Source organism: Doryrhamphus excisus, chromosome 12, assembly GCF_030265055.1.
Source record: "Doryrhamphus excisus isolate RoL2022-K1 chromosome 12, RoL_Dexc_1.0, whole genome shotgun sequence".
NCBI lineage: Eukaryota > Metazoa > Chordata > Actinopteri > Syngnathiformes > Syngnathidae > Doryrhamphus > Doryrhamphus excisus.
The window spans coordinates 11,703,597-11,950,762 of NC_080477.1; the positions used below are offsets into that span (position 1 = coordinate 11,703,597).

The 247,166-nt window shown below is 39.6% G+C and overlaps 10 protein-coding genes across 20 annotated transcripts; 4 read left to right on the forward strand and 6 right to left on the reverse strand.

Annotated features, from left to right (window-relative positions):
• Window positions 1-1,858: 1,858 nt before the first annotated feature.
• Window positions 1,859-11,510, forward strand: ampd3a (adenosine monophosphate deaminase 3a). Of its 2 annotated transcripts, none has more exons than XM_058089063.1 (14): window positions 1,859-2,107; window positions 2,273-2,459; window positions 3,344-3,509; window positions 3,580-3,799; window positions 5,026-5,155; window positions 5,239-5,433; window positions 6,369-6,500; window positions 6,585-6,748; window positions 6,824-6,950; window positions 7,522-7,685; window positions 7,773-7,893; window positions 10,104-10,277; window positions 11,144-11,254; window positions 11,332-11,510. In XM_058089063.1, exons 1-14 carry the CDS (start codon window positions 1,887-1,889, stop codon window positions 11,503-11,505), a joined length of 2,286 nt encoding a protein of 761 aa, XP_057945046.1. In that variant the 5' UTR covers window positions 1,859-1,886; the 3' UTR covers window positions 11,506-11,510. The 2 variants fall into 2 exon arrangements, with proteins under 2 accessions (XP_057945046.1, XP_057945047.1); XM_058089064.1 differs by having other exon boundaries at window positions 2,273-2,318.
• Window positions 11,511-11,519: 9 nt separating this feature from the next.
• Window positions 11,520-14,455, reverse strand: lyve1a (lymphatic vessel endothelial hyaluronic receptor 1a). Of its 2 annotated transcripts, none has more exons than XM_058089066.1 (6): window positions 14,290-14,455; window positions 14,039-14,216; window positions 13,822-13,961; window positions 13,197-13,367; window positions 13,016-13,088; window positions 11,520-12,203 (listed from the first exon to the last, which is right to left on the reverse strand). In XM_058089066.1, the coding sequence occupies exons 1-6, from the start codon at window positions 14,369-14,371 to the stop codon at window positions 12,101-12,103; spliced, it is 747 nt and encodes a 248-aa protein (XP_057945049.1). In that variant the 5' UTR covers window positions 14,372-14,455; the 3' UTR covers window positions 11,520-12,100. The 2 variants fall into 2 exon arrangements, with proteins under 2 accessions (XP_057945049.1, XP_057945048.1); XM_058089065.1 differs by having other exon boundaries at window positions 11,520-12,206.
• A 1,953-nt stretch (window positions 14,456-16,408) lies between these two features.
• On the reverse strand, window positions 16,409-44,620 carry mrvi1 (murine retrovirus integration site 1 homolog). The gene is made up of 37 exons (XM_058089062.1): window positions 44,587-44,620; window positions 44,375-44,494; window positions 44,138-44,309; window positions 42,967-43,028; window positions 42,837-42,897; window positions 42,611-42,769; window positions 42,046-42,163; window positions 41,911-41,961; window positions 40,956-41,033; window positions 40,829-40,885; window positions 40,695-40,754; window positions 40,551-40,606; window positions 39,832-39,925; window positions 39,616-39,720; window positions 39,470-39,555; window positions 38,486-39,197; window positions 36,771-36,924; window positions 34,879-34,925; window positions 30,335-30,547; window positions 28,811-28,917; window positions 27,753-27,814; window positions 27,502-27,675; window positions 27,257-27,297; window positions 26,784-26,840; window positions 26,226-26,636; window positions 26,061-26,139; window positions 24,584-24,689; window positions 24,468-24,498; window positions 23,633-23,773; window positions 23,394-23,525; window positions 22,286-22,439; window positions 21,042-21,091; window positions 20,798-20,932; window positions 19,992-20,056; window positions 19,399-19,521; window positions 17,760-17,888; window positions 16,409-17,049 (listed from the first exon to the last, which is right to left on the reverse strand). Exons 1-37 carry the CDS (start codon window positions 44,603-44,605, stop codon window positions 16,887-16,889), a joined length of 4,584 nt encoding a protein of 1,527 aa, XP_057945045.1. The 5' UTR covers window positions 44,606-44,620; the 3' UTR covers window positions 16,409-16,886.
• Window positions 44,621-45,873: 1,253 nt separating this feature from the next.
• On the forward strand, window positions 45,874-55,153 carry ctr9 (CTR9 homolog, Paf1/RNA polymerase II complex component). Its single transcript, XM_058089788.1, has 23 exons — window positions 45,874-46,027; window positions 46,713-46,811; window positions 47,031-47,270; window positions 47,355-47,472; window positions 47,678-47,767; window positions 47,848-48,104; window positions 48,181-48,288; window positions 48,364-48,600; window positions 48,869-49,087; window positions 49,615-49,798; window positions 49,878-49,966; window positions 50,048-50,233; window positions 50,303-50,390; window positions 50,464-50,612; window positions 50,685-50,801; window positions 50,870-51,015; window positions 52,244-52,315; window positions 52,872-53,007; window positions 53,086-53,241; window positions 53,312-53,460; window positions 53,536-53,629; window positions 54,103-54,215; window positions 54,384-55,153. Exons 1-23 carry the CDS (start codon window positions 45,983-45,985, stop codon window positions 54,763-54,765), a joined length of 3,474 nt encoding a protein of 1,157 aa, XP_057945771.1. The 5' UTR covers window positions 45,874-45,982; the 3' UTR covers window positions 54,766-55,153.
• A 1,174-nt stretch (window positions 55,154-56,327) lies between these two features.
• On the reverse strand, window positions 56,328-62,669 carry eif4g2a (eukaryotic translation initiation factor 4, gamma 2a). Its single transcript, XM_058089790.1, has 20 exons — window positions 62,566-62,669; window positions 62,397-62,453; window positions 61,363-61,485; window positions 61,152-61,254; window positions 60,947-61,078; window positions 60,804-60,870; window positions 60,574-60,725; window positions 60,394-60,504; window positions 60,117-60,299; window positions 59,879-60,032; window positions 59,644-59,804; window positions 59,241-59,348; window positions 59,023-59,130; window positions 58,841-58,945; window positions 58,547-58,762; window positions 58,207-58,465; window positions 57,890-58,094; window positions 57,613-57,821; window positions 57,420-57,541; window positions 56,328-57,341 (listed from the first exon to the last, which is right to left on the reverse strand). Exons 7-20 carry the CDS (start codon window positions 60,655-60,657, stop codon window positions 57,276-57,278), a joined length of 2,091 nt encoding a protein of 696 aa, XP_057945773.1. The 5' UTR covers window positions 60,658-60,725; window positions 60,804-60,870; window positions 60,947-61,078; window positions 61,152-61,254; window positions 61,363-61,485; window positions 62,397-62,453; window positions 62,566-62,669; the 3' UTR covers window positions 56,328-57,275.
• An 811-nt stretch (window positions 62,670-63,480) lies between these two features.
• pth1b (parathyroid hormone 1b) lies at window positions 63,481-176,084 on the forward strand. The gene is made up of 5 exons (XM_058089781.1): window positions 63,481-64,444; window positions 65,417-65,493; window positions 154,239-154,376; window positions 175,654-175,750; window positions 175,889-176,084. Exons 4-5 carry the CDS (start codon window positions 175,671-175,673, stop codon window positions 176,082-176,084), a joined length of 276 nt encoding a protein of 91 aa, XP_057945764.1. The 5' UTR covers window positions 63,481-64,444; window positions 65,417-65,493; window positions 154,239-154,376; window positions 175,654-175,670.
• galnt18b (UDP-N-acetyl-alpha-D-galactosamine:polypeptide N-acetylgalactosaminyltransferase 18b) lies at window positions 66,091-130,882 on the reverse strand. The gene is made up of 11 exons (XM_058089791.1): window positions 130,444-130,882; window positions 99,214-99,409; window positions 97,507-97,673; window positions 90,467-90,650; window positions 89,927-90,124; window positions 88,424-88,538; window positions 72,616-72,801; window positions 70,511-70,648; window positions 69,478-69,573; window positions 67,633-67,797; window positions 66,091-67,539 (listed from the first exon to the last, which is right to left on the reverse strand). Exons 1-11 carry the CDS (start codon window positions 130,682-130,684, stop codon window positions 67,393-67,395), a joined length of 1,833 nt encoding a protein of 610 aa, XP_057945774.1. The 5' UTR covers window positions 130,685-130,882; the 3' UTR covers window positions 66,091-67,392.
• Window positions 176,085-176,684: 600 nt separating the features above from the next.
• On the forward strand, window positions 176,685-186,571 carry btbd10b (BTB (POZ) domain containing 10b). 3 transcript variants are annotated; one of them, XM_058089677.1, is made up of 9 exons: window positions 176,685-176,915; window positions 177,255-177,456; window positions 179,622-179,815; window positions 182,267-182,582; window positions 182,681-182,783; window positions 183,629-183,749; window positions 183,944-184,141; window positions 184,229-184,339; window positions 185,587-186,571. In XM_058089677.1, exons 2-9 carry the CDS (start codon window positions 177,356-177,358, stop codon window positions 185,916-185,918), a joined length of 1,476 nt encoding a protein of 491 aa, XP_057945660.1. In that variant the 5' UTR covers window positions 176,685-176,915; window positions 177,255-177,355; the 3' UTR covers window positions 185,919-186,571. The 3 variants fall into 3 exon arrangements, with proteins under 3 accessions (XP_057945660.1, XP_057945661.1, XP_057945662.1); XM_058089678.1 differs by having other exon boundaries at window positions 177,275-177,456; XM_058089679.1 differs by lacking the exon at window positions 177,255-177,456.
• A 5,770-nt stretch (window positions 186,572-192,341) lies between these two features.
• On the reverse strand, window positions 192,342-193,970 carry rassf10b (Ras association domain family member 10b). The gene has a single exon (XM_058089237.1). The coding sequence runs from the start codon at window positions 193,865-193,867 to the stop codon at window positions 192,584-192,586; it is 1,284 nt and encodes a 427-aa protein (XP_057945220.1). The 5' UTR covers window positions 193,868-193,970; the 3' UTR covers window positions 192,342-192,583.
• Window positions 193,971-194,624: 654 nt separating this feature from the next.
• Window positions 194,625-239,955, reverse strand: tead1b (TEA domain family member 1b). 7 transcript variants are annotated; one of them, XM_058089132.1, is made up of 15 exons: window positions 239,724-239,953; window positions 239,159-239,288; window positions 226,665-226,917; window positions 213,396-213,460; window positions 210,517-210,579; window positions 210,364-210,426; window positions 206,727-206,738; window positions 205,436-205,567; window positions 205,104-205,150; window positions 204,917-204,978; window positions 204,084-204,208; window positions 202,226-202,399; window positions 200,080-200,220; window positions 199,826-199,978; window positions 194,625-198,448 (listed from the first exon to the last, which is right to left on the reverse strand). In XM_058089132.1, exons 3-15 carry the CDS (start codon window positions 226,819-226,821, stop codon window positions 198,335-198,337), a joined length of 1,308 nt encoding a protein of 435 aa, XP_057945115.1. In that variant the 5' UTR covers window positions 226,822-226,917; window positions 239,159-239,288; window positions 239,724-239,953; the 3' UTR covers window positions 194,625-198,334. The 7 variants fall into 7 exon arrangements, with proteins under 7 accessions (XP_057945115.1, XP_057945112.1, XP_057945117.1 ...); XM_058089129.1 differs by having other exon boundaries at window positions 210,364-210,579; window positions 239,724-239,955; XM_058089134.1 differs by lacking the exon at window positions 210,517-210,579 and having other exon boundaries at window positions 239,724-239,952.
• Between the last annotated feature and the right edge of the window lie 7,211 nt (window positions 239,956-247,166).

Below are 247,166 nucleotides of genomic sequence, written 5' to 3' on the forward strand. Positions count from 1 at the left end.
AGAAACAAAAGAAAGGCCCTCCTTCCCGCCCTCCATACTAGACACACACACACACACAATCACACAATAACACACAGTAGGGAGACATGGCATGGCACTGAGGATCAAGGAAACGCCACCTTTAGGGCCGTCCACGCTGGGAGGAGCTGCAGGCCGTGCCATCGGTCCCCCGACTCCGACAGACGGGCGGACCCCCACATTAAAGGGAGGAACCCCCAGCCGGCCGGGTCGAAGGGACCCAAGGATGGCACCCGACACAGCCCCCATTGTGGAGGACCCCCCCTGAGGAAACACTGGAGTTAAAAGCTGAAGACTAAGAGCATAAAATAGTACTAAAAAGATAAAAACATAAGAAAAGTTTAAAAATATTAGTTAAAAGCCTGATTAAAATTGTGTGTCTTTAATCTTTTTTTTATTTTTTTAAATATCAACAGTCTCCGCAGTCCTGACTTGTGCTATTTGTGTTGTGTTTATATGAGGCCTTAATCCTCCTACGCAATGTCCTCATGTGGGCTGTATGTTCATTCTTGGAATATGCTGTGGGCCAATAAAAAAACAATCTTTCCATGGTCACTTGCTATGAATAGCTGTGTTTTGAGCGTATCTGCTGTTGGTGCATCACCCCCACTATTACTATCTGTACTCTGATAAAAGCACCCAGGTTGTATGAGGTCCTGTTAATCTGTCTGTAGATCTCTTTGCCACATACACACGACAAAACAAGCAGTAGTGGACATATCATTAAAAGTGTTGATGATGTTACATTGAAGAGGAGACAACATCACCATCGGAAAAATGGCTATGATCAGCACTGAAAGTAGAAATGTATTGGTACTGTATGAAAAAACATAACTACAGAGGTTTCTATTTCTTAACCCCCCGCCCTCATGTGCTATAATTTATTCAAACAATAGTGGTCATTTGTAAAGTGAAGGATTAATTGAAAAAATAATTCATTCATTCATTCATTTTCTACTGCTTATCCTCACGAGGGTCACGGGGGTGCTGGAGCCTATCCAAGGTGTCTTCAGGCGAGAGGCGGGGTACACCCTGGACTGGTCGCCAGCCAATCACAGGGCACATATAGACAAACAACCATTCACACTCACATTCATACCTATGGACAATTTGGAGTCACCAATTAACCTAGCATGTTTTTGGAATGTGGGAGGAAACCGGAGTACCCGGAGAAAACCAATGCATGCACGGGGAGAACATGCAAACTCCACACAGAGATGGCCGAGGGTGGAATTGAACCCGGATCTCCTAGCTGTGAGCTCTGCGCGCTAAAATAATCCAATCAAACCTAATTAGACAGCAAGATGATGAGTTGTCATGCATGTATTATTTATCAGCAGGATTTAGGAAGAGAAAGAAACTGTGAAAATAAATAAGATATTGTTTGATTAACTGAATACTTGAAAAGGTCATTAATTATGAATCATTGCAGCAGTTTTAATTTCTACGATAATGGTACACAGCTTTCTGGAAGCACTCACCAGACCACTGGTTTAAATAGAACCCCTCAACCCCTCGTCTCTGTGGCTAAAAGCAGGTCTCTTATCTGGACTCGAAGTACAATCACCATTTATGACTGACAGTTGTCAAAAATGCAAGATATTGCAGACACACACACTAATAACGTCCCTGATCAGTGTTAAAAACTCAAAGCTGTGATATACCCTGAAGAGTTCAGAGTAAGCCCCCTGGGTGGAGATGTTGTGCATCATCTTGCCCTTACGCTTCTCACAAAAAAAATGTCCTAACCAGGAGTTCTTTGTTTACAAAGCAGACTGTCCTAACAAGAGGGGCGAGTTCACTATGTATTATAAACAGTACTTTGCTGTCATCACTGACTTTGCCCTGGCTTCTGCCAACTTGCAGACATGCCTCGCCAATTCCCCAAGGTAACGCTGAGTGAGGCTGTGGAGGAGACCCAACTCCTGGCAGAGAAGGTGTATGCGTCGGCTCTGAAAGAAGAGGACAATAAAGATGCATTGTCTATGTTCATGGTGCCCGAGGACTGCCCCATCGGCCTCCAACAAGCCAAAGAGCATGAATTGCTTAAGGAGCTGGCTGAGCAGCAGTCTGAGGAGAGCAGCAAGAGGTAGGCCATGTTTAAAGAGCGGAAACACAATCTGGGACGTTGATTTATTCAAACTGAACGGAATCAATTCTATAGCATACCGAACTGTGATTTTAGAGATTCCTTAGGTCAAATTAGGACTTTTCCAAGAATTCAAGTTAACCAAATATGTTGCTTACTTTGCAGAAGGAAAAGCCTAAAGATGATTCGTTCCCAGTCCATGTCCTTGCAGGTGCCAATCAATCCAGACTGGACATGGTCAGGGGCTCTTGCGCCATTCCAATCACCCAGCTCCAGCTCACTGGGCTCATCATTACAAGAATACTGCCCTGACTACCAGAGGGTCACCATTAGTGGTGATTACTGTGCAGGAGTGAGTGCAGTAAAAAGAGGATTAGTGGCTTGTTTATCATAATAATAATAATAACAATAATACAGTACTGTACTTGTAAATGTGCTTCCTAGCCCATATCCAAATATTCACAAGACACTAGATACACCAGGGGTCTCAAACTCAATTTACTTGGGGGCTAGGGTCTGGGTGAGACTGGGCCACATTAGGTTTTCCAAAAAAACAACAACACATTTATTAACAACAGAAAAATATACAAACTTTTTCACTGCTTTGGTTCCGATTTTCTACAATAAAAGCGCTGATAAAACATTCCACTGTTCTCAAATATCTTAATTTTTATTTTTCTGCACAAAATAAGATGAAAAATAAACAAATCAAGAATAAAGAAAATCAATCAATCAGTAATAAATAAATATAATAATAATAATAAAACAGCAAATAATAAAAATTTAAGAAACCACACATAGTTGCTGGGTAGACAAATTATTTTTTTTAGATTAAAATTAACAAAGCATTATTAGAGCCCTGTAGACATGACAGAACACGACTATAGTCACATTTATACTCTTTTTATTTACAACATATTGCGCAACTGCAGGGTCTTGAAACACATGCTAACTCGCAAACTAGAGAGCTAGCGACCTAAATGGTAGCCTCCAAGTTATTTCCTTTAAACTTAAAAAAAGCCAAAAACTTACCACTTCCACACGGATAGGGAGGATAACTATTAACAGTTATTTAACCTTTAACATGAACATTAATCAAACGTAATAATTTTTTCTGGGTACATGATACCATACAGCATCCATAAAACTAGTGTCCTGCGGGCCACATTTGGCTCGCGGGCCGCATGTTTGAGACCCCTGAGATACACTAATGTGTTGACTTTATGCTTCATTCAGATCACAGTGGAAGACTATGAACAGGCGGCCAAAAGTCTTCTCAAGGCACTGCTCATCCGTGAGAAATATTCTCGGTTAGCCTATCACCGATTCTGTAGAACTACAGCCCAGTTCCTTCGCCGGGCTGAAAATCTGAGTTGGTGTGAAGAGGATGACGTTCAACCAGGTTTGAGCAGACCTTAACATGGCCGATGGTGTCTTTTGTATAACATATTAATCTTGCTGTGGCTCTCTAGATATGTGCCCATGTCCTACAGATGGTGAGGATCCTTACAGTATGGATAACATCCCAGAGAACCTGACCTATGAACTGCAGATGAAGGATGGAATAATGTATGTGTACGACAGTGCTGACGCTCTAAGAGCAAATTGTCCACATGACCTTCCTTACCCAGATCTGGAGACGTTTGCTATAGATCTCAGCCACGTGCTAGCAATGATTGCAGATGGACCCACGTAAGTTGCCAAAACAAACTGACAACAAAGTTATGCTGGTAGAAAACAGAGAACCGGTTCCCATACACGACACTAACAAATTCCTAACTTTAATTTCAACACTGTTAGCACAAAATGATCTAATGTACATGATAGGCTAATTCAGTTGTTTTCAATTATTTTCTTTCGTGCCCTAACTGTGGGACAGAAACTTTTTCGCACCCCATCCCAATTTGAAATTCTATTAATATCACGGATAATATCTATCATATTCAAGAGTCAAACTGCATGGATGTTTGCTAAATACAAGGATGAAGAGTCTTGAACCAGTCATAATGTGCTATATATATCATTATATTGGTATTATATTACTATGGTACCCATTATGTCATTGTATGGTCATATCACCTCCTACTTCGGTACAGGACAAAAAATTACCAAAAAAACAAAAAAAAAACCTTAAACTGTATTATTGAAAGCAGGAAGTGAACAAATGTAACAGTTACTGATTGTAAAAGTACCAGATGGAGGGGTAGGATTTAATAAGCTTTGCTTCTTCCTACTCCTTTTGGACATGTGGAACTGTGAACTGATTATGTGATGCATTCAATTGTAATCTGATGCATTTTCAAATGAAATAAAACCATTACCATTACTATTAGCATTACCATTAGCATCAGCATTAGTATTAGCATTAGCATTACCGTTAGCATTACCGTTACCGTTACCATTACCATTACCAATACTGATGACTGAACATTCTGATAGTGGGTTGGGAACGGCCCATATGCCTGGCTGTATCACTGTTGCTCAAACCGGTCTCCACCAGACACAGTAAAGTTGTTCACGTGATGAACATGATGCCGTTCACTGGACTAACACTGCTGGCCTTTTTGGGGCCTTTATATGGGCCTCCAAAACCAATCGTCAAATTATGCAGTATTGCACAATGTGTATTTGGTCCAACCCATGTGCAATGAACCGTGACAATAGAACTCATCATTACCTGAGCTACCCGAACACTAAGTCAACAATAAATTCACAATATATAATTACAACTGTCCTATAAGTAGAAATATGAATTAATTTCCACCACAGAGTAACTAAGTGACTGGCAGCACATCCTCTCATGCTATTGTGACGAATGAATATGGTATTTATACATCATTATTGTGATACAGTCTGTATACAAATTGAGAATTAAATAAATTAACCAATAAACTAAAAAAAAACATTTTTACTTTTAGCAAAACATACTGCCACAGACGACTCAACTTCTTGAGTTCCAAGTTCTACCTTCACGAAATGCTCAATGAGATGGCTGAGCTCAAGGAACTAAAAGGCGTGCCGCACAGAGACTTCTACAACGTGAGAAAGGTTAGTATGCTTCTTACGAGGCATTAAGCAACCTGTATTGTTCATTTCATAATCGGTGGGCTGACACTGCGTTTGCCACCCAGGTGGATACACACATTCATGCAGCTGCATGCATGTCCCAGAAGCACTTGTTGACCTTCATACAGAAAACTTACAATACAGATTCAGACCGTGTGGTTATGGAAAAGGCTGGCCAGAAGATGACTCTCCAACAGGTGTTCCGCAGTCTCAACATGGACCCCTACGACCTTACTGTGGACTCCTTGGATGTACATGCTGTAAGAAAAAGGGTGCCACTATCAGCCTTTATGTTATCATCATCTGCTTTACTTTTTATTTATGCTAGTGTCCTTAATTTCCAGTCAATTATTCATTCATAATCACCCTACAACTCGATGACAACCAGTTGTAGGTGTGCCAGATGTATGTATATCCTATATCCCGGAGGTCTCAAACACGCGGCCCGCGGGCCAAATGTGGCCCGCAGGACACTAGTTTGAGGCCCCCGCCTTGATATAAGTTTAATGTTAGTGCGGCCCGCGCAAGTTTGATATGGATGCTGTATGGTATCATGTACCCAGAAAAAATTATTACGTTTGATTAATGTTCATGTTAAAGGTTAAATAACTGTTAATAGTTATCCTCCCTATACGTGTGGAAGTGGTAAGTTTTTGGCTATTTAAGTTTAAAGGAAATAACTTGAAGGCTACCGTTTAGGTCGCTAGCTCCGTAGTTTGCGAGTTAGCATGTGTCTCAAGACCCTGCAGTTGCGCAATATGTTGTAAATAAAAAGAGTATAAATGTGACTATAGTCGTGTTTTGTCATGTCTACAGGGCTCTAATAATGCTTTGTTCATTTTAATCTGAAAAAAATAATTTGTCTACCCACAGACTATATGTGGTTTCTTAAGTTTTTATTATTTGTCGTTTTATTATTATTATTATTATATTTATTTATTTATTACTGATTGATTGATTTTCTTTATTCTTGATTTGTTTATTTAATTTTCATCTAATTTTGTGTAGAAAAATAAAAAGTAAGATATTTGAGAACAGTGGAATGTTTTATCAGAGCTTTTATTGTAGAATTAAAAAAAAAAATGTTTTTAATAAATGCGTTTTTTTTTTTTGGAAAACCTCACCCAGACCCTCAAGTGACCCCCAAGTAAATTGAGTTTGAGACCCCTGCTATATCCTATATTCATTTTTACAGGGAAGGCAAACATTCCACCGCTTTGACAAATTCAATTCCAAGTATAATCCAGTTGGAGCCAGTGAACTCAGGGAAATCTTCCTGAAAACTGACAACCTCATCAACGGCGAGTATTTTGCTCGCATTATTAAGGTAAATAAATGTTAGTATACTGTAAATCCAGACAGAATTGTTTTTTTTTTTGGCCATGTTGCATTCTCACTTTGGACTTTACAGGAAGTGTCCCATGACTTGGAAGAGAGTAAATACCAGCATGCAGAGCCACGCTTGTCCATCTATGGGCGCTCACCAGAAGAGTGGCACAGCCTGGCTAAGTGGTTTATTATGCACAAAGTATACTCGCCCAACATGAGATGGATCATTCAAGTACCTAGAATATAGTGAGTCGGTCTATTTTATTACACTTCATTCTTAATTCTTTAAAAAATTGATAATTTTTGTGTTTTGTGTTTCAGCGACATATTCAAGTCAAAGAAGTTGGTGCCCAATTTTGCCAAGATGTTAGAGAACATATTCCTTCCTCTGTTTGATGCAACTCTTCACCCGCGAAATCACAAAGAGCTTCATGTGTTCCTAAAATACGTACGTATTTTTTTAAAATTTATGATACCAATTATAATTCATCAATGGGTACAGTATGCTGTTGTACAGTAAATTGTGTTGACATTGAATCCAGGTATTAAGATGATGACACTGATGGTGGCACCATACTATTTCGGATTTTGGGATGGAGGAGATGAGACTCAAAAGACAAAAAGAAAAAAAAATCAATGATTGTAAAGATTGTTTGTTTGACTGTTGTTGAAAATTGATAATTGAGCAAAATTATTTTAACCTACAAACACAACAAAACAAAACAAAAGACATCAGAACAATATTTTTCACCATCACACTTACTAGTTTCACATCCCATCCATGAATGCCTGAAAAATACTAGTTGAAATTTGTGGATTTTAATATGATTCTCCAATTCTGGTTCTAGTCCATACTCAGGCAGCAGCATTTTAGATTTGTTGGAAAATTTTTAAGAACATCTTGGTGGACCATCCTGTTACTATTGAGCTACATTTAGATTTGTAACTCCCCAACAAGTGAAGAAATTAGCAATACATATTTATATTTTGCTTGTAAAAAGCTTATTTTCTTCCTACAGGTGTCAGGCTTTGACAGCGTAGACGACGAGTCCAAGCACAGCGATCATATGTTCTCATTCAGGAGCCCAAAACCTGAACAGTGGACTGGAGATGACAACCCCCCATACAGCTACTACCTCTTCCATATGTATGCAAACATCATGGTGCTCAACAATCTCAGAAAGTATGAGCTCATTCTTTTTTTCTGTGAATTGTAAAGCGTTCTTCATATTTTGCAACCCTGGAGTTCTCACCTTGTATTGGTTTGTAGAGAGCGTGGCCTTAGCACCTTCCAGTTTCGCCCTCATTGTGGGGAGGCTGGTTCAATCACTCATTTGGTGTCGGCGTTCCTCACATCAGACAACATCTCACATGGACTCAACCTGAAGAAGGTAAACACAGCTCAACGTGTACCATACCAGATTGTTGTTCAGGGCCCCGTTTCACGAAGCAGGTTTAGTGAAAACTCGGAGTATGTTAACCCTGAAATGAGGGAAACTCTGAGTTTTCCGTTTCAAAAAGGGAGGTAAGTCAAACCAGAGACAGAGGAGTAACTCCAGCCTGTTTCACAGAGAGAGGTAACTTAACCTCGGTGTCAGTTACTATGGCAACAGACTCTGTGAACATAACCTGGTCGGGACCAGGTTTTCTTCAATGAACCTCGAGTTTCTTTCTATCTCCGGTGTGATTCATTCATTGTCGCGCGTGTTTAAAGCCAGTTTGGTCGTTTTTCATAATCACCATCACCAACAGCAGTAAAATAAACAGAAAGACAAAATAAATTTTATTTGGTCTTCTTTATTTCCTACAAATAAGAAAAAAAATGTTTTCTTACTTTTTAATTGTTACAATCATCAATACAATTCACCTATGACCATGCACCCACCTCTAACTTGTGTTTTAATAATTCAATTTCCAGATCCGTTTTAGTTATCTGGCGGTCCAGCAGCACCATTTCTTTTTCTGTTTTTTGTACTGTTTTTAATAAATGCACTTTGTAGATTTCTTTTAGTGGTAGCTGGGAACACATAAGGATGACATTATACAGTTGCACATGAATTCCACTGAATTAACCTCTGGAATTTACTGAATACATATCTCACTGTGTCAATCTGTGCTGTGGAGGTTGAGGGACCCTCTTCCTGCTGCCCAGCCATGCTCTGCTAAAATGGATAAGAATCCGTTAATACTTCAGTGTAGGCTAAAAGTCACTATAATCCACATGTAAACACATGTGAATGGAGAGGAAATCAGTAACATCAAGATTTTACCTCTGTAGGCCTCTCAGGCTCCCTCTCAGACACCACAGAGAAGGCAGCAGACATTGTGGTCCCATCATCTTCATCATCCTGTTTAGAGTGTTGTGTTTCACTATGCTATACTTTAAATATGGCATAATCTCTGGACTATTGGCTACTTACAGTTAAAGTGGCACATGGATCCACTAGACCAAGTACGTCTTCAGAATCTGTTGAGACAAAAGAAAAACACATGAAAGGGAAATTAACATTGAAATATAGGCCCAAAAGAAGTTTGAGGCCTAGGCCTATTGCATCTTATCAAGGCTGGTGGCTCCTGTGTAATCATGTCCGAGGATGAGGTTCCTCCAGGGATCCCCTCTGCGACTGGCCTCCCGACAGTCTGACTCATGGCCAGCTCCTCTGCCTCGGTCAGACGTGGTGGGGGTGGTCCTCCGCCAGTTTTGCGGGCAGATGCCCGCTTTCTGTTGGCTGAGTAGAAGTTAGATGTTGCTTTTCATATGTCTGATTTAACTGTATACAGGCGAGGACATTTATGTGTGTGAAAACAATATTATGTTGGAGATAATGCACACTGAAACAGCTGCTGAATGATATTTAGTGGTAAACATGATTAAAAAAAGGCACCCTGACTGTTATGCTGAGGGCTTACCTGTTTGAACAATGTTTTTATATTTCATCTTCAGCTGCTTCCACGTTCTTTTTTCGCCGGTGGGATTACATCTAAGTGACATAAATTGTAGCTGTAACACCATTCTACTTGTTTGCATCTGTAGCCTAATATTATTGTGATTGCATAAATGTATATAATAAATTTAAACTTACGCATTGACTCGAGCACTAATCTTCTCCCACGCCGACTCGCGTTCTTTCGCTGCTGCAGCCGTGTTGCTTTTCTTTTTAAAAACGCTTTCAATGTTGCTTTTCTTTTTAAAAACGCTTTCAATGTTGCTTTTCTTTTTAAAAACGCTTTCAATGTTGCTTTTCTTTTTAAACACGCTTTCAAATTTGCCGTATGACCGCATTAATATATCCAGTTCCAGAGGACTGAAATACGACGATCTTTTCTTCTCACTCGTTGCCATGGTGAATCGAGGGAACAGGGCTCCATTGATCAGGGCTTTTTAAAGTCGTGGTGCACGCGCTTAACTCAGAGTGAACAAACTCTGTGTTGATTGAACCAATTGAAATCACCTGTTCTGAAACCCGTAAGTCAGAGTTTCCTGTCTCAGAGTAGATCAACTCAGAGTTCAGGGTTAGACTCCAGAGTTGGTTGAACCTGCTTCTTGAAACGGGGCCCAGGTATAGAACATTTATTAGTATTTATGTCGTGACCCATTTAGAGCCCTGTGCTTCAGTATCTGTACTACTTGGCCCAAGTCCCTATTGCCATGTCTCCATTGAGCAACAACAGCCTGTTCCTGGAATACTCCAAAAACCCTCTACGAGAGTTCCTGCAGAAGGGCCTCTGTGTGTCCTTGTCTACAGATGACCCCATGCAGTTCCACTACACCAAAGTAATATTTCAACACTTTCAGTCAGTCATTACTGTTTTGTTGTTGTAGTCGCAGAGATCCTCCCCTCACTGCTAATTAGAACTAAAAAACTATTAATTTGCATTTTACATAACCAAAGTTAGACCAGGGTTCAATTCCACCCTCAGCCATCTCTGTGTGGCGTTTGCATGCGTGGGTTTACTCCGGGTACTCCGGTTTCCTCCCACATTCCAAAAAAAACATGCTAGGTTAATTAGCGACTCCAAATTGTCCATAGGTATGAATGTGAGTGTGAATGGTTGTTTGTCTATATGTGCCCTGTGATTGGCTGGCGACCAGTCCATGGTGTACCCCGCCTCTTGCCTGAAGACAGCTGGGATAAGCTCAAGCACCCCCCGCGACCCTCGTGAGGAAAAGCGGTAGAAAATGAATGAATGAATAACCGAAGTTAGCATAGCAATTTTTAAAGGTATGTTTTTTCTTATTTTTCTGTAGTTTTTGTATATAATGATGACTGCCTTCGGGCGGCTTTCCTTTCATTCCAATGTGTTTTTTTCAATGGTCTACCTGGTCGTTTTGATTGATCCCTATGAATTCTGCCATTGATAATGATTTTTTTTTAATTCATGCGATTTGAAAGAAGAAATAATACAATTAAATAACAAGCTGTTTTTAATATTTAGCAGGATGCAAATAAAGTATAGCCCAATTCATATCGTGTAACAATTCCTTACAATGTTATGCAAGATTTGGAGCCTATCCCAGCTGTCTTCGGGCGAGAGGCGGGGTACACCCTGGACTGGTCGCCAGCCAATCACAGGGTGTGCATTGGACCTTTTGTTTTCATATGACATCATGATTGCTAATACTGTTTTTCTTGATGGTAGGAACCTTTGATGGAGGAGTATGCTATTGCAGCTCAGCTGTGGAAGCTCAGCACATGTGACGTGTGTGAAATAGCTCGAAACAGCGTACTGCAAAGTGGACTTCCTGAACAGGTACAGTGTCAGTTTGCTGCTTTTCTATAATTGCCATTTGATAGAAGATGGATCATTTGAATGACTGTCATTTACAGGACAAGAGGCACTTCATAGGAGTGAACTATCTTCAAGACGGTCCTGAGGGTAATGACATTCGCCGCACCAACGTGGCCCAGATCCGTATGGCCTACAGACATGAAACTCTGTGCAATGAACTCAGCTTTATTGTGGATGCTGTTAAGTCTGAACCAATGAATTCTGTTGTATGAATATGTCCAAGAACTCATGTGCATTTTTTATTAAGTGCCCGTAGTTGAAATGCAATCAAAGAAATATGCGGTCATACTTCACTGATGTCAAGTTGACAAGAAGAAAAAAATAATAGTTTTCTGAGAGATGTCAGAACACTTCAAAGGAGATGCAGCAGCGTGAGAAAAATAACATTAATTTAAATCTCTTGGCTTACAGGTTTAAACAAGCAGTATGACTGGTCAGTGTGTGTGTGTGTGTGTGTGAAGTGCACACAATCCATCTTCACACAAAGTCATTGTGACGCTATAAACATTTGCACTTGATTTCAAACAAGAGATTTGTCCTTTACTGTTTGCACAAGGCACAAAAAGGAACTTGCTGAGCAAGATTTAAACAAATGGGATTACACAAATACACAACGTCTAATTTGTCCTTAAACTGTCACTTCTTGCATGTACTTGAAGTATCTAAGCAATACAATCCGAGAATCACTTCACATGAATTCAATAGACAAGATGAATTAAGAAAAACAAATATACATGGGGGCAAAATCACATTATGTTGCAGTCCAGATATTGTTACTTTATCCGTTCAACTTGCAATGTCACCAACTTATCTCTTATCGTCTTTTTCTGCTATCTTCACACTTGTCCACTCTTTGGCCTCGATGTAGTCCCTCTTCTGATTCACATCAGCTCTATGAACGTTCCTCTTTCTGCTGACAATCATGACAAACAAAGATACGCCGTATTATACATGACCACATTCACAATCTAATAAGATCCAATCCAAGATTTATATTTGTTTACCTTTACAAACACAACAAAGGTCAGTTTTCATTGACACTGTGTCAGAGATATTAAAGTGGATTTTAGATTTTAGATTTTAGATTAAAGTATTAGGCTCATTTTATGACCCTTTGTATTGAGTTGTGGACTCCTATAGAGCAGCTATACACAATAACCAGCACAGAAAACTTTCTAGATTTTCCAGAATCTGCACCTATTCCAGCTGTATTTCCTATGATTTGCGCTTCCTGACAAAACAGTCTGTTTTGCCTCCGGGCATTCCCACTACGCTGTGATTGGTCACACGAACAAAGTGCTTCCTAACTATGAACAATATATAAGGAAGTCCGCCCCTCTGTGACATCACAAAGGGGCAGTTTTACCACGCCTTTTGAAACCAAGCGTTTTGAGCTATCCCAAACTTCTTTCAGGGATCACTTCCAAATATGCAAACCTCATTATCTGAAATTTTGATATTGTTTAACACAAGAATACTACATTCTAACTACATTTATAGGTCAGAAAAGTGGAAAAAGCATAATAGGTCCTCTTTAACATATTCACTCAGCTGCAGAGAGTAAGGTGTAAAATGTGATTGATTTGAACAAATGTTTTGTACAAAAAGTCATGGCCACAATATTGGCATGCCAAACAATGCAAAAAAATGTTTTTCTAAAGATACCAATATTTTTGGCGAATGATTTGGAATGCCTGATCAATTTGAATTCAGTCAACTTACATTTTGAAGTACGCAAAGACGGCAATTGCAAGAAGCAGGATGGCGCACGCTGACGTGATGAGCACCACTTTACCTGTAAGTGTTAAATATGACAGGTCAGAGTTATAATAACGAAGTTATGAATACAGAGTGGAAAAACAATGATACCATATACTGTAATTAATACAAGCGAGTGGCATACCTTTCCCAGAGCTTTGTTCACCTCCGACTACACGGGCAAGCTCTACCCCATCCAAGCTGTCCAGCAGTGAGAGGTCAGAGGGCAAGGAAAAGTTGAAAATATTGAGGAAGGGGGGGAGTGTGGGGTTTTTAGCGGACTCCAAAATCCAATTTTCTGCCTCTAGTTGTGATGCTGTAAAAAAAAAATGAAAGAGGAGATGTGATGAAGTTTATGAATAACATTTAGCAGTTACTATTAAAATTATCAGGTGATACTACCAAATTATTATTAGAAATATGGTTTCATTGACTTGGGACAATATTTTCTTGTCAACAAGACATCATAATCAAAATAAATAATCAAATCAAATAAAAAATAAAAAATAAAAAATAAAAAATAAAAAATAAAAAATAAAAAATAAAAAATAAAAAATAAAAAATTAAAAATTAAAAATTAAAAATTAAAAATTAAAAATTAAAAATTAAAAATTAAAAATTAAAAATTAAAAATTAAAAATACTAACGTGGAGAATAAATAGATTACTGCCCATTGTGATTACTGTCTTTTGGCTGTCACACACACAGCACTCAACACAATCACAATGATTAGTTTGGCATCATAGTAGCATATTTTCATGCAAATATACCTGATTCATTAAAACAAAACACATCAAATTTTCGGGTAACAGCAGCTCTCCATTTGACCAAGCCGGTCTGGTTTTGTCCACAATTAGAAAGTGCCTTGACACGGGGGATGACTACAAAATGCTCATCGATCCATCCGAACCTGAAGCATAATGAACATTAATTTAATCAGCATTTTCTTTTCTTTTATTTAGAGAATTTCAGTGCTTTAGGTCTTACCTGCATGTTTCCAAACCCCTATTGAGGGCAGCCATGACTTGGTCTTTAGTGGCGATGTTGACTCCGAGAGATAAGCAGAGGTCACGGGCGTCCGTGGTATTAAAGGCATACTCAGGCTGGTTGAGCTCATTCAGATAACTAACCTGGAACACCCCAGCAATGGTGTTTGCTGGGAAGACTGGAAACAGCATAGAACAAATCATTCACAAGTATTTAAGGATATAAAACACCTAAAGTTATAGAGCATTTACCTCTGAGTTTGATTTCCTTGATTTCAGAGAAGACATCAGAGATCGAGAGCGCGAAAGCAATCCAAAACCAAATGGTCTTCATGACAGCCAATGTTTCGAGACAGTGTTGAGTGCTGTGTGTGTGACAGCCAAAAGACAGGGTTAAATAGCAGTGACTCCTTTTCACTGGGCACACTGAGTGTGCTCTGCTCTGCCAGAAACTAAGGAAAGGGAAAGGGAAGAGGGACGTTGGATCAAAGGTCGAATCAAGAGCCACCAGATGCTCCGAGAGCAAGGGCCATTAAACACAGGGATAAAAGATGTGGACAGGACACCAAGTTCAACAGTAGGCAACAGCTGTTTTGAAAAAGCTTACATTTGTATGAATTATTTATCGTACTCGTCCATCCATCCATCCATCCATCCATCCATCCATCCATCCATCCATCCGTTTTCATTGCTGCTTATCCTCACAGAAGTATGCTGGAACCTATCCTAGCTGAATACGGGTGAGAGGCTGGGTACACCCTGGACTGGCATAATCGTCCAAAGGCAAATAAATACAATAATGGACAAAAATATCTGTTTTTTTATTGTATATAAAACTGCACTTTAACTGTGGGTGAGGGGGGGTGAATTCATTCATTCATTTTCTACCGCTTATTCTCACAGGCTGGATCCTATCCCAGGCTGGAGCCTATCCCAGTTGTTTTTGGGCGAGAGGCAGGGTACACCCTGGTCTGGTCGTTAGCCAATCACAGGGCGTTGGTGAATTATGAATAATCAATTATGTTCACTAACAGATTTCAACAGATTTGGGTACATAAAACGTCAATTTGTGTACATAGTTGAGTTCAGCTCATGAAAATATGATCAAAAAGTGTTGAGTGTATATTACATGTATCAGTAATGTGCGGTAAAGTCAACTAAATTAAAAAAAAATTATACAGCTTCCTCCTTCCCTTACTATGTAGCATTCTGGTTACTCAGTAATGGTGACTATAGGGGTGTTATTTCATGTTTATGGGCTCTAAAAACTGTAAAAACTGTATTAAGAAAGTCATAAAGAGGGTTTTCTATGTTCAAACTATAAAAAATATTCAGTTTATTAATATTGAACCCTTATGGAACCAACTAACCAGCAGGGACAATAATAAATAATAATTAAAAAAATTTAGTCAGCGAAAAATTTAGTCAGATCGATTGGAATCATACAGAAAATACATTCTGTATTTAAATTCAGTTCAGTGGACATTTTTTTCATGTTATTAATTTTTGTAAGTTCTACATGACTGCCACCCCTTCATCTTAGACACAACCTAACAACAATGTATTAAAAATAAAAGTACACATGTGCAACGATACCTCATGGAAAAAAACTGGTGTGTAATTTAAAAGTGAATCAAGGTGTGATCTTACACCCGTGTCACCCGTTCACACAATAACACATTTTGCGTCGGTGACACTTGACATTGCACACACGCTCCAAATGATTTCCTCCCATGAGAACTTGCAGAGTCATGAACATGGCCAGGATCCTCTCATGATCCCGCTTCCACAAAAACATCTCTCCGCATATCACGACAGCATGGAAAATGACGCAAATGGTTTGTTTGTGTGCCATTGGTGTGCCACGGACATCGTTAAGTACAAAAAAGAAAAGAACATTTTCTATTCATGTCAAGAGAAGAATCTTTTCTTTAGTTTAAGAGCATTTGTAATGATTAAGAACAGTTTTGTTTTTCTAAGTCAACTTAGCCTACTCTATGTGACCCAAATGTACTCCAGGATTTTCTCTTTGTATACAAAATAAAAAATGACCTCCAAGATCTGTCACCTGTCACTCCCATCTCTTCCTAGATTCCCCTGCACCTCCGATGTCGTAGTTTTGTATTGTTTGTGAATGAATCCATCAAGTGACCTTGACCTTGCAGAGAACGTTATCTGCCAGATTATTTCACGGCCAAGTACAACAACAGTCTGCAGCCTCAGCATCCTTGTCTGCTTATTCCACTAACAAGACACATTTGGGAGCTCCAAGGGTGAGGATAACTGTATCAAAGACTCCTTAAAACGTAAGAATGCTCGCTTTTGATGGACATCAGTGAAGTCAATTCATTTTTCCATGAATAAGTCAATGTAATGTTATCACAAACCTTTATTTCAAGGTGACTTGTCAGAGCAAATCTCTGCAGAGTTGACTGCACAAACAGACATACGTGTGAGAAAGTAGTTAGAAATAAACAGAGTACAACATCTCCCAGTGCTGCGAAGATGCAATCCAAAAAATGGCACAAAAGGACAGCCTGATTGCAAGACAATATTGCACTCTAGAAAACTCATTTGTAGTTTGAAATCTTTAAATACATAAAATATAAATAATAAAAACATATCTTTAAATCGGCTGGTAATAAGTCAGGGGATTTTTATGTGTCTATATGACTATTGAAGGTGCCATATTCATCATATTCACAAGTACCAGAATTGTATTTGGTCCCTACAGAAAAACAGTTGTGTTGATTTCCATTCTAAACCTTGTCAAAGATGAATACATTGGCAGAAACAATGATTCTTTGGTTCAAACATTGTGTTCTAACTTGACAAAAGTGCTTTTTCTTTTATGTGTCTTCACCCCTGTTGTGGTAGTCAGTGAAAAAGGTGAAAATGATGATAACCAAACACATAACCAGAAAAAACATCAGGGCCAGGCAGAGAAGTCTCTTACTCCACAAAATTCTGGGACATACACGACGAAGGAGAACCAGGACTTCCTCCATCCTCCTGTTAAGAGAAACAAATATTCACTTTCAGGCTTTGTAGCAGTCACAATACCATAAAGAGTTATGTTAAAAATATCATGTCAACCCATATCACCCAACTGGTTGAGGCAGAGAGCTGCCCCACATACAGTCTCCATAGAGGAGGTTTTTCCTTGTCTCTGTCATTCATTTGGGCTTCTCTGGTTCTACCAGCAACACTTTGATTGTAAGATCACAACAGTAGCAAACACTTGTTAAGAAACAATGTTTACAGTCTGTAAACAGGCTGCAAAAGCAAACATTGGACAGTCATATAGGTCATATAAAACTGCTGGTTTATATGGTAAAACCAATTCTAATCGGTTTAGAGACTCATATAATGGCTTCGAAGTCCAACTTTAAGCCTTTCTAACTCTGGTACCAACTTATTGCCGCCCCTATGTGAGCAATGGTCTCACCTTGGCAACCCCAATGTAAAATGTCTGGGATGTATAGTAAATGATTCTGTAAAAATGCTATTATTGGTGACATGCTCACAAAGAAACTGGTACACTGGTGTTGTGCACTACCAAGTCAAGAGGAGATGCTTGTGGCAGCCTCATTTTATATTTAATTAGACATTTCCAAATTTACTGATTTTTACACAAGAACATTTAATATTGACAAATGTTAATATTTATTCTATGTTATTATATATTTTTACTTCACTCGATGTTGTCGATGTTTGCTCACCTGTTTGTTTCCATCTTCTTTCCGCTTTCTTCATCCCTGATTTTGGATTCCAGCAACTTCTCCGTAGCTTGCTCGTCCTCTTTCTTTTCTTCCTGGATTGATTTGTTTTGCTTCAGTCCTTCTTGGTAGCTACATTGAAGATAGTCACATTTACTAGAAATTCAAACAGCAGCCAACATATCCACTAGATATAGAACGCCACCAAAATGCAACCCCATTGTTCAATCAATCAATCGATCATTAATTCATTCATTCATTTTCTACCGCTTTTCCTCACAAGGGTCGCTGGGGGTGCTGGAGCCTATCCCAGCTGTCTTTGGGCGAGAGGCGGGGTACAACCAGGACTGGTCGCCAGCCAATCACAGGGCACATATAGACAAACAACCATTCACACTCACATTCATACCTATGGACAATTTGGAGTCGCCAATTAACCTAGTTTTTGGAATGTGGGAGGAAACCGGAGTACCCGGAGAAAACCCACGCACGCTCGAAGAGAACATGCAAACTCCACACAGAGATGGCCGAGGGTGGAATTGAACCCTGGTCTTCTAGCTGTGAGGTCATCAATCAATCAATCTCATAAAAAATACCTCGTACAATTTAGTTGAAAATGAAATACACCCATTTGGAGGAACAAAAATGGTCGCCTTTTCTTATAGACTGACTTACTTTTGGCAAAATATCTCCATAACAATATGATAGCCACAGTGAAGCATAAATCCACTTAAAATTATGAGGTGGCCTGCAGCAGGAAGACATTATTTGACACATTTGAGCACTTTTGAATGAATGTTGTGAAAGGTGTTTCGGCAAAGTATTGTAGTATTTTAAGACGTGCACACGACTTATTGCACCTTTGCTATGTTAATGGCTGTTTTCATTTTCAGTTTGTATTTTTTCCAAATACAGTGGAGCCTTGATTAACGCGGTCCCTGGTTTTCATAGAATTTTGTTTCTGACTAAAATATGTCTTTTCATATACTGTAGTATATATTCATATATATTTGGTTATCATGTGGCCAAACAAGCGCCTAACTAGCTAGTCCGTTTGCCCATGTATCATGTCAGAGAATTGAATGCTGTCTTCGGGCGAGAGGCGGGGTACACCCTGGACTGGTGGCCAGCCAATCACAGGGCACATATAGACAAACAACCATTCACACTCACATTCATACCTATGGACAATTTGGAGTGTTTGTTAGCATGTTTTTGGAATGTGGGAGGAAACCGGAGTACCCGGAGAAAACACACGCATGCACGAGGAGAACATGCAAACTCCACACAGAGATGGCAGAGGGTGGAATTGAACCCTGGTCTCCTAGCTGTGAGGTCTGCATGCTAACCACTAGATCACCGTGCCGCCCTAGTCCGATTATGTCAATAAAAATTAATAATTATTTTGGGAAGTGGTGAAATGCATGCACCAAAAGTGGCGTAAAATGACCAAGAATAAGTTGCCGAATTGATTATTGAATTGAATTGTTATTGTAGAGTTGGAACTCCATAGACAGATTCTGTCATGTCTTTGCATGTTTTTTTTTTTAAATGATGTCATCACTTTCTATCTCCAAGATAGACATATCTATAATGGATGTCCTGTGTTTGCTTAACAAGGGAGGTGCAGAGAAGGCCTCACCCTTTATTGTACGCCTCTTCCTCAATCTTTGCCTTGATCTCTGCCCTGATCTCAGCTCTGATCTCCTCTAAGTTGACTGCAGGCTTGGCCGGTTCGCCTTCCTGCTCCGACACGCTCTTTCCACTGCATTGTTTCAGATAGGAAAAGTACAGTTAGGCCTTGCACATTGACAGTATCGTGGCAAAACATTGGGAAAGCATGTCCATCACAACATGGACTTGATGAACTGCAGCAATGGCTGATTGGCAGACAGAATACAAAGTTTGTTATGGATCTTCTACATGCAGTCCCTTTGTAACCAGGATGTGACCGGACCACTGACTCTGGATTTAATCAAATCTTTGTGTTTAGACTAGGAGCCAGGGTAGCAACTGCAGGATTTGATGTTAGTTTTTCTTTCATTTTCATCTTTCACAAGTTTTGCCACTCCCCTAACACATCCTCTAGGTCACACAGACAAAGTTCCCTCTGTGATACAAAATGCTTTTTCAGGCTTATGTCATCCATTGTTGGAAATATTAATTGGTGACTTGGCGTCAGGTGGTCTTGTGTGCACATCATCTACTTTGTGCGTGTTTGCGCTCATAACCTACCACTCAGTCGTTGTCTGATGTGTGGACTCGGGTGATGAGTTGCCTTTCACATCATTCGCTTCACTCTGCAAAGACAGGAGTACTCTAAATAAAACAAAGAATTTCACTTTCCTCGATGACTTTTCTAAAATAAACAAATAAACAATATACATGGACAGTGGAAATGACAATATGTTTAAAATACAATTAATGTCTTAGCTATATACTATAAAGCTTCATTCTTGCATACACCTCATTTATGCGTCAGTAATTTCATGGAATTCAGATTTGAATTGCAAATCTGACTCCTGTTTGAAACCGAAATTCAAATTCAAGAATGGAATTTGAATGCAGAAGTCATTCTTTGTAGAGTCATGGTGGGTAGAGGCGGGGCTGCTAGCATACACACACACAGCAAAAAAGCAGGGCGTGGTGAGGAGCAAAGGAAGATAACGTAGTAGAAGTTAGGAGGAGGGAAAAAGTCAAATCCCACAGCCCACGTTTGGGAATATTAATACAGAGCAAGGTGAGCCCATCAACAAGAATATGTAAATACTTAAGTTAGGTAAAACAACATGCTTCAATATGCATATCCCATTAAAAATATAATACTAATTTCAACAATAAAACAGCATGATTTATTTGTATATTATTGTAATAAAGTGAATCCAGAGAAATTCAAAAAGCAAAGTGGCGAGGGATGACGGTATATGGAAATTTACTTAAGTACTTAAGTAGATTTACTTAAATTAACTTAAAATTACTTAATTTATTTAAGGCAAACAATGCTATCCAATTTAGTTGAGGTAAGGAAAGGGAAGACTTACCAAGGCAGGAAGAGCAGCGCCAGGAGTGGAGGCTGATGGCAAGTTGGGTCCGCTTGTGGGTGGCGTCTGACCAGGGATGTTCAGGAGGTTAAACTTTGGTACCACAGCGACACTGACTCTGCGTCTGGGTAGGGCCTACAGGTAACAAAACGTGCCATGTTAGCGTGACATAAAGGTGTATATTGGTAATTGGCTTTGCTACACAGGAATGCACAGGGATTCTTAGATCCAGAAAGATCTTTACCTTTCCAAGAGTGAGTGACATGGATCTTGATGGCCGTGGAACTCCATCATCTTTATGAAGAAACATAGTATATGCCATTTTAGATGCAATCTAATTTGGCTGTGTCTGTAGTCATCAGAATTGTTAACTAATGTTCTTCAAATGTTCACAATATACAGTGGTATGAAAAAGTTTGGGCACCCCTGATAATTCCCAAGATTTTCCTTTATAAATCACTGGTTGTTGGGATCAGCCATTCCAGTTGAATATATCATATAACACTGTGATACATGAGAAGTGGAATGAAGTTTATAGAATTTACAGAAAGTATGCAATTAATTATTTAAACCAAAGTACGTAGGTGCCTAAATTTGGGCACCCCAACAAAAAATTACCTCAATATTTAGTAGAAACTCCTTTTGTAGAAATAAATGCTTCCTATAGCTTGCAATGAGGTTCTAGATTCTGGTTGAAGGTATTTATGACTATTGTTCTTTCTAAAACATCGCCAGTTGAGTCAGGTTTGATGGTTTCCGAGCATGAACAGCCTGCTTTAAGTCACACCACAGATTTTCAATAATATTTAGGTCTGGGGACTGAGATGGCCATTCCGGAACGTTGTACATTGTTCCTCTGCATGCATGCCTTGGTAGAATTTAAGCAGTGTTTTGGGTCATTGTCTTGTTGGAAGTCTCCATCCCTGATTCTTGAGCATTGTTGGCAAGAATCTGCTGATATTGACGAGAACCTTCCAGTACCTGCACTGGCCCCACAGCTCCAAAGCATGATGGAACCACCACCAAATGTTACTGTGGGTAGCAACTATTTGTCCTGGAATGCTGGAATGTCCTCTTTTTTCGCCATGAGTCAAAGACCTTACAAATAATTATGTTCCAATAATTACTTTTAAGGGATTCCAATCAATAAAATAAGGGTGGCAAAATTTAGGCACATGACCACTTTTGTTTAAATAATTATGGCACATCCTATAAACTACATTCCACTTCTCATCTGTGTGTTTGTCTGCTATATTTAATTAAAAATGGCTGATCCCAACAACCAGTGATTTATAAAAGGAAAATCTTGAAAATTGCCAGGGGTGCCCAAACTTTTCTATACCACTATATTTGTCTCCTATTTGGTTCATGGGGATAAAACCCAACTTGACTGCAGTGCTTCATCAGCATGCACCAATGCATAATGCAATAAATACAATTGACCCAAACTCAGATATAACTTCATTGTAATGACTTCCTTGGGTTTACCTCCAGTTTCTACAGACCCTCCATAACAGCGATTGGAGTTCTGGTTGGCCAGCTTCTTAAACTCCATCAGCTCAGCGTGGTCTTTCTCGTACGTCCTCTTGAGATTTTCCACATATTGCATCATGACCTCGGTAGCCTTGCTCATGCGTTTCTCCTGTTGGCAAAAAAAGTATAACAAGTCAAAAAAAGTCAAAATAATCTGGGACACCGTCCAATTTACTCTATGTGCTCCCAAAAACACAATATTGACCCAAATATTAGAAAAACCCAAAAAGACAACTCTTTTTCAAGACCTGCTCCAAAAATGTGAATGACAAGAAGAAAAGCTCCGACTTGAATGGGCGTTGAATGGGCTGGCCCCCAAATACATCTCGGACCTCATCCAAATTTACTCTCCAGCGCGGTCACTGAAGTCCGAGGGCCAGCTCCAACTTGTGGTGCCTAAGACGACACTTAGGAGGGACCGAGCCTTTTCTGTGGTTGGCCCCAAACTATGGAACTCTCTCCCCTCCCAAGTAAAAAAGGCCCCCAACATCGAACGCTTTAAGTCTCGTCTTAAAACCCACTTTTATTCTCTGGCTTTTAACTCAGAGTGAGTCGTATGGTCCTGTGTCTTTTAGTTCTTAGTTTTTATTGTTTTTATTTTTTATACTTTTATTACTTTGTTTCTTGTTTTTAATATTTTAATATCTATTTTACTATTTTATTTCTTAAATGATCTTTTAGTTTTGGATTATTACTTTTTATTTTTACTAGTCTGTGCAGCACTTTGGAAACTCTGTTTATAAAATGTGCTATATAAATAAAGTAGATTGGACTTGCTTGTGGAGAAGTTGTATGGATCCAGTTGAATGTTTATATAAATCTCTAGAAATAGAAATAAACCGTTGTTTTTGACTGCATCAGCTGCAATTATTCACCATTAAAACACAAACATCCAAAAGCATACAGATGTTTGCATACAAACTCTGTCAGATACAGCACACCTGGACGTGTTTAAAGCCAATACACAAGCTGAATAAACAAATTTGATATTCACGTATGTTCATTATTGTGGTACTTTTTGTATTTTTTTTTTTATAATATACAAATGTCCATGTTAGCGTACCTGTCGAACCGCTCCAACTATCTCTGATCTGCTGGAAAGGCGAGTGGCCAGCCGGTGCAGCACTGCGACCGTCTCTATAAGTCGCTGATAGGCCTCACGCTGTTCCAAGTTCTGCCACTGTGGAGCAGTCATCTGAAAGTGACAAAACACAAGGAGTGTATACTCAAGACCCAATGAACTGTATCGTTTACCGCGGGACCCATCCAGGAAATGTTATACTTATATTTGGAAGGACTAACCTTCAGTGAGCCTTTGAATTCTTCGAGTTCTTTCTGCGTATCTTCCTCAGTCAGGTTCCTCTCCCTCTCTGCCTGTTTGAGGCGAGTCTCCAGAGTGTAGTTGTCATTACGAAAGGCCAGTGATAGTTGAACAAATGCATTCTACAGGGAGGTAATGACATCAGAACGACACATTAAACAGCACATAAAGCACTGATGAGGTGGCGAACCGACAAACTCTCCCAAGGTTAAGTGCATCAATATTCACTGAATGTGACGCAACCTGAAGGAAAAGCTGTGATACTGACTTTTTTCACCTTGGGCATCAAAGCCATGTTGCACATTTTCCAAACACGCAAAAAGTCCTGGCTGGGAGGAAACATATGACCTCTGACCCCCCATGGGAGCAACCAGCGGAGCTACAGCCAGAGCCAGACAACGTCACTCATGTTTGCATTTTATCCACAGGAAATCCAAAGTCTCATTGGGCTGATCATGACCAGAAAACCACTTTCCTGTTGACAAAATGCCACCACATCCAGGCAGCAGTGTTTACGACGTGTAATTAACTACGTTGGTAACAAAACAGAGTTTGGGAATCTTTGGGATACACCTGGTAAATGTACAAGAGAGTTGACGTAATAATAATAATAATAATAATAATAATAATAGCAGATAGCAACAGCACATTTGGTCAATCTAGTGGAGAATATGAACCTCTTGTCTGATATATACTTTTTGAATATTTTTAGCTTAATGGTGAGTAAAAGATTGTGCATAACAGAAATAAGGACAATGTAGTAACCATGTAGTAAAAATAAAGTGCAGTCAAAAGTGAAATAGATGAGATACCAACCTCAACTTCCTTTTCCGTGAGGGGAGGTGGACTGGAATGAAATGAGAGGTCAGCTAAGAGTACAGTGTTATATAAAAAAAAAACATATATACTGTTTTTGATTGATTAATACACACCAGCCAGAGAGGCCGCGGTGAAGTTTGAGTTTTCTTAGCATGACGTCTGAGATGTTTGGCATGGCGTCAGACTTGGTCTCATCACTGCTGGTTGAAGAAGCAGGTCCTACAGACACACATTAAGTCTGATGATGGAAGCACGTCTACATCATTGTATACTTAGGATTACTAACTGCTCATGATCAAATATATTGATGTTGTACCCATGACCACTGACGTGTGGTCAAGGTAGGCAGATGTAGTAGCGTCTCGCTTGTCATGATGTTGGGGAAAACCCCCCCACACAAAATAACAAATATTCAATAATAATTAGCGGATGCATGGCGGAAAAGTGGTTAGCGCACAGGCCACACAGCTAGGAGACCCGAGTTCTACGTATTCCACCTTCGGCCATCTCTGTGTGGAGTTTGCATGTTCTTCCCGTGCGTGTGTAGGTTTTCTTTGGGTACTCCGGTTTCCTCCCACATTCCAAAAACATGCTAGGTTAATTGGTGACTCCAAATTGTCCATAGGTATGAATGTGAGTGGGAATGTTTGGTAGAAAATGAATGAATGAAATAATAATTAGCCCGATGGGGTAAATTAGTCTCGATTGGACCATGATGGACAGAAACAGATATATTTTATAATATAATATAATTTTTGTAATATAATTTAAAATATAATATAACTTTATAATAGATATCTATAATTATGGGGCGGAACGGTGTTCGCGCAGACCTCACAGCTAGGAGACGAGGGTTCAATTCCACCCTGGGCCATCTCTGTGTGGAGTTTGCATGTTCTCCTCGTGCATGCGTGGGTTTTCTCCGGGTACTCCGGTTTCCTCCCACATTCCAAAAACATGCTAGGTTAATTGGTGACTCCAAATTGTCCATAGGTATGAATGTGAGTGTGAATGGTTGTTTGTCTATATGTGCCCTGTGATTGGCTGGCGACCAGTCCAGGGTGTACCCGCCTCTCGCCCGAAGACAGCTGGGATAGGCTCCAGCAACCCCTGCGACTCTTGTGAGGATAAGCTGTAGAAAATTAATGAATGAAATAATAATTTGCCCTATGGGGTAAATTAGTCTCGATTGGACCATGGACAGAAACAGATTTTATAATATAATATCATTTAAAATATAATATAATTTTATAATAGATATCTATAATTATAATATGTATTTATTGTGCCCTGTGATTGGCTGGCAACCAGTCCAGGGTGTACCCGCCTCTTGCCCGAAGACAGCTGGGATAGGCTCCAGCACCCCCTGCGACCCTTGTGAGGATAAGCGGTAGAAAATGAATGAATTTATTTAATGTCCAATGAAAAGATGATTGTTATGAGTTGACTGTAAAGTGGTGTCACCAAGGGGAAAAAAAAACATAATTATCACCAGATTTTCCAGGAAGTGCACACCCTCAGACACATTCTGTTCCAAAGGCACTTTAGGGTCTTGAGCAAATGAGCAAAAGGGCAAACAAGAAAAGTCACCTTTTTCCTGTTCAGCAGCTTCACTCAAGTCCGGTAACTTGGATCCGACTATGCTTTGGTTCCGCATCAGCTTGTGCTCCTATGAGCACACACAGAAACACGGCAGTTAATGTTACTGGCAAATGATGCAGTGCTAAGATTAAAGCAATGGCTCCAATGTTTTACCTCTCTGAATTTGGAAAGTTTTGGTGTTGTGAGCTCCTTGAGACCTGAGGCTTTAAAGACGGCATCCCTGGCCTTGTCAGAATTTGAGTCCTCCGCTCCGTTTCTGGAGTTAACGCCTCCAACAGCATCCCAGGAAACAGCCCTCATGAGTGGTGGAAAGGCTCCAATGGTCTTTATCTCGGCTGTGCAGGGGGCCTGTTGCGTTGGGGGCCGGGGAACTGGCTTGGCAACCCCTGTAGCTGGGGCTTGGTTGGAATTTCGTCCCGACCCGACTCCCTCATCACTTTTGTTGACTCCTGGGGGACTTTTGGGTTCACAGTTTTCCTTAGGGATGGCAAACCGTGGCGTTAGCGTCCCAGAAGACACTTTTCTCTTCTCTGTGAGCTTCCAGTCAACCAACAGTCTGCTGCCCTGAGGGTGGTCACAACATTACACTTCATTCATGCTGAAATTGCTTTTCTTCACATGTTATTACCCTTTTTACATGACTTATGTAATATTTGGAGAGAGAGAAAGCTCTGTTTAAAGGAAATGAAGTGAGGGAATGTGTTATCTGACCTCCTGATCCTGAGTGGTCACATCCGTTTGCCCTCTCACTGAGGCAACATCCAGATGCTACAGGAGAGGGCGACAGACAGTGGAGGTTCAAACAGAGTCCATTATAGTCAGAGAAATAATTATTTGACCCCTTAAAAAGACATGAATAATGGAGATGTTTTGGGATGTTCATTGTAACAGAAAGAGAGAATACCAACAAAAAAAATAGGGAAAAAAACGTTAAGTCACGGTTTGTATTTTAATTTGTTTTGAGTACTTTCAAGTCTCCAAGTGACAGCCTCAAAATCATCAGGATTTGGGTAATAGCTATAAAGAATGGACCTCAATCCCTCCTGAGTTGTGTGCAATCCCAGTGACGAACCAGAAACCTTTGACCTTTGTGCTGGCTGGCCTTTTAACATGTTTTTTTTATCACGTTTTAATGTGAGAGAAGAAAAAACACATCACAATTTGTATTAAACCTAAAGCTTTACCTGACTGACAGACTGTGAGCTGCAGGCCACGTCAGGGAATCCTACAACTCAAACAAGAGACAACAATGGCAATCAATAACACAAATGGCATTTTGTACTACGTAGATATTTACCCCCAACATGTGCCTAAGTTTTGCCATTAAGATTCCTTCATTATTGTTTTTTGCACATGTGAACCCAAAGTGTTTATACTATTAATAGTATAAACATTGTCCTTTGTGTTCTACTGTATTTTGATGAGTCACCTGTTAGAGAGTCGGAAAGGCTGCTGGTAGAACGACGGCCCCGGCGCATCAGAAAGCGGTCGCTGACCTTTTTAGCTTGTTCCAGCAACTCCAGATTCTTCTGGCGATCCTCTTCAGAGAGCTGCATCTCCGGTAGATTGTCCTTCACCAGATCAATGACATGACCTGTGCTGTCTAAGGCAGGCCGTAATACCAATGAGGTATTTTAGAGGAGTAAAAGGAAAGTAGTTGTTTACATGTGTTTTACCTACCAACTGTGGTGATGGGTCCTCCAGTGGAGTTTCTGGCCAGACGAGATCTGGGACTGTGGGGCCTAAAACATAAAGTACAGTTACAGTTAAATATATTCAGTATGATATACATTCAATTTACAAAACAGTAAATTTGCATATTCATTCATTCATTTTCTTCCACTTGACAAGGGTCGTGGGTATGCTGGAGCCTATCCCAGCTGTCTTCTTCTGGCGAGAGGAGGGGTACGCCCTCGACTGGTTGCCAGCCAATCACAGGGCACATATAGACAAACAACCATTCACACTCACATTCATACCTATGGACAATTTGGAGTCACCAATTAACCTAGCATGTTTTTGGAATGTGGGAGGAAACCGGAGAAAACACACGCATACACGGGGAGAACATGCAAACTCCACACAGAGATTCACGAGGATGGAATTGAACTTGGGTCTCCTAGCTGTGTGGCCTGTGCACTAACCACTCGATCTCCGTGCAGTCAAATTTGCATATTATTCAAAATTAATTTCTTTTTTTCCCCTCAGAAACACATCTCATTCACCGTCAATAATAATGTATAAATACGTTTTAATAAAGGTAAAATGTACAACATATGTGTACCACTGTGATATTTTTTATGTCAAGTGGTCCTTGAATGCACCATAGCTGTGTGCTATGTGATGAAAACATTTGTTTGCACAAACACAAGCATCGACAGTGAGTCCGACCTCAAAACATGCGGCGATGTGAACACAAGTTAGTCCACACGTTCCAACTCTTCCATCTTACATTATCATTCATTATTGGTGAGTGTGTGTGGGGCATATTTAAGGCTTCAACCTGGATTGAATGGCAGTTAAGAGTGGGGAAGAGGTTCTCATTTTTATTGCAACTGTTGATGCAAAATCCGAGGAGAAAGTCAATAGCATGCTAGTAGAAGAATTTGGGGGGTGAGGTGAGTCAGAAATAGACAATTTCTTACTTTGCAGGTAGTCTTACAATATAGCAGGCATCTACTATAGATAATTTCGCCGTCAGAGATCTTGTGTCCTTCCGAATTGAAGATTTCACTCACCTGGCCTGTTCTATAGGACGCCCATCCTGTTGGACAATGGGGGCCTGCTGTGGGTAGATGATTTTGGGGCCAGTCATGACAACAGCTCCACTCTCAACAGGTGCACACTGTGCAAAAAAATAATCAACACACCACACAAACACTTCCATGTAACAAGAGTTCAACTTCCAGTGCTATTGTTGCGCGCTTAAGTCGCCAAAATAGTCAGGTGCAATCTGTAGCTAGTACAAAAAAACATCTACACACATCCATAAAAAACATCCATATATTCCAGCCACAAGGTATGCTGGGTATGCTGGTACACTTTCACCTCAACATTTTGCTGTGTTTGTCATTTTTGCTCGATTGCAAAATATGATGAGGATGTCAGCGAAGTAAACAAGGAGGTGTTAACATTTCTTGTTCATAGTATTGTTGTTGCAGCTGGACTACCCAACATGCATTGCGGGCATTTGGAAATAAAAGTTTTAAGTTATGTCTTATGTTTAGTTGTTGTTTATCACCCATTCAGTAGAACTCATATGTAAACAATTGGGCCGCATGTTGGCCGAGTGCATGTTGGCCACACAGGTTTCCTCCCACATTCCGAAAACATGCTAGGTTAATTCATTCATTCATTCATTTTCTACCGCTTTTCCTCACGAGGGTCACGGGGGGTGCTGGAGCCTATCCCAGCTGTCTTCGGGCGAGAGGCGAGGTACACCCTGGACTGGTCGCCAGCCAATCACAGGGCACATATAGACAAACAACCATTCACACTCACATTCATACCTATGGACAATTTGGAGTCGCCAATCAACCTAGCATGTTTTTGGAATGTGGGAGGAAACCGGAGTACCCGGAGAAAACCCACGCATGCACAGGGAGAACATGCAAACTCCACACAGAGATGGCCGAGGGTGGAATTGAATCCTGGTCTCCTAGCTGTGAGGTCTGCGCGCTTACCACTCGACTAATTGGTTAACTCCAAATTGTCCATAAGTATGAATGTGAGTGTGCATGGTTGTTTGTCTATATGTGCCCTGTGATTGGCTGGTGACCAGTCCATGGTGGAACCCGCCTCTCACCCGAAGACAACTGCGATAGGCTCCAGCATACCCCTACGACCCTCGTGAGGATAAGTGGCATAAGAAAAATGGATGGATGGATATTTATGAATCCACAAAAAATATTGTTTGGATAAGAAAAATACGCAGGATGTCATAACACTTTGAAATGGGAGAGTTGATTGTCAGTTTCATAAACGCTAACCTCAAAGGAGTGTTAAAACTATTCTCTAATAACTGTTAAAACTCTTTTATCACATGCTATGTTGTTATTACCTCATTTGCTCTTTGGAGGTAATGAGGCAAAAGGCCAAAAAAACAGGCACCTTTTTTGGAGGCAGAAACCTTGAATAGTAACACTTAGAGCTTCCTGACCATGACCAACTCAATTACTCAGCGGTGGCCGTTTATAGACTCACATGTTTTGGCCTAATACAGTATGTGTACTTCAGAAAAGGACACTGTGTTGCGTACTCACTGTACTGGGAGAGCTAGAAGAACTGTCCAGCTCTTCGGGGGAGTCTTCCTCTTCCTCAGGCAGTGTGGGCATGGTAGGGAGCAGACAGGGTCGAGAGCGGGTGAGGGGGTAAACAAACTTGTTCTCAGCTGTGCAGGCTGTGTCGCTGGATTCTTTGGTGTTTTGGTGAAAAATAGTTCCTGGCAGTTCCTGGTGTGTCGCCTCTTTTTGGACCTGCACAAACACGCATAATAGTTGCATGGAAATTATAATAAAACATTTAGAATCTAAACAGGTTAGAATATTGCCACATGACAGGTTGGATTTGTTTTTTGGTGTTTCATTTTGTGATATTGTTCCTATCTGGCAACCTATGCAGTGCCTTTACTTTTGTTATTAAGAGCTGGGAGCGCACCTTTTTCTAATTTCTAATTAGACGGCTATTGAGTTCAGATGGGAGTTAATTATTCTTCACCTTGACTTCTGTCTTGCGTTTGCTTGTACTCGATTATGGGTGTGGACCTTTTGCTATACTTTTCCTCCATTTCTTGTCACAAATGTGTTGGATGCATCTTTCCTTGTTAGCCCTAACTGTGCCTAGCCTTACTTTGCTACTTTGATGTTTCAGGCTGTGAGAGCTAATCATTTGTTCATGAAAGACTTTATTGAACCTTCCAGCCGCCATGTCTCCGCCTTGCTTAATCAAATTACAACACTTTATAAATAAATCCAAACGTAACACCATAAGCACTGTGTGCAACAAGCTGTTGCTAATTGACAAGATGCAAAAACCAAACCAAAATGAATGCCTCTAAAGTTGCCCTTCACACCAAGCAACCAAGGCCTATGCCAAATGCTGAGAAATCTAACATTTCATTCTTCAAAAGTGTCAGTGAGCCTAACACGGTAAGCGATGGTAAACATTGAAGTTACATTAATTTACATTTGCTTCATTCACACCTAGGATGTTCACTTCCTTCACTTTAGTGTCAAAAGATGCCCAAAAGAATTATTTCATGCTTCTGAAGTCTGTGCTGACTAAGCTCCACAGGGAGTGTGTAAAATAAACACAGGGGACTTTAGATATACAAAATATCATAAGTACATCCTGTGTGGGAATCAGACATACGGGTTACAGTTTGGGTTCAGTTCAGGGACCATGTAAGTGCAATAAAGGACACCCATGATCATTGTTCATTTTTATCACTATTCCTATTAAAGTCACAGTAATGCATTTTTGAGTTTTGTTTGCTCTAGGGCTTCCACCACAGTTTCCAAGTATGCTTTGTTTGTGAAGTCGCCTTATAACATGACTTAAAATAAACATGCATGATAATCACATTGTGCTGGTCCACAATTGTGTAAAACCACTAAAAGTTAAATAATGCAAGATGTCATTATCCTTAGTACGAGCCATTGTTCCATTAGATATCGTATATTTAAGATGCTATTTCAGGGAAAATTGCATCTATATGTAAAATTGCATCTGAAACATCAAAGTAAGTCATGTCTCCCATCTATTGAAATATTCCTTTGAACTTGCTTCCCTTTTTTAAAGCAAATGTATGCAAATCAGCACAGTACAAGTGATTGCTACTGTACTGTATGTAGCTCTACATTTGCATTTGGTTGCTGTCTGCCATGACATGCATGTCCTATTTTACTCGGAGATGTAAGATGGAATAAAATCATGGTTGTTTCAGACACTCTTGATAAATGTTCAGTCGGCTTCAAAACTCCACAAGGAAGGTTTTAGTAACTGGTCTCATGAATCACATGAGAAAAGGACACTCATAAATGACTCCATAGGTCAAATCTTAATACTAAACATATTCTCTATTATTGTATGTGTGGAAATGTTTGTATATTTTCATTAATTAATTTTTTTTGAACAAAACAATCGGGATATCCTGATCAAAACAGCGACAAACGGACAACATCATGAGGCAATGACGTTGTTTCCGCTTCTTCTTCCTGTATACAAAAACAACACCAGCAAGACGTCTATCAAGCATCTATAAAGGACATAAACATTTTTCTTGAGATGGTTCGTTTCCTCCTTGCTCAAAAAATGTGCAGTTTTGCATGCCGACATGTTTTAAAATCCAATACTTCCTGTCAAAGACCCAAAATTCCTTTCGAATGGTTTTTAAAAACTGGAATATGAGCATATTCTTGTTGTTTACATGGCCGTGCATAACTGAGTTATTGCTAATATTCCGGTTATGACAGGGTTATTTGACTGCATGTAAACATAGTGATTGAAATACCCCCTACTCATTATTCAGTATATTTATATATTTCTTTTCTAACCATATTTCTTCCCTTTGTCCTTTGTCCACAAGGTTTTAATAATGTTGATATGTTGGACACTGCTTGACCTAATTCTATCTGAGCAACTTCCTCGATTGCGACCATGCCGTAACAGTGTAATTCTTTTCCACGACCCTGCATACTAGGGATGTGAACGATAAACTGATGCAGCCGGATATCCGGTTTGAGTTTCAGCTAAAATGAAAGGAAAGGTATACAAAATTGTGGTGAGACCAGCCATGTTGTTTTGTCTAGCGACAGTGCCACTGAGGAAAAGACAGGAAGCAGAAATGGAGGTAGCAGAGATGAGGATGCTGAGGTTCTCATTGGGAGTGACCAGGATGGATAGGATCAAGTACATCAGAGGGACATTACATGTTAGAGGCCTTGGAAATAAAGTCAGAGAGGCCAGACTGAGATGGTTGGGACATGTCCAGAGGAGACATAGTGAATATATTGATAGAAGGATGCAACGTTTACAGCTGCCAGGTAGGAGGCGTAGAGGAAGACCAAAGAGGAGGTTTATAGATGTAGTGAAGGAGGACATGAGGGTAGTTGGTGTGAAAGAGACAGATGCAGAAGACAGGGTTGGATGGAGGAGATTGGTTTGCTGTGGAGACCCCTGAAGGGAAAAGCCGAAGGAGAAAGAAGAAGTAAGACTTCTTCTATTTACGTAACTGGCATCTTCATTTCTTAATGTAAGATTATCTACATCAACAAGCATTAACCATAGAATCGACTCGTATTGTTTGTACGCTTCATTGCATCGAATTGTTGTTTTTATTTGTTTTTGAATGGTATCAATAACAGGGATTTACATCCCTATTGCATTCAGTATGTTTTCAGACATGCTTTTTGAAGGAATAAAAGGTTAAGGGATGAATCACTAACAGTAATTCCTATGTTTTCTTGTATCTTTACTCAATTTACAAGGCAAGATTTTAGATGCTGTGCCATTTTGTGCAAATCAGGCAAGAGCAAATGCATCATAGAGATGAGCCACCTCTGCAGAAGACCCCACACTGCAGATGTGACCGTGAGACTGAGATAAATATTTGCTGAGCGCTTAATTACCGAGATTATTTCCTGTGGAAGAAGCAGACAGGACATATACAGCATTTCTGTGTGCATACAGAGCCAAGATAGTCTTGCTCTTTTACAATACGGAGTGCTTCTAACAAGCAATGAAGGGAGACACGGGGACCCTTGCTCCCCTCATGTTACATAAGACACGACTCCCTTCTGCCACATTTATTTAAAATGTGCTTGAGTCAAGCATGGGGCCCACAGAGGAAGTAGCGTTCTCTATTCGTAAACCACACTGTGAGATAACGAGGAAAGCTGGTGAGAACGAGCGAACAAATGTACAGTCAGTAAATCTGCTGACTTTCAGCTGCATCAGTAGATTACCACACTTGAAAACTTTCATTAAAATACTGGTAAAAAAAAAAAGACACCGCATCCATTACATGCCACGTAGGAGACTGTCCAAAATAATCATGTTTGATTCTAATGCAGAAACATCAAACACAACTTAACCTGCCTCTCACATCCACATGACCTGTGCAACCAGCATGGAGCATTCATTACCTGGGTCCGGCTCCAGTTCCCACTGTCCTCTCAGGCCGACTTCCCATTGACTGTCACCACACTCTGCCTTTTCTCAGAACATGTCTCCAGTCTCTTAGTCGCCGCTTCCTTCTCCCATCCCCTCTGTTCCCTGTCTTTTTTCAGCAGCAGCAGCCTCTCTTTGACTCCTAGGAGCTTTGACCATTTAAGGAGAAGGGCTGCATGCCTCTTTGAGCTGCTTCAGTGTGTGTGTGTGTGTGTGTATGTGTGACTAGTTAGTGAGTTAGTCGTCTATCACATAGAGGAAACACCATCCTCCTCTAACCTGATGGAATCCAGCAAAAAGCTGTTTTAAAACTCAAGAAAAACTTTAAAAAGTTTTCAAGGGACTTTAAATAAAAGCAGGGACGAAAAAACAAACTCTTTTAGCGGCCACTACAGCTGTCCCATTGAACACATCTGATTTTAAACCACATGTTAAAATGTGTCATCAGTACTCGGTAAGCACTATATGATCTTCAGGCAATGCCAAATTATTGCCATTCTGTGCATGGTATTTTATTTTATAATAAAATTGACTTTGGAAAATGAACATGTAACTCAATGTAACTCATGTAACTGTGCCTCAATGCTAGGATGCCAAGTTATGATATTGTATTTCACCGAAGAAAAGGATGTCTTACCTTGTTGCAGCTGTCTTGCTCTGTGTCACATTCTGTGTCTGCCGGAGCTAAACAGAAAAAGAAAACAGTTCATTTGCATTCAACAGAAAATCAGATGCAATGCAAATGCTAAGGGACAACAGAGCGGAAGACTGTTTGATGAAATAGGGAACGGACAAAAAAGAAATGGACTGTCACGGCAGGTGTGGGCAGAGTGAAGCTGATCTGCTGTGACTCCTGTTTCAGGACGTTCAGTCGCCCTGCCTCATCGGCTTCATCACTCAGGCAACAACAACCCCAGAAACAGGACTGATTCATCTACTTGGGTTAGATCAGGGCTCTCAAATGTCGCCAAATGTGGCCCGCAGGACACTAGTTTGAGGCCCCCGCCTTGATATGAAAGTTTAATGTTAGTGCGGCCCGCGCAAGTTTGATATGGATGCTGTATGGTATCATGTACCCAGAAAAAAATATTGTGTTTGATTAATGTTCATGTTAAAGGTTAAATAACTGTTAATAGTTATCCTCCCTATCTGTGTGGAAGTGGTACATTTTTGGCTATTTAAGTTTAAAGGAAATAACTTGAAGGCTACCGTTTAGGTCGCTAGCTCTCTAGTTTGCGAGTTAGCATGTGTCTCAAGACCCTGCAGTTGCGCAATATGTTGTAAATAAAAAGAGTATAAATGTGACTATAGTCGTGTTTTGTCATGTCTACAGGGCTCTAATAATGCTTTGTTAATTTTAATCTGAAAAAAATAATTTGTCTACCCACCAACTATATGTGGTTTCTTAAGTTTTTGTTATTTGCCGTTTTATTATTATTATTATTATATTCATTTATTACTGATTGATTGATTTTCTTTATTCTTGATTTGTTTTTCATCTTATTTTGTGCAGAAAAATAAAAATTAAGATATTTGAGAACAGTGGAATGTTTTATCAGAGCTTTTCTTGTAGAAAATCGGAACCAAAGCACTGAAAAAGTCCCAATGACATCCATTGTTAGCTTGCTCATATTAACTTGTTTTCTTCTATAATGCACAGAAAAGGGAAAAAAATGTGTGTTCATGTTTCACATAAGCATTGTGAATGATGGGCAAAATTCCCCCAAAAAGTGCAGTTCCTCTTAAAACATTAAGAATTTAAAATGTTTTATGGAGGAGAGGGTAAATAAACATGGCATTTGAACTAGTAGCTTCAACTGACAGATAACTGGAACAAATTTCAAAAGCAGGGAAAAAAAAGTGGCCTAAAGTACATCGACGTGGAGGGCCTCAATGACTGGGTTTCCCTTGGGCCCCCAGATGTCTAAATACGCCCCTACTGTCATAAAATATGTCATAAGATTCAAAAAAAGTCCCTGAAAAGCTTGGATATTCATGCATATCTTAACTTCCTCAGCATCTACTGTCTTTGTATTCTTGTACCACAAATCATTCAAAAGAAAGATCAAGTCTGTTTATGAGAGTTTAACAGAAAAATAGTCAATCCCATGCAATTCTATTAAAATGATAAAATTAATTGCATGAGTAAATTCAGACCTGACCGTGCAATTCTGGTTTTAATTGAATTCATCAATTTGTGTAACCCTAAAAGGTCAAGTTTTTCCACTTACAGTGCCTTACATTTGTACAAAATCCAACAATCTACAAGGTTCAGCATGGCTAAATATACTTTACCCTTCCCAGGGGCCGTATGTTGACATTTTGGAAAAAAAAAATAGACACAGGCTTTGATAGATACCAGTGACATACACTCCCTCAGAGATTATTCTCACTGTCTGTTTAAAAGTGACAGCTGTTGTGCACAATTTGAATAACTGCCCATTGTGTCTATTTTCATCACCAATAAAAGAGGAAGTAAGTTTTATTCATTTGTGTCTGAACATGTATACAGGAATGCAACTATCATACCTTTCACTGGAAGCTGTGGAGGCTCACTGACTTGTAGAATTACAGATGGTGGAGGTGATGGTGGAGGTGGAGGTGGAGGACTCTCTATTTGATCTTTATCCTGTGCCAAACACTCAGTTGAATGCTCTGGACTTACCAAAACCTCGGAACACACCTGCCTCGGAAAAGTGGACAGGGAAGATGATATTTAGTAATCCACATGACGTTGCTTTCCATATAAGATGTTCAGGAAAATAATTGAAGGATCGGGAATTAGGAATTAACCGCTCCTCCTTAATTAAATTTGCAAACAGCAGAGATGAGAATGCTGAGGTTCTCATTGGCAGTGACCAGGATGGATAGGATCAGGAAGGAGTACATCAGACGGACATTACATTAGACGTTATATGTTAGAGGCCTTGAAGATAAAGTCAGAGAGGCCAAACTGAGATGGTTGGGACATGTCCAGAGGAGAGATAGTGAATATATCAGTAGAAGGATGCTGCATTTAGAGCTGCCAGGTACACTCTAAAAAGTAATTGAGAGTATCTGTTGACACCACTTGATTTAATACATAAATGCAATGTAAAAAAATGTAAGTTACTGCTGCTTAAAAAGCTGTGTGCATTGTTATTGTAATTAAGTAGACAACAAATGAAACTACTTTGAATAAAATGATTAAGTCAGTTGACTTAACATATTTTTTTGAGTTACAAACTTAAAAACTTGTCCCTATGACAACAATTATTCAGTAAGCATTACTTAAAATAAGCTGTTGTCATAACTAAGAAAGACGAATGGAAACTGTTGATTTTTTTTGTTGAGGCTAAACATTTATTTTTTGAGTGTAGGAGGTGTAGAGGAAGACCAAAGAGGAGGTTTATGGATGTAGTGAAGGAGGACATGAGGATAGTTGGTGTGAGAGAGACAGATGCAGAAGACAGGGTTGGATGGAGGCGATTGATTTGCTGCTGGAAAAGCCGAAAGAGAAAGAATACCATAAAATGGATGACCTCAAATCTATACAGACCTATTTCACTTTTATTCCATCAACTTATTCTTGGTCATTTTACCCCACTTTTGGTGCATGCATTTTAGCACTTCCCTAAATAATTATTAATTTTTATTGACATAATCGGACTAGGGCGGCACGGCGGTGTAGTGGTTAACGCGCTGACCTCACAGCTAGGAGACCAGGGTTCAATTCCACCCTCGGCCATCTCTGTGTGGAGTTTGCATGTTCTCTCCGTGCATCTCCGGGTACTCCGGTTTCCTCCCACATTCCAAAAAAAACATGCTAGGCTAATTGGTGACTCCAAATTGTCCATAGGTATGAATGTGAGTGTGAATGGTTGTTTGTCTATATGTGCCCTGTGATTGGCTGGCGACCAGTCCAGGGTGTACCCCGCCTCTCGCCCGAAGACAGCTGGGATAGGCTCCAGCACCCCCCGCGACCCTCGTGAGGAAAAAGTGGTAGAAAATGAATGAATTAATGAATGAATAATCAGGCTACATTAACAACATCACTTGATTATAATTGCATAAATTCAATGTAATTTGTTTCTGAAAAGGAGTAGGAAGTACCAGAGCCTATTCATTCACAACATGTATTTAACATGTTAAGTATTTTCCTTTCATTTGTTTTTTTCAAAATGTGTTTTTTATCTTGTAATCATCGCATTGTGCCTTGTTGTGCTGCTACTGTGATGTTCGAATACACAAACCCACAGACAAACCTGATTCGTCGGTGTTTCCATGATCCGAGTCTCAAGTATGTTCAGTTGCATGTCGGTATTGGCCGCCTGTCCCAAAGCGGCCTCCACCCTCTGAGTGATGCTCTCCATCCTCACCCTCACTTGGCTCACTCTCTGCTCGTTCTCTTTTACCAGTTTGGCCGACTCCAGGGCCTTGTTGACCATGGCCTCCATTCTTTTGAGGGCCACCAGCAGTCTGTCTGCAGTTATTCCAAGTTTGGCATCTCCTCTTGGGATGTGAACAAAATCTGTGGCCACTGCTGCATCCCTCTGCTCCCTCACACACGTTCCACCAGCTGTGTTCTCATCTTCAGTCTCAGTGTTGGTTTCCTTATGAACTAAAACAGCTCTGCTTCTGCTTTTTTGCTCAGCCGCATAATTCTGTGCAGATTTAAGAGAATCTTGCAGGTGACAGACCTGCTCCCTCATATCAGAGATGGTCTGCTCAGCTTCATGGAGTCGAGCTCTCTCTGCCAGCTGCTGAATGGGCTTGCTTTCACCAGTCCGGGCTTTAGCTCCCTCCACACTGAGGGCTTTCCACCACTTCACAATGGCCACCTTCTTGGACTGCGGTATCTGAGTCTGGTTCCCAGTCTGGCTTGGCTTTTGCTCCTTCTCCCAGGCTTTCAACCGCTCGTCCACCTTCTCCCCTTTATCCTCCCATACGCACTTCTGCAGCTCTAGCTCGTGCAGTCTGAAACCAGCAGCAGAGCTTTATAAACATCTCCTTCACACACTGTTATGTCTGTAGTTACCAAGGGGCACTAAAACTGCACTTAGCCTCAATACTGTCTTACATACTGAGGATGGTAAAGCCTGTGTGTTGCGTAAAGGGGATGCCCATAAATATTCTGTCAAAAGCAGACATTTTATTAGCAGAAGGGAGCTGCTCAGAGCAGAAAGTAACATCAACTAAATCCACTCTGTTACCATAAGAGGAGAAAAGGAAGGCAAAAACTCACATACACATTAACAAGCTGCTGCTTGATGCTTGCCTGTTGCTGCTGGTGCTGAGGAAAAGGGTTCTCCTGGATCTCAACAGGAGAAGATTCCTGTGGTGACGAAGCAATGAAACAACATCGACTTGTGTCTCTTGTGGAATTTTAACTCACCTTCTCTGAATGCTTATTACGCAAAAGGTGAGCAATTTCTGCAGATTTAATCCTATGGATGATGCTCTGAATGTCCTCGCCATCCGTATGAAGGTGGTGGTTCTGCTGCAAAACATTAAGATATGCCTTTATTCGTCCCTCAGTGGGGAAATTTGTAAACAGTACTACAGTACAAAGTCATTGCAAAAGACAATCCCGTGCTAATCATGACAGTACCTGCTGCTTGTCTTGCATCTCACTCTGCAGGGAGCGTAGGTTGGGAGGATCTCGACCATAGAGAGTCTGAGGACTGATGCAAAGTCTGTCATACCTGTGAGGGGATATCACATTTATTAATCTATATTAGCTTTCTGTCTTAGCAAGCATTGATCAAACCAAATGTCCAAACACTTGCTCTATACTGTATTATATTCAATATTTGCAAAGGCAAATTCAAGTAGAGAAAAGCAAGTCATCATGGTATGGCATATATGGTATTATATTTAAGATAAGATAAGATAAGATATGCCTTTATTCGTCCCTCAGTGGAGAAATTTGCATTGCACAGCAGCAAGAGTACAGAATCAGTTAAGTAGTACAGAATACACAATATAGAAAAATAAACAATATAAACCCAATTATTAACAAAATCAACAGTTTTTCCCAGAGTTATATACAATACAGTATGTAGATAATATGAAACAAGATGAGATATATGACCAGTCTATACACTGAGATCTTGCTAGTGAGTTAATATGAGGCATTATGGCGTTATTATGATCTTAACTTCTTCAACTTCTTCTCCAATCTTTGGGAACAGTTTTAATATGCTGCATGTGTACCAGTATTCTAGTTCCCAATCAGTTACAAATGCACAAAATGTCTGAAAAGTCTCAATTTGACCATGCAGTCAAAACTAGGTCAAACTAGGAAATGTACATTACAATGCAAAATACCTCAACAGAACTTGATGGGAATGTTCATGTAACCTCATCAGCTCCGCCTGCACACCCTGTACCATAACATGTAAAATAAATCCAAAAATATTTATTCATATTCATTTGCAGAACCAGTGGAAGATGTAAAACAGTGCAACAAACCTCAATAATGTTGTGATTATCCAAGTGGGAGCTCTTCATTTTATCCATGAGAATATCTTTCTACAAAGGAACATAATCCAAGATGAGTAATGACAGTCAACGGGTTTTAATGCTAAATTTCCACATGAACCAACCTTAGTGAGTTCTCTGTCTTTCAGAGTGAGCATGACAAGAGTTTCTTGAAGTCCAGCCTGTGAATATTTGAATCTTTAACATGAAGATTAACTGTAAGAGTGTTTAATTGATATTGTTTGTTCCTACCCTCAACTCAGCGTTGACCTTTCGGAGTTTATTGATGCCATCTTCGGCACATGTCTTTTCAAAGGACAGTTTTTCATTCTGCGGAGATGCAAATGTTTTTGTAAAGGCAACACTTTGGTGTCTTATTGGTGGAAAGAATATGAGAAGTTGGGCCTAAAGGCAGCCACGAATGAAGGAATGACTCAAGATATTAGATAGGCAGAAACAAACTTACGTAAAAAATTTCATTTATTTTTTATTTTTATTTTATTTGGGCAAATATATGAAACATTACAGTGCATTTCTTACATCAATCAAAATATAACTTTCCATTATTTACGTTTGTATTCAACTATCTGATCACAAGCCCAAAAGGAATAGGCTGAAGCAAAAGCTTATAAATGCCTACCCCCAGTCTTGTTTTCCCCTGTTATTATTATCATTGTAATATTATTATTATTATTATCATTATTGTTATAATCTTTATCATTATTACCATTATTATTGTTATTATTATCACCATTATTATAATCATCATTAATATTACCATTTTCATCATTATAGTTGTAACAATTTTTTTTCATTTTTTTTTTCATTATTTCATTTTACAGACTTCATTGCTTCTTGTAGAGTGCTGTTCTAGCATTTTACTTTGCTCGCAGCTCAGTGATCTCCATTTTACATGCAAGGTGATTTTTTTTTTACATTTAAAGTTAACACCCTCTCGACACCGGACCATCTGTGACATACAGCAACTTTAACAAATGTGTTGATGTCGTAAGGTCCTGGAATCACGTACTCTTGGCTTCTTATTGGCTAAGATTTAAAGATTGGACCTGGTTTGATTCTGACAATTTACACAATTCAACTCAAGCAGCAGCAAGAAGCAAATATTAAATAAAGAAGCTTAAGAGAAGAAAAAGTAAAATATGAGGATGGTTTGGATCTAAAGACTAATTGAAACTGACTATATTACCTTGTCCTCAAGTCTGCTTATGTGAACCTTCAGGCATTCAACCTCATTGCTCTGTAAGGGACAAAAAAGTGGACCAAAATTGTAGTCTTGAAATTAGTCACTTAATAGAGTATGTGCCTTAAATGTGTGAAATACCAGTTTGGTGCAGCTGGCCTGAGCACGGCTGGCTTTCTCCTGGGCCTCTTTAAATGCCCGACGGGTCTCCTCCAGTTCCTCTGTTATGGATCGGGCTCGAACGGCTGACCGCTGGGAACTACACATTCCGGAATAAAATATGATGTATCAATATGTCTCAGTAGAAAATATACTGCAGTACAGTTGAACCTCTGAAGTCTACCTACAATTAAAATATGTGCTTTTTAAAATGTTATTTTTAGCCATATGCCTTGAAGTCACAAAAAAATATTTCAAACTACAGTTGTATGTTAAACTAGTGAACTGATAATTATATGTGAGGCACATTTGTAGCACCAATCACCTTCACATTATGCTATTGTCATTAAAAAAATGCATGTTTTTTCATTTACATATTAATATTAACCATGGGTGAAATGATTCTTACGCTTGTATAACAGTTAATGTTATGCTATGCTTCTAAAAGCTTTACCTATCCCGTTAATAAATGTTTTATGTTTCCATTATTTCCGATTGAAACACTTCCCACTGTGCAACTAGGGAAGATGATGACTTGACCTTTCACCTGGCCAGCTTTGCTCGCAGCTCAGTGATCTCCAGAGTGAGCTGCAGGTTGACATCTTCACACTGAGCCACCGTCCTCAGCAGGCTACTGTTTTGCTCGTTGAGCTTGCGGTGTGCTAGCTTCAGCTCTGACACTGCCGCTGATAGGTCTTTTCCATCACTGAGTAAGGCCAGAATAAGAGTTAGTGCTGAAATTGGACAGAATGAAGAGTGAGAAATCCACTCACCAGGCACACTGTTGGCTATTGGTGGAGGCAGTCTTGGTTTTAGAGCATGGGAATTCCAGTCCTGAAACAGGATTAGGTGATTGGCATTTGTCTAATAACGATCTAGTAAAAGAGAAAAGTGATGGCTTACCATTCACAGCTACTACTGAAGCGTTTGGATAAGATGCATCTCCAACACTGTCCACATCACCACTGAACAGCAGGAGAAGTCAGAGTTCTTGTCTATCCAAAAACTAACACACTTGGGGACACTAAGGAAGACTTACATGGTGTAGTCATACATAAATACTGTTATTTCCGGTGTATAAGCCGCTACTTTTTTCTTGTGACTTATACAGTGATGCGGCTAATTTATGGCTAAATTTTAATCTTGTTACATCTCCTTTACTTTTTTGCAGGAGATAATTACTCAATATAACAGTCTGACTCACTGTGTCATCTTACAAAGACCACTAAAATCATCACACAACAACTTAACACCCAAACGGCTTGCCTAAGAAATATACATAGAATACATAAATACATGTACCAATACAAGTTTAAAACAAACAACTATTTTCACATTTTCCCATCATGCTTTGCATCCAAGCAAAGCATTTATTGGTGCCTGCCAGGGAGCTGCAATGATGTCTGCCTCCTTCTGGGGTCCCTGGACAGAGGCAGCATTGCAGTGCGATCCATCCATCCATTTTCTATGTCGCTTGTCCTCCAATGAAATGCTTTGCTCAGACAAAATGCTTATGGGAAAATTGTAGTTGTAGTCACGTTACACTTGTATTGGTACTTGTTCAATTGTTCAGTTGCTGTGTGATGAGTTCAGCATTCTTTCTAAGATGACATTGTGAGTCAGACTGTTATAGTGAGCACTGAACCACTGCAATTTCCAATGGGTTGACAAGCTCATTTATAACATGCCCCACTATGGCAGTAGGACCCCGTGTATGAATAGTGCAAACATTATACCAAATTATTATGGAAGAAAATTACATTAGAACCAATTAAAAAAAATAGAAAATCCTTTACAAATGGGCCCCAGTTGACCCCTCGTGGTTCTCAACACGCTGCCAAAACTTTATTTTGATCCGTAAAGATGAAGCTTGCTTGAACTAATTACAGAGCAAAGAAGAATACACCCCATGTCTTGTATAAAAAATGCAGTGTGTTTTAGTGTTTACAGTCAGGCTCACAATATTCTCACAAAAAGCATGTACATGTTCGTAAATGTTCATCATGTTTATCTTATTATTTTTACATGTACGTATATGTTTGTTTTGCAATTATCCTCTAATTGCTGACATTACCTGCACTGAGCGATCCATTCCTTCATAGTCAGGTGGAAGTTCTCTCTGCTCACAATGGGGTCTTGACATTCAGGGTCCAGCAATTGCCGCAGGGATGTCAGTCCACCCTGCTCTGGACTCTGAGAGGTCACCTTTTGCAGGTACTGTAAGATGGATGATGCCAACACCTCTCCTGATTGTGAAAGGCCAAACTTTGTATTATGGATTACTTCACTCGTCTTTGCCAAGTGGACCTACCTGTGTTGGAGTTGTTGCATGCATTATACATGATGTCAATGAGTTCATGTTCGGAGAACCCACTCGTGTCATGTGAGTCCCTCAGTCCTCGCGGGTTCCCACAGTCAGGAGACTCCCACACTAGACATTAACAGAGATGTTTTTGTGTATTTCAATATGTGTTTGCATATGTACATTGGAGCAGATTTGGCAAACCATCCATCATCTCTTACCTTCATTGCTGTCTGACATTGTGCTTATGTGCTGGATTCCCTGTCAGCAAAGGGCTTGATGGAGGGTCACATTTCTGTCTCTGAAATCAAGTACCGATATTTAAGCCATTATTCAAGCCAGAAAACGTGATATTCCTGGGATCAGCATAATTTACATTGTGGTAGTATGTATATGCAATGCAAATATAGTTAATAAAAAAGCAATACACAAGAACAGTTCTGTAATCTTGGACTTACATTTAGACACACTTTATTGATCCACAAGGGAAATAGCTTGATTGCAGTGGCTCACTTGCAGAAGAAAAATAAATACTAGAAAAATTAAAAATGTACCAAATGCAATATAATAGGAGTAAATCATGTAACAATATAATAATGAATATAATATATTGTATGTTATACAATAAAAATGCAATATAATTGAAATAATCTAAGATAAACATGATTTGCATATTTACAAACATATATATTTACAAAAATATAAGTAAACATATAAGTAAATACAATACAGGTTAAGTATTGTAGAGCTTCTGTCGCACAATGTGTGCTGATTATGTAATAACAATGCTTCCTACATGTCTACCTCCTTATGATGAATAATAATCTCATACATTTAAAAGATAATTCAGCAATAATAATAATAATTCTTACTTTTCAATCCATTGCAGTTCCTCTGGAATGAGATGTCATATTGTGTTAATATATTATTTTCATAGTTATTTGGGCATGTCCTCTGATGCACGCATGAAGCCTTCAGGATGCTCTTGCTCTTGTTTGCACTTCACATCAAAACCAGCTGACTCCCCAGAAACCCCCCTTGCCTCAAGCTACTCCTGACAAAATGATTGCCTGTGGCAATGATACACTCAATTTCTTTGAATTTACATTAAAAGCTGTGGAACTGGTATATTGGTATAACTGGTATAAGTAATTAATAATGATTATAAGTAAAGTATTCAGTACACAGGAAGTGGGCAGCACTACACATTTTGGTATGGATACCAAGTGAATCAGGGCGATACTGATACTGATGGGTGGCTGACATGGGTGTTACAGCTGGCTCAAGGTTACAATTTGTCAACCCCTTGTTACTAGCACCGTTTAGCATATGCTATCAGTATTGGTTAAAATTGTAATAAAATGTAAAATATATATACATACATATATAACTTTGGTTGGACAATCAGTCTGCCAAGCATCTCGACTTCACTGACAAAAATAATAACACGTTTGGAATTTTTATTTTAAGTAGGTTTTCCGCCCGGGCACAAATTTGGCTGCACAATCCGCGCTCAGACTTCCGGTTTAAAACAACAGCTAGCTGTTGAGCATTTGGACTACACTGGATTAATTGTCCATTATATTTAACTACATTTTGGTGTTTTTCTCCGCCAGAATGTCTCGGGGGTCCATCGAGATCCCTCTGCGGGACACAGATGAGGTAAAAGCCGTTAATTTGTATGCCTATTTGCTAAAGGACGTTGCTATGTTGCTAGCCATGTGAGCTACTTAGTGCTAACACCAGAACAAGTGCTTCGTCGCACAAATTGGTAACATTGTCAACATGTCCAAGTACTGTTATAACTGAGCGCACATTGACACATTGTTGGCACAGAAAATAACGAATTTAACTTCAGATTTCACTCAAGTTTACTCAAGGTTATGTCTTTACTCTATTAATATCTAAAGAAAGTCAACTAAATGATGGAAAGACTTCACAGTATCAGTACGTAGATTTCCACAGCAATGCAAACTACAACTACGAAAATTGTTAAGATAGTACTTCCCCGATAGCGTTATTATCTTTCTAAATGCAGAAGTACTTTATGCGGTTATTCTATTGCATTTGCGTAATTTATGCAAGGTATCTAAAATGAGGGTCAAGTGAATGTGTAGTATATTATTGCTTTAGTAAACCGTTAAAAAACTCACCTTTAACAGTACTCCTGCATCTTTGCACATCATTGCCATCATGGATGTCTTGATCTAGTGCAAACTGTTTTTAGCATGTAGAGAAAACTAGAGAAAAGTGTGTAGTGAATGGTGAAATCTTTAGTTTATACTAACAGTTTATGTGCACAACCTTGTTGATAACATTTACTAATTTGGTAACTTTTATCCTGCAGGTTATTGAGCTTGACTTCGACCAGCTCCCTGAAGGTGATGAAGTCATCAGTATCCTGAAGCAAGAACACACGCAGCTGCACATATGGATTGCTTTGGCGGTAAATCTGTTCTATTCTGTACTGTAAGATTCACTAAGTGAAGCATTGCAATGTAGTTAAGTGCTGCAACCAATGTATGGTTGAAAGGTTTGTCAGGAAGTAGTATACTTTTTCATGTTTACTCCAATGAAGCAAACAAATCCTAATGTGAGATGTATTACATATCGTTGTGATTGTGAAATAATTAGGCCATAACACTACCCTGTCTTGGTTTTCCAGCTGGAGTACTACAAACAGGGCAAAACGGAGGACTTTGTCAAACTCTTAGAGGCAGCTCGTATCGACGGAAACCTGGACTACAGAGACCACGAGAAGGACCAGATGACATGTCTGGATACACTGGCAGCTTATTACGTGCAGCAGGCACGCAAAGAGAAAAACAAAGATGCCAAGAAAGAGCTCATCACGCAGGCCACGCTGTTGTACACCATGGCGGACAAGATCATCATGTACGATCAGGTGAGAACAAGAGCACAGAGCAGATGATTCAAAATTCAAAAGAGGAGAAAACAGCTTGAATTTAATTTATCTTGTCTCGATCAGAACCATTTGCTGGGAAGAGCTTGTTTCTGCCTTCTGGAAGGAGACAAGATGGACCAGGCTGATGCTCAGTTCCACTTTGTCCTCAACCAGTCCACCAATAATATCCCTGCTCTACTTGGCAAGTAGTAAACAAAGAACATGCTCACAAATGTGATTTGTTATTTTTGTGCGACCAACCAGTTGGCTTCAGAAAGGGTATTGGGATGAGAAAACAAAGCACACACCTTGTAGTACTACCGAATTGACTGAATATTGCAGCCAATAGGGTATATAATATGAATATGCATTGTTTCACTGAATTAACATCTTGTGTTGTTTTCCAGGTAAGGCTTGTATTTCCTTCAATAAGAAAGATTACAGGGGTGCACTGGCATACTACAAAAAGGCTCTACGTACAAACCCTGGCTGTCCAGGTAAACTTATATAAATATTTTTAATACCATCACACAATCTAGCATAAAAAGTAATTATATCATGTGTCATCTCTTATTAGCTGAAGTAAGGCTTGGTATGGGCCACTGCTTTGTTAAACTCAACAAACTGGAGAAAGCTCGCTTGGCTTTTGGGCGCGCCCTGGAGCTCAATCCCAAATGTGTGGGAGCCCTCGTCGGCTTGGCCGTGCTGGAGCTCAACAACAAGGAAGCCGATTCCATAAAAAATGGAGTCCAGCTCTTGTCACGTGCCTACACCATTGACCCAAGCAACCCCATGGTGCTCAACCACCTTGCTAATCACTTCTTCTTCAAAAAGGTGACTACTGACAATGGAAGCTCTCTCTGGTTTTTATTTTAACCGTTCCTCACAATATTCTGTTGTGTGCTTTCAGGACTACAGTAAAGTTCAGCATTTGGCGCTGCATGCTTTCCACAACACAGAAGTAGAGGCCATGCAGGCCGAGAGCTGCTATCAGTTGGCTCGCTCTTTTCATGTGCAGGTAACACCCAAAGTTATCCTAAACTAGCCTCGCCCTTATTTATTTATCATTTCATTGTCCCTTCTCTTCCGCCAGGAGGACTATGACCAAGCCTTTCAGTATTACTACCAGGCTACTCAGTTTGCCTCATCCACATTCGTGTTGCCCTTCTTTGGCCTGGGACAGATGTATGTTTATCGAAGAGACAAAGAGAATGCAGCACAGTGCTTTGAAAAGGTGTTAAAGGCCTACCCCAACAACTATGAGACCATCAAAATTTTGGGCTCCCTATATGCAACATCCGAGGATCAGGAAAAGCGAGACATTGCCAAAGTATGTGTCCCATACCCTCTTCTATTCTCTTATCCATTTCATTGTACAGTGGAACCTCTGAGATAATATATTTCACAGGCCATCTGTTTTTAAAACATTTAAAAGTCATACAGATGTAAAAATAATGAACTGCTGTTGACATTTAGATGCAAAAACAACACAATTTTACCATTGATAACAAGTGACTATGTATATGGTGCCACTTGGTTCCTTACTGTTTTGAATGCAAGGCCCTTTACAATAAAGAATCCTCATCTTTGCTTCGTAGGGTCATTTGAAGAAGGTAACAGAGCAGTATCCTGATGATGTGGAAGCCTGGATCGAGCTGGCTCAGATCCTGGAGCAGACTGACATCCAAGGAGCGCTATCTGCATACGGCACAGCCACCCGCATCCTGCAGGAGAAGGTGCAGGCTGATGTACCACCCGAGATCCTCAACAACCTGGGTGCTCTTCACTTCAGATTGGGTAACCTGGAAGAAGCCAAGGTACAAAGATGGCAACGTTGACCATATGATGGGCTGATGCTCTACTGAAATGATACGGATGCTCAGTTGGAGACCTTGTCACACCTCTAAAAATTACAATTGCAATTAATTGTGATTGTACTAATGTTTCAGATTAAATCAGTCAAGATGTAATAGCTATGTAACTTATGTAATGACATCTAGCATCGGATGTCATAATGGAGCCATCTAGTGGGGAAAAAAGAGGCATTTATGTGAGGTGAAGAAATTATTTGTGCAAGTGATTAATATCCAATTAGAGGCTATGGTGATTCCACATTTGATCAAAGTTATTTAAAATTTGTCAGATCAAAATACGATTGCTGCACAAGACGATCAAAGCGGCTATGAAACTATAAGTAGAAATACTCTACTTTCTGTTTCCGCACACTAAGCATCATGGGAACTATAGTTCTTGTAGCGTTGTAGCGTAAACATTCTTTCGGTTCTAGGTATGAAATATGAACGTGTTTCATGGGTCGGTCGTCTTTTTTTTTTTTTTTTGCTAGAAATACTTCCTTGCATCGCTGGACCGGGCCAAAGCTGAGGGTGAACACGATGAGCACTACTACAACGCTATTTCTGTCACCACCTCCTACAATCTGGCTCGTCTGTATGAGGCCATGTGTGAATTCCATGAGGCAGAGAAGCTCTACAAGAACATCCTGAGAGAGCATCCTAACTATGTGGACTGTAAGCATACCAAACAGTACATTGCCCATCATGCAGCTGAACATGGTTTGCCTACCATGAATTGTTCTTGGCTTCACAGGCTATTTGCGTCTGGGTGCAATGGCACGCGACAAAGGCAATTTCTACGAAGCTTCTGACTGGTTCAAAGAGGCTCTGCAGATTAATCAGGTTTTTTTTTTTTGGAACGCGTGACTTATTGTTGTCATTCCAGACTCTGTTCACGTCAACACTCTCTGTTGTTTGGTGCAGGATCACCCAGATGCATGGTCCCTCATAGGGAACCTTCACTTGGCCAAACAGGAGTGGGGTCCGGGTCAAAAGAAGTTTGAGCGTATTCTGAAACAGCCGTCCACGCAGAACGACACCTACTCCATGTTGGCTTTGGGCAATGTGTGGCTACAGACCCTCCACCAGCCGACCAGAGACAGAGAGAAGGTGCGCACACTTAACACTTAATTGTTGCATATATTTAAGCATGTCTGGTCTTTTTTCCCTTCTTAACAGGAAAAGAGACACCAGGATCGCGCCTTGGCCATATACAAACAAGTCCTGCGTAATGACGCAAAGAACCTTTACGCAGCCAATGGCATCGGTGAGGCTAATTTTCAGACATTAAAACATCATGGTTGTGGAAGTGACACTAAAGAGAAACACTCTGTGCCCAGGAGCTGTGCTGGCCCATAAGGGCTACTTCAGAGAAGCCCGGGATGTGTTTGCCCAGGTGAGGGAGGCCACAGCAGACATTAGCGATGTGTGGCTAAACCTGGCTCACATCTACGTGGAGCAGAAGCAGTACATCAGTGCTGTGCAGATGGTAAGAGGCACTCCTTGTAATAAACAACCTTTGCGTGTGTACATTTATCTGGAGTACCTTTCTCCTGTGCAGTATGAGAACTGTTTGAAGAAGTTTTACAAACACCAGAACACAGAGGTCCTGCTCTACTTGGCACGAGCACTCTTCAAATGCGGGAAACTACAGGAATGCAAGCAGATGCTACTCAAGGTGAAATTATTTTATTTTGAGCTTCTTAACTCAAAGGATTAAAACGTATTTGGTGTACTTGCAATCAGGCATGCCACGTGGCGCCCAGCGACACTGTGCTGATGTTCAACGTGGCCCTGGTGCTTCAGCGGCTCGCCACTCTGGTCCTGAAAGATGAGAAAAGCAACCTGAAGGCTGTGCTCAGCGCTGTCAAAGAGCTGGAATTGGCTCACAGGTAGCAACTGGTCATTTTGTTCAAAAGTCACTGTTCTGTGCTTTGTATCAATTCTGCTTTATTTGAAGACTTCATAGTTGTTATGATATCAATGTCTTTATCTGTACCGTAAAGACAAAACTCAGAAACCAGTGAAATGCAACAAAACTGAGAGCAGTGCTGCTTCTTCTTCTTTCTCTTTCGGCTTCTCCGTTCAGGGGTCGCCACAGCAAATCAATCTCCTCCATCCAAACCTGTCTTCTGCATCGGTCTTTCACACCAACTACCCTCATGTCCTACTTCACTACATCCATAAACCTCCTCTTTGGTCTTCCTCTACGACTCCTACCTGGCAGCTCTAAACGCAGCATCCTTCTACCAATATATTCACTATCTCTCTGAGTCAAATTCTATTCATACATGTTGAAAGGTCTGCACTAATATTGAAAGTCCTGCCTGCCTCTCATGCTCCCCTGACAGACAGAATACTACATGTCACTTGTATTTCAGTATGTTTTGACTAATAATTAGGGGTGTCAAAAGATTAATTTATTAATCACACAAGAAATAAAAAATGATTTTACTAATTTGGACGACTTTAATATATTGCCATGTGCATGTGTGACTGTTTTCTTCGCCTCTCGCCTCCAAATAGGCTGGAAGAGGATTCACACTGCGCATCGGTTGGCCCTTTTATTTTGTAAAATCTCTCAACATGTCTTTTTCCAACATGTCGTTATACTCCTCACCAATCCAAACTAACTCTAAATGTGGCCATTAGGTGTGTAACGAGACACTCAAGAGATGAGACAATACACAAGATTGGGTTACGAGGACAAGATTTTAACATTCTAGGAAAAGTACAAAAAATATCAAATGTATGACTAAATTAAAACTCTACTACTATGTTACACTCTTCCACACTCAGTGTGTATGTTAGGGGCCCCGCCTCCACCCCTAGACAAATGGATTGTATGACTGACAAGAGTTTACTCATGCAATTTATTGAAGCTGGCAAAATGATCAAGTTCAATTTCATTTATTGTGCTATTATTTAATATATTTATTATTAACCCAGGCCTAGTGTCCATGAAGATTTCTCTGTCGTTTAATCTCCCAGTATTTTGTGACACAATAACTTGTAACAACCCTATGAATCGTTTAACATGAGACAGTGGTCTCATGTATGGACAGTGTATGAAGCCTCTAACCAGGATACTAACTCTATCACTCTGTTGTCCCCTCTTAGGTATTTTAGTTACTTGAGCAAAGCTGGAGACAAGATGAGATTCGACCTTGCGCATGCTGCTTCTGAAGCCAGGTCTGTTTTTTTACACATAGTCTAGTATTTTCTCTCTCTCTCACAAATGAAAACATTTAAACACAGTAAATGAACAAACACGTAATCCAAAGAAATACAGCTGGAATAGGTGCAGATTCTGGTAGATCTAGAAAGATTTCTGTGCTGGTTATTGTGTGTAGCTGCTCTATAGGAGTCCACAACTCAATACAAAGGGCCGCACAATTAGCATAATAGGTCCCCTTTAATACATGTCACTAGATTGTGTTGGTGGTGATAAAATAAAGCAAAGAATAAGTTATAGTTGTGAGATACAGTCTGATCTTCTGCCACAATTTCTGTCTTCAGTGAGCTAGTACATAGTACATAGTATTGTACCGTACCATACATACTGTATATCATTACATATAGCATTGTACTGTAACATGGCATTGGGTTTATTGACCATCATTCTTAATTGTTGTATTTTATTGTTTTATCTGTTGCGTTTGGCACACATTGTCATTGTCTGGTAACATGTCAGCAATTTTAGTAGTGCAGGTTCTATCTTGACTGTGTGCTTGTTGTGACTTGTCAGACAATGCTCAGATCTGCTGAGTCAGGCTCAGTACCATGTGGCACGGGCCAGAAAGCAGGACGAGGAGGAGAAGGAACTTCGTGCTAAACAAGAACAAGAGCGAGACCTGCTGCGCCAACAGATGTTGAAAGAGCAGGTATTAGATTGATTAGTGGCCGTGATGTCAGGTGTCCTGCTACCTTGTTGACCTTGCCGCTCTTCTAAAACTGCTCAGGAGGAGAAGAGGAGCCGGGAGGCTGAGGAACAGAAGAAGCTGCTGGAACAAAGAGCTCTGTTTGTTGAGAAGACCAAGAACCTACTCACCTTCGCTGAGGGCTCCAAGGAGTTGTCTAAGGAGAAGAAGAAAGGAGGAGGAAGCGGTGGTGGACGCGTGAGTGTCAGAGCACACAGATGCCCACAACTAGCGTCAACGCAGCGTGACTAATGTCATCTCCTCTCAGCGTAAGAAAGGAGGTGACATGGACGAGTTTGTCAACGACGACTCAGACGAAGAACTGCCCGTCAAGAAGAAGAAGAGGAAGGCCGCCAGTGGGAGCGAGCAAGACGAGAACGAGGACAGAGAGAAGAAGTCTCGGAAGAAGAAGAAGAGGTGAGTGCGCTGGTCAGCTTCTCCTACGTGCCAGTGAAGACCAGAAGTGCTGAGTGTGTGGTTACTGTGTCGCAGAGCTCCTAGAGACGACAGGGATAGCGATGACGAGGAAGGAGGAGCTCAACCCAAGAAGCAGCGTAAAATCAAAGAGCGAAAGAAGTTTGAAAAGGTTTTTTTTTTTTTTTTTGCATGCTTTTATTTAATTTTTAAGTCTCTGAGGTCCCACAATTGGAATTCTCTGCTGTTGAAATGGGGTGGTCGAGTGACAGCTAGGAGGACCAGGGTTCGATTCCACCCTCGGCCATCTCTGTGTGGAGTTTGCATGTGGTTTACCCAGTTTTCTCCGGGTACTCCGGTTTCCTCCCACATTCCAAAAACATGCTAGGTTAATTGGCGACTCCAAATTGTCCGTAGGTATGAATGTGAGTGTGAATGGTTGTTTGTCTATATGTGCCCTGTGATTGGCTGGCGACCAGTCCCGGGTGTACCCCGCCTCTCGCCCTAAGACAACTGGGATAGGCTCCAGCACCCCCGCGAAATTCCGCTAGGAAAAAGCGGTAGAAAATGAATGAATGAATGCTGTTGAAATGCTGATCAAATTCTCTATTTAATGAACATCTCTTCCATCTTGGTCATCTTCAGCCTCAGCCTGAGCGTCCTCCACCTTCTCTCAAAGGGAAGATCAAATCAAAGGCGATCATCTCGTCTTCCGAGTCCTCCTCAGATGAGGATGGCCTGAAAATAGCCGAAGACAGGTAAGAGGTGTTGTTGTACGTGCAGTAATGAGATGTCGTTTTTTTTCAGCCTTTAGCACATAAAGGGAACATGTATGTTCATGTCTTCCATAAGGATTGAGGATAATGGGAAAAATTTCCCCAAAAGCTCCTTTTTAAGTCTCACAAATCCATATTACTCCTCCTCAGGAACCAAAGAGACAGCGGCTCTGGATCTGATGATGAGGACGGCGGCAACCACAGGAAACGCATCGCATCCGATAGTGATTCAGACGATGGGAGGAACCGTTCCGCCAGTGAAGCGGCCAGCCCTCAACGCTCGGTGGGTTCTGGCGATGACGAGTCTGGCAGTGACCGTGCAGTGAAGAAAAGGAGGGTGCAACGGCAGTCCGACTCTGAGCAGTCCGACAACGAGAGCAAGCGGTCCGCATCAGATGAGTCCCGGCCTGGATCACCTGTTGCGGCATCAGAGCGGGAATCGGAGCAGGGGTCAGACAATGAGGGTTCTCCTCGTCGCTCTGATAACGGATCAGAACCTGAGGCATCCAACAATGACGATGATAGTGATTAAATCCCACGGAATTGTCTGATTTATGGCAACACTTTATCTCAAAATAAGCCTTTTTAGCACATCATTATCATGTGTTATCCTTTAATTTTCATAAATAGTCTTTTTCAAACGTGTTTTGTCACATTTTTCTTACATTTTGCTTACATTAAAACCGCAATTTATTAAGAATATTATTCACTTTGTAATGAATGTTGTTTATTGGGCTTGTGTGTACATTGTTGGTATTCTTTTCCAATTTCTTTTAAATGTGACAATTCACTGAACAACATCCTGTGAGAGAAGGCTTTCAAATTTCAGATGTTATGTTCCATTCTCATTAATAGCTGAACTTATTTAACTGTTATGTTACAATAAACAGTGGCCACGATGTATGATACACTTGTAGTTCATGCGAGTGCTATATTCATAATGCTCAGTTTTTCCATCCATCCATTTTCTATACAGCTTATCCTCACTAGGTTCATGGGCATGCTGGAGCCTATCCCAGCTGTCTTCAGTCAAGAGGCAGGGTCCAGCCAGCCAATCGCAGGGCACATATAGACAACCTTCATAATACCTATGGACAATTTGGGGTCGCCAATTAACCTACCATGCATTTTCGGAATGTGAGAGGAAACTGGAGTACCCGGGGAGAACATGCAAACCTCACATAGAGCAGGGAATTGAACTCCAAGCTGTGTGGCCTGCGTGCTACTACCACTCGGCCATGCTTAGCCGTTTCTAATATTTCTAGTCCCTTGTGTGGCTAAACTTATGGCATTCAGAAACACCCATATTCAAAATCTTAGAAAAGGATGTAAGACCCGAAATTTGCAACCTTTTCAACCAGGGCAAGTGTACAGCTAGTGTATAAAAGAAGTGACACAATTGTAAGTGCTGTTACAGAAATGCACTAAGCATAATTCTTAAATCAGTTCATGAATTTAGTTAATAAATAATTGATTTCATTGAAGCTTAAAACAGGTTAAAAGGTTGTACATTATTATAATAAAATGACAAATTAATTAAGTTAATTAATTTATTGTGTATGTTTTTGTTGTTCCCATGGCGGAACTAAAGATTCTTGTTTGTGCTGCTAAGTGGCAGCATTTAAGTGAAGGACAAAGGAGGAAGTTATAAACAGTGGGAAGCTAACAGTCATATGGATTTCCAAGACTTTAAGAACCTCTTTTCACGACGCAGCCAACGAGGTATATTTTTTAGTTGTTAATTAGTCTCATGATATTAAGTTTCATATGACGGGATCATTTTGTGACATGTACCGTTTGTATCTGGTTGAATGCAGTTCTCACGGCGTGAAGGCAAGGATGTATGAGAAACGAGCTAATATATTAAACGCCCTTTTCAAAGAACCGACCTATGTCTGTTGTCGTGGAGCTACACCAATAGTAACTTGATACTGCAGTGTTTCACAAAAGTATCTTACCTTTCAGTATTTGCCCTGGTTATATTGATTTTCAAGATTATTTTTGTAGCTGAAGGTTCAAGTACAGTACTCTTCAATGTCCAAAGTTTAAATATAAACTTCAGACATACAAGTAAAACCCCCAGACAACCAAGAGTGACCATGAAATGAACTTTATTAAAGGTTGATGCACGTTCAACCGTTGACATTACAGCGACACCCTAAAGAAAAGCGCAGGCGGTCACATGCACGTAGATTAAAAAGACCACTTTAAAAACCTGATGATATGGCAAACTGGAAACTAAGCTTTGGCTGTCTCAATATAATAAAACACTTCAAGTATAGTCAGATACAAGAGGTATATTCATAAAAAGTGAAATTAAAAAAAAGGCAACACATATTCCTTTTACAGCACATACAAGTTCATACTCTTGATTTAAGTCAAACACGGAAATACCGGTCAAAAAACAGGTAATCAAATAAGATAAACGTCCCATACAGATATTTAAAGAGCAAACCAATGCATTATGTAGATTTATTAAAAATAAAAACAGCTGTCTAGTGCTCCTCTTTTGATAACTTGTCCTGCATACAAGAACTAATTGTGACTCAAATGACACATTAAAATGGCCGCCTGTTGTCACAATCAGAAAAGTAGAGCTTCCAAATCAGCTGTCAAGCACAAAAAAAAAATCATAGCAGCTAACAACTGCAAATCAGGATTGTTCTTTATATCAAAATTAAAAGGTGTATGATACTATTGCAACCACTCACAATGTGCAACAAAGTGCATTTAAAAAGAGAGTCTCTTTACAATGCATGTTCTCAATTTGTAAACAGCCTGAAAGTGAAGTGATAGCAGCACTTGATGACTGCAACCAGATGTGAAACAGGTGGTCCGAGTGTACTGCAACATCCACCAAAATATCACCTACAACACTGTTACAAGTTGATTAAAAAAAAATCACATCTTTAAATAAAAATAACATATTGACGCTGGTTAATAAAAGATTTGTAACAGTGGTGGTGTTGCTGACTGAGGAAAGGACTCCCGAGTAGTAAGAATAAATCACATTCGAACACGTGGATCATCTTAACCAGCGAATTAGTAATCTTCCTCCTCAGACTCCTCCTCTTCTGCAGTCTCCAGCCAGGTGAGCCACTGATTCACCTGCCAATCAAGAACGACATCAGCAAAAACTAAACACTCCTAACTAGGAAATGTGTTCACATGGCAGGAAACACTTACATGAAACAAGGCTTTCCCTTTTCCGGGATACTCTTGGGTGACATCTTCTTTCCATGTCAGGAAGGCTTCTTCTTCGATGATTTCCATGTCATAAAAATAGGCAAAGAAGCGCAGGAGCATGCCTGGAAGAAAAGATGGTGGTTACATTTGAAAGAAGTGTGTATGTGGACATGACGTGTGAATGAGTCGTCACCTTTGGGGAAGTGTTTAGCATTACAGTGGACCTGCAGCGCATAGAGCGCACTGACTTGCAGCTCAATGTGTTCGTGCAGGAACTTTTGCATGACTGGTTTGAAAGACAGCAGCAGTTGCTTCTCCTCATCCAGCTGCTCCTTGCTGGGCGCTGCCAGCTGCTCTTCATCGTCATCGGGGTTTATCTCGTAGGTGATGTACTGCAAGAAACTAACGCAGAAGAACCCAATGAGTATGAAATAAGAGCGAGTGAACAAAAACAGAAGCGCCGATCTTACCTGGTTGTGAGGATGTTAACAAAGCCTTTGTCGATGTGGAGTTTGGCAGAGATGTTATCCTTGATCCATTTGTAGATCGACTGTGGAGATGGATCCACTTTAATCTGTTTCAGAAGCTCCTTCTCAAGCTTCATCAGTGGAAACAGAAAGCCAAGGCCTTTGCCCTCGAGGATCTCCAGCATTCTGTCCTTGCTCTGGTCCATTTCTGCAAAAGGTAAGAATAGATGCCATCAGAGAAGCATGATAGATCCATGTTATGCCTCTAAAGACATTTGTCAAGCATGTAGAATGTTTCATATTAGGAATAACAAACATACCAGGTAGCATCTTCTGCATGTTGATCTTGCTCTTCTGAAACAGATCTGTCAGCCACTCACGGTCCTTGAGTTTAGCCATCTGCTGCAGACAGAGCAGGAACAGCGGGAAACAGGCACCGTTCTCCAGGCGGTGGGCCAAATCTGTAATGCTGATCAAGTCAATGACGACGGCCCGAGCTGCAAATTGAGCCAGGTAGGACTTAACCAGCGGGATTTCTTCTTCAATCTGGGGGCTCTGGTCCAGAACATTAAGAAATGCCTGTACAAAAAGAAGGGTTGACTTTTTTCAGTGCCAATGCGTTCCTGATGCATCACATATCAAATTGTACTTCAACTGTACCTGCAGAAGGTTCTCGCTGGTGACAAGGCCCTCTGTGCAGAGTTCATGAACTAGAGTGCTTGCAAGTTCCTTATCGTCATCTGAGCGACTGAGCGAATCCACCACAATCTTGTTCAGCATCTCAGACATAAAATGTTTAGGGGCCCTCATCTCCTTGACAGCAGCTAGTGCCTCGCTGACATTCTTGCTGTTCATATAGTCTGCAACCAGAGTCTCCTAAAAGCGCAGCATTGTCACAGTTGTGAGACTACATGTGAGTATTAGTGCGGTTGAGTGAATCGGAAACAACATTACCGTCATTTTATGCAGCTCTTCTTTAGTCGGAGGCAGTTTTTTGTTGGGCTTTGCAGGTTTTTCCTGGATTGGTGGCGGGTTGGTTTTTAGGCCAAGCTGTGGCGACTAAAGGAAAAAAATGCAGAGTGAATAAATAAAATAAATTGCTGACATAATGTTTGATTTTGTATCCAGACAATTACCTGTCCCATTAAAGAGCCTTGGGCACTTGGAGGCATCATAGTCATCTGTGGCTGCAGCTTCGGCACTTTTTTGTTTAACATGAATGACTGAGCTGGCCTCAGACTGATCTAGAAGGGTGAAGACAAATAGTTACAGCAATACACTTCTGAAAAAAAGCATGTTTTCTTTAAATCGTACTTATTCAATATTACTCAAAATTAATGACAGCTGTAACTACCTCATCAGCATTAAGCTTTCCCTTCTTGGAAAAACGTGGACCCATGTCCTTTGACTGCATCTGTACCGAGCCATTTTGCTTATGGCTGAAAACGGGTGAATTTTGCCCCTGTGAAGACATTTGTAGAGTAGGTTAGTAATAGGATTGGTGAACAAAGTATAGTAGTGCTAAGTGATAACATTGGCCTGTGTACTTTTCATACACGTTATTTGATTGTGCGTCACATCACACACTCACCAACATGAACATATGGAAATGTTTTTTACATTATATTTTCAAAAGTAAACATATTTGAGTGTGTACTCCTATTGAAAGACCCTTCATAACATTCGTATTAAAGATGAAAAGGTATTTATATACTGGTTGAAAATGGCTCTGAGCATTTCATAGTAATGTTGATCACCTGCATTGGCTTGACATAAGGCTTGCTTCCTGCATCAAACTGAGGCTGATGTGAGCCGTTGCTCATCGCAATGTGGCCGTTGAATGGGTTTGTGCGGTGGCGCCCCATTGTAGGGGAATAGTGGTCCTGAATAACTCCTGGACCTGTGCCAATGCCGATTCCTGCAGAAGTAATGACAATCATTATAGCAATCATATGGCGTATTGCATTGTTGATCATCAAAATAGTTGCATACCAGGCATTTGTCCAAACATATCAGCCAGCCCACCAAGTGTCTCCTTGTCAAACCTTAGCCTGCCCTGAAGGAAAGGGTTCTCCAGGAATGAATTATCCATAAAGAAGTCATTCCTCGAGCCATCAGATGAAGGTGGAATAAAGACACCCAGGTCCTTCAAATGACAGACGTTTCAAGTCAGAATAAGGTGATACAGGTAAACCAATGATAAGGGCACCTTCAAGTATCTGATAGTTACTTTTACTGCATCCTGACGAACTTGATTGATCGTCTTTGGCCCATTGTCAACATAGGCTTTACGTGGCACCCAGTTGTTTTCACGTAGCTCCACTGTGTTCTGCAGCAGGAAGCGAATCCTGGCAGGTAATTCTTTGTTGCTGGTCAAAGCCTGCATGCGGCCGAAGTACTGATTCATCAAGGACTGGAATAAGGAGAGTGAAAGCATGATTTAAAAATAATGTTTAAATCATACCGTAGTGTTTAATAAATCATTACAGAGCATCTTACAAACATACCCTAGCCTTTTCATGATCAAGTTTAGGGCCAACAGTCTTCATTATCTGACAGAGGCATTCCAGGTCTTCCCCCATATCCTTAAGTTGAACTCTCTTCTTTTTTTCCAGAAGCTTTAAAAAAAAAATAACATGTAAAAAAAAACAATTCGTTATACAAGACTTTGCAACAATAGAACTTACTGTCTTGATGCATTTATGGAGGATGGATTCATGGATGAGGTGGAGTTTCCCAAGTTCCCCAATGAATTTGATGTTGCCGAGCATTTTAATCTTCGCAATAGCACGCTGTTCCTCCTCCTCAGAAGTAAGAGGGCAATCGTGTTTGTCAAAGACTGCAGAGGGAAAAGAATACTTAATTTTACAAAATTACATTTCATCTTTAATCTTGCAAATGTATACAAGCAACAGACCTTCAACATTTCTGGCACGATTTTCAAACTCATCTTGAAGCTTGGAAATTAGAAGTCTCCTGAAGGTCTGCAAGAAAGAACGTGAGAATACACAAGGGGGGAAAAATACCAGGTAATACTTTTTTGTACAGTTCTTAACTTACTGTATTCTGCTTTTTTGTCGCAGGAGTTTCATTTGCTGGATCTTCAAAGTTTGGTGCATCTTCGGCCAGGCGTAGACATAGCTGAGCGTATAACTGGCTGTACTTGGGTTCTTCAAGGGCTTTGTCGACAATCTAAGGCATACAAATACAACTGAGTGTGTGCCATACGAATTTATAGAAGCCAGTCAAATGAGAGCACACCTACCAACAAAATGATTCCTTTCAGAACAAGCTTTGAATCTACACCCACATTGAGAAGCTCCAGGCACAGTTTGTCAAACTTCTCAGGTGTCAGCTTGTTAAGTATGCTAGAAATTGGAGGAGTGCCAGCACAACAGTTAGTCATCAAATCGCCCAATCAAAAAGATGCAATGATTCAATCAGCGCCACCATAGGACGTCTTGACCATAACTCACCCTCTCACTTTTCTGAAGATTGCATCGTGTTGCCCTTTCTCACCGGAGAAACTGGTTTCTCTAGTGCTTCGTGAAGGTATCCATCTCTGAGCGACAGAACCTGGGGGTTTCCCCAGGAACTCGCTGTTATGGAAAAACAAAGCTGCTGTTATAGTAAATGTTTACAGTCTCATTGAAAGTAAATACAGTGGTACCCCGATTAGTATATACCCCGGTTAGCATGTTTTTTTTAGTGTTCGGCAAAAATCTACAAAATGTCTGTACTTTTCCAGGTTAGTGTACAATATGATGCCAACATCTTATAGATTATATATATTTTTAATCACAAAACATGTTACCATGGGAACCAGAAGTCACCGGCTTTTAGCTTTGTCACATGTGTATGATGTCATCAGCGGTTGATTATGTAGTTCTTTGCTAGTTAACATGGTTACACCAAAAGTCTGCTTTTCTTTTTGATCACAGCTGAAAAATAACCCACAATGGGGCCAAATAAAGTTGCAAGCACCAGCATTTTGATAAAGGTGAGGAACACTACTGAATTGCTCTGCCTTCCTGCCAGTCTTTGTCAACAAGCAAGTCTTCAATAAAGGTAAAAGTAGTGTTGTGTGTTAATATATCTATTTATCATTCACATGCATTAATAATTGCTTCTTTAATATGAAACTGTAATGGTAAAACTGTAGGAGTGCTTTGTGTTATTTCTGAGCGTCCGGAATAGATTAATTGGCTGTGAATTATTTCTGATGGGGGAAAACTGATTCCGTTACAGTACTTTCCCGTTTTGAGTCGGGCCTCCTAGAATGGATTAATGACACCTACAGAGGCTCCACTGTAGATTTTATTCATTGTAAATGTGTTTGTAATTCAACCATCTACTGTGAAATCATACATGTTTATTGGATGAGTTTTCCCAGATAACATAATCTCTTGGCAAATATTTAAAAGATACAATCTCCACAGTGAACATATTTAGGCCAGCACTTGTGAAGTAATTGTGCCATGCAAATTACTCAATAAGAAAAAATAATCACCTTTTGCTTTCAGCCTTGGGAAAGTGCTGAGGTGCACCCCCACCTCCTCCCCTTACTCTGTGATGCAAACAGAAAAGGCTCATGGGTATAAATGAATATACAGCATGTGCAAATATGGACTACTTAGATGAATGACTAAATAATATAGATAACGACAAATGATCAATACCTGAAATGAGAAGGACCCCCTGGTGCAACAACACTCTCCACTTTGGCGGCTTGGCTAAAAATATTTGAAAAGAATTGTGTTCTGGGAATGGAACAGGGAGAAACAACCTGGAAGTAGAAGGATAATAACATATCACTCATAAACGCAAACCAGTCCAGACACATTCAAATTGTATGATGTCAATTTAAGAGAGTGGAGCACACGGAGCAGAGCTCCATGTGCCAGAAAAACAGACTACACACGGGCCTGTTGGCACGCGGTGTTAGCCTAGCAAACACCGGCGATCCATTTTCTCCCTTTTACATCCCAATGACGGTATTAACAATGACCGGTGATACACTAACGTATATCTGGATATCACCTAGAGCCACGATGGCAGAACAATTAAAATACTGGCTAAAACACCCCGCTTGTTTTTTAGTAGTCGTCGCAATTTAATAATGAATTTATGTACTAGGAATAAGTGGTCTGATTAAGTCGGTATCGAAATCAGACAAACAGGATTGAAGCTAAATCTATACAAGGTTAAAACCACTCAGAAAAGCTGTTTGAATGTAAATTCACAATATGGCTTTTGTTATAACGTCCTTTATGTAGTCTACTTATATTGATAAGGGATTCGACTAGGGAGTGAAAATGAGCACAGGACTCGTTTTTCTAAGGTCTTTGTTAAGAAACCGGATGTTACACCGCGGCGACATATTGCTCGATATTCTCTCTATAGTTTAAACGAGCTAAAATCCGACTTCCGCCTGAAGTTAAAAACACACCATTACACAATTTCTTTGTTCTGTCAGATAACTATAAAACAACCCAATCCAAACTAAACCACAAGTAGGTCAACGAGCTAATGCTAGCTAGCTAACACCGAAAACACTTACCTTTTACAAAAAGGACGTCAGCTCTGGTGTCGTTTCGACAGATGTAAAGAAAACTATGATACGAATAAGGAACTAGATTAGACACTGGTGTACTTGAGACCAGAAGACTCGATTTTCCACAGAAAAGCGGTATAAAAGACGACGGCCTAGCAGTTGTGGCTCCTGGCGACTGTTAAGAAATACTGCTGACTAGATGTGTGCGTCACGAGGGAGCAGCTTTTCGAGTGGGGGCTGTTTGAGACGTTATCGCCCTCCTCCGATGACGTCACGTACTGAAAACGTTTCGCAATTGACCCTATTTCCGGAACATCCAAGTACTCTGCTGGCCGGCCTTTTGTTGTTTGTCTGGCTTTGATAACTTTTAGAACATCGTCTTTTCTCAACAACAGAAGGAATCATAATTAACTTTAGTTATTTTACAGGTTAAATGTATTTATTACCAGAAACAACAACAATGTAGTGTTATGTGTAACGTTATGTGTGTAGGATCACGTGCAATTATCCCAAGATTATTTGTCTTGTCCGTGTGATTCAACATGGCGGGCGTTAACAACCTGGACTGTATTTTGAACGCTAAACAATTGGGTAAACTCAAGCCAAGACAAATTTTTAACAAATGTTTGGTTGTTTACCGAAAAACACGCTAACTGGGGCGGATGTTAACCATCATATTGTAGAAATGAAATCAAACAACAAAAAATAGTATTCATTTTTGGGGAGGGAGCAGCACACAGCAAGCCCCCAGACCTGGTTGGTGCCTGAGGACCCCTCAGCAGGCAATCCACTCAGCGCCTGACAAGACCCCACCTCTCCCACCCACTGCCTCGATGGGAGACGGCAAAGGTCGCAGCACGCAGCTCCACCCGTCGGGAGAGCTTCCCTATGAGGGCAATGGGCTGGTAGGCCAGTCCAGTCAGCAACCTGCCCTCCCCAGCAGAGAAAGGCACCGGTGTTTCACAGCCCCACAGATACCCAAGCCACAGCTGCCCCAACTACAGGTAAGGTGTCACACAACCCGCCCCCATTCAGCATCTGACCACTAGGTGTAGGATTAGCAGTTTTTGCTGCCTCTCTTTGTCACCAAGAGTTAGCTGACTGCATATAATAATACAGTGGTATTATTTACAAAAATCTTTTATGTTCCTGTTTGCCACAAGATGGAGCCCTTCTTCCACCACTCAGCACCAGTTTCAGAGTCACTGTAGTTTATTAGCTAAGAATGCTTGGGTTCAGATACAGATATTTACATACTGTACTTAATAAGTATTGACTCTGCTGCAATATTTGTCATACTAGCCATGGACTAACCAAGTAACTTTTACTATTCATATTCCTGGCCAAAGATCAGCTAGCAGCCTTCTTAAGATGTCTAGCTTTTCTGAGGAAGTTCACATTGAAAATTAATGTTTAAGCGTGGACAATATTGTGTGCAAATTGCTACAGACTATTTGACTTTGTTTTGCTCTGATCAACCTATCCGAGGATGGAAAAAAGGTTATTGTTATTGTGGGCCAGCAAGGTGATGAGAAATCTGTCTGGTTAAAGAAACAGCCCAATTTCTAAAAGAGTTCAAGTGACATGGGCTAGCAGTCCTGATTTTGAAGGGTCTGGGCAGATTAGATTGACATGGCAAAACATATAAACTGAAGTCTGACAAAACATACTGGAAGCAGTGTAGACAAGGGACATGCCATGGAATTAATATATTAGACTGTTATAAATAATGGGAATGGGAATAAAGACAAAGACAAACAACCATTCACACTCACATGTTTAGACATAATGTCAGGTAAACATATTGTGAGAGAAAGACAAAAGTTTGCAAAATATACTTTTAAAGAGCACACACACTGAGGGAAGGAGTAGAACAGAGAGACCTAATTTCCAACGCATTTTGTCTTTTATACGTTTGTAATTTCTGCATGCCTTCTGCTGTACTTATCTCAGGCCCATTCCTTTGCTCTGTGTAGAGTTCACATTTGAGCTCAAGTGAACTGAACTGCACCAGAGTTCACTTGCAAGAGGACGGAGACCCATCTGTTATGTGGTCAGTAGTCTTTCTTTTGTATTTTTCTGTGCAGTCTGTTTGAGCCTGCAGAGAGGCCCGTGTTGCATATATTAAGAAGTGTAACTAAGGGAGGTCGTTTTGATGAAAGTGGGTTTCCATGTATATTTAATGCAGTGGTCTGCTGAGCTTTGCTTGAATGCAGTTTCTAATGAGGACTGACATTTTGAAAACAGGCTACGCCACCAGTCGCCTCCTCAGGTGTGCAAAACAGTTGGAGCAGGAGCAGACCTATTTTTCATCCTTTGTCATGACACACTGACACTTGCCACACTGTGTACTTTTCAGATGCTTGCGACCGGGAGTGCATGTGACCAGGAACATAGATTTATTTTTTTCTTTGGATGCACCTTGTTATCTGAAATGTCTTTGACAATGTTCAAAGAAACAGTTCCCCTTTTTTTAATTTTTCTGTAAATCTAATACCTCTAGTTTTTGTGTAACTATGCAGCACATATAGAACTGTTTGTGTTTTCTAAATCTTCAAAGTTGTTTCATACTTTTGTTTCTTCATGTTTTATTGTTTGAAAGTCAGTGACCTTTATTCTTGTTCTAACTGCACAAAAAATGCACACGCACTTAATGGTTTAAAGCAGTGACTTTACTGTTATATATTACAAATATTTGGGTCATTAACAATCAGAAAATAATCTAAACATTTTTTTTTATTTGTCCCACCTTGCCCCTTCGACTGTACAGCTAAATCACATAATAAACCTGAGACCTTAAAAGAAAGCAATTACAGCAGAAAGAGATTGCTACACAGTAGCAGTTATGAACAAAACATGTTTAACGCAGTACATATTTTAGAGTCAAGGAACTGACTGACTGTACTGCTTTTACCATAAAATGGACCCAGTACACCAGCTTGTCATAAAAAATATCTATCAGTGATCCATTACAAGTTTTTACAATCGCCAAGTGATGTTACTTAATCATCAAATGCGCTTAAAATACAAATTTAAAAGTTCATCCTCATCCACTTCTGTTTGTTCTTCTGCTGCATTCCAGAAAACAGGGAAGACATTTTCCCCCTTGGTCAAGAAAAAGTGCATTGGAACTTTGCTGGAAGTTGAGTTTGCTGGAGCAATTCTTGCTCATATTTGCATTTATCCAGTCCAGGTTGTAGTTTGCTTTTCTCCCAAAGTCAGCTGGAATTGGCCACAGCTGAGTCGTGAACATGAAGAGGATAGAAACTGAACGAACAGATTTACGAACGAACATGTTTACATGGAAAGCGGTGTGAACTGGCAATACAGCCACACTGCATGCTGTTATTTGGTCACATATAAAGAGACAGCACGTCTAGTCGGTCAGTCTTGTTAAAGTTATTTTTTATCTCGATAAGGTTTATCTGGTTAAATAAAGGATGAATTACCTAAAGAATACCTCTGGGTGACAGTATTGCTCCGCAAACACATTCCTGTTCCAAGGTGTTTTGCAAGGGGTAGTAGTTTTACTTTATTTTATTTGAGTTGTATTTACAATGTTCACAGGCACTCTATATTAGTTAGCAACTTTCAGTAAATACAACTAAAATATAATAAAGACCGCAACTGGACTGTTCAGGTCGTCTTGGAACATAGAACCTTTTCTAAGACAACCTGAACAGTCCAGTTGTGAGTGATTCAATGCCATGAGAATAACTAATGTAGAATATTAAAAAATATTTGCTGCATGATTTAAATCTTATTATTAATGGGAAATAATTCTACATTTAACGCTAAATACTCATTGTGGTCGTCAACCATGTTTTTTTGTTTTCGTTCAGATGTTTCCAAGTGGGATACGTCCTACTTCCCAACTGTCTGGAATGCAGCATCACACTTGCAGACACACACACACACACATACACATACACACAGAGTACGTCATGTGTTCTCATAGTGAATTGCTGTACAACACGTTTGTAATGAACCATTTCTGTCCGGTGCACTTCTGCAGAGCCAGTTGATAGCCGAACTCGGTATCACTGCTCACTACCAACTCCAGGCATCTCTTTGATTTCTTGTTCTGGATGGATCCTCCCTAAAATCAATGAAAGCATGTTGATTAGAATTGTGCGAGTGATAGTTTGGCATTATGTTTAACCTAAAGCTCCTGCTGAACATTTGTGGTCACCTGAGTGAAGAGCCAGTTTAATTTCATGCGTTTGGCTGTGGCGTAGCCGCACTCGATGAGGCGCGGTCTACTGTTCACATCCACCAGGCACTTGTTGTCATCGTCATCAACAGTGGGACTGAGGAGGCCCACCAGGAGCTGCTGAGTACTAGTATAGTACACATTCTGTAAGAACAACAGAAACGGCTGCCAACTGGACTGTGTAATCAGACAAGCCTCTAATTTAGCCATCTATCAACCCATCTATGTACTGTACATGAATTGGTATCTGCATATTTTGGTTTGGGACAGAGGCATACTGCTTTCCCACACTTTAAAAGTGAGGGACAGGAAGTGTACAAATTGAAATTTGGGATGCACTTCCACAAGCCCGGGTTGTGAGCCTAAAAGCGGATGAAAAGCTAAGGCATTTGAATCGTTCACAGAAATCTAGGCAAATGAAACCTGTTTTTGAACCTGTTGTAAACAGACAAATACAAGTGTATAAAATGAAAGCAATAAAGCTATTATTGTGACATATTATTTGATATTAGACTAATTTGTTTTACAACCTCCAACACAAAGCTTATATAGCTTATAATACAGTATATTGACCTCATCTTTAATGCAAAAATGTCTCAAATTAGCCCTCCGCATCTTTGAATTTCTCTCTATGTTACATCTGAATGTTTTTTTTTATTTGAGGATTTTATTCATTAGAAAATAACATGCTGATGTGTTTAATTTTAAAGCTCAGTAAAGCTGTTTCACAAAAGCTAAGCAGTTTTTTATGCATTGCATTATGTTCTCTTACTGGAGCAAATGTAAAAACCCCAGAACACGGCTATCTCTCTGTCTATCTGTATGTGTAGCTATACACACTGTATCTACTTGAGACATTCACAAAGTGTGCTGAGTGGGGGGGAAATATGAATACACAGCAGAGAACACAAACATTCAGGAGTAAGCATGAATATTTAATCCTAACAGCTTTTTTTTCCCAAGGTAATCCGCTTGCTTACATTTAGCTGAGGGATACTGATCATCAGAGACTTTAGTGGAGAAAAATCTTAGCGTTTACTACATATGGGAGCTTGTAGCTTTCTGAAACTATACTTGCTGCCAGAGCATCACTTCTTCCGTCAATACAAATTGACCACCAACTTTAATAGTCTATAATATTGAGAATTGGTTCTAGGTCCGACCATGATACGTGAATTTCCACTAAGTAGGAGTTGAATATTTTTGTCGTTCGACCTTCTAAATAATTTTTCTGGTCATTATTCGAACCCTGCACCCACATATTACCTAATGCAGTAGACATGATAAGCAATAATTTGCAATGTTTGAATCGCAAATTGGTGAGGGACGACTGTATATTTATTAGTGTAGTAACAAATAGTAAGAAAACAGAGTAGGCACACAAGTTTACAAATGTCACAGCAAGGTGAAAACAATCTGCTCAGACAGAGAAGGATGTAGAGATCAATATCAGCTTGATGACGCTGGCAAACATACCAGGAGAACAAAGCTGTGCTAACATTTCGAGTCCCTGTTATTTAGGCTGACCTATCTTTAACAAACAGTCCCATTAGGCTTCACACTTGTGAGGAAAGAGCTTCTGTGTCTTCACACAGACATCGTGCAAAATTACAGCATCACAGCCACAACACAAAATCCAACTTTTACACAAAACCGAGCGAGGGGATAAGGGGATAATGTGCAACTGTGTCTTTTTTTTTTTTTTTACCCCACAATAACAAAAAAAGCTTGTGTCTGATGCAGTGTTTGCTTTTCTCATGTCTTAAATGTCCATGTTAATGTGCAGAGCAGCCGTGGCTGTGAAATCAGAAACACGACTCTTACCTGCGGTGTCATTCCGTGACAAAGGTACAAGATGGGAATGTTGTCATTGTCAGGTCCCTGATCTAGACACAGATCATTCTTCAGGGAGTTTTTCAGCTGAGAGACAGTAATGAAGAATACACACAAACAGAAATAGTCCATATAATTAGTTTTACATGCACTAAATATTGAATAGCCTCAAGTTGATAAGATGAACTTTACAAGGCACTGATATGATGGTTGAGAAATAACTGATTTTATACTTGGGTGACAATTTTAAAATGTGATACTGATTTCATATTTGATATTATTTCTCAATAAAACTGGTAATAGAAACTGGATGAGTAGAAACTAGAGTGTTTTGTCACTATGGCCAGTGCATTACCAGCATTAAAAGTAAGTACAAAGTACAAACAAAAACTACTCATAATCATAGACTGCAGTAATGGCCAACATTACATAAGAAATAAATATTAATAAGCTTGTATTTATGCAAAACACAAAATGATCTGGGAAGATTGAGTCATAAGCTGGAATCTACATTTTATTTCTACTTCATAAAAATGCAAATTCTGCAGCATTATCAATGCTCTTGTCACAGCTAGCTATTTGTGCATGGTCTGCACTGATTGGAAGATGCAAACTGCACTGTGAGGATCTCCACGAATGATGCCTGTGAATGCACACCATTGAGATGTTAGAACTGTAGAACACAGCCAGGGATGATTCCACTCCCCACTGGCTCTGGAGACATCTACTTTATGTCCTCATCAGTAAAGCCCCAGGCAGCATGCTGTCTCATCTAAGAGCTAAAATCTAAACCTAACTAGTTTTGTGAGGTGAAAATGTTTGTGACACCTGCAGGGATGAGCTGAGAAAATGAGCAAAAACCGCTAGAGATGATTGGACAGATGTACTGAAGCAATCACACAAATGTCATAACGTCTCTTTTGCCCCTTTTCAAGAGCCGAATCCTACTTTTTCAAGACCAACTAAGCATCAACACAGATCATAACAATGCCAATTCTAAGTTTTGTTTGGAAAGGGGACTTACTATGCCATATGCGATGGTTTCAGTGTACATCCTCATCTCAGGGTAGATGTTGACCAGGTACCATCTGAAAGTTTTACACTGCAACCTCTTTCTCAGAGCTTTCCTTTCTGAGATGTCACCAATATCAATCCCAGAGTCCTGGAACCACACACACACACATATTAGATAAACACATGCATACAAAAGAAAAGATTGATTAGGTGCCATTTAAGGCAAAGCAATTCAACGGTGTGCAGCCATCTGTTAGTGAACAGCTTCTATAGACTATTGACGTTTTCAAACTCTAACTCTATTATCTACCCAGTCTACCTCATCTCATCATCAGCGATGCTTGTCTTTGTGTTCATTCAAAACCACAATGTCATGGAGGTTCTGGCTCTGGTGGCCAGACAACATCTAGAAGTTACTCATACTGCTGGTTTTCACTCTTCTGTGAGGTAAACCAACAGTGGCAGTTGTGCCGCGTGCTTAATTCTTTTGGCCGGGGCTAAATTTCATGCTTAGTGAGTACACCCCAAGTTAAATGCCTCATTATTGACCGAATAAATTGCCTGCAGATGTTCATCTACTCAAGAGAATACCCACAAGGCTCAAAGGGATACTACAATTATCATAAGAAGAGCAATATATTTATTCATCAAATTCAGTTCAAGACAAGTCAAACATGTACAATTCCTTTTTATTCCCATTCCCAAGACATAAATACAATGTGAGAAACTCAATATGACACAGTTGTTGTGTCTTCCATTCATCCAGCTTTCTATAGCTGTTGTCCTCATTTGGCTCGTGGGTGAGCTGGAGCCTATCCCAGCAGACGTTGGATGAAAGACACAGTACACTGTGGTCTGATCAGTAGTTAATCACAGGCAGGAGCGCTAAATTTACTTTGTTTCATTTACTTGTTAGTTTCTTTTGGGTTTTTCCTGATTACGGAGTCGCCACAGCGGATATTCTTTTTTTGGCTTGAGCCCTTTAAATTCCAGATGCCCTTCCTGACGAATACTGATGATTCTTACTAGTGGAGATTTGAACCTGGGGCGTCTGCTCCCAAAGTCCACAACGCTAACCACTACTATTTTTTTTAATAAACTCAATTTGTAATTTTATTGAAGAAACACAACTTTTACTCAGCTACATTAACTACTTTTTATTTGATCTATTATTATTTGTCAGAGAGGGCAGCACACAAATGTCACGTGGCAAACACTGCTCGACTTAAAAGGGACCTACTATGCAAATTCTTCTGCACTTTGTATTGAGTTGTGGGCTCCTATAGAGCAGCTACACACAATAACCCGCACAGAAGGTTTTCTAGAGCTTCCAAAATGTACACCTATTCCAGCCGTATTTCTGTGGATTTCCAAAACAGTCTGTTTTAATTTATTCTACCCACAGCCCGCCTCCAGGAATGCTGTGATTGGTCACACTTCCAAGCGTTCCCGAAGACCTCGGGATTACCGCCAAATCCCACTTTTAATTTGGAGTTGATAATAAATGGAGAGCTACTTGAAAAGTGGCTCGGAGCTAGTCGTAGTTTTTTTGTGGGACTACCCGTGTCTAAAAACAACTCTGGTAGGCCGCTGACTTGTGGTGAAAAAAGGCTATTAGCAAGGCTATTATCAGTGAGCGTGTAATTTATAAGGCTGCACAGATGACCGTTTACATACACAAAATAAACACAGTTAGGTTACTTATAAATTGTTAAACTGTCACTAAAGCAGGTGATGATAATGATCGACACCTTCAATTTGAGGAAGGAGATCATCAATTAAATCACCTACTGGAGAAATTGGTTGGAGAGAAAACCTGCAGTGTCTCGGCCCTCCATGGCACTTGTGCGCTAGATAGTTATTCAAATAATGTTTATTACTGATTAACAGATAGAAAGATAAGATAGGATTGTCATAGGAATGAAAATTGTAATAATAATAATAAAAAACATGACACATTATAAGATAAGTGCCTATCTTTGCCTTCCTTTTTCCATATGAAATTCCACTGGGATTAGTATAAAAACATAACTATATAAGGCAATATAAAAACACATTTTATTGCCTTACTGGAACACGGCTCTCCAATGAGCACTTGAGTGGACATTCACTCACCTCCTGAGGAACGTTCCAGGCCATGTAGACGTGGCTCTTAAACTCATCCATCCAGACCTCTGCCACTCGGAGGGCGTTGCGTCGTACATGAGATGTCAGGTCCTCTGTGTAGGGTTTATGAGCACGCTCGATGTGGGCAATACGGGCACAAGGCAAGACCTCCACGCTGCCACCACACTGCCACACCTAGTTGTGAACATTACAAATGGACAACAAGACACAAATACATATTTTTTTTTACACGGAATGAAATGCCTTCATTGTATTTCTGAACATTTGTGTTCTGTTTGAAGTGAAGTCATACTACAGTCATCCGTCATCGTGATTATCATAATAAGTGAATTTCCGCCAAGTAGGATTTAACCTTAATAAAAGAAATATTTTCAAAGTTAGAGCATAGAAAACCTGTTTGACTCTCTAAACAATTTTTTACCATTATTACAGCCCTGTAGACGTGAAATAACACCCCTTTATACTACACACCACATTGCTAATTGCTAAAAAAACACTGTCTGACACTGACTGATGCACGATCGTGCCCGCTGTCCTGTCAAAACACGGTGTATTTTACGAAACAAGTTTAGTATTACAAGGTGCATACTGCAACATATTGAAAGGGGAGTACTATTTTATTCCAGCCATAAATTCAGAATGCTTGTACAGCGCCGCACAGCGTGCTAAGGAACAAGTTTACCAAGTAACTTTAGATATAAACCAAAATAGAGACAAGCTGAAGAAAAACTAATAAGAAAGTGGAGGCGTGTGCATTTTCTCTGGCTTTCTCCCCCCATTCTGAATTGTCCAGTGGTTTGAATGTGAATGGTGTTTCCAGGGTGTACCCAGCCTCTTGCCCGAAGCCAGCTGGAATAGGCTCCATCTTACTTGTGACCCTAACAAGGACAAGTGGTATAGAAAATGGATGGATGGGTGGGATCTCTTAAATTTTGGATGATGCACATGGCGACCAATGGAGGGTGTCTATTTGAGTAGAGACAGCAGACAAGGTTACCTTACTCTTTTCCGCCAATGCAATATTCTAAACAAGAAACCATCATGCAAGTCATGCTTCCCTTTGGACAGATTACTGCTACTAATGTGCATATTAAAACCCTCAAATAAAAGCAGCATAATTTTTAATAAGCCGTAAAGCAATAACTGGCTTCAAAATGATCTGCAAACAATATTTGCTAAGGAAATTATTTGGAAGAGCTAGCTAGCTAAAAGTCACTATGCAGCTTTAAAGATTTAAAGGCTGCACAGATGTTGCCGTGACTCACTGACTGGCTTAATGCATGAAAACTTTTAAAGAACTTTAAAACATTTTTAAACTTTTAAAATGCACCAGTCACATATAACAATTCGGCAACAGCATCATTTTATTATTGTAATGAAAAGGGCTATTCTGCCTCGGCTGAAGAGGAAAGCTAATTCATTATGCTCCAATTTGCTGGTGCTTTGCCGACTTTTCAAGTGGGAGAGCAGCTGAGGAGCCTCTTCATAGTGGAGTTAGTGAAGTGGGCCACTGTTTACAAGCACTCTGTTTGGTCACTGCTCCAGATGTAGCTGTCAAGTTTATTTTGTAATAATTACCTATCTGCTAGGGGGGCCCTTGGAATTGTCTAACGGCAGCCATGGCCAGAGCACTCATCATAAATCAATTGAAAAATGTACAGTTAATCCATGTGATCTGTGTTGGTATCTGACACATATATACAGTATATGTACACACAATATATACATATATGTGTATATATATGTGTGTATATGTATGTATATGTATATGTGTATATGTACGTATGTATATATATATATGTGTATATATGTATATACATATACATACACACACACACACACACACACACACACACATACACATATATATGCTACCTACAGCATAAGAATTTTGTTAATTTTCAGTTGGAAGTACACTGTAACACTATATAGCAAATACTAGCAAATACACACTCCCTTTTTCCCTAGCAGTGTTTTCTTTTTGTCTTTTTGAGTGGCATAGCCCTGTTACTTTTGGACTTATTATCATCCTGTTTTTGTTATTTTCATGAGGACTGCTTTTGTATTAAAAACATTTTTATTACACATCTCCTCTGCATTTGGGATCCAACACCGGCTCATGTCGTTTCCTGACAGTCGCTTCCCTCGCTAACTTCTCCCGAACATGTTTTAAGATACTCTGTCTGTTGCCTACACCTTCAGCGTTCTTTTACCACACAATTCTTCCAAAAAATTAAATGACTGCACATTGAGATGACTACCCACTAGACTCTGCAAGTACAAAAATGACTCCACATATATACGACGTAGTCCAATTGCCATACACCAATGCACATTACTAGCAAAAGCGATGATTGCAAAAGGGTCTGACAGGCTAAAAAGCACTCATTTAATGAAAGTTAGGATGATGAATATTTGACATAGACCTGTCTCGCACAGCCAATGCTGTGCCGCTGATCAGGCAGACATCCAGTATTTAGGTTCTGCCTTGGAGGTCTATGCTCCACTGAATTTTAAGTTTTGACATGTTTGTAAACATTTAAAAACAGTGGGACAATAGGTGCAAGTGTTCAAGGTATGTACTACATTATGTGGTCAGGTTGACGGCACAAAGGCTTTTAAATGTGTGTATGCCCTGCATGTAGCAGTACCATTTAAAGCATTCCTGTTTTGTAGGTACTTTGTTCTAATGAGCTCTGCAGGTGCTGACTGCTCTTATTTCACAGTGTAATCATCACTAATTGCAATTGTCAACCCACTAAATTTAGATTGCATTTACAGTGGCAATTTTTAATACATGAATAAATGCGCTGAGCGAAACATACCACAGCCTTACATGAAGCACACCTAACGTGAGTAACTCTTACTACCCTATTTCCGCTACGTGCTGGCCATGGCTAACGCATTTCCACAAAATTGTGGAGCCCGTGTGTGTGTCTGTGGTAACACGTACGTTGGAATGTAACTCCTGCTTTAAGTTAATGCTTCTCGTTTATATATTCACATACACACTAACATACTCTGGCAAACAGGCACCCAAAACAATGTATATTATCTTCTCAGATGGTTAATATAAGAATTTATTTATTTATCTTTATTGGTCCCACACAATAGTAATAATTCAAATGACATCAGCTATAGAGCACACAATAGTGCCTTTATAATAATAAATTAAATCTTTACGAAAATAACAAATCAAGATACAAGAAACATGTATATGTTACATATATCGGTATGATATTGGAATGGTTTAGAGTTGGACAATATCGGTTATCTGCAAAAAAAAAAAGCCAATATCGGCTATCCCTAGTAAAAGCATACAATTGTATTGTTAACATATGGATCATTAGGATTTGCAGAGGAGGTGTTATTCTTTTCTGTAGCTGCAAATTGTATTGGTCAAGCGTAACGGCGTGAGTAAACACTTGCAGTTAGGCTACTTAAGACACATGAGAAAACTATTCTATTTAGACTTAATTGGTATTGTTTGATTTGATTTGCCTGTTGTTTACAACAACACTTCAGCAGTATTCTGCAGCTTCATGACAAGAAATGGTTCATTACATTCAAGATGGAAGACAGGCTCCTTCAGCATTGCGAAAGGAGTGCTGTGCAATTTGGTTCAAAATAGACGCATTTAATTCAGCTATTGAATGCATAGCTTGTCAGAAAGAAGAGCACAACTACAAATTGATGACTGTCTCAGGAGCAGGACAGTTTAATAATAGCAATTCTGTTCAGAAGACATGCAGGGAAGAGTGGTGAAGGCACAAAGAGATCATCTTTTGAACCGTCTTTGAGTTCTGCCTTGTGTTATTAGATGTCTAGGTTTTTTCTTGATCATTAAATGTCTGAGAGAGAGTCATATGCGTGTCTGCTTATTGTCTGATTTGTCATTCCCAAACCTTGCTGCTTTGCAATTTGATTAATCACCTCAGCAGAGCAGGCTGTTTCTGTAGTACTGACATTTGGTACTTCATTTTTGTTTATATGTTGTATTTTTGCAAGAAACTTCCCATTAAATATTTGCCGCAATAAAAAATAAACACAAAAGAATATCAATAATATTCTTTAGGTTCAACGAGAGCAAGGGTCTTCAACCTTTTTTGTTCTGAAAGATACTTTCACGAAATGAAAATGTCTGCAAGCTACTCATTTTTTAAATTTTCCTAGCTTATGTCAAACTGAAGAAGCTTGTCAGAACATCAATAAAATATTATCCACAAACACCAAATAATAATAATTTTGTGGTCCTGCATCTTGAACTATGGATGTTTTCCTAGTGTATCTCCCATTAATACTGCAATCTTGAGTCATAAAGAGCCGCTCAGAGGTACTTCTGTCGGCAAGCATTATGGCAATCAGAAGGATGAAACGTACTGAAAAAAGACAAATTACAGCATATAGGGAGCTGGGTTGCTAATAGCCGTTTGCCATCACAATTAGTGGCCATATTAGATAGAAAACTGCTAAAATACTAAAGCTACTTACCATTGATAGACGTCTCAAAGTAACCTCTGTTCTTGAGAAACTTCGGACTGTCCAGTCTCTACTTCTGGAACGGATTTGGAATTGAACGCATACGGCTGTATGTTAAAAGCCGACATTTTAAAAACATACATAGCCATTTACGATCAACTCTGATACCGTTCACAGCTAGCGGCACAAACCGGAAGTCCTTTTAAGGACCAACCACACTAGACTGGGCGTGTCTGGAGGCGGGCCATAGGGGGAATACATTAAAACAGACCATTTTTACAGGAACCACGAAATCCAAAGAAATACAGCTGAATAGGTGCAGATTCTGGAAGAACTAGAAAGCTTTGTGAGCTGGTTATCATGTGTAGCTGCTCTATAGAGGAGTTCACAACTCAATAAAAAGGGCCAAAAAAACAGAGCATAATTTATGTTATTGCAAATTTGTAACATTCTGTAAATTTATTTAAGCAAGAGCTCAACTGATGATATTTTGTCCAAATAGATTGAGACAGTTGGGCTCGAAAGTCTGATTTTTTTTTTCTTGCTGTCAGTGGTATTTCTGTTCCAGCCTTCCCCCTTGCTAATCAGTGATGGAACTACACACTGTCAACTGCCACACTTTTCTAGTTTGAGCTCATCATATATAAATGGGCTGCAATCTGAAATCGACTTTTCCATCTTCACAAGCCAAAAGTGCTGTTATGCTGTTGCCTCATTCACCCAGAAATCTGGAGAAGCATGGGTTCATCCATCAGTCATGCCATGAATCATCACTGCAAGCCTGAGGTACAAAGCAAAGTGGTGAGGTATGCTGCATTTTCCTGATGAACATCATGTATTTGGATAAAACCTGGCATATTGTTTCATGAAAGTGCATCCATTTTTTTTTTTTTTTTTTTTACTTTGAAAGCTTACTTTTAAAGTTCCTTTCAGCTCAAACCGACATGCACATCAAATGGAACAAGAGCACTCTGATTACATGTACAGTGGAATGACCCTAAAGTCATACAATTCATACATTGAAATAACTTTAAGAAAAAATATGCCTCTAAAGTTGCTCAAACCTTCAACCACATCTGGTGTGATTTCATTCAAGACCTCAGCACATCTCATAAGAGCTCAGTTTAATGAGTCAATCAGTTACATTGTTTTTATCCATGGCTTTTTTGGATGTGAAGAACACTAACGATTTAATGATTTTTGACTTGTGTTTTATATTTTAGCTTGACTGACATATTCCGCTGGCGGCACGGCGGTCGAATGGTTAGCGCGCAGACCTCACAGCTAGGAGACCTAGGTTCAATTCCACCCTCGGCCATCTCTGTGTGGAGTTTGCATGTTCTCCCCGTGCATGTGTGGGTTTTCTCCGGGTACTCCAGTTTCCTCCCACATTCCAAAAACATGCTAGGTTAATTGGCGACTCCAAATTGTCCATTGGTATGAATGTGAGGGTGAATGGTTGTTTGTCTATATGTGCCCTGTGATTGGCTGGCGATCAGTCCAGGGTGTATCCCGCCTCTCGCCTGAAGACAGCTGGGATAGCCTCCGCGACCCTCGTGAGGAAAATGAATGAATGAATGACATATTCTGTTCATATGGTGTTGTTAATACATACAAATATTTATCATCCTGTCCTGGTCTATTAATTAAGTACAGTAAAAATTGGCATTTTCAGGCATAGTTGGAAGTTGTGATTAATAATGATTAATGAATACATTTTAAAACTGTGATTAATCTGATAATTTTTTTTTTTAATAATTTGACAGCCCTCGTTACAATAGTTATTTTTACACTTGTGTGACAAATTAGCTATTAGCAACCCCACTTCCTCTATGCTGTAATGCTACTCAGACAAGCGATTTTGCTCCATGACTGATGGTGGCATCTTTAGGAATTGTAAACAAATGTGGCTTTCCCGTACAAGGCATTGCTATCAAGTAAACAGTGAAGCAGCACTTGGTGGAGGGTGGGGGAAACAGCGCTTGGGGGAGGGCAGAGAGTTTATTTAAATAAGGAAGTCCGCCCCTGTGTGATGTCACAAAGGGGCAGTTTCACCACGCCTTTTGAAACCGAGCATTTTGAGCCATCACAAACTTCTTTGCGCCTTCAAATGCGCAAACCTCATTATCGGAAACTTTGGCATCGTTTAACATGAGAATACAACATTCTAACTACATTTATAGGTTCCCTTTTAATAAATTAGAGTACTCTGTTTATCTTCTTCTTATACTTGTATGACAGTTCACAACAGGTTCTACTGAAAGACTTTATGTTATGCAATTTGACCCTGGAATGGATTATTTCTATTTCCTTAAAAAAAGATATTTAAATTGGAGCTTTTTGTTGTCAGAGATTGCTATGGACCTCAGCCAAGACTTTAAAACATGTCACCTGTAAAATCAGTGACTGAATGGCCACAACTGTGAGACAGATATTCTTCCCCAATACTATAGGAGGTAGTAATGTCTAGTTTTTAGCTAAATCTAAATAAAAAAATTACCTCCTACAAAAAGAGATCAACATAACTTTTCAACGCAGTCATATGCTTAACAACATTTTTTTCAACATTTCATTTTTCATTTCATACTTGTGTATCTGTTTAAGGCTTTCTGCTTTCATCTCCCTGCACCCAATCTCCCATCCTTCAGTGCACTGAGACTGGTTGTAAAAAAAAAACACCCAAATGTTTCCTGCTGCAATCATTTTATTCCACATTTCCTCACCATATGCTATGATAGGTCTTCACATCAAAGCACATGCAAGGTAACACTGCCCCTCCTGCTCTGCTGCCCAGAGCAGTACAGATAATTGGCATGAAGTTTCCACTTGTATGCATCACCTCACACTGTCTACTATCAGTACATTTACCACCACAGGCTATCCTTCAACTCTGTTTCTAATAATAACAAAAAAGATTGTACATGCTCCCTGGAGAATTGATTAGGTACACATGCATAATCTCATATCCAAATCGTCCTTTTCAAAACTCTTAATATTCAATTTTGGAATGATGAGAGATTTATTTACAAAGCACAATAATGACATAAAATATAATATACATTAATATATATTCATTCATTCATTCATTTTCTACCACTTTTTCCTCACGAGGGTTGTGGCGGGTGCTGGAGCCTATCCCAGTTGTCTTCGGGCGAGAGGCGGGGTACACCCTGGACTGGTGGCCAACCAATCACAGGGCACACATAGACAAACAACCATTCACACTCACATTCATACCTATGGACAATTTGGAGTCACCAATTAACCTAGCATGTTTTTGGAATGTGGGAGGAAACCGGAGTACCCGGAGAAAACCCACACATGCACGGGGGGAAAATCTAAACTCCACACAGAGATGGCCAAGGGTGGAATTGAACCCTGGTCTCCTAACTGTGAGGTCTGCGCGCTAACCACTCGTCCACCGTGCCGCCCATGAATATATATATTAAATGATTTAAAATATGTAACCAGATTAATCAAGTTTTAAACTAATTAATCAACATGAAAAATTATATCTGAAATATGTATTAAAGCTCCAAATGAACTGAATGGGCTCTAATAACGTGGCGCAGCGCAAGGGGGCACAGTGGTAATTTCGGCCACCGCACCACTCTTGCGCACCACTCAGTAAATGGCTTGGGTGCATGCACACCTCTCCCTCCCTACATCCAATCAGTGTTAGTATGCAAATGAGCCAACCCGAAAACGCAGACTTTTTGGAAACAGAGAAAGCGACCGATTAGACAACTAATAATTAACAACTAAAACCGAAGATTAATAATTAATAGAACGTTGGTTGTTAAAATCTGGCTGTAGGATATATTTGTTTTACTGTTAATTTTTTTTCGAGATACCAAGATACCGACAATATACCATATTAATATATAATATACAGTACACATAATATACCAAGGTTCTCTGCATGTGTTAATTACCCCCCCCCCAAAAAAAAATAATTAATTAAATAAATGTGTTATTTTTGACAGCCCTACTGTATATGCATGTATATATTTGGGTTGTCCAAAATAATTTGCTGAATTATGTAAAAAAAAATTTAAAGCGGAATTAACGCATATACATTAATACCTAATATATTGTGACCAATAAGTGTATTTAAATCTGCAAAATGACTTAAATCTAGTTCAATCTAGTGAATTGCATTTGTTACGTCCCATAGAGTGTGTGGGATGCAGAGTGGTGACACACCTGGAAGGTGCAGCTGGTGGAGCTGGCATATAGGAGGCAGACAGCAAGCAGTGCTCTCTCGCCTCTCTTGCCCTGCCTGCTGTGTGCTGTTTGTTGTGTGCGCAGCCCAGCCACTTTGTGTCAACTATTTTTGTTTCACTGGTTGAGGATTGCTTTTTGTTTTCGTCCCTAGTTTTGTAGGGATTTTTTTTGCTACTAGAATTAAATACTTTATTTACATTGACCTGCTAGTATACTACCTTTCCCTTGCCCGTTATTTTCTTTCTACACGCCCCTTTTTACCCTAGGCACCTTTGGGACGTAACAGCATTGCATTACATAACCCTTTCACATTTTTAATATGTAGCTATTTTTCAGACAAGTGTTTTATGTAACCATCATTGAAGTATTTTAATTTACATGAATGCTATTAAATTAATGAGTACATAAAAAAAAGTTACAGTCGAGATAATTAAAACATGTGGACGCTCAACAATAATGTTAAAGTGGACACACACCCACATATATGCCATTGTGGTACTGTATCACGTCGGTCCCACTCGGACTTTTAGAACATAAATGAAAGAAAAAATTGTGTGGAACATATGAGCACCGGGAAAGTGAGATGCTATTCACTGATGTTGGAAATTAGCTCTCTAAGGAGTTTATAATGACACAAAAAGGCTGTACAGTGCATCTTGTTCAATGTTGTTTGCATTAGGGACCAGTGGGTCTGTGCTTTACCATATCTAGCAGTATCTAGCAGTGTCCATACATTTCTGTATCCATCCATAATTTTCTATGCAGCTTATCCTCACTAGGGTCGTGGGGGTATGCAGAGATTTGTTTGTTGCTGCCCCTGTTGGCTATTCTTTTTCCATTGTGTAGTATCTACTCTGGATGAGCGAGTACACCACTATCTGTTCACCAATCGAAATGATCTGTATCCTTATCTGTGGGTGTGGCAGCTCCTCTCTGGCTGCCGCCTGCAGCCTGTAGAGTCAGTCTTGGGAGGGAATGGTCACTGTGTGTGACTGGCCAATCACAGAGCATGAAGAGTCAATACATGATTATGGATAATGACGAGATGTACTTGTTTCATGTTCGTACTTGTCAAAAATACAGTATCTGTAACGGGTACTTGTACTCGGTACTCATTTTCGAGTATCCGACTTGTATCCGACTATCCCTTGCTACAGCTGTGCTTGATATTGATGCATTTCCATCCATCCATTCATACATTTTATATGTCACTTATCCTCATTAGGGGGGATGTGCTGGAGCCTATCCCAGCTGACTTCAGGCGTGATGCGGGGTACACCTTGGACTCTAGACTCATATGACTCTAGGTGTGACAGTATTATTCTCCACATTCTCCACTTGGCTACAATGGTCTGTTTCTTTGCTGGACTCGGTCTCCTTTTGAATAATGTATCTTCTGATTGTGGTTAACAACCGCATGGTATGATATGTGGTGATAAAGCCACAGACAGAGGCGACCTTAGACAAGCCATTATCTTGCAGTGAAAAAGCAGCATTTTTATATGTACACAATTATTTGGTGTGTCAGTTTAGTAGACTGACACTGGAAAGGAAATTTAGTTTTCACCATATAAAAACACCAATGAGTATTATAGGCTTAAACAAGAATAGCACTGATTAACCTTGGCTTTGACTGACTTTAAAAAGAAAACGCCTTGAGGTGAACAGCTGATGATTTCTAAACATAGTGTCCAGGACAATGTCACATCAGGTCAAGCAAGCCATCGTGCACATCTGTGTAATCAAACCAGCCGTCCGTGAAATTTGGAGTGTGCCCATATTTTGACTTTAATGGCAAAGACAGCTGGGAGAATGAGTGTACGATGAAAATAAAATCTAATTAAAAAAACATCTTCAGCTGAAATCTGTCTGAGGACTACAGTAAAATAATTTTCTATGACAATATAAAGCTTTACAGTATGTACAGTATGGTGGCAGTATAGTCTAACTTGTCCTTGAACATTCATATTAGGGATGCTATGAGATCTTGTAAAACATGACAATATTTCCCGTATAGAGAAAAGCTGTCCCATGAGAACAGGACAGCCAGAGGCCAAAGAGACCGTTAACTCTGGCATTGCTATTGTAAATGATACTAATATGGAAGTGGCAGTGCGTGAGGCAGGAGTGGAACCTCGCATTAAGTGCTGTAGTGAGTGACATGGTTGTTTTTTTCCATGGAGTTGAACAGCTGCAAATGTGTTAATGTCCAAGCAGAAGCTGTACTAATTCTACATTTGATCAAAATGTTACTTGAGATTACTTGTCTGCACTCTGAGGGGGCATTCTGCAAAACAGGTTTCATTCATTCATTTTCTACCGCTTATCCTCATGAGGGTCGCGGGCATGCTGGAGCCTATCCCAGCTGTCTTTGGGTGAGAGGTGGGGTACACCCTGGACTGGTAGCCAGCCAATCATAGGGCACATATAGACAAACAACCATTCACACTCACATTCATACCTATGGACAATTTTGGAGTCGCCAATCAACCAATATCATGTGTTATCTCGTGAGCTGAGTGTATCGTGACACGCCTAATACATATGACTGTAATAGCTGCAATAATCTATACAGACCTATGAAATTTCACGGGATTGAATTATTTATGTCCCACCGTTCCATCACATCCTATCTAGACCATTTCCACAACAGTCTTCATATCAAGTTCACTTCAGCAGCTGTATAATATACCTTCAGGTGGTGAATGCTAAAATATTAATTATCTTTGCATAAACACATCAAAACAATACTTTTGTGTTTATATTTGACAACCTGAGCAGTATTTTAAGGTGATATCACTGCATGAAGATTGATAAACACATACTGGACAGAAGACACCGTTGCAAAGGAATTGTTGCAAAGCAGACACTGCAGCTTTGTTGTCTATAGTTTCTATGCCTGCTCGTCCACTGCAATCAAGCTTTGGTATTCTCTCTGTGTTACTCAACCCCCTCAGCGGGCGCGGCTTCCACTGATGCACACTGCTTCAGCCACAATGCCTTTTTCAACTTCTACACTCAACATCCACTACATTAAGTGCAACTGCACCACCTAATGAGGTCATATACAAGAACTGTATCAAATGTTTACCTTAATACTTGATCATTATTGTGGTTCTACTTTGCAGTGGTGTAAAACTGCACTGCATCATACTGAGAGTGGTTGCTTCAGGCTGTTGGGCTTGAAGGCATCTGTATAAGTGTTGTGGAGATTTAGTTATTTGATGACAAGCTACCCGTAGTTCAATTTCTATTTGTAATCTTCGAGCCAACAATACTGTTTCTTCATTGCACTTACACTGAAAAAAAGGCCAAATTCACACTTTCTATTGCTCTCAATAAGCCTCATTTGTTTTGTACAGGTTTCCGGGGAATAATTGAGAGGGATGAAGTTTGCTTAGGGCTCTCTTACAATGCAACGTTCCAGCCGGGCCTCACTGGCATGATAGCTAGTACTCAGGAGTGTTTTGGCAATTATTTCCATTGCAATGCTGTCAGGCTCCAATTAGCTGTGTGTGTGGTGTAGCGAGGTCTCTTTTACAGGCAATCAAAACATTTGGATTTCATGTTTGCAGTACATAGCCAGTGACTATTTAAGAGTTGATTTTTATTTAGTTACATGCATTGGGACAGATTGGGATTCTTGTCCCTTGTTCAAGGAAGGAAGGGGTCTCTTAAGCCTAAAATCCCTATTATCCCCAAGCCAAGTCAGCTGAGATACTGCTAGTAGTTTAAAAGCGGTGTCAAGGGTAACCTGGTGCCATAAAGTGTGACAAGATCCATAATTTCATAATACGATGACATGTGGGGATAAAAAGGAAGGATCTTGTTTGATTCAAGTTTGTTTGAAAAATACTGTAGTTAATAAGAGACCCAAAATATTAGATACACCCCTCACTCAGAGCCAGTGCAGTTCTATAACACTGCAAATTACAATTATTGTTACAGAAATCCCTCTTTTATCACGTTTAACTGGTTGCGGTATCATGAAGTATGACTCCATCATTATTATCTTCATTAATGAAAGCTTGAAAATCATTTTACAACCTTCTAAATTTTTTTTAACATTATTAGAGCCCTCTAGACATTAAATAACACCCCTATAGTCATAGTCACACTCACATACTTTCCATACTGCTCCCTCAGTTAAGTATAGACACACACAACAAGTCGCGTCTACTACGCTACATATCAAGTCTTCTCAATGCCTGGTATTTGTTTGTCGTTCATTTTAACGAAAATTTTGAGAATATGTACAATTTGCTTGCATTTTTTAAAACTACTGAGAGGCAATAGTCAGTGATCATAAACAGCGATCATTTATTCATTAATTAATTTTTTAAAAACTGCCACAAAGTGAGGGTGGACTAGTGTTCCTAAATGAAAACACATGCTTATTTCCTAATTAACATTTTGGGAAGGATATCCCTGTACAATTATAATTCCTAATGGTCACAGTTCTGATGCTTCTGATTTAGGGCAACCATGGTACTTATCTCACGAGATAGACACATAAAATAAACATTTGTGTCAGCGTACTTAATTAGAGTGCAATGACTGATTGACGACAGACAGCAATAGTAGGATACCGCTTTAAAGCCTCCGCCAAAGCCTGTAGCTGTCGGCCTAGTTTGTCTCTGAGAATGCTTCAGCTGCCAGTCATGCTAGCGGCTGGTGTGAAGGCATGACCGGCACACAGCAGGCATGCCAGCCTCCATCGGCTTTGGATTTCAAAACCATCACTGAACTGTCAGCCTGGAGGCAAGTGAGGGCCGGAGCAAACATTGCGAAGTAAACAACATCCAGTTTGAGTCTGAGGAAGCATGTCATTCTTGGAAGAACATGACTCTCAGCACTAACCTTGCCTCTTTTCTAGCCGTTGCATCTTTGTCACAAGTAAAAATGTTGATAAATTCTGAATCTTTGGGGGTGAAACTGGACTTTAACCTTCCATAAAACAGCATGACAATGATCAGACATAACAAGGCCCCGGTGGAAATGGTCACGATTGGTGCTACACTTCTGCATCATTTGAACCGTATCTGATTATTACCATCTAGCGACTTCCAACAGCATGAAAGTATGACACCAGTAGTACCAATAAGGTGCCTAGTGGCGTGCAGTGGCCCGTAACGGCAGCAAAAATTGAGTTTGTTGGCAAGAAAATGTCAAAATGTTTAAAATCTTCGTTGTGCTGATTGCTTGACGCAAGTGTCCACTAAGTGGAACCAAATGTTGCAAACCATCCACCTATTAGAATCCACTGGAATGTAATGGCGCAAGCCAAGTTGCGCCAATGATGCTAGGAGTCCACTAAGCCGGTGCCAGTTCGAGCCAGAGATTATGTGATTGACGCGTAGTGGCTCGCTGTGGCACCGAATAACGACAACATGGCAACATGCCGAGCAAACATAATTTGGCGTCACAGCGGGCCACTACACGCCAATCACATAATTTTGGCACGAACTGGCACCAACTGGTGTCGGCCCAGTGGACTTTTAGCATAAGATCCAAATGTGCAAAAGTTAAATTGTAGTTATTTTTCAACTGACCAGGTTGAATATACGTTCATGTCCTCTTCATGATGCTTATGACTGATTTGACATATACTCTGGAGCGACTTACAGTCCTGAAAATACACTATGGTAGATGGTATGTTCTACTATGGTAGAACATAGCAACCAGCATTATACAATCCATATGTTTCTTTTCTCTTTTTCTCACTGTACAGTGAATGGGTGCTATTCAGCTATTGAACAATTCATTGCGTGGACTATTGGCCCGGCTTTATCGTGTGCAACTGTACATGTACAAGTCAATTGTTGCCTCCAGTAAAAAAAAAAAAAATGCTACAACAATGATAGAGAATGATTTTCTCAAATTCATAAATACTGCAGCCGTACACTTTCTGTGGTCTATTATACCAACCAACCCGAAAATCCAAGCATCAGACCACTTTAGAGCCCCAATAAACTAATGCAGCTATACTGTTAATCAATACAATAATGTATGAGGGCACATACAGTAAGTCTCTATCATGGAGATTGGAACAGTACCAGCTCTGCCTATAATCCAATACACTGAATATTCATACCATATTTGGACATTTTGAGGTACCTTTTAAATCATTTAAATGACCGAAACCCATTACTTAAACTTGAATCTCAATTCCCCATCTTATTTTGGACAATCGTCTGCTTCCAACTCTGTGGAAATAATTTGGGGATGGCTCTTTTCTGTTTCCGGTCCACAAAGCAAGGAACTGAGAGCCTCATCAAACACCTTTGGGATGAACTAGAACAGAGATGGTGAGCCAGCAGACCTTCTCTCACATCCATCACAAGTGACCTCACAAATGTTCTTCTGGATGACAACTTTCCACAAAAACACTCAGTAGAATCTGTTATAGTCGCAGGGTGGGGTACTAACTTCATATTTGCTTCCATATGTCTTGCCATCTCCGGGCCAATATGTCTATACAACTGGAATGATAAAATGTCCCAATAATTTAGTCAATATATTGTATGAAACCAAAATGTGATATTGATGTAATTTTACAATGTTACAAATCCGATTTATGCTATATGAATGGTGTACTGTATTTACCCCTTTCATGGCTGCTGTCAGAATGATGAGTGCATGCTTTTGAGAAACCATTAGACACAAAATACATCTCAAAATGATTCTTAATTATGTGTGACGCATGCTTGATTCGGTTACAATGTGACATTAAGGTGATGCACAATGTTGTGATCACACCGTCCTTATGTCCTTATAATGGGACTCTAACATTCTCAACCACTCACCACAATGCTTAACCTCACTGGCTCCACTGCTCCTTCAATGACAACACAACATTCAGTGGATCAATATTTCTTAAGAGACTGTAGGCACTGAAAGTGAAAAGTGAATCCTAGTGTGAGGTGCATTACCGCACCTACCATGTTGGAGTGTGGCCGAGAGTTACTAACGTTATACGGTAACCGGGTGGGACCGCTGATGGCACAGCAGATCGGTAGCCGATCCTGCAGATCGCATCAGGACATCCCTATTGCACACATTACACGTTTAAACAATGAATATTACTAACCCTGATGCCCAGCTCCACATTTTCTCCACCGTACACCTCCATCCCCTCATCCAGGAGACCGATCTCCTCAAAGTACAGCCTGTCCACCACAAAGCAGCCAATCAGGGCGGGGCTCCTAATGTAGAAGATATGATAATGTTGTCTCAGTACAGTATCATGCAATCTTGAATCTTTACACCGTAGAAATGTGTGATTTTGGATGGAAATAATAAACATAATCACATATGAAATGACAATAAATTGCCAATGATACCAATGGAAGACATGCTTTTTTACATATTATACACTATTGCCTTGATTAGCGAGGTAATTGGTAAACTTTACACTCATATTATCCAATATAGTAGATACTGTATAACAGAAAATAAGACATTTAAGACATAAAATAGACTTGTGCTCATGTCTGTTGCTATAAATGTGGACAGGAAATGACATTGGGAGTACAGAGGTGAGTTTAAGCTCGGCATGGGTTACGGCCACAATAGCAGCCAGTGTTTTTATTCTATTAAGGATTATTATAATATATTCATTCATTCATTCATTTTCTACCGCTTTTGGGGGGTGGGGGGTGGGGGCTGGAGCCTATCCCAGCTGTCTTCGGGCGAGAGGCGGGGTACACCCTGGACTGGTCGCCAGCCAATCACAGGGCACATATAGACAAACAACCATTCACACTCACATTCATACCTATGGACAATTTGGAGTCACCAATTAACCTAGCATGTTTTTGGAATGTGGGAGGAAACCGGAGTACCCGGAGAAAACCCACGCATGCACGGGGACAACATGCAAACTCCATACAGAGATGGCCGAGGGTGGAATTGAACCCTGGTCTCCTAGCTGTGAGGTCTGCGCGCTAACCACTAGACCGCCGTGCCAGCCTATTATTATAATATATATTTTATAATATATCATATATATTTATATAAATAATTCAAACCTGCAATAAAAGCCTATTGTTCAGGCGATCGAGTCTCGTGATTGTATAGTAGGTCTCAACAAACATTACAATAACTACTGACTACAGAATACTACAGTACATATCATCGTCTCTGAATTAATCTTTTGAATGCTTATTTATATTTTAGTGCGTCTAGCCATTTTGTATGCTAGAAAGTGCTTCATTTACATAACATTTGCCTAAATATGCATATGTTTTGGCTAATAATAGGCCATATTTAACTGCAAAACAGCATGGTTTATTTCATTCATTCATTTTCTACTGCTTGTATTTATTATTTATTAGTTATTAATCTTGCCCCGTGATTGGCTGGCGACCAGTCCAGGGTATACCCTGCCTCTCGCCCGAAGACAGCTGGGATAGGCTCCAGCACCCCCGCAACCCTCGTGAGGAAAAAGCGGTAGAAAATGAATGAATTAATGATTTATTAATCTAATTTAAAGCGTGAAGTGGCGAGGGACGACTATATATAAATAATAAAATAACAAATAATAATAAAAAAAACATTGACAGTCATAATTGATTTGATTTGAGTCACTTACTGTATGGGAGCACTTTTGCTGCCTTTGTGCCACCAGGACTTGGGGGGGTTGAGGTAGCGACACCACAGTTCCCAGTCAAAGCCCTGGGCAGACAGCGCATACTCTTCAATCTCAAATGTGTCATACTTGATGTTATCAAATGAAGGGGAGATTATGCGAGTTCTGTCCTCCTGAATTCTCTGAAGAATGGGTTCAGCCCTTTAAATGAGACAGAGAGAGCACACATTTAATTGGCGTGTTTGCCGGCTTCCTCTTGTCACCCTCATTATCATGCTTGTGCTTATGTGAGAGCACAGAGATGGATTTGTTTCCTGCAACATCTGATGGGAAATATTCTTTAACAATGTGTGGAAAGATGAAAATGCTAAATAATATCGATTGGAAAACATACTGAAGTGCATTTACACTTTCGGTTTTAATTGTTCTTGTGCTGTATTTGTTCACAAAGCACATTAAGTAGAAGACATTAACGTCGTTAAAATAGAAATATAATATAAATCCACATGGACTCTTAGACACTTTTAACCATGTGTGGCTCACCAGCCAACATTGAACTCCACATGGGCGTCGAAAAGAGCAACAACTGGTGCAGTGGCAGCACGCCACCCGCTCACTCTGGACCGGATCAAGCCTTCCTGCTTGGAATGCCGCACCATCTTGATGAATCCCGGACGTTGGCTGTTAGTCTCTGACACAAAATCATCCAGCTTCTCCTTCAACTCTTCTGCAAAACACACACACACACACACACACACACAAACACATTTCAGTATCTCACAACGTTTTTGACGATTGCGTATGAAGTCAGGCGAAAACTGTTAGTGGATAAACCTCCAACCACATGATGTTGCTACGTTCTCCTCCAGTGGGCATCACTTTATTGGAAGAAATCCAACATCTCAGATTACTCCATTGCAGGACTGAAGACTCTGTCTGCAACGCTTAATTTTTCTTGAGGCTAAACACTATACACTAGATGATGAGTCATGACCTGCACTGCTTAAGTAGAAAAATTGTTGCAATATGGCTTTTAGTTTTCTTAATAAACCAGTAAATTCCAATTCGTGAAATAAAGAATCCCAATGTGCATAATGAAAAGACAAATAAAGGACTTTTAAAGACTGCTCATGAGCAAGAAGGTTCTACTATAATTAAATTCTTGATGTATTGTAAAAAAAAAAATGTCACATGAAAACATTGCACAACACTTCATCTCCATCATGTGCAGCATTAAGGGGGGGTTTCATTTCAGGCACGTTTTATACTGCCATATGTGTCATTCGTATGTGTTTTATTAGTAAACAGATTAATATAAATGGTGTGATCAAACTGATCAAAGAGTTTTGATTACTTTTTGTGACGTTATTTTATACTTTAGTGCCACATTGTTCATCAACTCAAACAGATGCTAACCAGCACTGCATGCCCATGAAGTGCACTAATATTAATACAAGCTTCTGGTCATTAGCAAGTAAGCTAATGACCAAAAGCATTAGCTAAATTTAGCATTTTCAAGAGTAAACATGACTAAATTAACTAATTTAAATTAAATTAACTTAATTAAATATTTTCCAGGTCAAACACCAAAACTTGATTATTACTGGATAATGCGGTAGTCTACCTCGGTCATTCAGATGTCAACATGTAAATGTAAACTTTCCTCCTTTAGTCAAATAGCTAAAGCTGCAGAAGCAAGCCTTCTGACGAAGATGGCCAAAATAATTAAATATATGGAGTACGGTGCAAAACCATGCAGCAGCAGAAGTTGTATTAATGGCAACAAGTATTTGATTTATTATTAGACACTGCGCTGCTCACGAAAGTGTGCTGGCCACACCCCATTGGCGTGGGGTAGTGTGCCTGGTCTACGTAATTAGAGCCCATTATATCTAAAACTGTTGGTCTTACATAAACATGCACACATTTTATTGCATTCAATGTTTAAAAAAATGTATATGGCTCTCAGAGATACACATTTTAAAATATCTGGCCTTCATGGCTCTCATAGCCAAAAAGGTTCCCGACCCCTGATTTAGAACATCATAAACAGGCTTCAATTAACCACAAGATAAGATAAGATCCCCCTGCATCATTAAATTTTTCAGTATGCAGCCCTCATTGGAAACATTTTGGTCAGGACCAATATAGGACAAATAAATGATTGAATAAAGTCTTCTGTAACCCAATTACCCAGATCCTCACCAAAACATCCCCCATCATTAATGTGTCACCCTTGAATAGAGTTTCGTGGAAATAGATTATAATTGTTTTCACATCATTATGCTAACTAACTAACCAAAAAATAGTGATCAATACTCCTCAAGTGTTCACTTCGCATTCAGGTTGGCAGACAAAGTAAGACATAGTAAGACAAAGTGTAAATAATGCAAGGCTGTCAGAAAACAGCTTTGATAGCCTTTTATGTTTATTATATTCTACTTACAAGAAAGCTACTGTGGTTATTCATTTGCACCAAAGCCGCCAACAGATTTCTGTAACTATAATCATTTCCCATCTGCCAGTAATGAAGACAATCTGTATGTGTGTGGAGAGAAAATAAGAGGGATGGCTATGCAATGTCTCACAACAAATCATAACGAAGCACAGTTGATTAAAACAGGAATAGCTGCTGGCCAACAGTCGTCAATCTTTTACTAATGATAAACTGCGGACCCGGTGATGGAAGGCATTGGGCTGTGGGATTGAGCTGAGCAACAGGCACCTGTATTCATGAGGGAAATCCAATCACAACTTTTACATCAGTGAGTGACAAACAAAATAACATTGGTTGAACTGGCTCGCCGCTTTTTCTATATATGTATACGTAACACATAGGTGCAGGGAAAATACATTTTTATCTATTGATATCCAAGCAAAGACTTTGAACACAAATACATAGTTTACACCAGGGGTCTCAAACACGCGGCACGCGGGCCAAATGTGGCCCGCAGGACACTAGTTTGAGGCCCCCGCCTTGATATGAAAGTTTAATGTTAGTGCGGCCCGCGCAAGTTTGATATGAATGCTGTATGGTATCATGTACCCAGAAAAAATTATTACGTTTGATTAATGTTCATGTTAAAGGTTAAATAACTGTTAATAGTTAACCTCCCTATCCGTGTGGAAGTGGTAAGTTTTTGGCTATTTAAGTTTAAAGGAAATAACTTGAAGGCTACCGTTTAGGTCGCTAGCTCTCTAGTTTGCTAGCATGTGTCTCAAGACCCTGCAGTTGCGCAATATGTTGTAAATAAAAAGAGTATAAATGTGACTATAGTCGTGTTTTGTCATGTCTACAGGGCTCTAGTAATGCTTAGTTAATTTTAATCTGAAAAAAATAATTTGTCTACCCACCAACTATATGTGGTTTCTTAAGTTTTTATTATTTGCCGTTTTATTATTATATTTATTTATTACTGAATGATTTTCTTTATTCTTGATTTGTTTATTTATTTTTCATCTTATGTTGTGCAGAAAAATAAAAATTAAGATATTTGAGAACAATGGAATGTTTTATCAGAGCTTTTCTTGTAGAAAATCGAAACCAAAGCAAAGTTTATTCATTTTTCTGTTTTTAAATGCGTTTTTTTTTTTTTTTTTTTGGAAAACCTGATGCGGCCCAGTCTCGCCCAGACCCTAGCTCCAGTGGCCCCCAAGTAAATTGAGTTTCAGACCCCTGGTTTACACTAAGGAGTCGCGGCATCGTGGATGTTCTTCTTTGGTCATGGTTACAGTTTACATTGTTTACAAGTATTACATTGAACCGCTTCATGTTACAATTCACAATTCGAAATGTCTGAAAAGGATTAAGAAGCAGCAAAGATTATTTAATTTTACCTGTTAATTTTACCTGTTTAATTTTATCTGTTACCCATCAATCGCTAATACATTTGTTTTCCTGCCCTTCCAGCTTTTGTGTTGTACTGTGAGTGTCACTGATTTTAGATACATGGGTTGCTAATTCCGGTACTTCATGTTGAGCAGGCTCTTGCTATGTGGTAGCGATGTCAAATGCTATTGAATGTAATCCTTTAAACTGCACAGTTCTTTGTTAGTGAGTTATAGCCTCGATTTCCTTGTTGTCATGGTGATGTGATCTTTAATATTTACCCAAATCATTGACATCATTGATTTGACAACCAGGCCGCAGGGTAGCTGAGTAGGTTAGCATGTAGGCCACACAGTCAGGAGATCGGAAAGACCTGGGTTCGATTCTCCGCTTGGGGATCTCTGTGTAGAGTTTGCATGTTCTCGCCGTGCGTGCGTGGGTTTTTGTCCGGGTACTCTGGTTTCCTCCCACATTCCAGAAACATGCTAGGTTAATTGGTCTAAAAATTGGTATGAATGTGACTGTGAATGATTGTTTGTTTATATGTGTCCTGCGATTAGCATCCGTTTTCTATGCCACTTATCCTCAGTAGGATCGCGGAGTGTGATGCAGCCTCCCCCATCTGACTCTATTATCAAATATTTGTTAATTTTTACTGATTTGTGCCACGGAGGATGCACTGTAAATATGTATGCAATTCTATATAATGCCTATCAATAATTAAGACATATACAGTATTACAGTATATACAGTATTATACCGTATACTGTATATACAGTATTCATTTTCTACTGCTTATCCTCACAAGGGTCGTGGGGGGTGCTGGAGCCTATCCCAGCTGTCTTCGGGCGAGAGGCGGGGTACACCCTGGACTGGTCGCCAGCCAATCACAGGGCACATATAGACAAACAACCATTCACACTCACATTCTTACCTATGGACAATTTGGAGTCACCAATTAACCTAGCATGTTTTTGGAATGTGGGAGAAAACTGCACGGGAAAAACATGCAAATTCCACACAGAGATAGCGACAGAGTTAAAAATTGAAAAAAAAATATAGGTTCTTATGCCCATCCCTGACATTAACCTCTACACATAAGAAACCTTTTAATCCACCTTTGAGTTGAGAGGATCAGTTATTTACACAATATACAAATGTGATTCTGAACATAATGACTGGTAACAGCTCTCATTTATGCTTCTAACTCTGTTAACAAAGACTGACATGTTGAAGAGACGGGAACATGAATAGATGTCCTTTAATTACAGTAATCAATCAGTGGTTGCCTCATTCTGGACAATTCAGTGCTTCTAACTCTGCAAACAGCTTAGTGAAGGACATGTTCTGTTCCTTGTGTACAAAGCAATGTCTGTAAACATGTGCTTTGACGTGTGTGGTGTACACGTCGAAGCAGCCAGACTCGAACCCCATGTTAACAAACATGTTAAGACGAGGATGATCCAACGCAAGTGTTGTCATCATCAGTGAACATGAGTGCAGCACCAATAGGAGATGAGGCACCACATTGAAGAGATAACACTTTCATTTCACACTACTGAATGTTTCACACTCGCATTGACACATTGGTATGAATAGAGATAGTGACTTGTGGAATCATACCTCATATGATAGGATAAAAGTTTCACACAGATTAGACTTTTCAGGCCACAGCTTGGGAGGTTATCTAATTAAGGAGAAATGAGCTAGGTCTATTTGGCCTTCCCCTTTTCCCTGTGGTGGCTACATGTTCCCCTGCATGCTAATGTCTCCGAGAGGTGAGATGTGACACTGGTGGTTGACTAATGTGAAGCAGCAGATGAATGATAGGTGAGCCGTGAATGATGACCTCCTTTCGACAATGTCGGCTACATCGTGGGTCAGTGGGCTAATGACATTTTGGAGAGATATGATCCACAACAAGAACAACATGGGCAAGTAAACAAAGTGAAATGCCATCAGCAAAATGTCAAATTGTGACTTGGCTTTGTGGAAGGGCTGAAGGAGGCAGCTCCCTGGCTGCCAATTATTCATTCATTCATTCATTTTCGACCGCTTTTTCCTCACGAGGGTCGCGGGGGTGCTGGAGCCTATCCCAGCTGTCTTCGGGCGAGAGGCGGGGTACACCCTGGACTGGTCGCCAGCCAATCACAGGGCACATATAGACAAACAACCATTCACACTCACATTCATACCTATGGACAATTTGGCATCTAGAAAGCTTTCTGTGCTGGTTATCGTGTGTAGCTGCTCTATAGAAGTCCACAACTCAATAAAAAGGGCCAGAAATACGTCCACTTTACCATAGCATCACACTGATTAGCATTCTTCTCCAGCAGGCCAGCCTGCACGTTTTGCATTATTGACTTGGGTAAACATCCTCCTCTTAGGGCCACTAGTCACCATCTTGATAATATCTAAAAGCTGTCTCACTTGTATTACATACAAATACTTTTTAAACTGTTTTTCCTATAAATAAATAACTTTTTCACAAAAGAGCTGTTTTTTCGGGCGGCACGGTGAACCAGTGGTTAGTGTGCTGACCTCACAGCTAGGAGACCAGGGTTCAATTCCACCCTTGGCCATCTCTGTGTGGAGTTTGTATGTTCTCCCCGTGCATGTGTGTGTTTTCTCCGGGTACTCCGGTTTCCTCCCACATTCCAAAAACATGCTAGGTTAATTGGTGACTCCAAATTGTCCATAGGTATGAATGTGAGTGTGAATGTTTGTTTGTTTATACGTGTCCTCTGATTGGCTGGCGACCAGTCCAGGGTGTACCCCGCCTCTCGCCCGAAGACAGCTGGGATAGGCTCCAGCACCCCCGCGACTCTCGTGAGGAAAAAGTGGTAGAAAATGAATGAGCTGTTTTTTGTTTTGAAGTACTGAACTGCACATAACATTGAGTACATTGTATGGTTTGACAAACTTAGGGTGTTGAGTCAAAATGGGTTTCTGATTGCCAGGCAAAAGCTATTAGAGTGATCATCTGCCACCTTCTACTAGCCACATGGTGGCCGAATGGTTAGCATGTTGGCCACACAGTAAGGAGATCTGGAAGACCTGAGTTCAAATCGCCTCTTAGGCATCTCTGTGTGGACTGGCGAACAGTCCAGGGTGTACCCTGCCTCCCGCCTGAAGTCAGCTGGGATAGGCTCCAGCATACTCCTGTGACCTTGATGAAGATAAGCGGTATAGAAAATGAATGGATGGTTCTACAATAGTGTGGGCAATATCGAACAAACCATATTCAACTATGAAAATAGTCGGTAGCCCTAGCCCCAGCCTTTAGTAAGCCCTATCTGGAACAAGACATTTTGTGTGTCTGCAGCTTTAATGTTAATGAGCTGTGTTTGTCTCCAAAAAGCCTGATGTCACACTTTTTAAATATACAAGAACAGACATTAACGTTACAAAAACAGCATTCTTCCATTAAATCCCTTTGAGACTATTTTTGTGATGAAGAGCTAGATAAATAAACTCGACTTGACATTATTCAATATGACCTGAAATTGACAAAAATTGTGTTTCAGAAAAATATGGCAACATATAAGGACAAAAATTGAGAACATACAGGTACCCACACATGAGTCATCTACTGGCATTTACATTACAAAACATGGAGGTAGTATTTAGGACTGTCAAAAGCTAGAAAGGCAAAGCACATTTGTGTTTTCACAGTTGCTTAGCAAGGTGTGGAGAATATTCAAATGTAGGAAAAAATAAAGTGTCGGATGCTAAAAGGCTTGCTGATTACCGTTATTGCTGTTGTCGTCCACCAGAATGATCTCTTTGAGAAGGTGGGAGGGTGTCTTGCTGATGGCAGAGTGAATGGACCTCAGGATGACAGACAAAGCTTCGTTCACAAAAATGAACACGATGCTCACTTTTGGGAGGTTTAAAGGATAAGTGAGGTTGCCACACCTGCGGAGGACAAATAAAATGAAGATACTTTGCATTTTTTTCTAGCACATTAATTGCATTGGAATAAATGCTGCAAATATAAGAGCCTTTAAAATCGTGATGAAAATAAGATGATATAAGTTATTAAGGTTGTTGTGTCCCTCTTCCAGCAAAAGAAGCTATTTTCATCACATGTCGCTATTGTATTAGACACAATCACATCACATTGTTCATCCAAGCAAACAGCCTGTTGTGTTTACGTAATGTCATTGCCTGGGTACATCTTTGAAGATATGTTAGGACAATGTGAAGGCCAAACGTGTGATTAATGTATCCCCCGAAACTATTTTGTATGAACGGACATGTGTGTTGCTGGCAGTGGGTGGTCTGGAGGAGTGTAATGATGTGAAGTGTAAAAAAACATCCCTAGGACCTTTAAGCTGTGTCAATTTTAGCGCCAGGGCAGCCCCTCGTAGCCTCCTGTAACCTTGGTGATGTTACCATGATGAAAGTCAAGCTCAGCAGTGTCCGTAATTGCTAACAAAGATGGCAATTTGAGGTTATTTTTGTCTCTTTGACTTACAAGAAAGGTTATGACTGAACCAGTAACTTCAATTTTGCTCAATTTTTTTTTTTCAAATTCAAAATATAACGACTAGATAAGAAATATGACATCATGGTAGTGTGACACACGGTCAGGTCAACAAAAAAGGCCAAGGGAAATAATGGAGGACATCTAGTATTTGTTTGCTTCCTTGAGAAATGTCCGTCTTGCTCCACAATACTAAATTTATGTGACCAAAAACGTACTTCTCAGTTGAAACGAGGTGGTACCAAGTACAGTGATGTTTTAGATTTTAATCGCATATTGGTACATGCAATGTCTATTTCCTAGCTACCTTTTTGAGTGTTGAGTTGCTGTGTGATGAGTTTAGCGCTCTTTGTAAAATGACACATCGAGTCAGACTATTTTATTGAGTAATGACCTCCTCCTTACTACTAAGAGTGTCTACAGTCTCTGTCTTCTGTTAGTCAAAAGCTGGACTGCAGGCTTGTGGAGGTGCCCTTTTCAGTCTAGATGACTGCTCCTGCGACTAACACTTTGCCTTTTCATGACCGCTTGCATTTGATTACAGTGTCAGTGCATGACACAAGAAACCCTTCCTCTCTTTCACTTTTAATGCGTACTGTGTGGAAATTCGGGAGTGGAGTTACGATGCATACCGCCACCTACAACTTAGCACCATATTCATTTGTGGCACCTCGAATGTATTAGTAGTTGGCCACCACAAATACATGAATGTATGGCAAACACTGGGTACCGCTACCGCTTATGTGATGATGGCTGCGAGAACTGCAGCCCATATAAGGAAGTCCAGATTGCATTGCATTAGAAAAAAACGAGCATGCAGAGCCATCCAAAGCTTCTTTATCTACAAACCTCATTATCTGACACATGAATACAACATTGTAACAACATTTATGGGTCGGAAAAGTGGAAAAAGCACAATAAAATCCCCTTTAAGTGTGTACTAAACAATTTATTGAAATTGCTTCTTACCCAGTAGGCCTGAGATCTGGTATTGGCCGGTCTAAAGGGAGACGGTCACTGAGGTAGCTGTTGTAGCCATAGTACTGGAACATCTTGAGCGCCACCCGTCGATTGTCAGCACTGAGCTCCTGACCCCAGTGAGCAAAGAGAGACGAGTCAGAGAAGGATGTGTCTGCTTGCTCATCTTCCCCTCGCCCTGGAGCCTCTGAGACACAAGAAGACAAATAGCATGAATGTTTGTCTAGATCACCAATCTGTTCACATGGTGAATACATATGGAATAAAACACAGTGATGGGACTAATACATCCGCTGTGATAAATGTTTTTTTTCCTGTAATCAGATGAAACATGGACAGACTCATCTTAAAGCAGACCGGGAGTTCATACTCTTGACGGCAAGCTTAAGTGCCCTTGAACAAAAGATTCAATCTCTACAAGCAGCCAGTGGTTGCTTCTGCGGCTGGTCTGACACTTTGACCTCCAGAGGAAAGAAAATGAAAAACCCCCAGCACGTACGCCTGATCGTTTTATGTGCGCGTCAACTTCAGTTTGAAAACCGCCTTGCTCTGGTGCTTCTAGAGTTGGAAAGTGAAGGCTTGCAAATGAGCACAGCGTCGCTGCGCTGGGCCTGTGTTCCTTTAGGTTGCATCCAACAAGTTGAAAAGAAATTTATGGATTTTTTTTTGGTTGTTTTTTTTTTTTTTGGAAAAGCAATTTGGCTGTTCATTCACACATAAACTGAACTCTTTTATAAGGAATAACTGCTGTATTGTAATTTTTTCAATAACCAAGCAAGGTTATGTTTTGACCGCTCTTCAATGGTTGAATAGCTTTTTAATAGTAATGCAAAAACATACTGAAAATGTTGGTTCTGCTGTATTTCTTTTTATCACATACTACAGTATTAATTGGACCTGTACCCTAGAAAGTTTGCCCATGAATGATAGGGGAAAAGGCCGAAATGATACTGTGTCAAAGCCCAGGGCAGTGATACTGATAAAATATAGAGTTTAACCATGTCCAGTATCAGCCCCCGTAGCTGTCCACTCAGAGCGCGCTGCTCTGGTATCGTGCCCGTGAAACAACCAATCAGAGAACAGCACATGAGTGCTTCGTGCCTAGTGCTTCTCCAGTCACCAAAAAACCCAAACTTGATTAATGGAACTTTAATTGTCAGACATTGATAAGATAAGACTGTTGACAAAACATTATTGTTGAAATATTTTTGCAATTGTTGTGTTTACACTGTTTAGATATAATACATGTAATAAACTGAACATTTTCTGGAAACAAAATGGTCTTTTGATTAAATAGTACGTGATAATATGCTCATGATTAAATAGTATGTGATAATAACCTTCGGTCTCGGGCTGATACTGACACTTGGGGGCATGATACCTGGCCTGATACCAGACAGACCATGTGATAACCTATAAATATAGCAGACAAATGTATACCAAATGTGCATGTGTAAACCCATACTAATAGACAGCATCTCCATTAAACATTGGAGGCATCTGCTCACGATACTATACCACTTCCGAGATTTAAAGATTTAAATGCACCTGATGTTTAACAGTCAGGAGGCTAACCTCAAGGCAAATGGTTTGGGAATACCAATAAAACAGAGGCAAAATTTCACACCTAAAATATAAACTATCGTGAATCCCACAGGTTGATAATTTACACCAGAAATCAATTGTATTCAAGTTGGAAATGGCGACAATCTAGTGAGTCATTAATTCAGAAAACGACTAACTGCCTATCATTTTCTGTGGCAAAAAGCAAAAGGAGAGAAGCTGAGCTCCTCTTCAGAGATAATGGCATAATGTTATATTGTTCATTTAAATGTTCAGATAAGAAAGGAATTGAAATAAAAAAGAAAAGTCCCTGGAATCATCTGTTAATCCCCGTGGCTTATTGAGTGTATAAAGGAGCAATTTTATGACAAAGCTTTAACGGTCCACAATACTGCTGACAAATTGAGGTTATGCTGGGAGAATAAGTCACCACCTGACAGAAGTAATAAACATCTTTTAACGGCAGGTGGATGTGGCTTCTCCCTGCATTTATCATCTTTTTACGATATGTATTATTGTAATCGTCTTAAAACTGAGAGCCGTGTTAACATTACACACACGTTGTGTTTGACAGTGGCTTACAAAGCACTACAGAGTTTATGAAGACATTATGAAAGTACAGGAAAAAATACATTAGAATCATAATAGGTACATAAAAGTTGCAAATTATAACTAAAGAGGTTTTTAGGCCACACGTGAGATGGAAAACACACAACAAAGTATACAAAGTTGTCTGTGTGTATTGTTTGTGTGTATTCAGCAGACTGGAAAATAGCAAGCTTTGTGGATAATGGTTTTACTGGTCAAACTATGCTTTTACTTTACCCACTTTGCAGTACCTGCACTGAGGATACTTGAATACTTCTGAGACTGCTACAAAGGCAGTGGAAAAGGCCCGGGGTGCATCGGCTTGTACTCCTCTACACTAGAGTTTGTAAAAACATACTATGCCTTTCCAAATTGATCACATGATGTGTTGTTTCTTCAATGTATGTTTTTCATTCGTAATTAAACTGGCTTAATGTAAATCATTGTGGATAAACACTTAAGAATGAGCAGTAGCCCTTAAAACTGGAATGGAATGGAATGGCCTTTATTGTCATTATACAAGATGTACTACGAGATTGGAGAGCTTCTCCTTTCAGTGCAGTAGTCAAGTTTAAAAAAAAAAGTATATAAAAGTAGAGTAAAAAAAGACAATTTAACAAGATATATACAAAATATCCAAATTATACACATAGTATAGCACAGGAGCATATGCAGGAGCAGACATATTGCATATACATTAATTTTAGTGCAATGATAAATGGGTCATAGTGCAAAACTGTATAAAAACTGTAATTGTTCAAATAAAGTCTTTTGCATGAATACATTCACAATTAGTTTTTGGGGCTTACAGAATGAATCATTTATAATACAGGTAGTGTACAAGTGAGGTACAAGTGGAGGCCTCCAGGGACGTGTGAGCCTCATTGACCCACACTAAGAATAGTGGCATTAAAAGGTTAAAAAGGATTACATTGCTCATTATTACAGTATTTATTATCATGCTTCACTTCTTTGCACTCATTATTATACGTATATCTCAATGGGGTACAGGCATTGGGAGTGACCAGGATGGATAGGATCTGGAACGAGTACATCAAGGGACATTATGTTTACGTTTACATTACATATGTTAGAGGCCTTGGAGATAAAGTCAGAGAGGCCAGACTGAGATGGTTGGGACATGTCCAGAGGAGGGATAGTGAATATATTGGTAGAAGGATGCTGCGGCGTACAGGAAGACCAAAGAGTAGGTTCATGGATGTAGTGAAGGAGGACATGAGGATAGTTGGTGTGAGAGAGACAGATGCAGAAGACAGGGTTGGATGGAGAACAAGTCTCACCCTGGGACTCATATTTCACAAATACACATACATTTCTAGGCATATTATTATTAAGAACTGAGGTATAAAATGACAAAAAAGTGACCACAAAATTAGATATGGATGCTAATATACTATATTGCTATTAGGCTTTGCAATGTTGTCTCTGAAAGTCAACAGTATTCGCTACAATGATAGACCTACGGTCAAATAATCTGTCCGACCCTCCAGTTAAGATCCACTGCTTTGACAATTACATGTTGTCAGACATGTTTATACTCATTCTCTTTTACTTGCTTGAAAGGCCTAAACTCCAAAGACCATCGGCCCGCCGCTCCATACGACGTACTAAATCTTAACTCGATTTGACACTGGCAACACCTGGAGCGGAAATTAGTGTATGTACTATGTGTGTGCATGCCTGTTTGTAATAGCAGTCAGTGTGCTTCCACTGCATGCACAATCTAAAATACACCCAAAAGCAACAAGAAAACCATCACAGTCAACAATTAGAACCTGCTTGATCCATAAAAGTTTCTAGTTGAATACATTTTAACCTACAAAATAAGATTTCCACAAACAATATTTATTCATTCCCCCCAAGTCTGTGGAGATGCAACTGTTTTGCATTTCAAAGGCCAACTATTATTATCATGTCATACACCTTGGAGATAACACTCTTTCATCAAACACTTTCTGCTAGTACAAGTTCATGCTGAATGGAATCTGACTAAAAATGTTTTTTTTTTACCGGGTTTGTCTTGTCTTGTCTCATACAGAAACATTTGAAGTAATGATCTAACACCCCGGATACTAACAGCCCCGAGGGGGTGGTATATTTGCATGGTATCTGGGGATTGCAGTGATATGCTGTGATGTATTAACCTGTATTACTGTCCTGTATTCATTTCTTTATTCGGCATTTCATCTTGGGATTAGTATTTATCCTTCACATGCACTTTTTATGAATTATGATGAATTATGATTTTTATGAATGATAAAGAGCAACAAAACTCTTTAAGAAATCAATGTAGTGAATAAATAATAAAAAGTAAAAATAGGATCTGGGCACAGTGGACAAGTGGTTAGCGTGCAGACCTCACAGCGAGGAGACCAGGGTTCAATTCCACCCTCGGCCATCTCTGTGTGGAGTTTGCATGTTCTCACCGTGCATGCGTGGGTTTTCTCCGGGTACTCTGGTTTCCTCCCACATTCCAAAAACATGCTAGGTTAATTGGCGACTCCAAATTGTCCATAGGTATGAATGTGAGTGTGAATGGTTGTTTGTCTATATGTGCCCTGTGATTGGCTGGCGACCAGTCCAGGGTGTACCCCGCCTCTCGCCCAAAGTGAGCTGAGATAGGCTCCAGCATACCCCCGCACCTCTAATGAGGATAAGAAGAGAATAGATTTGAGGATTTGAATACAATAGAGATTAGAGAATAATAAAATACATTCAATAACATCATAATGTGCAATAAAACCCTCTGAAATAAAAAAAGCACAGAAAATAATATGCCTTTACCCCATTAATAGCTCTAAAACAACTGCAAAATACACTACTTTCATTGCAAAATATTGCATTTTCCAAACAGCATACGCTGCAGATGTTGTTTATTTTAGGACTTGCCATTTTTAGTGTCTCTGCAGCTTAGGGAACATGCACATACTCCTTTGCTGGAAAATGGCACAGATATTAATACCATTTAATATTTATGTAGTTGTATGATGACACCTGTGCCTTTCGTGAGAAAAACTGTAGCACAGATGTGTTCAACACCATCACCATCAGCTGCCACCTACATTTTAAATGGGCTGTTCCACCACTCCAGCTGGTTTATTAAACAAGACAGCAAAACCCCTCAGTAACTACAGCACCAGTGGTCATGGCATGTTAGGAACTTGCAACAGTGGTGCAACCTTGCAAGCCTGAGACAGCAGTTGTTGTAAGGGCTTGAAACAGAACCTTTCAGACTTACACAGGTTGTAATATTGAAAATGATCAAAATGTAGCTACATCAGCTCACAAAAATATTCAGGTTGACTGAAGGTCCTTGTCTGTGTGGTAATGACTGGGGTTTTTCAACAGGACAAAGCTGCAATTCATAATGCTGGCCTGACTTCTTCCAGACGAATAACGTCATTCTTTTGGACCATCTTGCATGTCCCCCTAATCCAAATCCAATTGAAAACATTTGAGGATGAATGGTAAAGGAAACACATCAGTTCCAGACAGTGGATGACCCCTGTGAAGCCATCTTTACCAACATTTCCAATAGCCTGGAATCAACACTGGTATCAACATGACCAAACTTATTTTTTTATTTATGAGGTTTATGAGATTAACAAAAATGGTGCAGCTACTCACTAATGAGTGCTTTTTTTGAAAATATCGTTTTCATTTTAGTGTTTTAGGTTTTTATGAGCCATCGCCTTAAACTTTTGCTCATCTTATAAACAGCCTATTTCAGTTTACCGGTTGTTTACAATAAATTGCTTGCTCAGTTTTTTGTTTTCTCACTTCCATTTCTTCTTGTTGCATTTTGAAGCTCTACATAGAACCCCCTATTTACAATTTATCAGTCGGTCTTTGATCAGAAGTGTATATAATGGCACATTTTGTGTGAGAATCAGACTATATAAAGCTGTATGTCAATACTGTTTAGCATATGATGAGGTGAAAAAGTGTTGTACAGTGAAACTTTGAATTTTGAGCATGCATGCCGGACATATAATGCACCGACAGAGAAAGAGAAAAGTTGTACTATACTGTCAATCTACTGATCTATGGTTATCATCACAAAAGCATCACAACACAAGTGAAACACAAAGCAAAACCAACTTGTTTTTTTTACGTTGGATAGTTATACACGTTGCTAAAATCTCAAGCCTTGTCTCATGTCTTCGGGCGAGAGGCGGGGTACACCCTGGACTGGTCGCCAGCAAATCACAGGGCACATAGAGACAAACAACCATTCACACTCATATTCATACCTATGGACAATTTGGAGTCGCCAATTAACCTAGCATGTTTTTGGAATGTGGGAGGAAACCGGAGTACCCGGAGAAAACCCACGTATGCACGGGGAGAACATGCAAACTCCACACAGAGATGGCCACACAGAGATGGCCGAGGGTGGAATTGAACCCTGGTTTCCTAGCTGTGAGGTCTGTGCGCCAACCACTCGACCGCCGTGCCGCCCATACATAAGAATTCTTAAATGGTCAATCTGGCTGAGTTCCAAACATGGCCTATAGTGATGGAATCAAAATCCAAAAGAACTATAATAATGAAAACATGCCACAATGTACCCATTTCCTGGAAGAAGGGCATTGAATATACCTGTTCTTACAATACTGTTGCAGCATGCTAACAACAAAGCTAAATGGATGTCAAGAGATAAAAAGATGGCTGTATCAGCTTGACATCAGACATATGTTTAAAACAAGCCTGATCTTACTATGCGGCCTCAATAAAAGCAGACACTTACAATTCATCCTCAGTCTGTGTCATTCTGCATCTAAAATATTGACATCAAACACTTGGGTGCAGTCACCATGTGAATTGTATTTTGATTCCGCTACTGACTAATAGGGAGGACAAGACCTTGAGGTAGACTACAGTCTGATCATCATTCCTCTGAACATCATAGTCAATATATATTTATTTCTTCCTGCCATACAAAAAGGATCAAGTATTTTAGAAATCAGCCGTTTTCATGCAGAAAATCATCCACATGCTGTCAGTAATACTTTCCCCAAACGCCTCTCCTGCAAAGGAGTTCAAGGCTGCTCATTGTGACTGTTTTTTCATTTCTTGGACCGAGAGCTATTTTAAAGCTTTTTGAATGCCTTGCTATGTAACATCAATAACCGTTACATTTCTCATTCACTTTACAATTTTAGACAGCGTGCAAGAAAGACTAGTAAAGAGTGAGTGGGGGAGGCTCGGGTCGCACTGGACTGGCAGCTGTCCGTCATGCATGGCATCTCTTCAGAATTTTAAATTTATTGTTAGTGTTTTATTGTTGGGCAGCACGGCGGTCGAGTGGTTAGCGCGCAGACCTCACAGCTAGGAGACCAGGGTTCAATTCCACCCTCTGCCATCTCTGTGTGGAGTTTGCATGTTCTCCCCGTGCATGTGTGGGTTTTCTCCGGGTACTCCGGTTTCCTCCCACATTCCAAAAACATGTTAGGTTAATTGGCGACTCCAAATTGTCCATAGGTATGAATGTGAGTGTGAATGGTTGTTTGTCTATATGTGCCCTGTGATTGGCTGGCGACCAGTCCAGGGTGTACCCCGCCTCTCGCCCAAAGACAACTGGGATAGGCTCCAGCACACCCGCGACCCTTGTGAGGAAAAGGTAGAAAATGAATGAATGAATGTTTTATTGTTTTAAATATTGGGCGAGCTATTGTCTTACTTATATCACAGTTAAGAATGCAAAATGGTACAATAAAGACCAGGACCTGGACCAGATTATTTTGATTTGCAAGCATTTCCCATGGTCACCGTTGTTTCAAAATCTGACTGATGGATGGAGGTACACAAGAAAGTTTGCACATAGAGCACGCCAGGCCAGAATGTGTGTGTCACTGTGTAAATAAATGTGCATCATCGCTATTGTGGTTTGACATGCTTGTGCGTGGCCAGACTGAGCACTCATCACGCATGAGCATGTCCTTTGTTTTCACAGATGTCTCTTTTCCATTGCTTACATGGAAATTATTTCCAAATGTTCCCTTGCCAGCTACCAAGCAAGTGATACCAGGCTTGGTCCATCACTGTAGGTCCACTGTGGTTTTGGAGAGGGGACATGGGGGGGACACGTTTTCTCATTAGGATGCATCAGAAGCTGGCACATCACACTGACATTTTCCATTTGAAAGAGGAAAGGTTGTGTATGGCTTTGTCTCTCTCTTTGTTTATTCCCAAGAGGGGATATGCAGAGGCAGAATTTAGTAGGAGGGTCATGTTTACTTGCAGCATCCTTTGTCATCTCTACACCTTTTGTGCAACTCTCCTCATTAAAGCTTGAAATCACTTGTGCCCTTCAGAAGGGGATAAAGGTTCTCTTTGTGCATCTTTCCTCCTACAATTCTTTGTCATTAACACCAGGAAATTGTCAGCGACGAGCCACTACGCTTTCCCTCTTTCGAAGGACATGTGTGATTTGAGATATGCGCCTAGACTTTAAAAACTCTTACACAGCCTGCATGACATTTCTCGATTTTACATATTTAGGCTGATGTGACATCATTTACGTCATTTACAGTGCGAAAGCTTGTTGAAATTTGAATTCTCTTTCTTGACATGGCATTTGATTGCTCAAACTATGCTCTGATTGCATATGTGCTAGTCTCTAAACTACACTTACAAAAATGTGGCTAAATGTTTGCATCATGGAAAACACACGAAGAAATGCATATGATGGAGCCATCGATTTAGCTGTCAAAGAAGCAAACTATTGTGCTTCACAGAAGCTTAACATCAAATGAATGTTTGGTGAGACGTTGGAGACGGTAACATGAAAAGCTGACGCAATGCAAAAAGACTATCAAAGCTTTCAGTGTAAGAAAAACAGATGGCCTGAACTACAAAAACGTGCTCAAAGACTGGTTGAATACACAGAGAGCAGAAAGACGAGGTGTTTCCGCTGTGCAGATCCTACTAAAAGCCAAAACAACCGGCACTGAAAAGAACATAGAAGATTTTATAGGTAGACCATTGCGGTGTCTCAGATTTATGACACAAGAAGGACTGTCCATGACGGCATGCACGACTTTGTATCAGCAACTCCCAACTACATGGAAACAGTTAAAAACATCCGGTTTTGGACTCAAAGATAGCCAAGAATTAATTCCATGGGACCAGATGACATCAGAAAAATGGATGTGGCATCTTTGACGTTTGGCCGGCTTCTCACTAGAACTGCTAACAAGAAAAATGACTTGTCCGTCAACGTGAAAACAACTGGACACAAGAGAATAAATAGCATCTGCACAAAAGCTTTCACCAATGCTCATTTTTAAGTGGATGGCAATACCAAAAGAAACACTTCCAGGCAGAAGTGAAAGTAGCCATCAAGAGGACAGACTCCATTCCAGCTGTGATTCCTGGCGACACAAAAGAGTCTTTGACATCAGCAGCCAATCGACATCAGTGTTGAGTGGATGACTAATAGAAAACCTTTAACAAAACTGGCCGCATGCGACTAGCAACATTTGCACGCCATACGGCGTGGAGCAGTGTCAAAAAATCCACAATCATCAATGGGTTTCAATGGGCAACAAAAGAGAGTGAGAGGCCGACAACATGTGTGATGAAGGAATTATGACGCTTTTCAATTCTGACACGAGAGGAAGACGAGGAGTATGGCAATTAATGAATATTTTGGTAGGCTATTGTTTAACTAGCTATGTTACACACACAGTAAGGATGTTTTGATTGGGCCTAATGAATTCTTTCTAGCCTCAAAATAATTGACCATGTTACCAATATGTTGGCTAGCTGACAGTTGTAAAGTTTTATCCTGAATACGCACAGTGTTTGTTTTCTGGAATAAATTCTTTGTAACACAAACCAGGCAGGAGGATAGAGCACAATGACCAATTTTCCTAGCGGTTAGCATATTGGCCACGCAATCAGGATATTGGTGAGATCACGATTTGAATCCCCGTTTGGGCATCTCTGTGTGGAGTTTGCATGTTCTCCCCATGCGTGAGTAGTCCGGTGTGAGTGTGAATGGTTGTTTGTGTATATGCGCCCCACGGTTGGCTGGCCACCAGTCCAGAGTGTACCCCGCCTCTCGCCCAAAGTCAGCTGGGATAGGTTCCAGCATACCCCCACTAACCCAGTGAGGATCAGCAGCATAGAAAATGGATGGAGAAAAAACACTTTTGATAAAATGTTCATTTCATTACTTTTAAGTTAGAGAGCCTTTCCAGAGCCAAAGGCACTGGGACTCTTTCAGAGATAAGTGCAGAATCTCACAAAAAGCATATCGGGCGCGAGCATGGGTCTTCATAAAGTAGAGTGTGAGTTCAAGCATCAGTGTTGGATATAAATCAGAAATATATTTCTGAGCGCTGCCCTGAGCACAGAGATAAAATGATGTCGCCTATAAAACCGCAATGCGAATAGTGCCATTCGCTCATCTTGAGCCAATACTTTGGCGCTACTACAGTGAAATATCCTTCTCAATAGTCATCATTTCTTTCACTCAATATTTTGCTACCCAGCATTTATATCTGGCAATGGTAAGTAAGTGACTCGTACTAAAAATGTTATCTGTGAAGGGCACTTCCATTCATCATGTTGTGTCATCAAGTTTCTGACTCTCAAGAAATGGAACAGAATCTTTAATGTGTTGTGTGATCAAAGAATTTTTTTTAATAATAATTACAGCTGTCAATCGATTAAAATATTTGATCGCGTTTAATTGCATTTCATCCATAGTTAACTCGGAATTATTCACATTTTATCGCAGATACTGGTTTTAAATTCAAAATGTTTCTGTGTGGAAAAGCCTGTTTAGAAACATTCTGAAAGATTACTGTGAAATATTTGCCACATTGCACTTTTCTTTAATTAAATGTACAAATAAAAATCCCATAAACACATTTTATCATTGAGCAGGATGATGGTCACAAATGTAACATGTAATGTGTGAACTGATTATGTGATGCATTCAATTGTAATCTGATGCATGTTCAAATGAAATAAAACCATTACCATTACCATGACCATTAAACATTTAGTCAAAATTGCAAACACAATGTATCTTTTAACCCATTAATCATTAAAATACATAGGTATGAATGAAGTAAAATTATTTGATTACAATACTATAACAATGAGTTAGAAACCCCCCACTTTAATGCAAGCAGATATTTGTCCTACTTTGTTTGATGGTCCTTGAATGCACCATCTACCATTCTCCCATGCGCAGTATTTTGGATGTATGGATGTATTTGTATGTACCCCCCCCCCCCCCCCCCTTTTTCATTCACCTCATATTTGCTCCCAAATACTGATACTATGTGGGAATACTTAAAGGTACGTACGATTTGATGACTTTATTACTTGCTAATAATTGTGGTACACAACCTCTCTGAAAAACAAAGTCCACCAAACGGGATGGTTGCTATGTATTAATTTAGTGCTTTTCTTTTGATGTTGGTCCTGCCATAGTTTTACACAATACATAATAAATAAGATCAATAAGATTGCTATAATGTATGTTTTACTCAAGTGTTGAAAATCTTTCCCTAGCTAGTGTGATGCTAATGCTAGCACAGCACTTCAGTCAATAGCAGTTGTAACTCAAATTTTAGCTCACGGTTCAATGCAAAAATCAGCAGAGACACGGCTTGCATGTAAAAAAAAAAACACTCTTATGCCAAGGTACCACTGAATATGACAATGAAAACAATACCAAACACAGCGACAATAGATACAAATATCTTTGGTCTTGCTACAAGGGCTCTATCTAAATCTATCAGGGCTTTGACGCTAACTTTACCAATCAAAATACTCTTTTCTTTCTCAATTTTTGCTCAATATTTGTTCCAGCTTGTCTATAATAAACCAATCAAACTATGGAGTGGGACAGGACTTGCAAAAAGGAAACTTCCGTTAACGCATCATTAACTTTGACAGCCCTAATATCAATACATAATATATATGGATTCAGCAGAGCTACAAGGGATCAGTGATTTTACTTACAATTTTAATAATATGAACAGCCAACAGTCATTTTATGCTCGTTTTGGAACACAGCTTGTCTTGATGATGGATGCATTACACATTCTAAAATGCAGCTTTCATTTGCTTTACATGCATTTTACTTGCCAGAGCTTATGGAGGCTAAACACATCTGCCACACTGGGCTTTCAGTTCTTTCAGGATGTCCTTATTTGTTGTTTGCCCTTGATTTCATTGAGGAGATTTTTAATGAGTCCTTTGAGGTTTTTGTCTGTTTTACCATGTTCACTTTGACTTTAATGCAGCATCTTTTCACTTTAACGTATCAAAACAGAGGAGGAATTTTGTCTTACTTAACAAAAAAAAAACGAAGACGGTAGCCACCATCATACTGCCTAGTAAAGCCTTTTATTTGGGTCTGTGTGAAGAACATGAGAACATGGAAATGGTGGTGGTAGCTTACAACACCCACGCAGAAAGAGATGTTTGGTTGAAGGAGCGGGATGGAGAAAGAGGCGAGGTAAGACAACAATGACTTTGTCTAAGTGAGACAGCACGCTGGGTGCTTCTTGCAGCCGCGTCGTCCTTATTTCATGCCTAAAGTCAGCAGGCATCCTAAAACACTCATTACATTAGCTAAAGCACAACAAGTAAGGGTGTTTTCAGCAACCTTGGGGATATTTCACTTTGCCGTCTCGGCCAGTTAGTGTTTGTGAGGACATGGCACTATGAATGACCGGTCCACACAAATGTCCCTTCTCACAGCATTTCATTCACAATATGTAAAATTCAGCGAGATTCAGCATTTAACAGTAGATTCCGTTTTTATTGGCCAATTCCGCAATGAAAGGTTCCTAAAAAAACTGTTTGTGACTTTCTAAATATGATGTTTACCATTATTAGAGCCCTCTAGACATGAAATAAAACCTTTACGCTCATATTTCCCAATATACTACATATAATCAGAGAACATAAGCAATTTAAGACATAAATAAGTGTGTTTTTCAATAAATGTCTTCCAGTCGTGAGGACAGGACGTGACATTGGGGATTCAGAGTGGGATTTTAGCTGGCATTCGGCCACAGCAGTAGCCTGTCTTGGTGATGATGACTATTATTATAATGTTGCTATGGTAGAAAATGAATGAATGAATAAAAGCCTGTTATTGGCGATGCTACTAGTGACACCTAGTGGCCAGTGTAGACCACAGTTCATTAATATCTTGTATTGCTATAAATTGTATTTGCATTTTAGTTCATTTAAAAAAAAATGTATACTTGAAAATGCTCAATTTAGACCACGGTGACCGAGTGGCCACACGGCTAGGAGACCCGAGTTCGATACCACCCTCGGAATGTCTGTGTGGAGTTTGCATGTTCTCCCTGTGCATGTGTGGGTTTTCTCCAGGTACTCCGGCTTCCTCCCCGCTAGTTAATTGGCGACTCCAAATTTTCTGTACGTATGAATGTGAGTGTGGATGCTTGTTTGTCTATATGTGCCCTGTGATTGGCTGGCGACCAGTTCAGGGTGTACAGCTGGGATAGACAGTTGGGATAGGCTCCAGTACACCCGCGACCCTCAAGAGGATAAGTGGTAGAAAATGAATTAATGAATGAATGAATGGACCAAGAATACATAACATTTGCATAAATATTGATTGATTTTTGGACGAATAATAGGCTGTAGGCAACTAAAAAACAGGAATCATTTATTAACTATTTAATTTTTGAACAAATGTGAGAGTGATGTTTGAATCACATTAGAGAGAAAAATGACTGAACTCAATTAATCCAAGGAATTTTCAGTAATTTCCATTGCTAAAGTAGTCAATTGCTGCAATCCTCCATCTAATTTGTTGCTGTGTGAGAATGTCCAGTTTAGCGAATGTGAACAACACAGGTGAATAAATCTCAGTTCGATGTGTTACTGTGTTTCTTTGATGCTCCGGTTTTGTAGAATATCTGTGAAAGAGGCCTTAGATGTGTGGACAAGTTATACTGACTGTAAAAGTTTAGTTGCTGAAGGACAACCTTTTGCACAGCAACCAGTTGTCCGTCAACGTCTCCTTGTGATTTAAAGTGTGTGGATCGATACGGTCAATGGTGCAGTGATTGGCTGGAGAGAAAATCTTGAAATTGGTGAAGCGTAATGACATGTAATTGAGGACAACAAAGGCACCACTGCTGACTAAAATATGTCACTTACAAGTTTAGCATCCAAATATCTGTCATAACCTCAAAAGACCACACTTACTGTACCTGAGACACACAGTAAACCACTAAAACATTGGAGATATTCTAAGAGCAGATAAATTACAGCTCAGTTACTCTTTCTTACACTTCTGATTTCAGAATATAGCAAACGTGCTTTCAGGTTGCTGTCTTTCTTCTTCTACGCTGCTCAGAATCCTTTGAATACGGCCTCCTGCTTCCAAACACATCATCTCACTTTCTGATGGAGCCACAATGAGATGTATAATTAGCTCCAAAACCTCCACGTCCTAAACATGTGAACCAGCACGGTGCTTATCATTGCACGGCAGACAGTAGCACATGACAGTAGAGTTGTACACTCTGTCTGTTTTGAAGGTCCGGCCAGGCTCACTGAAGAGCTTCTGGCTAGTGGCTGATGGCAGCCGCTGCCCTTTGTAGAACATTTCCCAAAAAATGCTGCCTCACAGCTAGACTCGTCATGTTTTGTCAGAAAGCTCAAAATGCTTGCAGAGTGCAGGGTTAGGAAAACAGAATACATGCTGCCGTGGGGTACGAGGATATTTTATTATTTAGGGCATTTTGCTTGAGACAACACATTTCCAGTAGCAGAGACGAGAGATGGGCACGATTGTAATGTGATCATTCTATACTTTTGTTGTGTAGTCGTAACGTCTTGTTCATTCATCATTCCATCCAGGGCTCTACATTAAAAACAAAAATTACTTGCCCATGGGGATGAAAAATAAAGAAACAAATCAAGAATAAAGAAAATCAATCAATCAGTAATAAATGAATAAATAAATAAATATAATAATAATAATAAAACACCAAATAATAAAAACCTAAGAAACCACATATAGTTGGTGGGTAGACAAATTATTTTTTTCAGATTAAAATTAACAAAGCATTATTAGAGCCCTGTAGACATGACAAAACACGACTATAGTCACATTTATACTCTTTTTATTTACAACATATTGCGCAACTGCAGGGTCTTGTGACACATGCTAACTCGCAAACTAGAGAGCGAGCGACCTAAACAGTAGCCTCCAAGTTATTTCCTTTAAACTTAAAAAGCCAAAAACTTACCACTTCCACACGGATAGGGAGGATAACTATTAACAGTTATTTAACCTTTAACACGAACATTAATCAAATGTAATAATTTTTTCTGGGTACATGATACCATACAGCATCTATATCAAACTTGCGCGGGCCACACTAACATTAAACTTTCATATCAAGGCGGGGGCCTCAAACTAGTGTCCTGCGGGCCGCGTGTTTGAGACCCCTGGTATAGATAAACAACCTTTCACACTCACATTCACACCTGTGGACAATTTAAAGTATCCAATTAACCTAACATGCATGTTTTTGGGATATTGGAGTACCCACAGAAAACCCACGCAAATGCAAAAGTTCACTCTGAGATGCCCAAAGGAAGATTCAAAACCTTGATCTCCTGACTGTGATGCCAACATAGTGCTCGACATTGGGGCTGGCCCAACTAGTTTGCTGCCTAAATAGGCTGCATCAAAGGCTAAGGCTTAATGCTAAGTCTACACATCTATTAAAAAGAAGTCTTAATCACAGCAGACCATTTAGATAGCACTTTTTCGCCAGAAAAATGATAAGTAACCATCAGCTGTGGCCAATGTCAACCTCTTTGTAACGCTCATTACTGCCACCTATAGAACTGTACTGGAACACCCATCACTCATCATTCTTCATAATGTTTTTTCAGGGGAGCTGAATAATTGATTGCAAAGTTTCCAATTACCAATGGGAAGGGATTTCTTGGAATGCCCATCTCTACACGATATACTTAAGAGTTTCTTGAAAAACAAAGCTATAAATAATGCACAAACCAAGCATTCAGGCGCTAACTGAGCGTGTCACACAGAAATCACTCTGGAGCTGTTGTCTTCTCGCTCTCTCTCTCCAATCCAACAGAGACATCACTGAACAAATACCAGCTGAGTTGAGAGTGTTATCTTCAGGGAGATTTTGTAATGACTTCACTTCAGCACTGTATCGCCTTCTTGAAATGGATCGAAACTATTTTTATGCTAAGAATTTGCATTCCGGAGGTATTTGTGAATATTTGATAGCTCCGTCTGTCTTGCCAGGAAGCAGCACAGACAGCTTGAGGATGCTGGCACACTGCTCCAGGCATCCAGTGCTCTTTAATGTGCCACCAGAATCTGTGTGCTCATTGCATAGTTAAGTTTAAGTTGTCGGGGGGCTGAGGAACAAGACAAATATTAGAGTTAATTCAAATTGAGCATATGTTTGATGGTAAGGCCTGATTGTTAAAATTAGGTGGAGGCGCATTTATTCATTTTCTACCGCTTTTCCTCACAAGGGTCGCGGGGGTGCTGGAGCCTATCCCAGCTGTCTTTTTGTACACCCTGGACTGGTGGCCAGCCAATCACAGGGCACATATAGACAAACAACCATTCACACTCACATTCATACCTATGGACAATTTGGAGTCGCCAATTAACCTAGCATGTTTTTGGAATGTGGGAGGAAACCGGAGTACCCGGAGAAAACCCACACATGCACGGGGAAACATGCAAACTCCACATAGAGATGGCCGAGGGTGGAATTGAACCCTGGTCTCCTAGCTGTGAAGTCTGTGCGTTAACCACTAGACCGCCGTGCCACCAGATAAACAAATGAAACAAAATGGAGAGCATACAAGCATATTCAAGAGTCAAATTGCATGTTGAGTACTATAAATGTGTACATGTTGGGAGGTATGCATTGAAATGAAAGCATCTTGTGCCTCCCCTGACAATCCCCCAAACCTGCCCCACTATTTGAGAAGCACTGCACTAAGTGTGTCTATGGGAATTGCTGTGCATTCATCTAGAAGAATATTTAGAAGGTTTGAGGTCACTGATGTTGGACCTGGGAGAGGCCCCTTGCTGCATCCGGGTTCCTGGTTTATTCTTGTCTTGATGAGCTCAAAGCCTTTGTTGTATCTCTGCAGGAGCTCAAAGCCCCATACTCTGCTTCTTGATTCCGTTCCAGCACTCCACAAATTCCAAACTGAGTTCACTCAACCAAAATGTGACAGACACAAACAAGCGTGCAGCATAGCCAACTGGTAACACAATCATTCCAAGCTACATTTGATAAGAGAAATCAATAAAAATTTTCCCAATCTCAAAATCCATGGTACAATCACACCCTTGAGAACATTTGCACTAAATTTTTGACAAAAATATGATTAACAGACAAACGTCTGTGTCAGTTCCAATCTCCGTAAGAATAACTTAACTGTCTGTGGAACTGTGTTGAGTAAGTGCAAAAAAGTGGAATTTTAAGTGATTTTACTGAAAAAACTTTTTCTTCTCTTCATCAAAATATGAAAAAATGCCTGATATGCCTGGGAAAAAAACACAATTTCTTCTAAATCAGTTCTCCTTTTCTGAGGCCTGCTTCTGTATGACATTTCAACTGAAATCCATCCAGCCATAACTTAAAAGTGTAATTCATATGTTTGTGTCTCCAGATACAAGTTATCTGGGATTTCGACAAGAAAAGAGCGTTTCATGGCTGTTGGTGCTGTGGGAAGAAAAAAAGTAGGCCATGAGGACCATAATTATTAGTGGGGGTGGCTTGAGATCACACATCAGTGAACTCTACATGAACTTATAATCACTCTTCAGTGCTTGTAATATTATATTTTTCAGAAAGAGGAACAAAATATCACCCAAGTAGTCTTTGTAGTATGTTCTTTTGAAGGCCACATGCCATTGTCTCAGATTGTCAATAAAGACAGAGCATTCACAGGAGCAGAGATTTAGATTTCCGTAGCATCCATATCAATGTTTGCGTCTGGATTTTCAAGGCCGCAGCTCATCAGTGCTTGACTGCACTTTCAGTTTTATCGCTGTCACTGATGAATTTATAATGAGTCAAAGAATGGAGGCATACGCTTGGAATAAAATCTCAATTATAGGTAGCTATGATGAATATTGTTCCTCGGCCACAGTAAATCATTTCGGTCTTGTCTGGGCTAACCCTTTAATCCACCTCCCTCCGTCATAACCTCCCAGCAGTATAAGCGCTGACTCAATAAAAGCTAAAGATATATTGAAATGACAGCTAAAGCCCACTGACTTAAGCTGTAGGTAGAAGGTTATGTGGAGTGAAGATGGACTTTTTCTTTGTATTCCTTAAATATCAAATAGGCTGAGATGTTAGTGACCAGGTGACCACATTAGATCTATTTAGTTTAAGCAATTCCATTTTTAATTTTTCTGTTATTCATTTTATTATCATTTTGCATCATTCAGCCTTTGAAGTGTGCAGATCCGGAAAAAAAAATTAACCTTTGCTAGTGGTGTATTTTATGGTCTGACAGAGTGTGTGACGAATTGAATCAGACATTCAGGTCTAAATTCAAAGAGACGTCTTGAGTGCTGTGTGCGCAATAAGGAAATGACAGTGTACACTTGTTCATGCAGAAGATGAAAAGATTGAACATAATTGCACGGGGGCGTTGGTGCCGGAGCATGCTTTGCGCCATTAATTATGAAAACATGCGGGCTGAGAAGTGTGACATAAAATCTTTGCTGATAAATTCAGAAAATATTGTGAAAAAAATCATCCTCAATGCCATACCTTTCAGAAAATTTTCCACTTTTTACCAGCACCCCCCAATACTGAAAATATTTCTGGAGTGCTTGTCACCCGCAATCCTATCCCACCTCTTTACCTAATTTATTATGAATTGAATGTTAAAACTCTCTTTTAATGAATTTTGCTTATAGATAATATTTCAGATTTGAAAACATCCTGGATGGTCAGTTTTTTTTGTTATCATTCCACCAGCAGCATGGTAACTGAGCTAAGGTGCTTAATAGAAAATACCGTATTGACCTAAATGTAGGATTTTTCCTGGACAATAATCTGTAAAAGACAGGTTCTCATACACTCCTGATCACAATTTTAAGAGGAGCTCAAAACTTTCCATTTTGCACTGTTGGATATGCGGAGTTAGAGCTTCAAAATGCAAAAAGAAGAAATGGGATTGAGACGAAAAACATTAGATTCAGCAATTTATTACAAAACTGCCATGGCTAAAAATCTAATTTTAAGTGCATAACTCATAAAAACAGAAATCCCCCCAAAAAAGAAATATAATAATGTCAAAAAATGACAAGGTGGTGCTTTTAGCTTTACAGAGGCCATCCACTTTCTGGAACTAAAAGAGTTTCAGCTAAAATGAAAGGAAAAGTATACAAAATTGTGGTGAGTCTAGCCATTTTTTTTTGGTCTAGAGACAGTGCCACTGAGGAAAAGACAGGAAGCAGTACTGAGGGTGGCAGGATGCTGAGGTTCTCATTGGGAGTGACCAGGATGGATAGGATCAGGAACAAGTACATCTGAGGGACATTACATATTATAGGCCTTTGAGATAAAGTCAGAGAGGCTAGATTGAGATGGTTGGGACATGTCCAGAGGCGGGATAGTGAATATATTGGTAGAAGGATGCTATGTTTACAGCTGCCAGGTAGGAGGCGTAGAGGAAGCCCAAAGACCTGGTTCATGAGTAGATAGGGTTGGATGGAAGCGATTGAAGGGAAGGGAAAAGCCCAAAGAGAAAGAAGAAGATCCACTGTCTGGAAGTGATGTCCATTTCTGCGAACTCCCCTTCCCATCCATCCCCAAATGTTCTCATTTGGATTTAGATCAGGATAACTTGCAAGATAGCCCAAAAGAGTGATGCTGTTCCTCTGGAAGAAGTCCAGTCAGGCACTGCAAAAACTGCAGCACTGTTCTATTGAAAAACCCAGTCTTGAAAAACCACACAGACGAGGACCTTTAGTCATGAGGGCTGCCCTCTGTAACATCTCCACATAGAAAACTTCCAAGCTGGCATTTTTCATTTTTCAAAGTAACTGATTCACCGAGGCCCTACGTAAAACCGACAGTACAGGGTTCAGCGTTTTATGATGATAAAATTTCTTGCACAACAACCTTGAGGTTTGTGACACTCTCTTATAGACACAATTGCAGTCGCTGGGGCTAACAGTGTGGATGTGACCTGCTATTGTACAAGGTGCATACAGCTATATTAGCCTTTTTTTTATTTTGATACACTAAAATGCACCATAGAAAGATGACTTTCTACTCCATCAAAAAATACATATTGATGGCTCTGTATGCTAGTGATACTTTTTCAGTGACAAAAGCAGATACTATGAGGTACTCTTTATAGCGCCTGGTATGTTTGGGTCAATACCATTGTTGCATTTGGGGGATCATACAGCTTGAAATGAAAAAAACAAACACATGATCAAGGGCTATTGCAAAATTTCCAGCTATTACATCTCTAATCTATTATGTGATTATATATATATATATATATGTGTTATTATGATTATATTATATGATTATATTATATGTGATTGACTCCATCCTAAGATAAGAATTCCCAGTACTACTATATACAGACATGAACACACAGTGTGAAACCATACAGTGTGAAACTGGAACATACCAACTCAACCACGCTACTGTAATTATAAGTCTGTGGAAAAATATCAAATAAATGAGTAATTTGCATAGTACATAAAAATTAGTTTACCAACATGAAACACATAAACAATTTAACTTAAGGGAAGTAAAATGTAACTTTTACGACTTCATGCACGATGACGTGCTGAAGTGATTAACATTTGCAGAAAGCTTTCTAGATCTTCCAGAATCTGCACCTATTCCAGCTGTATTTCCTTCGATTTCCTGTCTGTTTTAATATATTCCATCCCCGGCCCGCCCACTCTGCTGTGATTGGTGCCACTCCCAAGGACTTCTGGACTACTGCCAAACCCCACGTTCTAATTTAGTTGGTATAGGAGTTATTAGTAAATGAATAAACCCTTTCAAGAGCTACTTGAAAAGTAGTTAGGAGCTACTGGTAGCTCTTGAGCCACTTGTTGGAGATCCCTGACTTCTTTTTTGACAAACTTTGGACTGTACAGTCTCCACTTCCGTATCGGATTCGGGATCCAACACATATGGCTGAAAAGCGGACAGATAAATCGCCGTTTATTATCAAGTACTATAAAGTTGGTGGCACAAACCGGAAGTCTTTACATGCACTCAGCAATCGGCAAAATCGACGTTTATTATCAACTCCTATACAGTTAGTGGCACAAACCAGATCTCTTTCTATGCACTCGGCAGTGTGACCAACCACAGCAGAGTGGGCATGCATGGAGGCGGGCCGTGGGTGGAATACATTAAAACAGACCATTTTTGTGAGAAGCACAAAATCCAAACAAATGAATAGGTTCACATTCTGGAAGAACTAGAACGGTTTCTGCGCTGGTTATCGTGTGTAACTGCTCTATAGGAGTCCACGACTGGATTGAATGCTAAAGAATGCTAGAGAGTACATGTAATCTGTGCGCTGTTACAAGAATATCTGGGGGGAGAAGAGTCCTACCTGACGAGCCTGGGACAATATTTTTAAAATATGTTTTAAAGCCTGTATGACAACCACTGGGACAAGAGGTAAGAAGTTTATTTCATTGAATTCTTGTATTTATTTTTCTATTACTGTATTTCTTTTGTCCTGCATGTGCTGTGTGTACAATGTGAGTGATGTGGGAGTTGATTTTGTTATAAATTAGGTATAAGTTCCAACTTATACTAAAACTGGACTTACATCATAGTCCAGGAAGAGAACTCATTTATAACTCAAGGACCACTTGTATATTATTTCAGTCAGTGTCTTAAATCAATACAGCAGATACATCATCTTGTTGTCTATATTAAGAGAGCAAATTGAGACTATTTGCACAAGGGAACTTCATCTATTTAGTAGAATTTGCCAAGGGACGAATGCTAAATTGCCATTTCATGCCTGATTTGCACTCTTCTTCATGATTTTCTCCTCTGGATTCAGTGCAATTAATTGTTTTCATTACTGAAACATCCTCCAGTGGATCCATAACCCTGTAGTCCCGTTGGAACAGAATTTCGACCCTGTTTTGCACTCATCACCCAAGACACTCTCCGTCACACCGTCTGCATTACTGCCTACGGGCCGCTGTGCTGGCAGATGATTCAGACTTTTAATAAATCCAGAGAACAATCTTTGTAGCAACCACGCTCAAATGAATCTCAAACTCTGTGAAGGGTGGAAGAAAATCTCTAGGTAGCGAGTGCCATATCCAATCAATCTCAGCAAGCATGCCGATACTATTTCCCAGCAGTGACTAAAATGTCAGAATATTCGTAACACCAACAGGTCATGATTTAAAACATTGCAAAGCAATTTTTACACCATGTCCCCATGGATGCTTTATTGAGGATGATCTGTCCTGGCTAGTATCCAGAAAACCGGTGGCAAATTGCTCCGCTATTTTCCCCTTCATCATGGCTCTTACTGCAGCAACGCTTATTTTTATTTGACCAATCTCCAGTGAATGACTTACAGAAAACGAGAGAGAGTGTAACAAACAAGAAGTCACAAAGCCTGTTTTGCCGTCTGAGATCTCATGTTACAGCAGGAGAGATAACCACACACACTGATTGGCCCTTGATTGTTGTAAATATATATCACACACACGCAGCTACACTAGCACGCATTGCTAAACTAAACTAACACAGTTAGCTTCCATTCACACGCTGTAATAGGAACTGGAGGTAGCAGAGATGAGGATGCTGAGGTTCTCATTGGGAGTGACCCGGATGGATAGGATCAGAACGAGTACATCAGAGGGACATTACATGTTAGAGGCCTTGGAGATAAAGCCAGAGAGGCCAGACTGAGATGGTTCCAGAGGAACCAGAGGAGGGATATCTTGATTGTTGTAAATATATATATCGCACACACGCAGCTACACTAGCACGCATTGCTAAACTAAACTAACACAGTTAGCTTCCATTCACACGCTGTAATAGAAACTTTCGCCAGTATTTCAGGCTGCCGCATCAGCATGTTTAGTTTAGTTAGTGTTTGTGAAAACATTCCACCACGATTGAGTGGTTCACTGGGGAAATACATCCTAAAACAAGCATTCCCTCTCATCATTATGACTGGTTTTCGTAGAAACAGGACGAAATTAAAACACCCATGCACATGTCAATATATAGAGGCCGGCAAAATTATTAGTTATCGTGCGGTTAATTGGTTTATTGATTATTGTTATTATTGACGGGCCTACAGTATAAGAAACTGTCAAACAATTGTTTTGCTTATGAGCAGGGGTCTCAAACATGTGGCCCGTGGGCCAAATGTGGCCCGCAGGACACTAGTTTGAGGCCCCCACCTTGATATGAAAGTTTAATGTTAGTGCGGCCCGCGCAAGTTTGATATGGATGCTGTATGGTATCATGTACCCAGAAAAAATTATTACGTTTGATTAATGTTCATGTTAAAGGTTAAATAACTGTTAATAGTTATCCTCCCTATCTGTGTGGAAGTGGTAAGTTTTTGGCTTTTTTTAAGTTTAAAGGAAACAACTTGGAGGCTACCGTTTAGGTCGCTAGATCTCTAGTTTGCGAGTTAGCATGTGTCTCAAGACCCTGCAGTTGCAATATGTTGTAAATAAAAAGAGTATAAATGTGACTATAGTCGTGTTTTGTCATGTCTACAGGGCTCTAATAATGCTTTGTTCATTTTAATCTGAAAAAAATCATTTGTCTACCCACCAACTATATGTGGTTTCTTAAGTTTTTATTATTTGCTGTTTTATTATTATTATTATATTTATTTATTACTGATTGATTGGTCTTCTTTATTCTTGATTTGTTTATTTATTTTTCATCTTATTTTGTGCAGAAAAATACAAATTAGGATATTTGAGAACAGTGGAATGTTTTATCAGCGCTTTTATTGTAGAAAATCGCAACCAAAGCACTGAAAACGTTTGCATATTTTTCTGTTTTTAATAAATGCGTTTTTTTTTTGTTTTTTTTTTTTGAAAACCTGATGTGGCCCAGCCTCACCCAGACCCTAGCTCCAGTGGCCCCCAAGTAAATTGAGTTTGAGACCCCTGCTTATATGCTTTTAAGTGTACCTTGTACTGCAACACCATCAGAGTATATGTGAAAAACATCTGATAGACGTGTACTTTACTGAATTGCATATCAAACGCTGCACAACTGCATGCACAAGCATGTACACGTACTGAATAATATATGTGCACACTTCCATAGAGACAAATGAAACATAGCTACTCCACTCACTGCTATGATTACGCTCATTTAATCTGCTGCTTTATCCATTGTCATTCTCAAAAATGGCGTTAGATAAATGCCCAAATATAACAGTCCTCCGAGCGTGAGTGGAAATGCTGATTAACTAAGCTTCTCCGCTGATGTGATGGGTGGATTTGCTGGAAGCCATCTTTGGAAGTGTCACTATCATTTGGGGATAAATCATCGTTGTGTTAATCACAAGCTCTCGCGGGCCTCCTGGCCATTCAATCAGGACACACAATGGAAGACACGACTCCCTCAGTGGTCGAAGGAAGCCTTCAAACAAACTGCCTTTTAATGAACCTCCTAATCATGCAAATTTTAGCGGAAAAGATGTCACACACACTTCCTATATCTCCCATCAAAATCATTATTAGTGCATTGGAGAACGGAGAAGAGACAGATATGGAAAGTCTTTTAACAATCTTGGGTAAAAAAGTAAAATGACAAAACGCAGTTGTGGTTTCAGTATGGTCATTCTACCAGTGGTCTAACCAGCCATGTCTATGAGACTCATCTGCAACATTACCCCCGTAAGTGACAGTATGTATATAGACTAAGGATGTCTTCAGGATCGGGATCGGCTTCCGATCGGCTGTATTTTGAAGATCAGATAACATCGGCTTCCGCCACAAGATCGGGCCAATAACGGTTGCCGTATCACTTTAGTAACTGAGCCACACTCCAACATGGTATTTCCACAGTCCACAATCCAAGATCCATGAGGCATCATTGGTTGATCTCAAACGTATTAAACACCTTTGGGATGAACAAGAACAGACAAGGTGAGCTGCAAGTCCTTCTCTCTGGTCCAACATGGGTGACCACTGAAATCACATGTTTTTCAGAAAGAATGGACGAAACCACTCACTTACACATCCTGCAATATGTGCTATGGCTTGTAAACCTGCAAAGAGGGCTCAGCTACACAAGTTGGTGTAATTGCCACACACCCTATATACTGTAATGTTAATGTAATGTAGTGGCTTTTTTAAACCGGAATAACACATAACACAGAGAGGAACCAGTGCTGTATGGAAAAGGGGGTTAGGTCATTCAAGATTTGTTTTTCTGAAACCAATTAGCTCCTCAACAGGGGATATTGCTTGCCTCGAGTCCACAGGATCAGCTGATCTGCTGTGATGCAACAGTGCTGACAGTCGGGATAAAAATGAAGTGAAGACGCGCTTTACTGGGTCAACCATGATGAAAGGATGTCTAAATCATCTAGGGCATCGATATACAAAAACATACAATACCGAATGCAAGTACTGAATCTTACAAAAGTGAGTTCAACCCTTACATTAGAATAACCATTTTATAGCAGTATATATTTTTCAAGGGACATACTTCAGAAGTGAAATTTGGATATACTTTGGAGTAGTCAGTGTACAGCTTGTATAGTGGTATTGATGCATTATAGTCAGCACACAGCCATTAATGTCATTATTGTGAAATAAGGCGAGAGGCATGTTTATTATTGCACCCACCTCATCTTAACAATCTTTTTTTTTATTATTTCTTTTTGCATTAACATTGATGATAACACGTAATACTTACAGTATCTTGCCATATTTTGATCATTTAAAACATTACCGAAACTTATTTCCATTGATTTAACATAGATCTTATGTTACTTCTATCAACAACAGCAGCACAAAAACGGCGACAACATTTGCAATGTGCTCTAAAGGTGATGGCTGTGTCTTCCAGCACAAAAAATGCTGATAGCAAAGAGCATTTTGTTGAGTCTTTGTAGTGAAATTGAGAGCTATGTATCTACTGTAATTGGCGCTGAGACTAGCGGCTAGCAAGGCGTCTCTGCTAAATAAATATATTTTTTGTTTTAGCTGCTACAACCACAATATTGCAATAGCTTGGTTAAGATACAAGTCAGTTATGTTTATTTTTTTTGTTAGGGCTTTTGTTAGGCTAGCGTCAAAATGGTACCCCCAATGACGTGCATTGTTGGCTAGCTCATGCTAACTCGTTTTCTCTTGGTGGAACACAGACAAGGGACATATGTTCATGTTCTACATAACAATTGTGAATAATTCCCCCAAAAAAGGGCAGTTTTTCACTTGTGTTGCCAGCTACAGTTACTTTCAGCGAACAGCAAATCGACACTGCTTTTCAAGATGTCCGCTGACATGCAAAGTTTGATTTTGTATCGAGTATATCCTTTTCCAATACAGTATATGATAAAATGGTAGCTGAAATGTGAGGAGTGTACTGAATTTTGTGAGATAGTGTATAATACATACGCCTGCTACTGCATATTGTATTCAGGTCAAGCTGTAACAAGTCGAGACATAAACCCACATAACTATAGCATCTGTGCAGTCCAGATAATGTAAATAATAGAAAATCACACAAATTGCCCCAAAGAGCATAAAAATGACCTTTTTTTCTATACAGCTTAACCTATTCAGGGTTTGTGGAAAGTTGGATACTAATGTGCATGTTTTGGTCAACAGCTCTAACCACTCATACACTATATTACATTGACTAAAGTATTCATTTTTATCTTCAAGCAAACTGACCACTAAAAGCTATTTTTCATATTAAAGCCAACAACATTGACCACTACAAAGGACACAGTGTTCTCTGGAGTGTCAGCCAAGCAGAGACACACAGTCGTGCTACATTTTTCCATGACTTCTGGTTTGCGGTACAGTACAAGGCAGTGAGCCCAGTGGCACAGCCCTCATGGTGGGCGTGTGTGAACCTGCACTGTCTAAGTAGCCAATAAATTCCCCCCGGGGGCGGCCAACAACATGATAAAAGATGGCGTTCAGACAGATTATGTGCTGTTGCCATGTTGCTTTGTCGTGGCAACAGGCTACTTTGCAATGTCACTTTGTGTGCCTCCTCCCACACCGTGCAGATGACACTACAAACCTTTTTCTCTTAGCAGGCCGGCTGCAATAAATGTTCTTTGCATGCTCTTTAATATCCGTGCACTAAATCTAAGTGCATGTGCTGGCATTTGTGGCTTTGTTATTAGTACGTCAATGTGGAAGGCACAGCTATTGCAAAATGCCAAGGTCTAATATATGAGATGAGACCAAATGACTCCTGCACCCATCCTACAATATAATACAGGATATAGAAACTGTATTTTACCGGAGACTGATGAATGTGCACTAATGAATATGTCTCTGCATGTCACTGACTGTTTATGTCGCTAGCTGCTTGGATTATGGCATTATATTATATTTGCAATTCATGCTCTCGGGGCAATTATAAGGTTGATCCAGTCAGTGTCGTTTGTCCTCAAAGTGACATGTAATAATGCAATGATTGCGTGTATTATTGCAGATATATGAGAAAGCTGTAATATTAGCCCACTCATGGTTTATGCCAACAAACAAACTGAAAGCTGAAAATAAAAGGAGCTAATATATTGTGGGCATGTCCTGCCCCAGCGCTTTGTTAGGTATTAATATATTAAATACAATAAATGCAAACATCCAAAGCAGCCATAATGAAGCCACAGATACGTATGTGCTGCTGAGCACAATGTGTGGAAAACGTGAAAGTGTTTGATATGCAGAAAGGACTCTACTAAACTAATTACAGGATGCCTGTCCTAGTTTTAAAAGTGCCATAAAAGGACAAAAACACAACGGAGCTCCAGTGAGCTGCCAAACACCACTGCAGGTGCTTTAGCAAAAAATAAAAAATAAACACACACAAAAAAAAATAAACAGTAACTAAATAAAATGTTAAATTGAAGCAAGTGTAATTAAAACGTTGCTAATATTTGTTACAAAGACGAACAAACAAGTACTTTGATATTAGGAAATGTCATTTCTGCAATGCAATGCATATGTATGAGAGGATATGCAGAGACGCAACATATGAGTAACGCTCTTATTTTAGTTATTTGTTTAATGCCCGTTAGGCAGTTAATTGAAAATCAAAAATTTAATAGGCAAAAAAATAAGCCTGTCAATCATGCAACTCCAGCAAAGTGAGTTTAATCACATGACACCATCTATTTGTCGTAGATTTATGCAAATGGACTATGTCTTCTGTTTATGTTTTCCTGAGTTCAGCCAGGCATAGCAAGCAAGCAGCATATCATACACTGTCTTGAATAAATAACAGCATAGCGTATCTGCATCATGGCCATGTAACTCTGGCTTCAAAACTCTGGGTTCAAATTTTGGCAAGTTCTGCTCGTGCTTGTGTAGGTTTTCTCCAGGTAATGCATTTGTCTCCCACGTCCCAAAAACATGCATGTTAGGCTCAATGGAGAGTCGAAATTGTATTGTATTTATTTATTACATTATTGAGGTATAGTGATGATAAAATGAATATCGCATAACGCTTTGTCTTTTCTTGATTGATGATTTAATCCAGATTTCGGTAAAGAAAAGATACTGTACAAGCCTGACATGAATATCGTGGTTTTCTTGAGTCGCTCTGCTACTAATTGGAACTGCATCCTGTAAATTGATTAGCAGTGTAAGTCATTTTTGATTGTCTATGTATAAAATATACACACAATTTCTGCTGCACAGAAATTTACAAAGTACAGTAATGTTTAAAATCCAATAACAATCATCGCTTAAGTGTCTGCTGCCATCATGCTTGTTAATTAGCTTAGGAAGCGCTTTGAATGCCTTCTATTTTGCTTCTAACTAGGGTACAGTTATTACAGTTATGAGGCCGTATTACTCCATGTGAATAACATTTTTATTATATGATATCAAAAACTCATGTGGTGTCCAAATCATCACGGCTGTTATCAGAGACACACAGAGAACATGTCATATATGTGATTGACTGGAGACCAGTCCACAGTGTACCCCACCTCCGAAGTCAGCAATCCTCAGATACCGTGCAAATATGCCCCCTAGTGACTATGAGCAGTATTGTGAATGGCATCACATACTGTACGTTTGATGGGAGTCATCATTCTTGCATTTTATCCTCCCTGAGCCAAAGTATCACAACAGTATGAGACAAATCACCCAACCTGGAGATGCGCAATTGGTTCTTGGTAAAACTTGAATATGTTTAGAAATGATACCCCAATTGGATGCTGTTAAAGGCGGAGGAATGAAGGGTTATGGCACAGAAGTGTTTTTATAGCATGTTGGCCACACAGTCAGGGAATTGGGAAGACCTGCGTTCGAATCTCTGCTCTTTGTGGAGTTTGCATGTTCTCCCCATGCGTGGGTTTTCTACGGTTTCCTCCCACATTGCAAAAACATGCTAGGTTAATTGGCAACTCCAAATTGTCCATAGGTATGAATGTGAGTGTGAATGGTTGTTTGTCTATATGTGCCCTGTGATTGGCTGGCGACCAGTCCAAGGTGTACCCCGCCTCTAACCCGAAGACAGCTGGGATAGGCTCCAGCACCCCCGCGACCCTCATGAGGATAATAACATAATAATAACAATTATGCAAACGACAGGATGACGCAATCAAGCCATCTAGCTTACCGCCATAAATAGATTACAGTCCTGTGAGAGCATTTACATATTTATCATCAAGTCAATATGGACCATGCATATTTCTAAAATAAATCCAACTTTAACTCTTTAAGAATCCAATACAACCCACACTTTAGCGTTCAGACAACCTGCTCAAAGGAGCCTTGGGTGTCAAACAGAAATAGAGACGCGTGGCTCCAGCAGGAATGTTTAGCCATGCTTAGCTTAGAGCCGTAGCGCTGCGTACACCATGAATAGATTTCTGTCTGCATCTCTCTTTGGCACCAGCCAGTACCGTGCTATTTCAAAGTGGGAACCTGCCCAAAACACCACGCCCCCAATCGCTACCTAAAACACAAGATGACAAGAATAGTATATTTAAAGAGCCAGAGCAGAGAGAAACTAATTATGTGAAATCAAACACAAAGTGCATCAAAGGTGATGTCTCTTTAAATTAATCTCTCAAAAATCTCTTAAAAATATCTCAAGATGTAGGTGGATTGACGTGTGGCACAACTAAAAAAAAATTGATACAAGGTTGCGTACAGTATTTTCTCCTGCCAGTAGTTTAAGATATGATGAGCTTCACACTGCCTATTTCTCTAAGAATAGCCTTCTGCTTTGAGCTTAGGTAACATGCAAATTAACCTGAGAGGTGCAAACACTGAAAAAAAAATCATCATCGACTCAGGCTGTGATAAGTGAAGCCTATTTGACAATCCATCACACAATCAGTGAACTGCCAACAAAAAATACTTACTTAAAAAATACATTTCCTACTTTAATATGAGCATGATTGATTTTTATGCTGTTTCTCAGTCATTATGAGCAATTAGTGGAAAAAATTACATATTCAATTTTCTGCAAGGGCAAGATTAAAAAAAATATTCTGAATGACTTTTGAGTCAGAGTGGTATTACTTAATGAGCATATTAATTTGGTGCATCATACTGACATGTTTTTGTTTACTTATCGTCCTTCAGTATGACAAAATATTATCAGTGCAGTACAACCAAGATCTTTACACACATAACACAAATAAAAGGTATTATTTCCAATACTACCTGTATATGTATTCTAGATATTGATGTTGAATGTACACACACATTTAATTTTAGGAGTCCACTATTGTGAAAACCTCCAAAGTTTCCACTGCAGATGAAGTAGTGTTTAATTATTAACATGAATTTACCTTGTATGTGTTGATTGACCACATTTTCCAAGCGATCAAGTCTCTCCATGATCCGAAGAGTGTCTCCTCTTTGGTCCCCCACCTCTAACTTTCTCTCCGGGAACGGCATAGGGACTTTAATGTAAATATTTGCGATGTAATTCGTGACCCAGCCGACATACAGCAGGCACACGATATTGGTCATGCCGCTCAGAATCACGCATGTAGACACCAAAGTTTTGGTTCTCCTGGTGCAAGCCATGCCCACATCCCTCCATGCAGGTTACAGAATCCTTTCTTTAAATAAAAAAAAAAAGAATAAATAATACGACGCAACAAAAAAGTGTTTAAGTCTCCCGGTGATTATAATCCGAATCTTCAGTTACAATGTGTAAAGCAGGTTCCTACAGGTGAACGCTACCTCTCTTGGCCCATCTCAAAGCTCCGCCAGGTCCGGGAACATTTGACAAAGAGGGAGAGAAAGAAGGAGAGAGGCGGACAGCATGTCGCTGCAGCCAATCAGAGGCAGGCAGAGGACGGGCAGGCTTCGTGCAGCACACCTCCTCTGTCGGATACACACTCGCTGGCCCCTCTCAGTATTTGGAACTCCATTAGGAACTATTCTACGTGCAGCCTCGCTCACAGTATTGGTAACAAGGTCGACTAGAAAGACATAGAATACACTCAGTCCTAAACATACTCTTATGTTCACCACCATGTTTTATATCGCTTTGATAAAGAATGAAGTACAAGGTGATGCTGTATCACCCCAATCCTGTAGGTGGCGGCAGTGGTAAATTTGGATTAATGGATGATGGCAATGTTGTTTTTTTTACCAATTTAAACGAGTTAGTTCCAATGATGCTCACACTGTACACAGAACTCATACAGTTAAAAAAAAAGTAAGTACAGGGTCAGGCAAAATGATCTGACACATTTGTATGTTAAATAAAAGGCAAATAAAGTAAAGAAACAAAAAATGTTTTTATTCTCGAAAAGTACATTCATTCATTCATTTTCTACCGCTTATCCTCAGAAGGTTCGCAGTGGTGGTGGAGCCTATCCCAGATGTCTTTAGGCGAGAGGCGGGGTACACCCTGGACTGGTGGCCAGCCAATCACAGGGCACATATAGACAAACAACAATTCACACTCACATTCATACCTATGGACAATTTGGAGTCACCAATTAACCTAGCATGTTTTTGGAATGTGGGAGGAAACCGGAGTACCCGGAGAAAACTCACGCATGCACGGGGAGAACATGCAAACTCCACACAGAGATGGCCAAGGGTGGAATTGAACCCTGGTCTCCTAGCTGTGAGGTCTGCGCACCAACCACTCGTCCACTGTGCAGCCCTTGGTAGAAGTTATCTGAATAAAATGTTATTCTAAAATGCATTTGTACTAAAAAAAAAACCTACCTCCAATAAATGTTGGGTGAATAAATGGTTAACCCCTCGACTGCCGTGCAGCCCTGAAACATACATATTTTCTGTGCGGGTTATTGTGTGTAGCTGCTCTATAGGAGTCCACAACTCAATGATCCCTATACCTGTAGTGCGCAACTGGTTTGGCTGTAGGGCCCACAATCACCAAACCAAATCTTTTCAAATTAAAGACTTTCTTTTATTGTAGCAAGTGAATGGCACAGGTAAGAACTAGGGATGAGCTAGTTTATGCATTTTTATATTTAATGTATATATTAATATATTTTATATTTTTGATACAAGTACATTTCGTCATAATCTGTATTCGTGCTGAAAGAAAAGACTAATGTTACGTCTGATGATATTAAATGTGAATATTGTGAAGAGCATTTCAGAAGAAAGAAAATCTGTAAAAAGAATTCCATAAAAACATGATTTGGATTCAAATTCATAGCAGTATTACTACTAAAACTACAAAAAATGTGCCTTTAATTGCTGATGATGTGTATTTCCAGCCACAGAGCAGCAGTCTTCCCAGATTGATACTTTCCTCCATAATGTAGGTGTAATAACCTTTGTGCTGCCTGCTCAGCATCATCTCATTCTGGCTTTCAATACAGAAACATGCTGAACATTCAGCTACTCAGTAAACAGTATGAGAAAGAGAGTTTCTTCTATTTGCCAGTAAAATGCGATGAAAGTCAGTTATTTGATTTTCTTGCTGGTCTAATGACTTCTCGTAACCCTTGAGGTTGTGCTGAAAGTCAATAAATTGTAGGATTTCCGCACCCCTGCGGTACAAATGATGCTCTGGTGGGCCATTAGGCCTGAGATGCTGACTTGGACGGAAGTCATTAACAACAATGGAGGTCTGACAGCCCAGTAATAATGTGATGATTAACCGATCAGATGGATTACACAAAAATAATTGGCTATTCTCTTGACATTTTGGCATCTCTTGACTATTCTCCTGGCAAGTAAAAAATCTCATATTTGTGGGGGGGGGGAAGCCAAGACACATAACTGTGTTTGGTTTTTTTTTTTGCATTATTTTTCCAGCCTCACTGTGGCTCTCAAATTGTAGATCTTTATTTTCATATTGGTATAGTGACAAAAATGTAAAGATTCACTGATATGATTTATCAACTTTGCATGTTATGTGTTATATATTGTTTGTATTGTTTGTAATGACATTCTACATTGTATATTTTTTGAAAGCAAAGGGCAAATTAGCAATGACAATGACATGTATAGTTCATGGCCCCCCACAATGACAAATTCGTTAATTTGAAATTTCTGCAGTTTAGGGTTAGGTTAAAAAAAAAGAAAAAGAAAAACATAAAGTACCTTTAAATTTAACTTACTTCAATGTCAAGTAGTAAAATATCAATATTGATCAGTACTTAGTCGATACTAGCATGATGTAATTAATATTTTTCAGTTCTCATCTATGTTTATTTTCACTAATGCGTTGTTGAAGGTTATGGCAATAAGCTGAAAAGTTGGTCAACTATGAGATTCCACTAGCTCGCAACAATGGAAAAGACTGAAGCAGTGGATACCAGCTGTCAACTTAGACCCGACGACATCGCTAATATCTCAGCAAGATGCTCTGAGCGTTTTTTGTTTTTTTTTTAACCTGAAGACTATTTTGAACTTACCAGTTCAAACAGGAAGCACACATCTTGTGCTGAAGATACAGCTATTCCATCAGTCCGCATCCCATTGTAAGGGATATTGTTTGTGTATGTTTCACTATATAGCCTGATCTGCCAAGCACACAGCAACATTATCTGCCTGGGGAGAGGAGGTGTCTTACTTTGTTGACGGAAATAGCGTTAGTTCCGATCAATGGACTCTGTGAAATCAATGCACACAGGAAAGAAGCTTTAGTAATGTTTTAAATCATCAAAATATAGCAAGATACTGTAATTATTACTGTATTACATGTTATCAATGTACTTGTTAATGCATGATCACAGCATGTATAACAAACGACAAAACAGTTTTTTTAGACTGCTTTATAGCTGAAATAAGTCTCAATGACCTGCATTGTTTGCTAGCTCATTGTAACTAGTCTTCTGTCTTTACAAGGCACAGAAAAGGGGAAGAATTATGTGCTCACGTAAGGAATGTGAATGATAGGCAAAAGTGCAGTTTTCCTTTAAGCCTTATACCATGGACATGAAGACTGGTCGCCTTCAAAAGTGGTCAGTGTAAATTATTCTGCAGTTGCTAATCCTTCAATTATTATCCTTCTTAAGCCTTTTTTATTGTGTATTTTGTCAACGGCCACCCCAGCCACCAGCCACCACCCTCCACCATCAACATTTTGCTGTGAAAAGATGTTTATATAACATAGGTAATGCTTTACACGGCGGTCGAGTGGTTAGTGCGCAGACCTCAGAGCTAGGAGACCAGGGTTCAATTCCACCCTCGGCCATCTCTGTGTGGAGTTTGCATGTTCTCCCCGTGCATCCTCCCACATTCCTTCCTCCCACTCCAAATTGTCCATAGGTATGAATGTGAGTGTGAATGGTTGTTTGTCTATATGTGCCCTGTGATTGGCTGGCGACCAGTCCAGGGTGTACCTCGCCTCTCGCCCGAAGACAGCTGGGATAGGCTCCAGCACCCCCGCGACCCTCATGAGGATAAGCGGTAGAAAATGAATGAATGAATGCTTTACAGGCTTCTTGCTATGGTGGAATAATGTTCAGAATACAATATGTAAACATGCATACTCTGTTCTGTTCTTAATCTGTTCTGTAGCGACTTTGAGGTCAACCTTCATGTCTTTTTTCCCCCTTTGTACAACGTCACGATTAGCATCTTTTTCAAAATATGTTTATAACATACTTTCATGCATAATGTAAAGGTGTGAATTGTTCACTGCAAAGAAGAGAACTCAAGGTGGGCGTCCATTCGTCTATCGTTCTCTGTACTTGCGTTGTCCATTGTCCATCCTGTCCAGCTGTCTTCAGGCAAGAGGACTGGTCGCCAGCCAATCACAGGGCACATATAAACAAACAACCATTCACACTCACATTCATACTTATGGACAATTTGAAGTCGCCAATTAACCTAGCATGTTTTTGGAATGTGGGAGGAAACCAAACTCTTTGTTTGAACTCGGGTCTCCTAGCTGTGAGGCCTGTGCGCTAACCACTTGTCCACCGTGCAGCCGAATTATAAATGTAATCTTTGCAAATTTACCTTTTGCTTAAAAAAACAAACATAATTGCAAACAAAAAATTACATATTTAAATTGATAACTCATGTCAGTAACCCTTTGAATAGCCAGTTATTTTACGTTTGCAGAAGAGGCATTAACACACTCCACTTTTGTGCTTTCAGAGAGTGAATTTGTTTTTATTGTGTTGCGTTAATCAGCAGTGTAATGTAGTTGTAGTCTGTTCCACGATTTGTAGTTAAAACGGTTAAAACGCAAAATAGTATCATTATAGTTTCAGTAGATAAATGGAGCAGACAAGTAAAGAATCAAATTTTAAATTAAATGGCCACATTTTAGAGTAGAGTAGCAGCACACAAAAATAGGAATATTCTTACATAGGTTACACATACAGCATACAGGATGTATCGACAACATGAGGTGACTGGGATACGCAGCACTGTATGTGGCAACTGTATATGAATAATACATTTGCTTGCAGCAATGAATTCAACACAAGACAGCTAGAATAAAAAAAAACATGCACTGGCGTTCTCTTTATAACTATACATGCAACGATGACACTTGATTTAAAGGAATTTGAATTTGAAATGCTGTCATGCTAAGGCTGTGATAAATATAATATTATAGGATGTTTATTTTGTTGCAATAGCATCTCTTTGTAATGTATTCAATGTAAATTCATCCATCATGCTTTGATGCAGTTTATCCTAAATCCCACATCTTAATGACATTTATTTGCACAATATACTGTCATGCCTCAGGATAGGTTGGACCACAAAAGATGCACGGGGGGAGGAATTGCAGTAGAAGTGTCTTTATTGCTCTCGGCAAACAAACATGCCAAAGGGAAACAACAAAAAAATCATTAATTCATTCATTTTCTACCGCTTATCCTCACGACTGGTCGCCAGTCAATCATAGGGCACATATAGACAAACAACCATTCACACTCACATTCATACCTATGGACAATTTGGAGTCGCCAATTAACCTAGCATGTTTTTGGAATGCAGGAGGAAACCAGAGTACCCGGAGAAAACCCAGGCATGCACAGGGAAAACATGCAAACTCCACACAGAGATGGCCGAGCGTGGAATTGAACTTGGGTCTCCTAGCTGTGAGGCCTGTGTGCTAACCACTCGTCCGCCGTGCAGCCCCGCAACAAAAAATGATGGTATAAAAATAATATACAAAATGCTTTCATAATTTTTCACCGTTTCAAACAGTGTAATGAGAATTTCTCTTCACTGTGGATACAGAACCATTGGGTTTGTGTTTGTTTGTTGGCTTGTCAAAAACTAGTTGTGGGTGGTGCATTTGGTACCTGGGCTTTCACTGGGAGATAAACTAGCCTGAATTAAATGAGACACTGTGAGGGCCAGTGTTGTTAAAAAAAAGAGATCATAATAATGATATGTGTTGTCCCCTGTCGTGGGCAATAGCGCACATAGACACGAAAGGGGAGAAAGTAGCGCTGAGCGATTTGTGAGGTCTGATTCTTTTCAAGGAACTACTTGGAACTATGTTCCTCTTCACCAAAATCCGATCAAAATTAGGCTCACAGCACCAAGTGGAGGGTAAGTCGCAGTCGATGCACTACACCGCTGATTGGGATCTCACACAACTTCACGGCGAAAAATCTTAACTATCCCTTAGTGCTTATGTTTTTGTTTATGACCCTAGTATAGGTGCTCGCTGCCTTTTATATTATATATGTGTTGCAAAGCTTTTGATGTAGCTTACTTATGATTCTCCTAGGTCTGTTGTCATTGAAGCCACTGCCAAGTTTAGTCTGATTAATTACTGTGTGAGAAAGGTTATCCTGTAATCACCGCTGCAAGGTCTGAGAGATGAAGACATGGCCATTGAAAGTTCTCAAGCTTGGCGGACAGCTACCATTTATCAGCAAAGCACACACGACAACAGTATAGTCAATCTTAACAACACTGACAAATATTTTAGATTCAGGACAAATTCAAATTACAGGCCAGAGGCTATTAATACAATTTTGATTGACATCATTCTCCCATATCTCCTTCTCCTGAAGCTGACGCCTTATTCCAAACCCTTAGTGGGTGGGGTGCTGAAAAGAAAAAGGAAATTCCCCTTGAGACAAGAGATCATTTTCATTTAATTCATGCTCAACAGTGTGAGCGGGTCAGTGAATTTAAATTGAAAAAAGACTCGTTTTCCCCAGTAAAATCCTCTTATGATGTTAATTTTCACATTGTTTGCATATAATAGAATTACTGTAAATGTATTTTCTGCAAAAACTGCAGTCACCCTGTGCAATTCAATGATCATCTACAGCGAATCTCTCTCGAATCTTCTGTCTTCTAACATCCAAGTAATAGTATTGAACTTGGCGTTTTGTAATACACTGTTCCCTCTGTGTTTGCTAGTTATCATACCGCAGCAGTGTAACTCTGAACTCTGTATATTTGCACGTTTTCTCCCCGACAAATGATGACAAAACGTTCTGCATGCAAAAGGCAGAAAAATCCAGCCATCACAGGAAAACTTTGACTTCTGTAAATGACAGGGAGGAGTAAAATACTAAGACAGTATGTCTCAATATGTTTTAAAGGAGAATTATTATTTTCATTTTCCACCCTTTGTGTTGAGTTGTGGACACCTGTAGAGCAGCTACACACGATAACCTGCACGAAAAAGTTTCTAGACCTTCCAGAATCTGCACCTATTCTAACTGTATTTACTTGGATTTCTTTACTTGGTTTCAATTTATTGCACCCACCCACGTCCCAGACGTTCACAAAGTCTGCCGAACCCTACTTTCTCATTTTATTGGTATAGGAGTAGATAATAAAAGAATAAACCCTTTGGAGAGCTACTTGAAAAGTGGTTAGGAGCTACAGGTTGGAGACCCCTGTCTTGGCACAACATTGGTAGTGGAAAGAAACTCGGGTTACACACACAGATTGCGGTAAAAAAGAATAAAGCAACCCAAGACATCAATTAACTTTAGCTTTTACTTCAGCCTACTCCTTTTGGGCTTGTGATCAGATAGCTGAATACAAATGTAAATAATGGGGAGTTGTATTTTGATTGATGTAAGAAATGCACTGTGGTGTTTTGTGTACGTATTTGCCCAAATAAATATAATGAAAAAAACTTTATTAAAAAACTTAATAGTTTTCATGCATGCAGTTAAGTCAACACTGTGAAACACTGTTTCCTGAAGAATATTCAATTCGATTTCAATGTAATTACCAGAACTATACTTATTTTAATACACTAATAATGCTGTAATATTGCCACTCTGCATTCAATCTTTTGTTTTACTAAACCAGCCTCGTTATTAAGTTAAATAATTAACTCGAATATGGACAGTGTGGTATGAGAACCATACTGAGCTTCAACTTGTTTATTTATAATGCCCTTCATCAGAACCCATCCACAGCTTTAACCGGATCAAGGTAGGGACATATTAGGGTCCCTTTTAATCATAATCAATCACCAGACAAAATGAAAAGCTTTTAATGTCGTACAGGATGAAACTAGGGGAATTCAAGGTGGCAATAAGGATGGTGAGAATCTTCACCTCCACTGCTACTTCAAAATCTACAGCAATCCAATTTATTGGTGCTGCAATAAATCTGACCTTTGTGAAACATGTTGACAACACAATTCTTGTGTGAAAGAGAAGCTGACTCTTTTTAGTTAAGACCTTACCTTTGGTGACATTAGAGCTGATTCATGACATCATCTTTCTCTCTTTGCTCTTTCTGTGCTTTAGTCCTTGTTTCCAGCTCCCTTGAAACTGATGAGACAATCTCCCAACTCTCATTATGGGCTTGTTATGTTTGCATCAACAAAACTCATTTGACATATAGCATTAAGAATCACTTCCACCATTAGTGTATTTGGAAGTCAGTGACCTGAGTGCTAATGATGTGATGTCCTCCAAATGTAATGTAATGCAATGACTCAACATCACAAATAAAATCAGCAGAAATTAGCTAACCATTGCAGATGACAAGGAGTAGTTCCTTCTGTATATACACTATATGCATATTTTTGTAGTTAGATACTGTATATATATATATATATATACGTATGTTTGCATGTGTGTATACCATTAAGACTTTCAACCTTACACCACTGGATTTTTGATTTGACAATGCTATAATAGCCATGTACTGTACAACCACAATGTCCCCCACTAGACCGCAGACCTCCGGCAAGGCTGAACTGTTTACAAAAGTGTGTGTGTGTGGGGGGGGAGGATGTATGGAGTAATGCATTTGTGTTTGGTGATTCATCTGCTTGCCAGCTAAAGAGCTATTTCCTGGTTCTTCGTGCCATTGTGATTCTGCTGGGTTGGATTGTTTCACTGAAAATACATTCCTGTATCCAGATTCTCAATATAATGTACTTCTATGACTCATGTATCACCACTATATACATTTTTTGCTGCATTTGTCATAATATTATTCATTGATTTTCTGTGTCTATATGGGTACTGTTAAAAAGCAACGCAGCAAGTGGTAGACAAAGATGTTGCACAGTTATGTACTTCAGAAATCTCTACATATGATATGTTTTATATAGCGGCACAGCGGTCGAGTGGTTAGCGCGCAGACCTCACAGCTAGGAGACCAGGGTTCAAATCCACCCTCGGCCATCTCTGTGTGGAGTTTGCATGTTCTCCTCGTGCATGCGTGGGTTTTCTCCGGGTACTCCGGTTTCCTCCCACATTCCAAAAACATGCTAGGTTAATTGGCGACTCCAAATTGTCCATAGGTATGAATGTGAGTGTGAATGGTTGTTTGTCTATATGTGCCCTGTGATTGGCTGGAGACCAGTCCAGGGTGTACCCCGCCTCTCGCCCAAGGCTCCAGCACCCCCGTGAGGAAAAGCGGTAGAAAATGAATGAATGAATGAATTCATGTAGTGACTAGAATGGTTGCTAGGGTTAGTTGATAGCAGTAAATAATACAATTATAATATAACAGTAAATAATTGGTGATAACATTTAGGGATCCTTCAATTGATCGGCTATTGGGTCAATCTTGGTTGTTTCCATAAAAAAACATATGATACGTGCTGTTAACAGCCATTTCAAATCCGATCGCCGTGGGTTGGTAAAACCCTACGTGTCTGCTTTGTCACAAAGGGTTGCTGACAAAATGATACGTCTCGTATTGAGCTTGCCAATCAATGTCCGTGTATTTGATCACACCCTTACCAAGCCTATTGCCAATCACACACCACAAAGTGGTAATTTGGTCCAGCGCACACTGTGCACAGCCAATTTGGTAGACTGGGCTGCACTGAGATGGGCGTGGCGGCGCACCACGGGGAGGTGTCCACATTTTCAGCTTGGCACAGTCCTGAAAGATTGACAGCTCTGACCTGGTCTATTCTATTCTCGGTGCAGGCAAAGCGCACCCTGCGCAGCGGTAAATTGGCTGACAGGCGCACAATGCACACACGTCACCAAAACCTCACAGGCAGTTTTTTTTTTCAATGACAGCAACCACTATTTAATGTAACCGTGTGAACCAGCATGTAGATTTTTGTGTAAATTATGCCATCACATCTGATGTCAGATCAAAGACGTTACGCATAATGGAAATTGATGGCAGCTGAATGTATGATGCCTACAAATGAGTTCACATTTTTCAGCGAACCACAAACAGCCACGGCATTTCTAATAATATTAGAAATGCTATATTACTGCTATATTACTATTAATATTATTATTATATTGTTATTGTATATATACAACAAATGGCCTTGGAGAATAATACATGTTACTAGGTGACTGGGAGGTAAAAAAAAAGCTTGCAAGCTTGAGCATTTGTCTATGAAAGCTGGAAGAAAATGTCAAGGTATGAGATTACAGTCCACACTCAAGTTGAACTTGCTCCTGCGAAGATAAAGGGAAACGAGAGACAGAAAAGGACTAAGTCGATCCAGAAACAAGGACACTGACATGACAGCAGGCCATTGTTGTCAGTGATTAGCTGACAAATAGGATACCGCTATAGCCACACGCCTCACTAAATATGCCTCACATTGTTTTAACTCAAAGTCACCTCATCCGTGTTGAAAATAAACCAACCTCATCCTGAACTTTAGAAATGCCTCTGACTCATTGGCTTCAAGAAGGAGATGTCTTACAAGGGTCTGACATTTCAATTAGGTTCGCAAATAATGAGTTGGTCACCTGTTCAGACACGGTCTTAAGTTCTTGTTTTTTAATGCACAAGATTAGACACATGCAATCCATAAAATGATATGTAAATGTTACACTTAGGGGGGAAAAAGTGGGCTAATAAATTAACAATAAAAGCACAAATACTGCGGATTTCAGAAAACATCAGATGGAATGATACAGCACTCTACAATAAGCAATGAAGTCTGTAAAATTAAATAATTAATAATAAAAAAATCAAAAAATTGTTACAACTATAATGATGAAAATGGTAATATTAATGATGATTATAATAATGGTGATAATAATAACAATAATAATGGTAATAATGATAAAGATTATAACAATAATGATAATAATGATAATAACAATAATAATATTACAATGATAATAATAACAGGGGAAAACAAGACTGTGGCATGAACATGATTATATCTTGCAAAAAGGAGTAGGCATTTATAAGCTGTTGCTTCAGCCTACTCCTTTTGGGCTTGTGATCAAATAGTTGAATACAAATGTAATTAATGGAAAGTTATATTTTGATTGATGTAAGAAATGCACTGTAATGTTTCATATATTTGGCCAAATAAAATTTAAAAAAAAACTCTTGTGACTAAAATAATGTGGGAAATTAATGTATTGATGACCGTATAAGCTCATTTGGATATACAGACATACATAAAGGATTAATTAAGGTCCTTGGCACCAAATTATGAGGTCTTTAACATGTCAGACAGGTGAACTGGGAAGACTTAATGCAGGCATGCACAAAAGCGTGTATCTGTAGCTATACGACTTTAAAATAAATCCACTTCCTTCATAAAATCACCAACGGTGAAGCACACCAGAGCTGCTGGGGACAAAAATCTATCCCAGATGTAATGACCTGCATGAATATTTAATGCGCAAATATCAGGCATCTATAAACTTGAGTTTTTTTGTTTTTTTTTACAGTTGGCAATTCCAGGCAATAGACAGCTTGTGAATAATGTATAATCGCACTGAAGTCACAATTTACAATATGTGTCTGAAAACAGGCTGCTGACCTGTGATATTTTTATATGTAGTATTAAATATGACGCACTTGTAGGGAAACACAATATCGATAATGTGATGTATTGAAGAATTTTCTCTTCCATTAACACATTGATACACAAGTATCATATATAGATAATATGGCTATCAATTGTCCAAATACTTTACGGAGATTTTTTGACCATTCAATATGACGTTTATCTTCATGTTGTCCTCCTTAAGCAGTATACTATGTATAGTAATCCCTTGGTTATTACAGTCAATTGGCTCTAATTTTGTCAGCCCACACAGTGGTAATTTGGTCCAGCGCAGCCAATTTGGTAGACTGGACTGCGCCGAAATGGGCATGGCGGCACACCAGGGCCGGTGTCCACATGTCCACAACTTGGCGAAGTGACAATTTCGTGACAAAACAGCGCACCAGGCGAAGTGTACCCTGCGCAGTGGTAAATTGACCAATGGCCGCACAGTGTACGCACGTAAAAATCAATGAAAATTGTCAAAAATGCCCGGCACTGACAGGGATGGCTTTTGAAAAATGGCTGGGGTTAAAGGAGTTAACAATGATGATATTAACAATATTAGTGTAGCTTGGTTCATAATCCATCACAAGTGCATATGTGCGCTACCAAGGGGGTGTGTATTTAGCATGCTAATACATAATTATACGTGTGAATGCTTATGCATTCACACAACTAATTTTGAAACATAATGAGCAAGTGGAAGGGTCAGCCTGAGACAGACTGAGGGTCAGACTGAGACGTTCACGCCTTCGTTTTATTTTCATTAAGCAGGCCAACGCAAAGGTAAAGTCAATAAAAAGAGCAACTCTTTCTCCTCCTGCGGTCACTGCAGGTTGAAGTGTTGGATTTTGGCAGAGTTTCAGGTCAAGGTTGATTAGCGACTCCATCTCCAGCCGCTGCCCACTCTGCTTTCTCGATTGCTCTCTCTCACCACAATTTTGCTCAATGCCGCTAACCTCCCTTATGGAAAAAAGATATATTGCAGTATATTGGCAAATATAATGCAATGTATTAGGAAATATATTTCCATATATGGCGTCTTATGTTTATATTTTCCAATATATTGCAATACATGCATAGATCATATATGTGTATATATTGATACATATAAAAAAATCTTGCGATCAAGACCAAAAAAGGATTAAATTTTTACATATATGAAATTGCATATAATTTGGGATATATAAACTCATATATTATATATTTGGATTTAATATATTTCAATATATTGAAAGCGGCAATCATTTGTATATTCTGCAATATATTGCCATATATTACATGAATATATAATATATTGTATAATATATGTACAAAAATACATTATTCCATGTATTTATAATATATAATGTATTGGAAAATATAATGGAAAAATAATATATTATAATATAATACAATATATTTAAAGTAATATATTGATAAATATATTTTCTTTTCGTAAGGGCTGTATCAGTGCTCAGGCTGTAAAACAAAAACACACTGCTTCCTTGATTCGACGGAGCTGCATGCTTTGTAAATAGAAAACACCAGCACAAGCTGAAAGAGCACATGCTGCTTAGAGCACTAAATATAACTTCCACTAGCAGGCATCATTCAATTTATACAATATGTGGATTACACAGTACATGTGGATCATACATGCCGGCTGTTAGAAAATGAGATTTTGATCGCTTTGAGGTGTATGACGCTAATTGTATCGTATTTAGTATGTTCACTCTATATGCATGTTTTGAATTTGTTCAATCCCAGCCATTGTTCAAAAGCCGTCCCTTTGGGTATCGGCCATTTTGGAGGATTTTTCTTTTGTAGTAAGTTGTTTGTAAAGGGCGGCACGGTGGTCTAGGGGTTAGCGCACAGACCTCACAGCTAGGAGGCCACGGTTCAATTCCACCCTCGGCCATCTCTGTGTTGAGTTTGCATGTTCTCCCCGTGCATGCGTGGGTTTTCTCCGGGTACTCCGGTTTCCTCCCACATTCCAAAAACATGCTAGGTTAATTGGCGACTCCAAATTGTCCATAGGTATGAATGTGAGTGTGAAGGGTTGTTTGTCTATATGTGCCCTGTGATTGGCTGGCGACCAGTCTAGAGTGTACCCCGCCTTACGCCCCAAGACAGCTGGGATAGGCTCCAGCACCCCCCGCTACCCTCGTGAGGAAAAAGCGGTAGAAAATGAATGAATGAATGAAGTTGTTTGTAAAATAAATTATCTGCAAAAATGCAACTTATACTCCAGAGCGACTTATATATATATATATATATGTTTTTTTCTACCTAATTATGCATTTTTGGCCTTGTGCGACTTATACTCCAGAGCGACTTATAGTCCAGAAAATACGGTACATATATAAATGGTATATTTTTTCAAATTTACAATTCAATTCAGTCATCATTGACAGAAATTAGGTCAGATGTGTGTTTGCGATTGTAGTTGTGCTACCTGCTATCAATAGCTCTGTGCCTGGTAGTGCCTAAACAAACAAACAAACAAACAAAAAATCTCTTTCTGTAGTGACGAAGAAGGTGTTATTTGAATTTATATGCATGGTTCTTCAGGTTATTTCTATTTTGTCACAACCTGCCACAGAGTGCTTGCAGCGAGCTTCAAAAAGGTGTTTACAGCGAGATGTGAAAGTGTTGCCTGCCTCAACCTGTGAGCTCCCTTGACTCTCAGCTGTGTTGTGCAGATATAACGCCAGTCGTGTCAAAACAGCTTTCTTCTATCACTGCTATAAAGCACAAAAAGCCGGGAAAAAAAAAATCTGGTGTATAGATCATGTTCTCTGTGTGACCTACTTAAACTCTGAGGCCTGACTTCACTTGTGTTTTCTGAGTTTGGGGATAACACTGAATTATTTCCTATGCCCTACTTTGCTGTCTGTACATTAAGATAACTTTAACTTGTTAACTTGCTGAAGGCAGATTTTTGTCATTCAAATTCTTCTCAAATGCACTGATGCACAAAAATCTTTAAGCCTGCTCCAGCACGCCCACGTGAGGATAAGCGGTAAAGAAAATGGACGGACTGACATTTGTGGCGCCCCCTTATGGGTTGTTGTCATAGTGTTTTAGAAGATATGCGAGCATTCATTTAATACATTCATTTTCTACCGCTTTTTCCCCTACGAGGGTCGCGGGGGTGCTGGAGCCTATCCCAGCTGTCTTCGGGTGAGAGGCGGGGTACACCCTGGACTGGTTGCCAGCCAATCACAGGGCACATATAGACAAACAACCATTCACACTTACATTCATACCTATGGATAATTTGGAGTGGCCAATTAACCTAGCATGTTTTTGGAATGTGGGAGGAAACCGGAGTACCCGGAGAAAACCCACGCATGCACGGGAAGAACATGCAAACTCCTCACAGAGATGGCCGAGGGTGGAATTGAACCCTGTTCTCCTAGCTGTCTCCTAACACTGATTTGGTGTATTTGTCAGGAAAGTAGGACAGGCAAACGTCTTTCATCTTTCACCAAATATTTACCATTTATGAGTACAGTTCATGAGTAAAGGAGCTTACACAAACAAATACAGATCAGGACACCCCAAAGGGTGCCTCAAATGATACCTCAAAGTTGTTGTATAAATTTTATACATTTAAAATGTGCCCTGTATGTGTTATTATTAATTTATATGTGCACTGTGTATAAGTGATCTTTGAGACTTTGTTCTTTAATTATGTTTTAATGAGCTATGTGAAGTTTGTGATGCATGCCAACATGGTAAATCTGGCAGCTTTGTTGACCCTATTTTTCTCAAAAGTACCACGTTCAGTACAATAACCAGTTTTCCAAATGACTTTATAATACCAGCTAAACCAGCCGAAGCAAGCAGACAGAAAAAAACCCAAACACTGTCAGTGACTGATGCACGATCGTGCCCACTGTCTTCTGAAATGCATAGTGTAAATTTTGAAAGAAGATTGCAAGGTGCATACTTGAACATATTGAGAGGGATGTAATATTTGATGCCCCTCTTGTGGTACTGTGCAAGTGTAGCTAATATTGTGGCCAGAGAATGCAGGTTATTGTTATTGTGTACTGCTAATTTAGAATTAACAAAATTGTTATATTGTACGTAGCATACATATTTTATGATGACTTCATGGAATAAGACACACGCTCATTTGACGGAAGCGTCCCATTATCAGATCAGCTTTGTGCACATTTAACTTAACATGTGTTTTATATACTGTACATGTCTATTTGTCTCCAAAATGACTGCTCTTTACAAGTTTCATCTACTGCTGTTGTCTTTTCTGTCATATGTAGAATACGATATAACCAAAACAAGAATGGTGGTCCTGAAGGTTGTTTGTGCTGATAACACTTTTCCAGCAGTGTACATTTATCCGACTGCAAATATAGTACATAATACACAGTTATTAGGCAATGGAGTATTGTGTTGTTGCTCCCATGTCGATGCTTACTTTTGAAATCCTAACAATATAAACTTGAAGGTTTACTGAATTGAACCATATTGCGGAGATATGCATTTATCTCATGAGAATGGATGTCGCCTAAAGTGTTGAGTGTTGCTATATTATAATGTCTATAATTTGCGGGCAACTGTATTTCCTCGGGTCTTTTATCATGTCCGTAGCTCAGAATGAAAGTTGGCAAATTAAAACAACAGTATATCTGAATTAAAGCAGAAGGCGAAGCGAGAAGAAAGTAATTTAGAAGTCAAGTCATCCTCGTTTCCTGACATCTGTCTTGCATCTTCTTACTAATGGTGCAAAACTGTATCATCAAATGTGAAATGCACGACGGGCTTCTGTTGTACAAATCCCATCAATCAGCTCGTACATCTGCTCCCCCATTTGAAATGTGTAGTATGCTACGTGAGTAATGAAATAAGATGAATGATGATGCTGCTCTTCAGAAATTCACAAAGCAACTCTAGGAGTCTTGATGGGAGTGTTGATCACACACTGCTGTGAGAGTGTCATTTTTCTGCACTCCAAGTGCAAGATTATAATTGTCTGAGAATTCTGCCTTTTGGTGTAAGACATACACACTTAAATATTGATAAGTATACAGTAGTTGTATTTATGCATCTCCCACCAGCAGTTGACACAACAAGTCACTCACATGATTTGTTGGGCTTGGTTTTGGAATTCCCTTTTTGGATTATGACATAACCAATGTATCTGTTGGTAGAAGTTCATTCATTCATTTTCTATACCGCTTTTCCTCACGAGGGTCGCAGGGGTGCTGGAGCCTATCCCAGCTGTCTTTTGGCGAGAGGCGGGGTACACCCTGGACTGGTCGCCAGCCAATCACAGGGCACATATAGACAAACAACCATTCACACTCACATTCATACCTATGGACAATTTGGAGTCACCAATTAACCTAGCATGTTTTTGAAATGTGGGAGGAAACCGGAGTACCCGGAGAAAACCCATGCATGCACGGGGAGAACATGCAAACATGGAATTGAACCCTGGTCTCCTGGCTGTGAGGTCTGCGCGCTAACCACTCGACCACCGTGCAGCCCTTGGTAGAAGTTCATTCATTCATTCATTTTATACCGCTTTTCCTCACGAGGGTCGCGGGGGATGCTGGAGCCTATCCCAGCTGTCTTTGGGCGAGAGGCGGGGCACACCCTGGACTGGTCGCCAGCCAATCACAGGGCACATATAGACAAACAACCATTCACCGTGCTGACCTTGGTAGAAGTTATCTGAATAAAATGTTATTCTAAAATGCATTTGTACTAAAAAAAATAATAATAAAAAACCCTACCTCCAATAAATGTCGAGTGAATAAATGGGCCTGGACATTATTTGAAGAAATACTACAGGTATACTACTGGCTCCATGATAATCAGTGAATGGAATATTTCGTAGTTCGTTAATTGCGCTATACGCAGCTGTTGGTATGAAACTCCTAAGCATTGCCCATGCCGTACTGCTGTGTTAGTCACAGTCTGGTGGTGATATTTTTTTACTACACGACCTTCCAATGACAATGGAGAGGTATGGAGTATCTCAACATCACTATGAGCCATATTCCAGCAAGGCAGCTGTGTAAATCTGATGTTTCCATAATAGTCTATAATTTCCAGAAATGGTTGAATAAACAGCATGGTGGCCATGTTGGCCACACAATCAGGAGATCTGCAAGATGTGAGTTTGAATCTCCGTTGAGAATCTCTGTGTGGAGTATGCATGTTCTCCACTTGCGTGTGTGTTTTTTTTCTGGGTACTTTGGTTCTGGTTTCCAAAAGCATGCATGTTAAGTTAATTAATGACATTAAATTGTCCATAAGTAAGAAATATATTGAACAATTTTCAATATATACCCTGCGATTGACTGGCAACCAGTTCAGGGTGTATTTTGCTCGTCTTTTGCCCGAAGTCAGCCGGGATAGGCTCCAGCATACACCCATGAGTGAGAATAAGCGGCATAGAAAAGATGGATGGATTGAATAAATACAAAAAGTGATTTGCATCTTGGTCGAGTGGTTAGCGCGCAGACCTCACAGCTAGGAGACCAGGGTTCAATTCCACCCTCGGCCATCTCTGTGTGGAGTTTGCATGTTCTCCCCGTGCATGTGTGGGTTTTCTCCCGGTACTCCGGTTTCCTCCCACATTCCAAAAACATGCTAGGTTAATTGGCGACTCCAAATTGTCCATAGGTATGAATGTGAGTGTGAATGGTTGTTTGTCTATATGTGCCCTGTGATTGGCTGGCGACCAGTCCAGGGTGTACCCTGCCTCTCGCCCGAAGACAGCTGGGATAGGCTCCAGCACCCCCGGGACCCTTGTGAGGATAAGCGGTAGAAAATGAATGAATGAATGAATTTGCATCCTTTTGTTTCAAATCATTGTGAAGATCTGCAGATGGCATGTATTCCTACTGTCAGCCATTTTGGTAGAAAAGATGTGAAGATTACAATTTTACAGCAATCATGAGTGAAGCGTTCGGAATACCATGCCTGCTGTGTTCACAGCTGCAGAATGAAAATTAAGTCTGACATTATCCTGAATTCTTATAAACTGGGAGCGTGAGGGGAGAAACGTTATCAGTCCAGTTCTTTTCCCTGCATGAACTAAATGCTCAACGGAGGCAGGACATTTGCTCTTTGCCGGCGAGACTTTTTCCTTTTTTTGCTAATTGCATTGAGGAAATCCATTGTTCTGTTTTTATCTGTGGGCTTTTTTTCTTCCAAAGCCCCACCACATGGTGACTGAGGCAATTTACCTCAGGCTAATTAATTTGAGTAAGCAAGTGAGAGGGTTTTTTTTTTTAAGTGCACAAATGAGCACTATTTGCAGGCATGTGGGAAAAATAATTTGACTTATGCATAATGTGTTGTAATGGGCTCAGCTTGAGGTCTAATTCAAATGTGACTGGAATCACATTTAGACAGTAATGTAACGTCACTATATATGGAATGCCATGCAGAAGTGGTTAGCATGTGGGCCACACAGCTAGGAGACCTGCGTTTGATTCCACACTCGGGCATCTCTGTGTGGAGTTTGCATGTTCTCCCCGTTTTCTCAGGGTACTCCCACATTCATGCTAGGTTAATTGGTGACTCCAAATTGTCCATAGTTATGAATGTGAGTGTGAATGGTTGTTTGTCTATATGTGCTCTATTATTGGCTGGCGACCAGTCCAGGGTGTACCCCACCTCTTGCCCGAAGGCAGCTGGGATAGGCTCCAGCATGCCCGCAACCCTCGAGAGGAAAAGCGGTACAAAAAATGAATGGACTATACATAACATGCAGAGCATTACAAAATATTAGAAAAGTTATAAGTTATAGTTGGGGCGGCATGGCGGTCGAGTGGTTAGCGCGCAGACCTCACAGCTAGGAGACCAGGGTTCAATTCCACCCTCGGCCATCTCTGTGTGGAGTTTGCATGTTCTCCCCGTGCATGCGTGGGTTTTCTCCGGGTACTCCGGTTTCCTCCCACATTCCAAAAACATGCTAGGTTAATTGGCGACTCCAAATTGTCCATAGGTATGAATGTGAGTGTGAATGGTTGTTTGTCTATATGTGCCCTGTGACAGCTGGGATAGGCTCCAGCACCCCTGCAACCCTTGTACGGAAAAAGCGGTAGAAAATGAATGAATGAATGAAGTTATAGTTGAAAGAGTGTATTTCATTGGCAGCAGCTGGCAGGCGTGTGAGAAAACGTAAATAAACTTGAGTCGAGCTGTAATATATTTAGTAATTCCATTATTTTTACAAAATAAAGATGGACAGCTATGTCTGGTCTGAACAGTAATGGATACCACAGGAATAAATCAAAATATAGTATTGAGCTGCGTTCCTTATCCTTATTTATGATATCTATGACCAATGAAGGACTTCAGTAGTGAGTATATGACTGTAAAGTGTTCATGACAAAAGCCAAAAGACCGATAAAACCAATTCCACCTGCTTTGACCTGCTGCAGTTTTAATGTGGGTTGGCGTTCACTTTCTCACTGTGGATGAAGCCATTCAGCACTCCAGTATAGTGAGTCACAGGGTCACTATAGTGAGTCACTGCACGCTGCTCAACAGCCCCCACATTTATTGCACATTACATTACACTAACGCATGTTTTTTTTTTTTTTTTTTTTAGTTCTCAGGTTTAATTTATTGTGTAAAACAATGTAAGACAGACACTCATGGGACGTCTTTCAAGCAAACATGCCCACACTACACAGAACCTGGAGGTCTCCTCTTTCATATATTAGAGCACAGAGGGGAAAGGACCAGTGCAATAAAGACGGGGGAGAAATATCCTGCAAGGACGCAAGGGTCATTGTTCATTTTAAAGTCCCACACAGCTATAGACGTTCATTTTTTTTTCTTTTCTCAGAGATTGGCGCTTGAGGAGGGACAGCTTCATGCAATTCAAATGGGTAATGCCCACTGACAGAGACTGCAAATGTGCTAATGTTGCATGTCTGACTGGAGGAAATGAATGGTGCCTCCACATTGCAGAGTATTAATGTGCTTCGTTTCATTTTATGGCAACGTCGCTGGCTGTTAGATTTTGTGAGTGTGTGGGAGTTGTAGGCGACATAAAAGGTCAACATAATCCCCCACCAAAAAGAGTTTTGTACCCAACAATACTACAGGTTCTCTATTCATGTGAAATGAAGATAAAAGTGCTAATGTGTTTGTATTGTGATTAAAGAACATGAGACAATTAAACAGGGCCAATGCAGCGGGAGGCAGAGGTTGTGAATTCAGCCTCAGGTCTCCTTTTTCTTCTGCCAACCTCTATAATAATCTTTAATTAAACTTGGGTCTAATGAGACACCTTTTCATGGTGTTGTATTCTATAACTCCTGTCTTTGCATGCTAGGTTAAAAGTGTCTTTGTTGCAACTATTTAAAGATAATAATTGTTAGAATAATTGTTATTTTCTTACATTTCTGACCTAATAGAGATTATGTTTTGGCAAAGATAGGCTCATACCACAAGCCCTCGTTTATTGCAGTCAATTGGCAGTGATAAGAGAATTTCCTCAAAGTAGGATTCCTAATTTATATATGGAATATTTTCATAGTTTCATAGTTTTCGACCCTAGTGAGGATAATCGGCATAGAAAACGGATGGATGGATATTTTCATTAAAGCTCAGAAACTTGATCTTATAAATATGTTTTTAACAGTATTAGAACCATCTAGGTAAGAAATAACACCCTTATAGTCACATTTAGGGGCATATTACAAAATATAGTAGACGTCATAACCTAAAATAAGACATAATATAAACTCATACATGTTAGTATTTGACAGGCTGTCAAATTAATTTCATTAAATAAATCCCGATTTTCAAATTAATCAATCATTATTAATAACCATTTGTAAATATGTGTGAAATATGCAAATTTTTACTGTCCCCTCACAACGTTGCAGTTTCTTGAGTGTTTGTTATCTTGTTGTTTTTTTTTTTACCCGTACCCATTTTCCAAAATATAAAATAAACTCAATTTTTGTTTGCCTGCTTCATTCACACCAGTTAAACTTAACCATAACAAAAACGTACAGAACCACACCTAACCATGAATTGTATTGTTTAAATTGTACAATTGTTTTTTATTGTGTCATTGAACACCTAATATATCAACACACATACACACCCACAAATATAAATGTATATGTTTTAACCCACTGTTGCACTGCAGACTGCGAGTGCACATCACAGACAAAATAGCCACAAACATCATTCATTATTTATAACTAACATCTCAGTTTTAGTGCCATACTTTTTTCCCCCCATGTTGTGACCTCCTCAGATATAACACTGTGACAAGGGCATAAAGTGAAGAACAGCTAAAACAACTAAACAGGAAAATAGAGGCTGCAAACAGTTCAATATTATACTGCGTAAAGTCAAGGACCCAAGGCTCATTTAATACACTCATTTAATATTGGACTGTACAATAAATGTACAGTGTGAAGAACATACTCTGTCCTACCAAAGTGAAATGCATTACAACTACTGTTAAATGATCATCTAGCTCCATGAAGAAATCCATTACTACATGTAACTGTCCAAAAAAAAGTTATATTCTTTTAGGGATTGGAAGAACTGCTCACCAGCTTGTTCCTCAAAGTGTTTATCATTTTCATATTTCAGCAGGTCATCATTATCTGGTAGATAGAATGTCAGTGCAGACAGATCGGCGCTATCTGGCCTAAGGTAATTACTGAATACAGTATGTCATTTCTGTTCGGCTGGGTGGAAGCTGTATCCAGACGTATTATATTACATTGCCGCTGTAATTCAGACTCTTGGTGATGAGCTGATCGTGATTAAGTTTCCAGTTGGTAGCCTACTTACAGTGCAATAGGCGTTCATCTGACGGGCAGGTTGGAATTCATGTATGTCTCTATTATCATGTGTTAATAATCCTCTGTCACCTCGGAAATGTGGATATCTTATTCGCAAAGGCCAGAGAAATTATCTTGATTAATGAATAGGAAAATGTTAAATATTCATTCATTCATTTTCTACCGCTTTTCCTCACGAGGGTCGTGGGGGTGCTGGAGCCTATCCCAGCTGTCTTCGGGTGAGAGGCGGGATACAGCCTAGACTGGTGGCCAGCCAATCACAGGGCACATATAGACAAACAACCATTCCCATTCACATTCATACCTATGGACAATTTGGAGTCAAACTCCACATAGAGATGGCCGAGAGTGGAATTGAACTCGGGTCTCCTAGCTGTGAGGCCTGCGCGCTAACCACTCGCCGCCTTGCAGCCAATGTGAAACATATGAATGATTAATTTTTTGGCTTGTGAATATTCTCAAGTATCCAGGTTATTGTATTCTCAGGTCACTGAACACAACTGGACTGTTCAGGTTGTCTTAGTAGACATTTTGCGTCTCATCCGAGCAGGCTTCATCAGTTCATGCTCAATGATTCGGTGGGACATACACCAGTCACACGGGATAGGATAGCTTTAGCCTAGATTATTTCTTCATTTTTAACATTATTATAAAAAATGAAGCTGTAGAAAATAATAGAAAACAGAATTATAATTTCAATTGCTTTCATAGTACAATATCAATATATTTGGAATGTTTTTGGAATGCGGGAGGAACCCACGCATGCATGGGGAGAACATGCAAACTCCACACGGAGACCATATATTGTCATATTTTTTAAAATATTTTTTCATTGGACTTTTCTTAAAGTTATCATTGATTCTGGTAGATCATGTATCTCATAAGCTTTGGTGACACCCCTAAATTTTATTGTCAAACAATTATTGAAAGGTTAAAAAAATAGTGTACAAAAAGGAAATCTTCATACATGCCGTGTCCTTACTTGATTCCACAGACCAGCATGTGGCACGCAGGCTTAAGTTTCCCACTCTGGAGGAGGCAAGATGGCCCTGTGATTGTTTGGAGAGAGCAGATTGACAGCAAAGTGATATTAAAGATCAGCTTTGTCATATCTACTGAGCCCTCACGTTCGCTCTTCTCTTCCCAGGTCAACATAGAACACAAACACCAGGAGCCGGAGCAGCCTGGTGAGGAATGACAAAGGAAAGGAAAGCCTGTCCTGTCTTATCCTGGGCTCAGGGGGGAGATAACAGCACAGGAGCGGTGAGCACACATCCTGACTGAGGTAACACTGGAATAGTAAACAGCAAATGCCACCAGCAACACACACACACAAAAAAACACAATCTTGCTTTGAAGTGCATCAAATTAACAGATAGATGATGTGACGTTTGTACATTTTCAACACTTCTTTCTTCCTCTGTGGCTGTGAATTTGAGAAATCAATGCAAGCTTACAGAAGGTTTGTCTCACGCGTTCTTCCCGTTCCTCTGTCTAGTACGACCTTGATCACACCAAAAGACATGACTCTTCAACCATAACAGATGAACGCAGGACTTTGATGAAAGTAATACAAAAAGCTAAGCAGTAGCTCTATGTGATTAAGCGTGGGTGAAGGCTACTGAGGCGCCAAAGTGCATCTTTATTAACCAAACAACATACAAGTGAAGTATTATACAAGTGAAAACTATAACCACCATATTACATTAACCAGATACAAATCATTTTAAATAATTAAAACTGCACATACAGTATCCTTTGAACGCTGACCTACTGTAGCAACGTGAGATTGGACAGAAAGCTCTTAACACTTGATCAGAATCATGTTTCTACACCTGGACGGAGATTAGAACAAACCAGGTGGCTCTTACACGCCTCGGGGTAATTTAGTGTATGTTGATTGGCGGGAAAGGTCTAAAAGTATAAACTTTGTGTACACAGTAGAGAAACTTGAGTCTGAGGGCAAATGTCTGGTTTGATTTGGAGAATCGTGACAGCTGCAGAGGTTTTTTTTCATTTCAAATGGGAAATCTTTCATTCATTCATTCATTTTATCCTCATGAGGGTCGGGGAGGGTGCTCTCTATCCCAGCCTATCCCATCTGTCTTCCGTCAAGATGTCTTCGCCAGCCAATCACAGGGCACATATAGACAAACAACCATTCACACTCACATTCATACCTATGGACAATTTGGAGTCGCCAATTAACCTAGCATGTTTTTGGAAAGTGGGAGGAAACCGGAAACCCACGCATGCACTGGGAGAACATGCAAACTCCACACAGAGATGGCCGAGGGTGGAATTGAACTCCGGTCACTTAGCTGTGTGGCCTGCGCGCTAACCACTTGTCCAGCCCTATATCACAAATTCTGCCTTATAATTGAATAAGAATGCTTCATGTTGGCAAGAGTGTGCTATAGTACCTGGGGTGACAGAGCCTTCGCCACCGCTGCCCCCACCCTCTGGAACTCTTTGCCCCATTCACTCCGTGCTTGCCCTGACCTTCCCTAAAAACCCACCTCTTTAGATCTGTTTTTAATGTCTAAAGTTTTTATACCCCGCCCCACTTTTCTCATGTTTTAACAAGTGTATTAACGAATGAATGTTATATTTTAATGTACCTTTTGCTCTGTTTACTTGCTTTTATTCAACTCCATTCTTCTGTAAAGTGTCTTTGAGTATTTTGAAAAGCGCTATACAAATAAAATGCATTATTATTATCATTATAATGATTGGCATGTATCTCTGTGTGGAGTTTGCATGTTCTCCTCGTGCATGTGTGGGTTTTCTCCGGGTACTCCGGTTTCCTCCCACATTCCAAAAACATGCTAGGTTAATTGGTGACTCCAAATTGTCCATAGGTATGAATGTGAGTGTGAATGGTTGTTTGTCTATATGTGCCCTGTGATTGGCTGGCGACCAGTCCAGGGTGTACCCCGCCTCTCGCCCCAAGACAGCCGGGATAGGCTCCAGCACCCTCTGCGACCCTCGTGAGGAAAAAGTGGTAGAAAATGAATGAATGAATGAATGAATGATTGGCATGTCTGCAGTAACAGTTAGTTAGTATTAGTTAGTATTTAAATCTCCGTATCATTCCTGTATGGAGTTTGCATGTTCTCCCATCCCATCCAGGTTTTATTCTATTTTTCTATTCTGTTTTATCTCAAGTGGTGTAGAAACTCACTGGGGTGTTATTGATTCCATACTATCATAATAATAGGTGGATGAGTAAACAAATGTTTCACAACTTGTAAGAAACTGTTCAGACCGCTGCCGGAGTAAAAAGAAACAACTAAAGGATGGAAATAGTAAATGTTTTTTTTACTCATACACATTCATACACATGAAAAGCTTACTTAAAAGAAGGCTGGAAGATGGAGGTTTGCAGGATTAGATGTGACATCAAAATTATGTGTCTTGTGCCCTTGCCACAAAGAAAGCTTAAAAGGTTTTGCAGGCTTAAGACAGGCTTAGTCATTGCTTTTTTCCCCCCTCACAACAATGACTCAGTAGGAAGTAAACCTGTTCCTGCTTTAGGGATCAAAGTATACTGAATGTCAATCTCATGACAACTTTGGAAAACGTGGGCGTCAGTATTACTAACCTCCTGCAGAGGCACAAGGATGACAAGGACTACAAAACAAAGCAAAACATTCCCAGTTACTGTGTTTGTTTGCGGGGATATTTACTGTTGCATAGTTAACGTTTGAAAACTTCTCCACTGGATTCTCAAGAGGGATTGGACTCATTCATCACAGTCTTCGGAGACTTTAAGCAAAACAAACTCACAAAAAAAATCCAGACACTAGACTTCATTGATGAAAAAAAAAGGGATTTAATTATCTGGAAATGATAAGCTTATTTACTTACACATGCTTGCACTCCCCTTCCAGTCAGCTTTTTGGGACTTGGTAAAAAACCTCTGTTGCAATTGTCTGTTGCTCATATTTATTCATGGTTATAATTTTATTATACACATCTCTGTGCAGCAATTCTCTTGTCTCCCTTGTGACCTACTTTTACTGCCTCCTAAACAGTTTTGAACTGCCAAGTATCATAGATTTAGTTCAGCTTGTAAAATGGCTCAGTTTTTACTGCTACCAAAAAGTTAAGAGGTATTTTGGTAATTGCTTGTTTTTTAGTTTGTAAAATGTCCATGAAACTCTGGAGAAGGGTCACACTGGTTCCAGATTTACAGATTCCCGATCCCAACAAAGTAGTGGATTGAGGGATTATTTTCACTACTTACTTTTATAACCCATTTGCTAAGCAAAGCAGTGAATCACAATATGGAGCTTTTTCTTTTAAAGAGGACCTATTGTACTTTTTCCACTATTCTGACCTATAAATGTAGTTAGAATGTTGTATTCTCGTGTTAAACGATGCCAAAGTTTCAGATAATGAGGTTTGCATATTTGGAAGTGAGCTCTGAAAGAAATTTGGCATAGCTCAAAATGCTCAGTTTCAAAAGGTGTGGTAAAACTGCCCCTTTGTGATGTCACAGTGGAGGGGACTTCCTTATATGGTTCAAAGTTAGGAAGCACTTTGGGCGTGTGACCAATCACAAGCGGGCTGTAGGTGGCCTAAATTAAAACAGACCGTTTTGGCAGGAAGCACAAATCATAGCAAATACAGCTGGAATAGGTACAGATTCTGGAAAATCTAAAATGTTTTCTGTACTGGTTATTGTGTGTAGCTGCTCTATAGGAGACCACAACTCAATACAAAGGGTTGCTCTAAAGAAGTGTTTCACAACCTTTTTTGTCTTGTGTATCCCCAGAGCCTTAGTGTCATACTATGAGTACCCCCTCACTCATATGTGTTGATAATAATGAGTAGAATGTAACTCAACTGTTATAATTTTTCCGCCACTATGCCACAGGTTATTGTCTTCCTGGAGAAACTTGTTTTAGCGCACATGTTCTATTTTATTGTCTGGCTTATTATGAAATAACTATGAATATTGACTGTATCATCTTGGAAATGTTTCCACATACCCCCTGTAATTTGTTTGCGTACCACTAGGGGTATGCATGCCCCTGGTTGGAAATGACTGCTCTAAAGGAATGCAACAGTACTACCTCACATCACGGCTTTCAAATAAATTAAATTATTATTAATAATTTGCTGGAGGAGCGGTCACATTAATTAGATAAGATGTCTACGTTATGTTTGTGCACAGCACGGACTTGGAATTTGTGCCTTATTTAAAATAATATAATTTATTTATATTGTGTAATGTTGCAGTTATCAAATGACTAATAAATTAATAAATGCAGCTAGGAATGATCAAATCGATTATGCTTCACGTGTACATTGTGCGCCCGTGCATGAGCAAGCATATCATGTTCATGTCCAACTCTTTTAGCCATGCTGAGGAAGTGTACCATGCTTCAGCACAGATCTGAAAGCCCACACTCACACTCATGCTTCCTTTAGTGACCGATTATCAATACAAATGTCTGCAAATATTATGTTTTAGACAATTATTCATGTATTTCACCTGTGTTTGTTTTCATATTTATAATTTTTTACGTGTAAAAAAAACTTCTACCCAAATTGTTTCCTTCTTACCCTGGTCTGCTCACAGCATTCATTTATATGGAGTGCCTCATTACTGCTTCCTACTGTCAGCACTTACATAACGCTCCTTTCCAGGCTGGCTTGTGGGCATGTGTGCGTTACTGTCACTTTTAAACTCCTGCAGCATTAACAGTTGGCCCTCACTTACCTTCCACCTCACAGTCACTATGTTTATATGCAGTCAATATTCAGGTTATGGTCAATATTCCATTTTCTGTGATCATTCATTCATTCATTTTCTACCACTTTTCTCACGAGGGTCGCGGGGGGTCCTGGAGCCTATCCCAGCTGTCTTCTGGCATGAGGCGGGGTACACCCTGGACTGGTCGCCAGCCAATCACAGGGCACATATAGACAAACAACCATTCACACTCACATTCATACTTATAGCAATTTGGAGTCGCCAATTAACCTAGCATGTTTTTGGAATGTGGGAGGAAACCGGAGTACCCGGAGAAAACCCACGCATGCACGGGGAGAACATGCAAACTCCACACAGAGATGGCCGAGGGTGGAATTGAACCCTTGTCTCCTAGCTGTGAGGTCTGCGCGCTAACGACTAGTTTCTGTGATCAACATGTGATCAATATTTGCTGTAAGTGGTGGAACATACTGTAAACTTTGTCATTAACATACACCAACAACAAAAAGTCACACAGAGTGAGCGCAGAGAGTAAGGTCCTTAGCAGCTCTCCAATCCAGCTAAGGCACGTTTTCGTTTAGACATGTTTACAGTTAGCTCTTTGCTTGTCGGTTAAAGCTGCTGAATGCCTGCTGAATGCCTGCTCCTCTTAAGTCACAAGGACAGGCGGGACCACACATCTCTAGTTAGGGTGCTACAGAGGCAGTACGGACAGAAAAACCAGCCTGTGTTGCTGTGCTCATAGTTTCACAACAGAAGGCCTGGAGAGTCCTTGCATGTCCTGGCTCACGATATAAAGTGTCTTTGCAAGGGAGCGTATGACAATATGTTGCCTCTGCACACAGAGCATAACTCACCTGGTGGAGCACACCATTGACACCAGTGATGCTCAGCCCATTAAAGTGCCACAAGCTCGTTGAGAGGAGGCTGGACGAGATATTTAAAGAGATACTTTAAGCTCTTGGGACTCTGCTGTTGTGATGCTGCCCAAGAAGAACACCACACGGATGCGCTTTTGTGTTGATCACAGACTGTTGAACAATTTCACCAGAAAGGACTTCCCAGATTTGATGAGTCCCTGCACTTGGGGGCTGGGTCCTCATGGTTCTCCACCGTAGACATACGAAGTGGGTAAGGTCAGCAAGTCTCGCTGACACAGGAATCCAAGCCAAAGACTTATTTTTTCACATCTGAAGGTGGGAGTTCAAAGTTATGAGCTTTGGCCTCTGTAACATCCATGCAACGTTTTAGAGATGAATGTGCTTGCTGGTGTCCCATGTCAGAGGTGCTTGGTGTACCTTAACGACCTGTTGAAGCTCATTTGAGACAAGCCTGGACTCCTGCGGGAGGTGTTGGAGAGGATCACAGCTGCAGGTCTGAAATTGCACCCGGACAAATGCCACTTGATGAGGAAGGAGGGGGAGTTTTTTGGGCCACAAATTCAGACTGATCTGACGGATCAGATGATTCCATTAAAAGCTGACCCACCCCACTCCAGACCAGACTCAGCTCAAAAGTTTCCTGGGCTTGGGTTCCTATTACAGGAGGTTTGTGAGGGGATTTTCTTCCATCACAGCACCCCTCTTCAAGCTATTGCGGAAAAAACTGTGACTCTATCTGGTCTGTGGAATGCCAAGCATTTGACACCCTCAGGAGAGCTCTGTCCGAATCCCCAGTCTTCACCCCACCTGACCCTTCCCTCCCCTTTATGCGGGACACAGGTGCCCGCAATGTCGGGCTGTCGCAGAGAGGGCCAGATGGAGAGAGGGTGGCCGTGTCTTGAGTAGGCGTGAACACCACTATTGTGTCACGAGGACTCCTGGCTACAGTCGTGGCAACAAGACACTTAAGGTACCACGTGTGTGGTCCATCAGTCACCATCTAGACCAGGGGTCTCAAACTCAATTTACTAGGGGGCCACTGGAGCTAGGGTCTTGGTGAGGCTGGGCCGCATCAGGTTTTCCAAAAAAAACAAAAAAACAAAAAAAAAACACATTTATTAAAAACAGAAAAATGAATAAACTTTTCTTTTGTTCCGATTTTCTACAAGAAAAGCTCTGATAAAACATTCCACTGTTCTCAAATATCTTAATTTTTATTTTTCTACACAAAATAAGATGAAAAATAAATAAACAAATCAAGAATAAAGAAAATCAATCAATCAGTAATAAATAAATACAATAATAATACACCAAATAATAAAAACTCAAGAAACCACATATAGTTGGTGGGTAGACAAATTATTTTTTTCAGATTAAAATGAACAAAGCATTATTAGAGCCCTGTAGACATGACAAAACACGACTATAGTCACATTTATACTCTTTTTATTTACAACATATTGCGCAACTGCAGGGTCTTGAGACACATGCTAACTCGCAAACTAGAGAGCTAGCGACCTAAACGGTAGCCTTCAAGTTATTTCCTTTAAACTTAAATAGCCAAAAACTTATCACTTCCACACGGATAGGGAGGATAACTATTAACAGTTATTTAACCTTTAACATGAACAGTAATCAAACGTAATTATTTTTTCTGGGTACATGATACCATACAGCATCCATATCAAACTTGCGCGGGCCGCACTAACATTAAACTTTCATATCAAGGCGGGGGCCTCAAACTAGTATCCTGCGGGCCACATTTGGCCCGCGGGTCGCGTGTTTGAGACCCCTGATTTAGACAGACCACACTGCACTACAGTGGCTGATGTCATTCAAGGAGCCAGTGGGCCAAGTGGCACGATGACTGGAGGAGCTCCGGTCTTTCAGTTTCACTATGGAGAACAGAGCTGGTGCACAATGGTGCCGTCCATTGTGCTGCAACTGGGTGCTACTTTTGCGTAAGGAGGGAGGAGCGGGAGAAAGCGCTCACACAGTTGGACGAAGGAATGCAACCCCACAGCAGAGCACTCCAGGCTGTGGACACGGTGGACTGGTTACATAATGAGCATTTTCTTTAAACTCGAATACGGATAATAACGAAATGTACTCCTTTCATACTCGTATCTCGTTTATAACGAGTATCCAGCTCATCCCTAATAGTTAGACATTATTTCTACTGCTCTTTCCTATTCTGTATGGAGGTTCAAAGGCTGCCCACAGAAATGGTACAATTATCTTCATTCCCCATCAACTACTCTGCTCACCAAAAGCATCAGGTGCTGTAATACAGAAGACAAGCTCAAAATGGCTTCCCAGTTTTAACGACTTGCTTGAAAATCATTACTTTATATGTGAGTGTGTGTATTATCTGCTCACATAGCCCCTGCAGTCCAGTAATGCTGGCCAGAGAAATGACTGTGAAAGTGATGAAAGAGAGAATGCCCTTCACACTAAAAGTGAATGATTAGGCCTTTTGAACCTGTATAGGGCGCATGCACTGTAACTCACTTGACGCCATTAATCTATGGCATTTACACTTTCCTGATTGAAGTTTGCCTTCTAAAGCCCTGATGCACTGCATGGATGTCCTTTGGCATTTTAGTAATGCATGTAAAAATGATATTGCTGCATTTGAGTTATTAACTATTTTGTTCAGGCCCATGCAAAGCGCGCCTTTATGCCAGTGTGAAATCATGCAGTGGCACTTTGCACTGTGGGATCATTATGGGGTCTCTCAGTCGGTAAAACGGCATCTGTTTTAGAGTTAGCGACTTTACATCAGAAGTCAAAAATATATTTAGAGTTGAGACTTCATAACTGAATAGGCAAAGTGTGCTTTCTTCATTATTATTGGTTGATTAATTCCCAGATCACAGTAATGACCTTCCACAGACCTGCCACGATAATGGATTCATCTTATCGACTTGTTGAGCGTGCATTGATTCTATTAGTCAAGTGAACAGTCAGAGTGGGCTCTCATTTCATTCAGCCTCGTTTTGGAGGCGGGGCCACAAACTACTAGCTATGGTAGCTACTACCCTCGCTGCAGTTAGCAAGCTCCATGAGCTCACAGATTCAGCATAGGCCCGCTAACTAGTGGTGGGCAAAACCATTCATTTCAGTGAACTGGATCACTCCGGTTCATTCAGTAAAAAGATCCGTTCATTTTGGTCACTTCGGTCAATTAGTTGTTAGCCTGTGATCTCCCCCTGTGCATCGACCCGGTTGAGTCAGTCCGTTCACTCATGTTCACGTTCGTTCCGACTCAACTGCGCAACAACGCGTGATGACTAGTGGTGTGTCGGTCATGAACGAATGGGTCAAATGAACTAGTTTTTTTTTGTGAACAGAATGAACAAGGTCATCGACAGTGTAGGTGAATCGCTCGGTCTCGGTCTTTCAGGCAGCTAACCCCACCCAACCACAGAGTGAGGCGAAACGAACGGTGAACTGACTCTCCAGCCAAAAAAAAAAAAAAAAAAGCATTTGCAACTGAACGGACTGAACGGGTATTTTAGGGGCGGTGACCTCATTCATTCTGTTCACAAAAAAGAACTAGTCCTTTTGACACATTCGTTCGTGACCAACACACCACTACTGCTAACATCAATGCCAACACAGAAGCGATTGAATGACACATATCATGACTAAAATGGCTGAAAAAAATAATGTTGTGATAATATTCAATATCGATGATATTTTGTAGCACAGTTATTGACCAGCAAAATTTGATATCGTGACAGGCTGAACTTTCCATCACGGGCATTATGTGTCAGCCAGGAGAGAGGATTCAGCAAACTGAGCCTATTCAGTGCTGTTATTTTTTTCTCAGAGTGCTACTGTCTCAGTGCATGATTCACATCTATATTCGCCATCTCCATCTCATCACTTTTCACAGGCATCTCCTCCACCTGCAGGCGTCACTTTTGTGTTTTGCCTCCCTGCATAACAATGTTCATCTGCTCGTTATCTCCCTCCTTCACTTATTGTTTATATCGCTGTCCTCTGGCAAAGTGCTCATCACAAGAGTTGAACATGAACCAACTGTTCAGTCTGAAGCCTATTCTACATTATGCTTAAATTTGTACTTCGTTGGTTGTCTCATTTAAGTCATCAACTTTGATTGTGTGTCCACTCTTCAAGCTGTAGGATATGTGGAAATATTTAAGTGCATATTTCCACAGCATGATGATAAAATATTTGCATAAATGTGTGTTTCTGGCAAGTGCAGATGTACTTTTGCCTGCAGCTCTGGTCTATTATTAACATCATGTTACTTTTTCTGTACCGGTGGCCAATGAGCATAAGGTTGATGGAGCTTATGGAACCAGAGAGTTAAAGCTACTCCTACTAGTAGAGTAACAAGTGGCTAAAATTAATTAGTGGACACTTTGTATTACGATGATGACCAAACATCCTGTTTTCCCAATACCCAATGCCCTTTTACTTCGCCTCTACACTTTACATTAACAGTTACACTTGACGGCCAAACCTTAAACGAACAGTAACCCATAACAGTCCATATACTTATGTATTACCATAACATTTTCCCCCACCCATAAAAACAAACAACATCCCAAATCGATTAGATTAGATTAGATTAGAAAGTATGATTGGATATGAAATAACACCCCTATAGTCACCTTTGTACTCATATAGTATTCATCAGAAAATAAGACATTATATTTAAAAAAGACATGGCAGACTCGGGTAGGCATTGGTAGAATACCTTGATTTGTTATTTTTGGACAGCATACTTCCTGCACGGCGGTCTAGTGGTTAGCGCGCAGACCTCACAGCTAGGAGACCATGGTTCAATTCCACCCTCGGGCATCTGTGTGGAGTTTGCATGTTCAGTGCGGGTACTCCGGTTTCCTCCCACATTCCAAAAACATGCTAGGTTAATTGGTGACTCCAAATTGTCCATAAGTATGAATGTGAGTGTGAATGGTTGTTTGTCTATATGTGACTTGCTGGCGACCAGTCCAGGGTGTACCCCGCCTCTCGCCCGAAGACAGCTGGGATAGGCTCCAGCACCCCCGCGACCCTCGTGAGGAAAAAGCGGTAGAAAATGAATGAATGAATGAATGAATGAATACTTCCTGCAGTGGAATAGAAACCATACAGTAGCAAAGTAAAACTATGTTTCCACACAATGATGCCACAGAGGATCAAAGCTATTTCAGAGCCATAAACAATGACCAAAATGTTGTGAACACCCACATTTGTGAATATATGTTTCCTACTCTTACTATTTAGAGACATGCTCGTGTTTGCTTGCAAGGATATCTTTGTAACTGACAGCAAATTGATGTTCTACCTTTAGTTAGCGCTGTATAGTAGTCTTATATAAAAGGTGCCTTTTTGGAGTGCTGGGAGCTCTGTTTACCACTTCTCTGTTTTCCAAATGACTGTGTACTGTAATTTACCAGCTTTTATTTCCCTTTTCAGTGGCATTGAGCGCTTGCTGTTACCAAGTGAGGCAGGACAAACGAAAGAGTCCACCAATCTTATTTCCACCAAATGTTTTGAGAAGAAGCATTAACAAGGTTCTCAGCACTTTAAGTGTGCTTTTTTTTTTGCACCCATTAACTCCACTCAGAAACGTCGCTTCAAGCGGAAGCAGTGTTCAGACATCAGTAATACACCAGCAATATTTAGTTATTGCTTATTTAGTTATTAATTTATCTTTTATATTCCCACATTCCAAAAACATGCTAGGTTAATTGGCGACTCCAAATTGTCCATAGGTATGAATGTGAGTGTGAATGGTTGTTTGTCTATATGTGCCCTGTGATTGGCTGGCGACCGGACCACGGTGTACCCCGCCTCTCGCCCGAAGACAGCTGGGATAGGCTCCAGCACCCCTGCAACCCTTGTGGGATAAGCAGTATAGAAAATGGAAGAATGGATGGATTTTGTTTTAGTGTATTACTTATTTTGTTTATTTATTACTTATGGATTGTTTTTTAATTTCAACACTTTGTGATTTTTTTCTCTTTCTTTTTCACTGCATAAGCTATCTCTCTATTGTAGCACATTATCAGTTATTGCTTCTTCCTATTAAAAGTTGCCGACACATAACAGTAATTCAAATCAGTAATTGCTGAGTAGTTGGAATTAAATAGCCACTGCTTCTTCCTACTCTTTTACAGATGTGTTGAATTGTGTAAACATGATTCCTAGTTCCTTAGTGTACCATTTTGTAAGCATAACAAAACAATCTTGGTGGACAATGTTGTCTTTTTGTTATTGTTTTAAGTAGAGGTTATTATGTCTCCTCTTACTCATACAAACACCACAAAGAGTTTTTTGTTTTTGTTGAATTCTTGTCGTGGCTTTCACATTCCAGCATAAAAACATTAAATTCAGAGCACCACTTCAAAATTCAGTTTGTGCGACAGAAAAAGACAGCATTTGGCGGAAATGATTCACACCAACACATTCAACATTCAACACCCTTTGATGAAAACAAAACATGCTGAAGTCCTCCTCATGTTATTTTACAGTCGTCCAAGTGGGAATGTCTTCATTCAAGTATTTTCAAAAAATGACTCATACATTTTTGAACAAACAGTTTTATGTGCTATTATGCTCAAGATTTATGTCTTGAGCTTTAGAACAATAGCAATTCTGTCATTTGTTGTCATTATTAAAGTATGAACATGTTGTAATCAACCAGTCACTGAATCTTTTGGCTCAATTCTTCTCAGATGTGACATTTGCTTGTATTCCCACTCCAGGTGCTAGCTTTGTTTGTTTACACTGGGAACGTCTTTAGGGAATCCACAAAGCTCCCTGATGTCAATGCCAGAAAGAAGCCTTGTTTTCAGTATGCTGGTAGGATTTTGGGGAGAATGTGGCAGAACTATGATACTCACCTGAAAATTGATTTGGAGCGTACAAACCTTGAGAAAGGTTAAGAAGCTTAGTCAATATTCATTCTGAAGACTTGACGTAGTTAAGGTTGCAAAGTCATCAGAACTAAACACACCAGAACATTGGACACAATCTATTTTGTTACTTAAATTCACATACCACAGAATAGAAACAACAACCATAGCAGGCAGTTCACTGCAGAAGAAAGGTGACAACATGAAATTGTTCATTGTTCTGTGCATGTCAGATGAACACATAAGTACATTTAATGAAGACGTTATGCATTAAAATAAAAAATGTTTCAAGCTAATAATAAATAAAAAAACCAAATAAGTCAACTTAAAGGGGCTGGCTTTGCATTTGGCATCGGCTCGTGAAGTTGTGAAGCACATAACAAGATGATGGCCTGCGCAGGACAGGCGCAGCCATAGCTATTTTTTGACTTCATTGTCCTACCACTGGGTTTTGTGTGTACGCACGGTAAGAGTTGTGCATAAATGGATGCATCTTGGATAAATATCATATTTTGTGTGAGAATATTCTTACACATGCTCTGTGCACACATCAGTGGTTTGTTTTGCAATATATCGGAAAGATAGAGGCAAAAATGTCAATTGCTCATTTCCAAAGTCAAAGTTGATGTTTTGACGATATTGTTTTGCCTGAAACACAAATAAAATAGGTCTGATGAAGGAAATCAGGATAGTTACAGCACATTTTTAAATTAAACGATTATGTTATGTCTAAAACAGTTGTCGAATAATCGGATAATGGATTAATCCGCAATTTGTTGTGTGCGTACACTAAGATGTTGCAAAGAATGCATCATTAAAAATACCCAAGTTACGTTTTTTATATAAAAATCACAGGTTAATTCAAATATGACGATATTGTTGCTTAAAATAACAGCAAAGTAATATTGTGTGACAATTAAGCTGATGTTTATTATTTTGAATCAAAATTGCACTCTAAGTGCACAGTGCAGTCGGTGTAACAAATTCGTTTTTTGTAGCAAAAACAAGTAAACAGCGTTTAGCCTTGTGAGTTAATAATTCAGGAGTGAAAACTGAGTGAAAACTTGGAAACACACACATCCACTTAAGTGCAGCTCAGCAGCATGTGACAAGCAGCCAGGAAATGGTCCAGTGCACAGCAGAAAGCTTTGGCCAGCTTCTGTCTTTCTTTCCTTCCTTCTTTTAGACGTTGAGAAGGTCATCCATCCATGCATCTCATTCCTTACGCACTACAACCTCCTTTAAGACCAGTCAAAGAAGCAACTCCTAGCAAACTCTGCAGTAGTTGAAACAATAATTGTAGCCATGCTGCTGTGGCTGCCATCGGAATTATTGTGTTGCTATGTTCTTTTACGCCACCCACTCAAATGTTTTGAAATGAGATATGCGTGCTTTTGATTAAACACCACATGTGAGTGGTAGAAGGAAGTTGGAAGTGATAGTTGAAGACCAATTAGAAAGTGCAAAGATAGAATGATCTTCTACCAAAGCACCATATGTAAAGGGTCTTCTCTCAGCCTCTTGTCTCTTCTTCACCTAGCTTTGTTATGCTCCTTTTTTTGGATTCACATTCCTTTGAGAGAAGCAACAGAAGGTCTCCCACGACACTCGACATCCAGTCAGTCTCTTATATGACGGATATGATTGCTAGTTCAGAAAGTACATTTTCTTTACATTAGTTTTCAATTCTTCCTAAAAAGATCCATCCCATATATCATCTGTTCACTATGCACATATGTCATGTACATTGCAGAATGTATGGTCAACATTGTTGAGGCACTTTTCTTAATTCAGTTTACCAAAACTTTTCGGTGAAGCGGTGAATACACGGAGCAACGTGCATTAAGCAAGCATGCCTACGTGACTTTGGTGAGAAGGAAACTCATCACCTTTGGGCTGAATTGGCACAGAGTGACCTCACAAATGGACAACCCACAGAGCCAATCTAAACGATTTTAACTTCTTGGTGTAGTAGACAGGCGTCACACAACCTTTGTCCATATAGTGTAGCCTTGATAGCACCCAATAATATAATATATGATGAAATATTCATTCATTCATTCATTCATTTTCAACTGCTTTTCCTCATGAGGGTCGCGGGGGTCCTGGAGCCTATCCCAGCTGTCTTCGGGCGAGAGGCAGTGTACACCCTGGACTGGTGGCCAGCCAATCACAGGGCACATATAGACAAACAACCATTCACACTCACATTCATACCTATGGACAATTTGGAATCGCCAATTAACCTAGCATGTTTTTGGAATGAGGGAGGAAACTGGAGTACCCGGAGAAAACCCACGCATGCACGGGGAGAACATGCAAACTCCACACAGAGAGATGGCCGAGGGCGGAATTGAACCCTTGTCTCCTAGCTGTGAGGTCTGCGCGCTAACCACTCGACCGCCGTGCAGCCCTATGATGGAATATAGTCACTACAAATATTGTGGTTGTAAATGTTTTTGTTTATGTGGTGTCTGACAGCTTTTAGAGATGTAAATCAGAGATCTCACATCCTGTCCAAGGCCAAGTCCCTAGACTATATCCCATATGAATGCTCTGTAAATGACAGTATGTCTGCCGTATTCATCATATCACACATGAATTATCTTCTCTTAATCAATAAGGAGTAACTAATATAACTATACCCTACACAGTGTGTTGAAGAGATGCTGATTGGATCTCACAGTGCAATACGTACATTAAAAATAAGTAATTGAAGAGAAATGGCATCAGTAAAGGCTCCCATCTGGAATTGATTCTATATCAGACTTGCAACACCGCTCATACCTGTTAACCCTCTTTTTTTCACTGCCCTCCTTTTTAAATAGATTCTTGTAAATTTGATCTTTCATTAAAAAAAAAAAAAAGCAACAGCAGCCTGCAAGGACAACAGTGCAGCACATTGACAGGAGCAGTCGGGTAGTTTCATTCCTTGCTTCCCTTATTTTCTTTTATTTTCCTGATATTTCCCTTATTTTCAAATGCAAATGTTGACAGTTATGCACTAAAGTAACACGCCATTATAAATAATTCAACAGTGATTGCTATTTGCTCTTCTGGTTGCTTTTCATTAATGTCAAACCAGAACCTCAACGCCAGCCAATCAATTGCATGCAGTATCTGTACAAATGTTAAGTACTTGACACATATGGTGAGGAATTTCATGAGTATTGCTGGTTTGCTGTTGAGAGTGCTGGCTGATTCCGATGTAAATGTAATGAGTGCAAATCGTATGGAAAATGTGGTAAATCACATGCACAATCCAATATGCATCAGTCCAAAAACCTGCATTTGTGCTGAATGTTCTTTACTCACACCTACGATAAGACAAAAAAATTATTCTGCTGTTGCCTATTCTGCTATTGACTCTTTCTACAACAGAGAAACACACATTTTGTTAGTTGGTTATTTTTTAGATATGATTTGGAGATATATCCTAGACCTTTTTTATGTATGTATGTCCATAGTAAACATGCATGTTTATAGTACTGTTCAAAAATATTGTGACTGTAGAAGATATTGCTTTGCTTAACATATCTTAGCATAATTATATTTCCATGCTTTTTAGTTGAAATACAATACACTCAAACTTGAAGAGAAAATTGCACATTTACCTGATATTTGCAAATTGCCTGTTCATGGCTATTGCAATAAACTTGATTGTGTACTGCCAGGGGCGCCACCAGGAATTCTGGGCCCTTAGCTGTTATTACCAAATTCAAGAGCTTGTTTTAATCATTCTCTGTTTATATAAAAAAAATCACAACCATATAGCAACATTATCTGACTTATTTACTAGCGGGGGCCCTTGCAATCGTCCTCACTGAACCCCTTACCCATTCCCTTTATGGCGCACCGGTGTACTGAAACTGTATTTATAATGTAGGCAAGTGGTTCCCAAGGTGGGTAGGCATACCCCCAGGGGTACGTCAATTGCAATAGGGGGTACGTGAATAGAAATGAAAAACATTAGCACCTAACACTCAAAATTGTGAGTGCGGCTGAACACCTCAGAGTGCGAAGAGACTGCAGCAGGAAGGAGACAGCGGCAAGGTGTTCTTTGCTCTGTGTGCATCATAGCAACAAATAAGTCTGAATGATTACTTTGTGCATTAAGATTTAATTTATATTGACGTTTCAGATAATGGACTCTTCATACTCAACAATCCGGATCCAAACTAGCAAACTGCTGTCAGTGCTACTCAAGCTTTTTCTAAAAATGGTGCATTTAGGTGCGTCACGTAAGTCCTGGGACACAAATTGCCACTGCACTCAGGGGCATTTGTCAATCACATCAAACACAACCACACATGCATATGCCCTTTGTATTGAGTTGTGGACTCCTGTAGAGTAGTTACACACAATAACCTGCTTTCTAGATCTTCCAGAATGTGCGCCTATTCATTTCGTGGTTCCCGCAAAAACGGTCTGTTTTAATTTATTCCACCCACAGCCCGTCTCCAGGTACACCCACTCCGCTGTGGTTGGTCACATTCCGGTTTGTGCCACTAACTTTACAGGAGTTGATAATAATAAGAGTTGATAATAAATGGCGTTTTATCTTTTTAAAATGTCACCTTTTAACATACAGTCATATGTATTGGATCCCGAATCCGATCCGGAAGTAGAGACTGGACAGTCCAAAGTTTGTGAAACACTGTTGCCAGATTATTTCTTTTGCTGGTAGGGAATCGGGAATTCAAACCACTTGTGCCTGATGGTGGCGCCTTTAGGAATTGTAAACAAATGTGGCTTTGCTAGCAAGTAAACAGAGGAGCAGAGCTTGGGGGAGGGCAGAGCGCTTATCTGGCATAAAGACACGGCCATATATGGAAGTCCGCCCCTCTGTGACATCACAAAGGATCAGTTTTATGGCGCCTTTTGAAGATCCATCCCAAACTTTTTTCAGGGCTCACTTCCAAATGGGCAAACCTCATCATCTGAAACTTTGGCATTGTTTAACATGATAATACAACATTCTAACAACATTTATAGGTCAGAAAAGTGGAAAAAGCATAATAGCTCCCCTTTGAGTCTAATTAAATTGGGATGCCAACACCATAGTGGAATAAATGTTATGTAGGATTATTAGGAATTCAAAATACACATTTTGGACCAGAATTACTATAAAATAAATGAACCAATGAATTGTCTTCAATATTTCAATTAATTAACATAATAAGGTTTATGTTTTTTTTAAGTGTGTGGGAGTGGGGAGCACAAGGCTTTAGGTCTGATGACTGTAAAAAGATTGGTAACCACTGATGTAGGGGATTATTTTTTTTAGTTGAGGTTGGCCCTGCTTTAACTAAACCGTTGGATAACAGCGTCCCCCTGTGGTTGAATACTAACCAATCCCTACTCAATATGTTCTATAATTTGAAAAGGGTTTTTAATGGCGGATGGATGTTTTAAACATTTTTTTTTCCAGGGACAACATTTGTTGTTATTACATCACAGCATTCATTTGCAAGCCCTTGCTTTCAGGGCAATGTCATGACATCATGGGCAAATGTTCTTGCTGTTTGAGTTTGAACTCTAGGATTAATGTTGCATCTATTCAAGAAAAAAATTGCTAATTTCTGGCACAGGATAGACATCATCAGCTGGAAGAATAAAGGCATATGGGACGAATAAAGGCATATCATTTCATATCATTTCATTCATTCATTCATTTTCTACCGCTTTTTTCCTCACGAGGGTCGCGGGGGGTGCTGGAGCCTATCCCAGCTGTCTTCAGGCGAGAGGCGGGGTACACCCTGGACTGGTCGCCAGCCAATCACAGGGCACATATAGACAAACAACCATTCACACTCACATTCATACCTATGGAGTGGCCAATTAACCTAGCATGTTTTTGGAATGTGGGAGGAAACCGGAGTAACCGGAGAAAACCCACGCATGCACGGGGAGAACATGCAAACTCCACACAGAGATGCCCGAGGGTGGAATTGAACCCTGGTCTCCTAGCTGTGAGGTCTGCGCGCTAACCACTCGACCGCCGTGCCGCCTTCATATCATTTCATATCATTTTATTTCATTTCATTTCAAGATCTATAGTCAAGATAGGAAAGTTACACAATTTGATAAGCCAAACCACTCACCAGTTATGTCGAAATGGCTTGAAACTTCTCACACGTTATGTTACACTTTTGTTTTGGGTGTTTTGTTGCCATAAAATTGTCCTTTAATCAATACAAAATCTGATACAAGCCTGTTCATCAACTATGGCTGAATATTTGAAACATCCATCCATCCATTATGCTGGAGCCTATCCCACCTGACTTTGGGCGAAAAAGAGGCGTACACCCTGGACTGGTCGTGTTTGAAACAGCTTATGTCTTTGTCTATGAGAGTGTGATCCAAAAAAAAGTAAACATTGTAGATTTGAGTCTTAATAACAGATGAAGATGGAGAACTGTACTTTCCATACATAACATTGGTTTGAATGAATACTTGTCTCCCAGCAGTCAAATCATTGTAGTGCCCCATTTGAAGAACACCAAAATACGGAATGTTCAGTGCGGTGCCGTCTATCTGGTGGGACTCAGAGATGTGCAGCACAGTGATGAGATTCTAACTACTAACTTGACACCAGCACCACCTGTGCTGGGTAGTCAGATGTTCATATCAAGAGCATGTGACGGATTGATGTGCGAGTATTCACATAAAACCACTCTGACAAGACTTGCATATCTTTACAAGATTTGGGATAAAGCCTAGATTTTGACGATGAAACAGTGGGCACGCTGCAAAGATGAGGCTGCATCACCATTGAATTGATTTATGAGTGCTCTGGATTGGAACCGCCTATAAAAACAATCATTTGTGATCCAAAAGGTATGACTTAGATGATGTTGTGTGTTTGTTTGGTCTCACAGGCAAAGGTGGGATGATGTCATGTCTAAATTTACACCATTTCATCACATGATATTTTGGTGGTGACCTCATTTTTCTGAAAAAAGTAACACTATATATAGACTTCAAAGGAAAGCATCCATATCGTTACACATTCAACACACAATGCCTGCCAAAACAGGTGGAAAAATATACATTTTAAAAAGCACATACAATTAAATGTAAATTACATGGAGTTTATTAAAACATATTGTATTATATTTTTTTCTATTTTGTTCATTTGGGAAAGATATTGATTAGCAGGTGTGTTATGTGCTTTACTTTCTTTGTGACCTGGCGGGTGACCCAAGCTAATGATTTGCATGCAATTCTTTACATCCTTCCCTGTCATGTCCTCTTGCACACCAGCAGCATACCATAACTGACATGGCTCACATTGTGAACACATGAGCTAACCAAAGCGGCTCAGTGGGGTAGACTACACTTGTTTGAAAATATGTAGTCCACTCGAGATAGACACAGGGCAGTAAAATTGCTACAAAATTCATAAATGAGGTCAATATTGCAGAATAGGCAACAAATAAAACACAACTTATAAAATGCTTTATAATGTGATGCAGCATTAAAGGCAATGTGCTGTCTTTTTCATCACTAATGGTGGTTCCATTCCTTTGCCACATTTAGAAAATGTCATTGGTGGTTACCTAATGCACCACTAGACACTGTGACAAGGTCATTTTCAACCATTGCAGAAGACTTGTGTGTTTAAGGAACCGTGTTAACATAAAATTAACATAAAACATAATTAAAGTACAATTGTTTCCTCATATTTGTAGATGGACCATTTGTAGATTGACTCTCTAGTTTGGCTCTGTCCCCAAAATTAAATTTTTAAACCAGCAGTATGTAGATAGAGTGAACTACTTGGCTGCAACTAGCAGAGGCACTCATTCAGTCATCAGCAATGTGAAGTGGAGCTTATCATGATCTATTGTGATCTATCAAACTATCATTATACTCTCAGTGAGCATCTAGGGAATTAACTCCACAAAGTTGTTTTTCTTTTTTATGATGCCACTATGGAAGAATATAAGTGATGGCAAAAATGAAAAGTGTAATTATAACCATAAAAGTTGCATTTAGTGCAAGATTTAGTGCAGCCTGTCTTTGCAAATATGTTCTCCCTATTATGTTCTTATCAGATATATTAAAATGGTGAGTAGGTAGAAGTTGTTTTAGTGTTATTGTACAGTGGTTAACTTCTATTTATACTTGTATGACAGGAACGTTGAAATGTTATGTTACTTAATACATTGTCTGCACAGTTCATAAAAGTTTTATGATGGCGATATATTGAGCCTGGAATGACATTTACAGTATATTATTTTTTGTACGAGAAAGCATTTTGTGATGGTATCATTAGGGTCTAAAACGGGGTGAAGTATGAAAATTGCAAGTATTTTGATGAGAGTATATGAAGGGTTAAGCGGACTGAGTTGCTTGTGCATTAGTCATCAGTGCCTTGCCTCATTGGCCTGTTCCCTTGCACCTCTTCATGACCTTTTCATGCATACAGTATGCAGCGTGAGCCATAAAATGAATTGCGTTGCTAATAAATTTAAGTGACAGTCACTACCATTTCAAAGGGTATACTTTTACACTTCAGTCCCACTGTGTGACACATAGCCAACCACAGACCCCATGAAAGTATTTCACTGAGTATTTGATGCGCTAATGAGAGGCATTATTTCAAATGAAGGGTGAAACTAGACCGGGACCAAAAGCAGAGCGAGGACACGGGGCAGTGCGGGGCAGAGGTGTTGAAAGCTGAGTTAGTAGTGAGTAGTGGTGGTGGTGTCACGAGGATGGATGGCCGTTCCCATCAATGCATTGGTAAAGTGACATCAGAATCAACAGTGAAATTGCTCATCGATGACCAGGGGAGGGCTAGGCTGTGTGTGGATATATAAAGGGCAGAAGCCCACCCCTCCCAAAAGACTGATCAGCAAGTTTGGGGCCTCTGTCTTGTCCATGTTGTCCAGTTCCATCAAAAAAAACATCATTTCCTGGATAGAAGGACAAAAAAATCTGGTAAGACATTAATATAGTGTGTTGTTTGTAGTATAAATAGTATCCCAACTTTTCAGATTTTTTTTATATGAAAAGGCAAAACAATAACCCAAAAATTTCATTTCATTTCAGATCATCAGATCATCAGCATGTTTGTGCTACGTTGTTTGGATACAGCCATTCTAATACTCATCTTTTCAAGTTTGAACACAGATGCTAAACCGCTCAGGTAAATGTTGTACTTCATTTTCAACTTGAACCGTGTGTAATATCTTCAATTTCACCCACTTTTGAAAAGTAAAAAAGTCACTCATTGCTTATTATTCATCTTTTTCTCACAGTGACACTGTGATATTTTTGTGTACAGAAAAAGAACCATCAGCGAGGTACAGTTAATGCACAATGTTCGGGAACACAAACAAGTGGGAGAGAGACAGGAATGGCTCCAAGAAAAGTTAAAGGACATTATGGTCACCAGTGTCAAACCTCAACATGGACTGTCATCAATCAATATGAAAAATATCTTCCCAAATGACATTATTGGGTCAAAAAAGAAAATTTGAATTGAATATATTTTCATTGTCTGCTGCAAATAATATTTTTTACTTTTAATTTATTAATGTATGTATTGCATTAAGCAGTTTATTTATTGTATTCAGTTGCACAAGCAACCACTGTGTTTTTTTTACTTGTTTCATAATTATTATGCATTAATAATGTGTTGATTATTAATTTTGTTTGTATTCTTTTTGGAAAAAAAAACATGATGTGAGATTCCCTGTTGTCAATACCTGTTTTGTTGCTCCAAACTGAATTATGTATTTAAATGTGGAATTATGGACCAATTCAAAAGCTCTTCTTAAAAATATTTTTATATATTAAGATTCACTTAATATGTGCTTTAGTAGGATTATTTAATGTGTTTGCAATTGCACTGCCGTAATCCCATTCTTGGTGTGCATTTTGGATGCTGAACATGAACAAATATTTATTCTGAAACCTTCAAAAATGTGTTACGACTGCATTGTCGAAGACAATATGACGGCAGTATTTATTGTCGCAAAACTGTATTTGAAAAAAGGATCGTACCACATCACGTTGCCACAACATATCGCGAGACTTGCCAAAGAGCAACTTTTAACAAAATATAAAGAAAGACACCCTTCGTATTAAACCCATTTATTCAACAATCACATATATTTTCCCTTGTCTGAATTATCTGTAGACCATTATAAGAAAATATTCAGTGGCTAATGTTCTTATAAATGTGTGTATGCGCGTCACCGCGTTAAGCGTCACGTTGTACGTCAGTTTGATTAGTGTTTTGAAAGAAGGTGGCTGGCTAGCAAGATAGCCGTCGGGATTACTCTTCAGCGAAGAAAGAAGCCAATTTGGTAGCTATGCTTGTATATTTTCGGCACATTAATGTTACACGCCATGTCTGTATATCATTTCTGTGCTGGAACGGTCAAGTGCCCAGTAGATTATCTCCAAATGTATTGTTACTGTACTGTACATTTATGCTAGCAACGGAAGCTAGTGTTAGCTAGCTAGGTAGGTGTGCTAGCAACTCGCTAAGCTAACGGTAACCATGAGTTGGGTTTTTATCTCGTCTGACAACAATAGACTAGTTATTAAGATGATATGTCACACTTGAGACGGTCAGTAAGAAGTTGTTTTGTTTAAGTCGACGTCACTGGTGAACTCTGACGATGTTCGTTAACTGTGAACAGCTAGCGGTGATTTTTGTAAGGAGTTCCTAATCAACGGATCCAGTTGACTTCCCGATTATGAACGGTGACGCATCCGGAGCGGACTACCCCCTGTACGGGTGATGGCAGCAAGTTTGCAGTCATATGACAGTAACTCCAGTGACACCGAAAACTGGGAGCGGAAAGCAACAAACCGACCTCGCAAACTGTGCAAACATTCGAGGTGAGCTAGCCCAAGACCTCCTATGGAAAACACAGCATAATTTCATGATTTTTGCACCAGTGGGGAATATCTAAAAGCGTCGATATATGGCACCAGATTATTGGTTATTGCAATTCCAGCAATTTATGTGTCAGGCATTTTTTTCTGTGCAAGTCTGAGTTTAGGTTGCTCTATATCGCTAAATATCAGAGAGAACCTTTTAAAATTTACCATCCAGTAAATGGGAAATTCGATTACTGGCTTTTCATACTGGTGATTTTACAAAGCATTCTGGTTTGAGCCATAAAGTTACACCATCGATGATTGCATCTATCATTTTGGCACATTGTTTTTATTGTGGCTGTAGTTTGCGGTGGTATACAACTGTGCTGTGCCATACTGAAATGTTTGTACGATATGATATTCCATGTATCCATTTTCTATCGTGCTTGTCCTCAGTAGGGACAAGAGCAAGAGCTGGAGCTTATCCCAGCTGACCTCAGGCAAGAGGCAGGGGACAGCATGGACTGGTAGCCAGGCACATATAGGCAAACAGCCATTCACACCCACATTCACACTTCTGGACAAGTAAGAGCAAATGTGTCAAATTCAAGACCGGGGGCGTGATGTGGCCCGCCACATCATTTTATGTGGCCAGCGAAAGTCTGGGGATAATGTGTGTCAATATTGCACTTCACCTTTTTCATTCATTATTTTTCTTTTTCATTTTGTACTATTTGCAGTTCTTCAAAACTTGTATATTATCTGATCATGCAACAAGATATTCCAAGCATTTTTTGATATAAAAAAATAAATAGTTGAATGTCTGCGTGTCACTTTGACATTCTCACTTAGCTTCTCAAATATCATTATCAAATGCATGAGAAATTGTGTAATAAAATCGAGTTATACTTATAGAAAACCCATGCATGGGGAGAACATGCCCAAATGGAGATTAACATTTTGAATTCCTGGCTGTGCGGCCACCATGCAAACCACTAAGTCAAGGTTGAGTAACATTTACCATCAATAGAGGAACTTAGCCTCCTCCCTGTAAAGAAAAATAGTCTGGAGCCGCAAAATATTACACAGCTTATAAACCTTTACAAGTTTTAATCTATTTTAAAATGTACCAGGTAGAGCAGAAGTCCGCAACAGTGCTGCATACACGTGTGGGCCGACTTTGCTATAATCTGATCTGTATAGGCTTTTTTGACTCCTTCCTGTATGTGTGTAAAATTTAAAGAAAACACAGCCAATTTTAACATAAGAAAGCATATCAGAGATTACGTAGCTGTATATTGTGCTTTCTGCTCAATATTGTTTACATCATTTGACTCATCACATTCAATTCAAAATGCCTGTGCCGAGGTAATGTCATCAATTTGCTTACTGGTGATGTTTGTTGCCATTCTGTCGGTCCTGTCCTTGTCTGACTTTGCAGAGAGGCATTTCCTGTTTATTTTTAAATGCTGAAATGGTTACCTTGATGTTTTATGATTATTTCATATATTCACCGTTTGTGGCCTCCTTATGATCTCATGTCACAACTGTAGTAGAATTTGGAGCATTCAGTCAGAGTGAGTCAGATATTTCAAACTGTTTGAAAATGCACATTTCCTCCACTTCGGTGTCAAAAAGAAGAAAAAAAAATACAGAGCTGTGGTCTGGCATAAACAAAAAGACAAATTAAGTATGTGATAGACTCGCTGTGATATCACCTGACAAGAAAAAGTGGAAAGACAAAATATACAACTACTCAAGAGAGGCAGCTCATCACTGCAAACTACAGCCACAATATAAACATATTGTTCAATTGATCCTGCTTTAAAAAAACATAAGCATTATCTTTAAAGAGTCATAATCCTGACTGAACTGTATTAGATCAAATGTGTTTATTTAGAGATGTCTCTAGTTGGCCATATTTTGGCTTTGCTTCTCCCTAGTCGTGAATGCAGCTCGACTGCATTCTTTGTGCATCAGTCATGCTTGAATTAAACCTTCATATAAAGACATTGACATAGTCCAGGTTACTCCATTCTCTTTAGATACAAACTAGATAAATACAACTGACAGCCAGGCTAAGCTCAAGTTCCCGTGCATGCGCTTGTAGCTTCTCTCTGGCAATGAAGTAACTGTTCTGTTATTAGACAGATGTTGAGTAAGCTTTTTGTGTTGAAATGCAGCAGCCAAGCCCGTGCATCTCGAGTGGAGGCACAACAGGGGAACATGAGCCTGCATGGTGCCAGTGGGGGCTGCGACCGTTCACGTGACCGACGCCGCTCCAGCGATCGCTCCAGGGATTCCTCGCATGAGAGAGAGGGGCAGCTCACCCCTTGCATTCGTAACCTCACCTCACCAACTCGGCAACACAACATAGGTGAGTGTTCACGCAAACAACAGAAGAGGTTTCTGGGGGGGGTGGAGAGGACCTGCTCACATGGGGTTACATCCCTATTGTTATTGCTTCTGAATTGAGTGCATAAATTATTATCCAGAGCTTGTCATCGTTTAATCTATTTCTATTTATAATCTATTTGCATAAATACAGTGGAACCTTAAAGGTCAAACACAATCCATACTTAGAAGCTCTTCAAACCTCCAGTTAGTTCAGATTTTAAACATTTTACTCCGGGAGTTTCAGGGTCAAAATGTTGCTTTTTTTTAGTTTTATTTTAAGGCAATTACTTATGTAATAATTGCTAGGAATGCATACAGCTCCGGAGATGAGACAATACACAATATTGGGTTTATGAGAAGGAGCCGAGATGATACCGAGGTAGGTTGGATTGCAAGGTTAATAGTATGCGTAAAACGCTTAGGGGGCTATCCACACGAAAATGTTTTCAAGTCAAAACAGCAAACTATTTTGTTTCAGCCTCCCATCCACACTGGAATGGTATTCTGTGTGACCTGAAACTGTATTTTTTGAAAATGGTTTCCAGAGTGGGAAAATCTGGCCGGCTTGCCGTTGCCAGGTAGACAATACAAGATTGATGACATCACCAAAGCACCTTCACCTTGTCACCACCACGTGACCAGAAGTGATCTTTAACAAGTAGGACTGAGCGATATGGACCAAAAACCCACATTCCGATATATTTAGGTTGAATACCGATATACGATATATAATACAATTTTTTTTCCCGCAAAGTGAGTTTAGACAAAATCAAAGCCAAATATTTGTGTCAAGCTATTGTTGTTTTTTTTTTTTAAATAAATACTTAACATGAGGGTGTTTTTTTTTCAAGCTTCATGCAAGATGCACATTGAAAAACATTTTATACAAATAGCTGAGGGTCGTTCTCTTTTTTAAAATAAATACAGAAAAAGTCAAATACAATCTTTTTCCAAACAAACCTTTGATTTTGCTCAAATCCTCAGCTAACAACAAAATATAAAGGGGTGCCTGGTTTAAGAGGAAACTCAAAAATACTTTAAATAGTAGTATTTTTAGGTCAACATTTTTAGAATACTCAAGCATGTCCTTATTTTGTGCCATGAATACCAACGTGTCAACTGCATCAGGCTTAGCAGCTGTCTGTCTGACTTCCCAGAACATTTGTGCTCAAGCTTGTTATGCTAAATAATTGTGACTTGTAAATAAGATGTAAAACCTTGCTTTACATCATTACATCATTTTCAGCGGGTTTGGCAAGCCGTTTTTTTCTAGTGTTGCAACAGGGACCATGTATTAGCAATGGGAGCTAATAACTGGGAAAAGTAATTCCACTTATTTCACAGTGTAAGTAACTGATGATTTAAAAGATACCACAAACTGGCAGCAAGAAGCAACTTCATTCACTTATTTTATGGGCTGAAAATAGTATTGGGCAAGGCAAGTTTATTTGTAGAGCACCATTCATACACATAATGCTTTACAGAAAAGAAGGGTATAATCACTTCATAAAATCATTCCATAAAAACATAGAATCATTCTAAAATCATTAAGCACAATTCCATAAATCACTCCAAACAAAGCAAAACCCAAAAGAAAAAAAAAGTATGTGTTATCGTGGCAGGCCTACCTGCAACTAAAACAAGCATTGTAACGCTTGTGAAAAGTGTACGGTAATCATAATTCTTAATGAATAAACTTAGCTCTGATATTTCATGCTTATTGTCAAATAGTATTACCACTTATTCAATCTACAGTTCCACAAATGAGGCAAGGCTACCTTTCTAAAATACTGTGTTTGCAGCTTGGAAGCACATACCTTGTGTAGATCAGTCTCTGCTTTTCTGCTGCTGTGTAAACAGGACCAATGTAGTTGGTAAAGTGCAGCACAATTGACTGTCATTGTCATACATACATATATGGTAGATAAAGTATATGGTAGGAATCCCCAGAGGCCCCCCAAATGCTAAATTATGACCTATAAAAGGTGTGCGTTGGCTCGGGAAGACAGGAGAGCAATGTGGTTGGACACTTATTTAGTGTATTGAGGCTATGCCATGACGTCATTGCTTTCCTTTTAATGACCTCATTTTTGACCTTCTTGTCATAAAGAACCAGCCCTATAGTCCTCGTTTATTTCCTCCTTTGTCATTTTGCCTTGCCAGGTTTTCTGCATTCATACACAATTAGTAGGGGCGTTGCAATTTTTCGTGTTTGTCCGTCTAATGTAAGGAGTTGCATGTGGTGCTAACTTGTAGTTGGTAGATAGCACCCAGATATTACAGTGAAATGCTATGAGTTGCAAGACAACTGCACAATTTAAATTCAAAACAGGTACCAATAAACACTGTTAGGTTTCGCATTCAAAGAGTATGCAATGTGTTGTGTTGTCTGAATGAAAAATGAGTTGTTTTTCTGTCCCTGTGCATGTAGACCGGGACCGTGATGGCGGGCCATCGTCAAGGCCCAGTAGTCCTCGACCTCAGAGAGTGTCTCCCAGCGGCTCCAGCAGCAGCGGGGTGGTGAGCAGCCGCAACAGCAGCCTGTCCAGCACTGAAGGAACATTCAAAAGTTTGGCAGTCGGAGAGATGGTTTTTGTGTACGAGAACCCAAAGGAGGGCGGAGCCGGCGCCACTGTCTGCAACCGAAACATTCGGACGTCAGAGAGAGTTACGCTCATCGTTGACAACACGCGCTTTGTGGTCGACCCGTCCATCTTCACTGCACAACCCAATACAATGTTGGGCAGGTACGATGCCCACGAATGAACGTCAAAAAGTCCATTGTTTGTATGTATGTGTATATTCTATAAATGCTTGGAAATAAACCACAGCTACTTTGTTTCAGAATGTTTGGATCGGGACGAGAGCATAATTTCACACGGCCCAATGAGAAGGGAGAGTTTGAGGTGGCCGAAGGAATTAGTTCAACAGTTTTCCGAGCAATTCTGGTCAGTGACTTTTTTGTTCCACTTATATTTTGATAAACAAATGTTTCAATTACGTGCTGCCAACGTGTATTTTGGGTCCTCATTTGTGTAACTTGGGCTGCATTCATACTGCAGGTCAGTTTCTATTTTAAAAAAAATAAAATAAATTTTTTTTTTGCTCATATGTGACTGTTTTTATGCCTGCATAAATGGTACAATTCCGATTTTTTTTCCAAGTGCAACCCAGGCCTCTTTTGTATGTTTATATAAACTTGATATGTATCCAATACTGCTGCAGTGTGAACATTAAGGTCACAGATATCCAACCTAATATGTTTTTGAAAGCCATGTTTTGCCATGCGAGCGTTGGGGAAAGGAAGGCAGATGTAGGCAAAAAATGTGTTTTTATAAGCTGAGCCACTTGTTTGTGCGCTTGCGCTTGCTTCCCGGGTGTATTGTGGTCATGTTGTTCATAGTGTGAATGTAGCAAATGGTTGGATTATGATTCACAATGACTTGCAAACAATCATGAAAACAAGTAATTGAACTGAGAGGGAGGGAGGAATGTTTTGCTTTGCCAAATATAAACCAGGAAGTAAATAGCTAATAATTAAAGGCTGACTAACTCGGGGTGTGTTTATAACTTTCATGTGGTTTAATCTGTTTGTTCCGGCTTAGCGAGATTCATATTTCTTTTCTTTCTTTATTTTTTTTAATCAGTTTTGGAAAAGACACAAAGCTGACAAATGTATGGGCCATGTGGGGGGATTCTTAACCGAAAATTGCAATGTACTTGAAGCTTTGTCCATGCATGTGTTGATTTTCACACTAACACAATGACTTTGTGGTTTGTGTCTAATGGACAGGATTACTACAAATCGGGCATAATTCGTTGTCCTGATGGAATCTCCATCCCTGAGTTGCGTGAGGCGTGTGACTATCTATGCATCTCTTTTGACTACAGTACCATCAAATGCAGAGACCTCAGTGAGTGTTTTCAATATCAAGGTTTCTTCTTACACACACAAACACACACACAGGTTACATGGGTGTGCATCCGAAGGGAGAGATGTAGCTGTAGTTCCATTTAAACCCAGTACTAAGAAGATAAATAACACATTGCATTTACTGTCTGCAACTTCATCCAACAAGACATGACCGAAGTGACCTCTTGTCCTCAGGTGCCCTCATGCACGAACTGTCCAACGATGGTGCTCGACGGCAGTTTGAATTCTACCTTGAAGAAATGGTTCTACCTCTGATGGTGGCGAGCGCCCAGAGCGGCGAGAGAGAGTGTCACATCGTCGTCCTTACCGACGACGATGTGGTCGATTGGGATGAAGAATACCCGCCACAGATGGGAGAGGAGTACTCTCAAAGTGGGTACACATCATATACAGCTCCACTCTGTGCTTTATGTCTGTGTAACGTATATGCGACTATCCTGTTGCTTCCTGTCATTGCAGTCATCTACAGTACAAAGCTGTACAGATTCTTCAAGTACATTGAGAATCGAGACGTGGCCAAATCGGTTTTAAAGGAGAGAGGATTAAAGAAAATAAGGCTGGGCATTGAAGGTACATTCACATACTCACTCTTAGATGGTTTATGTGAGCAAAGTATGACATCCCATTTAGAAGTAAAACTATGATGTGGGATTTGCTTGTTTATGTACAAGTGAAACTTTGTCATATGTCAATAGTATAAGAACATATTTCATCAAGCAGTGTTTGATATGAATGAAAATAATATGCAACTCATTGTAACGCCTGTTGTACATTACAGGACATCTTTATATGCATAATAATAATTATATTGAAGTGTAATATGTCTTCATTTTTACTTAACATTTCTTAGCTGATTGGCTGGAAGAAGTCATGTGGTCCTTCTGTATTATAATAACATCATGTGATGTTTATCTTAGCGAGTATAATTTCTTAAAGGCAGCCTGTTTCCCCCTGCCATTAGCTACGTTTACATGGACCCAAATATTCCAATTCCATTCAGGTTATTTGCTCAAACGGAAAGAATCTAACCTTTGTATACACCTCATTCCTAAAGAAAAGTGCCAATCCGAATGAATATATAATCGGATATTCCTTTCCCCAATCCGATTGAGGTATCTTGTACCCGCTCAATCGGAAAGTTGTCCGGGTGCGTTCTTTCAGCGCATGCTCAGCTGTGACGTAACACGCAAGACGTCTCTCAGGTTTTGAAAATGGCGGCGAGGAGTCATCACTGGACTACAGCGGAAAGTTCGTTTTTGATACAAACTTTAAAATAACGGAATGTTCAAGTTGCTACTTTAAAAAAAAGTGTAGCAACTGTCCCAACAACCGTGGTAATCGCACTCTCGTCCGCCATCTTTGATGAATCACGTGATGTTTATGTTTTACTGCGCATGCCCCGTTGACTATATTCTGATTATAGCGGTGCATGTAGACAGGAGATTGGAATATTCCTTTCCATGTATACACTGTTTTCTGGTACGTCATTCGAAAACATGGCTATTGTTTTTGGGAAGCATTGTATTGGCAGTCTGACTACACTGTACCATACAGAGGGTGCGTATATTTTAGTTACCTTATTGAGAAGTACAACTTATTAGAAACAACTCTCGGAATGAGGAAACATTCTGCAAACTAAACCGCAGTATTAAATAAACAGTCATCTGGGATAGGCTCTGGCCACCCACGACCCGAATGTGGACATGCGGTACAGAAAATGGATTAATGGAATATGTCTCAACTCGGATGTCATTGGATAATGTAGGAATACAGAGCATATATATATATATATATAAATGTGTTTATCCATATTCCAGGTTACCCCACATATAAGGAGAAGGTGAAGAAACGTCCAGGAGGTCGCCCAGAGGTCATTTACAACTATGTCCAGAGGCCCTTCATCCGCATGTCATGGGAGAAAGAGGAGGGCAAGAGCCGCCATGTGGACTTCCAGTGCGTCAAATCGAAATCCATTACAAACCTGGCAGCAGCAGCGGCGGACATACCCCAGGACCAGCTGGTTGTCATGCACCCGGGCCCCCAAGTGGACGAGCTGGACATCCTGCCCAACCTCCCACCCAGTGGGAATCATTACAGCAACAACTACAGTAACGAGCCTGACCCCGACGTACCTCCCCCCGCTGTCTGAGGGTAGGGTCCGTCGACAAGGACGCCTCCCTGCCCCATGACTGTCCCTCTCGTCCGACTCCCAGCATGCTGCAGCATGGAGTGCTAAGGGGCACCATAACCATATTGCCTTGACACCTCCTTTGCAGCCTTAGAGAGCCAACAACGTGGTGGACTGGAAGACGTAAGACTGCTCAAAGGAAGGGTTCACTTTTATTTGATTTTTTTTTTTTTTTTTTTTTTTTTTTTTTTACTTGACCAAAGCAATTTATTTTTATTTTGGAATATAGACAGCAAACACATTTATGGTATTATTATTATTATTATTATTTACAATGTCGCACCCTAATTTGTCAGGTTTGGCTGAGCACTCTTGTGGTATCAATGTTTTCTTTCACCAATCATCTATTTTTAGACTTTCCTGGGTGGCTTAAGGAAAAAGGAGGGTAGGGTGGAAGACTGCTCATGGAGAAAATCATCACGTCTCACCTCTTTAGTGTCAGGACCTCCATGTGTTCTCTTATGTCATTGGCTGGATGTGATATGTGATGTTACGCTCCTACCGCAGACAAAATATTAAAGCAGAGCACAGGCTGTTGTGCGCTCTCAATCTTTTTGTGCAACGCTTGGAAAAATGTTGTTTTAAAAGTCATTCAATAAAGATGTCACATAGTGCTGGAGCCTCTTGTTTGCTGTAAGAAACCACACCATTTATTTTTTTTATTACTTTTTAGCTGCTCTAGTTCAACTTTTATCATGAACACTACATTTATTTTTTTTAAACAACAGATATGGCAATGCAAAGTATTTTTCCATTCAAAGCATTCCATTTCTACATTTCTACTGTAACGAAGAAACCCACACTAAGTGACCACTAGGAGGTGCTGTGGTTCAGATTAGTAAACTTGGATGGGTTTATTGAATAGATGAAATATGTACTGGCTGCTCCACCGCTATGAGAAAAATGCTTTAAAGCATGATCTTTGGAGCAGAGCAATGACTGTTGTTACAGATTATTGCTTTAAATACACAAACATGTTGATTTCTACTGCTTATTTGTTGACATGTGATCAATACACTCTTCCCTATGGCTGTATCTTAATCAGGAGGTAGTACTCAGAACATCATGTATGTTTTAGTGGCATTTTATAGGCCGCTTATACTCACTAGGCTCACTAGGGATATGCTGGAGCCTATCCCAGCTGTCTTTGGGTGAGAAGTGGGTTAAAAAAGACTTCAAATGTAGTCACTGTGTACACACAAGGAAACACAAGTAGCAACCTGTGTTTCCTTTCACTTTATAATCCTGACGATGCAACATAATCTGTTCACGTCTCCACTATAGTGCTTGAAAGGGAGATATGGCGTGACCCACTGTGGTGCTGCAACACAATCCGCACAACAAAATGGCCATGATACATGAAGACGTCCCTCCCCGCGAGGAGATAAATGAGGGGCGTTGACTCACATTGTTCTTGCCATTCCCCCCCGAAGCAAAGGTCACTTTTTTTTTCTTTTTATGGAAAGGAGAATATTCATTCATTTTCTACCACTTTTCCTCACAAGGGTCGCGGGGGGATGCTGGAGCCTATCCCAACTGTCTTCGGGCGTGAGGTGGACTGGACTGGTTGCCAGCCAATCACAGGGCACATATAGACAAACAACCATTCACACTCACATTCAATTAACCTAGCATGTTTTTGGAATGTGGGAGAAAACTGACGAATGCAAACTCCACACAGAGATGGCCGAGGGTGGAATTGAACCCTGGTCTCCTAGCTGTGAGGTCTGCGCGCTAACCACTAGACCACCGTGCTGCCCGGAAAAGAGAATATAATTTGGTGAATTCATCTTAATGAGTTTGTAAGTGATACACAACAAATACACCCATCAAACACTGCTGGTTTGTTTTTTTCTCCTTTTTGGGTGGGGGCACCCAGCAGAAGCTGTAAAACAAAATAGCCAATGTACGTATTATTCTATGTAAACTTATAAAGTACTTGCCCCCCTTGAGGTAAAGACATATGGACTGACCTAGAGAGGAACAAAGCATCTCTTTTAGAACGTAATGACCATGATGCTGACAGACCCAAGTGGATATAATGGTCTTTGAGAGGCAGTCCAGTACCCCCGTGGTCCAGGTCTAGAGGTCAGCACGCAGCCTTACCGGATTAACACACCTGCCAAGAGCACAATGCTCTCTAACGATCTAATCTTGGATCTGGAGTCAACACCTTCATTAATGACTTCACGGACCATCGCTCTCAGGGGCCGCACAAAGACCCCCGTGAGCACAAAGTGACACATTCCTGGGATTATGGAGCTCCAGTTGATGCCACCATTAAAAGTTGATGTGTGAGGAATTTACTCGTACTTTTGGGACCCCCGATGAATGTAACGAGGTAAATTTGGTTCACCTACCGGACAGAGAAAAAAACGGACTAAAATTGGCCACCTTTGGGTCCCCCTATGAATGTGTAGTGGTTTTGGCCCACCTCCTGGAACACAAAAGTGTTGTTTTAGGAGCTCAAAAAATTATGCGACAGTCGCAGACCTGCAAAAATATGTAATTAATAAATAATAATAATAACCTATCTTTGTCTATTTACATCAGATAATAAAAAGACAACATATACATACTTTTTACATACATATACATTCAAACAGTAACTTTACAATAATAATAATGACTGAACCTACTACATAACCCTAAGCCTAACTAGTACTCATTAGTTCCTCATTAGGTCTTCATTAACTACTGTATTTTTGTGTCTCTTAAAAGATAAAGTGACCTTAAAGGCAAATATTTGTGTTTTTATTCGTAATATCAACATGTTAGTGTTTTGTAGTTACAGTACACTACCCCCTTTTGCACTATTTGTCCACTTTTGCTGTGTTTCTACTCTCATTCCATGTGGAAGTGGTAAGTTTTTAGCTTCTTACTTTGTCAATTTCACCCACTCCGTTTGACACCTTATTTTAAATTGAGAAGAAAAACATTCTAGGCGGGCGGCACAGCGGACGAGTGGGTAGCGCGCAGACCTCACAGCTAGGAGGACCAGGGTTCGATTCCACCAGTTTGCATGTTCTCCCCGTGCATGCATGGGTTTTCTCTGGGTACTCCGGTTTCCTCCCACATTCCAAAAACATGCTAGGTTAATTGGCGACTCCAAATTATCCATAGGTATGAATGTGAGTGTGAATGGTTGTTTGTCTATATGTGCCCTGTGATTGGCTGGTGACCATCCCTGCAGTGATCGTATAGCCTGTGCATTACCAATGTGGTGTTAACAAAGAATAATAACTTGGTAAAGGTGACTATAGGGGTGTTATTTCATCTTTACGGGACTCTATAGTAAATTTAGAAAGTCATAAGCAGGTTTTCTATGCTCTAATTACCAAAATATTCCATTTATTAATATTGAACCCTACTTTCTCTTATCGCGGTCGGGCCTGGAACCAATTAACATGTACTTCAAAAGTATTGATTGCTTTATAAAAGCATGTGTTGATGCCAACATCGTTGTGTTATGTCATTGATAATTTGACTGACATGTTGTGTTGCACACCATTACCATGAAGATGAAGGAAAGCATCGATATGGAAGGTGAAGAGAAGAAAACAAGGCAATGAGGTTGGTTGAGACCAACATTCCATCTTGTGAAAGACTTTTCTTATTCCTTTGTGTTTCAGTGATAGGCTCACTTAGACAAAAGCTTTCAAGAGGAACACTCCAGATTCCCAAGTTCACTTGAAGTGATTCCAGACTTCTTGGGACTTCATTTAACCACAACGTGAAATTGGTGCAATTCCATTCAGTCGTGTGGGAAACAGCCCAAGCACACTCACACACTCCAAAAACCTGGAATGTTCTCATTTTCTTTTCACTCACACAACCTTGATTGCATTTTTCTATTCTTCGTGTTTGCAACTTCAAATTTTCAAATGTGGAATACACCACTTCTTCTTCTTCTTTTTCAGCAGAGTAGGCGTGCCCTGTGGGTGGAATAAATTAAAATAGACCGTTTTTGCAGTAAGCATGAAATCTAAAGAAATAAAGCTGGAATAGGTGCAGATTCTGGAAGATCTAGAAAGCTTTCTGTGCTGGTTATTGTGTGTAACTGCTCTATAGGAGTCCACAACTCAATAAAAAAATTTTGCATGTAAAACTTGCAAAAATTTTGGGGCTTTCTGGAACCAATTAAATGGATTTTAATTTTTTTTATGGAAAATATGGAAAATTCAGTTAGCATCCCTTTCATTTCGAGTCACACTTTCTGGAATGAATGAATGATGCCAACCAAGGTTCCTCTTGTTGTGATGTTTATACTTTTTGTACTCTGTGAAGTACAACAAAGACAACAAAGTCCTCATGTGGTGGTATCACGCTTGACGAAGAAAATCAACACATTCTTGTTCACGTACTCATCGATGAGTCCTTGTCTGTCATAGTTGCGTGTTAATGTAAATACACCAGCGTGGGAAGATGAGTCTACCAAGGATGACATGATGTTTTGACTACTTATTATCTTAGTGTGTCTGGGTCACAGTCAAGGATGATTGTCTGCTCCTCAATGCATCTATGGTTCACATAGAAGACAAAATGTGTGAAAGTCACATCTAATAGTTCCACTATTGTGCAAAATGGTGTTTTAAAAAGATATTACATCAGTAACATGTGTCCCTCAAGCCTCTTTGTGAGTACTAAATGGGAGAAAAATCTGCTCAGTTTGCTCAGTCGTTCTGTACAACCGAGAGTCTGGGCCACATTGAGGGAAAAAAATTGAAGATTATTATTTCCGAGAAAAACGTGATTTTTTCTCATAAATTGAATTGAATTTGAAATTGAATTTTTCTTGTAAATGTATGACTTTAGTGTCAACGTATTTTTTTCTCAAAAAATTGCAACTTTTTTCTCGTAAATTTTCGTAAAAAAAGTTTTGTAAATTTATGAATAAAGCCATACATTTACAAGAAAAAATGTTGTAAATGTACAGCTTTATTCTCGTAAATTTACGAAACTTTTTTCGTAATGAGTTTTCATCGTAAATTGATAAAAAAGATTTTGTAATGAGTTTTTTCTTGTACATGTATGACTAGTATAAAAGTATTTTTTCTCATGAATTACATTTTTTTCTGGTACATTTACAAAAAAAAATCTTGTAAATGTATGGCTTTATTCTCTTAAATTTACAACATTTTCCTTGCAATTTTTTTTCCATAAATGTATGACTTTTTTCTTGTACATTTACAACATTTTTTATTATAAATATAGGTCTTTATTCTTGTAAATGTACAAAAAAATTCGTGTAATTAGCTTTTTCTTGTAAATTTATGACTTTCTTGTAAATGTATCACTTTAGTGTCAAAGTATTGTTTTTTTCATGAATTTACAATTTTTTTCTCGCATATTTACAAATTTTTTTCTTGTAAATGTATGGTTTTATTTTCTTAAATTTACAACATTTTTCTGGCAATTATTTTTTTCTCGTAAATGTATCACTTTAGTGTCAAAGTATTAGGACTTCTTTTTTCTCATAAATTTATGACTTTTTTCTTGTACATTTACAACATTTTTTTGTAAATATACATAGTCTTTATTTTTGTAAATTTCCGACATTTTTCTAATAATTAGTTTTTTTCTTGTATATTTATGACTTTTTCGTAAATGTATCACTTTAATGTCAAAGTATTTTGACTTTTTTTTCTCATAAATGTAGGGCTTTTTTTTCGGACACTTCCAACATTTTTCTGGTAAATCTATGGCTTTAGTCTCATAAATTTACAACATTTTTCTCGTCATTAGTTTTTTCTCGTAAACTTATGACTTTATTGTCACAGTATTCTGTCTTTTTTTTCTCATAAATTTACAACTTTTTGTTGTACATTTACAAAATTTTCTCTTGTAAATGTATGGCTTTTTCTCAGAAATTCACGAAATTTTTCTCGTAATGATTTTTTTCTTGTAAATGTATGACTTTACCGTCAAAGCATTTTAAAATTTTTTTCTCACAAATTAACGTTTGTTTTTCTCATACATTTACAACTTTACTCACGAAATCTCAAATTATTATATTATTTATATGTTTTTATTTATATACTGTTTATTACTATTTATTATTATCTTTTTTTTTTCAATATGGCCCTAAGTGGTCGTAATTGTGTGTTTTCATGATTATAATCAAAGACTCCTTGCTCGTGGACAAACGACCTCAGTTCGTGGAGGACTGATTTGTAAAAAAAAAAACAAAAAAAAAAACAGGCTTCGCTATATATCTTCAAATAAAGCTGTTAAAAAATGACTGAAATGTTGTGATGCTAATATTTGTGTCCTCCTGTGCCACTCCTTAAAGTATGTGCATATGCAAGTGAACAAAATGGCTTCTTACAAAACAAATCTAACGTGGGACGTTAAACACTAAAAAAAGCAGCTGAGGCGATGATGTATTATCATAAAAATAAACTTTAATGATGATGTTGTTATCAATGCAGTTGTGTGTAAATGCGGTTATGTGCTATGAATCAATCATATCATGACCACCAGAAGGAACTATTTGAAGGGGATGGAAGGTCAATCAATGCAGATGTGCACCAAGTTACCAAGTCCATCGATGCTGACCTTCTATTGGCTCCCATTATGGATGTGTACTTAAGGTTGTGACCAAGTCCCTGGTCCAGTTCTCAGGTCTAGACCAAAGACTCGCACACAGTCAGGCTGTCAGACTCCTGGCTGTGCAAGGAGCTTAAACCAGTGTCTGAGTCGTCGTCGTTCCCCCTGTGACATTTGGACAGACCCCTGGCCTGCTCCACCCACTCACTCTTCCTCTCCAGAACGCTCATCATCATCCTCATCCTCATCCCGCCGTCCTCATCTGTCTCCCCCTCTGTGTTGGCCCCGTCCTCGAGACCCAAAGAGTTCATTTTCTCCAACAAATCCCTCATCTCCTCCTCCCGGGTGCTGCAAATCTGCCGGCTGAGCTCCAAATCGCCCCTAATAGCCTCCAAATCCGAGCGGAGGCGCAGGCCGATGTACAAGCTCACGTCCAGCTGACTTCTCAGCCTCTCCTCCTCCAAAAACAACACCGGATCCTCTTGGCCTTCACGTGTGCTCCTGTGCATCTCCTGGAGCCTCCTCTGCATCCAGTGGTGGTTGAGCTCCTCCTCCATCTGCATGGTCAGCATGTCGGCAAGCGCCTCCTGCTCCCACAGCTTCTCCTGGAGCCTCATGAGCTCCTCACACAAGTGGAAGAAGACCTCCAAAGAGCACATCTGCTGGCTGGAAGCTCCTGCATCGTCCTCCAGTAATAAATAAGCGTCCTGCACATAATTGATGCCATGGCTTCTGGTTCTGTCCACATGGACTTGGGTCTCACGGTTTTCAATCTCAGCATCCAGTTCCTGAATCCTGAGAGCTTGCAGGCGGATGGTGTTATCCTGGGAGACCACAAGATGAGCCAAATTCTGCATCTTCTCCGTAGAAGATGAAGAAGAGAAGTCCCTGCGTTTCTTCTGCTGCATCTTCTCCAACTTCCTGAAAGCTTTCCTGACGATGCGACACTGTTTATCAGGGGGAAGATCCACCACCAGCGGAGAGGTCGTGTTCCATTTGGACACAAAAGGGTTCGGCTTGCTGAGCACCACCACCCGTGCTTCTGCGCTCCTGGCTGCGCACTTGTCCACAAACACCTCGCTGTCCATCAGCACGAACTTCACCTGGTCGCGCTGCTCCCCCCACGCCACCCAGAGGCGCCATATCCTGGTTTTGTTGGGGAGAATCCTCTGGAAGCTCCTCCATTTCTCCACGATGCAGTAGCAGTCATGCGTACTGGCAGCTTGAAGATGCTTCCGACTGCTTGGATCCTCCAGGAGAACTTTGACCACGTCGGAGCAGGTTGTGCGTTTGGATAAACCCAGGATGATCTTCTCCTGTCTGCACACCCACACCGATATCCTCCCCTCCTCTGAATCCATTCTTCAGCTCCCACTCACTTTGGAGAGACGCGCAGACATTAAATGTGTCCACGTCTTTAGGAACTTGTTTGTTGAGCAAGTCCACTCACATCTTGAGTGGGATCACGTGACCACCACTAGACCAATTAACAATGTGGGACAGACGGGATGACATCACAGCCATGGGGCGTTTACATAGGAAAAGTTGGACTTTAAAACACAAAACTACTTTATTGTTCTTTCCATCACAAATATTAAGCACTCACGGGCCACAACATTAGGAACGTCTCTTTTGTTGTTAATTATTGTGTTCTATTTGAAACACTATAGTATGACTATTACGTTATACATACCACGAGGGTTCTTTTTCTTAAAATTCTTAAACTAAATAATAATTAATATTAATAAATAATATAATAATAGTTTATATATAATAAATAAAAAATAAAGAAATAAAAAATAATAATAAATCTAAAATAATAATAATAAAAAAATAAAATTTCTTAAAAATAAACCCAATTAAATAAGTTATTTGATGTATTTATTTTAAACGATGAGACACTTTTTTAAATAAAAAAAGATACTGTACGTAGTACACTAGATAAAGGATATAATTGAGAGTCATAAACAAAGTGCATTTAATTGAGAAATAGCGGCCTCTAGTGTTGGATTATATTACTTCACCAATACCGTATATTTGTGGAAACAGGGCTTGACGGTTAAGTAGCGCCATCTATTGGTAGACTTCTGCAAGACGTCAAAGACACAAAAAATAAAAAGCTGTACATTTCCAATTTATTTAACTGCAGTATTGCATACATATAAATGATATAGAAAGCTACAAAATATCTAGTATTATCAAGAAGGCATCATAATGTTACGAAGAAAAAAAACGAGACCTTAATAATAATAATAATAGTAATAATTAAGCAAAAAAATACAAATACAAACATAGCAGAGCTTGTTTTCTCTTGCTTGCTCTAACACATTACTGTCATAGATAAGAGAAATATATCACACATCTGTACCAAGAAAAAAAGCTAAGATATAATTTTTTTTAATACAAAGCACCTTCTTAGACGAAGTCTGCACACAAAACATAAAACATGGGCAATGTCAATTAAAATCACTTGATAGTTACCACCGGAAAATAATCTGAAAACAGAACGGTACCAGTACCTCTTTCCTTGACAAAAAAGACACATAACAAAACTGCTGATATTCTTGCAGCCCGTTTCAAAGTGTAGCGTTTTGTCTATTTTTTTTTGTATGACAAAAAATAGTGCAGACATTCATGCCACTCAAGTCCTCATAGTCGTGATGTAGTGCTGAAACTACATGTCAACATGTACCAGCAGCAGTAACACAATATACAGACGCTGTCAACACAAGTATAACCGGATACAAGTACATCAATAAATGTGGCGAGATACAGGGGGGGTAAACATAAGAAAAGCCTAAGAAGAAGAAAGCACAGTGTCTTTAAGACACTGATTCACCTATATGCATCCATTTTGTATCAATCATGTGACAAACATCAATGGGCCGGCCCCCTGCTTGAATTATTCATGAAACAGCAACCTTAAACATACTTTTAGCTAACAGGGGTGTCCAAAGTGCAAGATATGAAAAAACTCAGGGAGGAAAAAACAAAAAAATAGTGCAAAAATCTTAAGAGAAAAAGGTTGTAATCTGACAAGGAAATGTAATTTTCCAAGAATAAACTTGTGATATTATGAGGAAAAATAACATTATTTTACTAGCTCAATGATGAAATATTAAATTAAAAATATATATATTTTTAAGGAGGTGAAGAAGTGTGTGCATGCAGGATGGAATTTTTTCTCTGATGGGTATACAGAGTGCCACTGAAGAAAAGACAGGAAGCAAAACTGGGGGTAGCAGTGATGAGGATGCTCTCATTGGGAGTGACCAGGATGGATAGGATCATGAACGAGTACATCAGAGGGAAATTACATGTTAGAGGGCCTTGGAGATCAGACTGAGATGGTTGGGACATGTCCAGAGGAGAGATAGTGAATATATTGGTAGAAGGATGCTGCGTTTACAGCTGCCAGGTAGGAGGCGTAGAGGAAGACCAAAGAGGAGGTTTATGGATGTAGTGAAAAGAGGACATGAGGGTAGTTGGTCTAAGAGAGACAGATGCAGAAGACAGGGCTGGATGAAGATTATTAAAAAAAAATACAAAAATTATTTTAAAAAATAGAACATTTAAAAAAAGACAGCAAAAATTGGGGAAAAAGAAGCAAATACCCAAGTTGATACTAATAAAGTTTTTTTTCTCCCATAACAAAAATCTGAGATATTTTTTCTTGAAATCTACTCTAGAACTTCTTTGTACATCTACACGATCTACAAAATATCAATGTGACCCTCAGTGGAAAAAGTTTGGACACCCCTGAACTAAATGTACGAATGTATTGGGACATATCTTCAAATTTTATAAATCACAGGTTGGACGAGGCCTTTTTGTTCCTTAGAGAAGTTCTCAAAGCAAGGCCCCATAAAGGCATGAACCTTAGACCCTTGACCTAAACCCCATCATACCACTTTGATATGAACAAAAACAGAGATTATGAGCAAAAAGACCCATCTCTCTGGTGCAACAATGGACAAACATTCCACTCCACACACTCCAATATCTTGTACAAAGTCTTCCCAGAAGAGTGGAAGTGCACATTTTCTTCCATTTTTACTTCCTGTAAAAGTATGAATCCCAGATGCCCCACTAATTTTGTTCATAGAGTGAAGTTTCAGTTTAGAATACAAATGATGCGAGCTGGTCTACTTGTGCCTCATCAACAGCTGCTGTTGATGGAAAGAGTGAAAAATGAATTTTCTTTTCCCTCTTCAGCCTGCAAGCGTGTTGCAGTGCTTTAAGCAAGTGTACTTCATTCTTACAATATCATAAGTGAAAAGCAAAACATGAGCATATTCTATGCTTGGGGTGTTCAAAGTGTGGCACAGTTAGCCTTCATTCAGAGAATATCTACTATAATACAGTAAGGGACTTCTGGAGTACATTGTTTAAACTAGAAGCAATACATTTTGCCTCTGACATAACAGAAGTTAGATTAGCCGGATTGAAAAAAAAAATGTTTTTCTTAATTTTTCTGAAGCTGCTGAAGTCGAGGAAGTCAAGGCTTGCCTTGTCCTATGGCACGGAACTGCTTCCCTTGTTAGTGTTACAATCCTTTTAGCAAAAAAAGGCAATGTGGTGCTTGGGATCATCTCATTTTTGGTCTAGAAATGTTTGATTTCTCTGTCAGTTTGATTGGGAAACCAAAGGCACTTTTTGCTACCATGCACAGCACAAAAAGAGAACTGTTTTGTGTGTGTGTGTTTTGGTGTTTTACCACAGGAAAGATTTTCGAAAAAACAAAAAAAAGGCTGAGATTGAGCATATATATGACTTTTGTAGAGCAAAAAAATGTTTTATTTGAGCTGAGGCATTTGAGTGGAGTGAATCTCAAATGGGCTTTCAGGAGTGTACCAATGACATGTTAGAGTCGGACTATCTACGCTAAGGCACTGTAGTACTCTTACACTTTGGCAGAATGTATCAGAAAAGTCTCAGGTGATTTTCCACAAAGTGTGATCACAGTTTTAGCGTGTTTAAGGCTTGGGGGCGGCATAGGCCACGGTAATGGGAATGTAGTGGGAGTGTAAAAGCTCCGCATTGGATCACACAGGCAGTGCAACTCATTTAGGAGGAAAAAAAAAACATGACTGCTGTCTAAATATGATTTCATGTGTTGTGATTCATCAAAAAGTTCAAGAGCAAAGTGCTTTTAGACAACATGAAAGTACATTTGTGTAGTGTTTTTACTTTTCCAGGAATAAAAAAAAAATCTTTTATCTGAGGGAAATGGGAATGTTTAAGCAGGTTGGAATGTTTCCTGAATTCATTAGATAACCCAGCAAAGTGACTGTAGCGTGTCTTTTTAGACAGCATTCAAACTGCTGTGACGGTGCTGGAGTGCTTCGACGAGGAAATCATTTACTACTTGCAGATTTAATACAAAAAAAAAATCATTTAGTATAATATTTAGCGTCATGTCAGCTTCTTTGGAGCTCTATGTATGGAACATGTATTCTAAACACACCCAAACATATTACACCCACCTCATTAGGCAACTAGCACAAAAAGGCCAATAGCCCATTTATATATTTTTTGTCTTAGCAAAAATAACATACAAAACACACAGGTCCATTAAATTGTTTGTACGTAGACGCCACAGTTACACCTAATCTCTCAAGGAGAATTTCTGCTGTGAAGCGGGGAAAAAAAAAGAAAAACTGTAGCACAACTCAGCACAGCTCCAGTCAAACAACACAAAACAACACAGTGATAAAAAGAGACTTCACGTAATGACCAACAAAAAGCGTTGTCGGTGTGACGTTCAGCAAGAGGCACAGCCACTGGTCTGGAGGTCAGAGAGTCTGTGAGAAGGAGAGAAGACTGATTCATTCTTTTACCAGTCTGTAGATATGATGCTGGGCGCCGTGCTCACTGTTGGACACTTCAAACACACACGCCATACAAAGCAGCGTCTCCTGAGTGTCCCTGTTTGTCACCACCTGCAAACACACACACACACAAACACATACACTTGAGGACATTGAATGCATCAGTAACAAACAACAACAATGGAGGAGAATGAGCGTCTTCTGTATTGATACGTCAGTAAGGATACATTTATTCGGCGGCATGGCGGTCGTGTGGTTAGCGTGCAGACCTCACAGCTAGGAGACCAGGGTTCAATTCCACCCTCGGCCATCTCTGTGTGGAGTTTGCATGTTCTCCCCGTGCATGCGTGGGTTTTCTCCGGGTACTCCGGTTTCCTCCCACATTCCAAAAACATGCTAGGTTAATTGGCGACTCCAAATTGTCCATAGGTATGAATGTGAGTGTGAATGGTTGTTTGTCTATATGTGCCCTGTGATTGGCTGGCGACCAGTCCAGGGTGTAACCCGCCTCTCGCCCCAAGACAGCTGGGATAGGCTCCAGCACCCCCCGCGATCCTCGTGAGGAAAAAGCGGTAGAAATGAATGACACTGAGGGCAGCAAGAAGTGTAAGATTGTTTACATTTTAATAAAACTTTACACACATATTTGACTTTGACTTTTGTCTAAATTCAGTTTATGGAAAAATATTGGTATATATACATACGTATATCGTATATCCATATTCAACCTAAATATATTGGGATATGAGTTTTGGTCCATATTGCCCAGCCCAACCAGGGGTGTAGACAGTCTAATAATAGTTATAAAATATTTTTGTTTATTCATTCATTCATTTTCTACACAGCTTGTCCTCACTAGGGCATGCTGGAGCCTATCCCAGATGTCTTCGGATGAGAGACGGGTACACCCTGGACTGGTCACCAGCCAATCACAAGGCACATATAGACAAACAACCATTCACACTCAAATTCATACCTATGGACAAATTGAGTCAAATTGTTTAATGAATTGGTTAATGAATAAGGAATCCCACTTTGTGGAAATTCATTAGAACAAATTAATGACAAAAATGAGGGATTGCTGTATTACGTAACAGCATCCTGAGTGGAAACCTGACAAGTAGCACTGCAGTGAACAAAGCTGAGGCAAAACAAAGTATGAGAACAAGGGTCTCCTGTATTTGTATTTATGTATTTCACAGTTAGTCATTGTATTAACCTTTTGGATGATCCACATTAAGTTTTCAAGGACATCTGTGCGAGAACACACTCTGTCATTGACAGCCAGAGACACTCTCAGGCCTCATATGGTGGTTCGATATTAGGGCCTCCTGCAGATAAAGAGGCTCCTCACACTGTTTCATCCCCCGTGGAATGAAAAGAATGTAAAACGAGCCACAGGACGTCATCACAATGACCTATCAGCTCTTTTTTCTTTCTAATGTACGTGGCCTGACTCAGCCACACACGGTGAGTGTCATCTCTTACCAATAAGATTGTGAAGTTCTCCAGCACGCTGTTCATCATGTACTTCTCAGGCAGGTGTTTTAGCTTATGGATGAAGTTGATCATGTATTCACACATGGGAGATCTGCTTATTCTATACACAAAGCGTCCATTCTCAAATCGTGCGTATTCAGTCTGAAAAAAAAGAAGGGAGAAATGGATTCAAATTGGAGAGGGTGTGAGAGAGTACACGTTTCACACTTTCAAGTCACCGATAGAATAAAGATGCTTCTTACCTCCACTTTCTCCACCACCTGCTTGCCAAAGGAGCACACTTTGGTGGAGCATGTGATGGTCATGTTCTCCGAGCTTTCGTACTGACTTGTCACGCCGTAGAAGGAACCACTCTCATCCTGAATATTGCAGTTTAGGTCGGCCTGGAAAAGCACAAGTATCATTTGTACACACGCAAGGTCAATACAGAAAACTGGTAGAGGTCACACTGCATTTCAGGCCACAGGGGACCAATGTAGCATTTATGGAATTTCCAAATGTATAAAAGAAGCTGGTGAAAAGACCCGGCTGTTTACTGTGTTGTAATTGTTATTTCATTGCTGTGCTTTTATTTGGAAGGCCTGACTTACTACCACCTAAATGACACAGAAATTAATTCCGATGTTTCCCCTAGTGTTGCCGGTTGGACCGGACACAACTTGTTTTTTTCACAGTAACCAGGAAGGGAAAAGACATGTCTTTGTGTTGCACAAAGCAGGTCATGCATTGAAGGGATATTTAACACATGTGCATACACACGGTTCAGTTGCAATTGTGAACATTTTTATATAGTTCATGGTGTTATATTTATAAAAAATTGGTATTTTCATGGTCGCACGGTGGTCGAGTGGTTAGCATGTAGGCCACATAGTCAGGAGATCTGGGTTTGCACGTTCTCCCTGTGCGTGTGTGGGTTTTCTCCGGGTATTCCGGTTTCCTCCCACATACCAAAAACATGTTAGGTTAATTGTCCATAGGTATGAATGTGAGTGTGAATGGTTGTTTGTCTATATGTGCCCTGTGATTGGCTGGCTACCAGGCCAGGGTGTACCCCTGTCTCACCCAAATACAGCTGGTGAGGATGTGAGGCATAGAAAATGGATGGATGGGTTAGTTTCATGAAAAACAATCATTTTTGTATTGTTTATTGTTGTGACATCGTTGTTAAGACATTTTGGCTAAATATACATGTATAATAATTTTTAGATATTTGTGGCATGCTTGAAACGGGCGTTGTGTACACTAATATCACACTGACATTGTATCTCCTTCCCGGGCATAATTAATAATGTGAGAAGACTAGAAATAAATACATTGTGAAATACAAAAGCTGAGTTGTGGATACCAGTATTATGTTAATGTTCTGGTAAAACAAGGCTTTGGCTTTGTTTGTCTTGAAATAAGCTATAAAAATAAATGTTACAAAAAATGAGTAGCTCATGAGTAGCGATTTTCATTTTGTAAAAGCTTTCACAAGAAAGCACACATACTTTGGTGACCCCTAATATAACTAGTAGTACATTTAAACATTTACACTGCATGTATGTGATCGGTATTCGTATCGGTATTGGCTGATTTCACTCATGGATTATTGGTATCAGCAGCATAAAATCCCGATCGGAACATCCCTAAGTCCATCGCTAATGTGAACAACACATCCAAGCAACATTAAATGATTTATAAGCTTGACCATCCATGTCCCCAGAGGGCCGCCTATCTCTGCCCCACACATCCTGTTAATTAATGCCACAAAAAGCGGAGATGTCCTCCTCCAACATTCTGCTCCTTCATTAAGCAGAGCAGTTATACATTCATTATTGTGCAGATCCTGCCTTTCATTTGAAATTTAGATTGGCCAGCCACTTCAAAAGGAATTTCAGAGGACTTGGTCCAAGTACATGGTCTCTACTTTGTGGCTGCCGCTAGTTAGCATTTTGCATCGGGGAGGAAATACGTGCAATGTTTAAAGAGCCATTATGCGGCGCAACCAGGTCACGGCATTGTTTGGAGATATTAGACTGAATTAGTGAGTGCTTTGATCAAAAGCTCCCCTGCTATGTCTGTCCAAATATAGACCAGTGCATTCTGTAAACATTAAGAGTGAAAACGCCTCTATGTAGTCCAATTACACCCAATGAACACATTAAGAACACCTGCACAATATAATAAGATCTTATACAGGAGATGAATAAATTATTCCTTTCCAAAGATAATAATACTTAGTGAGGTAGAGCAGATTTGAAAGAATGTCTGTTTGTGCAAGTGTAGAACTGAGAACATGCAGTAATACACCACTGCAAAGGAGATCCACAATAACTACACTGTCAAATTAATACTTTGGTTTGTTGAAACACTAACATTAAGAAGATGTTGAAAAACATCACTCACCCAGAACTTTATAAGGAAGAAAGAATTTTGGGGGCCTTTCCCGTACAGCTCCTTCAGTCCGCCCTTCTTTTCTGGGAATTTGTCACAAATCTGACGAATGTCCACTGATTCCAGCAAGGCATCACTGTAAGAGTGATTTGTCTGCCCAATATGCACAAAGAGGTGCTTGTTGTACTGCAAAAAAACACAACATAACAATATAGTGTATATTACAGTCATAAATCACAGTCACTTTAAAGTTTAAAGAGTGAGGCCCGAGGAAAGGAGTATACAATTGTGGACAACAACTGAAAAGATGATGTCTTTGTGTGTTTTCCTTTTTGTTTGGGTTTTTGGCAAACATAGTCCAACAGAAGGAGCAGCCTCATCATTGAGAGAACAATATACACTGATAGTTACATAAAGTAACCAGTAAGACTCAATGCACCATTCTTGCACCATTTTTATCAACGTAAAGGCAGTGTTTTGGTGGTTTTACTTCTTTCACTTTTTTAAGTTGGTGTGATACACATGTTTCACTTTTCTGTATGTTTAAAACAAAGTAAAACATCTAGCACAAAGCACCTAACAATGCACGTACTGTATATGGATTTACCCATTTCCCCTATAAATCCCTCTAAAAACAACAGTGTCCCATTTACATGTGACCTGCACATTAACCAATCTAGATTGCCATTGTTATTGTAGGGGCTAACACCAAAGAACTATTTTTCTTGCTCACAGCATCACAGGCCACTACTGAGAGGTAACGTTAGCTACTGGAGCTGTTGCAACTCGCCTTTGAGCTATGCTATAAATTATGCCTCGCACGTGTATAGTGGTCAACTTTCAGATTTCACACGCTAACACTAAAACAACTAAATAGCTGGACCGACTGCAGCAGTGGATACTTGCTTGAATTAATCATGATTAATCACCATCTGCAACTATGTGTGAAATATCATCATTTTAACTGTATTTTATGAACAAAAAGTAAAATGACAGTACACAAATATATTTTTATGAATTAACAGCTTAAAATGAACTGAACATTTAAATCAAGCTACGAGACAACACGTGTATGAAGATGTATTCATCTCACGCTAGCCTCTTTAATAGTAGCAGAACATTTAAATCACACTTTAACCATGTTATTATGAGCAATGAAAGGTTGCATTCAAACACCACGTAATTTTAATTTTCACATTTAAAATGTATTTTCTGGGATTTCTGAGTACACCTAAATGCAAAAAAAAAATGTTCTGATAACGCTTAAAATGACCAAAATATGTCAAAATACTATAAGTATCAAGTGTTATCATGAATGTGCCTGTTACGTCATGGTCACAGCATATACAGTATATAATAAAACATTGTTTTTAGAGATTTAATAGCATGTTTTTCAGGCAGAATAGATGAATCCCCAGTATGTGCATTTTAAGCTACCTCGTACGTAGTTTTTTTCAATATTTAAGACGCAAAGAAAAGAGATGTGTGTCCATGTCACATGAAGTGTGTGGATGATGGGAATTTTTTGCAGTTTTTCAGTGACATTGCATATGGTATAAAAGGCAGAATAAAACTGCACACCACAAACAAACTGTGCAAAAATATTTTTCATTTGAAGAAAACATCTATTTCAAAGTGTGTGTGAGATATGCGCATCAAAATGTGCATGCACATGATGAATCTAAAAGCGTGTATTATTATCACGCAATGTCTCCCTATTCCTCTCATCTTGTTTGAGTCACCTCAGCTGACTTGCTAGGAAAAATTCCCAGTATATTTAGAAAAAATTGGACAGTATGATAACGGATGAGAGTGAGCATCACGAAAATCAGATACTTCATGCTTTGTATGTAGTCAACACTAATCTTACTGAATCTGGGTCTCTCTGTTGCTCCAAGAAGGCAGAAAACTCCACCAGTCGCAGTTTGGTTGTACCGATGGAGCGACCCTGCCATGCCGGTGCCGTCGGAGCTGGAGTGTCTGTGGGCTGATAGCCTGCAAGGACAGCAGAATAATGAGATTTGTCTCCTTGGATTGCTACGGATTTGACCATTTTAAAAAGAAATTTTAAAAATAAAAATTATTTTTTTTTAAATTATTTATATCAATTCATAATTCAATTCACTCCAGTACAAAAAGCATTTATTTAACACTTGCAAATGATATTTGATTGACATGCAATGAAAGAATAGACGTTTTTGTTTGGGGTTTTTTGGTAATAAACAATGTATATATATTTTTTAAAACCTGTAATAACTGTAATACAATTATAATACTTTTCATCAAAAACCAGATCCCATGAAAATGGGATTTTTTTTCTCTACAAGCATGTTTTGGAAAATAAAAACACTTGACTTCTTCATAATTATTCTCATGCATCACAATTTGGATGAAAGCACAATTGTAGTGTGGTAAATAGTAAAGTGGTTGCGTTTATTCAATTAAAAGTTCTAAATGTACCAAAATTGAAGGACACATGCTTTTCCCTTTCAAGTAAAAAACAAAATTCCAAACAGATTTGTGTTGGGCAGACAGACTTTACATAAAATATCTCAGTTGCTGAGTTAATACTAGTTGCTTAAAGTCAGAAAATGTAAAAATTTATATGGCCATATAGTTGGGAGAAAAACATAAAGAGAGATTGGCTGGGCTTGATGTAGTGTCTATCTAATTATTGAAGTGTGTTCTGTTAGCTATCCTCACTTGAAATAGTGGTTGTGACTGCAGGCGGGATTGGATAAGCTTGCCCGGTGAAAGGTTTGATGCTGCAAGAGAGAATAGCAAACCTATGAAAACATGTTCATAAAAAAAAAATGAATGCCTTATAATGTATTTCGTGGTTTATTATAAACTTTCTTTTCACCCAACATTTGAAGAAATTAGCACTTACTCGTGTGAGGATCCAGGCTGACTCGTTGATATCATCCCCTGCCATATCTAAAGAATTATATATAATCATGAATAAAATATGACTAGACAACAAACAACAAGACCAACGAATTGTGAGCCACTTTTGTCGCCCCAATGAAAATGGCTTTGTATTCTGGGAAAGCAGTTATCTCCACTATACCACTCTTTCTGATCATGTGCTTATCTGATGGGGGCAGTTGAGCAAAGCCTGGTGTGTAATGTGATTTGGCCCTGGTGGGGGCCCCATGATCGCCCTGTGTGAAGCTGAACAGGATTGATCAATAGCAGGGTGCCATGGTGCAAGGCCCTTACCCCTGCTCCAGGGAAGGCGGGATGAGGGATGCCTGGCAGGCCCAACTTGTTGTGAATACCCGTGGCAGAGACGATCTGAGCTGACGACATGGAGGCCATGCTCTGGAGGGCTTTGTCCTTCACGGCTTGGTCCTTTAACAGCAGTCACAAAAGGCTTAGCACTTGCACTCAATGGCGGGGGATTGTTGGTGTGTGTGTGTGTGTGTGTGTGTGTGGTGGTGGTGGTGGTGGGAGGGTGGTGCATAGGTAGCAACAGAATCCAATAAACACATTGAAAGCACCACTGTGACAACAGCAAGCAGGTTAAAAGATGATGTAAGAGTGTCAGTAAAGGTGTCAGTTTGGCACATGCATTCCTGTCCACAGTACACACTAAAACAATAGCTTAGTGGTTGACTAAGGCTGTCCACACAGGAACGTTTTCAGCTCAAAACGGCAGTGTTTTGTTCTGGGTGCCCTGAAAACGGTTTTGAGAGTTTTAAAATCTGATAACGGCATCTTGTCGTTGCCATGCAAACAAGCACACTGCTACTTTCTGAAAAGTGACGTCATTGCCCCGTCACCATCACATGACCAGAAGAACAAGCGGGAGGCCTGCACAAAAAACAACAGCAATGGTGGACTACAGAGCTCTGTTTGTGCTGCACAGAACCTCACCGCCGTCTAAGGACTACACGTGAGGTAGAGGCAGATGCACAATTACAAGCGGAAGACGACTGACTTATGTGCATGTGTTCTTTCTTCTATAGTTTTAGTGTGTCACATGGTTGTGTCTGTGTCTTTGTTTACAACGCTACATGTTGGTGTAGGTGACATTGTGTGGACTATGGATGTAATGGTAAATAGTAAAATCGTGTCCGGTGTCCCATTCGGTCCACATTTACGGAGGTACATTGTGAAAAAGCCATTTCCTACACTGTACATATTTCTGGTCAGGGAGAATCTGCCAAGAAGCGTTCAAAAAGTAATGTGCATTCAGAAAGTTAAACCATGTTAAACCATCAAGTTGTAAATTCTGCATATTAAATCTGAGTAAACTTAACAGGACTGGTGAAACTGTGCACAAACACTCATGACTGAAACTAAAGGTTTAGCATGCTGGCAAAAGATGCTGGTGGAGCAGAGTCCAGATATAGTATGGACGACACACACAAAGACCACTACATCGAACAATCTTTTTTGTAACGGCTATTGTGTCACTACAGTATTGCAGAAGCACAAGTGCAAAGCTAGCAATGGCGGAGCAAGGCCGGATGAAAAGCAGAAACACACATAGAAAGTCAATACTTACCATACTTGTAACCTAAACGCAAACAAACAAGGTTACATTGTACATTTTGTACAATAGGCAGTGAAGAGATTTTTTTCAAATATAAAAGACTCTCCCAATAAAATGGTTACTTCCACCAAGGGGGAGGTTTTCTCCACAGTGAAATATGAAAAAATACAAGGAACAAATTTATATTGTAAGAAAACGTCAACATGACATAATAAGAAAAAAACAAAACAAAAAAACACAATTTCTTTAGAAATTTACTATAGAGATGAATCAGACTACAGCATTAAATATTTCATATGATTTAATAAAACCAACAAAAAAGGTGATTTCACAAATATTTATCCCAACGGGCATATGTTAACACTTTATTTTGTTAATATTACGACATCCTTCAGTGACTTTATTATCCTAGTAGTGTTATTTCGTCTGTCTTTTCAGTGTAACAATAATACTCCTTTGCAGTTTTCAGCTCTCTGTGTAGGCCTGTCACAATAATCAATAATTAATCGTACAATAAATAATAACACATTTGTCCGGCCTTGCTGACATGTAAATGCATGTTTATTTTCCTCCTCTCTCTCTACCAAACAGGCTGGGTGACAAGAGGGTTCACTCTGTCTCAACACATGGGCCTGCTGGTTCTATAGCGGTGAGTGAACCCTCCTGTCAGTTATCCAGTCTCTGTGTGTCAATATGCTGTCATGTAAAATTTCATTCAGATTAAAACACAAATTTACAGATTATCGATTAATTCCATTGGGGAAATTAAGCAATAGAGAATTTGGTTGTATATTAAACAGGGATGCTCCGATCAGGGTTTCATGCTGATGATTCCGATACCGATCATTCTGAGTGAAATCTGCCGATACCGATCACATGGATTAACTGTAAATTTTTCAATATATTTATGATGGGTTATTGTGCCATGGGCGCCGTAAAGGGAGGAAAAGTTTGATAACTAAATGGTTCCCTGACTGCCAAGGGGCCCCAAAAGTATTAGTACATTGACTGGTGGAGCAAGTAGCTGGCCACCAAGTGAGTGTGTGTCCTCCACCGCTGAGAAACGCAGGTCACCAAGCTGGCGTTTGACGCTGTACCGTGAGCCAAGAAAACTCACCATACTCTATCAAGTATTTGTTCTTCAAATGGAACATTGAATGAAAGTTTTTTAACATGTAAAACATTTTTGTGGCATTTGCTGCTGGAGGCAAATTTTTACATCATTCTCACAAATGGTATGTAAGTTCCACATGGCAGACATGCTTGTTTTGGTTTAAAACCGGACGCCTGCGCAGTGTGAAGGAAATGGGGAGGGGGACACTACCCACATTAGAACAACACACTACACTGCACACAGGGATTTCTACGGTTTCAGGCTGCAATAGTATGAGCCACAGGTGATCGTTTTTTTGTTGAAAGGCATTTATTGTCATATGTCTCTCACTTGCTTTTCCACAGAAATCAGCTGATTCTGATCGGTAGCCGATCAATCTAAGCATTCATATTATCAAATTAGAATTTTAAAGATTACTGAGCATTTATCTCTGCCATATCTTCTTAGAGCAGATTGTAATTTTTGATGCTTGTGTTGGATCCAGATAAAATGCAAAATCTCGATCAAACATAGCTATTGAGTTCCTACATACTTAGCTGTTCACTTATCGGGTTTGCCTTTGGAAAACATTTAACCCTTGGTGGAGGTCTACCATTCTAGTAACATATCTCATTTGAGAATACGACAATACAACAAAATACAACAAATACAATACAATACTGACTTTTTACTGAAATAACATAGACATGAAACAAGAACAAGAAACAGCAGGTTTCCATTGATGAGCGCCCCCCATTCCCTTTGCCACAAAAAAGGAAGGGCACACTTGTACATCTCTTTGCCACAGGAGTCTAATTTGCTTTAAATGAGAAAAGACAGGGACTCATACAAAAGCCGTCTGTTTTTCCTCACAGAGCTGCCTGTGCGTCTGAAAGAGCAGGCATTCATGTGGCTGTCTCACTCGCCACATAGACAAAGTGACAAACACATCATAGATTAATGAGGAGTCATTACTGGATATGGAATACTGGGAGTGAAACAAAGTGTGAAAGTCAAAACGTATATTTGTACACCCAAAGGGGAAAAACATAATGAGTGTTTACTTTCATTGACTTACATTTTTCTTTCATAATGACTTTTCCATTTTATATCACCTACATCATTAGTGGCTTTGAGTACTTTTTCTCACAAATATCACTATATATGACCAAAAATCTGTGGCGACCATCCTGGGAAGAAGAAAAGGAAGGAAAGCAACTGCGAGCCACAGTATGATGAGAATACTGTTGATTAAGCGCTATCAAAAGAAAGCATTGTGCGACCAGCCTCACAGCCAAGTTGAACTAAAAAGGAAGTTAGGTTACACTGTCAAATGAGAGATTGGTATAATTTAATTTATTTAAATTTACACAACTGATACCCTGCTCTGCCATGCCCTTTCAGAGTCCAACTTCAGCCCTGTAGCTCTCAGCCAATCACCAAACAGCCATTGCCAGCATGCTACCCCACATTGATGCATTTTATCAGCACGAATATGCAGAGTCTATTTGATTTGGTAAGAAAATATCAGCCACATCTGTATTAGTGTCCGTATGTTTGGTGCTGGACATTGGAAAGATTTAGTGTGGAATTTTGTAAATCCATTAATGCTGCCTTTATTTGTTTCTAAGTATGTTTATTATATAATAATAACAATAATAACAAGCATGAACTACTGTAAGACTATGTGATTGACTTAAAAATATGTTACCTATATGATCATGTTAACATAGTCATTCAATTTGTGGAAAAAATATGTATAGCTGTATTTGCAAATATATTAGTTTATCTATATTAATCTAAAAAAATATAGAAATATGCCACTATGAATCTTAACATTTATCTTAAACGGATAGTTTCTTTTTTACATTAAGCTGTATGATACCCTCATAGGAAGTGAAGTCCGTCAACAGAGACTCACTCCCTATTTTCTGTCCTGAGCCGAGTTCTGGTTGGATTTCGGTGCTGAGGAAAGTAGTTCCAGCTAGTTGCTGGGGACAGTTAAGTAAAGAGTTTGGCTTCTCAAAACAATATGCGTTCAAAAGTGTAATTCATTTGCATCACAAAAATGCCTACAAGAAAAAAAAATCAGACCTGAGAAATCGGTCGTTGTTATTTTTGTTACTTTGCGCTCCCGCCTGTCCAATGTTGCGCACATTTCACCGGTTTCACAGTGTCAAAAAATCCAAACTATCCCTTTAACATCTTAATATAGTATGGCAAATGGGCTCAAGTATAATGAACTGCTCTGAATGCATGACAGTAACAATCTAGCTAACAATCTAACTGATTTTATTATGGCATTTTAAAATAATAATAATCTAATGGCCTCTAAAGCTGCTCTCATATGAATAAATGAACAAATGGAAGTGAAAACAATTAGACACTGTTAGTATGAAGGAGAACTGGGCTGACAAAGCGGAGGGTGTTAGGAAACAAGAAGGACCATGTCAACAGAAGTTAAACAGTCATGGAGGGAAGACATTCCCCCAAAGGAACAGGACGATGTTAAGGGACACGGAGCAACAACAAGCCCAAAAGCAGAAAAGCGCATACCTTTAGCTTGGAATGAAACTCACGAGATTTCCTTCTGGCAAGAACCTGAATGTGACTAGACACCTGCGGGGTAGGGGAGGGGAGGAAAACAAAGGAATAGCCTGTAACCATGGCAATGAAAAGCCCCCTGCAACTGGGCAAAGCCAGACGTACCTTAATGGCAGCTTGGATTTCTCGAACTTTCTTTCTTGCTAAGACCTGTATGTGACTAGACACCTCCATTCAAAAGAGAAAAGGGGAAAATAAACAAAAACGAGAACAAACATGTCTTTGTTTGAATTTTCATTAGGGGAGACAAGGTCCAGGTGAGAGACATCTCCACACAGCACACCATGCTAACACCCAATAAAGCATTATGCCGTGTGTCGTTGTCACTTAAGTGAGCTAATTAAGGAGGATGCAGGCCCCTTTAGCGCACATTAAGAGCACACAGATGTGATCCGCTGTGTACTGAATGTCAATTGGTTTGTCTCGTATTCTTATGGGAGTTGGACAAGGCATTTCACCGGCCAGTTTACTTCTCATGTGGTGAGATTGTCATGGTGAATATTTTGGCAGGTACAAATCAAATGCTTTTTGTTTATTTTTTTATCAGTGGAAATTATTACCTGCTCATGTTTACCTAACAGGAAGTCTGACAGGAATAATGATGAAATACAATTTGTGATTAATTCTGAATGAACACAATTGGTGGATGTAAAACTAGCAAATGGGGATGGTAAAGCTTAAGTGATGAAAAACCTACACAGCCTAGCCAAAAAAAGGTCACACATAATATTTTGTTTTGAATTTGCTGTGGCAGCATTTCCACCTGTTTATACATACATTTTCTGCCAAGATGTTCTATTGATGACTAGTATTTTATTGAGCCAACACTGCAAAGTCTTCTCCGGATCATCCCAGCACATCATCCCATGGTTTTCAGGTCTGGACTCTTTGGCAGCAATGTGTGGAAATTATGTATCCTGCTTCCTGAACCACTCTTACACAATTTGAGGACGATGAATCCTGGCATTGTCACCTTGGAATATGTTTGCACCATCCGGGGGAAACATTGATGGAATAACTTGGCCATTCAGTATATTCACCGAGTCATCTGACCAACATTCTTTGGGCACATAACATTACCGAACTTAGACTTGACCGACTGCAGCAACCCAGACACTATTTGCTTGGTTAAATCCTGGTGGTGACCCTGGCCAGGCTGTGTACTTCTGGTAAAGAATAACTAGTATTTTTGTTAGAAAGCTAATTGGATTTGGATTGAAGATCCAGTTTGAAGCCATTTGGGTGTCCAGTGATAGCAACAGTGATTTATATGATCCCGGCCATACTTGTAATGAGTAATGATTTTCACCGCAAATTCAGTAAAGTGGCTGAATGAACTAAACTAAAATTTGGATCACCGCAATTATATATTATATAATTATATGAAACACCAGAAATATTTCTTGGCATTAAATAGTATAACACTCTCATTTTCCTTTAATGTCATGCCAACAAAAATGCAGGCATTGTTTTGACAATTTGACAATTACATTCAAATATACAGTGGAACCTCGGTCTTCAATTTTTGTATCATTACGTGGAGGGTGGACAGATGTGTGGAGGACAGGAAGTGACATCACCGGTTCTTGTCATGTTATTAACAGTGTGTGTCTAACAGTGTTTGTAAGATGTCTTTTTACAAAACATGCTCTCAATACATCTGAAGTCATTCTTTACCAGCTCTGACGCCTCTCTATGATGTCATCACCAATTGAGTGTGTAGTTATTTGTTATCTAAAACAACTACAGTACGTGAGTAGAGAATTAGGGTTGCGTAGGTTTCTATAAAATGTGTTTTATGTTATTTTTTTGGGAAAGGACTAATTTGATTGACATTGTTTCCTATGAAAACATTTTTTTCTGTTGAAGAAGTTTTAGAAGAATTAATAACAAAAACCAAGGTTCCACTGTACTCCATTTCAAAACGTATGCTTCCCATCTTTGTTCATCACTGTTGTTATTGTGACATTTCCAGACGTTCTTTGAGCATGCTTCTGACTGGTTAACCTTTTTTGATAGCATATTCTTGACAGTATGTACAAGAACATTCACGTAAACAACAATTGTTTTGAAAGTCATTGTTTCAATGCATTTTTTAAAAATGCCATTGGGAACAAACAATCTTCTGTGTACACCTTCCTTGAGTTGAGGAGCGGAGTTACTGAGAAAAAGCAGACATCCTTTGTGAGTCTGACAAATCGATACACGCACACAGTGATCGAAGGTCACTTTAGACACCAGCATATTCCCTACTTGAAAGAACGATGAGATCCTTATCACCATCTTCACTAATTACCTGGCTGTTAACAATTAGTCCATTGTGTCATTTAAAACGTAATTTTATTTATATACTCACAACTACAATACTAAATTCTGTATTTGTGGTGTTTATTTTGTAATGATGAACTGGGTCATTTGCAGAACAGATGCAGTCTGTAATTCATCACTTTGATTCAGAAATATGAGCTCATGTATGTGGTCAACGTTATATGTGCAGCCTGCAGAAGACAGGATGCACTCCCCAACTTAGACAACAGTAAAATAGTCTCTTTGGTTAGAGACTGTACCAATGTAATAAGGCCTAGACTTCCGCCCCATTAATAAAGACTTCTACCACAGCCAAGTGCATGAACACTGTGATTTACTTCACAAGGACAAGGAATATTTTGAGTAACAGTGGTTAGTTTCTTTTTACATGACATCTCATTGATGCCCATAAATGTATCATGTACAACTGATTTATTGTATGAAATTAAAGGCTACATTTGGAGCAAAGGGTGGTCATGAGTTCAAAGCTATTTGAGGGAGGTAATTTATAATTTGTAAAAGGGGAAACCGATTGATATCACTAGAACTAAACCTCTCATGTGTGTATTTGAAAGCGGAACTAAGAGCGACAATTCCAGAGATGTTTAAATCCAGGGGCATCTGTTCATGCAACATGGCTGTGACAGAGGATTAGTCAACCCCATCCCTCGTCTTACCTGCTTGCGTGTCCTCGTCTTTCCGGTCCGTAGCTTGATGTATCTGGCTATCAGCTCATTGCGACCTGCAGGAACAGGAGCATGGAATGGAAAGAGCTAAGTACGTAGTACTACAGTGTTTTGACTGTGGCTGCACATGGTTTTACATCACTTCTCTTCACCATTAGAGTAGTCTTATTCCTAATAAAAGAGGCTTTGATAGGCTTTGATTTTAACATTATCCAGTAAAAGTAATACATATAACACTGCAATATCTTAATACAGCCTTAATGAAACCGGTTCCGCTTAAACCAAAACAGAATACCAAAGGGATGTCTATGTATTTTTCACAAACCGAATGCACTGACATGGAAACACCATGCAGTATTAGCATGAAAAAAACAGATCCAGCAGCACGGCCTCTCAAATTAATCTAATTCAATCTCATTCTCTTCAAAGCCCAACACATTGAAAGGAAACAGACATAGCTGTTCATAATATTACAGAGAAGCAACTGGATACATTGGGTTTAAAACAGCTCTAACTAAATTCTAATTAATGCACAGCATTGTACAGATTTCCAATTAACAATGGCTCTAAACATTCTTGTGTCCTCAGGTCTGCTCTAATTGTTGTTGCAATGCACGTGACCCCTGCTTAGCCCTTTCATATGTTAATAACATGCCGCCAAACAAAACTATTAGTCAAATTATAGGTAGGGAGGCTTTAATTATGTGTCCAGCTGTAGCCAAGCAATGCCATGGTTCTAATCTACTATTCTATGAAATGTTCAACACCCTCCCCCCCTCACTGTCAAAATCACTAGAGGATTTTTGTTCCTTCCCTTCATTATCAAATGTCTTGCTTTTACCAGAACCCAATAGGACACGCCAATATACCAAATGAATGCTAATACAATATGTAAGACAGGGGTGTCACAAGATCTTGTGAGATTAAAACATCACAAGATTTCTTGTTTAGAAAAAAAATGTCTCGGGACTACTTGGCCTGAGAATGAAATAAATATATTAATTAATTACACAATAAATCAAAAGGAACTTGATAATTGTGCCAGCCTCAATACACTGGCTTGTACATGTGTGTCTGATTTCCTCATTTCCCGCCTCCAAACAGGCAGTAACTGGTTGGTTTAAGCACCCGTTAGTTCCATAGAGCAACAGCATGAGCGGAGTGAGCCCTTTTGTCAGTCATAAAGTCAGTCATGTCTTAGTGGGTGGAGGCAGGGCACAGCGTAGCACAGTAGAAATTATATTAGCAGATTACAATAAAAATAAAAAATTAAACAATGAAAACAATCATAGACTCAATCTCATGTATCGTCTCATCTCGTGACACAACAAAATATATAAAATTTAAATTGAAATATTCCAGTTTGAAAATGCAAAATATTATTTGGTTGTGCCAGACACACACCAAACAATTTTCTTTGTGATTTCTGCAAAAAGAAGTAAAAAACACACATACATACCTTGTGTAGGACAGCAATGAATTCAAACATTTAAGTGAATGACAGTGTATATTTAATTTTGTGGTTAAGCCAGGCGTAGTGCATTCAGCCATGTGACTCTCCTAGCAAATAAACAACATCTGGGGATTTGCAGCGCCAGGCTTCCTGTGCAGTAAACTTTAGCAGATGGATAAAGATTTCAATAATTCAGACACTGTGGAAACGTAACATGACAATACAGGCATTCAAGCAACTGATTCCGAGATCAAAGCACACAAATGGCCAACTGAAAGCTTGTTTGCTATTGAATAATTCATTCTTTTCACTAGACTAGGGGGGAAAGCTCACTGGGTTCTATATTTGTACAGCAAAATAACAATACCTTAAAATTGTCCGAGGTATAGGTCTGTTTTTCCCACCTGAACTCTATGAGGTAGAAAACTGATCCACAAATAATAATAACAATATAGTAGAAACATATTTCTCATAAAAAAATACAAAAGTGTTACATGGTTATGGAGCAGTAACATTACTTTGTTGTGGAAGAAAGTTTAAAACAAGGGTTGGGGACCTGTGGCTACCTCCGCCAGGCATGGGGGGGGGGGGGGGTAGTCTAATGAAATACAAACAGGAACAAAATTAAGGACACCCTCCCGCCAGATTGGTTAAACTTGTCAGCGGCCAAGACTACTGTTGGCATTACCTCTATTCTTCAACCCACACGCTTTTCCTATTTTGAGAGAGTATTCCTTGACGGGCTTACAAAACTTGTTAGTGCAGCAAAACAGACAACATGCCTGCTTCCGCTTCCTGGGAAATTTGTTAAAGAGCTGTTCCCAATTTTAGCTCCTCCAATCTTAAATATTATAAATCTATTGCTTTCCTCTGGCACTGTGCCTGCAGCTGTCAAGCCTGCGGTGATTCGACCTTTACTCAAAAAAAACAAACCCCGACCCTGAGAGTATTTCTAATTACAGGCCTGTGTCTAACCTCCCATTTATTTCCAAAATCCTTGAAGAAATTATAGCTCAACAGCTCAATGACCACATGGCCTCGAGTAATTTATTTGAACCTCTTCAGTCTGGTTTTAGGGTGAACTACTCTACTGAGTCGGCACTTGCAAAAGTGAAAAAGATCTTCTTTTATCTATGGATTGTGACACCACCTCAATATTATTATTACTAGATTACAGTGCTGCCTTTGATACCGTCGATCACTGGAACGCCTTCAAACGCATATTGGTGCTACTGGTCCGGTACTTTCTTGGCTTACATCTTGGGGATCGGATGACAAACAATCACTGATATAATATCTAATAATTCATGCTGAATATAATTTTGGTAAACCACGAAAACAATAGATTGGATTTTGACAGGAGAAAAAATGCATAATTGAAGAAAAGAACCTAGAATATAAACAAGTTGTTATGAACATAGTCCAATGTGCTTGCTGCCTTAAGTTTAAGCTTTTTTATCCAATAAAACCTTTCTATGCATAGTGGGTGAATTCCCAGGGTTAAGTGAAGTCTTGCAGTGGGACCAAGTCTTGAAGAGGCCTGAGAAAATTAACTCTTTAAAGGGGTGTTCTTGCACTTAAAGCAGCAGGAAAAGGATTAAATATTTATTGTCTGATCCCCAGGATTTGTGCTGTTCAGCAGCTGGAGATGGCTGCCGGAATGAATTACCTTGAATAAATATCAATGCCCCTGGATGATCTAGGAAATATGAATGGGTCTCCACTAGCATCTCCTCAAAAGGATGGTGGCTCAACTTTCACTAGTCTGTCCTCAAGTAGCTGATTCCTCATTCAGTCAGGAATCCAATTTGGCTACCAGCATCCTTTCTCCAAGGAAGCTGTGACAGACTCCCTCTGTTGTGAATAACAATGAGGGGCATTGTCACATTTTGCAATGCCACACCCAACTTCCCATAACCCCCCCCCCCAAAGAAGGTCACAGGTTTTTAAATGTACATTTTATAAGAGTTTAATTCAAGTCTTTGTTTAATCCATCCAAATGTCCCCGACTTTACATGGTGATAGATTATAATAGAGATTGTTGTGCCCCTGCTGTTTTGCTGTCTTGAAATTCATTGTGTAACATAGCCTGGCTATTTTTGGCCAAGGCACACAAATTAACTGTCTTGGCTGGGTCCTCTGAGCAGCAAGAACAATGCTTTACAGCGCTGCTGCAGTTTTTTCTTTCCCCCTATTTTAAAAGCATCCATTTCCTGTAATAGCACTTTTTTTCCTAATGCAGGCACGACCACAGTCACATCTGGGCTCGCGCTCCTCCATGAGAAAGCACAGGGCCTGGCTGGGAATCAGCCTGCAGATAGTCTGCAAGTGGTCTGTTGGTGCAGGGCTTCCAGCACTCTGCTCAACAGAAAGACATCATAGAACTCATACGCCACAGTGACTGGCCTGTAGGCACAAACCTATCAATAGCCCTCTTTTTTAAATCTTTAAAAAGAAACGAGAGCTACAAACAAATCATTGAAACTGTCAAAATGAAGCCTCTCCAAACCTACTTTTCTCACATATCACTGCAATCAATGGCTGATTCGTCTGACTTCTCAGTACAATATGAGCAATAATATATCAATTACATACACATATTAATCTTGCCAAGCAGATTCTAACAAGTAATCTATCAGACACTACATAACACTGATTAATTCCAGAAATAAAAAAACAAACACCTTCCTGCCCCTTAGCCATTCTGTTTTACTTTTTTTTTTTTTTTTATATAGTCATTGAAATTATAAATGAAGCTCATCCAACACGCCTCCTGGCGCTTATTATGAGATGCCTTATTCTCTCCTTGCAGCACATCAGAGTCATTGCAAATTGCATATTTGGAATCTGAAGGCAAGACTTGGGAATAATTCAAGACCGGAGACATACTGAGCGAGCAACTTTGTTGATGTGAGTAATCACCCATACGCCAAAAATCATCGACAGAAAAAAACTATACTGATATGAGTCAATAACTCATTTTATGTCAGTATCAGCCGATAATATTATCGGACATCCCTAGTTATCCATAGAACACCACTGTTTGCCAAGTGGAAGTGAACATCTTACCTAAAGACCACAAAAATTGGGCATGGTCTCTTCAGCAGAGGATATTATAATAGAATTATTATAGGCTTGGCTGGGACTATGGCCAAATGCTTTGCTGACCTATATATTATGTTTCTTTGAGAGAAACAACTTCAAAGGGAAAGTAAATTTGTAGGTTATTCAGGAGAAAATAATCACAACTAAACTAAATATGAAAGGTAATTCCAACAGGTGTTTCCTGTGGAGTGGTGGTTGTTTTATTACCCAACATAATAACAGGTCAGGATAATTTAGGCCCCAGGCCACTCCAGGTGGAAGTTAGATCAACTTATCATGACATCTGGCTCCATGCAGTGTTGGTAGAACTGCATGTGGAGAAGACTGCAGGATGGTGTTACATTAATATATACATTTTCTCTTTTCTTTGGTCCACTCATACCAGTGACGTGCAGTCAGAGGTGAGGCTGGATTGGATGGCACCTGTACAATAAATTGCAGTGAACCGTCCTACGATGAGGTGCACAGTGCTCTGGATCACCGTGAACAGACATACATGAGCTGGCAGGTGCTTGTCGCTGCTGTCCTTCCATTGCAGTGGTCGGCAACCCGCGGCTCCAGAGCTGCATGTGGCTCTTCAGCCCCCTTATTTTTAATAGAGTAACAGAGCTTTTCCTGGTGAAGGACAGGCTTTGTATACAAATAAAAGGTGTAAATTATAAAGGTACCAATTATTTTCTAAAAAAACAAAGGAGGGGATTCAGAAGTATTTAAAAAAAATTTGCCCAAAGTGACTTGCTTTGTTATTTTTTGATATTCTCTTAATGTGCAACATTAATTAGGGCACAAAACTTGAATGTACAAGTAAAAATACAGAGCCTCACCAGTTACAAACCTCACTGCAAATTGCTGGTTCACACTACATATTGATTGAAACTGACACCATGTAAATAAAATGAGCTGAAATGAAAACACCCATGCATAAGCAGTATGAGCATGAACATAAAAGTTACACGATTTTAAAAGTCACAAACTTGCTGTATCTGCAAGTCTATTTGCTGCTGAAGGAGCTGACAATTATATGCAAGCAATGATAATATTGAAAACCTCTCCTGAATAAGACTATGTGAACTAACATTGTGGCTGCTTGACAAATTTCACTGTGAATTTCACCGACCATTTACTGACCTGTCATAGCAAACATCAACTTCTCTTTAATATGTGTTCAACTGTAATTAACAGCTCTTTAAAAATCCATTTTTCCCCCCTCTGGACACCAAAAGAAATCAATACTTAACTCTGAAACGACCTTATTGAGCTGGCTAAAAGGCTTTATTGCAGGGGCTGGGCCAGGCACATTTGAGCTAATGTGTTAGTTGAACAGTGGGGGATTAAAGGTGAGGTGTTCTCTCAAAATCTTACAAGACATCACAAAGCAGCGGGGCAGTAACCTGAGCTTTCCTGGAGACACTGAGAGGATTACAACAGCAACGTCTGCTGAACTCTGCCTGCATTCAGACAGGGTTGGGGAGGCAAAGACAGCATCTTTATCACCCAGACCGGTCCAATCCATTCTGTTTCTACTGCCCGTCTCAAACAAGGCTAAGAGCTGAAACCCGTGAGGCTCCACTCACGATATACTCACAGGGGACCAATTTTCACGGCCAGCCCTTGTCTGAATCACTCTATCAATTAGGAGCCACTGTGTTTATCATCACATACATTATTGTAGAGACTAACCGGGTCATTGTGTTGAGCTGTGTCTCTCAAGAGAGGAGAGAGAGCGATGAAATAAATGACCAGGGAAAGAAGCCACAGTTGGACAGGCTGCTGGACTAATCTGAAAAGACGGCTGTAATTATGAGTCTCCCGAGGAATTGGCTGTGCAGCAAGTCCGATGTGTGAACACGGTACTAACAGTCAGGAAGTTGCACTGCCCCATTTTCCACAACAAAGCAAGACACCAAGTCAAATCAATAGCCGCAATCTCTCAGGATCAATTGTGTATCCGAGCACAAAGGAAGACATGCTGACTGCAACTACTATGTATAAACATAAACTCAAACTTTGAGGCCATGATAATAAATCTCAACTTTTCTTGTGATTACAGTGTAAGACCAGAATGAGGGAGTTGTAAAGTGTAAAGTTAGGATAGAGACAAATAATAGATATAGCTTTCAGTATCGGGGCTTAAAATAAGATCAAATGTTAAAGCATTCAAGTGGCATGGCATATGATTATTTGGTGTCTGTGGTTCCTTTGTTGACAGCGATTCTGTGCAGTGTCGAGAGACACTTGTTACTTGTCATCAAACAGCATAAGAAATAGATGGCAGACTCTGTGAGCGGTGTGTAGTCTCTGTGCTCGCGCCGAGAGAATAACACTAGCATTCAGATTCCATTCATATGCTGATTACACAAAATGGTCCCTACAGTATGAGATGATCTCATCAGAATAAAAGTGTTTCATCAATGGAATATGATGTAATCAGCAAGAGACTTGTGATTTCTTGAGCAGCGCATGAAAGTGACACTGCGTCTTTAAGAGGACTCGCTGTGTTTTAGTCAAACAAAAGCAGTCAACTGGGAACATGCAACCTGAAACCAGAAGCCTGGCTCCAAGGGCCTCACACACAGACCTCACAGCTGGGACACACCCCATGTACTGATTCAGACAGGCAGCGGCTTGATATCCAACACCCAGAGCAAACAACCTTCGACCAGACTGACTCATCTCACTCATCTAAAAACGGGTTAAAACAAATATGAATCTTAAAAAAATGTGCCAAACATGTTCAACGTCCAGATCTCTCAAAGAGAACCAAAATGAACATGAATATGGATAAAACAAACATTTCATTAAACTCACTCAAATGAGTCTGGTTACAGCATGGTTGCAGGAGTGCTGCTTGCAATTAAATTATATGAAAACAGACGGTATGTTTTTTAGTACAACCAACAAAGGTTCTAATGATCCTTGCCGGTGAAAAACTACAGATTGTAAATCAATATAAGTATCTTTGATGAGTGATAGATTCAAACTTTTCATTGAAAAATGTCAACAAATTGTGTAAAAAAAAGAAATCAAGCTGCTAATTTTCACTCCATCAAAAATGTAATGTACTATATGAGCTATTCAGCTATATGAGCTATTCGTTGTGGTTATATTAGTGGTTTGTCTTATTGTACTTGTATATTTTACTGCCTTTTTAACATAATGACTACTGGGCTCCAGATGAAAAATTGCCTTTATGATCTGATATCGCAATTGGAAGCACAGATCTGCCCCCTAAACAAACTACTATTTAATACTTATTGAGGCATTATAAAATAAAGCATGCAGGTCCTTAACTAAAGATCCATTTTACTGCCAAGTTTAATTACTTGCCTATTCTGAGGGCGCATACTGTAGTTAATGAGCAGTTAATGGATCGGAAGGATGTCAATTTAGCAAAGCAAGGACAGTGAAAAAAATAAGATCTAAATTATATATGATATGAATAGTTCTATTAGTTTGTTTCTTTTTGTCACAGCATGGAAAACAAAGGCTGCATTTAATTTCCCTCAGAACCAAGATCAGAATAAACATTGCTTAAGCAATGTCCCTCACCTGGTGACTCGTTTGTATAAAACAAGCAACAACTACATAAGTGTGGATAATTGATTTCCTATACAGTACATTCCTGACCAAAATAAAGCACCCTTTAGTTTGTTATGCTTTTTCCACAGTGCAGACTCAAATACAGTTAATGTTTTACATGCCCATGTAGCAAACTGGAACACTGTAAAGACTGTAAAAACTTAAAAAACAGTTCTGGTGTAAGATACTGTGAACTAAACTCAGATGATGCAAAATTTGTTATTAATAGAAACATAATCATAAAGGAAAAATTGATGGAGCCGTTTTAAAAATAGAAATAGAAACAGAGTGCACACAGAAAAATATGCAATTTTCTGCAAATTAATAAACACTATCATTGTAAATATGACGTTTACAAAAATGTTTCATGTAATATGTCTCAATAGTCATCAAGGTCTCAGCATGTTTGAAAACCATGCCATACCACTCAACAGTAAGGGTCATCTCACCACACTGGAGTGTTTATATTCTAAGTATCAGTTATCTGAGCTATTTTTAACATATCAGATTTACCACCCAAAATATCGGTCTGATAATCATCATGCACCGCTAGAAAAAAATGCATTTGGTTGTTTTGTCACAGAGGTGTTCCGAGTCGCTAATTTTATGCTTACTGTCTTTTTAACCAGATACGTAGAAAGACATTCCTGTGAGGCTGAAAAGCAACGTGATGCCCCACCTTTGACAAAGACATACACACGTGTGTGAAAACAAGATAGTCTTACACCGATGTTGAAGGAACCAATGAGGTATTATTCAAGAGGTGTGTTTCCGACAATGAAGTTTCTCACACACCATTTTGAGTGAATGCAGGTGACTCGAGGAGCCTGAGCTGATCCCAGAATTCCCAATTATCTTCCCAGCAGGGAGGATCAGGTCTGCACGCTCTGTCTCAGAGCATTCTCGGCCTGGTGATACAAGCCCCACAGGAGCATAGAGCTGGGCCATCAGGGCCAAGCCAGGTCTACTCATTATATGCAACTCATTCTTAGCATCTCTGCAAAGCAAGTGCCACTTAGTTCCCACAGGAGGGGTCTGGGTCGGATCACTGACCAGATGGCAGGGGGAAAAAAAGTTGTGATAGGAAAAGCTGAACAATAAAAGACAAGCAAGCACAGAAGCACCAATCTGGCAGCCTGAACAATAGGCACATTCAAGTACATACATATTCTAGAACATTGTACATTGTCACTGATACATAAAATATAGATGTATCGGAAAATACGTTCAACTGTATAATAATATAATAAGATCAACTGTCACATACTGATGTTTATGGATAACCAAGAAAAACACTATATGGTTGTACAGTATACAGTATGTGATATTCATTTGAAGGAACAGAAATGATACTTTTTGCTAACAGTAACACAAAGGCAGCCATGCCAATGAGCTAGCAAGGCAAGTACAAATATATAACTTGATGAATAAACATACAATTTGTGTGAAGCGTGTTGTTTCATTTATCATCTCTATTTCTGGAATAAATGAATGCGGTCTAGCACAGCAGGTGAACTGTGCAAGTTCTTTGGCTTGGGCCAGTGCCCTTATTTCTCTTGCTTTTTTACAAATATTCTTCTAAATAAGTCTTGCCACGGCAAACACGAGGTGAATCAGTACTTGCTGCAGATGTAGATCTGTAAATGCAGATCTGCCGTCCCAGTTACAATCAGCCTCAAAGAATGGGCACTTTGCCAGTCAACACAAATCCCAGTATATGCGAATCACTTCAGGTAAACACCACAATAAGCTAAGAAGCAAAAATTAGAAATTGTGTGTACTGCAACAGAGTTGCTATAGAGACTGTTGCTAATTAACTGCGCTCTAGCCCTGGATGACAAAGGGCTTAAGGGCACTCAGGGTGACTCCTCTTGAGATGAGCTCTGCGTTTGAAACATGCTGCTATCCCTAGAGTCTCAAATACAAAATACCAGTCTTCTTATAGGCAACTTTCATCTCAGATGCCATGAGAGGTTGTGTGACTCCCTCTAAACCCTTTAAACCTAGATTAAAGCACCATCTCAGACACAGCATGGTTCACAGAGATTTTTCCCCAAAAGAAGCAACATCATCTTTAGTGGCACAAATATTTCAGTGGTTACTAACTAATGGCATTCTAAACAAGTCCATGCCATTTACCTTGTATTAACAAGGAACACCTTGCACATGATGATACTATGTTATGTTTCAGATCTATATTGGGAAAGTAGATTATACTGTATTAGAAAAAAAACTTTACACCAACAGGAAGCACACAACTTACACAGTAGGAATTGTTATTGTTGTTTGGGACGTCTAAAAAGTGACGGACCGGAGTTCAGAGTTCATGCATGTGGCTGTATTTGTGCATGGTGATTGAATTGAAGAGTGAGCAAGGGTAATGCTCAAACGTCCAGTTTGTATAGTCAGGAGACATAAAAAACTGACACAATGTTGACTTCATACAATGAGTAAGTCCAAAACTGTATCTTTTTTTCATGTTTATTATCATTAAAAGTTAGAACCGGAACAGATTCTTTCCGTCTTGCCATATGACCGACGCAGACAGAGCAGCAACGCACAGAGCTTGTGAGAGCCTACAACAGGCACTTCAATCTTATGGAATGCTTCCGGCGGCCACGACGGAGTCGCGATGGATCCAGTGTGAGCAAGGGGTAAGAGGACATTTCAAAATGTCAGCAACTCAAAAATACTTAATACAAAATAGAAAAATATTTATAGAAGACAGAAACATGTCCTTAGCTTGTGCCAGGAATACCAACGTGTCAACTGCATCAGGCTTAGCAGTTGTGTACAGCTGTGGTAGAGCTTGTCGTGTAAATAACTCACTTATAAACCTCGCTGGACATGGCGAATCCATCGTTTTCAGCAGGTCTTTAAAAGCTGTTTTTTTCCACTGTTGTATCGGGAACCATATATTATCAAAGTGATATGGTCGCAAGAGGAGTGTGGCAGACATAGCATACATTCCTCATATTGGGAGTTTGTGCCAAGTGAAAATTATTTTTTGAATTCTGGATTCTAAGTACCTCCATATTACTGAGTTACTGCTTATTCTTTGCCGACTTCTTCCACCACAGACATGCGAGCCTGTTAGCTTCAACTCAAGCCTCTGGGCTTCTGCTCTGCTCCTCCTCCCTCCAGCAAACAGGCATGAGGGAGATACCGTGCAAGCCCAGTCTATATCGATATCAACAATATGCTTGGTTTTGATATCGGCTTTTCTGACCTATTAATGTTGTTAGAATGTTGTATTAACATGTTAAAACAATGACAAAGTTTCAGATAATGATGTTTGCGCATTTGGAAGTGAGCTCTACAAGAAGTGTGGGAAATCCAAATAAATACAGCTGAATAGGTGCAGATTCTGCAAGAACTAGAAAGCTTTCTGTGTTGATTATCGTGTGCTAGTAGGGGACAGTAGAGTAGCTCCTGTCTGAGCCCAAAGTGGCAGTCAAGGGGCTTCATTGCAACTCCTACAATTTGCATTTTGTTTGGCTGGAGGGGTCACATGGCAGCTGCAGATGAACGCTTTGTGGAGCTTTCTGCCTTCACTTGACACCGACAGGCTGCGAGAATCCTCTGAAAGAAAATATTCCTTCTTTCCATGACATCACCCAACCAGGGATTGGGTAGAGGTGGGAGGAGAGGGGGCACAGCTGGTGACAGTCACAGAACCATCTGCCACTCACTAATAGTTCAGGCTGCTTTACTTAAAAACTTGCGCTTCAACATCTGCACGGCTGCAACATGGTATTTTGAGATTGAGTGTCATGTCGGACATGTCGGACTTTTTCTCATTTTAAATGCATTTCTCTAAATTCAAACATCCGCTATGAATTCCATATCAAAAGATTTTTATCATTGAGGATTTGATTGTTTCATTGTTGATGAAAGGGAGCAAAGGCAGATAATGAAAATACTAACAATGACTTTAATAATCCATTAATCGGTCGAATATTTGTTGACACATTTTACATTTTAAATAACATTTAAAATAATTTTAAATAATTTCTTAGCAGCAATTCCTTTAACAATACATGAATGGAATTTTATCCTTGAAAAAAAAAATCACAGCAAAGAGAGCAAGGAAGAGAAAATAGAGAAACTCCATCATTGAAATTGAAGTAGAGAAAAAATAAATAATCAACTGACAAATATCACAAACACTGTACTGCAAATCAACAAATCACTGGCACACAATCCTACATGTGCATGACTAATAAATAAATAAATAAGAAATCATAAAATAAATAAACTTTAGGGGCAAGCTGTTCATCTGTTCTGGGGGGAGGGGCGGTGCTTTATTTGATGGTCAAGTTGTGAAGCACGAAGCAAGCGGATATGGCCTGCGTTGGACAGGCACAGCCATAGCTATTTACAGTTTCACTGTTCCACCACTAGGTTTTGTGTGTACGCATGGTACGAGTTGTGCATTAATGTAAGCATTTTCCGATGCACAAGTACAAGTGGATACATCCAATACTTTGTGTGGGAATGTTCTTATACACACTCTACGCACACATCTCTGCATTGGTTTGCTTCGTAAGAAAGTGAAAGAGGCAACATTTTTTTTTGTTTTTTCAAAGTCAAAGCTAACATGTGTGTTTTGCCTGAAACACAAAGATATAGGTCTGCTGTCATTGATGACTTAGGAAATTAAAAAATAGTCATATTCGAGAGGCTGAAATCAGGGTATTTACAATACATTTTTAAATGAAACAATCAATGACCAAAATAATTAATTGGACAATTGATTATCGAGTCATGGTTGCAGCTCTAAATTATATACTATGGCAGTACTGTGTATACGTTTATTGTCTGATAAGCACACTGGAAAAGATAGCTTCTTATGTACATAAAAGTGGAATTTGTTTTTGTTAAACAGGTACAATAGGATGGTCAGGGCTTTGGTGACGACCGTGGATTTTTTTTGAATGAGCTTGATCAATTGTCATCAGTCATGGTGATGACAAAAAAGCAGAAAGACCTTCAATTCACCCACCATCAAATTAATCTGATAGTGTTTACAAAATGAGCAACATGTTTCCTTTTAATTCTAGTGGATAATACCAAAACAATTCATAAGAAAAACAATGTACGTATGTCAGATTTGTACTCACCATACATCTTCCCCTCATCTGACAGGATGATCTTCCGACGTCCACAGGGAGGGTAGATGGCCAAGGCCTCCTGAAAGCTCTGCTCGATGTCTGGACTCCACACCCCTTCTGCATCATTGTCCACAGGCTTGTCTGTCGAGTCGCTCATTCTCTCCATGTCCTCGGCAGGGCTCTCGCTGCCGCTCCAGCTGCTGGGATCAATTTTGGCAGTTGGGCTCTCCAAGCGGATGCCTGGAGCAGACTAGGGAGAGACCTGGAAAATAAATCAGTATAATAACAATAAATAAATCAAACCATTCAGAGCAGATTATATTGAAGCATACAAATGAAATAAAAGACTATACACACCCACATACAGTGTAATGTATAGTGCAATGGCTGTGTTTGGAATCGCTTATGGACTTAACTGACTTAAATGAGGGGACAGTCAGTAAACAATTGAGTTAAAATACACTGTGCACAAACAAATTATGAAACAGAACAACAGGCTATGTCTGGGCAACAAATTGATTCTTCCAAAAACAAAAGCTGTTTATCATCCACATGATTTGTTTTTCAACTGCAACCACCACCTGAACATCATCTCGCCTACAATGACAGCTGTAATAATACATGACATTGCAGACATTGTTTCTTATGTATGCAACAAGGAATTCTGTAACTTGCCTATCACAACACAAATACTGTACCGTTATAGCTTACTGACACCAGTAAAATGAAAATCCAAAGCCGTAAAAGAAGGTTTATCTTGATGCTGTGGCAGCAAACGCACCCGTCTCAGTCGTCTGTGTTGTGGCTGAATTTCTGATGTATTGCTTTAATTTGTGATGGGGAGCTGACCGACCTGTCCACACAAGCTTAGAAACTACTATAAAAATTCTGTTTGCAAACTGCTGACACGGCATAAGTACCACGCGACTGAATTACTGCATATAACGTAGTACTTTTCAATGAAGAATGAATAAGACCAGTCCACGTCAGGTCAGACCATTATCAACAACAAAATAATAGCTGCTTATAAATATAGCTTGCTCATATGCCGCTATGAATGAGTGGTCTGAGTTAGCTATCCCCTGGGTTACACCAACAAGCACTGAAGCACAACATTTTGAGTAGCACATGCACAGTCGCATTAGCATGCTCAGCTAATCAAAGCTAATACAGCTAGCTTTCACTGGCTATTGCTGTTTGCAAGCTCATGCTAGGTTACAAGAGTTTCCAAGTTTTTTCGCCGACTTTTTCGCCAGTGGATCTTTCGACTTCTGTTTTTCAGGCATGTCCACCATGTTTGTACCCACTGTACGTTTTCTTCGCCTGTCGACTTTCCCGCCGCTCCCATACTTAAATCAACAGTAACAATACTCGGCGGGCACATATCGATAATCGATCGGGAAATAAAATATTGTGATATATCGCCGTATGGAGATATTGTCATACTCCTACTGGGCACCCAGAACACCGTTTCCATGTCGATAAAAGGCTAAAACAATACAATACAAAAACAATAAATACTGTTTTGACCTGAAAATGTTTCCGTGTGGATAGCTCTATCGCCAATAACATAATGTTGCAGAAACGTTTATTATACACCATGACTTTCTACAGCCTGTGTAATATCTCTAATGTAAGTGTGATGTCATTATTCTTGCTAATACAACAATAAAATACATAGAAATGTCATATATGAGAAACTTGCAGTACTTGCAGGGTTGGGGGTTGTGTCAGCGGGAAGGTGCTTATAACTGACGTTTTCCCACAGAGGAAAAGCCAACGTTATTATCAAATGCATTCAATATATTTTTAGATTCTGGAAGATGGAGGATTATGTAGCCAAACTCAGACATTCACAACACAGTCAAACTTTTCCTGGAGGAATAAAAGCTGCATGTACTTCACATACAAGCAAAAGGTGAAAACGCAAATATTTTTTAGTTCATATAAAAAATAAGGCTGTCAAAAAAAAAAAAATAACCAAAGAGCCAGTGACTCATCAGCCATGAATCTCACTTCACGTCAGTGGTCATACATGAGCTTCTTCTACTGAAGAGCAAACTGGCATTCTTCTTACTTGTTTACACAGATAATACATATACAGTAGCAGTCCAACATTCTGTGCTACTTCTTCCCGTCTCTGTGCAGTTTCTATAGAGCAGCGAGGCACAACAACAGAGCAACATTGCTGGGCTGAGACTTGGCGTGTAAGGAGCTATTGATTTGGACGTTGAAGAAGAACCAGGTCTTCTTCGTAAGCCTTGAGACTCTGGTAATCACACCAACTAATCAAACTACTGTTCTTATCATATGCAGACTGCAATTTAAAAAAATGAACAATTTTCAAAAAATCATTAAATTATTTATTTCACTTTTTTCAAGAACTAGCAGGTCATGAGCCAAGATCCACTCAGTGTACTCAATTGTCGTTGAACACAAATGTCACGTTTGAATACAACACAAATATTATGATAAGAAGCAAATAAGCTTTGGTGAACTACTCAATGTCAGCTGCTGAACTACCTATTGGAAACCCCTGTGTACAACAGGCACACAACTAGTGTTTTTTTTAATATAAATTTTTAAGGTGTGTTGGCTTATTTTGTAGTGGTGGGCCGCCACTAACTAATTTAATTTCTATTGCGTTACACTCTTCTGTAATCTGTGTGTATCTGTGTATATGACTGACAAAAGGGTTCACCCCCTGCATGCCGTTGTTGTATGGAACAAACCTCCCAAGGTGCTGAAACCAATGCACAGAGTGAACCCTTTTCCTGCCTGTTTGGAGGCGGGAGATGAGGAAAACAGACACTCATGCACATGCCAACATATTAAGGCCGGCAAAATCGATCGTGTTCATTTTTATTTATTGTGTGATTAATTCATTTATTATCTTCCCAGGCCTAGCGTCCACAAGACAATTTTGTCTCAGTCAAATCTTGTCACATTTTAATCTTACAAGATCGCATGACACACGAGATAAGGATGACAACTTATAAGAATGTGAAATTATATGTAGGACTGACACACATTTGCTCAGGCCCAAATTAAAAAAAGTTTCTGTGCAATTATCCAGAGCCACATCAAAATTTTAAAGGGCTCTTTCTTAGGAAAACAATCAGACTGCACTTCCGGAATAACAAACAAAAACAGACTGTGTACATATATTTATACTGTTATTCTGTATATATTTTGTATTTTCATATTTTGTATTTCATATTTTGTATCCTCATTCTTTTTTAATAGATGTGTATGCACCTACTACACCAAAACAAATTCCTAGTATGTGTTTGATCATATATGGCAATAAACCTTTTCTGATTTCTGATTTCTGATTGTAGCCCATGCCTCCATAGAGTTATATGGGTTTTTTGCACATGCATTGCATGTGACCAAACACACATCTTTTTGACAAATAACCTAACTAATAATAACATCTAACTAAAGTTAAACTGAAGTGTTAAGCTCATGTCTTATTATTTTTGTTTAGTTGACTTGGGATCTTGCACAAAGAAATACTTTTAAATGTAAGACATCCACCTTCAATAGATTAGTTGCTTTGCACCTATAAATGGGATGCTTCTGTTACAAGCTATTTGTGAGTTGTCAGTGAAGGGGTCTCTTAATGAGTACCATAGAATCTGGGGACTAATTGTGTTTGCCAGAGGAAGGTATGAATGTCACCTATTGAAACACTTGTGGCTTACAGATAATTGCATATTTTCCTCTTTTCAGAGTGCACACCATAGAAATAGTCTTGGTTGTGAGATGGGGGGGGGCAGGGTGGCCAGCAATGCAATAAGTGACAGTGGTAGCCAAGCAGCGTAGTAGCTGTGACATGGCATTATGGGAAATTACACTTACGGCGAGATTACTTAAACCACTCACCGAGCCGGAATCCAACTCCTGAAATTAAGAGAACCCATTTCAACCATCAGACTGAGCAAGGTAATGAAATAGCAGATGAGAGGTCTCGAATGTAATTTTTCATGTGGAGTTCTTTTGTGCTGTTATCTCAGAAGATGCGATAATGATTCCATGAATGACTTTTTTGAACTCCATAATGGCCCACGGTAGTTAAGGCCGCAATGTGTAAAACCATAATTGCCATGCAATTTCAAAACTTAACATTTTCTGGATGTTGTAAAGACATGATTATAACAGCAATGTCAAAAGTATTTCATTTTGAGCAATGTGCAAACAACCATGAGCATTCTGAATCACAGGTATAGCAAATTAAAAAGTTGTGGTAAAAGGGTCTTTGAAAGAGGATCCCTGAGGACCTTGAGATACAGTTATGCTGAGAATGAATACAAGATAAATGTAGGTACATATTTTTGCAATTACCTTTTGAATTTACCTTATTTACACATATTTTCCGCAGGCCAGCATTATATTTGAATACAAAGAACTCAAAAGTCAAAAGGCGACCTGTTGACCTCAAGATTGCAAGTTGCGTAAAAACAAATTACTCGGGGTGTCCAGAGACACCCAACGATACGATGCATGAGAACAAGACGAGACAAGATTTAAGAAAAGTGCATGAAAAAATTTGACTGGATAAATGTTATTTAATTGTGTCGCAAAAAAATTTTTTTTGGATTAGTATATATTAGGGTTGGCCAATAATTTTTATATACTGGTATACCAGTATAAATTCTTCCAATGATAAGAAATTACTTTTTACTTTTGGTATCAATAAATTACGTGTTTTCCTGCGACTGTGTGCCGTAGTGCACTGCACTGACGCATTGGCGCCTCACATGTAGCGCAGCATGTAAGTCCCAATCATTTCCACATTAAATGAATTGCGGAATTATCCAATAAGAAGAGAATTTACTGTCAAACATGTTAAACTGACATAATGTGAATGAAATGCTGTCAACGTGGTGAGAAGGAACGTTTGTGTGGGGAAATATTCACTCAGAGCACCCCTCAACTATCATTAAAAACACTAAACGGCCTCCTCCTCAACTAAACATGTTAAAAAGGCGATATACATCCTCTTGCGAAGCGTGAATGAAAGCTAGCGGGGTTTGCGGTTGTGTGTGTGCGACTTGGGCTTGATGAGTATATTTTATATGAGCATATAAATGTACATAAACGAAAAAAAATAATGTTTTAATCTTGTGAGATCTCGTGACCCCTCCACAAACTACTACTATATAATTCAAGAGAGGGAAGAAATGGATGAAAAATTGTGAATGAAATCAGTCACACAGACGAATGGTCACGGAAATAACTCAGAAGTAATCATCATCTATTATACGCATTTACGGCCCTTTGTATTGAGCTGTGGACTTTTATACGGCAGCTACACATGATAACCTGCACAGAAAGCGCTCTAGGTCTTCCAGAATCTGCTCCTATTCCAGCTGTATTTCCTTAGATTTCCAAAAAAAAGTGGAAAAAGCATCATAGGTCCCCTTTAAAAAAAATACTTGCCAAATTGCATATTGACAAGCTCCACAGACAAATCTGCATCTTTTTGTCAAGTCACATCATCTATTTTTACAGACATAAAAATGAAGCATACAGAGAAAAGTGCACCATGCCAACTGTGAAACACGGAGGAGACTCAGTTATGTTCTAAAGCTGCTTTGCTGCATCCGACGCATTTTGTCTTTTGCACGGTACAATGACATTTCATCAAGGCATCGTGGGGCCAACTGTGTGGCACAGTGTCAGAAGGTTTGGTCTGAGTTGCAGGTCTCTCAGCACAAAGACCCAGACTACTGAAAATGATAAACATGGTGGCCTGATTTTAATCCAATTGAAACAGCCAATTGAAAGAACTGTGGAAAAGAGCTGAGACATGCAGTCTGGAGAAGGCACCCATCAAACCTGGAGCAGCTTGCTCATGAGGAGTGGGCCAAACTACCTGTCAACAGGTGCAGGAGTCTCATTGAGAGTTGTAGAAAACGCTTGATTGTAGTAGTGATTGCAGCTTCAACAGCTCGTGCAACAAAATAATACGTTAAGGGTACTATCATTTTTTGTCCAGTTTCATTAGTTTCATTTAGTTTGTTTAAAGTTCTACTGAGCTACAATTCAAAAGCAATGCTTCCATTTGTTTATTTTCAGTACATTTTCTGTACTAACAATGAATGAGTGAGTTGATTCTGGTGGTTTTTTCCTTCATTGGCATAAGGGTACAAACAATGTCAATGTTTACAATATTTACAATTACAATGTGTGAATTACAAATGTGGAACTGACTTGAAGAACTTACAAAATTAATACCTTTGAGTAATTCTACAGTACATACTGGACAAAACAGATTAGGAAGGTCCACTAAAGAGTCTACAGTACCTACTTAAGTGTGTGTTTGTTGTATGCTTCTTAAGTGGGGTATATGTGTCTCATGTCATCCAACTCAAAACCGAGGCCTGGACCGCACCACCTCCCATCAGGCTGCTATGGGATCAATCTTTGTTTGCCAGGGAATAGGGTTGATTTACAGTTTGTGTCAAAGCAGCCCTTGCGCTATCCGCCTCAGAATGAGAACCACGTAGCAACAACACGGCCCGGACAACTCCAGCAGTCCAGAAAAGAGACATTGTTAAATAGGCGCTCCACCACCGCACGAGGGGACATTTGACTGCAATTTTAAGACCTAAAAACACCCTCTCCTTCTTGGAATAACAAACCACATATAAAAATAAATATACCTCTATAATATCAAATATAACTGGAGCTTGGAGGATATTTGCCTATCAAAAATATGTGGTGCATTCCAGACAGCGTGTGCCGACACCACGGTGGTGTGGAGCGCGAGCGGAACACATAAAGCTCAGGAAATTAAAGCTGTAAATAAAGGTCCATCAGATAGAGGATCTCGTGACAGTTATGAGAGCAGAGCAGGCCAGGCGCTGGCCGCAGGCTCATTCAGGACGTGTGCGTACGGGCATGAAAAAACAAATCACTGTGATGAGTGTGAAGGCGACCATTTGCATTTCCTTGTCGACAGCCATTATGGTGCCCAGACATGTTTCCCTTGATTTTTTTTTCCATGGCCAACTATGAGATATCCCACTTTACTTTATTTTACATATTCCTCTGTTGGCTCTCAATGAAGGTTGTTGCATCTTTTCTTTCTCCTCTCCCTTATCTTCCCTGCTAGGCTTCTGTAAAGTGTGCTTATTTGTGCCTATTGTGCCGATGTTGCCAAGGTTTTTTTTTTTCCAGTCCCACACTGTACTCCCCCATAGGAGCATAGTTTGGAGTTGCTTTGTACCGTCTACAAATAGGCCAGACATATTGCACTGCAATGTTTTTCTTTGTTAAATATTTCTTTCACAGTGTTTAATGAAGCTGTTCAAGAAACCACCAAAATATGTACATTTTTTACTAATTATAGCTACTTTTCAGCCAAAAGGATACTCAGGATCATTTTCAAAGCGAGTCTCCCCTCAGAAAATGGGGTATCCCTTCTCCCCGAAAAACAGATTTTCTGAAGTCTATGTAGAGTTGATCATATTTACTCAACTCGCAATAAAATAGACATACGACAGCAAACAAAGCCACGTAGCATGTTGTCAGTATCTGTACACAAACAACACAAATGGTGAAAATTCCTCTCTTTATCTACAATACAGGATCTTTCAAGATGGAGCTTTTTGTTACCTTGCCATTCAACTAATGACAAATGTCAACACAGATACATTAGTGATACATCCATTGACATCCATACATCCATTGCGCCATGCTATACAAACATACCATACCACACTGTGAAGAATGGAGTACTATATAAATATAAGTCTGTTCAAAAGTAATGCTGAAATTGTGTATGATACAGAAAATGAGCTTAAGTGGTACAGTATGGATCAGAAATGTTAGTACCCTTATAAGTTCTCCTAACAGAAATGCAAAAAAAAAAAACCTTTGCTACATTACGGTTAAAAGATATGCCGCTTCACTCTTTTATTATACTCCTGTGCCGCTTCTGAATCTGGGGCACCTTTGGACCAGACAGCCTTATCTCTGTCAGTTCTGATTACATTACAGCAACCATTGATGAAGTAGAAATTTGTAACCAACAATTGGAGATGACAGAAATCAATAATTACACACATTCAGTTAATGATGTTACTGTACATTTTTTTTTGGTGGGCTGAACACTATGATTATTATTATTGCCTGAATAAAGGGAAAAAAATTGTTGAGGTAAAGACTTCCTGCTTTCATTGCCGTTAACAACTCCAATTGTTTATACCGGTGTCTGAAGGTGACTCAGTCGATGAGTCACAGAACATATACAGTACTTCTTTTTATTACTGTCTGATGAGGAACTTTTCAGCAACTATATGTAAGTATACGTTTAAGACTGGATTTCAGGTAAGACAAATTAGATTTACACTAAGGCGTTCTGATTCACAACATGCATGACGATTAAAAAAACAAAACAAAAAAAATGTGTTGCAATAACTAAGAGGGTCTAACAGAACCAAAGTACCTCCGGTAGCTGGCATACCATTTATGGCTGCAGCTTGAAGGAGATTTTCTTAGATGACGTCAGTGGCTTTGAGCCAGCTTTTCCTTTTTGGTGGCACTCATGGCTGGCCTCAGTGGGCCCTGCTCAAACTGCTGAGCAGCAGCGCACACACTCTAAAATTCCCTTTCTAGACCAGGGTTTACCTCAGGGCACAAACAGTATGGGAGCCTGCGGGAGTGTCCTCTTTCTAAAATGTGTTTTGACCATAGAGAGCACCAATATGATCCTAGTAGCCTGCTACATATCACATCTTTGGCACACAATTAGTGACTCTGTGTCCAGATTCACTTGTAGTTTTCTCTCACCTGATCATTTTTATAACAATAAAAACAACTGAATTATGTTACATAATATGGACCGTCGCCGTTGTCGGTTGACATATTACTCACATTGAAGGTCACAAAATATAGAGATGTGATTCAGAAGCCGACGTGAGGAAAAGTGGTATAAACTCTTTGCTTTCCACTCAACAAGCAACAAACACTTAACAGGGTCTCAGTTGTGAACAACAATCACATGACCCAGAAACTTTTTTGACTTGACTTTTGTTTCTCTTTTCAATAAAGATATTTCAAAATAACACATTTTAGAGCTGAAATTATAATGAAACAGTGATATTTTTGTCCAAGGTTATCCTACCATCAGAATCTCATACTGGCCGATGCTTACTGTAGTCATGAGCTAGACAGATTTCATAACAGGTTAGGTGATAAGGTACCAAAAAAATAAAAATAAAAAATACTGTCTGCAGCTTAATAGCAAATATGTAATCAACTGTAAATGCTATAATGAATTTACATCTTTTCATTAGTAACAATGATACAGCAGTAAAATAGTAAACAGTAAAAAGTCAAAACACCATATACAGTATATTCAAAATTGCATAGTTTTAAATTAAAAGTTGCAACTCAACGTCTGATGTACTTTGTTGACACATAAACTGCCACTAAAGTAATAATACTAACAAGCCGCATATATACGGACAACAGACAAAGACAGACAAAGTGCATTTAATGCAGGTTTAAACACTAAATGTCTAAAAGTAGGTAGCTAAACAAAAAAGTAGTGGGGTTACAAATGAGTTCTATTCCTACATTCTTAGTCGGAACGTACACCTAAATGTTACCAAAATTCAAGTCACTCACACTTTACACAGAACACATCAAGGATATATCAAATACAGGAAAAAACAGAACTCCTCCTTTTATTCCTGTGTTTGGCTTGCATACGGGGGGAGGTGTGGGGTGTCAAGGAGAGACAATTCTATTGGGACAAGGAAGTCTCAATAATGAGACCACTACAATGAATTATCACTGTCAATTTCATCGGAGAAGATCCTTTCACATGTTAAAAAAACACCATCTTTATCCTTTCACACGGCTGCAACGTTTGAGCAGCTTGGAATGGGCATGCAGCCAATGTTGATATCTGCGCTGAACAATTTACAATGTCTAATTTCACTTCCTTTTTCCTTTTTACGTGCTGCCCCCAGAAGAGCTTGGCTTACGCTTGGGTGACATACAGAGTGCAAAAAGTAAACAAATAAGCAATGTTATCCTTACTCTGTGTACATAGCTGCAAATGAGGGACACACACTGTATATGACGAGTAACACACTGCTCAGCATGTGTTCATCTGCCACACGTGTGGTAACGATTTCTTGAGTGAGTCTGGTGTTTACAGACTAAAATTGTGTTTTTAATTAATTCATGGGAGCGCTTTTGTAACCATGGGGGGCCCGTAACACAGAACACCATGACCGGAGGAGCAGCTGTATTCATGATTTTAATTGAGTTTGAACTAATGCATTGTTCTACCTTAAACTAGACATTAAGTAGAAGAAGTTTAGGGGTAATTACAACATCCTATTCTTGCACAAATGTTATGCAGGCTTTGGTCCAACATGTTGCCCGATTGCATAAACTAAAAACAAAGCATCCATTTCTATCCCCTAACATTTTTTTTTCTCCTGCCAGTGAGCAGATTTATAATGTGACATGTTTGGGGTTATGCCAAGTTCAGAACGTTTCCTGGAAATAATAGCTGTTTTGTGCCAATACTTGGATATGTTGGGTCTTTTCTTTTTATTTGATCCTCTCTGAATTAAGAATTAGACAGCGTTCAGAGCAGGGAAAATTACAAATTGACGTAACCTATTTAGTTTCCATTAAAACACCGTTTTTTTGGATGTAGTCAAAACAGGTAACAAGGAGTAGGTTTTGTTTCCACAAGTTAACATCCTTCTTCTGAGCTTATTCAACTTTAGCTATACAAATGTGCTGTAATGTTAACATAGGCATTTCATTGAGAAAAGAAACACTTTGATTGAACCAGAGCAACATATCTGGACTGATTGACACTGATTGACATTGTGATTATTGTGCCCAAAGTTCAGTCCAGGAGCCATGTATGGCCAGCAGCACAGAAATAAAAAGAGATCAAAACTTTAAGATCACAGGCTGCAAAAGCCGAAATCTGCTCAAAATTCTCATTTTCTGTCAGGCATTCACACGATGGCTAAAGCTAAGAAGCTTTCTCTTCTTGAACGTGGTCGGATGGTGGAGCTGCATAAGGCCTCTCGCAGTTTGCCGTTGCTGCTGAGGTTGGACGCAGTAAGACAGTCGTAAATTTTTGGTAAGATCCTGAGCATTGCGGAACAAAAAAGTCAAATGGTAGACCCTAAAAAAAATCTGATTGGCTGTCTGTTAAGATACAGGGTGGTCCTCGACCCAAAAGAAAGCCCTTACTGGTGCCGACTGCAGCACAATAACCATCAGAAGGCATTTGCAGGAAAAGGGTTTCAAAAACCTTGTCTCCTTCAACGCCACAAAACTGCCCATTTAAATATGGGACATAGAAAGGTGGACAAAAGTTATATTCTCTGATGATGGCTTCCAACGTTACTGACATGAAAAGGAGATCCCACCTGAGATGTTTTCTACACGGCACAGTGGAGGTGGGTTCATCATGATCTTCAGATGGTGCAGGGTCGTCAAACGGTCAATTGTTATTTGCAGATGTTGCAGCAGGCATCCTTCATGACTAAGGGCCCTCGTCTGTGTGGTAACAGCTGAGTTTTTCAGCAGGACAATGCTTCTTCAGGGAGAATAACATCACTCTTTTGGACCATCCTGCATGTTCCCTTGATTTAAATCCCATAGAGAACATTTGGGGATGGATGGCAAGGGAAGATTATAAAAATGGTCATCAGTTCCAGACAGTTGATGCCCTTCATCAAGCCATCTTGAACAATGTTCCCAATAGCCTCATGGAAACACTCACTCACTCATCAAGCATGGCCAAACCAATTTTTGAAGTCATTAACAAGAACGGTGGAGCTACTCATTACTGCGTCCTACTGAGACATTTTTTTCTTCTGGTTTGGAGAGTTTTTTGTTATTTTTTGATTTGTTGATGGTCTTAAACTTTTGATCAGCTGATAAACAGCCTATTTCACTTTAATTATTGTTTTCAATAAATGACTTTTTCAAAGTGCTTTCAGTCACAATCCCCCTTCCTGCTTTTGCTTATTGTAGCTCTACTTAAATCCTCATTAAGATCTAAATGTACAAAAGGTAAATATTAGCTATTTTTCAACTGGTCTTAAGATTTTGATCAGGTCTGTATACACTCATCAGGCACTTCCCAAAAAAGAAAATGGAAAAAAAAGGCAGCTAGTAGCAAAAAAAAAGCACATATTAACATGCATTTTTTTATTTATTTCATGCGAGTTAGTTCCAAAGCGGAGTACTACTTTTTCCAAGAGTGAAACGTCAATTTATGATAATATTCCTCCGACAGGACAGAGTGGGGGTCAACAACTAAACCTTAAATCTACTGGTGTTTAACATTCAAAGAAATGTTTACTAATACTTGATTGTTTGCTAGTTCATTAGCAGAGGCGAAGCATGAAATGAGTTTTTTCAATCTTTTCCTCGCCTGTCCAGTAAGAGTTAGGCTAACACGGAGAGACAGAGAAAGCAGGGATAATAAAATATATACTCACACAAAACTTCGATGGCGATGTAAAGAAACAAAGTCCGAAGAGGTGAAGCAACAAGTCTCTCCGGTGATTTTCGTCGAGGTGGTCCAAAAAGGCTCCAGTGAAATCCCCCAACAACTGCAGGCTGAGCTAACTAGACAGAGAAGAGCAACGCTTACAATCGTCATCTTGTCCAAAAAAATGTTTTCAAGATGGACATTTATTTGCGTTAAGGCTTTTAAAAAACCCCTCTATGTGTTTCAGGGGATCTGACACGGAGCAGACGACATGTGGCGCTTTTAAAAAGGGGCGTATGAGCAGCCTTCTTTTCAAAAAATGTCAAAAATGTTAAAGATTTTCGCCGCTCGGCCGACGAGAGAGAGCGTCCAAAGTGCCTGTTGCAGCAGCGACCAGAGCCGGCCATATAACCTCCGCCACCACCCGTTATTACACACCATGTGAGAAATAAAGAACATTTCATTAAAAGGCCAGCGTTTTTATAAACTCTCCGCTATTTGCGAAGGTGTAAACTAAACCCAGCAAAAGTCTACAGCCAGTTTGAATGCCTGCAACTAGCAATGAAACTTACCTCGTTATTGATATCTCATATAAAACATCCCCTTTAGCTAATGTGCTGTTACTGGGGATTCACAATACAATGTCAAGTTATTCTTGTGTTTCTGGGTCGGCAAGGAAGATGTAGATGAATCGCTTCGCTCACTGACAGAGATGCGAAGAATGCTCGGAATGAGAAGAGGAATGAAATGAACGCAAAGAGCGAGTTTGAGCTGGGGCGGAGCGAGAGGTGGCGTCATCCGGAACCCTGCAGCCTCCCTCCGCCGCGTGGGGACAAGGGAGGGAGCGCTGACATCCCGGGAACTGTGGCCTTCAGGGACACACGGAAAGTTCGATTTCAGAGCTTCATGGCGGCCATGCTCAAATTAATACAAAACAAGAAACAATCCCACACAACGCCATATTTAACACGTCTTGCGTTGTTCTCCATTAGACTTCAATATACAGTTTTTTTATCTGGTTCAGCCTTATTTGTGGAATTGACTCAACGTTAGTTGCAGAACTATGCTATGGCTTGCATCTAAAATCAACAAAATATCCCAGCGTCATGTAATGCACCCCATTAACACTCACATGCGGTTTAATGTTTAGCGCAGACAACTTCTGTTGTGATACATAAGTGTATATTTACTTTTTACTTCTTTATGACATGGAGATATGAATCTTTAAAGCACATTCAAGACGGGATATACGCATATCTTTCATTGAGCAACACCATTTGATTATGAGGGTACGGTTCTTTCCTCTCTCAGTTGGTATTAAACTGATTTACATTAGCTATGCTTTTTGGCTAAAGTATTTTTGGTATTCCTCAAGACAAAAGTCAGTAATATTTTCTTTTTGTGTTGCTGTTTTTTTGAGTGGCAGACTACTCATACTGTAAATTGATCAGTAATGTTTACAAAGAGGAAAACAAGTTTCATGAGCGCTCTCAATTTTGATATGGCTTGGTTTCAGCTGTGAAATAAAGCTGATACATTTCATAGATTCACATGGATAAGTCCAAACAAGCACACAAAACTGTGGTCCTGCCTCAACAAGTCATCCATTAGAGAGAGCCTGTGTTTTGACACATCGAGGAAGATGAACGACTGGCCTTCTGAAGACATCCATCGACACCTTTTAACGCCTGTCTGTGCATGTTTGGCCCAAAGAGTGGAAGGTAGGGGGTTGAAATACCCATCATTCTTGTCTGTCAATATATATTTTTTCATTTCATTGAACCGTAACACATGAATTCATCACTTTTTTGAGCATGGAGCATGCTTTCCATGATATGATGATTGTGTCATCGGCTACCTGTGTATGCTAAGACACAGCATCGGTACAGCTGCACTGTCCAAAAACAGTACTGATAAATTTAGATTTGATAATGTTGTTGTGGTACAGAACAGAAATTTACATACTGGCAAGTTCAGTGTTGTGTTCCTGAGTTTTTATGTTTCATTCATTTTCTACCACTTATCTTCACAAGGGTTGCGGGCGTGCTGGAGCCTATCCCAGCTGTGTTCGGGCGAGAGGCAGGGTACACCCTGGACTGGTCGCCAGCAATCACAGGGCACATATAGACAACCATTCACACTCACATTCATGTTCATAACTTCAAACAAATGTCAATATTAGTCAAAGAGTTTTTGTGATCTCTTGGATGAGTTGCCACTCCTGGAAAAGTTAATCACTGTTCCATGTTTTCGCCATTTATGCATGGATAATGGCTCTCACTGTGGTTTGCTGGAGTCCCAAAGCTTCAGAATTGGCTTTATAACCTTTTCCAGACTGATATGTGTCATTTAATCTCTGATCTGAAACATTTAAGTGTGACAAATATGTAAAAAATAAATAAATCAGGAAGCGGGCAAACACTGGATGTCCTACATTTAAAATATGTCAGTTTTTCTCAAAGTCTTCTCAAGACAATATGAAAAATAGATCAAAACAAGGGTCATAAAACAGTAAACAACTGTAAATGACTGTAAGTTAAGTAAATTACATCAAAATCAAAAATATATATTAATATATTCTATATATAATATATTCATTATAAAAGAACCAAATACTTCTGTTAAAAGTACATAAATGAAAGTAATGAAGACCAACCTCCACTTGAACCCCCAAGTGTTTTTTCATCCATTTGACTGTCACACCATGTGACACTCTTTTAAACAGTTTGTGCACTTGCAGGTTAATCTCTTTATCTCTGCAGCAGCAATGTTGCCTGTGCAACAAAGATACTGCCACAAGGATACAGACATTAAAGTCAGATTATTGCATAACAATGTTTAATTATGATTATGTCCAGATGTGCACAGAGATTTTTGCAGAGGCAAAGGATTTTGTGATATCACACAGATGCATATTGTTTTTAGAACAACCAGCTTTACGTGCAGTTATCAAAAAGAATCAGAGCAAGAGAAATTCTGCCATCTGGCAGTAATATAGTTTGGCTAACGCTGGGTGACACAAAAATAGACACCAGAAAGAGTTACATTGTATACTGCTGACCTAGTTGTTACAGACACGACTTTATGCTTCTAACAAAAGCAAGGCACAACTTTGAATCTACCTTACTGTAAATGTAAAAACAGCTACAGATTGAACACGCGTCAAAGAATCTGAAACCAAAAGTGAGTGACAGAAAAATAAGTCTCCATTTCAAGTGCATCGTAAATCAATAATACACGATTATGTTCAACACACTATGAAAAGTCATCCTCACTGTCACACTTTTCCTATTCACACCTTCCTGTATTTTTATTAACTGATGCACAGTAAAAGCAACTATTGTCATAGATCCATGCATCCATTTTCTATACTGCTTATGTGAGTACACCCTGGACAATGGAAGGGCACATATAGACAGCTTAACATGCATGTTTTTGGAATGTGGGAGGAAACCGGAGTACCCGGAGTAAACCCACACACGCACAGGGAGAACATGCAAACTCCACACAGAGAATCAAACCCAGTTCTTCCCTACAGGCTAAACACTCATCCACTGTGCAGCCTATTGCTATACAATGAGTATAAATAACCCATAATTCTTAGCATGGTAGACTAGGCTTATTTGATATGATTGCAGTGGAAGGTATATGAAGGCAACAATGTAATGACTCCTAATGGCTGGAGATGTTCCTGTTCAAGGCATCTTCATGTAGAATGCCTGATATTAGGTTGTTTTTCTTTTTGGTGAGAAGGCACAGCTCACGTGCTGGATGTTACAGATGAACGTGGATCAGAAAAATAGATGTTAAGCCAACAGTAAGACTTCATAGGATGAATATTTAGTGGAAAAACTCCACCTTGTTAAACTTTGAATGGTCTTGAGCTCATTTTGCAACTACTGCCAAAATGACACAAATCATCACAAGTTCACAAGAAGTTCACTAGTTTAAAAATGCATAATATAATCAACAAAAATATAATGTTGCAGTGGGGGCTGTACGGCGGACAAGTGTTTAGCGTGCAGACCTCACAGCTAGGAGACCAGGGTTCAATTCCACCCTCAGTCATCTCTGTGGGGAGTTTGCATGTTCTCCCCGTGCATGCGTGGGTTTTCTCCGGGTACTCCGGTTTCCTCCCACATTCCAAAAACATGCTAGGTTAATTGGTGACTCCAAATTATCCATAGGTAAGAATGTGAGTGTGAATGGTTGTTTGTCTATATGTGCCCTGTGATTGGCTGGCGACCAGTCCAGGGTGTACCCTGCCTCTCGCCCAAAGACAGCTGGGATAGGCTCCAGCACCCCCGAGACCCTCATGAGGATAAGCAGTAGAAAATGAATGAATGAATGAATGAAGGTTGCAGTGGCTGCATGGTGGACTAGTGGTTAGAATGTTGGCTTCATAGTCAGATGTATCATGTCAGATTAACTTAACTTGTCACAGATTAACTTGTCACTTAATCATGTCATATTAAGTGTTTGTGTGTTCTCCCTGTGCGTGGGAGGGTTTTCTCTGGGTATATCCCCAAAACATTTATGGGAGGTTAATTTTAAACTCTAAATTGTCCGTATGAATGTGAGTGTGAATGGTTGTTTGTCTATATGTGCCCTGTGATTGGCTGGCAACTAGTCCGGGGTGTACCCTGCCTCTTGCCCGAAGTCAGCTGGGATAGGCTCCAGCTCACCCAAGCTCACAAGTACCGAAATGGATATATGGATGGATATTGTTGCATTGGTTTAGCAAGAAACAAAGTTGTAAATAATTTCAAGTTATCAGTAACAAAGTCAGGGTCAGTTTTTCAAGATTGGTTCAAGACTTTTTACCAACATTCCTTCAGGATACTATACAACCTCAAATATCAGGTTTGTTTATCATCCAAAAAGGCCTTTTCTTGGTTTCCACTCTAGTTTTAGTTTTCTGTTTCTCTCCCCTGGTTTGGCGTAGGGTGATGATCCACACCTGCAGTCAACTAGCAATTAGTGAGGTCATTTAAGTGCGACGGTCACGGCAGGAAGGCGCAGGATTATGTGCTTGTCTTGGCTCAAGGTCCACAGTATCCTCACTTCATGTGCTCTTGTGTAGCATCCATGCTTATCTTTCCAGCTGAGTAAGTAGTAAAAATATGTACTTGTGATGTTTGCTAAAACTCTCATGCCAAGTAGCCAGCCAATCACAGGGCACATATAGACAAACAACCATTCACACTCACATTCATACCTATGGACAATTTGGAGTCACCAATTAACCTAGCATGTTTTTGGAATGTGGGAGGAAACCGGAGTACCCGGTGAAAACATGTGGAGAACATGCAAACTCCACACACATAATTGAACATAATTTGATTCTTCCTCACCCTTATCTTTTGGATATGTTTTGCTATTACAGATATATAATTTTTTGCATTTAGCATCTGCCTCTATATCTTTGTAAATCTAGCACAGGGTTGAATGCATTTTACTCACTCTATCAGCCACTCCACGCTACATTCATGCATGTAGTAAAGAAAGGTTAATTAACGCGATTCCTCCTCTCGAGAGGTGATGAATGAATGTCAGTCAGCCTTGCCGGTGGCTTTGGTTGTCAGTGGGTAGAAAGCAGTGCAGCCGAGCCAATTGGCCAGTGTGGGCTTGCTGGGCGACGGGGAGAGCAAGAAGGAAATGTCAGCCAGCATGCCAACAACAGTGCAGTGATTAAAATTGTGTTTGTTTGTGATACGTTTTTTGTTATTTTTTTTAATCATTCAGAAATTAGATTTTTAGTGTGATATGAGATTTTTTTTTCTGCAGCCTGATTTTGGTGTTAGAATCTTTGAGCACTATGGAGGACAATTGTCAGTATGGGAGTTTCTGTTCCAGAAGATTCATAGAAGGAACATTTAGAGAAGCTTCTTGACTTCTCCATGGCCCAGAAGAGATAGTAAGAGCTGTGTTGTGTTGTTAATAATATTGTTGGGCTGTGTTGGCCAGAACTTCCTTCCTTCCTTGTTGTTTAGTGGTGTGGGAGCACGCCTGGTGTGTTTTATCTAATGTTGAACTGAAAGGAAGCTCCAGCCATTTGTCAAAGTGGTGGAGAAAACAGCAACAGGAAGCCTCAGGATGGCCTTTTAGCCGCCTACAAATGATGTTAGCCTCATTAGAAAGTGTTCCCCAGAGGAGGGTCACCACCTCAGAATCTGGAGCAATAGCTCTCTCAGTGATACCTTGCCACAAAAGCTGTATCTTGTCAGGCCCATGATTGTACAATCCCAGACAAAAGAACTACATAACTCTTCATTCATGTCAACATACAATGCAAAATACTGACTCCCAGAAAAGGTACAGTAGTTACCTAGGAGTCCAATAATTAGCAGTATTGGTGCATTACTGTAGATCAGGGGTCTCAAACACGCGACCCGCGGGCCAAATATGGCCCGCAGGACACTAGTTTGAGGCCCCCGCCTTGATATGAAAGTTTAATGTTAGTGCGGCCAGCGCAAGTTTGATATGGATGCTGTATGGTATCATGTAACCAGAAAAAATTATTACGTTTGATTAATGTTCATGTTAAAGGTTAAATACCTGTTAATAGTTATCCTCCCTATCCGTGTGGAAGTGGTAAGTTTTTGGCTTTTTAAGTTTAAAGGAAATAACTTGGAGGCTACCGTTTAGGTCGCTAGCTCTCTAGTTTGCGAGTTAGCATGCGTCTCAAGACCCTGCAGTTGCGCAATATGTTTTAAATAAAAAGAGCATAAATGTGACTATAGTTGTGTTTTGTCATGTCTACAGGTCTCTAATAATGCTTTGTTAATTTTAATCTGAAAAAAATAATTTGTCTACCCACCAACTATATGTGGTTTCTTAATTTTTAATCATTTGCCGTTTTATTATTATTATATTTATTTATTAATGATTGATTTTCTTTATTCTTGATCTTATTTTGTGTAGAAAAATAAAAATGAAGATATTTGAGAACAGTGGAATGTTTTATCAGAGCTTTTCTTGTAGAGAATTGGAACCAAAGCAAAGTTTATTCATTTTTCTGTTTTTAATAAATGCGTTTTTTTTGTTTTTTTTGGAAAACCTGATGCGGCCCAGCCTCGCCCAGACCCTAACTCCAGTGGCCCCCAAGTAAATTGAGTTTGAGACCCCTGCTGTAGATTGTGTAGTCAGTTCATGTAGAAAGCGATTGCTCATGTGGGGTTCATTTGGTTTTTAATGTATGACGAATATGGTTCATGGTGAACTGTCAGGTGTGGTATGAGTGACAGGGAGTACCTGCCAACATGTCCAAATTTCTTGTATACAACATGGATTTTGACAATTTAATACGCTTGTATGCTCATTTTGTTGCATTAGTCTGCACAGTACAGATACATAAATACATAAGATAGATATGATCAGTTTCTCAATAGTATTTCTTATCAAATCGGGAAAACATTTGTCCCCTAGAGGTTGGGAGCATGACAGAAAATAATTGAGAAGCACTGCCTTAGGGGGACAATTAAAGGTGTTTCTTCTTCTTCTGGCTTTGGAATACCTCTGGGTACCCCAGGAGAAGGAGGAGGGTGTTGCTATGTTGCTATGAAATGTTGTTGAATATAAACTATTTTTATTGCGACCACAAAAGGTTTGGTTAATATAGACTGGATATTGGAAACTGGATGGAATCACCAGCCTTCTTTTCTTTCACCGTAAGGTGTTGGAGATGGTGCTGGAGTATATTTTTTCCCTCCTTGGGGGACATGTAAATAGACAAAAAAAAAAAACAATTTATTCCTGCCGCCCGTTGTGAATCTAGTAAAAGGATGATTTGTGTCAAAGTGCTATAATAATGACATCATTTTTTCAGATGAATCTTCTCCGAGGCACTTTGTGTGTTTTCATCAACTTTTACAACGTTTTGTAATCTTAGTCCAATTTCAGGCTCTGATTACTCTGCAAGTCAAATGCTAATCATTGTCACTGTGTAAATTGTGTCTTAGTTTAACACTCAAGGAAAAACATCACATTTACGGTATCACAATAACAGCTACCAT

Excerpts from the sequence above, each read along its gene's own strand:
- ampd3a (XM_058089063.1), top strand. The coding sequence starts at position 1,887 with ATGCCTCGCCAATTCCCCAAGGTAACGCTGAGTGAGGCTGTGGAGGAG. Across the intron at positions 6,951-7,521 it reads TTCATGTGTTCCTAAAATAC|GTGTCAGGCTTTGACAGCGT; the intron begins GTACGTATTTTT and ends TTCTTCCTACAG. Across the intron at positions 7,894-10,103 it reads ATGGACTCAACCTGAAGAAG|AGCCCTGTGCTTCAGTATCT; the intron begins GTAAACACAGCT and ends TGACCCATTTAG.
- lyve1a (XM_058089065.1), bottom strand. The coding sequence starts at position 14,371 with ATGAAGACCATTTGGTTTTGGATTGCTTTCGCGCTCTCGATCTCTGAT. Across the intron at positions 13,089-13,196 it reads TGAACAAAGCTCTGGGAAAG|GTAAAGTGGTGCTCATCACG; the intron begins GTATGCCACTCG and ends TAACACTTACAG. Across the intron at positions 12,207-13,015 it reads GTCTTTGCGTACTTCAAAAT|CAGAAAGAGGAACGTTCATA; the intron begins GTAAGTTGACTG and ends CATGATTGTCAG.
- mrvi1 (XM_058089062.1), bottom strand. Across the intron at positions 26,140-26,225 it reads AACTTTCCAAATTCAGAGAG|GAGCACAAGCTGATGCGGAA; the intron begins GTAAAACATTGG and ends GTGTGCTCATAG. Across the intron at positions 19,522-19,991 it reads CATCAGACAACGACTGAGTG|TGGAAAGAGCGTGTCGGAGC; the intron begins GTAGGTTATGAG and ends GAAACAATGCAG.
- ctr9 (XM_058089788.1), top strand. The coding sequence starts at position 45,983 with ATGTCTCGGGGGTCCATCGAGATCCCTCTGCGGGACACAGATGAG. Across the intron at positions 46,028-46,712 it reads CTCTGCGGGACACAGATGAG|GTTATTGAGCTTGACTTCGA; the intron begins GTAAAAGCCGTT and ends TTTATCCTGCAG. Across the intron at positions 49,967-50,047 it reads AGGCTCTGCAGATTAATCAG|GATCACCCAGATGCATGGTC; the intron begins GTTTTTTTTTTT and ends TGTTTGGTGCAG.
- eif4g2a (XM_058089790.1), bottom strand. The coding sequence starts at position 60,657 with ATGCTCGGCAACATCAAATTCATTGGGGAACTTGGGAAACTCCACCTC. Across the intron at positions 58,763-58,840 it reads AAGAGCTGCATAAAATGACG|GAGACTCTGGTTGCAGACTA; the intron begins GTAATGTTGTTT and ends CTGCGCTTTTAG. Across the intron at positions 58,466-58,546 it reads CCAGCGAGAACCTTCTGCAG|GCATTTCTTAATGTTCTGGA; the intron begins GTACAGTTGAAG and ends CTTTTTGTACAG.
- galnt18b (XM_058089791.1), bottom strand. The coding sequence starts at position 130,684 with ATGGCTTGCACCAGGAGAACCAAAACTTTGGTGTCTACATGCGTGATT. Across the intron at positions 70,649-72,615 it reads CCTGGAACGTTCCTCAGGAG|GACTCTGGGATTGATATTGG; the intron begins GTGAGTGAATGT and ends GTGTGGTTCCAG. Across the intron at positions 67,540-67,632 it reads TAAACTGGCTCTTCACTCAG|GGAGGATCCATCCAGAACAA; the intron begins GTGACCACAAAT and ends CATTGATTTTAG.
- pth1b (XM_058089781.1), top strand. The coding sequence starts at position 175,671 with ATGTTTGTGCTACGTTGTTTGGATACAGCCATTCTAATACTCATCTTT. Across the intron at positions 175,751-175,888 it reads ACAGATGCTAAACCGCTCAG|AAAAAGAACCATCAGCGAGG; the intron begins GTAAATGTTGTA and ends TTTTGTGTACAG.
- btbd10b (XM_058089677.1), top strand. The coding sequence starts at position 177,356 with ATGGCAGCAAGTTTGCAGTCATATGACAGTAACTCCAGTGACACCGAA. Across the intron at positions 183,750-183,943 it reads CATCAAATGCAGAGACCTCA|GTGCCCTCATGCACGAACTG; the intron begins GTGAGTGTTTTC and ends TCTTGTCCTCAG. Across the intron at positions 184,340-185,586 it reads AATAAGGCTGGGCATTGAAG|GTTACCCCACATATAAGGAG; the intron begins GTACATTCACAT and ends TCCATATTCCAG.
- rassf10b (XM_058089237.1), bottom strand. The coding sequence starts at position 193,867 with ATGGATTCAGAGGAGGGGAGGATATCGGTGTGGGTGTGCAGACAGGAG.
- tead1b (XM_058089129.1), bottom strand. The coding sequence starts at position 226,821 with ATGGAGAGAATGAGCGACTCGACAGACAAGCCTGTGGACAATGATGCA. Across the intron at positions 213,461-226,664 it reads AGATGAGGGGAAGATGTATG|GTCGCAATGAGCTGATAGCC; the intron begins GTGAGTACAAAT and ends CTGTTCCTGCAG. Across the intron at positions 202,400-204,083 it reads AACAGAGAGACCCAGATTCA|TACAACAAGCACCTCTTTGT; the intron begins GTAAGATTAGTG and ends GTTTTTTTGCAG.